Source organism: Leucoraja erinacea, chromosome 21, assembly GCF_028641065.1.
Source record: "Leucoraja erinacea ecotype New England chromosome 21, Leri_hhj_1, whole genome shotgun sequence".
Taxonomy (NCBI): Eukaryota; Metazoa; Chordata; class Chondrichthyes; order Rajiformes; family Rajidae; genus Leucoraja; species Leucoraja erinaceus.
Window position 1 is genome coordinate 31105255 of NC_073397.1, and position 261501 is coordinate 31366755.

Sequence of the window (261501 nt, forward strand, 5' to 3'; positions counted from 1 at the left end):
TAACTCAACGGGTTAGTAGAACACCGATAGATGGCGTTTCTGGTGGGATCCCTCTTCAGACTGATGGGGGGAGGGGGGGGGGGGGAGTAAGAAGGTTAGACGAGAGGTGGGGCAGGTCAATGTCTGGCAGGGAATAGGTGCTATTCTTTGTCCCCCTTCTCCTCCCTTCTAGCTTTCTTCCTCCTCAGGCAGTAACAGGAACAACATTTAGGATGCACCTAAATGACAGGTATTTAGGGTGGCAGGGATTTTAACAGCAAGTGTGATTGACCTAGATAGGCCTGATGAATGGCATAGATGCAGTGGTCTGAGTGGCATGTTTCTATGCTGTACAATGGTGTGTCTTCCCATCTGAAAGGAAAGAAGAGGGGTCACAGTTTAAGGATAAGGGGGAAATCTTTTAGGACCAAGATGAGGAAAACATTTTTCACACAGAGAGTGGTGAATCTCTGGAATTCTCTGCCACAGAAGGTAGTTGAGGCCAGTTCATTGGCTATATTTAAAAGGGAGTTAGATGTGGCCCTTGTGGCTAAAGGGATCAGGGGGTATGGAGAGAAGGCAGGTACAGGATATTGAGTTGGATGATCAGCCATGATCATATTGAATGGCGGTGCAGGCTCGAAGGGCCGAATGGCCTACTCCTGCACCTATTTTCTATGTTTCTAAGAACATAGAAACCAAAAGGGATTGGCAAGAGAAACCAAATAACTTCGAGGAAGAGCAGCAGTAGAGAAGGGAAAAATAAATTGCGGGATTGAATTTGAAAGTTCAGAAATCCCTAAATAACACACTTTATCTTATTTACAGTCCTGATGATTCTCTTATCTTGGCTGGCAATAGTTTTCAACCCTTAATAACAGAATATGTATAAAGATATATCAAATAATGAGCAATGCGCGGAAAGGTAACTGTGTATATCATGGACTTTATTTTGTAATCACACCTTGCACATTACAGCAATCTTAAACTGACATTTAAATGCACATTATGGAATCTAAAATGGGTGGGTAAGAATCTTCAAATTGACTACTTCCAGTCATTTTTTATTGTGTAAAGCGAGAGAAATTTGTTAGCATCTTCCCATAAGGATTCATATACAAACACATCAAAAAATAGCAAGATCTAATCAAGTGATTAAAACAAGCCCCCTTCAAATACAGTGAGTAGATGAAAGAATGTAGCATAATTTACGGTCTTACCCTGACTCTAGTTTCAAGTCCGATAGGCAAATACATACACTGGCAGAGCCTGAGGTGAAATGGCACATCATTAAATGAGGTGTTAGCATGACACAGTGTTATGCATTATGTACTAGCCTGCCAAACAATTTTTAAAAAAAGTAGGTATTTACAAAAGAATCTTCAAAGTTACACTGCACAACAAACAAACACTCTGGAACTTATACAGCTTTATATTTGGCAAACCGTTTTCTACTCAGCACAGTTATCGCAGTAATAAGACAAAAAGTTAGCTGGATAATTTAGAACTTTTCGCACACCATTTTTGTAGAGAGACTAATTTCACCAAAACATTGCTTACTAGCTTGGAAGTTTCCCCCTCTTCAGAGAGCATGGACATATAGAAAGATTCATATATAATACAATGCTACCAATGACATTTGCTATTTAAAGATGGAACTTACTCTGTTTATGAACAAGTTCACCCCACATAAAGAGCCAAATAGATAGTTCTTGTGAAGGTCTAGTGAGTAATGTCACCGTTTGATAAGACTGAACACTCCATAGTTAGTTAAGACATATAGACCTTTAGGCGGCAACAGGTCATAATTAATCTCTGATCTTTCCACAGAGTAATTAATTGACATTCATCTTCATCTAAAATTCTTTATTTGTTAACTCATTGTTATTAATGAAAATTAAAAAAATAAAGCCATTATTAAATAAAATAATATTTAAATAATAAAATATATATTTTAAAATACATCTTAGGCACACTTTTTTAGAAATATGTTTGATAAATAGTCAATTTTAACCTGATTTGATTAATTGGGTTTGACATACAAATAATGATTTGTGCAAATAAACCATATATGAGGTACTCAATTATTCTTCAAATGGATATAGATTCTGACAATTACATCATGCTGGACAACAGATATCACCATTCCCTTTAGATCCAAGAGAACTCCAACAAAGAATGGTGAAATCCATCCAAAACTTCTAATACCTATGAGCACCTATAAATTTTAGGGAAACATAATGATTCAATTATGCAGGAAATATAATAAAATTAATCAATTTGTTGGCATTTTTTCTCTAATTGTAGGTTGAGTCTGTCAATCAATATAATGCATCTCTATATACTGTACAAGATAAAGTACATTGGCAGATTATGATGTCAATAACAATTAATACTCTGAATGTGTTGATTATTATTAGATTACTGATGTGCTGCTGATTTTTGCCTGCTTACAATTCTCGGTATTGCACAGAAAGAAAAAACCAATATTCCAAATGCAAAAAAAGCATGACCTATTTATATAATAAGTACCGAATTCAGAAACAAAAGACGTATCGTGATAACCAGGATTTTATTAGTAGATTCATTCCACGGTGTTCTTTGCAAAGCAATAGAACGTTTTTTTTAGCCAGAAAGTTCCTCTCGTAGCGCCTTGTTTCTGCGGACCTCGGCTGCATGCCTTTCCTGTCGTACAAAACAGACAGATTATCAAGGGTAAGACACCTGAAAAATCAGTCTTGTAACCGGCAATCCTTTCACTGTTATCCGCGTAGGTAAGTTCCAACAGCGTTCTGCCAAGATACAGGTATGTCACAAATGTGGTCAGGATAGAACTTGCTGCCTCAAAATGCCAGAGACCTGACTTTGGGTACTGTGTGTGGAGACCTTATGACCGAGTGGGTTTCCTCTGATATCCCAAACAACGTGCAGGTTTGCAGGTTAATTGGCCTCTGTAAATTCCCCTCTAGTGTGTGGAGAGTGGGCTGGAATATGGGATAACATAGAACTAGGTAGGCCAAAGAGCCTGTTTCCATGCTGAATCTTCCAATCAGCCAATCAATCAATCAATGACTGAAAGTTAGGAGGGGTATCTTTAATGTAAATGATGGACACCTTAAAAAAAAAAACTAGAAGCAGAACCAATCCACAACTGATAATATTAACATTGTATGACCGATATACATGAAATGTTTGTAATATGGGTTTGCTTCTAATAAAAATAATTTAAAAAAAACCAAAAAAGCAATAGTAGCTGCTGATGAACTTTATGCTTCTAAGATTAAGTGGCCAGTTTCTATTAAGATATTACTTACAGGTTTAAAGTTAAACAGCACGAATACAGGCCTTCTGACCCAACTTGTCCATGCCAACCAGGTTGCCCAGTTGGGATCGCCCCACTTGTCTGTGTCTGCACATGGCTCATATCCCTCCAAACTGTTCCTGTCCATGTACCTGTCCAAGAGTCTTGTAAAGGCTATAAATGTATCTGCTTCTAAGATTTCCACTGCCAGCTCATCTCATATATGCCTCAACTCCTCCTTTGGCAGCTCGCTCTGTATACCCATCACCTTTCATGTGAAAAAGTTGCATCTCAGGTCCCTATTAAACCTTTCCCTTCTCGTCTTAAGCCTATGCCCTATAATTCTTGATTCCCCTACTCTGTTCATTCATGCTATCTTTTCCCCTCATCATTTTATGCACCCCTATAAGATCACCCCTCATTCTCTTGCACTACAAAGAATTAAATCCTAACCTGCCCAACCTCTCACTGTAACTCAGGCCCTCAAGTCCTGGCAACATTCCTCATAAATCTTCTCTGCAACCTTTCCATCTTACAAATTATATTAGTGAGACCCCAGACTTAATTTTGGGTTGCACAACCGTGTTATTCTCTGTAAGTAACACATCTATAAAGCAAAACTAAATAGGCTTGGGGCTCATTAGTATCAGCATTTGGATTTTTTAATGTTTGCTGTTCACTTTGAAGTCCACACATTTCAATGTATTTTTTCTGAATGCATTTCACAATGTACATAACAAATTAAATACATTAATATTACTTTGTAAAGTTAGAATTTATTTAAGAGTAAGTATTTGTACAAAAATTAAGAATTATTAATTTATTTAATTGATCAGTACTTTTTACAGAAGCTGCTAAACTAAGTTTCAAAGAGACTTGGTTAAGATTAGGAAAATGTGTTGCTATGTTTGTGTTTAGAAGGAACAAATAAGTCATGGCTTATTTAAGCTGTTGCATTCTGGATAGCAATGATAGATGAGAGGGAAAAGGTTTTCTCTGGTTCTTTATCCCCAAATTTATGAAAGGCGTGTGGCTTTGTCTGTCAATTAACCTGTGTAAATTGGCCCTAGAATGAAGGGAGTGAATGATAAAGTGGGATAATGGAGAACTATTGTGAACGGGTTAGCGATGGTTACCATGGATTCATTGGGCTGAAGGGCCTGTTTCCGTGCTGCATCTCTGAATTAAAATAAAACACAATATCTTCATGAAAACTAAAACATAATATCTTCTTTAGCCACTCTTGAATGGCAGAGTGGACTTGTTGGCTCAAATGGACTAATTCTCCTCCTAAGACTTGTGAACTTATGAAAAGCAAGTCCAAGTTAAAATCTGCCCATCAGAAACCCTAGCTTCCTACAAAGACTTCCCCAAATGAAGGTGTAAGAGTGAGGGTCTTGGTGTTATTAATGTATTTTTTATGACAGAATGTAATAATAGTAAGAGTCTCAATAGTTATGGGGAGAAGGCAAGAGAATAGGGTTGAGAGGGAAAAATAGATCAGCCATGATCGAATGGCGGAGCAGACCCGTTGAGCTAAATGGCCTAATTCTGCTCCTATGTCTTATGATCCCAGGGTGATTATTTAGGATTAATAGGTTTAGATATGTTGCAGTATGTAGAGGACTAAAACGTAAAAAGGGAAGTACTTGCCTTCTCACGTAGGCGATCCTGGAGAGCGGCTATGTGGGCTTTGCGATTTTCATCATAAGTTTCCATTTTCTGATTTAACTTCCTTTCGGTAGTCGTGCTGAAGTTGCTGTTATCCACAATAGCCCGGTGTAGCACAATGTGCCTGTGCTGCTGTTTCTCTGCCAGTTGCTGCAGAAGCTGCATCTCTTGTGACTGCAAATCCACAGAAATTAAACTGGTGTGAAAGGGACCTCAGCAAAACATCACCTTATAACGTTCAACAGAAACTGGTAAAAAGAACATGCGTCTGACAAAGCGTCCCGACCCAAAACGTCACCCATCCTTTTTCGCCACAGGTGTGCTGCCTGACCCACTGCGTTACTCCAGCACTTTGTTTTGTATATACCAGCATCTGCAGTTCCTTTCTACACAAAAGAACAATAACAAGCGAACATAGACCCGGAATAAATGGCTAAAGCACCAGGAGGAAATGAAGAGACCTCCCCCCTCCCCTTTCACAGAAACTTGTTAGGATTTGGAGACACATGGAACTGCAGACGAAAGTGCTGGAGGAACTCAGCAGCTGTGGCAGCATCTATGGAGCGAAGGAAATAGGCAACGTTTCGGGCCGAAACACTTCTTCAGACTGAAAAAGGGTTTCGGCCCGAAAGGTCGCCTATTCTTCGCTCCATAGATGCTACCGCACCCGCTGAGTTCCTCCAGCACTTTTGTCTACCTTCGATTTTCTAGCATCTGAAGTTCCTTCTTATGCAAGGAGCTGCAGATGCAGGTTTACAAAAAAAAAACATAAAATGCTGGAGTAACTCAGCGGGTCAGGCAGCATATCAGGAAGATATGGATAGGAGATGTTTTGAGTTGCGACGCTATCAGACTGATCACAGGGGGGAAGGAGGGGGAAGAAAACTAGAAAAGAGGTGAGGGTGGGACAAAGCCTGGCGAATGAGAGGGTGGATACAGGGTTAGGGAGGCGTTTTGATTAGCAGATGGGTTGACACAAATGGAGACAAAAGGATGTAAGGGGTGTGAAATATGAAGCCAGAAGGGCGGATACATGTGGAAAGGGGTGGGAGGGAAGGGGAAAGCGTGGCGGAATAATGGGGAAAAGGATAGTGGAAGAAATGGGTGTGTTTAACATTCACTATTTGTAAGGTAGGGAAAACAGATTCAATAGAGGTTTTCAAATAGGAAATGAATAAAAAGGAAAGGGAACTGGATGAAAGGAAAGGTGTAAAGACCTAATAAGAATGAACCAAGTGGTGGGACAATTCAGCAAGCTTTCACGAAAAATTGCCACAGACACAATGAGCAAAAATATATCCTCTGTAGAGCATCATGCTTCCTGGAGTGGTGTAGAGGTGACATTTCCTATTAAGCTCTTCCTACTAAGCACTCTCTACAAATACAAATGCTGCAAATACTCACAAGGTCATAAGTGATAGGAGCAGAATTAGGCCATTCGGCCCATCAAATCTGCTCTACCATTCAATCATGGTTGATCTAGCTCCCCCAACTAACCCAATTCTCCTGCCTTCTCCCCATAACCTCTGAGACCTGTACCAATCAAAAATCTATCTATCTCTGCCTTAAATATATCCACTTACAGCCTCCACAGCCTTCTGTGGCAAAGAATTCCACAGATTCACCACCCTCTAACTAAAGAAATCTCTCCTCAACTCCTTCCTTAAAGAACGTCCTTTAATTCTGAGGCCATGACCTCTAATCCTAGAATCTCCCACTAGTGGAAACATCTCCATAATTCAGATACCCTCAGTGAAGAGAGAAATAGAGTTCACATTCCAGCGTGGTGGTCGTTTATGAAAGATTAGCAAGCTTAAACACACTTGTGTATTCTCTTCAATTGCCATCTGATCAGCTGCATTTTTCCAGGATTTTTCAGTTATTATTTCAGATTCCAGCATCAATAATATTTTGTGTTAGTCTTTCTACAAATGGACAGATTTGTTGTTAATTCCGTATACCTGCGGGACAGTGAGATAATTAAAGAATAACATAGAACTGCAGACGCTGGTTTATACTGAAGATAAACAAAAAGTGCCTCAGCGGGTCAGGTCGCATTTCTGGAAAGAAAGGATGGGTGACGTTTTGTGTTGGGACTCTTCTTCAGACTGAAATGTCACCCATCCTTTTTCTCCAGAAATGCTGCCTGGGCCCGCAAAGTTACTCCAGCATTTTGTGTCTATTTTAGGAATAGCATTTATCTATTGCGCTTCGGTGATGGAGAATGTTCAACTCCTCAATTGGACATGAAACAGCCCGTGTGCCCCACCTTTCTCCTATTCTCCGCAGCATCCAGCTGGTCCTGCAGCTTCTCCAAAGAGATGTCCTTCTTTGGTGTGATGGGTTGCTCAGGGGACAAGTCAGTGGACTGTGGTTTCAGAATAACTTCAAAGGCTTGTCCAGATGCACGTTTATTAATTGGTTTCACTTCCATATCTATGGGCGGAATAAAAAAACATGAAGTAGAACATGGTGAATACAGGTCCACCACCGATCTTCCAGCAAGGTCCGGCGCCTTCTTTAATCTGGACAAAATCACGAGAACGCACTTGAAATCCCCCCCAGAGGTTCCCCCATATTTAACGGTCAATGCATCAATATTATTATCAATAAACCCGGTGTATTAAATCATCCTATTTTTGTTCTCCACATGATGCAATTTATTAATTTGTTGATTTTTTTTGTTCATTATATTTTATTTGAGAGTTATATCCCTGTTTTGCTTCTGCAGGTAATAGTTTCATTGTTTTCTGGTCAGTACATGTGACAATTAAATACTCTTGATTCTTGACTTTAACTAAACATCAATTTCATAATGTGAAAACTGGTTAATTTCATCTGTAGATAGATGTTTTTACATTAGTTTGCCATCTCATAGAAACATAGAAAATAGGTGCAGGAGGAGGCCATTCGGCCCTTTGAGCCAACACCGCCATTCATTGTGGTCATGGCTGATCGTCCCCAATCAATAACCCGTGCCTGCCCTCCCCATATCCCTTGATTCCACTAGCCTCTAGAGCTCTATCTAACTCTCTCTTAAATCCATCCAATGACTTGGCCTCCACTGCCCTCTGTGGCAGGGAATTCCCCAAATTCACAACTCTCTGGGTGAAAAAGTTTTTTCTCACCTCAGTCTTAAATGGCTTCCCCTTTATTCTAAGACTGTGGCCCCTGGTTCTAGACTCGCTCAACATTGGGACCATTTTTCCTGCATTTAGCTTGTCCAGTCCTTTTATAATTTTATATGTTTCTATAAGATCCCCCTCATCCTTCTAAACTCCAGTGAATACAAGCCCAGTCTTTTCAATATGGAAATATCGCCATGTAAATACAAATAGCTACAGTAAAACGGCAAAATCTAAAAATAAGAGTGTCTAGAAGTTACCAAATACTCGTACTCACCACCAAATTTGTTAATTGTGTTGGGATGTGGTTGAGTGTAGAAACAGGAGCAAATCAGGGAGAGCATTGACAGCTCCTTCATCTTCTCTTTGTAGGCTTTCAAAACAAAACATAGATATATTTGTGAATTTAAAATTAAATGAACATGAGCCTTTAGCAAGACTTCTGTACAATCTTTCTCATGATATTTCACATAAATGGTTATCTGTCAAGAAAAGGTTGATATTTATTTTGTTTATAGTCAGGTGTACTGAGCCCAGCAAGAGCGGAATGTTTATGCTGAACTAAAGCCAAACTGTGGTTCGACCACAACGAGAGTTTTGCATCCAATTCAGATGACCACACACAAAGCTGGATGTAAAGGTCCGTGAGAGGGTGCAGAGAAGTTTCAACCAAATTATTTCAGGGATGAGAGATATTGACAGACTAGAAATAACTAAGATCAGTTTTATCAGAATGATTCAGGGTGAGAATTCTGAACAGACAAGTCCTGACTTCTTCTTCTCCTTCTTGCGTATGGCGTGCACAGCCTAAAGTTGTAGGACAACTTGTTCTATTTGATTTTATTTGATTGTGCACACGGGCAGTGGCGTAGGGTGGGTTTTGAGCGCCCGGGGCAGTTTAAAGTTTTGCGCCTCCTCATTAGCGGGGGCGGGGGGGGCAGAGGCAGCGGCGGCTGGGGGGCAGAGGCAGCGGCGGCTGGGACAGCGGCAGCGGCGACCAGAACTCGGAGCTGGGGCAGCAGCGGCGGCCTGGCCCGCGCTGTTTTTATACTCACAGCTCCAGGTAACGCCTCCTCGCTCCAACGGCTCCCCGGGCCTCTTAATTTTATTTAAAAAATGTATTCAACAATTTTTTTGCACCCCTAAAAATTTAGCGCCCAGGGCAACCGCCCCACTGGCCCCCCCCCCCCACGCTACGCCACTGCACACGGGGTTGATTGCATTCATCGAAACAGGGCGGACCACGTGAAGGTTGCAATCCCCCACCTCAAGTCCTGACCCAGTTTAGTTTAATTTATTGCCACGTGTACCAAGGTACAATGAAAAGCTTTTGTTGTTGCGTGCTAACCAGCCAGCGGGAAGACAATACATGATTAAAATATTAATTAAAAATATGAAAACTAAAATATGTAGGGTCACCATTTTGTTGCACTGGTAGCCAGGAAACCTAGGTTCCTTCATATTCCCTGAGATGGCACCTTGTTGGTCTTGGTTTATTCATCCAATGCAATATTACGCGTAAAAGATGGCATATAGGGAGATAAGGATGAAACTGCACAAAATGCATTGACATATCACTGTAATAGAATTGCAAATCTGTGGCAGATTGGAATTAAATGTAGCAACAAGCAATTTGCTCCAAATTGATTCTTATTACCAGAATATCTAGTAATCCAATCCTAACTACGTTCGTTCCAATTAACTCAACATCCTATAACTAAATAGTTGCTGAACTCTGCTTTAAAATAATACATTCTTACAAGTGAGATTTTGTTTTAAAAGCCTCATGGAGTTTATAATTTGTTAAATTGCATCAAAACACTTTCAGGTAATTTACCATTAAGTACCGTATGTGATGCATTTTCTTCATGTTGGCGCCCCACCCACAACTGGCATTTATTTTTTATCTTTATCTTTACATTATAAACAACGCCAGTTCCTTTAGAGCTGCCAGTTTTATTCCCCTGTTGCTGTCTGCTTTCCCAATGCCTCTTTGTCTGTCTCTGGTTCTGTCTCTTATGGGACTGTTGTTAAAATGAAGCGCAGCACAACACAACAGCAAAACACACATGCAGGAGCAGAAAAGACAGAGAGGAGGGAAACGTGAAAACAGAACAGAGTGAGAAGGGAGACAATGAAAATTAAAATCAAAATAAAAAAAAAACAAAAAAATTAAAAGGTAAAAGTAATTGATAATCCAAAAGAAATATAGGAAAGCAGGAAGAAAAGCAGAAAACTAACAATGGCAACAGGGGATTAAACAAAACAATGAGGTGTTCTTCATTGATAATTGGCTTGAAAACTAACTTTCATTTTGCCGCAGGTGACCTAATGGGCACGTTTCCAAGTGAAATTATTGTTATTCTATGTGTTCATCTCTGCAGTGCTTGTTGATTCTATTAGATGCTGTCAGTGGTAAATATACATTTTATTCCATAGATGAAAAGACACTTGCAATCTTGCTTAAAAATATGTTAAGGGGCTGTCCCACTTGGGCGACCTAATTGCGAGTTTAGAAGAGTTTTTAGAAATGACGTTAAAGACCTCCTTCGATTATGTAGAAGACCAGCTTCGACTAGCTACGACTAACTTTGGGAAAATTGGACACCGAATAGTGGAGAGTGAAGACGACCTCCTTTGATCTCCTTTGACCTCCCATCAACTATGATGAAGACTATCTACGACTACCTTCGACTACCCTCGATTACCTACGACAAACATGCCGACCTACTACGGCCTACTATGACTAAACCTACGAGTAAAGAAAGTATTGATTTTTTCAATGGCGACCTTTTTTTACTAGCAGGCTATTCTTAACATGTTGAATAAAACGCCGCGACCTAGCTGAGGACTCGAGTACGCGGAGACCACTCTCGAGCATGAAGGCGAGTTACGACGACCTCCTACGACCTCGAGTATGAGTCGAGGGCGAACTCGCCAGAACTCACGGATTAGGTCGCCCAAGTGGGACAGGCCCTTTAGTTAATATCATCGTAAGAACCATTAAATAAAGTTATCTGCGAGTCTGGGAACATTAGATGCATTAAAACTGTAGAATGCTGTAGAATGGCTAAATAATATATGCTGGACCCCAAGAGCCCATTATGATCCTGGTGCATATTTTAATGTTTTAACAAAAAATGCGTCTTATATTTCCTCTCAATTTTTATGTTGGAAGTTTACACTCTAACAAACAATATTTTTGCATATTACAATTGCAGCTGGCAGTTTTTACCAAGGGCACCAGAACATTCTTTGTAGGAAGGAACTGCAGATGTTGGTTTACACCAGATAGACACAAAATGCTGGAGTAACTCAGCGGGACCGGCAGCATCTCTGGATGACACAAAATGCTGGAGTCACTCAGCGAGACATTCTGAAATAGGGTTTTGACCCAAAACATCACCCGTTCCTTCTCTCCAGAGATGGTGCCTGTCCCGCTGAGTTACTCCGGCATTTTGTGTTAATAGTGAAGATAGTTATTCATGGTAGACTATTCCACATAATACTACAGCTACAACATAGGAATCAGGAAACAGTAAAAAAAAGAGCAATAATATATACATCCTAAAAGTAAAAAAAGCTATTTATTTCAAATATGTATACCTGTTAGCCAAAAGAGAATAAATGTTGGATTCTCAGGGGAAATGCATTTATATAGCACCTTCCACAACAGCAATACTTCTGAAAGCATTTAGTACGTAGTAAGATTCAGGTTATTAACAAATTGTTAACTTTAAAGAAAAACATGTCCAATCACCATTAGTGTAATGCCAAAAATCTATATTAGCATAATTATCTGGACACGCATGGCTGTTTAAGTATTAATATGTAAATATTTGTTCCATCCATTGGGACTGCAGTGCTTTCTACTACAGCCGATAACAACTCCATGGTGGCAATCAAAAGCCAACAGTGACGCCATAATGTCTGGGGTGATTACTCTTTGATGTGCTGGATGCACTAATGCTTTAATGCACATGAGGGAATAAAAATATTGATGAGCTGCTGGGTAGTGCATGATAAAAACGAGCAATGTCCTAAAGAGGCTCTGTTTTGATGTCAGAAATACATTGGCATTTAAATTCCATGAAAATATTGCTGTCACTGTCTGAACATAATTTTCTTTAATGTTTAGGAGCAGAGCTACCATGCTCTGCGGAAAAGGACCAAAATCATGCACTTTAAGCACGGCAAATCCTTTTTTTCCTGCAAGACTGGGATCCCAAGGAACTACACAATGGCAGAGAAACAGAAGCAAGAGTTGACTATTCTGGTCCCTTTTTGCTACTCTACTACTTAATAAAATCATGGCTAATTGTTCTAGTTTAGTTTAATTTAGAGATATAGCGTGGAAACAGGCCCTTCAGCCCATCGAGTCTGCGCCGACCAGCGATCCCCATACACCAGCAATATCCTACACACTCGGGACAACTTACAATTATTATATTGTTTACAGTGTACTATGTTTACATATTCTGTTGTGCTGCTGTAAGTAAGAATTTCGTTGTTCTATCTGGGACATATGACAATAAAACATTCTTGACGAGGTAGTAACTGGTAAATAGCACCAGTTTAGCCCAATATCCTGGAGGAGTGTTATATGGGGTGATGGATAAACCCTTCTGCTGTCTGCCACAGCAGACCAAGCACAGTACACACTGGGTGACAGATCAGGGCAGCAACAATCAGCCTGGTCTTTCAGGACTGGCCTGGGTTTGGAGACCAGTCATCAACTTGGGACCAGCCCACGTACCAGGGGGCACTGACACCAATTATAAGTTCAAAGGATTCTTGTAAAGAGGTGGCTGTAGATTTAAGGGGCTATCGGATTGTTTTTACTGCCATCTCTGCCAGGCCTCATCCAGAATAGGAAGGAACTGCAGGTGTTGGTCTAACACCAAAGATGCATGCTGGACTAACTCAGCTTGCCAACATCTATGGAGAGAAGGAATAGGTTTCGGGACAAGACCCTTCTTCAGACTGGTAAACTGGCTGAGGCTGAAAAGCGCAATCATTTCAAGGGTGGATAGGGAGGAACTGTGTTCAACCTCCTGACTTCGAGCAGTGGGAAATGTTTGCCCTCTGACAATAAAATGTGAAGAGCCAGCACTTTGCGAAAATAAACTCAACTTGTACATTTTTTTGGAGTAACCTTGAACTAGAAAATTACTTTAGATTTTAGTAATCAGTTTTCAAGAACAGGCAAATAAAGATCCTTAATTTTTTTTGATAAGCGAAAGGGTATTTAATCTCTTTTCATATTATGTCCTTGGCTAAACACAAAATGCTGGAGTAACTCAACGGGTCAGGCAGCATCGCTGGGGGAAATGGATAGGTGAGGTTTCAAGTCCTGACTGTTCTTCAGATTTTTATTACATAATGCCCATGGTTACTGGGTATGATTTGACCCATTGAATCTGTACTGCTCCAGGGATCTCCTACTGCTGATTGAGACACCGCACACATCGTCTTTTGAATTCTCTACCTCAGTGCTGTAGAGACTCGTTCACTGGATATATTCAAGACAAAGAATGCTAGATTAAAGGAATCAAGATGCTTGGGGTTGGTGCAGCAAAGGAGTGGTGATGTGCAAAAATCACCCATGATCTCATTGAAGGTAGACACAAAGTGCTGGAGTAACTCAGCGGGTCAGGCAGCATCTCTGGAGAAAAAGGGCGACGTTTCGGGTTGAAAACCTTCTTCAGACCCAACCCGACCTGAAACAACACCCCTCCTTTTTCTTCAGAGTTGTCGCCTGACCCGCTGGGTTACTCCACCACTTTGTGTCTACCATCGGTATAAACCAGCATCTGCAGTTCCTTTCTGCATAATGATCTCATTAAATACTGGAGCAGCCATAAGGTACCAAATCATCTAAAACTACTTCTATTTCTTATTATTTCTATGAAACATGTACCTATGAGGTGCTGAGTCAGTGATGGACATGGAAACTACACATTTCAGACAAATGAAGGGGCATTGTGTCTATGAAAGTAAGGACATTGTTCCAAAAATAGAGAAGTTGCATCCTACCGCCAAAGAAAAAAGGGTAGCCTTATGCATAATATTATAGATAATGGTATATATTGACAATATTGGTATAGATGTTATAGATGATGGTTGCTTCAATGGTTGTCCTCAATGGCAGGCTCCCCTGATAATTCCTCATGTCAGGTTGATCCTTTAACTTATGTGCAACATTTTCTTTTTAAGATCTGCGCTTGCATTCGGTTTCTTCAGCACACGTGTATACTTCAATCTTGCTGATGGAAAGTCAAGCATGCATTGCGTGCCAGTTGATGCCGCTGATGTGCTCTAAGTGGTCTCCACTGTAGACAAGTCATGTGTGGAAGTTCTCAATTATGTACGAATTGCACACAGAAAGCAATCCATTTTCATTTTCAAATCTATCGCACAACTGATACAAACGCCATGTGTTATATGATAGAATTTGTTAGGATTAATCCTTTTACTGTAATGTGTTCTTTGAACGATGTGTGAACCTTAGTGATTCATCATTGAGCATTCAGGTAGAGGTACTGTTAGACACATTTGCCGTTGTTATTAGTGCAATAAACTAGAACTGTTATCATATTACTTCAAATAAAGTAAATCATAACTTACTGATTTTAACTTTAGTTACCCATTGTATGCAATTATATTCTCTTATAATACAGGCAATATATTTTAAGTCAAGATTGTGATGAGATATCTTTCACCTGCCTGGACCATGTTCATAAGTAATAGGAGCAGAATTAGGCAATTTGGCCCATCAGGTCTACGCAATCTCCCTCCTAACCCCATTCTCCTGCCTTCTCCCCATAACCCCTGATGCCAGAATGACTTAAAGATTGATCATGGTTGGCGTGGACTCGGTGAACCAAAGGGCCTGTTTCCGTGCTGTATCTCTGAAGTCTAATGTTTACACGTAACTTCAATGTGTCATTTTACTCTCAAGCGACTGTGTTTCTGACTTTTGGCCAGTGGTAGCAGGGTTTATGAGCTTTCATTCAGGGAATTTACCTGGAATTAGCAAAATATTAATACTGAAATGCAAGAATGGTAGCTGTGTTTATTGAAATCAGTAAGGTCATTCAGTGAATTTTAAACCTACTCAAAATGCTGGTTTGATTTCTTTTAAAATTGATCGACGGAATAACATGTGGTGCAACTGTCTCATGTTTGAGCCAAATATTGAGAACACAATCTAGGTTCATGAAGCAAGACCTGGCAATAAATTAATATCCCGATAAACATAACTACAGTGTAAAGCCTTTAAACATTACAGAGGGCATAAAAACCTCTGCCATATAATGTTGCAGTGAAGTTGAGTAAAAAATTGCCTTCCTAAATCCTTTTCTTCCAGTCAATCACACCTCATAATTCTATATTTTCCACATAAAATAATTTTATGTGAAAAATTCACTGTGAAATATTATGGTTAATGTCACCATGAAAGACAGACGTTTCCAGGAATCTTGTGTTAACATCATTTGTTCTGGATGTTGACAGTTCTGAGATTTTTCTCAAACCTATCAAAATATAATATAATGATACAGGCTCCTCCAGAAACTTCCCCTTCTTTAGAGTGGTGTCAGTGTCTTACTTGTTACACAAAGAAGGAAGTTATTCAGCCCATCAGATCCATGCCAATACCCAATAGACCACAGTTAACAGTGAACCTTTCTAACATTTCCTTATCATGGTCTGCTTTGATCTGTTTTCACACCTTACCCCTCCATATCTCTATGTCTCCCTCTCCCCAGAATCTCAGTCTGAAGAAGGGTCTCGACCTGAAAGGTCACCCATTCCTTCTCTCCAGAGATGTTGCCTGTCCCACTGAGTTACTCCAGCAATTTGTGTCTACCCATCAACTCCATTCCTGTACTGCTGTAAACTATTCTCTTGCATGTTCAGCAACTACCCTTGAAGCCTCAACAGAGCAAATGCTGATGCCATTTTCTACTTGGGTAAGGTACATCTAGGTGATGTACACTCTGCCTGCAGTGTGGAAATCCTCACGAGAAATATATTTCCTGCAAATGTCTGAATTTAATTTAGTTTAGAGATACAGCGTGGAAACAGGCCCTTCGGCCAACCAGCAGACCAGCGATCCTCACACATTAACACTATAATGCACACTAGGGACATTTACAATTTTACCGAAGCCAATTAAACCTCAAACCTGCATGTCTCTGGAGTGTGAGAGGTATCTGTAGCACATGGAGAAAACCCACACGGTCTTGGGGAGAATGTACAAACTCCGTACAGATAGCACCAATAGTCAGGATTGAAACTGGGTCAATGGCGCAGTAAGGCTGCAATTCTACCATGATGCTGTAGATATAACATAATTTATAACATACAACATATGTAAAGTTATATTACAAACTTGCATAGCGGGATGAAACGGATTTAGTGTGTCTCCTAGTCAATTCCTAGTGCTCTATAATGATGTTAAGGAATGAAATGCATGAATTGCTTTGCCATAGATAATTTTATGTTGGCAGTTCTTTGTGAAAATCCTTGTTCACGAGGGGTATAAGCCACTAATCTACTCAGAAATAAGGCCATGCATGATGAGCAGACTTCCCCGTCCTGCCCCTTCCACATCTGCTGTTCTTCAGGCTCCAGACATAAGTGCAAACATAATAATGCATTTGCCATGCTTTCAAACGATAACAAAATTCTGGGCAAGACTCAAAATTGGGCAACACAGCACTCAAAACTGAGCATGTTCAATCAAAATTTTAGGGTGATGAATCTGTGGAATTCATTGCCGCAGAATGCCGTGGAGGCCAAGTCAATGGCAGAGATTGATAGATTTGTGATTAGCGCGGGTGTCATGGGTTATGGGGAGAAGGCAGCAGAATGGGGTTGAGAGGGAAAGATAGATCATCTATCATTGAATGGTAGGGTAGACTTGATGGACTGAATGGCCTAATTCTGCCCCATACAACTCATGAACTTATGAACTTAAATTGGAACTATTATGTTTCAAAGACAAATTGATAAATGTTGAGTAAGAAGGAACTGCAGATGCTGGTTTATACCAAAGATAGTACAGTATTGGAGTAACTCAGCGGGTCAGACAGCATCTCGCTCGAAAAAGGATGGATAACGTTTCGGGTCAGACCCTTCGCCAGATGAAAGTAGAAGAGGGCGGGGGAAACTGGAGGGAGGAAAAAGCCAGGACAAATCAGGGCCGGCAATAGATGACTAAGGAAGGGTGGAGCCCACAATGGTCCATTGTTGGCTGGGGAAGTGGTGATAACAGGGATGCAGACAAACATTGAGAATGGGACCAAATATTGACAACTGGGCTGAATTCCAACAGTGAAGTGAGAGGTTCTCTTTGACTATATCTCTGCCATCATGGAGTCCTGATAAAAATTAGAATCAGCAGAAATGTTGAACCTCAGAATCTTTTAAATTTAATTTTAAACCATCATTTACTTACTATCCAATGTTTAGATTCTAGGACGGTTACAGCTCCCACACAGACCCATCGCAGTAATGCTGCAAAGCTAAATCTACTACTTCCATCTGTTGAGCTCCAGGTGTTTCACCACACGAGCGGAATGGTCGGTCCGTCAACCTTGGAGTGTTTAATATCGAACCTCGAGGTTAGCACGGTGGCGCAGCGGTAGAGTTGTTGTCTTGCAGCGCCAGAGAACCAGGTTTGACCCTGACTACGGGTGCTGTCTGTATGGCGTTTATACACAGCCTGCGTGGGTTTTCTCTGGGTGCTCCGGTTTCCTCCCACAATCCAAAGACGTGCAGGTTTGTAGGTTAATTGGCTTGGTAAATTGTCCCGAGTGTGTAGGAACTTCCAGGTCTTTATGGGTGCTGTCTTTTCGATTTATAGTATATAAACAGAAATTTTAAATGGCATCATTGGACAAATACCAAATTTGGTCCACTATATGAAGAAGTCAATTTAGTTTGGAGTCGGGGGTATTTATACTCAAATGGTCAGTGATACCAGAGATCATAGCCTCTGAATTAAAGGGCATATTTTAGAAAGGAGCTGAGGAGGAACTTCTTTAGTCAGAGGGCAGTTAATCTGTGGAACTCATTGCCATAGCGGGCTGTGGAAACTGTCAGTGGATGTTTTTAAGGCAGAGATAGACAAATTCTTGATTAGAAAGAGTGTCAGGGGTTATGGGGAGAAGGCAGGAAAAAAATGGGATTAGATCAGCCATGATTGTTTAAGAAGGAACTGCAGATGCTGGAAAATCGAAGGTACACAAAAATGCTGGAGAAACTCAGCCATGATTGAATGACGGAGTAGACTCGATGGGCCAAATGGCCTGATTCTACTGCTATAACTTGTGAAGAGTTTTATGGGTGTTAGTGCACCGGATAATGAATAGATGTGGAACACTATTAAAAGCTAGTCAGCCTCAGACTGCCTAAGAGCAGATGCTACCGAGGAAGTGTGAATAGTCTGAGCAATGATGTAATTTGACTTGGCACAGAAATCTCAGCGGACACAAGTGCATCTCTAACCAGGCAGCTCAGAGTTAGGTTTCCAGAGACGCAGAAAGACGGTTATCATCACCTTTCATTTTGATTTGCTTCATGTTGAAATAAGCAGCACCAAATGAATACATTCTGGGCCACTGTGTCAATATCAACCACTCAACACTGGGCTAATTTTCAGTAACAGTGATTATTTATCACTGGCGTTTGAATTAATTCCCGTACTTCCCAGATTTACCACTGGTTGGCAAGATCCCATTTGGTTCGTGAGGCTTCCAGCGCGGGCAGCGCTGATTTCGGCGTCGCGAAGTTCTGGGCTCCCTTTGTCGGGGGCCCCCGGTGTGGGTCTCTGTCCGGCGTGGCCTGTGGACTTCGGGAGCCACGGCCTCCGGTAGGAAGTGGCCGATTCGGAGCTCCAAGCCGCTGAGGTTGTTCTCCCGTTCCGACGTCGGAGTTCCATCATCCCGGCAAGCGGGCCTGAACATCGGGCCACCCGTAGCGGCGACTGCGGAGGGCTCGATAGATCCCAACCATGGGTGAACATCAAAGAACATCAGAGGAAGATGACTGAACTTTTGGTACCTTCCCTCACAGTGGGAAACTTTGATTCTACTGTGTGGGGATGTTTTATGTTGGAGTCTATGGTGTGTTGTGTTCTTTTTTTATTCATATGGCTGTATGGTGAACACACATTTCACTGTACCAATTGGTACATGTGACAAATAAATGTATCTTGTATCTTGAAGAAGGGTTTCGGCCCAAAACGTTACCTATTTCCTTCGCTCCATAGATGCTGCCTCACCGGCTGAATTTCTCTAGCATTCATTACCTAAGCATGGTCATTTTTATTTATAAAAATATGAAAAGGAGAAATTTCAGATAAATGTATTCAAATTTCCACAACTATGAACTCAGACTGCAACGTCAGACATTTTAATTTTGTAATCTTGCTCATGGAATTGTTTTTTTTTTAAATGCTCATTTGTGGATTGTGGGTGTTATCGGCAAAGTCATCGTTTATTGTCCGTCACTAATTGCTCTTGAACTGATTGATTTCTTGGGTGCTTTTAGATTCGATCACCTTGCTGTAAAAGTGGCTCAGCTCAAAGGACCAGATCATAAAATCATAAGTGATAGTAGAATTAGGCCATTCAGCCCGTTAAGTCTACTCCGCCATTCAATCCTGACTGATCTATCTCTCCCTCCTGACCCAGTTCTCCTGCCTTCTCTCCAGAACCCCTGACACCAGTACTAATCAAGAATATATCTATTTGGGCCTTAAACATATCCACTGACTTGGCCTCCACATCCTTCTGGCAAAGAATTCCACAGATTCATCACCCTCTGACTAAAGAAAGATTGGGCAAGGAAGGCAAATTTCCTTCTCCAAAGTGAAGCAAATGCCTTGTTCAATGACAATCTAGTGGTCCCAATGTTTATTCTAGTTGGTTTTCATTTAATTTTGCTTTTTAATTAACTGAGCCCTCCTTCCTGTTGTTACGATGACAAATGAACTCCAGCTCAAAGTCTTAGCTTTTGGAAGACTAGTCCGCAATATTATTATCGCCCTTTTTAAAAAATGTTAACCGAATTAACCGATAAACTGGAATAGGTGCAGAGATGATTTACATGGATGTTGCCAGGACTCAAGGGCCTGAACTATAAGGAGAATTTCAGCAGGCTAGGGATGTATTCCTTGGAGCTCAGGAGGATGAGGGATGATCTTATAGAAGTGAATAAGATCACGAGAGGAATAGATAGAGTAAATGCACAAAGTCTTTTACTTAAAGCCCTGTCCCACAGTACGAGTTCATTCCAAGAGCTCTCCCGAGTTTGCCCTGATTCAAACTCAGAGATTTACGGTAATGGCCACTCGTCGGTACTAGGGGCTCTCGTGGACATTTTTCAACATGTTGAAAAATGTTCACGAGTCTTCCCGTGCTTACTTGCCGTTAGCGAGTATTCCCGAGTACCTGCCGTTAGCGTTACGAGCCGCTAAGAGACGTCCCCGAGCTCCGACGTACCTGCTACCTTCATTCTCCGTGCTTACCATGAGTTTGGTTTTTTTAAAACTCGGGAGAGCTCTTGGAATGAACTCGTACCGTGGGACCGGGCTATTAGAGTAGGGGAATCTAGAACCAGAGGGCAGGTTTAAGTGAAGTGGGAAAGACTCAGGAACCTGAGGGGCAATTTTATTTTTTACACAGAGAGGGGTAGGTATATGGAACAAGCTGCTTTAAATGTCATTGATGCAGGTATGGTTAAAAAAACATTTGGACAGGCACATGGATAGGATAGGTTTAGAGGGATATGAGCAAACATGGGCAGGTGGGACCAGTGTGGATGGGGCGTGTTGGTTGGCATGGGCAAGTTGGGCCAAAGGGCCTGTTTCAATGCTGTATGACTATTATTAGGCCAGGTATCAGTGTTTTCAGAGGAAGTGTGGCTCTGCAGTCTCTATGTCTAGTACAATAGGCAGCCAGATAATAAAATCATGAATCTGGGCAGGAATCTTTTATTGCTCAGTCTCACACACAATATAAATGAAAAGTGGAAACAATTTCAAAACAACAGATGTATTAAAATACAGTATGTCTGTTCAGCATATTCAGAAACATTATTTATCTATTTTATGGCAAATTTAAAAAATCTGAGTTATTTTCAGTTGGGGAAGAGTAATAGGCTCCTCTTTATATGTTATCTAGGCCATTAACTTTGCCATATATTAACAGGCAGGACATAATGAAAGCGATTTTTGTTCTCTCTACGCCATCTAATAACCTTCATTTCCCCCCTACAAGCACCCACGCTACAATTCAATTTGGGCATGTTGGTTATATATATTGCATCTTATTTCAATAATTGGAAGTAATGTTTGTTCCAACAGCAGAAGAAAGGGTTGCTAATCATGTATAATAAATAAAAATGGAAGGCATTAGAAATTGTAACACAGTGGCACATGGCACAGCGGTAGAGTTGCTGTCTTACAGCACCAGAGACCTGGGTTCAATCCTGACTACGGGTGATGTCTGTAGGGAGTTTATATGTTCTCCCTGTGGTAGTCTGTGGAGATGATAAACATGAAAGGCGTAATGATGATACATTGTACCATTCATTTTATATCCTTAAAAGATTTTTTTAAATCTCAAGTACCATTGATGTCAGTGTCAGTCACAATACTGGGAGCAAATGGGAAATCTCATTGAAACCTGCCCAATAATGAAAGGCCTACACAGAGTGCATGTGGAGAGGATGTTTCCAGTAGTAGGATAGTCTAGAACCAGAGGGCACATCCTCACAATAAAAAGCCTTACCTTTACAATGGAGATAAGGAGGAGGTTCTTTAGCCAGAGGATGGTGAATTTGTGGAATTCATTGCCACAGATGGCTGTGGAGGGCAAGACATTGAGTATTTTCAAAAGAGAGATGGGCAGGTTCTTGATTTGTAAGAGTGTTGAAGGTTAGGGGAGCAGGCAGGATTGAAATGGGAAAATAGCTCATTCAGAATGGTGGAGGAGACTCGATGGGCTGAATGGCCTATTTCTGCTCTTACATCTTATGGTCTCAAACCAGCTGGCACTATGGCGAGATATCATTAAAATTATTGTTGAATTATTTGTTATAATTTTATGCTTTTATTTCAGTATGAATAATCAATAGAGTCCAATTTTAAATTGAAATACTGCTCTTACATCTTATGGTCTCAAACCAGCTGGCACTATGGCGAGATATCATTAAAATTATTGTTGAATTATTTGTATTAATTTTATGCTTTTATTTCAGTATGAATAATCAATAGAGTCCAATTTTAAATTGAAATACTTTTCCAACTTTTGGTGACTGCAGAACTCCAGTGAGAGTGGCACAGCGGTAGAGTTACTGCCTTACAGCACCAGAGACTTGGGTTTGATCCTGGCCATGGATGATGTCTGTATGGAGTTTATACGTTCTCCCTGTGACCACATGGGTTGTCTCCAGGTGCTCTGGTTTCCCCCACACTCCAAAGACACACAGAATTATAGGTTAATTGGCTTTGATAAAATTGTAAATTGTTCCTAGTGTGTAGGATAGTGCTAGTGTACTGGGTGATCGCTGGTTGACGGGGACTCAGAGGGCCAAAGGGCCTGTTTCCGCGCTGTATCTCTGAAGTCTAAAGTCTAACAGCATGTATTAATCTTTTGCCTATCCCCAATTTCCAGTACAGCAGTTATCAAGGGAAGGGTGTAAATAATGAGTCTATTAGTTTAGATAATTTAATCCCAGCGTCATCAGAGGATGTTAGTTAGGCTTCCAACTCAGTCCAGTTTATTCTTTACTACACAGAAACATTTCAGATGCACCTGATATAATTTACTAATATACTTTAATGTAATCAAGCAGTTAATACCTATCTTCAATTAACACATATCTGGAACACATACACTTTTATATATCATTTCTAACGATGGTATCTCTGTAGCTCTGCAGTCTGAATGAATTCCTATTGGCATGCGAGGATAATTGATCTTTTGCTTCTACATTTTTCACATTATTTATCCACTATTGTGGTGCAGCTTTGATGCCAATATGCACATGGAGCGGTGGGTTTTATTTAAACCCACCAAATAGCACTTTTCAACGTACGGTTATCTCATTCTCATGCAGCCATTCTTTATCGCTAGATTTATCAAAGTGGAACAGATTAATTGTGCAGAAAAAGAATGACATATCCAACGATTAGATCATCGGAGAAAGAGATTTGAATACCATGTGCGGCTCTGGTCTCAGATGAATAATGGAACCACTCATAGGTCTAATTTCACAGAGCATTTGAACATTATATACTCCCCTATAATCCCTCTCATAAAATTGTATTACATCATAAAACTTGTAATGTGTACGCAGTGACAATATTGCACTACGGCTTGGAGGGCAATATGAAGGGTATAATGGCCATCACCAAATTATCTGCCATGAGTTATCACCATGGTTGTCTGTATTAGTAAAATGAATTACACGTGGAAGTAGTTAAGAGAAGAGTAATACTGTTTTAGGATGTGGATGTCATCTGAGCTCTCAAACGTCTTATGGCCATCATGAATTATGGCCATCTGTTCTTGGTCATGAAATTACATTATTTGAAAATTCCTTCCAAAAGTTGATACTAGTCGTTATTAACAACATATACCAGTCGGAAAAATTCGAAATTAGAATCATTCACTCTTTGATGATGCTATCTCCTATAAACTAAACAAGTGAAGTGATCTTTTATGAGATCAACTAGATATTAAGAGCAATCAATTTGAAATGTTGAGTGTTTAATTTGTGATGGATTTGAGTCCCATCCCTCTATTTTCATTGTTCAAGCTCGATAGTTCACTTCCTTTATATGTTGTGCCATAACAATTTCACGTATTTCGGGTGAGTTTACATCTGCAGCGATGAAAATGGTGCACGGAAGCAGGCAAGTCAACCATTATCCCTTCAGTGTTGAGTTAGTACTTGTTCTGGAAGTGGCTGCATCCTTACTCAGTACCTATCGTTCTCTCACACCTCACTCTCTCTCCATCACCTGTACCTTTCGCATGCCTGTGCATGATTAATTGACGGGTAATTTTGAATAAAGGCGGAAGGCAAACTGACCAGAATGATCAAATATCACATCTGTTACCTCCAATTGTAACCAATCTTTACCAAGCTGTGGGGCTGCAGAGGGATGTTGTCACCATGAGATTGTTGATCCTACATTAAGTAATGAGACATCTGGAATATCATCTTCCCACTGATTGTAAGTAAAAGACACAAACTATTGATATGAATGTATGCCGTAGGGAAGCTTCCCTCTCTAACAGAGAATTTGTGGAATTCATTGCCACAGACGGCTGTGGAGGGAGGCACTGGTTAGTTTCAAAGCGGAGATATCAGAGAAATAAATTGCTAGATTTAGCGGATGTCAGCTGACAATTTCCCCCATTGTTTCCAATGACCATGCAAAGGAAAGTTCCATTGTATCAACAAATAGCTTTATACTATAGCAACAGAACATTTGCTTTGTTTTCTGGGAGACAGTTTGGAAATCGTATTATGTTTTTTTTTTAATCCAGCAACAACCTTAACAGCATCTTGTAGCACATTAAACAAAAATCAGATTTGGAAATGCAAAAGAGGAATAGAAATCGCTGGAAACACAAGACAAGTCCCAGTGGCATTTACAGAAAGAAAGGCCAAATTAGTGTTTCAGGCAAGCAAATGGTTCTGCTGAAGTTACTCATCCAGTTGACAGTTTCCACCTTTTTCAATCATTGATATCTCATGGTGAATGTTCAAGAAATGTTGCCTTTCTTGAACAAGATTTAACCTATTTACAGCATTTCTTTACCAAATCTAAAACATAAACCTAACAATGGTTTGGGATTCTGATCGGAAAAATATAGGAGGCAAAGATTGAGTGAATTATAGTAAACTAACTATTATCTGAAGACAATAATGAAATTATTTTACCTAAGCAAGATATGATGGATTGCAACTTTGCAATAAACAGTCAAAATGGTGGGAAGACATCCGTGGGTTTTCTCCGGGATCTCCAGTTTCCTTCCACACTCCAAAGATGCACTGGTTTGTAGCTTAATTAGCTTGGTATGTGTGTGTGGGATAGTGCAAGTGTGCGGAAATCGCTGGTCGGCACGGACTCGGTGGGCTGAAGGCCCTGTTTCCGCGCTGTGTCTCTAAACTAAACTAAACTTAAACTTAAGCAATAAATCGAGTCAATGAAACATTTCACGTCAGGCACCATAATGCATAGAAAACCACCAAAAGGAGCAAACAGTGAATAATTGCACTAAATTTCTCATACCGTGAATATAATTTAGAATCCAGTTGTGTATATTGTGCTAGATACAACATTATATTTGTATTGAGGTGAATCCAAGCCCAAATTGCACTCTATTAACATACATGTCCTTGTGCGCGTGGTCCTTTGGGATATCAAGTATAATACACTTTAAATACATCAGGAAACAGCTGAAACATCATTACCTAGCGGCAAGTAATTTATCCGTTTTGTGATGAAAAGCTGAAACATCTGCTTAAAAGGCAATTACACTTTCCTGCGTATGGAAAGATTTCATTGTGAAAACACTGCAAGCACATCAGCGAGAATAAGGCTTCTAACAAATGTAATGATTCCAGGTTGTCAGGTGTGCCAAATATGTTTCTCAAGGTGATTCGCTTTTCTTCTGCACTTACACTGTGTGTAGCACACTAATGCCTTAATTAATATACAAATATGCACTTGGTAAAATAAACATGCACAAAAATGTAAATATAAAGACTACCACAAAACATCTTTGTTTTATTACTTTTCGGGGAAATTATTTTAATATGGCAAAAATAACAAAGTAAATGTCCAAAAGCATATTGAATACCAAATGCCCTTCTGTGCTTTCTTAATATTCATTTTTTTCCCTGTGGTTGAGTACCTAAAAATAATATAGACAGCTGAGGTTTATGTAGAGAAAATGGAAGAAAGTAACAAAGTATAACATGCTGGAACTATAAATTCTAATGGATGTTCATATTTTCAATGAAGTGAACAGGTACATGGAGAGGAAAGGTTTAGAGGTATATAGTCCAACCCCAGGCAAAAGGGACTAGCTTGGATGGGGCATCTAGGTCAGCATGGATGAGATGGGCCAAAGTGCCTGTTTCCATGCTGTATGGCTCTATGACTCTATGAAGGTTTACAAGATGTATTTACTGGATCCCAGTCTGCACTATGACTTATAGTCTATGCTGGGAAGTAATGTTTTATTAGCATTATTAATTGGACTACAGATGTTCTAAACAGGAAAAAAGAAATGGCTGCACAGAACCGGTTTCAAAAATCTACGCAGATGATCCATTGCACAAAACAATGAGTGGTGTAAATTATGATGTTCTGTTTACAATATAAACAAATTAAGCCTAACACACAAGCTACATGTTTAACCAAGAAACCCAATCCCAAGCCACATGAGAATCTAAAATGGCATATTTTATTGTTTCCTGATCTTATTCTGGTGTTTTGGAACGTAGTTTATGTTGTAACAGTAATTCTGTTTTGTCCATTGTAAATGTCGATGGTTTGTTTACAGTATAAACTCATTAAGCCTCTCGGCATTTTATTACCGGACTCCCCACTTATCTTGCACCACAAATATAGGTGATCTTGCAGTATAGGTGATCTGGCAATCACAGTCACTGCCTCCGTTTGATGCGGGCTTTAGCTGTGACGACACGGCCTATAGGCCTGGCCTTGCACTGCAGATGCTGCAACCCTCTGTCACCCATGGCAGCAAAATAACTCTCTTGTTATAATAAAGCCACATCATGTTTTAATTTCTTCCAAATACCATGCAAGTTTATAGCTTGCCAACCAAGTGCGTTAACCTCAGTCTAATTAATTCAAAGCAAGGAAATGCACCCCAGAATCTGCATCTGGGCCGCTTATTATCTCCATGCTTCGATAATTGCAGAAAATAGAAGGTCAGGGATTTGTAGAAAAGCAATTGAATTATTGAAACAATTGAAAGTCATTTTCCATGTCTGTTTTAATTTAATAGCATGGAATCATATGATGCATGTCTCATATTAAGTATTTAACATGCTAGGATATCACTTCTTATTTAGCATCCTTTCCATCTTCACCATCACTGTTGCTTACATGTATGTCCCTCAATGCAATAAATGCCTTACAGGTACCTTATTGCTGTTAATTCTATGCACACAAGGCTTAGGCCAACTGGGAAACAATAAACAATGGCATTTTAGATTCCCAAGTGGCATTGGGATTGGGTATTTGGTTAAACATTTAGCTTGTGTGTTTGTCAGCATGTAGATAGCTTATTACTGAATGTCAAGTTAGTTATTGTCCTATAACATAAGTGTGCATAGGTGGTTTCGATGCTACTTTGCCATTGGGTTTGGTTTTTTGGCTGAGCGCTTATCCTGGTGTTAGAACACAAGTGCTTTATGTTGTAACAGTAATTCTATTTTGTCCATAGTTTATTATCTTGTGTATATATGGAGAAAAATTATTAAAACAATAGATAGCATTCAGAATTATTGCCTGGGTGCTTTGGGAAGCAAACTTTAATTAGCAAAGACTTAGCCCAGTATTGTAAATGCACTCTGGAGTATCTAGGGCATTTTTGTTGTTGCATACCCCAAGGTATGCAATCAAAGAATTTCCCTGTGCCTTGTCACATGTGATAATAAAGTATTCAATTCCATTCCATTGTACCCGATTTATGCCAAGGACATGGCAGTTTTTTCAAACTGTGAATATATTATTCACCTGAGAAATTGCTTTGAAATTTTGCAGAGTCAGTGCCAGCTTCTTTGCAGTGATCTCCATTCTACAACATCATTTTCTTTACAGCTTACTAACCGTAAAACCACAGAGTGGACACATTGCTCATCTCCCCTTCATCATCCATGTTGTTGTTGTTGGTCTTGTCACAGCTTACCCAACATGCCCTTCTCCTACCCTTTAAATGTGAAGATCCTTTCAAATAAACTCCCCAAACAAAACCCCATTTGGTGCTTCCAGAAAATCTAAGCAGTTCCTTGATGCATCCACACTGCGCCCACAAATGATTAACCTCTGTTCATTTATATTGCATTGGGAATTGACTTCATTCGAGAAGAATGAATGCTTGCCTGACTCCCTCAGCAACACGGTAAAGGCACCATTGTTTTAGTATTCCTCCACAAACAGCATGCTTTTTTTCTCATTTATGTTTTATTTCTATCACAAAGAACCATTATACAATGTTCCTGTACTCCAACTAAAAAATCTATGTCCAGCAATTAACATTAACTATTAATTTTTCTCTAACATGGGTTAATAACGCAGGTTAAATTATTCTGGGATTTGGTTTCTCAGCAAAGAAATGGCAAATCATTTTTAACAGGAACTATCTCATAACAATCAAAGTTTTCTTTATTTAATTGGAAATGTGCAGAAATCTAACAGCAAGACCGGTATAGTGGTGGATTTCAGTCCCGCTATAAATTCCTGGCTGTAACTGGCCTGAAAATGTAACATCCCCAGATTGCAGTTTTTCCCTCGTTTAATCATATTACTGACCTAGTTTCAGTGACATTCCGCAGCCAATGCAAATTACTAACTACGCAAGCTTGTGTCATCACTGTGCTTACAATCAATGTTATTCCTGATCAATTTATTCGAAAGGCAATTCACCCTCGGGGTATACAGACAAACAGACCTTTTACATTTTCCTGTCCACCCAGGAAAGAAATATGGCTGCTGGGTGGAAACTTCTGCATTAAGTCAAATTTGCCTCATACTGCTTGTGGAAGACTGAGAAAAAAAATGCTAATCATTTCCTTTCCCATTGATTTAATAATACACCTCAGATGTATCAGCTATTCCATGTGCATCATCATTTCACACTGCAGCATCTGCACTTCCATGAGAATAAAAATGCAGCATTTTTAAAATAATCATTTAAAGCAATCAATTGAACGAACTGCAATACATGTGTAACCTACTGATTCTGATCTGCCCTTGGAAAATGAAATGCTTCCAGATTTTTTCAACACAAAATCTGGCTCTCCAAAAAAAAAAAGATTAACATGCAAAATGTATACACAAAGCTAAAATCATTTTTTATATTGAAAATAAAAATGTATTTACATACCGGCCATGGTGCTAGACATGATGATGTAGGATGTGGAGAGTCAAGGAGCAGGAATGAGATGGGTTTGTGCTGCAGTGATGTGCAGGAGGATGTCTGAACAAGGCACTGCCTCAGTGCTGTGTGAATAGCAGAAGGGGAAGAGCAAAAGCAACCTGTTCGAGACAGGAAATCTGAATGGTGCTGCTAGTCCTTTGATGTCACTGCTGCACTGCCTCCTTCTCTGCACAATGAATATTAATTTGCTAATAGTGCAAAGATCTCCCAGTCTTAAATCGTTTTGGAAAATAAATGACACAGGATACTTTAAAACTCCCCCACTAATTGCACAGTCCAAATGGAAGCTGCCTCATCCAGTTTGACATTGCAGATTATTATTTTACAAACCTAAATGTATTAATATTTTATGTTTTCTGCATTTGTGAAATAGCCTTTGGAAGATCAGAATAAACACTGCGGACCTCTGAGCTGAAGAATTCTTTTGTGTACAGATTGAAGCACTTTCAAGTGCCAAAGCAAGTCTAGGAACCTGCGTTTAAAGCATTTATGACAAATATTACAATTCTATTAACCTTTACATTACTGTACACTGCATTGCCTTTCAGTGTGCTAACTCAATGTAACAGAAAAATATTATTTATCTTCTATGGTGTTATTCACTGGCAGTGCAATGCAGAGACCCCTTTCCCTGGAATGCCCCAAGCTTTCTCCAGCTGCAAAAGGTGGCATTAATTTTAATGCTTTTCAGTGGCATTTAAAAAATATTAAAATTTGAAATAAATTAAAAGAATTAAGATCCATTAAAAATCCAACTAAAGTCAGTAAAATGCATAAAAACACGAAGGAAAATAATGCAACAGTGACATTAAAAAATGTTAAAATATGGTACATTTTAAAAATCAAGATCCATTAAAAATATAAATAAAGTCAATAAAAATGCATAAAAACATGAAGGAAATTGAAGCAACTGTAGGTCATACAGCCCCTCGTGTCTGTTCTGCAAAACAGGGTAATCAAAGTTAATCCTTCAACATTCAATATAGAACAGTACAGCAACAGTACAGGCCCTTTGGCCCACAATTTCCATGCCAAACTCGATGCCAAGTAAAACTAATCTCCTTGTATATGCCCCTATCATATCTGCCTCCACCACTACACCTGGCAAAGTGTTCTCGGCACCCAAGTCAAGTCAAGTGAGTTTATTGTCATGTGTCCCTGATAGGACAATGAAATTCTTGCTTTGCTTCAGCACACAAAACATAATAGGCATTTACTACAAAATACACCCAATGCCCTCTGTGTAAAATAACACTTGCCCTGCACATTTCCTTTATTCTTTGCCCCTCTCACCTTAAAACTATGCCCTCTAGTCTTTGACATTTCCACCCTGGGAGAAAGGTTCTGACTGTCTACCCAATTTATGGCTCTCATAGATTTATATGCTGAGACCATAAGACACAGGTGCAGAATTAGGCCATTCGGCCCATTGAGTCCGCAATAACTGGTCTCTCCCCAGCCTCCAGATTTATTGTCTAATTAGCCATCAGTGTAGGTTAATAGCAGAAAGAACCAAAGCAGGCGATTGCTGGACATGTATGAGAAGGAATAAATTGTAGGGAGCTGGCATGCGTCAAATGGCATCTTTGGTGTCATTGTAAGGTAACAAGACATGATAGAAACATAGAAAATAGGTGCAGGAGGAAGCCATTCGGCCCTTCGAGCCAGCACCGCCATTCATTGTGATCATGGCTGATTCATTGTGATCATGGCTGATATGGTAAGATTCCTCTTAAAAATTATTCCTATAATATCATTCGTGATACAACACAGTGAACAATATTTTCAAAGGTCATTTCTTTTATAAAAACAATGCTCTTGATTTTTGCTGATTGTTTGATGTTGTACGAGGGTCTTCATATCAGTTTCTTGATTTTTTTAAAATCATCAATACTAACGCGTGGATGTGTTGGTTCTTACAGTGTAATTAAGAGCCCAACTTAATTGTGGAATTAATTTCAAAAGTTGAAGTTGAGTAGTGGACAGGATAATATGCACCTTTTATCACTTACAATAATTGCAAAGGCCAATTGCCATATTTATTTCTGAGGAGAAACCATAGAAAGAATGTTATACTTTTTACATGTATTTTGTACCTTCTTCGTTCAGTTTAGTTTAGAGATACCCCTTGGAAACTGGCCCTTCGGCCCACCGAGCACACACCAACCAATGATCACCCTCACACTATTTCGATACTAGACGCTGGGGACAATTTACAGAAGCCAATTAACCCACAAACCTGCCGCTTTGGGAATGTGGAAGGAAAAAGGAGCACCCAGAGAAAACTTTGTAGTCACAGGGAGAACGTACAAACTCCGTACAGACAGCACCCAAGGTCAGGATTGAACCCTGATCTCTGGAGCTGTAAGGCAGCAACTCTACCGCGGCACGCACACCCCCATCCACATTAACGGGACAGAGGTGGAACGTGTTTCTAGCTTCAGGTTCCTGGGAGTCAACATCTCCGATGACCTCTCTTGGACCCACAATACCTCTACTCTGATCAAGAAGGCTCATCAGCGTCTCTTCTTCCTGAGGAGACTGAAGAAGGTCCATCTGTCTCCTCAGATCCTGGTGAACTTCTACCGCTGCACCATCGAGAGCATCCTTACCAACTGCATCACAGTATGGTATGGCAACTGCTCTGTCTCCGACCGGAAGGCACTGCAGAGGGTGGTGAAAATTGCCCAACGCATCACCGGTTCCACGCTCCCCTCCATTGAGTCTGTCCAAAGCAAGCGCTGTCTGCGGAGGGCGCTCAGCATCACCAAGGACTGCTCTCACCCCAACCATGGACTGTTTACCCTCCTACCATCCGGGAGGCGCTACAGGTCTCTCCGTTGCTGAACCAGCAGGTCGAGGAACAGCTTCTTTCTGGCAGCTGTCACTCTACTCAACAACGTACCTCGGTGACTGCCAATCACCACCCCCCCCCCGGACACTTATTATTATTTATTCAAATCGTTTGCTATGTCGCTCTTCCAGGGAGATGCTAATGCATTTCGTTGTCTCTGTACTGTACACTGACAATGACAATTAAAATTGAATCTGAATCTGAATCTGAATCTGTGTCTTGTCTTGGAGCTGGGGTAACAAACCAGTTACTATCCTTCCTGATCAATTCATCAACCAACACTCAATCAGCACTCTTTATCTTTCCCATTGCTCTATTAATTGTACTTGAGTTTGACATGAATACATGACTGTATTCATGTATAGGGTATCTGATTTCGATACCAAAGCAAAGCTTTTCACTGTAGAAACTAAACAAAAACCTGCAGATGCTGGTTAATACACAAAAGGACACAGTGCTGGAGTAACTCAGCGGGTCAGGCAGCATCTCGGGAGAACATGGATAAGTGACGTTTTGGTGCCTGAAGAAGGGTCTCGACCTGATACATCACCCATCCATGTTCTCCAGAGATGTTGCCTGACCTGCTGAGTTACTCCAGCATTTTGTGTCCTTTTCACTGTACCTTAGTACATGTGGTAATAATAAACCTTAACCTAAATCAAAGCCAGCACAATATCTGATTCCATGCACGATAATTAATCTACCAACACATGGTGCCTAATGCCATGATCCTCCATGACCCACCCACCCTCCAAGACTGCCAGTATGTATTCCTTCACCTCGATTACCACTGTACACCACTGCAAAGGCCTTACGAGGGTCCTTTCCAGGTACCACAACACAGCACCACGGCTTTTGTCATCATCATGGGCAGATGGACACAACTGTGTCGCAGATGCGTTGTCCCACACCGCCATCAACGCCATCCACGCTCGTGGTGGCCGGCCAGCGAGAGGATGAAGAGATGCTTGCCTACCGCACCTTCATCTCAGGCCTATTGTTGGAGGATGTGCGATTCGGGTCCGCTCACACCACGCTCCTTTGCGACGCGTCTACTGGGCAGCAAAGACCCATCATCCCCGCAGCCTGGCGCCACCGGATTTTCGACATGGTTCATGGTTTGGCTCACCCTTCTACCCGGGCAACAGCAGCACTGATGGCAGCCACGTTCATGTGGCACGGCTTGCGCAAACAGGTTGGCAACTGGACCTAGGGCGTGCATCCCCTGTCAAACCCCATAGATTCAGCGACACATCAAGGCACCACTGCAGAACTTCGCCCTGACGCACCGGCTTTTCAACCACATCCACGTCGACACCGTTGGACCGCTGCCCCCATCCACAGGTGTCACTCTGCTTTTCACCATCGTGGACCAATGCACGAGATGGCCGGAAGCCGTCTCGCTCTCGAATACCTCCACTGTGATGTGTGCACGTGCCCTCACTGCCCATTGGATCGCCTGCTTTGGTGTGCCGGTGGACATCTTCCCCTGACAGAGGTGCGCAGTTCACCTCCTGGTTGTGGTCAGCAAGGTTCCAGCTCCTTGCTGACCACAACTCAGCAGAAGCACACTACGGCCTACCACCCGCAAGCAAACGGCCTAGTGGAGCTTTTCACCGGCACCTGAAGGCATCCCTAAAGGCACGGCTCACGGGCCCGTACTGGATGGATGAGTTGCCGTGGGTCCTCCTGGGCATACGCACTGCCCCGAAAGAGGACCTGGCAATTTCACTCGGCCGAGCTGGTGTAATGCTTACGGTCCAAGGAGACTTCATCCCGGCGGCACGTGGACATCAGGAACCGCCCACGACCATGCTGGCGCGCCTCCGGGAGAAGGTGGGCATGCTCTCTCCAGTCCCAACGTCCCACCACGGAGTCACCACCACGTACGTCCCACCCGCCCTCCAGGACTGCCAGTATGTTTTCCTTCGCTGCGATTCCCACCGTACGCCACTGCAAAGGCCTTATGAGGGACCTTTCCAGGTACCACAACACAGCACCACGACCTTTGTCACCAACATGGGCGGCAGGCACGAGACTGTCTCCGTGGACCGTCTTAAGCGTCTTGGCACATTTGGACATTGACAAACCAGCGCAGGTGGCACAGCCCCGCCATAGACCACACCCGCCCTCAACTCTGCAGCTGCGACCCTGAACACACGAGACGCGTACACGAGATCAGGCCACCTCACTCGTGAGCCCAACCGCCTCCATTACTCCGGTTCTGGGCGGGGGGGGTGGGTCATGTGGTGGGCTGCGCCATTTGGTATCGAACCGTCGTAGGTCGGGCTCGAACTCTCGCATGGACCGGGTGTGATCTGGGCCAACCAATCACGTGGTCAGGGGGTTGGAATTTAATGGCGGCACTTAGAATTCGAAGGATTGGCAGTTGAAGTTTAACTCGAGTGCTCATGAGCGACGCCACAGTGGTAGTAAATGAATCAGTTAATTATTGAACAGAGTGTTTACACAAGGCCTGGACCTCTACAAATCCATCAATGCAAACCAGCAGAGGGATGTACAGTAACCGTGAGAGTCAGCACCATGTCTTGTTTCTTTGCACCACCTTTTATTTTACTGTCTTGTAGTATTCATGTATCATTTATATTTTTTGTGTGTTGTCTGAGTTCATGTACTTGTGATGTTGCTGCAAGTAAGATTTTAATTGTACCTGCCCCTCGCCATAGGTACATATGACAATAAACTCGACTTGACTTAACAAAATGAAGGAAAAAAAAGGATTGTGGACACTAGTGCCGGAGGAACTCAGCAGGTCAGGCAGCATCTGTGGAGGTGGCGTTTTGGGTCGGGTCCCTTCTTCAGACTGATTGGGTAGAGGGGAGAATGCTGGAAAAGAGATGTCAGGGGTGGGACCAAGTCTGGTCACCAAGTGATAGGTGTGGGTTAAATTGTAGATGGGTGGAGAAAGTGACAAAGGCTAGAGGTGGAAAGGAGGAAAACAAGTGTCACATCACGGAAGAAGAGGAGGAGTGAAGTGTAAAGCCAGAGAGAGAGAGAGAGAGAGAGAGAGAGAGAGAGAGAGAGAGAGATTGGTGGAAAGGACAGAGAGGAGAGGAAACAGGGGGAATAACAAGAAACACAAGGAACTGTAGAAGTTGAAATCTTGAGCAGAGTGCTAGAGTAACACAGTGGGTCAGGCAGCACCTGGGGAAGGAATGGGTAGGCAATATTTCCATTCGGGACCCTTCTTCAGACTGAAGGTGAGGTGGGATTTGGGTTGGGAGACTTCTTCAGTTTGAAGAAGGGTTCTGACCAGAGACAGCCCCTATCCATTCCCTCCACAGATGCTGTCCGACCTGTTAAGCTACTCCAACCCTCTGGGGGGAAAAAAGGAATTGGGTATTCTTTTCATGAAGACACAGGTAGAGCAACTCCGTTAATGGTTGCCTTTTAAAATGTTTTGCAAGAACTATCCAACAAAAGTTCAATGATCAGCTTCCAGTAGTCATCTTAAGGAATGGCACGCTGACTGTGGTAAGAACAATACATGAGAAACAGGAGCATTACTACATTGCAGGTCAAAGGCATCTCATTGTGCAGCTGAGCTGAATTTCTTTGAGCTGTGTATTTCTGGGAGAGAAGTGTCGGTATATAAAAGAATAAAGGAAAAGTAAAAACTGTGATCTATCAGCAATTAGTCTGAAATACTGACTCAGTTTCTTTCTCTACAGATACAACCTGAGCCATTGCGAGCTTTCGATATTTATTGTTTTAAGTTTATCATATCTGTAGTTTTTTTTTACTCTTTCCTTAAGTTTATTAATGAATAAGCAATATTCTTATCTCCGAGATAGATACGTAAAGCTGGAGTATCTCAGCGGGACAGGCAGCATCTCTGGAGAGAAGGAACGGGTGACATTTTCGGGTCGAGACCCTTCTTCAAGCAGGACTTTTTATCCTCAATATTCTGTAAACATCCCACAACCTCTTTATAAGCAGGTGGATTGAGTGTGATTTATTTCCAATCTTTGGCTTGCTATTTGACTTCCCCTCACATTACATGCTTTTTATTTTATCTACCACAGCTGCTATTTTCTTAACCCATTGATTTAATTCTTTACACTATTGTGTTTGATAATATGCCAGTGAAACAAGTGGAAATGGTTTAGTCGATTTAAATGCAAATTGTGGGTATTTGTAATCCTCTTTTAAGGCATAAATGCCCACATAATTTCTTAATCCCATTACAAATTAATCTACTGTTGACATTAAATCACTTGACAGAATAATGAAGGTTCCTCAGGAGCTGAAGCTTTCCTGATTTAATTTGCAGTTGGAGTATTCGATTGTCTACAGTAGTTAATGTGTTACTTGTGATCAATATGTACTATTTCCCCACCTCTGTGTTCATGGATTTTGTTGAATTATGAAGTTGGATCATGAGATTTATGAAGTATTAACCAAATTAATCCAAACTGATTGGTGTTTTTTGGTTTGTTTACATTGTGTTATTCCTTGATTCTTTAGATCGGGGAGTTATATGTTGTCTTTAGAATAGTTTTATATTTTACATGTGATTCTCCCATTTACTTTTATGGACAATTATTATCTGTTACTCCAACCTTTTGTGTCTTTATTCAGTGTAGTTTCTTCCTACACATACTGTATTATCTTTCCAGTCCCTAGTTAGCATGTTGGAAGCAGTTTAAGGAAATTTACCAAACAAGTACCTGGAATAGATGGAAACAAGGAACTGCAGATGCTGGTTTACAAATATGTTTTTCTTAACTGGAATGGGTGGGTTGTTTTATAAGACTTGGCTTGTATCCATCCGCAGGTGTCTGGAAGAGTTAGAGGAGTTGTCACATTGTGGGCTCCACCTTTCGTTGATCATTATTATTTTTTTTGCATATCTTTCATTAATTTGTTCTATACCTCTCTCTCTGTATCACCGTCTATATCTCTCGTTTGCCTTTCTCATCAGTCTGAAGAATGGTCTCGACCCGACACGATGCCTATTCTTTTTCTCCAGAAATGCTGCCTGAACCGCTGAATTTCATTGTTCTATAACAATAAAACACCAGACACTTGACTTGACTCTTGGCTCCTAAGATACTCCGGCTCTTTGTGTCTATCTTCAGACCTCCAGGACATGGGGCGGGTGCTGCAGCAGCGTTGGAGGACCAACAGAGCAGATCACCACCAGGGACGCTTGAGCTGCAGCAGCGCTGGAGGACCTACACCGCAGGTCAAACACTAGGGGGCGCCTGGGGTGTGGGGACGCTGGAGGACCAACAAAGTAGATCACTAGGGGGCGCTTGAACTGCAGCAGCGCTGGAGGACCTCCACCGCAAGTCAAACACTAGGGGGCGCCTGGGGTGTGGGGACGCTGGAGGACCAACAGAGTAGATCACTAGGGGGCGCCTGGGGTCCACCGCAAGGCAAACACTAGGGGGCGCCTGGGGTACGGGGGCGCTGGAGGACCTCCACCGCAAGTCAAACACTAGGGGGCGCCTGGGGTACGGGGGCGCTGGAGGACCTACACGGGAGTTCACAAGGGGGCGCGCTCCCGCTGTGGCTCCGCCCCGGCTCGGGAGCGCGCCTTCAGGCCGCCAAGCCGGGGATTCAATTCCCGCTCTCTCTGCCCAGGCCCTGGATGCGGCTCCGGCCCCGACCCTGACCGCGGAGGCGTCCCGAGGGCATTTTGCTGCCGCCGTGGATTAGATCTCCCCCCACCCCCCACAGCAGGGTAAATAAATATGAACCGTGAACTTTAAAGCTTTTACAAGTCAGCAACAACTTCTCAAAGATTTTGAATCAGTTTAACGTCCAATTCCCAATGTGCTTGTTATCAGTCGTGCTTCCAATTATCATATGCTTATATATATATATATATATGCATGCATGCATGATATTCAATTACCAATTCTTAACGCGTTTGAATCAGTTTAAATTCCAATTATCAATGTGATTATCAATTCTCGATGTGCTTGGCTTAGTCTACCTTAAATTAACATTGTATTTCAGTTATTCAGATATTTTGTTATTTGCATTAATTTATATTAGGATTATATTGAAAAACCAACGGGGCACAACTTCTGATGCAATGTTACAACAGCCTCTGTGTCTGGTCTGCTCTCAAAGTGATGCCTGGTTAGAGCTAGACTTTCTCTCCAAACTAAACTTTCCTTTGCTAAACCACAGCCAGTGGAAGTTACACTGTGGGTGAGTTTGGGATATTGCACCTGTGACAGTAAGTTCATGTGAGGATGAAGTAAGTGATGGAGCAGTCATGGTGACAGATGAATGCTGTGGATATGTAGGTAGACACAAAATGCTGGAGTTACTCAGCGGGTCAGGCAGCATCTCTGGAGGGAAGGAATGGGTGACGTTTCGGGTTGAGACCCTTCTTCAGACTCTTCAAGTCCTCCTCTGCTGTGGGCTGGCAAAGTGTGAAGGCCCCCAGGCATTTACGTGTACTGTACATGGAATGAATGGCTGTGCCATTGACAGCAAAATATATTGGCATAGAGGGAGAGGGGAGGACAGTGAAGTAATGTGGCAAAAGGTAAAAAAGAGACAATTTTACTACTAGAAGTGCAAGAAATGTACAAAATGTTAGTGAGTTTATCAATATCACGCACGAGTTATCTTACAAGTACTGCGTGTTGTTAATGGTAAGTTAATCGAGTGCAGAATGGGTTTTCATTCAATTTGTGCAACCAGAGATCAGAAAGGGCATTTGCTCGGCCATGTATGTCAGCAAGGCAAAGATCTCTTTGAAACTTACTAAATAGTGAAATGTGATAGAGTGGATGTGGAGACGATGTTTCCACTAGTGGGGGAGTCAAGGACCAGAGGCTATAGGCTCAAAATAAAAGGATGTACTTTTAGAAAGGAGATGAGGAAGAATGTCTTTAGTCAGAGGGTGGTGAATCTGTGGAATTCATTGCTACAGATGGGTGTGGTGGCCGTCAATGGATATTTTTAAGGTGGAGATGGACAGATTCTTGATTAATAAAGTTGTTATGGGGAGAAGGCAGGAGAATGGGGTTGAGTGGGAAAGACAGATCAGCCATCATTGAATGGCAGAGTAGATATGATGTGCCGAATAGCCTCATTCTGTTCCTTTAACTTATGAAAGATACTGGCTCAAAGTTGCAACATTCATACGTTTTATTGGGCAATGTAAGGTTGGATTTGTGCAAGAATTCAAGCGATTGTTTGCGCTCCTTAATCTGATTTCTGAGTAAGTGTGAAAAATGCCCCTGAGGATGGAAAGGGCATTGAACAATTTGAAACGGCCTTGCTCAAGATGCAATCTCAAGATTGGAGACGGGGACCTAATGCACAGAGATAATAATGTTGGTGTGGTTAGTACATTTGTACTGAGAGTCATGGAGATATTACAAGCGTCTTGGTGAGAAACAGTAGAGCGGAAGTGGCAGGAACACTGTCACATAGTTGGAATATGGAGGAAGCTACACCATGACTGTCATTGAAGCCATTCAAATTTCTTATTCGTCTTTCAAGATAACCCAGTGTTTGGTTTAGAGTTTAGTTTGCTTTAACTGTTTGGGTCTTTAACTTTAAATGTTTGGTTCTTTGTTTCTTGTTAATTTTCATGTAACACTTGTGACTGGTGGTCCAGAGTCAGGCCGTTGGGAAATAAATCTGAGGGTGGGAAATCAAATTTGTGAGAAGTGATCTTTTCTTCTGTCAGCATCCAACAGTTGCTTATTAATTGAAAATGCTGCCTGACCCGCTGAGTTAGAGTCATAGAGTCTTTACAGCATGGAAACAAAGTCCTTCAGTCCAACTTGCCCACACCGGCCAACATGTCCCATCTACACTAGTCCCACCTGCCTGTGTTTGGCCATATCCCTCTAAACCTGTCCTATCCATGCATCTGTCTAAATGTTGCTTAAACGTTGCGATAGTACCCGCCTCAACTACCTCCTCCGCCAGCTCGTTCCATACACCCACCACCCTTTGCGTGAAAAAGTTACCCCTCGGGTTCTTTTCCCCCTCGCCTTAAACCTATGTCCTCTGGTTCTTGATTCCACAACTATGGGCAAGAGACCGATCTATTCCTCTCATGCTCCAGTACTTTGTGTCCGACAGTGAACAGAATTTGTTTTTAATCAAAAAAGACTTGAATACGATTATCGTAGAGTAAAATTGGAAAGGTGAAAGATGCTACTTCGTTAATACCATGTTTTTATTTATTTTTCTTTATGCCTTTTTTTAAATTTCCTTTCAGTGACCAAGATGCCCCAAATACAGCTCGATGGGATCGACATAAATTTTCCTTATGTTCCCTATAAATGTCAAGAGGATTATATGTCCAAGGTGATAGAATGCCTACAAAAGGTAATGAACTATGTATATAATATATTACTTATTGTACTACAATATTTTCACTGTTTTCCTTCCGGCATTTAAAATTAATGTTAAAGCAAGCTACATTTTGGTTTGTTCATCCAGTGAAACCACGAATCTGTTAAATTGCAGAATATTAATAGCTATTGCAATACTTCGAATCCTGAATGTAATTTTTCTCCCATCTGTCTGACACACTTAATATCTATCTGCCAGTGCAGATGCATATATTAAACCACTCTCTCTGCTCTTAATGAACAGTTAACTTGCATGAGGACTAAGGATTAAGGATCATCTTGAAATAATTGTATGGTCTGTTCCTGGTGAATATAGGAGTCTATAATACTAAGATTTCAAATGATTTGGTAAGCAACACATTTGAAATTAAACTAATTAATGTTGTCATGCGTCCAGTTGTCACCTTGGCTTCAATGTGATGTTCTGAATTATGTTCCTAAAGGGTGAATATGCACAACATAAAACTACCTTTAATTAGTGCTATATTTTATAATCTGCCGATCATTCAGAGTAACTGCCTCAAGGCAACAGAACACTATTGTCCAGTTTGCTGCTTGGCAGTGAGTATTGATGGAATCAGTGATAGATAAAGTTCAGCCATTCAAACACCGGAACATTTTGACTTGTGGACATACTTCTGAAGTAAACAGAAGCGCATAGTACATTTATACGTATAGAATGCTTGGGATTGTTCATTAAAATTGGAGCTTGTCGCTTGGAGCTTTGCCACTTAGGCTGGCCGTGGGGAAAAACTGTATCCACTGATATTCCTGTACAATCTGAAGCTTTTGGACTATCTGAAGTAAAAATTAGAGTACAACATTTGGGGGTGGCATGGTGGCTCAGCAGTATAGTTGCTGTCTTCCACTGCCAGAGACCCGGATTCGATCCTGACTTCAGGTGCAGTCTGTACATAGTTTGTACGTTCATCCCGTGACCACGTGGGTTTTCTCCGCGAGCTCCAGTTTCCTCCCATACTCCAAAGACATACAGGTTTCTAGGTTAATTGGCTTCGGTAAAAATTGTAAATTTTCTAGAGTGTAGAATAATGCTAGTGTACAAGATTGTTAGTTGGCGTGGACTCGGTGGGCTGAAGGGCCTGGTTTTGCGCTGTATCTTTAAACTAAACTAAACATTTCTGTTAAATAGTGAAATTATAAATGTATTTTTGATATGAGGATTACCAATTTTGTTGCAATGTAAAGGGCAGAAGTCTTCCACTCGCAAAGCTGACCTGTTGTATGTGAAAAATGTCTGCTCTCGATTTCTCTTTTTCAGAGTCCAATGTATTTACTTGGTAAAGATTGATTGGAGGCGTTTCTGTTGGTGAACTAGTGCGCAATGGAAGATAATGTGTATTGTGTCCTTATTTTGCAGAAAGTAAATGGGGTTCTGGAAAGCCCTACAGGGACTGGAAAAACACTTTGCCTTTTGTGTGCTTCCCTAGCTTGGAGGCAGCATTTAAAAGACAGCATTTCAGCAACTAAAATAATCAATAAGTTAAATGGTGAAGAACTTTTCGATAGCAGGTCTCTATCCTCATGGGGCAGAGGACTTGAAGATATTGATTTAGGTGAGACCAATTTTTGGCTTGCTTGCTTTCATCATTTTTGTCTGTTGCATTCTACAGGTGCAATTCCTTTGAGAAACTAAAGTGGAATTTATCACAGGTGTTGTAAATCTGACCCACCGATGTGCACTTTTAAATAGAAACGTATGGACCGAGCTAAAATTGGAATCGGGACATTCTCCTTCATATCCCAGTCACAGTAACACCATTGTCAGTGTTGCTGCCACTGCTTCCACATTGATTTTGGCTATCAAATGTTATTAAAAATTGTTTCCTTAATGACCTTGTGGAGTAAATATACTACATTGTGATGGTGGTCAGCATTACTTCTGATGGGGGCAATCCAGATAGAAGATCCCTGCGGGCGTTTTTAAAATTGGAAACAGAAGTTTATAGGATACTAGACTAAGTGGGACCCGTTGGATCCCATTCTCACATGGGAGGTCTGTATTCGCAATATTCCACCTCTCTGCCAATTCCAATATTCCACCACTCGTGCAGGGAGAGGGGATTGGGGGGGGGGGGGGGGGGGGGGGGGGGGGGGGTTGTCCTGCAGCCTGGGGAGGGGCACGGCTTCAGGCGGGGTTGTTTGGTGGGGGGGGGGGGGGGGGGGGGGGGGGAGTGTCCTGCAGCCGAGGGAGGGGGACGGCTTCAGGTGGTGGCCAGTGGGAGGGGGCTTTCTGGAGGGCTAGTATGGGTGTTGTGGGCCAACGGGACTGGTTTCCAGTGGGCTAGTATGGACATTGTGTGCCGAATGGATTCTTGGGCTAGTCCTGCAGCTGGGGACGGGGAGGCTTCAGGTGGGGGCCGGCGGAGGCCAAATCAAATAAAAAAGCAATTTTGCTTTCATAAATTGAAATGGAGAAAAAATGTATGAGAGACCCAAGTCCCTTATGTTACGTCAATGCCATACTATCATGTTTCGAAGCTTTAATAGTTTTTGTCTGGTATGGAAACTAATATTATTTTGCATTTTTACATGCATTTTCACTTTTTTGCTGTGTTGATTTTTTTTTTCAATTGTAGGTTATCGTGAAATTCCAAAGATCATTTATGCCTCAAGGACCCATACACAGCTCACTCAGGTTATAAATGAACTAAAGGCTACATCATACAGGTGAGCTACCTCTTCAATGGATGGTCAATCAACCTTTGCTATTTTTTTGGCACTCTCCATTATATTAATGGTAATGAACTGTTCTGGGCTATTTTTATCGCAGTGTAAAGCTAGTTGTGAAAATGGTGTGTACAAATTCTTCGCACACCCATTGACAGTTAAGTCTGGTGTGATCTTTAACATGGCACCTTTATCAACTATGGAGATTATATTTGTGACCTATTAAAAACCTTGTCATATCAGAATACTCTTCATTTAATCTTCTTCAGTCTGAAGAAGGGTCCTGACCCGAAACGTTGCCCTTTCCTTCTACCCAGAGATGCTGCTTTTCCACTGAGTTACTCCAGCATTTTGTGTCTACCTTCGATTTAAAACAGCATCTGCAGTTCTTTCCTATACATGATTACAATAGATCCATTTGCAGTGTATAGATAGAGTTTAAGAAGATCATAGTTAAAGTAAGAAATGTTGCTGTAGAAATAGAGATTTAAGAAGTTGACATCTCACTGTTGTTCATGCAGATTTTGGTTATTCCCCAGCAGTTTAATCCTCTATCTTCTCTCCCTTTTGGAGATGACATAATTTCCCCCATGCAGAGTAATCATACGTCCCCCTTCCTCTTACCAAATGGATTGGTCCTTATTCCCTCAGGATATCAACCTTCCAAAACTACATTGACATTCCTAATTGATACTATCAAACCACCCGCTTCTTTTCCTTCCCTTTCCTTCTCATTAATGTTTTCATCAACATCACCAAATTTATATGGGTAAAATGCAGGGATTTTTCCCTTTTTTATGTAACCTACAGAAGAAACATCAGTCTGAACAGGGTCCCAAACCAAAACATGACCTATCCAAGTTCTCCAGAGATGTTGCCTAACTACTGAGTTATTCCAGCACTTTGTCCTTTCATCTACTGTCTTTTTATTTGTAAACCAGCATTGAAGTTCTTTGAGTCTATATGCAGTAATCCAAATATAAAGCAACCATTCCTTTTCGTTTTTGTTATTGCCATTGTTACATTTTGAGTACCATCTGCCATTTTGTGTACCTCATTTAGATAACTTTGCTGAACTGCAGATTACATCCAGTGTGCCTATATTTTGCATTATAGATTATGAGGATTGGTAGATGCAGCGGTGAAATGTACTGACTGAGTTGTTATATTTATCTTTGTCTTATTGCTTTTGTTATCACGATTCATTTTCTCCCCATTTAGACCAAAGATGTGTGTACTTGGATCTCGAGAACAGCTCTGTATCCATCCTGAAGTAATGAAACTGGAAAGCAATCATGCAAAGGTAAAAAAAATTCAGGACACAAAATGCTGGAGTAACTCAGTGGGCCAGGCAGCAGCTCTGGCAAAAATGAATAGGTGACATTTTATCATAGAAAATAGGTGCAGGAAGGAGTAGGCCATTCGGCCCTTTGAGCCAGCACCGCCATTCAATATGATCATGGCTGATCATCCAAAATCAGTACACCGCTCCAGCTTTTTCCCCATAATCCTTGATTCCATTAGCCCTAAGAGCTAAATCTAACTCGCTCTTGAAAATATCCAGTGAATTGGCCTCCACTGCCTTCTGTGGCAGAGAATTCCAGATTCACAGCTCTCTGGGTGAAAATGTTTTTCCTTATCTCCGTCCTAAATGGCCTACCCCTTATTCTTAAACTGTGACCCCTGGTTCTGGACTCGCCCAACATGGGGAACATTTTTCCTGCATCCAGCCTGTCCAATCCCTTAAGAATTGTATATGTTTCTATAAGATCCCCTCTCATCTTTCTAAATTCCAGTGAATACAAGCCCAGTCGACCCATTCTTTCCTTATATGTCAGTCCCGGGACCCGTGGCCCGGCCTATGGGTCGGGACCCTTCTTCCTACTGATTGTAGTAAGGAGATCGGGGGGGCGGGGGGGGGGGGGGATAATGCAGGATTACTTGAAAGTGCAGAATTGTAGAATTCCATATTCATAGCATTGGTTTGTAAGCTACCCAAGCAAAATATGAGGTGCTGTTCCTCCAGTTTGCGTGTGGCCTCACTCTAGTAATGAGAGAGGACCAGGATCAAAAGATCAGCATGGGGATGAGAAGGGGAGTTAAAGTAGTTTGCAACCGGGAGATCCCGTAGGCCTTGGCGGACCGAGTGCAAGTGTTCAGTGAAACGGTCACCAGGTCTGCATTTGTTCGCACCAATGTACAGGAGCCCACATCGGAAATACCGAATGCAGTAGATGAGGTTAGAAAGATGCATGCTATCCTCTGTCTCACATGGAAGGGCTGCTGGGGTACTTGGTTGGAGTCAAGGGAGGAGGTATAAGGACAAGTGTTGCATCTCCTGCAGTTGCAAGGGAAAGTGCCTGGGGACGGGTGGTTTGGGAAGGAAGGGATCATTGAACCATGGAGTTGCAGAGGGAGCGGTCTCTGTAGAAGTAAAGAAGCTACATAAAATTGTAGAATTCAATGCTGCAGTATTTACCAAATAAGAAAAATCACTTATCTGTCATACATGGGAAAACCCTCCCTTTAAAGTTTCATGCTAAATGTTTTTATAGATTCCCACAGCTCCAAAAAATTGTAATATATTTTCATGCACAAACTAAATTAACTTTAGACTTTTTAATTTTCAGATCCATATGTGTCGAGCGAAAGTATCCATGCGCACTTGTCACTACTATAACAAGGTTGACGGTGAGAGGTGAATTATTATAGTGCGATTTGTGTACATTCCAGAACTATTATTGAAGAACTTCCATAGCTGTTTGTATTCCTCAACTACCAATCCGATCTGAAGCAACAACCTAGTTGCTATTCAGCTTTGAGCTGGCCTTCATTTCCTCCATTACTGGGATAATTTTCCTCAAATTTCAAAGAACCACTTCATGACTCTGGAAATAAATTGAATGCATTAAAAAAAAATAAAGTACCCGGACATGCAAGAGAGAAAAATACTCGAGAAGAAATGAGAGAGACTTGTAAAGTACTTCAGTGGAAAACAATAACTATTAAATGACGTGTAATAAAAACATGAGGTAAATAGAGACACATTGGGAAAAATGAATGAGACGCCTAAGATTGGTTCAGGCAAAGAGCATTAGGCACATAGATGGGAAAATTTGGAAATGCTTTAAATGGATGGGGTATTCAACTCATTGTATTTCCATTACCTCTGCCAATGAGTCCTATCCTTTCAACAGATCGGTTCAATTGATTCTCTGATTCTGTCCTTATTTATTCTTTTTCCTCCAACAACTGTTTAGATCCTTGAAGATAAACACAAAATGCTGCATAACTCAGCGGGACACAGCGGGGAGCATTTCTGGATAGAAGGAATGGGTGATGTTTCGGGATGAGACCCTTCTTCAGACTACCTGAACAGACTTCTTCAGTTTGAAGATGGGTCTCGACCCGCCATCTCACCCATTCCTTCTATCCAGAGATGCTGCCTGTCCTGCTGAGTTACTCTAGCATTTTGTGTCTATCTTCGGTGTAAACCAGCAGTGTGAGCTGCAAGGCGGATGCTATGAAGCTGCGGGGTGACTTGGATAGGTTGAGTGAGTGGACAGGTGCACGGCAGATGCAGTATAATGTGGATAAATGTGAGTTTATCCACTTTGGTGGCAAGAACAAGAAGGCAGATTATCTGAATGGTGTCAGATTTGGAAAAGGTGAGGTGCAACGAGACTTGGGTGTCCGTGTACATCAGTCACTGAAAGTAAGCATGCAGGTATAGTAGGCAGTGAAGAAATCTAATGACATGTTGGCCTGCTTAACAAGAGGATTTGAGTATATGAGCAAGGAGGTAATACTGCAGTTGTACAGGGCCCTGGTGAGACCGCACCTGGAATTTTGTGCACAGTTTTGCTCTCCTAATTTGAGGAAGGACATTCTTGCTATTGAGGGAATGCAGCGTTAACCAGGTTAATTCAGGGGATGGCGGGACTGACGTGATGAAAGAATGGATCGACTGGGTTTATATTGACTAGAATTTAGAAGGATGAGAGGATCTTATAGAAACATATAAAATTCTTAAGGGATTAGACAGGCAAGATGCAGGAAAAATGTTCCCCATGCTGGGGGAGTCCAGTACCAGGGTTCACAGTTTAAGAATAAGGGGTGGGGAATTTAGGACTGAGATGAGGAAAAACCTTTTCAGCCAGAGAGTTGTGAATCTTGGGAATTCTCCACCACAGAAGCCGATGGAGGCTAATTCACTGGATGTATTCAAGAGAGAGTTTGGTATAGCTCTTAGGGCTAATGGAATCAAGGGATATGGGGATAAAGCAGGAACAGGGTACTGATTCTGGATGATCAGCCATGATCGTATAGAATGGTGGTGCTGGCTCGAAGGGCTGAGTTGCCTACTCCTGCACCTGGTTTATGTGTTTTGATCCTCCTACTCACCAGCATCACATTTGTCATTTCTAAGATCTCCAAAATTATGCTGCTTTAGACATCATTTGTATGTTCTTTCTGAAGAATTCAAATAAAGAGGTGTACAGAGGCATTTATTTGACAAATCGGCTCATAATTGCCTAAATTAAGATGGTAAAGGTCTGAAATGCTACAATTGAAACGTGTTCCATTGAACAGGCCAGATATCGAGTACTTAAAATTTGCTACAGGGAGGATATTATTTAAATTAAAACATGAGGTTTAAACAAATTGTGAATTTTAGTAGATCTTCTAAACATGGCTGTCTCTTGGATGCTATTGAAGTTTGAAAGAGCCCTCAGTTCTACTAATTTGTGTGATTGTAGTCAGTAGGATAGATGGTTTGGAATAGCTTTTATTTGTGTTTCTATCCGTTTGTACCTCTATGTAATGATTTCAAAAATTTCCTGAGCCTTATTAAGAATTTTTTAATGGACCTTCATTGATATTGGTTAAATAATATAATTGGGAATGATATGGTTTATGCAACATGTATTACCAAGGATTTCTCCAACTTGTTTCAGAAAAGAGTACTGATAAAGAATTTACGGAGCCCATTCTTGACGTAGAAGATCTTGTTAAAGGTGGCCACAAGCACAGGTATGATTTATAAATTGCTACAGAATTTTAAAAAAAAAGTATATTGTTTTTAAAAGCCACCAAGGACGACGTCCGGAGGTTGCAGCGAATCGTCTAATCAGCTGAGAGGATTGTTGGCTGCAACCTCCTCCCCCCATTAACGAACTGTACACTGCAAGGACCAGGAAGCGAGCGGATATGATCATCTCTGACCCCTCTCACCCTGGCCACAAACTCTTTGAAGCACTTCCCTCTGGAAGGCGTCTCCGGACTGTCAAAGCCGCCACAGCCAGACATAAAAACAGCTTTTTTCCACGAGTAGTAGCTCTACTCAATAATTAAAAGTCTGCAGCTTCTTTTTGCTCTGGTATTTTATTTCATTCACATGTTTAAACTATAATGTTGTATTATTAATGTTTAATGTTTTATGTCATTCTTAATTGTTACTGTGTCGTGTTGTTACTTGAGAGCGAAGCACCAAGGCAAATTCCTTGTATGTGTACATACTTGGCCAATAAACTTATTCATTCATTCAAATGATTTCTTAGAGTACAGGATAGCATTGTGTCTGTGTCAGGATCCTTTAAATTCTTAGGTGTTGTGGTAATATAAAGAAAAACAATTACCGCAGAGGCATTGTTAGAGCAATTGCTTTGTGACTCCATCAACCACTGTTCAATCTCGGCTCCTGATGGAGTCTCCACATTCTCACTTTAACACCACTGTTTTCCTCCGTCTGCTCCAATTTCTTCCCACATCCTGAAGACGTTTTTTTAGTGGCTAATATAATGTAACCCTTGCATGTAGAATCTGGAGATAGATGTGAGAATGTGTCTGGCTCGTGTAAACAGGTGCTTGTCGGTCAGTATGGACTCAGTAGGGACAAAATTCATGGTGCCCAGAAGACCAGGATTTGAGAAACGCACCTTCTGGAGGAAGTTATAGAGGAAAGGATGAACTTACGATAACATTTGAAAGAATGGAATGAAAATATTGAAATCAGCTCATTGTTGTTCCAATGGCCAAAATAGATCAATCAGTGCAGGAATGATGAATAAATTGATGTTGGGGTTAAATAGGATATAGCAACAAATGGTGTAGGGTGGGAACTAGTTCCAGAGCAGCATGGAGGAGTTTGAAGGTAATGAAGGCCTGGACTAGTTATTGCAGTTGCAGATGGACTGGGGCTGGTTGGTGTAATGTAGACAGAATGAAGTCAGATGACCACAGCATCAAATAGGTTGCCAGGGTTGCAAACAATTATTTGCGGGTGGGCTGGGGTTGGTCCAGATTGAGTTTGTGCCAGAGGTCAAGGATCGTACCTTAGGCCTTCCGTATATTTTAATTGGGCTCAGTTGCTACACATTCAGTTGTGGATGGCTGACCACCACTGCATAGTGGAATCAAAGGGTTTAAGGAAGATGACGGTGAATTAGACAGATGCTGTCAGCATGCAGATGTTTTTAATATTAAAGCATGTCCTGAGATGAGCTGGGGTAAAGATTGCCGAAGATTTGTGGGGCGAGGCTGGGGAGCTGTTTCTTGGCTGCCCAAACATGGAGAGACCTGTGTTGTGAATTTCAGTGATTCTTTGAAATTGTCTATGCGTGAAAGGGTGCCTCCCAAATTTACAGAACCAGGATGGGAAAGGATTTGACTGGAGTGTTAGAGAAGGAATATGGGTTTCCATCGAGGTGGAGAGAAGAGGATATTATTGGGACATTTTAAGAAAATTACCTTTTCTCCCTGTCACCATCTGCTGACCAGAAAAATGAATACAGCAGATGGCTTTGCTATGGCCACTGAATACTTATCAACGTTCAATATCTGTGAATTCTGATTTTTTTTTTAATGTAGCCAGAGTGAAATGGATTGTCCCATTTTTGCTTTTATATATTACTTGAGCAAATTAAATTACTTAAAAGGATAACATCATCTTGCATGTTAAGCATTAAAAAAGATCCCAAAGAATTTTACAGATTAAAATGAGATAAGAAGAGTATTTTTTAGCTGAATTAATAATAGAATAAAAACAATGTGCCGGAAACACTCTCAGCAGGTTGATTAACATTTGTAGAAGCTTAATGGTGCAGCTGGTAGAGCTGCTGCCTCACAGCGCCAGAGACCCAGGTTTGATCTGTCTGTGCAGAGTTTGTACATTCTTCCTGCATGTTTCCTCTGTGTTCTCCGGTTTCCTCCCACATCCCACTGGTTTCTAGGTTAATTGGCCTTTGGAAATTGTCCCCAGTGTGTAGGGAGTGGAAGGGAGAGTGGGATGGCCTAGAACTAGTGTGGAGGGGTAATTGTTGCTCAGCGTCGACTCAGTGGGCTGAAGGGCCCGTTTCCATGCTGCATCTCTAAACCAGAACTAAGCAGTCTGAAGAAGGGTTTAGGCCCGAAACGTTGCCTATTTCCTTCGCTCCATAGATGCCGCTGCACCCGCTGTGTTTCTCCAGCATTTTTGTGTACCTTCGATTTTCCAGCATCTGCAGTTCCTTCTTAAACACTAAGTTAAGCATCTTTAGTGAAAAGTAAAAGACAACAGCAGATATCTTTAAACTAATCAAAAATGTTGATAACTTGGCTTAAGGATCATTCGTCAAAATCTGGCGCACGAGTAGCGTTTAGTATGCTTTTGAAAATACATTAAATCATTTCATTGCATGATGGAGGCAAAGTAACATTTAAACATCTTACAATTACGATGGAGTCATGTTTATATAATGCTTTGCCTTGTTTGTAATACGTTTATAAATATTTATGTTGACCTTTTTGTTGTGTGGGAGAATCGTTGACTATAAAGTTGGTCATTTACAACACAAACTTCCATAAATGTACAAATATAATAAATGACCTCTTGAAACGTTCAGGTTGAAGTATATTTCAACTAATCAAAGATTGTACACGTGTTGTGGGTAGCTGAAGATAAGCCATCTAGTTAATTAGAGCTGTTTCAAAATTGTACAAAAATTAAGAATGATAGAAATAATTCTAAAAACTGTCGGTAGTGTTAATTTAGTTTAGAGATACAGCGGGGAAACAGACCCTTCAGCCCAGCTGCACCGACCAGCAACCCCCGTGCACTGGCACTACCCTACATGCACTAGGGACAATTTATGATCTTTACCGAAGCCAATTAACCTAGAAACCTGTACGTCTTCGGAATGTGGGAGGAAACCAGAGGACCCAGGGGAAAACTCACACGGTCACGGGGAGAACGTACAAACTCCGTAAATACAGCATCTGTGGTCTGGATTGAACCCGGGTGTTTGGTGCTGTAAGGTCATGTGAGAGGAGTAGAAATAGGCCGTTCGTCCCATCACGTCTACTCCGCCTTCCAATCATGGCTGATCTATATCTCCCTCCTAACCCCATTCTCCTGCCTTCTCCCCATAACCTCTGACACCTGTACTAATCAAGAAGCTAAAGGCAGCAGCTCTACTGCTGCCCAACCGTGGCGTACTTCAATTAAACTGAATGCATGCTGGAGGGAAAAGATAAAAACTGTTAAATGTTTTCTAACCATTTTGTCTGGGACCAGAAAAATAACGAAAACCATGTTAAAGTTTTAATTTTATCTTGGTGTTAAACGTGTTCCTAAATAACTAAGTATCATCAAAGATGCGATTACATGAATTAGAAGTTCCACACTGAACTGTATTTTTTATCCTGCTTGGTACTGTTGTTTTAAACAGGGTTTGTCCTTACTATTTGTCTCGAGCGATGAAGCAGAACGCTGAAATAATCTTCATGCCATACAACTATTTACTTGATCCAAAGGTATTGTTGCATAGCATTTCCTTTATTTTCATGACTTGCCATGTTGTGATCTTTTGATATTTTAAAAACTCTTACTAATATCCTTAACTCTTGGCGTGAGTGAATACTATCTGTAGTATTCGAAGAAACACCAATAGTGGATTTCAATGCGCATATGTGTAGAATTAATACTAAAATCTGTTAAGCATTACAAAGTATATACTACTATGAAATATCATGTTTTGCAAAGCATCCCTTTATAATAAGCATGTTCCTTGATGCTAATTGTTTTTGCTTAAGGACATTTAAGGACATCATGCCAATAAATTGACACCCCAGTAAGTTCCACCTTAACATGCATTAATTAAATCAAAAAGTTCATTAGGGTACTTCAAATTTCCTGCTTGAGCAATTGCTTATCTTCAATAAAACTCATCTTGGTCATGGTGGTCTGGACAGTTCTATTTTTTCTGCCGGTTTAGTCTATTTAAAATGTGTGGCGTTGAGCAGTTACATGATTCCATCTCTGCAGCAGAATTTAGTGTCCTAGATTTGGTGGGAAAATTCTGGCAGTTCTGCACATCGTTACTAGCAAACCCCTGTGCAAGTGCCAGCAAGTTTAGGGTTTTCAGTTCCACCTGCCAGAAACTAGAAGTCCTAAACCCGCTGATAATTCTGCATACAGTTTGCTTTGACTAATTTCGGCAAAGAACAGCAATGTGGGGTAATGTAATTTAGTATTTTGAATTTGCTATAATTGTTTATGTTTCATTGAATTTTTTAGGAGTTTGGGTTTTATGATTATAAAATGTTAAACAATGTAATTTTTGTAACAGACAAAATAGTCTGAAGAAGGGTCTCGACGCAAAACGTCACCTATTCCTTCGCTCCATAGATGCTGCCTCACCCGCTGAATTTCTCCAGCATTTTTGTCTACCTTCCAGCTTTGTGTGTGTGTGTGTATCTTCGGTTTAAACCAGCATCAGCAGTTCCTTCCTACACTATTATTATTTTAAGTTTGATTCAAATTTGTAATATGCATAATGCTAGGTTAGAACGGATAATGCATTTTTATCATCTGCATTTCATGCAATAATTAAATATAAAAAAGGTTGTGTAAATAGCAGAATCTTATTATTGCAAAGATGGTTTCCTAACCGTATTATCTAAATGGGATCATTGATTCACTGACAGCAGCTCTGTGATTTCTGCACTGAAGAATGTGCAAAAATGTTAGAATCTGTCATTTTCATGATTTAATGATGGTGAATGCTGACTTGTTTTGCTGACATTACCACGGTTAAATTAAGAATTGTATCTCATCTGGAGTATTCTGTGGCAAGTCTTAGTAATGTTAAAATTTCCATCTGGTCCAAAGAAAATCTTTTCGTTCTATAGGATTATTAAACCTTCCAATTGCAAATTTACAATGCTTAATTAGAAACTGATAAATCTTATTTTAGTGACAAAATTAATTTAATTATAGTCGTGAAATATAAAAATAAATGGCTAAAATTTATAATATGAAATGTATTTATTTTCTTTCTCATCTGTTTCTTTTATTTTTGTTTAATTTTGACTTGAAGAAAGGACATGCATTTCAATTTCACATCCTCAATTTATTCCACCTAGATAACCATATAACAGATAAAATCACTATTGTAATGAAGGCTATATCATTTTTAACTTATTTTCTGTAAATTTCTTCAGAAACATTATTAAATCATTTACTTAAAATATTGGCATATCATGTAATTTTTGTATTTTTGCTCCATAGAGTCGCAAAACTCATGATATAGACCTTCAAGGCACAGTCGTTATTTTTGATGAAGCACATAATGTGGTAAGTGTTTTTAGGGTTGAAAAATTGTATTGTGCAGCTGCATTTTTACCTTCACCTTCTTCACAGTCATCAGAATCGAGGATGACTTGCTTCCTCTCGGGTTTTATGGGTTCTGAGTTGGGCAAAGTGGGAACTGAAGATACTTCAACAAATGAGGCAAGGAGATGACCGACTGGGCAGGTGGTGGTGGTTTGCAAGCTGGTGATCTCCTTTCTCTACTTGCTCAGAAGTCTCTTTCTTTCAGTGTATGGGCCTCAATGTTCTCCTTACTGTCCCAAATAATCCTCCTCCAATTTGGGCCCGAGTTTTCCAAGTGCTGGTGGGATGTAAACTTTACACAGATCAATTAATCCTTTTCTCGGTCAACCAGATGAATCTCCTTTCACAACACATCTCAGAATACAATGTGTAGAAAAGAACTGTAGATACTAGTTTAAACCAAAGATAGGCACAAATGCTGGAATAACTCAGCGGGACAGGCAGCATCTCTGGAGAGAAGGAATGCGTGACTCATTTTCCTTCACCCATTCCTTCTCTCCAGAGATGCTGCCTGTCTTGCAGAGTTACTCCAGCATTTTGTGTGTCTCTCTTCAGAATAGACTATCTTCAAAGTACGGTGTCGGGAATGCAATATTTCTAAATATTTTTAGAACAACAAATGACTGTTTGAATCTGGAATGAAAACAAACAGCTGGAGGAAGCACTATCAATGAAGGCAAAAGATGGTGCCAGGACTCGAGGGTGAGTTATAGAGAGACTGGGCAAGCTAGGATTTTATTCCTCAGAGTGCAGGAGGCTAAGGGTGATCTCATGGAGGTATATAAAATCGTGAGGGGAATTGATAGGGCAAATGCCAATTGTCTTTTCCCCAAGGTAGGGGAATCAAGAAACAGAGGATATAGCTTTAACGTGAGAGGGGAAAGATTAATTGGAAAATGCAGGGCAACTTTTTTCACTCGGGGGGGGGGGGGGGGGGGGGGGGGGGGGGGGGGGGGGGGGGGGGGGGGGGGGGGGGGGGGGGGGGGGTGTGGGTAATGGAATGAACTCCCAGAGGATGAGTTGAGGCAATACAATGACATTTAAAAGACATTTAGATAGGTATATAGATGGGAAAGATTTAGAGGGGTTTGGACCAAATGTGGGCAAATTAGACTAGCTTAAATTGGGCATCTTGGTCAGTATGGATGAATTGGGCTGAAGGACTGGTTTCCATACCACCAGTATAACTTAACTACAATATGATCTATGTACCTCCCTATCTCCTGATATCGGTCTGAAGAAGGGTCTTGACCCGAAATGTCACCCGTTCCTTCTCTCCAGAGATGCTGCCTGTCCCGCTGAGTTACTCCAACATTTTGTGTCAATCTTCACTGCAGCTGTAGTAGTTCTACTAACTGCTCTGCTTTGATATAGTTACCAGATTCAATGTAACATAACTAAGTGGATACGTGGTATAATTTGTCATGGTATTCTGTTAGAGTTATCAATTTTAATGATTAAAGTCAAAACACAGTTGCAGAATGTGCAATAAAGCTATGAAACATGAATTGATAATTTTGTGATATGCACAGGTTTAGGAAAAGTTTTTCTTTCCCTAATTATAGGAAAAAATGTGCGAAGAGTATGCTTCGTTTGACCTTGCTCCCTATGACCTTGCTTCTGGAATTGAAGCTGTTAATCTGATCCTGGAGGAAGAAGCAAAGAAGTTTCAACACATTGTCAACACGGATGACAATCCTGAATCAATCAACTCGGGTTTGTGCATTAATCCTTCAAGTGTCTGTATGAATTATTGCAAATGTCTTCATTTGAGTTTGGATTATTGGTGAGAAATGGGGAATTTTATAATCTGCGAACTGGAATCATTGGGCAGGTTTAAGTTTTTGGATTTCACCTTTTTCTATTTCACCTTTCTGCCCCATTTTTCTGAATTGGTGTTTTTTGGTTTTATCATAAAACCATTGTATGATTGTCAAATGGGGAATGAATGACGGAGAACATTATATAGGCATAACTACTATCATCTCCATGTCTGTGTAACGCTTCTAATGACTTGTTATTGTCCATTTAATATCTGTGTCTGGGCTGTGATTGCTTAGAGCGGATTATCATAGCTGCAAATTTATTTTTACCAAGTTGTAATGTAAATTGGAACATTTATTTCTCTCATTTTTATCATTGAAAATAATTGCAGAGATAATCAGTTCATCGAAAATAATTGCAGAGGTATTCAGAATAATGGCTTGATTTTGTTTCTAACAATATTTGTTTTGTGAGATTATTGCCCTGAAATTCATTCCTGGTTAATAACACTAAATGCTTTTGTATAACAGACGGCACATTCTTCGTTGATTAACAAAGTCAACTGAACTGAATTTCAGCGGCAGTGTAGAATGCACCTTCACAATGCAGGGTGCAGTTAGTAATGAATTTAATGGCACATGCAGTCTGAATTCTATTGAACATGCAAATAATTTTTCAGAAACAAAGAAATGCCCAAATGTAGATCTGGGTTTGAAAATTCATATTCAAACTTATATTTTCTTGTTGGGAATCTTATCATCTAGAATCTACTGTACATTTGTGCATTTCCCTTTTAAACAGGTGGTTTATTTGGTTTGCTGGATTCTCCTATGAAGGAATACAATTTAAAATAGGAAAATAATGAAATGCCAATTTTTCATGGACTTTGAATAAGGTGTTTTACATGGTGGGGAAGATTACTTTGAGATTATTATGCAACTGAAACTGTAGTGCTGAAAGAATTCAGCTCACCAAGAAAAAGATAAATCAATTAACATTTAAGTTGAAAACCCTTCGTCAAAATCCACTTCATATCTTTGCGTCAGGTGCTGCTTGACTGCTGACTTCTTTTAGCATTTTGCATTGTTCAGCTTCCAAAATCTGCATTTTAAATAGTTTTCTATTACTGTTGAAATGATGCAATTTGTCTGTTTTAGGAATGAAAATGGATTTGAGTGATCTAGCCAAAATAAAAAGTAAGTTAGTTACGAATTTCAAAGATAACTTTTATTATTAATGTTTTATTATTGTCATGAATGTTTTATTAATATTTAGTGTTTTCGGAGTCATTTGTGACTGTCACTGTATGTCATGTTGTTACTTGTGGGCGGAGCACCAAGACAAATTCCTTGTATGTGAATACTTGGCCAATAAACATGCTTACTTACTTAATGAGATATAATTAGGAGGAGTAGTATAGAATTGGCTGTTAGTCAAGATGAACAAAAATATACTTTGGCAGTTGCACAATAACCATTTATATCAATGTAATATCAATTATTGGAAAGATTACAATGGTTGGTTATGTCGAGAGTGAACAATTTTAAGATTTGATAGCGTAACTTAAAAGTTAAAATTTAAAGGATATATTTTTAAAGAGGTAACAAAGCGGATCTATTTGAGAAGTGTCACCAAGGGTGGGACTGAGGTGATTGAGGATTCTGTTGGTGATGAGGAGGATTTAAGGGATGGTGTACAGGAGACTAGAATGCCTGACAGATCTTATTGGGATTGGTAACTGCTGAGGTTTTGATGTGAATTTTTGATCTGATTTAGCAGGTTAATTTTTTTTTCCTCAGTATGTATGGGTTATTTATTTCATTCGTCCTGTACGAATATTAATACTTGGTAAATAAAGCAAAAATTGAGACATTCCAATATTAGAATACGTGCAAAATTTCCACTGCCAAAATCACCACTTTTCTTATCTGCAAACTAATAAAATTACTTTTTAAAATTTATCTCCTTGCATTGAAAGAAATCCTCCTTGACCTGGAAAGCACAATAGATTCTATTGAATTGTCATCAGATGGAAGTGGAGTGACTAAACCAGGAAGGTATGAATTAATATTATTACTTTTCCTTTCTAAATAATAAAGTGTGGCACCAAGATATCTTTTGTACCGCCGATTTAGCAATGGATTAAGCATTTAATGATGTTACAATCAGGAATGGAGAAATTCAGTTCACGAATTCAAGGTGAAGTATCAGTTGGAGTTCATGTTTTTATCCTTACAACACAGGCCTGGAGCATAAATTGACCTCTTGCATATCACAGAGTGAAACACTTCCTGTTGCATGCAAGGTGTCATGAACCTCTCATTACCCAGAGTAATTTTGGAGTGGATAGAAGGTGACAGTCTTCAGCACCATGTTGATCTGGTGTATCACTGTGATGAAAGGCAGATGGCATTGTTATGAGGGCAACAGATGTACACACTTTTGGCCAAGCCTCGATCTACTTGTGTGATTTAATGCCCAGGCAAATGCTCACCTACAGATTTGTAGGCAGCATTAGAAGGTTGCTTTTATTAAAGGAATTTAATAAAGGGCAGGAAGATCAATGTTAGTAGTGCGATTTACCAATAGGTTATTGTTTTGTTTAAAATAAATATAACAGAAAATAGTGTTTATTCTTTTCTAGCATGTATGGTAAATTGCTGCAGTATCTTTCATTGTCATGAAAATACCAGCCACGTTTGGCATATAGACAGTGTAAAGTTGCATGCAAGTCATCGTAAAAGGGAAGTGCTACTCAATTCAAAACCACACAAGTACACATGAAACTAAAGAAACATTGTGCTACAAGCTGTGCCCTCTTGCTGTCTCTCCATTTGTCCATGCCGTGTTCATCTTCAACTTGATTTCCAGCTCTGATTCATTCTCATCCACAGAATGTATCTACTTTTGTCATTAGCAACAATTATGTGGATACTAGCTCAAACACAATCTGTCTCCGCTGTCTCTGGATTAAATGTCAAATTAAACTAGAAAAAGCATCTAAAGCATATATAAACAATTGAGTCAAAGTATCTTGACGCAATAAACACAAAACTAATGACTGCTAGAAATATACAAGTAAGTCGAGTCATGATAACAATAATGTTAATTTATAACCTGCTCTGTCTAATTTATTTCAACCAGTATCTAGCAATGTTACAAAATTTTGAGATTTAAAAAATCAAGTCTTTAATTTATCCCATCAGATAAAGCATAAAAAGAAGTTTAATTTGACACCTAATTCACTTTCATATCTTCAGTATTAAAAAAGTTATGGCCATTTTCATACTCGGGAATTGGCAAATGGCAATTGCTTTTTCATTGTCTTAACACAAAAGCTGTGATTGAGAACATTTAAAACCCCATAACTTTTTTAAAGTTTAAGAGAACTGAAAGAAATTTTCAATTATTATAGATTGAATCATTCTGAAACAAATATGAAACAATCTTACTTAGATGACTTGAAATTAAAGCATATAATTAGTAAACAATACCAATTAATAACTGAAACTTCACCATGAAATGATCTGAGTTGCTAAAATGCAAAAGCCACTGCAGATTTCACCTTGTGTGTGAGTCAATTGTAGAATTTGAGAGGGGATTGATAGAATGGAATTAACGTGGGATCATTGTAAAAGGGTGGATGATGGTCATCAAGGACTCAACGGGCCTATTTCCCTGCTGTATCTCTCTATAGTTATAAAAAGCTGAAACAATCGCTGATTCTTGGTAGCATACAGAATGATGTTACTGGATTAATTCTTCAAATTGCTGTGATCCTACATTTTAACTAATGAAAGCAACTATGCCTGAAACTATTTGCTCACTTCCTCCCATTTTATTAATTTGAAGTTATAATTTTAAACATAAGTATAATTATGGCAAACCTGGATGAAGTGGTAGTGCCTTGTGATACACAACATGTGTATATTATGCCATGTGCCGGTACTAACAGCACTGTGTGTCCTCTTGTATGTATATTCCATCCCAGCTGAAAGACAAAACCATATTAACTTAAGGAGAAAACTTGTTTTTACTTCCTGTAGATAAATGTCTTTTTTTTTTTTCTCAAGTTAATATTTTTATTCATTTACAGTTTCATCTATGAATTATTTGCAAAAGCACAAATTACCTTCCAAAACAAGTCTGCAATTTTTGAAGCACTGGAACAGATTATAACTGCCATGTCAGAAAGTAAGTATTTGCACTTCATTTTAATTTTCGTATGTCCCTCAAACTCGTATTGGGTGAGAAATGTAATTACATAGTGCAGCATTTACATTGTTTAAAAAACATTCTCACAGTGTAACCCGAGCAACTGTAAAATTTGCCCTCTGCAATTCAAGAGTCAAGAGTGTTTGATTGTCATAAGTCCCAACCAAAAAAATGAGATTCTTACTTACAGCAGCACAACAGAATATGTAAACATAGTACACTTGCATTGTTTAACCATTGGGGAGTGGGTGAAAGTAAGGAAGAGGGAATTAAGAAAGATTCTGATGGACACCACCCTATGCAATTCGATACAACTTTACATGTGCAATAATTCATTTATTGGGTGCGCAGAGGGTTTCCTTATAACTTTCTTCACAAAACATGAACCATTTATAAAGTATACAAAGAAAGTTTTGAAGTCTATACAATTAAATGAATATTTATAATGGTACTGTGTACATGTAAACTGGTGCTAAATATTTTAGCTGATAAGGTTCAGGGAAATGAACTGATAAATATATATAACCATATAACAATAACAGCACGGAAACAGGCCATCTCGGCCCTTCTAGTCCGTGCCGAACACTTACTTATGAACACTTATGAACATCTATTTACTTCACATGACACTAAAAAAGGAAGCTATCGGACCACTATGAATTATTTATATTAATTGTGTCATTTCTACAAGGACATCGTGTATAAACATTTGGTGGTAATCACCTAGATTGCATGAGGTGTCCTTATTAATACCCTTTATCCATGAATGTGCACATTATATTTTGAGTGTATTTTTCAACCAGTACATGATTTATTTTTTTACTTGGAAGAATAATGCTAAAGTAGAATTTCACAAAGTCTGCTGAAAACATCTGAAATCTGTTTTTGATATTAAAACCAGTAATTTTCCTCTTCACACCCTGTCCTCGCTGGGAAGTTAGCAAGAAATTTCATTTTAGTTTAGAAATATGGGCGCAGAAACAGGCCCATTCAGTCCACGCCAGCCAGCGAACCCCATACACTAATACTATCCTGCACACTAGGACAATCTACAATTTTTACTGAAGCCAATTAAGCTACAAACCTGTACAACATTGGAATATGAGATTAAAGCTATTTATTTATTTATTGATCATCTTAGATACTGGAATATTCACCAATACAAATGGATTGCAAAAAATAGCTGATATTCTGCAGGTAAGGAATATTTTTTGAAATATGATGCCATTTTTTTTTTTTAAATGCTATATTTTTACATCTCAGAAACTCAATAATGGGTCAAATGCAATACCAAGTTTAGAAGTAGTGCCTCAATCTGACAGTAACTAGAGCAAAACAAAACTGCAGATTCTGCAAATTTGAAATAAAGCAAAAAGTGCCCAGCAAACCTCACGGCATTCTTGAGAGAAACATAATTAATTTTTCAGATTATCAGAAGCAGAGGAATGAAAAATGAAGCATATTTTATCAACTCGAGTTTGTTCTGCCTCTCAGTTTAATTCCATTCCTCACTCGTTTCCATATAATCTGTTCTTTCACATGCCAGTTAACTCCCTCAGATTCTCCTATCGCTTGTCTACATTAGGGGTACCAACATCCTCCCCCTCAGCAATTCCTTGGGGTGTGGGAAGAAACATGAGCATCCAGGGAAAATCTTTGCGATCGCAGGGAGGACATCCAAACTCCACAGAGGCAGCGCTGTAAATCAGTGCCGGAATTGAGAGGCAGCAGCTCCACCTACTGCATTATTGTAGCTAGATAGCACAACGCTGCTGATAACACAATGTTTCTGTGATAAATTGGTGTTGCTGATAATGGGTCGTTCTTTTCAGATTGTTTTTTGCATAAATCCTCCTGAGGGTACTACTGCGGACACCATGGGTCAGAGTGCTGCCAAGCATTACAAGGTTATCTTTGAATTTTATTTTATTTTTCAATTGTATTCGTACAATGTTATTGCTCGACACAAATCATCATGACTTTTGTAAAATGTTTAGTTGCTTGGTTAGATTGTCAATTCGCTTATTCACATCATTAAGAGGTATATTGGAAATGTGCAGTGCAAGTTTACTCCGATTCTGAAAGGTTCATATGGTTATTACTGTATATTCCCTGCACATTCAGAACTATATATTCCATATGTATGTTTGCTACCTACTTAAATTGGAGGTAATATTTTACCATTTTTGTTGTTTTGTTATGAGTACAAAGTTGACTCAATGTTTTAATATCTGCCATTTCTATTTTGCTGCTGTACAAATAAATGTAGTTTTTAATTTTAATAGGTTCACATACACCCAGATAACAGTGGGAACAAGAAACAGCAGCGAACTGATTTATGGACTTCGTCAGTTACAAAAAAACAAGGTACAAATACTTTAGAAGACATGAGGGACTGCAAATGCTATAATTTGGAGGGGGAAAAAACAACCTGCTGGAGGAACTCAATAGACCAGGCAACATCCATGGGAAGAAATGGACAGTCAATTTTTCTGTTCAAAACCGTTCTTCTGGACCCTTAATTATGGATGTTTATCTTCAACCTGATGCCGGGTCTCGACCCGAAATGTCATCTGTCCATGTCCCTCCACGGATGCTGCCTGGTCCACTGAGTTCTTTCAGCAGATTGTTGCTGCAAATCTAATAGGAATAGTTCAACTATCAATGGAGCATAATATCAGTAAAAATGTAACAATTATTTAAACATGTTCTGTTTGTGGAGGGTCTAAATGTGAGCCGAGAAATTGCCATATTTCCCAAAATGCAACCAATGTCAGCACTTCAAAGGAAGCATTCTAAGAGATCCAGGAATATCTATATATTACTAAAACTCTCATCTTGTTTGTTTGGAAGTCTGTCTGTGAGTGAGGTCCTGAAATTATGCCAAAACGGTACACGATAGCGCTACATTTTTTTGCACCACCTTGCTCACAATTGTCCTGTGGTGTGTTTTCAACAAGTTCCGTTCAGATTGATGTTATATTTCACGTTATTGACATTTTAAACTTTTTTTTAAAAAGCGCACCCACTTGCCCTGTCCCTCCTGTCTTTAAATCTGAAAATATATCTAGTTTTCAAGTTTGAAATTTCATCTGGTCTATACAAATCGTCTTTTGGAAAGAAACAAATGAGAAAGGAAGGCGTGAGGTACTTGCAGGGCTATCTGGAAATATATGGTCGTAGGCCATGATGAAAGAGGGAGACTGAGCTGGGGAAAACCATGAAGCCTAGAAAAAAGCACTCTGGTACCGTCAGAATTGGCTGTGGAATGTTGGTGCTGTTGTAGAACTTTTGGTACTTAAAAAAAAAAATCCTGGCCCTGTGTAAAACAGATAAAAAATTAAGCATCATCGTAGAAGTGATTCAGTAAAGTTGCTGTAAAAGTCCTTTATGTGATTACAGAGATAAACTGATATATGTCTCATTGGATCCTGTGGGCTTCATGTTTTACACCGTGCTTAGTGTTTTTTATAATGCTCGATTGTAGAATTCATCAAAGATGTGAAGGTGTGTGTTGGGCTTGGAATTGTTTTTGGCAACCTATCATTGGTTTAGATTTAAGTGACTGCAGATATACTGAAAGATAACCTTGGTCAGATTGAGGTCACTGCTGTGGTGTGTTGTGGCCAGAGCAAGTTATTCAGTAAGTATGCAGTTTGTGATTGCACGTATTCGCTTGTATGAACAAATAAATCAAAACAACATTTATCTCAGAAATAAAATATTTGTGTTACTATTTATATTATGGATTGCACCAATAGGCCATTTTCACAATCTCCAAATTATCTGTCTGAGTTGTATTTCAAACAATGTAACTCTGATGAAAGGTTTTTATTTACCACAATTGACTAGAGCACTAAAAGTCTATAAACATCAATCTAAACATCAATATAAAATCTCAAACATTTGTGGGATAAAATAATGTTCGCACGAAACATGAGAAACTTGACTTCAGAGAGTGAATGAAACATCCGATTGGAAATTCTTGAAAGGAAATTGGATAAAAGAAGCGGAAGGTGATGAGAAAAGACCAAGTGTTCTGATAGATATACTGTTTATTAGGAGCATTTTAGTATGTATTTTATTCATTATTAATATGTATTGTAGCAAATGGCTATAGGACACTTATTATGCAGCTTCTGAATTTTACAGCAGAATTCTAATTTGAGTTTGAAATGATACATAGTTCATAGACGATCGGAAAGACTTTGTTACATGATAATAGAATTTTAGGGGGGAAAAAATCATAGTTCCCTTAATATGCTCTGTGAAATGTATATTTATAAATTAATCTTTAAAACAACATTTGAGTCAATTTAAAGCTACTTTGTTTATAGCATGTATAGATGCATGTTATGTTTTTTTTACGATAAATTCTGTATCCAGATTATATTGGGCATGTCATTCAAACTTTGCAAATTAATCATCGTTATCATTTTTCTTTGTTTTTATTCAAACAATGGTTCTATGGGTATCAATAGCAAGACCAGCAATTATTGCCAACCCTAACGACCCTTGGTCCTCCATCTTCTTGAACTTGTGCACTCTTGGTAGTCAAAGTACTGTCATGGGATTGTTGGGGAGCAACTGCAGTATTTAGGACTTGGGGTACAATAAACAGCAGTATCCTTGTGATAAAACAAACTGCAGATGCGGGTTTATACCAAAGATCGACACGCTTGATTTGACAAAGATTGAGTAACTCAGCAGGTCAGGTAGCATCTTTGGTAAAAATGGATTGGGACACTTCGGGTTGGGATTCTTATTAACTATCGTTGTGTCAGATTCTGTTTGAGTATATTCCTCAGTATTGTAATTGTAGAAAGGACATGTAAAAGCGACACAAAGAATTTATTGGTAGAAGTTAAAAATCTGTCATTTTGCTGCTCATGTATGTACCTCATAGAGTCATCCAGTGTGGAAACTGGCTCATTGGCTCAACTTGCCCACACCGACCAACATGTCCCATCTACAACTGTGCATCCTGCTGGTGTTTGACCTATATCCCTCTACACCTGTCCTATCCATGTGCATGTGATGGGAGCAGAATTTGGCCAATCGGCCCATCAAGTTTACTCCACCATTCAATCATAGCTGATCTATCTTTCCCTCACTGCCCCATTCTCCTGCCTTCTCCCCTGACACCCGAGCTAATCAAGACACTACCAATCTCTGCCTTCTAAAATATCCATTGACTTCCACAGCTTGTGGCAATGAATACCACAGATTTATCACACTCTAACCAAAGAAATTCCTCCTCATCTCCTTCCAAAAGGTACCCTGTGTGGACCTAGACTCTCCCACGAATGGAAACATCCTGTCCAGTTCCACTCTATCCATGTGCAGTGCCCTCCATGATGTTTGGGACAAAGACCAATCGTTTATTTATTTGCCTCTGTACTCCACGATTTGAGATTTGTAATAGAAAAAATCACATGTGGTTAAAGTGGCACATTGTCAGATCTGCCGGCGTGGCTGTGCGCATGTGCAGGGCGGCCAATGATGTGCTGGCTGTGATTGTGCGCATGTGCAGGGGAGGATGTGCAGGGCAGCCGAGGATGTGCTGCGCCTTAATTTAGTTGGAACCTTTAGTGTGCATGTGCAAGGCGGCTGGCCATGCCGGCGGATGAGGAGCGGCCGGAGAGCAGAGACCCAGCGGCCTGGACATGGATGGCGGGCGGAGAAGGAGAGTGACGGAGAGAGAGAGCGATAGAGAGGGGGGCCAAGCCGGGCAAAATGACACAGCTTTTAGGTTGCCCGGCGGGACTTTAGGTGACCATTGGCAACCGGGCAACCATTAATTTTGAACCTTGTAATGATGTTCCAAAGTTGATTTTGGTAAGTCTAAGGTTTAACTAATGCCTCTAACAGTTTTATTCTTGTTTCTCAGTCTCATAATGGCTTCTTTGTCTTTCATTGGCACAACTTTGGTCCTCATGTTGATAAACAGCAATAAAAGTTTCCAAAGGTGATGGAAAGACTGGAGGAAAGACTAGGTGCTGACAGCTCTCTTATACCTGCATTAAGGAGGCATTTAAACACACCTGAGCAATTACAAACACCTGTGAAACCATGTGTCCCAAGCATTATGGTGCCCTGAAATAGGGGACTATGTATAAACACAGCTGTAATTTCTACATAATGAAACCAAAATGTGTGAAAATGACCTTTATTAAAATCTGACAATGTGTTCTTTAACAACATGTGATTTAAAAGATATATATATATTACAAATCTCAAATTGTGTACAGAGGCAAATAAATAAATTATGGGTCTTTGTCCCAAACATTATGGAGGGCACTGTATGTCCAAATGTTTCTTAAATGTATATCGGATAGCATCTTTTTGAGATGTATTTAAATGTATTGCATTTACTCTTTAATTTTTTTTTTGGTATCTGGTTGTAAACCATTTTAACAGGAAAAACGTTAAGCTATTGGTGCTTCTCCCCTGGCTACAGTATGGCTGAGTTGGTTCGCCATGGTATTCGGTCCATCATCCTCACAAGTGGCACTCTTGCTCCGCTGTCCTCCTTCACATCAGAAATGCAAATGTGAGTCTGATTGCTGAAACGTGTAGAATCGCGTTGCTCAACTCCTGTCTCGTTTTTCACGTTACCACCTGAAAATAGTTTGCCATTTAAATGTATGAAATAAATTTAATTTTTTAAGTTTAGTGAGTCTAAATATTCAGCTTTTTTCAGAACTGTTTCAAAATGAAAGTAATTACGAGTCTGAGGAGTCAATGATTTATGCTCATGTTATAGGAGCAGTATTGGCTCATCAATTACATTTTATATTTAATTACATTTACCTATTTTGTGTTAAAAAATATGACCAATGCTTCGTAATATTAATTTGAAAGAATAATACTTGCTTACTTTATGTAGACCTTAATTGTAATACAAAATTAGACGTGCTCTCATTCTTTTAAATATACATCTGATGACTTCCAAAAGAAATCAGTTAGGAATAGTTTTTAATAGATGCTTTTTCATTGTAATGTAAGCAAATCTTGGAATAATATTGTCAATATTGATAATTAATGTCAAGTACTGCAAACTTGCAAATGTTAGGAAATGTATTCTTTGAACAAAAATACAAATGTGCAACGGTATTAAATTTGTATTAACGCTGCCATATATTTTCAAGTCCTTTCCCTGTAACTCTGGAAAATCCTCATGTAATTGATAAACATCAGATATGGATTGGGATTGTTCCAAAAGGCCCTGATGGAGTACAGTTGAGCTCTGCGTACAACAATAGGTAGGAAACAAATCCATTAATATCATAACAAATAAAATATTGTTGGAATTTACTTGACAGGCGGCTATATTGATTTTCAAACTAAATCCGTTTGACATGTGCTTGCACAATGTCTCAGTGACTAAGGTTCTTTTCCAGACTGGATAGTCAGAAAATTCACATTCCTTGCTATGATTCGTAAGAGGTGGTTGTTACTGATTTGTGATGGCAACAGAACCAACATTTTGAATTAAATCTGGAATCCTAAGTGATGAATATATGTTCATAGAACAGAAACAAGCCTGTCAGCCCACAATTTGAGATTCTGTGTTAATTTAATTGTTTTTCTGCGTTCATCCGAGCACCAACACTGATTCCTTTTACAGTAGTTAGTTGGTTTGGGGTATTTGTGATGGAGAACACTCAAATATAAAATGCATTGGCATATAATGATGATTGCATATAATACATTTTATGGCTCTTAGTAATGGGCATTCTTCTCCCTCTCCCCGTGCAGATTTACACCCGAGTACATGTCTTCCCTAGGAAAAACAATGGGTAAGTAGTAATTTTATTTTTTTGTTATGGAGTGCAGAGAAGGTTCACCAGACTGATTCCTGGGATGTCAGGACTGTCTTATGAAGAAAGACTGGAGAGACTTGGTTTATACTCTCTAGAATTTAGGAGATTGAGAGGGGATCTTATAGAAACCTACAAAATTCTTAAGGGGTTGGACAGGCTAGATGCAGGAAGATTGTTCCCGATGTTGGGGAAGTCCAGGACAAGGGGTCACAGCTTAAGGATAAGGGGGAAATCCTTTAGAACCGAGATGAGGAGAACTTTTTTCACACAGAGAGTGGTGAATCTCTGGAACTCTCTGCCACAGAGGGTAGTTGAGGCAAGTTCATTGGCTATATTTAAGAGGGAGTTAGATGTGGCCCTTGTGGCCAGGGGGATCAGAGGGTATGGAGAGAAGGCAGGTACGGGATACTGAGTTGGATGATCAGCCATGATCATATTGAATGGCGGTGCAGGCTCGAAGGGCCGAATGGCCTACTCCTGCACCTAATTTCTATGTTTCTATGTTATACATTCCTAATTGTTCTTTCAGCATTTCGGAGGGAAGTTAAGATTCAAGTGCATTTGCGATTCTCGAGTCGCAGGTTGGCCAGACTGATTGAGGACAGGTTTCCTTAATTGATGATCTCTTGAACAACACTGATTTTTACAAGCGTTTCATAAGACCATAAGAAACAGAAACTGAATTAGACCATTCTGCCCATCAAGTAGGAAGCATTAAGTAACTTTCAAAAGCATGTATTTCATGCAATGTTTTTTGTTCCATGTTTCACTACTAGTAAACCTGTGCAGAGTGGTGCCAAATGGTTTGTTGGTGTTCTTCCCATCATATCCAGTCATGGAAAAAAGCCTACAGTATTGGAAGGTTAGTGATTTTCTTTCATTGCGTTTTATTTTGTTTTAGAGCTGACGAATGGAAAGGTTTTTTTTCCTGCGTAAGTTAACTGTTTATGGATTAATTGGGCTGTATTATTTTGCATGTTTTTTGTTTGTCCCGTTTGAGCAGTTTTCTGAAGAAAAATATCCTGGTAGCTGGGTTACTATTGCAGAAAAGAAGCTGGGGAAGAAGCTAACACATTCAGCTTGTATAATAATTTTAAAAGTATATATTTTAGTCTTTTATGTAATTTCTTTCAGAATATGTTCAACAAGGTTCCTGCCCATTGGCTTGGAGAGTTTGTGGCACTTATTTTAATCTACCCCGTACATCATTCTGTTATCAGGTTATGTGACAGAGTTCGTTTTCACATTAAGAGACCCTGGTTCGATACCGACTACGGATGTTGTCTGCACCAGAGTTTGTTCCTTCTCATTGTGACCTGCGTGGGCTTTCTCCAGGTGCTCCGGTTTTCTCCCACACTCCAAAGAGATACAGATTTGTAGGCGAATTGGCTTGGTAAAATTGTAAATTGTTCCCAGTGTGTGTAGGTCGGTGTTTGTGTGCGGGGATCGCTGATCGGTGCGGACTCGTTGGGCCAAGGGGCCTGTTTCCACGCTGTATCTCTCTGAACTAAACTAAACTTTTCTGTCTAACAGGAAGAGGGAATTTCCAGCAGAATAGAGGAGATCAAGCCTATCTTTGTGGAAGTCAAAGGCAAAGGATTATTTACAGAGGTTTGATTAATTATATTTAATTTTCTCTAGCTAATTAACTAACTTTCTGTGTTTCCATTAAATTAATGACAAACTAAATTATCTGATCATTTGATATTCATTATATTTGATTCTTGTTGATGACAAATGTGTTTCAGGTTATGGATGCGTACTATGATAAAGTAAATAATCCACAATCAAATGGCGCATGTTTCTGTGCAGTCTGTAGAGGAAAGGTGAGTGAGCCAGATTCATTGGCAACTGTACAGTCTGTCAAGTTACATCCTCATTGGCCAAGTAAATTTTAGATTTAGCATTTATTATATAAAAATGTACACGTTAATAATAAAAGATCATTTGTTTGTTCACTTGACGTTAATTTTTAGAATACGAGGAGCAGGAATCGGCCTCTCAGCACTTCATGGCTGCTCCACTGTTCAACAAGATCATGGCTGATCCTCTCTTTCAAACATCTTTTATTAGCTCTTTCCCCATATCCATTACATTTGCATGTATTCAATGACTGAGCCTCCATTACCCTTTGCAGGAGAGAATTCCTAAGATCTGTCAACCTTTTGGGGAAAACAATCTCTTCATTTCAGCCTACCCATTACATTAAGACTGTGAAGCCAAGTTCTAGATTCCATATTAAGGGTAAATATTATCTCTGTGTACATTGTTGAGCACTTAAAGAATGTCATACTGATGGCACCTCTCATACTCGGCTCCAAAGAATAGAGACCTAACCTACTCTGCATCTCCTTTACTGACAGACCAACCATCCCAGGATACAGTCAGGTAAATCTTTATTGCACACCCATCACTGCAAGTTTTTTTCCTCCTTAATGTGGAGCCTATAATCCTCGGGTGTAGTCTCAACAAGGCCCTATACAAGATCACCTCAGTCTGAAGAGATCCTGACACGAAATGTAATCTATCCATGTTCTCCAGAGATGCTGCCTGATGCACTGAAGCTACATCAGCACATTATGCCCTTTTGTGCAAACCAGCATCTGCAGCTTCTTGTTCCGACATTTCTCCTATTTAATTGTCACTTTTATCAAATCCTCTTGTTTTTGGTAATTATGGAATATATTTGTTCACGTTGACTTCACTGGCTAAAGATGGCCTCGGCATACACAATTAATGAGCAACAATCGCAACTATATACTATAGCTTGTTACTGTTTCTATATTATCCTACAACACATTGCAGTTGTCAAGAGGAAAAGGGAAAACCATCTCCAAAAAATAGGTTGGCTAATCAAAGAAGTATGTTCTGGGGTGGCTATCAAAGAGGTAGAGATAATTAGCAAAGTGTAGGAACTTGCATGAGTAATTGAAAGTAATCTAATCCAAGGTCCAGAAAAGCCTTACATGATTTGAGCAAAAATGTATCCAGTAACAATAAAATGTAGCTGCAAGGAACGGCAGATGTTGGTTTACCAAAAAAATCTACACAATGTTGGAGTAGCAGTGGGTCAGGCTACAAAAAAAGACCCACAGTGCTGGGATAATTCCAATATCAAGTGTATTGATAATAATAATAATAATAATAATAATAAGCCCAATAATAATGTAATTGTGCAAAATTTAGAAGTTGTATGTAGGTAAAAGTAAATAATGTAAGAAGTAGATTATTCTCCCATCTCATTGTACATAGATCTCATGTCAAAATGGTGGGATATAATCATCTCATTCTCCTGAATTATTTGAATACATTTAATTACAATTCATCCGCACTTATTGAGAAATTTGCTTGCCATTTAAAATTTTCTCTTACTGTCTCTATTATTACATTTGCGTTTTGCAGGCCAGCGAAGGCTTGGATTTTGCTGATATGAATGGACGGGGTGTGATTGTCACTGGTTTGCCATTTCCTCCACGAATGGATCCCAGAATAATACTAAAGATGCAATTCCTTGATGAAATGAGAAGAAAATGTATTGGAAATGTTAAGGTACAGCGGCCACTACTCAACGCAATGCCCAGTGTAGTAATACTTTATCCATAACAGATTTGCCTTCATAAATAATTATTTTCTTTTGGCAAAGTTATGCACTATTCAGCATTGATGATAATTGATTGGAGTAAATATATCTATAAAAATGTGCACTTTATATCATTGCTTGAAAATAATTCATTAAAAATAGTCAGTGTTGTATGATTGCTGCAAAATGAGCAGTGCTTTAGGTCAGATTGGACATGCTTTATGATGTAGCCCTTCTTGCTAAACCAGTTAATAATTGCCAGGAGTTCCCCTCCCACCTTTCTTGCTCTTCGGTTCCTTATCTTCCAACCTACCTCATCACAGACCGTGCACTTTTTTTCTGTAACTATAACACTACAATGCTGTAGCACTATATTCTGCAGTCTGGTATTTGTCTGTTTGCTCTACTGATCGTATTTGTGCTGGGCTTGATTGGACGTGTGTATAGGATGATTAGACTGCAAACCAAGCTTTTTCACTGCATCTCGGTACAAGTGCCAATAATGAACCAGGTCAATATCGTCTCACATTTTATTTATTAAAGTGAATGCATCCAGCTGTTGGTTGGAATCCGCTGTACTGGTCTAATAACATTTTCATCATAATAATAATAATAAACTTTATTACAGACTCAAGGTCCAGACAAGGGGCAACATTACATTAAAAATGCATTGCATATTAAATATCATAAAATACATATAAAATCGTGGTATAAAAACATCATAATTGATATATTTAAAAAAAAACCACAATGCATAAGTTAAAAATCCAGATTAAAAGAATGATACAACGAGACAACGATACCGGTGTCTCCACAGCTGGGATTCGTAGCGTGTAGTGCTAACCCTTATGTTTGACAAGGCCACAATAGGCACAATTTTTAGTCATTTTTCCTGCAAATGAATTAATACATGTGATGTCTTAGGATAGCTTCTAAAGTACTGACTCCTGCAGCCACAAACGTATTACTGTCACTACACCATCTAGGTTGCCTTAGCAGTGTTCTCATGGCATCGTTATATGCCACCTTTAGTCTCTGCATACTTGTCTTTCCATAGTTCGACCACAGGTGCGCAGTGTAGAGTGGTGTGCAGTATGCTCTAAATAACGACACCTTCACCACATCTGCACACGCACCAAATTTATGCAAGAGAATAAGAAAGCAACATGAAAAATAAAGAGCACTTCTCAAATACATTAAACTGCACGTGGAGAGGATCTAAATTTCTGTCTCAATGGGAGCAACTCTCTTTAATGTCGCAGGGTATTAATTTGTTTTTTTTAGTTAATATGTTTTTTAGGTCAATAAAGGCATTTAATTACTTTTATTTCATATATCAGTTTGTCATTGTTATCTATGGTTATATTAACATATGATATTACATATTATTATGTTATTCCAAAATTAGTATTTTCTTCCTGCAATTTTGTTTTTAAGTATTTATCTGGACAAGAATGGTATAGGCAGCAAGCTTCGCGAGCTGTCAATCAAGCTATTGGAAGGGTAATTCGTCACCGAAATGACTACGGAGCCATTTTTCTGTGTGATCATAGGTGCGTAAATAAGTAAATTGTGACATATTACAACAATATGCAATGCCTGAATTGTCGTAAGTGATGGAGCAGAATTAGGCCATTTGGCCCATCAAGTCTACTCTGCCATTCAATCGTGGCTATTTATTTATTTCTTCCCCCCCCCCCAAAAACCCCATTCTCCTGCCTCCTCCCCATAACCCTTGAGACCTGTACTAATCAAGAATCTATCTATCCCTGCCTTAAAAATGCCCATTGACGACCTCCACAGCCTTCTGTGGCAAAGAATTCCACAGATTCACCATTCCACAGATTGTCAAAACATTATTCCAAATGTAACCTTTCTATAAAATTTTATTTTACTTTTTAAAATCTTAATACATAGAAACTAAACATATAATACACCATTCAAACAGGAAAAATAAATTGGAAATAATATGTCAGCTTATTCTTAATCGAATAAGGGAAATTAACTACATGCCAAATTAGATGAAAATCTTTATTCCACCACATGAGGGCATACAGTGATTATTAATACGATATGACTTTACATTTCAATTTCACTCCAGACTTTCATTCGCTAAAATAAAATGTTTAATCGAGCTAAATATTCTGGGCCTTACCCTTTATCACTCCTTTACAGACTTGGATCTTTTTGCATCTTTGTTTTTGCATGTTTCACTAAAATAAGGTTATTCCTGAAACTATTTATAATTGCCCACCCACTGTGAGTCAATTCTTATAGTCATAATAATATTACGGTAAGTAACCTTTGCTGTGGAGCAAGATTAAAGTTGAGTAACCTGGTCCAATGAGTTTGATGAGACTGATGTTGAACGGAAACTGATCCATTAAGTACACATTTCACAACTGTTGCAGTTTCTGTTTTATTTTTGGCATGGAAGTTTAATCTTGTTAGTTAAATAGTGGGTCAAAACTACAGTCGTAATTAAGTGTCGGCCAGATTTTAATTTCCCAAAATTAATTTACAATTTCTTATCTACTTCATTTTAGTTTGTCTTTTGTCTCTCTTTTTAGATTTACAGGCACTGAAGCGAAATCACAGTTGCCGTCATGGTTACAGCCACATGTTAAAGTGTATGATAACTTTGGACACATTATTCGAGATGTATCGCAGTTTTTTCGAGTTGCTCAAAAAGTTGTAAGTATACAATATTTGAATTGAACCTACAAAATCCTGTGCCCTCTTATACACGCTGGAGTTCAGAAGATTGAGGGGGGATCTTATAGAAACTCACAAAACTCTTAAGGTGTTGGACAGGCTAGATGCAGGAAGATTATTCCCTATGCTGGGGAAGTCCAGAACTAGGGGTCACAGTTTAAGGATAAGAGGGAAGTCTTTTAGGACAGAGATGAGATAATCATTTTTTACACAGAGTGGTGAATCTGTGGAATTCTCTGCTACAGAAGGTAGTTGAGGCCAGTTCATTGGCTATATTTAAGAGGGAGTTAGATGTGGCCCTTGTGGCTAAAGGGATCAGGGGGTATGGAGAGAAGGTAGGGATGGGATACCGAGTTGGATGATCAGCCATGATCATATCGAATGGTGGTGCAGGCTCGAAGGGCCGAATGGCCTACTCCTGCACCTATTTTCTATGTTTCTATAAGAAGTAAAGTTAGGACAGCAGTTAAAAGGTGAATTTTTGGGGAAACTGCATGGTATTCCTGAAATCATCATCCCACTACAATAGTTAATACATTATGTATTTGCAAAAATTATACTAAAATTGGTTCATCTTTTCTATCTTTTCGAGCGTAATGTTTTACTTTCCCACTGTGCATTATAACTTTTTTTTTTACTGTGAGTTTGCTGTACTCCTTAGGCAAGACCAATCTTAGGCTAGGCGACTCGTTTCACTCGACACGTGCTTGGTCCGCAAAGACATGCTGGGTCTCCCGGTTGCTGACCATTCTAACTCCCCTTCCCATACTGACCTTTCTGTCCTGGGTCACCTCAATTGTCAGAGTGACACTGACACCACACCCAAACTGGGTGAACAGCACCTCGTATTTTGTTTGGGTTGGACTACTGAATTCTTCAATTTCAGGTAACAGCCCATTATCCCTTTCTTCCCCTTCCCCATCACTGCCCCACCTGGATTCACAATCATTTCTCCCTTCCTCCTCCCCTTGTCTCCTAACAATTGTATTCCTTTTTCTGGCTTCAGTATTTGAACTTCATTTGTCACACTATTTCATTTCTCACACTATTTGTGTCTTTTTATCTCTAGCCTTTGTCCAGCCATCTACCTATGAAAGCCCTCCATCACCTGTATCCACCCATCACTTGCTAGTCTTTGTCCTGCCTCCACCTCTACCAGCTTTCTTACCCCACTACAAACAGTCTGAAGAATGGTCCCAATCTGAATCATCACCTATCCATGTTCACCAGAGATGCTGCTTGACCCGCTGAGTTACTCCCAGCACTTTGTGTGTTTTTATAAACCAGCATCTTCAGTTTCTTGTGTCTCCGTTAGTTTTTTAAAGCTGTTTCAAGTCCTTTTATAAAATAAAAACAATGAATGTAGTGCAAGCCAGATCAAAGCTGAACAATCCTTGACATCTACCTGAACATGTTTGAGGAAGTAAATTTGTTAATTAACAAAAAGTTTAATTCATTTTTGTATTGATGGAGTTTTGGTTTTTAAGAATGTGATTTTTCTAGGCAAATTACAGGTTGTAAGATGAAAGGATTGTTTGCATGACCATTAACATGGAGGTTTATTACTGGAATAATGATATTTCTATTGCACAAATAGATGCCTCCACCAAAACCAAAGTTGGTGCCTTGCAGTGCCCAATCCTCAGAAGTCAATTCTGCTGCGTCGTCTTTTTTTACTGCTCCTGGGCCAGTGCTGAAGAAAGCAAAAACATTAGATTCTCATGTGCCAAGCCTCAAAAGAAAGCGTGCTGGTATAGTATGATTGTTACCGTAAATGGAATTGAGAATATCAGTGACATGTCTCTGTCAGAAATCTCTATGTAGTCATGGTTACCAATAAATAAATACAAAAAGTAAAATTTAAATCTTTTTTTAAAGTAAAAATAATGGGCCCAGAAATTCTGCTGTGTAGTGTTTTGTATATTGTGCAACTGAATATTACCATAAATTTGATTAGATGTTTCGTGCATTCCCAGAAAAGTGCTGGGGATTCCGCATGTATCTGATACAGCTTCTCATCTTGGTTACCAGATTCGCATTGCCAGGCAGCATGTCATGCAAATTTTAATACCACTTGCACAAAAGCACGTTATAATGTCACTTGGATGTGGGAAGAATATTTCCAGTAATGGGACTCTCTAGAACCAGAACACACATTCTCAGAATAAGTGGAAGGGAAATGACGAAGTATTATTTTAGCCAGAGGGTGTTGAATCGGTGGAATTGTTTGCCGCAGACGGTTGTGGAAACTAAGATATCAGATATTTTTGAAGTGGAGACTTAAGGGCTTGTCCCACTTGGCTGTCTTTCTGCGATCTGCTAGCGTATGGGTAGCGCCGGGACGGGCGCTTGGAGTGGTGTGGAGTGGCGTGGAGGAGTGTGGACTTAGTCCTGCACGAAATCTTTGCGCGCCGCCGGCCAAAGTGGGACAGGCTCAAGACCCTGGTGCGAATCAACGTCTCGCCTCCAACAGCAGCAGAAGCAGGCAAACGATCGCCGAGCTGGGCCTGGGGCTCACGGCCGTTGCGGATCCAGATCGGGACCATCACGCGTAATTAGCGTGCCAAGGACACATTAGTGGGACAGGGGCTTAAATGTCACTTCCACAAAACGACATATAATGCAAATTTTAATGTAATTGGCATATTGAAGGGTAGAAGCTTTACATTTGGTCAGATGAAAGTGTTCACTGGTTGTACTTGCTATCATTGATTCTTGAGTGCAGATTTTCAACAGTGAGGTTTGCTGCTACCTTGACCTTTGCTGTATCCAGAGTTATACAGCAAAGAACAGCCCCGTCCGCCCAACTTGCCCATGCCGATCAAGATGCCCCATCTACACTAGTCCACTGTTCCACCTTTGGCCCATATCCTCTTTTTCCTATCCATATACTTGTCCAAATGTCTTTTAACTATTATTATAGTACCTGCCTCAACTACCTCCTCTGGCAGCTGGTTCCATATATCCACCATCCTCTATTTGATTATCCTCTATGTAAGCTTTGAGTTTCTCGATATACATCCGTTAAATACCAGCCGCTTAGTCTACACTCGGTGTACAGCAAATTGCTGAGAACGTGCAATCAAATGTTACTTATTCACCAATAGCCTACCCGCAGATGCCCAGTTTCGCTTTTGCTCGGACCACTTCGCTTCGGACTTCTTCATCGCCTCGATCCAAATATGTACCAATGAGTTGCATCTCTGTTGTGAATTGAAAGTGTCCGCTCTTGACACCAACGCAGAATTTGATTGAGTGTGACATCAAGGACCCCTGGTAAATCTGAAGTCATTGGACTCCAGGGGAAAGCACGCCAGTGGTTGGTTTCATACTTCATACAATAGAAGATGGGTTTGCTTGTTGCAAGTCAATAACTCTAGCCCTAGGATAGAGTAAGTTCTAGGAGTAGAATTAGACCATTCGGCCCATCAAGTCTACTCTGCCATTCAATCATGGCTGGTCTATCTTTCCCTCTCAACCCCATTCTTCTGCCTTTGCCCCATAACCCCTGACACCATTACGAATCAACTACATCACTGCAGGAGTTCCTCAGAGCAGAGTATCTTCAACGATCTTCATCACTGACTTTCCTTCCACCACAAGAACAGCAGTGAGGGTGTTAATAGACAATAGGTGCAGGAGTAGGCCATTCGACGCTTTGAGCCAGCACCGCCGTTCAATGTGATCATTGCTGATCATTCCCAATCAGTACCCTTCTCCTGCCTTCTCTCCATATCCCCTGAATCTGCTATCTTTAAGAGCCTTATCCAGCTCTCTCTTGAAAGTATCCAGGGAACCAACCAGATAATTCCACAGACTCGCACCTCTCTGTGAGAAAAAGTGTTCCCTCGTCTCCGTTCTAAATGGCTTACCCCTTATACTTAAACTGTGGCCCCTGGTTCTGGACTCCCCCAACATCGGGAACATGTTTCCTGCCCCTGGCGTGTCCAAACCCTTAACAATCTTATATGTTTCAATAAGATCCCCTCTCATCCTTCTAAACTCCAGAGTGTACAGGCCCAGCCGCTCCACTCTCTCAGCATATGACAGTCGCCCCATTCTCTCAGCATATAGAAACATAGAAAATAGGTGCAGGAGTAGGCCCTTCGAGCCTGCACCGCCATTCAATATGATCATGGCATCCAACTCGGTATCCTGTACCTGCCTTCTCTACATACCCCGTGATCCCTTTAGCCACAAGGGCCACATCTAACTTCCTCTTAAATATAGCCAATGAACTGGCCTCAGCTATCTTCTGTGGCAGAGAATTCCACAGATTCACCACTCTCTGTGTAAAAAATGATTTTCTCATCTCGGTCCTAAAAGACTTTCCCCTTACCCTTAAACTGTGACCCCTTGTTCTGGACTTCCCCAACATCGGGAATAATCTTCCTGCATGTAGCCTGTCCAACCCCTTAAGAATTTTGTAAGTTTCTATAAGATCCCCCCTCAATCTTCTAAATTCTAGCGAGTACAAGTCGAGTCTATCCCGTCTTTCTTCATATGAAAGTCCTGCCATCCCAGGAATCAGTCTGGTGAACCTTCCATGTATTCCCTCTATGGCAAGAATGTCTTTCCTCAGATTAGGAGACCAAATCTGTACGCAATACTCCAGGTGTGGTCTCCCCAAGACCCCGTACAACTGCAGTAGAACCTCCCTGCTCTTATACTCAAATCCTTTTGCTATGAATGCTAACATACCATTCGTTTTCTTCACTGCCTGTTGCACCTGCATGCCTACTTTCAATGACTGGTCTCGTTGCATCTCCCCTTTTCCAAATCGGCCACCATTCAGATGATAGTCTACTTTCCTGTTTTTGCCACCAAAGTGGATAACCTCACATTAATCCACATTATACTGCATCTGCCATGCATTTGCCCAATCACCCAACCTATCCAAGTCACCTTGCAGCCTCCTAGCATCCTCCTCGCAGCTAACACTGTCCCCCAGCTTCGTGTCATCTGCACACTTGGAGATGTTGCATTCAATTCCCTCATCCAGATCATTAATATATATTGTAAATAGCTGGGGTCCCAGCACTGAGCCTTGCGGTACCCCACTAGTCACTGCCTGCCATTCTGAAAAGGACCCGTTTACTCCTACTCTTTGCTTCCTTGCCAGCCAGTTCTCTATCCACATCAATACTGAACCCCCAATACCGTGTGCTTTAAGTTTGCATACTAATCTCTTATGTGGGACCTTGTCGAAAGCCTTCTGAAAGTCCAGATATAACACATCCACTGGTTCTCCCTTATCCACTCTACTAGTTACATCCTCGAAAAATTCTATAAGATTCGTCAGACATGATTTACCTTTCATAAATCCATGCTGACTTTGTCCAGTGAATTCACCACTTTCCAAATGTGCTGCTATCCCATCTTTAATAACTGACTCTAGCATTTACCCCACTACCGATGTTAGACTAGCTGGTCTGTAATTCCCCGTTTTCTCTCTCTCCCTTTTTTTTTTCAGTGTTCACTGATATTGCAGTTCAATTCAATTCCCACCTTGTCAACAAATGAAGCAGTCCCTCTTTGCAGACCCTGAGACTAAATAACATTCAATCGGGAACTAAAGATTGGCAAGTAACATTCATGCAGCAGAGGTGTCAAGGCAATCGCAGTCCGAGTGAATTCTAACCAACTTTACTGGATTTCCATTGATGTTGCCATAACGTTTTCCCCACCATCAATATTTGAATAGTCTTCAACAAAAAAATCAATTCAACAGCAAAATAAGCAACATGGCTACAATAACAGATTAGAGATCAAATATCCTCTGTGGTTTGGCACAGTTCCTGATATCCTGAAGCGTTTCCACCTACGAAGGGACACAAGGTGGCAGTGTGATGAAACACTGTCACCATGCCTAAAGCTCGCTGTCATTGAGAACAAAGCAGCTTGCTTTATCAATATCCCATTGTCCACCATAAACATTTATCCCTTGCGTTACTGATATACAATGGCCATTGTGTATGACGCCTACAAAATGGACACCAGTTTCTCTTCTAGGTTTCTGCAGAAACACCTCCCAAACCCAAAACCTCTACAGCCACCGAGAGCAAGGGTAGCTGGTGCATGGGGATACCACACAACTATGTTATCTCCCAATTCAAACATGGGTGGCACCTTGGAAATTATCTGCCAATCTTTATTGTCATCGGGTCTAAAGCCTGGAACTCGCTACTCAACAGCACCATAGGAGAACGTTCATTTGAACGAAACTGGCCATCACCTACTCAAGAAGATTTGGGGATGGGCAATAAATGCTGGCCTTGTTAGTGATACGCAGATCCAAAACATATGTCCAGCATAGCATTTGGAGGGCCTGTTGAATTGTGTTTTTCTGTTCCAAGAGTGCGATATAAAAATTTTGCATTGTTTTGAAGCATATCCATTTACAGTTGGGTTCTGATAATTAAGCTATTCATCTATGTATTTTTAAGTTGAGGTGAACAGCCGTCTTCATCTCTAAAATGGAAATGCAATTATATTTCGAAAATAAATTACTGTAACATTTTTTTTGTTATACAGGCGAGCCTGCTGGGGAAGATTTGTTTTGTTGTACAGATGAGCCTTCTGGGAAAGATGGTATGGCTAAGCTCTGCATTGAATATGAAAAAGTCTCTAAAAGCACAAGAAAGAAGCCTGTGAGTCTCCTTGATGCTTTAGAACACAGTGAGCTCAAACCCAATGAAGGGAAGTCCCAGTGTGAGAAAAAGGTAGGATGTTTCATCATGAAATGTCATTGCAACGCCATCTGCACTTTAGCACCACATGAACAGCATTTTATCAGGATGCATCACAGCTGGGTTTGGGAACAGCTCTATCCAAGACCGCAAGAAATTGTAGAGAACTGTGAACGTAGCCCACACTGTCATACAAACTAACTTCCCTTCCATTGATAGACCTACTGATTTACTCCAGCTGTTTGTGTCTATCTCCCTTCCATTGACTCCGTTTATACCTCCCACTGCCTCGCCAAGGCCAGCAGCATAATCAAGAACGAGTCGCACCCTGGCCACTCCCTCTTCTCCCCTCTCCCATCGAGCAAAAGGTGTGAAAATGTACACCTCCAGATTCAGGGGCAGTTTCTTCCCAGCTGTTATCAGTCCACTGAGCCATCCTGTCATAACTAGAGAGCAGTCCTGAACTGCTATCCACTTCATTTGGAGACCCTCAGACTATCGTTGATCGGTCTTTACTGGCTTTTCTAGCATTGATGGTTATTCCTTAAGGATCTTTGCGATGTGAATGGCTCGATTGTAATTATGTATTGTCTTTCCGCTGACTGGTTAGCACGCAACAAAAGCTTGTCACTGTACCTCGGTACACTTAAGATTAAACTATGCTAACCTACCTCTTGCTGAACTTTTCCAAAGATGTCAAACTCTTCCTGAAATATTACATTAATTGCCTCTTTACTCTGAACCATTAGCACAGTTTCCTTTTCTCTGAAGCTGCTGCTTATTAGTCTGATGGACACTTGGAAGAGATCGCACCATTTTCTTCTGAATATTTGGGGTTACCAATGCAACTGTCTGTTCCTCTCGCTGTTTAACTTCGGAGGTGAAGGGTCTCGAATCAAAATGTCCACTGTCCATTTCCACCTGCAGATGCTGCCTGACTCACTGGGTTTCTCCAGCAGTTTGTTTTTTGCTTATTACAACGACAGTAACCCATCACTTAATTGGCCTCTGTAAATTGCCCCTCGTGTGCAGGGAATAGATAAGAAAGTGGGATAACATGACTTTGACTGAATAGGTGATGGTTAGCATGGACTCAGTGAGCTGTGCCTGTTCCCATGCTGTATCACTAAACTACACAGTAATCTTTTTCTCTTCACCCAGTCACCTTTCTCTCTTCATCCTATTACATGTCATCAAAGTTAACATAGTATATTTTGAAATGCATTCCATTTTGAAAGAGAAATAGTGTCGCAAATCAAATAGAACATTTTGTGGCGTAATTTGGGACGTAAACAGTGACCTAACGCTGACCATTTAGATTACGAAATACAACTTAAAAAAACATCAGTTGGATTTGTGACATACTACTTCCCATTCCCAATGTTGTTCAACTTAATCATAGGTCATTTGGATTTTCAAAAGACACATCAAAGATTAAAGTATACGATTAAGGTTCTTGGGTGCATTAATATTAATTTGCTGTATATAAACTCTTCCATGTCAGTCCCTCAGGCTGATTTAATTATGCTCCAATTCTTGAGTTCTGAGGTAGTTGATAAGACTCATGTAGTAACTGCAGATTCTTGTGTTGGTGGGGCAGAAAGTGGGTGAGATGGTGAATTCTTGCTACTGCTTACATGAGGCTCATGGACTCTGGGTTTTCAATTTATGCCCAAATGATACCCTACTTCATTGGCCTTGAATGATGACCTCTTTAAATTGCCTTAACTTTAAAGTTTATTTGCTGAGAAAACTTTGGAAATATCCTTGAACCTTTATTTGACCGCCAAGTCCGATGGAGCTCTGAATAGAGTGTTTATTTTCGTGGCTGGTGTTGGGCCCGTGAACATCATGGCCACTCCCTGGAGAACTACCTGGATGGAACTTGGTCTTTGTGGCTGGGCGTGTTGACTTGGAAGACGGCACTGTGTTTTAGTTTACTTAACCTTCCAGTGGATGAGGAGGATTGTGCAGAACCCTTGGAAATCACTGATTGAGCAGAGTCAACATCGTAAGATAAAATCAGAAAATGATGGTAATACTCAAGAGGTCAAACAGCATCTATGGGAAGAGAACCACTGTTAGTATTGAAGAGTTAACATTGTTTTGTGAAAGAGCAATGTTGTTTCTCAAACCTGGTCGGAGTTTTGTTTGCTGTGGGAGTAAACCAAGTGGATTTGTATTTTCAGATGACATTCAGTAACATGACACCTAAAAGGTGTAACATTGAGCCTATTGGGTGATGGCCTTAATACCACAATGTTGGTGATAACTTTGTAGTGCCTGCAGTAAGTAGTTGAAATCTCAATAGGGTAAATGAGGACAGGAATCATTGTGGACTGGTAGGCCATGAATGCTGTGCTAAGTTTGAGGTCTTGACCTTCAAACATCTTTTTTCTCAGTTGACCAAAGGTTGAGCTGACGAATGACGCGTGTCAATAATATCTGCCTGCGCCAGACGGTGGTGGTGGTGGAGTGGTCCAAATAAGCACGTTCGGTATTCCGAAAAATGCAAGGAATTATGGGATTTGTCCAAGGTCACTCGCGATAAACACCCCCGGCAACCGTGTCGCCGCATGATTACAGACCCGTGCCCCATCCGCAGCCAGGATCGAACAAGCGCCACTGGACCGTCTGTCTGTCCTTCCTCACAGAGTATCCCATCCATGCCTGGGGGTGGCCATAGACACCAGGGGCGACAGCCCTGGACCGACGGGAAACCGGCCTGCTACAGTGGAAGGCCCAGGCCCACAGCCAGCGTGGAGAAGAAGCCCCAACTCCGCCCGTCCCGCAGGGCCAAACAACAGCCTCAAACCGACGTAACATCGGCCCGCGGCAGCCCAGGCCTATAGCCAGCATGACGAAGAAGCGCCAACTCCGCCCGTTCCGCCGGGCCAACCGACAGTCCTGGCCCGACGGGACACCGGCCAGCCTCAGTGAAGGCCAGCCTCAGCCTTACAGCAGGCGCGGAGAAGAAGCATTAACTCCACGGTGGGACAGGCAGAGTCAAGCCAGAGCCAGCGCCTCCACTCTGCGCCGGCTGCAAGCCCGGGCCTCCTCTGCAACGGGCCGGCGCCCCGCCAGTCCAGTGCTACCCCGGACATCCCTGGCACCCCCAGGCAGGGACGGGACACGAGGTTGGGGACGAGGACGGCCCAGCAGCAACTCAACAGCGCCTGCAGCGCCAGAGGCCTGTGCCCGAATCCCAACCACGGACAAAACACTGGCCCGCACCCATGCAGCAGCATAGTCGCTGAGAATGTTTATCGCGATTGACCCATGGCCTGGGCATGCGCAGTCAGAATACCGAACTCTTTTATCATCCAGTAGTAGGAAGGCGAAAGGTCTCGACACAAAATTGGTGGTAAAACGATGAAGATTTGTCTGTCATGAAAAATGTTTTTGACTTTCAGTCTTGAAATTATCTAATTTATATCTGTTATTTATAAGGTTTCACACGATGGGCAGATTTTTGTTAAGGACAGTGTATTTGTGTTAAAAAACTGAATAATCTTGTTCCTCAAAATCTCTCCAGTATTGTAAAAAGACACATATTGGCATGTGTTACTTATAAACCGTTGTCGTCTTTTGGTTTATAGCTGAATTTGACAAATTGTTAAACGTTTTTATTTCTTTAGGCAGTTAAGATGACAACTACATCTCTGAAACAGATGAGTGGAGAACCGAGGGGCGGCAGAAAAAAAATCACCCTTGTGAATAGTTATGTACGTATACGTGTAATTTCATGCATTATTTTCAACTTTTTTTAAAGAAGCCACACTTGGTGTTCTGAGAATGACACAGGCAGAAATACCCCAGATGGAGTTCCGCCTGGGGAAAGTGAACTTGGGGGAAACACAGTGACACAGCTGGTAGAGCCACTGTCCCATAGCTTCAGAGACCGGGTTCGATCCTGTCCTTGGATGCTGTCTGTGTGGAGTTTGCATGTTCTATCTGCGGTGTTCAGGTTTCCTCTCGCAATCCAAAGACATGCTGAATCTCCATGTTGCCCCTAGTATGTGGGTAGTGGTGAAGAAAGTGGGATAACATAGAACTCGTGTCAATGGTGTGGACTCAGTGAGCCGAAGGACTTTTTTCCATGCTGTATCTCTCAACTAAACTGATATACTTTTGGAGGAGTAGTATCCAAAGTCAAAATGCTGTGAATGAGTGTAGATGAATAGAAATCTATTTGCAAAGCTTTACAAATGGCAGGGCAAATTATAAATTGATGCATATAGGTACCTTGAGCTTATAAATAGAAAAAAGGAGCAGAGTGGAACTTTAAATTATTAATTAACCCTCAGCATTGTGGACCATTTAGGAGGATACACTACAAAAAATGTGTTAAAATGACAAGGGTACAAAGTAAATATGAGAAGCTATTTGTTTTGAGGAAAATCTAGGTTCAGGAGTAGCTTCTTCCTTACAGCCATCAGGTTTTTAAACATTACAACCTCCAAATAAACTCCAAACTACATAGACTAGGGGACATTATTTTTATCTATTGTTTGTCTTGTTTTATGTATATTGAAATTTATTTTGTTGTTTATTAGGGGGTTTTAAATAAAAGGTAAATAGAAAAATCTTGAATATGTTGTCTTTGTATGGCTGTGGAAACGCAGTTTCGTTTGAGCCTCACTGAGGTTCAAATGACATGTAATAAATATTGATATTGATTGATGACAAAGTAAATTAAAATTGGTCTTTATTGTATTTGGCTGATTCAAGTTAAGACAGAAAATTAAACAATATAGAAAATGAAAAGAGAAAACAATGATTTGAATTTTTTTTTAATTTGACATGTTAATAAAGAGAAATAAATAAGCAATTTTATACATGACCAAAAGCATATTTATAAAACGGGGTTAGTTTCGTTTGTTGTGCTGCTACAAGTAGAAATGCTCTGTTTTGGGACATTTGACAATAAAACACCCATAACTTGTTATGAGGAGAGAGAGGAAATGTTAGTACTGATCTTCTTGGGTCAGAGAAGTTTAAAAGATAGGGATTTTTGACACAATGGATGGTTTTAATTGAGCTGATTGCGAAAGCTGTCCTTTCTTTTAACTAAATGAAAGAGGTCATGTATTCAATGACAAAATCTTTTGAAGAGAGGAGTTTTTTTTTCCCTCCACTGTTTGGATTTGGAATTTCAACAATAATCATGTATTAATTGTCTTTCTGTTGACTGGTCAGCACGCAACAAAAGGTTTTCACTGTATCTTGTTACACGTGACAATAAACTAAACTCAAATCAACTAGACTCAACCTGAAAAGATGGAATACGGTAATTTAGTTTTGAACAATAGAAGTGAATTGTAGAAATACTAGTGGGTGAGGAGTGTGCAAGGGTCTGACTAAAAGTCAGGTTATGGCAAGTAAGACATTCTGCGCTTTCAAAGAGTCGTGAGAAGTGGGTGACTGGCCTATTCTGGAAAAATAAAATATATGATTTTTTTGAAATCATTTTTTAGCACTTAATCGTTCTCCGGAATCATCATACGTAACAGCAAACTTTCCATTCGCTAGCCATTCAATTATATCTTTTTTAATATGAATTCTGAGTATTTGTTGAGATTCTTTGTAATTTGCCTTGCGTGTACGTTATGTAGCAAGTCATAAAGTAAATAATTCCTTTTGATAGCTTGAAGCTGCAGAGGTTTCTTACAGTTTATATAAACACTTCTTGTACATGATCTTTAGATGACTATCTGTGCTAGTTAGTCATTTTCCAAATATAACAGTTTTTGAAAATGTAAGTAGCTGCAAATAGAGCTAGCATCAAAAGCATTCTCATTTACCTCACAGTGGTGAAAACTTGTAACTGATCAGACTCAATATTCAGCATTAATTTATGTCACAGTCGGGATGTTTTTCAATGTTTACGCAAATGTCAATCTGATAATCTTCTCAGCAATAGCTTATCTTATTTTGGTTAATTTTTTATGCCTTATTTAGGGATTCGATGTGCTTTCAGCAACGGAGAAGACAAAATCAGAAAAGGCTAAATTTTTAATCATGGCTGTAAAAGAGGCTCTGAGCAAGGCCAACTACGAGCGTTTCACAGAAGCGATGCAAAAGTACAAAATGACTGATGATTTTGACACCATGCTCGGTGAAATGGCAGCTCTTTTTACAGAAGATGTGAGAAAAAACAATCTTCTGCGAGGTAATTAATTGTAGAGTTAAATATTGGGTACTTTTACTGGGTAGATAAAACTCAACCACCGGGAGGCGCCAGCAATGGCTGCCTCGACGACAGTCTGTCTGTCCTTCTTTGTGTTTAAATAGTATGTTAAATGTATGTTTTTAGTGTTCTATGGCGTTTTATGTGGGGGGGTGGGGGGAGTTAGGGAAATATTTTCTAATCTCTTACCTCGACAGAGATGTGATTTTCTTTTTTTCCGTATCTTATCCATCCGCACTGCGGCCTAATTTCGAGGTGTTTGCGGCCTTTGCTGGATTTGGATAGCACCGCAGGCAATCTACGGGACTTTAACATCGCAGAGCCCGCGATCTCTGCCAGGGATCGACCTCTGAGCCCTAACCGTGGGTGCTTGCGGACTTAATATCACGGAGCCTGGTCATCAGGAAATCTAAGCCACAAGGGTTTCGATCGCCCCGGCGCGAGTGTTTCGATCGCCCCGACGTGGGAGCTTCGACCACCGGCTGCGGGAGCTTTGATCGTCCCGCCGGATGGTTTGACTGCTCCGACCGCAGGAGAAATAAAGAGGAAGAAGATTGGACTTTTTTGTCTTCCATCACAGTGAGGAATGTGGGGAATCTGCTGTGGTGGATTTTTGTGTTAACTTTTATGTATTTGTGTGTCGTTGTTCCTTTTTTATTCATATGGCTGTATGATATTTGCATATCACTGTACCTTAATTGGTGCATGTGAGAATAAAAGACCTTTGAAACCTTTAAATGCCAAAGTAGACAAAATATGTTGGAGTAATTCAGTGGGTCAGGGAGCATCTCTGAAAGAAAAGGAATAGGTGATGTTTTGGGTCGAGATCGTTCTTCAGACTGAGAGTCAGAATGGGGGATTCGCAGTATTAAGAAGAATCTCCACCCGAAACGTCACCTATTCTTTTCTCCAGAGATGCTGCTTGGCCTGCTGAGTTATTCAAGCATTCTGTGTCCATCTTTGGTGTAAACCAGCATCAACTGTTGCTCCCTACACAAACTAAATACCAAGTATGCATTTCAATGAAAAATAAGTAGTTCTATGGTTCACTATCTAAAAGCAAGTGAAACATCTGTGCCTGCAGGATCCTATGCCCGTTAGACATTGTAGTTTTCATATCAGTGTCATTGGTAATCCATATTGTCAATACAAGGCAGTACTAATGCTGAAGCCCCATAGCACCACCTAATTGTTCTCCAGAGATACTGCCTGACCACTTGAGTTACTCCAACATAGAGCCACAAAGTCATAAAGCATAGAAATGGCACTTCGGCCCAACTTGCCCGTGCTGACAAAGAAAGATCTGTATTTGAAATTAAGTAATAAAAATTGTTCTTTATGGTGTAGCGGATTCATGTTAAGACAGAAAATTAAACAGTATAGAAAATGAAAAGAGGAAACAATGGTTTGAAAAGCAAAACATTTTTAATTGTCAGTTTATAAAGAAAATTAAGTAAGAGATTTTATAAATGTAATAAAATATTTAAAAGGCAGTTAACAGTTTAGTTTATTGTCATGTCTACTAAGGTACAGTGAAAAGCTTTTTGTTGCTCCTGTTTTCCGCACCTGAAATACATACTGGTTTTAATGCATTTCAAATGCTTTCTCGCAACAGAATTTTATCAGTTTGTTCGACCACATCATAAAAAAATGTTTGATGAAGCCTGCTACAATTTGACTGGTGAAGGTTGTGGGTTTAAACCTGAACATGTAGTACCACGAGAAGAGAGGCAGAAAGTAGAACAAGAGGCAAACGCAGGTACGTGGTTCAAAAGACCAAAGTTTCTTCAATAACTGGAATATGTTAGTTTCATGTGTGTTTCTCTCTCACAGTGACTGACGTCCATTTTGCTGAGATGCTGTCCACCCCCCCCCCCCCCCCCCCCTTCTTCCCCAAGTCACTTCCACCACTTTGTGCCTATCTTGGTATAAACCAGCATCTGCAATTCCATTTTTCTACATTTTCTCCAATTTGCATGTTTTTGTGTAATATTTAGTGCTGGTGCAAAAACAGCTTTTATTTTCCAGTGCATTATAGCGTGAATGATCCCTGTTGAGAAGATACAAGCCCTTGCAGATAATAAAAAGGAAGTTCCTGAACGGTAATTTCCAACAAACAATTTTAACCATACTTTTTTCTGGTTTTACAAACATTTCCTAAAACAGAAGTGCAACCAGACAATGTGCATCTCCACTTAAGATATTGGAACAGGAAATGTATTCTGAAATGCACTAAACCCCCCTAATGTTTACCTTCCAGTAAATTAGAGAAGATTCGGGAACTAGACATGGTTATAATTTCTCCTTTGAAACCATTGAAAAAAGATGTGGGCACAAAATGGTGTGGTGATCTCACACAACAAAACCACAATCTCCCCTCTTCATCCTCAACCCTGACTCACTATTGGTTTGAGGATGAGTATCGGTAACCGAATTGTACTGGCTTCTCGGTTTAGGGATAATTACAGTAGAAATGAGACTATGTTCTTTGGTAACCGTTCAGAATCATCCTTGGTTGTCTGTACCTTCAGTTCGGACTAGCTGAAGTTACTGGGAATATGATACACAGGAGGTGAGATATTTCCCATAAGTTGGAAACACCCCGTAGTTTAAGATGAAGTAGAAACTGGGATTCTGACAACTCATGAAGAGAAAATAAGCTGGCCATCAAGTACAGGGTCCTTATTATATGATCCGTACCAATTGTGCACAAGCCATTCTCTACTTCTACAACTGTTGCATAAGTCATTCTCCATTTCATCTGGATATCAAAATGGAGCATGTCTTTGGAAATGCAACGTTCATATCTCCAAAGAACGTGGTGAGGAAATTATTTAATATGCTCTTTCGCCTAATGGCAACCTTTATGTGTGAGGAGATCACGTTATCCATTGATCCTGGTTAAACAGTCACCAAACGGCATACTGTATTTGTGGCCAGTGTTGCAAAAGATTAACTTCATGCACTTCGGGCACATGTCCCAGCCATCACCTTAGTCAAGATGGTTGCGAATTTCGATTTTGGAGGCATATGTCACTAATATGTCCTGACCAACCACATTGAAGCTACGGCCAAGAGGGCACACCAATGTCTCCACATCCTCATTAGGATACAGACGTTCGATATGTCTCCAATGACTCCCCAACCACTTCAAATATATTGTAGGAAGCATTCTATCGAGATTCTGTACAGCTTGCTTTGACAACAGCTCTGCCCAAGACTGCGAACAATTGCAGAGAGTTGTGGATGGAGCCCGGTCCATCACACAAACCAGCCTTTCCCATTGTCAACTCCACCTACACTTCATGATGCATCGGGTCAGCAGCCAACATAATCAAGGTCCATTTTCACACCAGCCTCTTCTCCCATCGGGCAGAACATACAAAATATTGAAAGCATGCCCCTTGCCAGACTCGGGAACAGCTTCTTCCCCTCTGTTATCAAACTATTGAAGGATCCTCACATAAGCATGGGTGTAGTCTAGATCTTTCAAGCTACCTCACTGTGGACTGTGCAATTTATTTTAATCTGGGCTTCCTCCGCAATTATAATGCGATAATACTATGTTTTGTACTCTGGTATTTTTATCTTTGCACTATCTGTTGTACTTATCAATGGCTGTATTGCAGTTGTTTATATTATCTGATTGGACTGGTTAACATACAAATAAATCTTTTCACTGGACCTCGGGGACAATAATTAGCAAGGCAGATCCGTGCCATTCCACCTGTCTTTCATGAAATATTTTTAATCCACAAAAAATAAGTTGAAACACAAATCTTATGTCTGCCAAGAAAAGCCTCAAAACCTGTGTGGGAAAAGGAAATGATTGATCCAGTTGGATGTCTTCTTGGGTTGTCAATTAGGCAGAATGTTGCATTGTTCAAACTCTCAAAGGAATGCCACACCTTGCCTGGCTGGTGGTGAGAATGGCCACTTGTTAGATACTTTGTGTACAGCTGGTGCCTTCACATGTTGCCCTCGAGGTGACTACGTTGGAAGTGGGACTGTCATCCTTTTACATTAGGAATGCATGTTTTGTAAGGAGATAATAATAATAATTTTATTAATGGGCGCCTTTCAAGAGTCTCAAGGACACCTTACAAAAATTTAGCAGGTAGAGGAAAAACATGCAAGGGGAATGAAATAAATAGTAGAGACATGACTAGTGCACAAAGTAAATACAGAATTCAATACAAAACACAGTATGAGGCAATTAATGCACAGATGAAAAGGGACGGCACGTGGGGCTAAGGATAGGCAGAGGTGAAGAGATGGGTCTTGAGGCGGGACTGGAAGATGGTGAGGGACACTGAATTGCGGATCAGTTGGGGGAGGGAGTTCCAGAGCCTGGGAGCTGCCCTGGAGAAGGCTCTGTCCCCAAAACTGCGGAGGTTCGACTTGTGGATGGAGAGGAGACCGGCTGATGTGGATCTGAGGGACCGGGAGGGTTGGTAGGGGGAGAGGAGGTCAGTGAGATATGGGGGGGGCCAGATGGTGGAGGGCTTTGTAGGTGAGGATCAGGATTTTGTAGGTGATCCGGTGGGAGATGGGAAGCCAGTGAAGTTGTTTGAGGACTGGAGTGATGTGATGCCAGGATTTGGTGTGGGTGATGAGTGGGGTGGCTGCGTTCTGGACCAGTTGGAGTCGGTTGATGTAGGTGGAGCTGATGCCAAGGAGAAGTGAGTTGCAATAGTCCAGTCGGGAGGAGATGAAGGCATGGATGAGTCTTTCAGCAGCGGGCGGTGTGAGAGAGGGTCTGAGTTTGGCGATGTTGCGGAGATGAAAGAAGGAGGTTTTAATGACATGGCGGATGTGAGGCTCAAGGGAGAGGGTGGAATCAAAGATCACGCCAAGGTTGCGGGCCTGGGGAGATGGGGAGACAGTGGTGCCGTCGATGGTGAGAGTGGGGTTATTGATTTTGTTGAGTGTGGCTTTGGAGCCTATGAGGAGGAATTCTGTCTTACGCTGTTGAGTTTGAGGAAATTATGTTGCATCCAGGCTTTTATAGCTGACAAACAGGAGTTGATATGGGAGAGAGGGGGGTTGTGGGGGGATTTGGTGCCAAGGTAGATCTGGGTGTCATCAGCGTAACGGTGGAAGTCCAGATTGAAGTGGCGGAGTATCTGACCAAGGGGGAGGATGTAGATGATGAAGAGGAGGGGGCCGAGTACGGAGCCTTGGGGAACGCCTTGAGTGACTGTGGCTGTAGCAGAGGTGTGGTTGTGGATAGAGATGAAGTGGGATCTGTTGGAAAGGTAGGAACGGAGCCAGCTGAGTGCAGAGCCTTCAATGCCGTGGTCTTTGAGTCTGGTGAGCAGGATGTTATGGTTCACTGTATCGATCCCATGGTCTTTGTCCATTCTGAATAACAGTCAGTGCAGGACAGAACTCTGTGTTCCGAGGTAGACACGAAAAGCTGGACTAACTCAGCGGGTCAGACGGCATCTCTGGAGAAAAGGAATAGGTGACGTTTCGGGTCGTGACCCTTCTAAGGGCTATTTCCGTGGATGCATATTGAGGTAAATGTAAACTGCTACAGCAAGCCTTCAGTTTGATAAAATACACTCTCTGTTCTGTCCAAAACCTCCTCCAGTTTAAGAAGCTATCCACAATGGAATGCTTCCAACTGACGCACTGTAAGATGCAAGACTACAAGCTGAGCAATGCACTGAAACTTTGTGTAGCTATTACAAAGCTCTTTGGGGAGAAGTCCACACTCTCAGGCCATGCTGCATTTGCATTCCAAGGGAGTGGAACCTGTGCTGTTTAATAATATCCCTTGGCCTGCTGAAGAGATGTAGATAAAGGAAAACTCACTGTGTTAACTTGGGGTTTATTAGACAAGCAATTAAATGCAAAAAAAGGTGTGGGTTTATTGCATGCAATATTGAATACAAGTACAAGGAGGGTTCATTGTACAAAGACATTGATTCCAAGAGCAAGGGGAGGATGGTGGAACTGCAAACACTAGTCACATCGTAGCTAAAATACTGGAATGATTTTGGTTGAATCACAAGGACTGTTCAGTACTGGGAAATGTTTGCCATGAGAAATAATTGCTGGGTGTGGATTGATTTCTTTAGAATGGAACAGTCTGAAGAAGAGTCTCGATCCAAAACAAAGCTTCCAAGATGGCGTCCAACCTAGGCGACCATTTGGGTGCTAGCCAAAGATGCAGATCTGTAAACTCATATCCACACTCTTAAATCTCTATTCCTACAGCAAAATGTCTTACTTTAACTATGATCTTCTTAAACTCTATCTATACACTGCAAATGGATCAATTGTAATCATGTGTTGTAGGAAAGAACTGCAGATGCTGGTTTAAATCGAAGGAAGACACAAAATGCTCTGGAGGGAAGGAATGGGTGACATTTTGGGTCGAGATCAGACTGAAGAACAGCATTTAAAGACCATTTGGGCAGATACATCAGTAGGAAAGATTTAGAGAGAATGTGCCAAACGTGAGCAGAAGGGACTATTGTAGATGGGGCATCATAGTCTGAATGAGGAAGTTGAGCCGGTGCTTTTTTCCATGCCACATGGCTCTATGGATTTTGAGGATTTGATAGTACCTGGCACCATTTTATTGGTGAAATGTATATAAATGTCTGCCAGGTGTGTTGGGCCAAGAGAGGCAGTGTAAATTAGTCCCGATTAATCCCAAAATCTGAGTCTGTACAACATTAAACAGTGTTTTATTAATTTGTAAAAAAGACACAAAGCTATACTCTGTTTCCAGTCACCTTCTAGCGATTCGTATGCACCTCAAAATAGCAAATTTATAAATTCTGTTACTCGAAGTCCTGCAGTTTTAGATTTTTCAGTATCATGTAATGATGTTCATTTCTTACATCTTCAATATGTTTCATAAATAGGAAATGAACATGACAGTGCAAACATTTTTATTTGTAAAGATTGCAACAGGAGCTTTCAGTTTTATTAGTGTTTTTTTTTACTCACAGTTGTAACCTTTATATTTAGAAACGGGGAGAATCCCAAAGTCAATGCTTGGAAATGCAAACAATGTGTTTCCTCACATTACATAACCCTGTTTCCTAGAATAGTTGTAGAGTGATACAGCACAAAATCAGGCCCTTTGTCTAGCAATGTCACAAAATTTTGAGATTTTAAAAATCAAGCCTGCAATTTATCCCATCAGATAAAGCATAAAAAGAAGTTTGATATGACACCTAATTCACTTCATACTCGAAAATTAACATCTTGTTCCCTATTGATTTTCTATGGACATAACAAAAAAGCTGTGATCGTGGACGGTCAAAAGCCCATAACTTTCTTAAAAATTAAGAGAACTGAATGAAATTTTCAGTTATTATAGATTGAAGAATTCTGAAACAAATATAAAACAATCTTACTTGGATGACCTGAAATTAAAGCATATAATTAGTTAGTTACCCAATTGTAGCTAATTTGAAACTTCAATTACTAGATCTAAACATCTATCTATTTCTTCATAAATGATTAACATTTTTAAATAGCCTAAGTGTCCAAATAATATTCACAATAAAACATGATTTTTAAATCTCATTTACATTAATTTATAGGCCAGATGGAAGGGATTTAGTGTTCAATTGCTGTAAATTAAAGTCCATTTAAATCGGCTTTTTAGTGGGATCCTGTGAACACGCTGGTTTAGAACGTTCACATTGCGGTAGATTTGTACCCTCAAATGCCCAGAAAAATACTGCGGGATATAATGGGCCCAAAATGAGCTACTCGCAACTTTAAACTTTGTATAAAGGGATCTTAAGAAGCCCTTTTTAATGTACAAATAAGCAGCCTACCTTCTGTTCTCCCCTGTATGAGATCCGACCCATTGCCGGCGGTCGGGGGTTTGGAGGTTAATTTTTACACTACTATATCAATTAGATAAAGCCCTTAAAAGTAACAATAGCTAAAGCGACGGAATCTTCCAGCGATTTTTCGTTAATAATTAACTAGGCTGAACATCCTCGATTTGAACAGCCTAGGGGAAATCGTGTTTTAAACCCGCCCCCCTCTAACCGGCGCCAAAATCGCGCACACGGGCTGGGACAGATTTTCAGGTAGGCTTTGCAACATACCTACTTTGTCCCATTTGTCTGCATCGATCATTCTGGACTAGTCACATTTGCCTGCCTTTGGCCCATATCCTCCAAAATCCTTCCTTCCTATTAATATATCTGTCAAAATGTATTTTTAAAGTTGTAATTGTATCGCCTCTGTAGCAACCTTTGACAGCTCATTACAGATACGGAGTTCAAGTTGTCCAAGAGGTCCCTCTTCAATCCTTGCGGTCTCTTAAGGGGAAAACGCAATGAGCGTTCACTTGATCCATACTGCTCATGATCCTGTACACTTCAATACGATTTGATTCCTGCTTTGTGTTTTTGTTGTCAATGTGTTGGGTTAAAGATTCCAGAACTGTACTCATTCTTCTACCATTAGGATGAGACCATGAGTTAAGCTTGACCTTGATTCTCTCACACGAAGAAGAAACAATCTGGAATTGTCAAAATAGGTTGAACTAAAAATTGTCTGTAACTTGTTTGAATATCCTCAAAACCAGGGGGGTGGGGGGAGGAGAGAGAAAGAGACCATGGATACTGCTGAATAGGTTCCTAGGCAGACTGCTAAAGTCATCAGGCAATATTTCTGTGTAGGAAGGAACTGCAGATGCTGGTGTAAACTGAAGGTAGACGCAAAATGCTGGAGTAACTCAGCAGGACAGGCAGCATCTCTGGAGGGGAACGGGTGACGTTTTGGGTTGAGACCTTCAAAGGCAGAATATCTCGTGTGAACTTTACATACTTGGCTAATAAATTATTTGTATCTTGTATCCTTCAATTGAGTGCCAAACTTTGCCTGGTTGGTGGTGAGAAGGGGCCTATTTGTCTGATCCTTTGTGTGGCTGAAACCTTAGTGCTACCGCGTGCTACCTGAGAGGTGAAGGAATTGGAAATGTGACTGCCATTCTTTTACTCAGGAATGCATGTTTTGCAAGGTGTTTTGAGACACCGTGGTCTTTGTCGAGTTTCATCTGCAGGGCAGGACTGTGCACTAATGGTAAAGTGCTGGAGTAACTCAGCGGGTCAGGCAGCACTTCTGCAGAACATGAATGTTTGGAGACGGGACTCTCCTTCGGACTGATTAAACAAGTCTGAAGAAGTAAAGATAGACACAAAATGCTGCAGTAATTCTATGCAGTAACAGGCAGCATCTCTGGAGAGAAGGAATGGGTGACGTTTCGGCTGAGACCCTTCTTCAGACTGAAGAAGTATTCTGACTTGAAACATCACCTATCCATGTTCTGCAGACGTGCTGCCTGATCCGCTGCGTTACTCCAGCATTTTGTACTTTTGAAATACAAAAACAGAGATGTAATGATGAGACTCTACAAGGTGCTGGTCAGGACACATTTGGAGCACTGAGCAAATTTGGGTTCTGTATCTGAGGAAGGATGTGCTGGCTCTGGAGAGGGTCCAGATGAGGTTTACAAGATTTATTCTAGGAATTAGTGGGTAGCGTATGATGAGCGTTTGACAGCACTGGGTCTCTACTCACTGGAGTTTAGAAGGTTGAGGGGGGACCTGAAACTTACAGAATAATGAAAGGCATAGATAGAGTGGATGTGGAAAGGATGTTTCCACTAGTGGGAGAGTCTAGGACCAGAGGTCATAGCCTCAGAATTAAGAAAGATGGTGAGAAGGAACTTGTTTAGTCAGAGGGTAGTTAATCTGTGGAACTCATTGCGGAGGCCAGGTCAGTGCATATTTTTAAGGCTGAGATAAATTCTTGATCAGAACGGGTGTCATGGGTTATGGGGAGGTGTCAGGAAAGTGGGTTTAAGAGGCAGAGATCTCCCATGATTGAATGACAGTGGCCTAGATGGGCCGAGAGGCCTAATTCTGCTCCTATTACTTGTGTAAACTAGTGTCTGCAGTTCCCTGTTTCTACATTCTGTGCTCTAAAGGTTATCCCCATGGATGCATATTGTGATAAATGTCAACTGCTGCTGTAAGGCCATCAATTTGAAGAAAATATGCCCTCTGCTCTGTCCAAAAATACTAACAGTTTAAGAAGTGCTCTCAACTGGCACATTGTAAAATCTAAGACAACAAGCTAAGGGATGCAGCAAAACTTGGTGTAGGTGTTGCAAATCTCTATGGGGATAGGTCCACAGTTTAAGGATGTGCAGCCATTGCATACCAAGAGGAATAAACCTGGACCTGCTCAAGAAATGTCAAGAACTGGTTCCAGTCCTTCTTCTTGCTTATGGCGTGCACAGCCTAAAGTTGTAGGACAACTTGTTCTATTTGATTTTTTTTGATTGTGCATGCCGGGTTGATTGCATTTGTCGAAACAGGGCGGACCACGTGACGGTTACAATCGTCCACCCCTGGTTCCAGTTGAATTACAAGGATCGGTCGGAACTGGAAGATATTTGCTGTGAAGATTAATTATTGGGTTTGGATTGTTTTCTTTAAATTAGAATGCAGAGGACAGTCTTAATGAATATGTATAAAATTATAAGGAGCCTAGATAATGTAAATAGAATGGGTTCATTTACCTTGGCAGAAGCCCACTAACTAATGGTAACATGTAGATACATTTTGGGGATTGAAACTAACATTCAGTCACTGAAAGGATGATGTGAGAGGAAACCCACTGGTCACAATGGAGGTGACCAATATATTCAAGGTCCTCAATGTATTCAAAAGAACATTTGATGAGCTGTAACCTGCAAGACCAAGAGCTGCTGAGTAAAATTAGTCTTGGTATCTTCTTGTAGCCAGTATGAATTAAATGGCGCAGAGGTAGAGTTGCTACCTCACAAAGCCAGAGACCCGGGTTCAATCCTGACGATGGGTGCTGTCTGAACGGAGTTTGTACGTTTTCACTGTGACCACTTAGGTTTCCTCATGCAGGTCTGCAGGTTAATTGGCTTCTGTATATTGTCACTATTATACAGGATAAAACTAATGTACTAATGTGATCATTGGTCTGTGTGGACTTGATGGGCCGAAAGGCTTGTTTCCATGCTGTTTGTCTAAAAAAAAACCGAAAACGAAACTGAATGATTTAATGTATCTTTACGTGCTCTGGTTTTCTGTGATATGGTTAATAAACAGAAAATGACAATCACAGTACATACAACCATATTTTTGACAAAGATTGTAGCATGCAACAAAAGCTATATCTCTATAGCCTTAAGTTTCTTTAGAGAAGTTTTCTCACTGTTCTGTGACCAGCAGTTCTTCTCAAATGCAGAAACGGAGAACCCACAAGATTAATTTGCCAGGAAGTGCATATATATATATATTTTAGTTCCTTGCATTACATACATAACTCTGTTTCCCAAAGCCATTCTTACTTTCACTTTTGTGTTTATTGTCTACTTGCTTCCTTGCTTATGAGATGGCATGCACATGTAGCATGTTTTATCGTACAGCGAAACGGTTTCGGATTTGATTCCTGTATTGTGCTTGTGTTGCCAATGGGTTGTGTTAAAGATATTTCCTGCTGTTATCAGACAACTGAACCATTCTACCAACAACTAGAGAGCCGCCCTGAACTACTATCTACCTCATTGGAGACCCTCGGACTATCTTTGATTATTGGATTTACTCCACTAAACGTTATTCCCTGTATATTGTATCTGTACACTGGATGGCACAATTGTAATCATTTATTGTCGTTCCACTGATTGGTTAGCACGCAACAAAGGTTTTTCACTGTAACTCGGTACAGGTGACAATAAACTGAACTAAGTTTCCAAATCTGTGCTCGCTCTTCAACTCTCACGTTGAGGCCATGAGTCAAGCTTGACTCGGATCCTCTCACTCACAAAGAAACACTCACTGGTCTGGAGCTGCTAAAATAAGCACCGTCATAAACATTGGCTGGGTTATTCTAAACCATGAAAGAGTTTACCAGTCTTCAGAAGCAATGTTTCTCGTGGGTGAGTCTTGTCACTAATAGCCGCATAGTGTAAATCCACACACAATGATTTGTCTGTCTGAATTAGGATCCGTCAAATTCCAGTAATAATCACCAGGAAATGAAGCTGCAAAGGTCAACACCGTTGCGAAAGGGAATTGAAACATGCAGAATTCCATGTTTTAGTTAGGCGCAGGGAACTGTTGATTGCTGGTTTACAAAGAAAGGCGCCAAATTATGGAGTAACTCAGCGAGTCAGGCAGCAACTCTGGAGAACATGGATAGGTGACGTTTCGGGTTCAAACCCCTTTTCACCCATATTCCTTCCTCTGGCTTCACAATTCGCACCTCTTCTATCCTTACCTCACACCTTTGTCTTTTCATCTCAGGCCTTTTTCCTATCGTCTGCCTATCAAAAAGTTCCCCTCAGTTGCATCCATTATTTGCCAGGCTCTGTCCTGCCCCTCCTCTCTTCCAGCATTCTTATGCCTTCTATGCCCTCTGTTCTGTCCAAAACTACCTACAGTTTAAGAAGTTATCCATAATGGAATGCTCTCAACTGGCACATTGTAAAATCCAAGACAACAAGCTAAGGGGTGCAGCAAAACTTGGTGCAGGTGTTGCAAATCTCTATGGGGATAGGTCCACAGTTTAAAGATGTGCAGCTGTTGCATACCAAGAGAAATAAACCTGGACCTGCTCAATAAATGTCTTTAAAGGAAAACTATTTATTGCTACTGTAAGTGAAATGGAATAATATGGCTTTTTTTAAAATAGTGACATGTTTATTAAGGTCTGTACCTTTGCATATTTCCTGAATTAAATGATATTCTTGATATAAAAGAACATTTAGAATTGCATTTGCAGTAGTTACGTTTGACAGGGTACTGGTACATGTAGAGGAATAGGACTTTGGAATGCATGTGCACAAATTCCATGAGGTAGCCTGGCAGGAGGATCAGGTATTTACATGAAACTGGGATAACTTTCTTTCTTGGGCAGTACTTTGAATATGAGAACAAGGGACAGTTTATTAGACGAGCGATTGACTACAAGAATGGGAGGATTTATTGGATAAGATGTTGAATACAAGCACAGGGAGGATTCACTCTACAAAGCAATACAAGAACAAGAAGGGGATGGTGGAACTGCATACACTATTTACATCACAGCGAGAATACTGGAGTGGTTCAAGTTGAATTACAAGGATCGGTCGGAACTGGAAGATATTTGCTGTGCGGATTAATTATTGGGCTTGGATTGTTTTCTTTAAATTAGAATGTAGAGGACAGTCTTAATGAATATGTGTGAAATTATGAGGAGCCTAGATAATGTAAAGAGAATGGACTATTTTCCCTTGGCAGAAGCCCACTAACTAATGGTAACATGTAGATACATTTTGGGGATTGAAACTAACATTCAGTCACGGAAGGGATGATGTGAGAGGAAACCCACTGGTCACAATGGAGGTAGAAGTCCTCAATGTATTCAAAAGAACATTTGATGAGCTGTAACCTGCAAGACCAAGAGCTGCCGAGTAAAATTAGTCTTGGTATCGTCTTGCAGCCAGCATGAATTAAATGGCGCAGAGGTAGAGCTGCTACCTCACAAAACCAGAGACCTGGGTTCAATCCTGACGATGGGTGCTGTCTGTACGGAGTTTGTACCTTTTCACTGTGACCACTTTGGTTTTCGCATGCAAGTTAATTGGCTTCTGTATATTGTCACTATTATACAGGATAAAACTAATGTACTTGTGCTCATTAGTCTGCGTGGATTTGATGGGCCGAAGGGCCTGTTTCCATGCTGTTTGTCTAAAAAAAACTAAAACGAAACTAAATAATGTAATATATCTTTAGGTGCTCTGGTTTTTTGTGATATGGTTAACAAACAGAAAATGACAATCACAGTACATACAACAATATTTTTGGCAAAGATTGTAGCATGTAGCAAAAGTTTTATCTTTATAGCCTTTACTTTCTTTAGAGAAGTTTCCTCACTGTTCTGTGACCAGCAGTTCTTCTCAAATGCAGGAACGGAGAACCCACAAGATTAATTTGCCAGGATGTGAATGTATATATATTTTAGTTCCTTGCATTACATACCTCTGTTTCCCAAAGCCATGCTTACTTTCACTTTTGTGTTTATTGTCTACTTGCTTCCTTGCTAATGAGATGGCATGCACATGTGGTACGTTTTTATCGTACAGCTAAACGGTTTCGGATTTGATTCCTGTATTGTGCTTGTGTTGCCAATGGGTTGTGTTAAATATATTTCCCAGCTGTTATCAGACAACTGAACCATTCTACCAACAACTAGAGAGCTGCCCTGAACTACTATCTACCTCATTGGAGACCCTCAGACTATCTTTGATTACTGGATTTACTGCACTAAACGTCATTCCCTGTATCGCGTATCTGTACACTGTGGATGGCACGATTGTAATCATTTATTGTCGTTCCACTGAACGGTTAGCACGCAACAAAGGTTTTTCACTGTACCTCGGCACAGGCGACAATAAACTGAACTAAGATTCCAAATCTGTGCTAGCTCTTCAACTCTCACGTTGAGGCCACGAGTCAATGTTCCAATATTCTATAGATTCAGGATCAGTTCCTGTGGATTGGAGGGTAGCTGAAGTTATCCCACTTTTTAAAGAATGCGTGAGAGAGAAAACGGGGAATTATAGACCAGTTAGCCTGACATTGGTGGTGGGGAAGATACTGGAGTCAATCATAAAAGATGAAATAGCGGCGCATTTGGATAGCAGTAACAAGTTCGGTCCGAGTCAGCATGGATTTACAAAGGGGATATCATGCTTGACTAATCTTCTGGAATTTTTTGAGGATCTAACTAGGAAAATGAACAAGGGAGAGCCAGTGGATGTAGTGTACCTGGACTTTCAGAAAGCATTTGATAAGGTCCCACATAGGGGATTAGTGGGCAAAATTAGAGCATATGGTATTGGGGGTAGAGTGCTGACATGGATAGAAAATTGGTAGGCAGACAGGAAACAGAGCAGGGATTGATGGGTCCTTTTCAGAATGGCAGGCAGTGACTAGTGGGGTACCGCAAGGCTAGATCACAGTTATTTGCAATATACATCAATGATTTAGATGAAGGGATTCAAAGTTACATTGGCAAATTTGCAGATGACACAAAGCTGGGTGGCAGTGTGAACTGTGAGGAGGATTCTATGAGAATGCAAGGTGACTTGGATAGGTTGGGTGAGTGGGCAGATGCAGTTTAACGTGGATGAATGTGAGGTTATCCACTTTGGTAGCAAAAACAGGAAGGCAAATTATTATCTAAATGGTGTCGTTGGGAAAAGGGGAAGTACAATGGGATTGACGGTCCTTGTTCATCAGACAATGAAAGTAAGCATGCAGGTACAGTAATGAAGAAAGCGAATGGCATGTTGGCCTTCATTTCAAGAGGAGTTGAGTATAGGAACAACGAGGTCCCTCTGAAGTTGTATAGGGCCCTAGTGAGACCACACCTGGTGTATTATGTGCAGTTTTGGTCCCCTAATTTGAAGAAGAACATTATTGGTATTAAGGGAATGCAGCGTAGGTTTACAAGGTTAATTCCTGGGGTGGAGGGACTGTCATATGCTGAGAATGGAGCAGCTGGGCTTGTATTCTCTGGAGTTTAGAAAGATGAGAGGGGATCTTATTGAAACATACAAGATTATTACGGGTTTGGACGCGCTAGAGGCAGGAAACATGTTCCCGATAATGGGGGAGTCCAGAACCAGGGGCCACTGTTTAAGAATAAGGGGTAAGCCATTTAGAACGGAGTAGAGGAAACACTTTTTCACACAGAGAGTTATGAGTCTGTGGAATTCTCTGCCTCAGAGGGTGGTGGAGACTGGTTCTCGGGATACTTTCAAGAGAGAGCTCGATAGGGCTCTTAAAGGTAGCGGAGTCAGCGGATATGGGGAGAAGGCAGGAACGGGGTACTGATTGTGGATGATCAGCCATGATCACAGTGAATGGCAGTGCTGGTTCGAAACGCCAAATGGCCTACTCCTGCACCTATTGTCTATTGTCAAGCTTGGCTGATCCTCTTACTCTACAAAGAAACACTCACTGGTCTGGAGCTGTTAAAGTAAGCACCGTAGTAAACATTGGCAGGCTTATTCAAAACCATGAAATAATTTCCCAGTCTACAGAAGCAATGGTCATCGTGCGTGGGTGTTTTCAATACGCTGCATTGTAAAAAATACACACCACAATGATTTGTCTGTCTGAATTAGGATCCAAGTCAATTTCCAGTAATAATTCACCAGGAAATGAAGCTGCAAAGCTCTATATCATTGCGAAAGGGAATTAAAACATGCAGAATTCCATGTCTTAGTTAGGTGCAGGGAACTGCTGATGCTGGTTTACAAAGAAAAGACACAAAATGCTGGGTCGGGCTGCATCTATGGAGAACATGGGTTCCAAAGGTGACGTTTCGGGTCCAGACCCTTTTTCACCCATATTCCATCCACTGGCTTCACAATTCGCTCCTCTTCCATCCTTCTCACACCTTTGTCATTTCATCTCAGCCCTTTGTCTTATCAAAAAGTTCCCTATAGCTGTATCCATCCATCATTTGGCAGGTTCTGTCCTGCCTCCCCTCTCTTCCAGTTTTCTCCCTGCTCCCCACCTCCCCCCCCCCCCCCCCCCCCCCCCCCCCCGCAGTCATCCTGAATGACCCGAAATATCCATGTTCTCCAGAGATGTTTCCAAACATGCTGAGTAATTCCCAGCACTTTGTCTTTTTCCAAGAATTAGTTACTGTCCATGAATTCTAACTAGAGTTTCACGATTGGCTTTGAATACAAAATTATTTTTAGCTAGAGTGAATTAAGAGCTGCAGATTACTGCCTATGTGCTTGAAAAGGGATAATTGTAATTCATATGTTTATTAAAAATCTAGGCAGTGAAAGTGAGTGGAAATTTGAGCCTGCATTATCTGATGTGAATAAACGCACAACCTCATCTCAACAGCTAAATGCATGCACACACCTTAACAAAGGGGGACAACACTTAACCAATGGACCTGTTAGCAAAGGTAAGTGAATTTATTGTGATTACTTAGGTTGGATTTTGAAGTATATTAAAAATTATATTGCTAACTAGTTTTCCTATTTTGTGTTCTCCATAGGTTTAGTCAAAGTTGTTGATTCTTAGTCCAATATTATCAATGATCCTATTTGGAAAAATGTACAATATTTTGGAAATTTAAATATACATAGGTCACTGATTCATATGTCTATTTTTAATATGTTCAATATTACAGTCTGTGTTTTGCATCGTAATTAAACTTTAAAATCCTGTAAGAAAACGTGATAGAAATATTTATATTAATGTCCAGAACCAGGGGCCACAGTTTAAGAATAAGGAGTAAGCCATTTAGAACAGAGATGAGGAAACACTTTTTCACACAGAGAGTTGTGAGTCTGTGGAATTCTCTACCTCAGAGGGCGGTGGAGGCCAGTTCTCTGGATACTTTCAAGAGAGATCTAGATAGGGCTCTTAAAGATAGCAGAGTCAGGGGATATGGGGAGAAGGTAGGGACGGGGTACTGATTGTGAATGATCAGCCATGATCACATTAAATAGGTCGAAGGGCCGAATGGCCTACTGCACCTATTGTCTATTGTCCTTGCTAAATCAAAAAAAATACATGAGATTTTCAACAAATTATTTTATCTAAATGGATTTTAAATTTTATTAAACTTTTGTATAATGTAGGCTGTTGTCTCCTTTGAATTCAGGTGAAATCTATAATCACGAACCAACCAGTTTTTCAGATGGATCTTCAAAAACATCAGCGACCACAGCAGAACAGAAAAAACAGCAATTACTTGCTGCTTATGTTAACGATGCTAAGAAAGCTTTAGGACCTTGTAAATACAGCACATTCTCAACAATACTTCAGACGTATAAAAGGACCGATAACTATGAAAACATGGTGTCTGAAATAGCAGCCCTATTTACAGAAAAATCTGAGGACTTTCATTTGCTAAGAAGTAAGTAACTAATATTTAGTTTAGCAAAAAAACAACTGCTGGAGGAACTCAGCAAGCCAGGCAGCATCTGTGGAGGGAAATGAACAGTTCTTTGCAGGGTCGGGACCCTTCTGCAACCAAGAGTGTTCCTTTCCCTCCACAGATGCCGCCTGTCCAGCTGTTTGCTCAAGATTGCAGTACCCCCAGTTTCTTGTGCCTCTAGTAATTATTCATGCTGAATTCTACAGTAATTGCTTACTAACAACAGTAAGGTTTTATCTGGTCAGTAAGTTTCCAATTCAACATTTATATTGTTGATCTTTCAAGATATTAACAGTGCCCTTCTGAAAGTGGCTAAATTCACCAAATATTGCAAAACAATTTAACCAAACACTGGCCACACTGTCAATATTACATTATTGCTTAAATTGTGATTTGGAAAGAAGTTGTGACAGTTGTTTCTGTGGAATCGTGCTAAATCCACGGATGCTGCCTGAACTGCTGAGCATTTTCTGGTTATTTCAAGTTTCCAGTGTCTACATAATTTTTTAATTTAATGTTGATCACATGTTCCCCCTTAAACCAGATTACAAATCAGTTTAATACATATCCGCCTAGTTCAATTTCATTAAAAAATGGGGCTTATTTTTGAAACCATGGCGTGTTCTTCATCTCCACATAATTTTTTTTTGGCAAATAGCCGAGATGAGTGTGCTTATATGAGCTTCATTGTATTTGATCTTGGTTTAGTTTAGAGATGTTGGCCTAAAATAGGACACCTTGATAGTGTCCTCTGTGATGTTCAAAGGAAAGACTTTGAACTCTTGAAGCGTGGAAGCAAACCCTTCGGCCCACTGGTTCCACGCCGACCATCGATCACCCATACACTAATTCTATGTTATTCCAGTTTTGCATCCTACATACCAGGGAGAGTTTACAGTAGCCAATAAACCTACAAACCTGCATGTCTTTGGAATGTGTGAGGAAACCAGAGAACCCATAGAAATCCATGCGGTCTCAGGAAGAATGTACTAACTCCATGCAGACAGCACCCGTAGCCAGTATAGAACCTGGGTCTCTGACGCTGTAAGGCAGCAGCTCTACCTCTGCGCCATCGTGTTACCCTCAAACCCTGTGAGATCCCTTTTGGAGTTCTGTGAATAGTTTGCCCAAATAGGTTTGAAGAAATCATGACTTGCTGTTTTGAGCACATTCTGAGCAATTGTTGACTTACAATACTTCCAATGGACAATATCCTGCATTTCTTCCACTTCAGTCCTTTTCCCTTTAGTACTTTAACAGTAAAGATCCATTGCCTGCAGGAAAATTCATTGGAAGTGGTGGTCAAGATGATGGGCCTGAGTTCATTGAGTTTAGAAGTGGAATGTATCCATGTCCATTGAACACCAGGCCCAGAGATTGCATTTAGATGAGGAAAAGAACACAATAAGTAGGACCGGTCAGGCAGCATCTCTGGAGAAAAAGAAAAGGTGCCGTTTAGGATCGAGACCCTTCAACAAACTGAGACCCTTTTCTCAGTCTGAAGAAGAGTCTCAACCCAAATGTCACCTGTTCCTGAGTTACTCCAGCATTCTGTGTCTATATTGTACGTAAACCAGCATCTTCAGTTCCTTCCTACCCAACACGTAGGAGCAAGGGTAGACCTCGAGCATATGCTGGCATTCAATGTGATTATGGACACCCTATGGATCAAGGACACCCTACTGGGAAACTTTGCTTAAGCAACCAAAATCCACAAACAAGTGGGTGCGGGCAATTCAGACCATCTAGAATTTGCAGCTCTGCTTTGGGCGAATCGTCATGTAGTGTTGGAAGCATTTTCATGTCAAACTCATAAAACAATAAAAATGAAATGCTGACTTGCAATTTTTACTAATTATACGTTCACAGGGTTTTATATGTTTGTTAGAACACATCATAAGATACATTTTAATCAGATGTGCAAGGACCTAACGGGAATGGACTGCAAGCAGTCGATTGAGAAGGAGCCGCAGCCTGATGGACAAGGGGAAAGTCTGAACAAGAATCAACAGGAGCCCCCTAAACATGCACTTGTGACAAAAAATGAGATTGCCAGTAATAGTGAGAATGGTAAGAAATCCCGGATATGTAGTGTACTGTAACCTTTGTCAATAATATTGCGTATTCTGTACATATTAGTATGTTTTTTTATGTTTCAATTAGTTCAGTTTGTTTGATGTCTTGAAGTAGAGAAGTCCTATTTCTATAGCGAGTTAATTTTTAAATTTCAAATCAGTGACACTGAACTGTATAAATATTCAAGTAATTTCAACATTTAAGAAGAATACTTTGCTCCATAATATACACTCCTTCTAATGTAGGTAGATTATATATTTATTATAAATACCAACTGAGTTGGAGCAAAGAGGTCCTTCTACTGTTTTACAGGGCCCTGGTGAGACCACACTTGGAGTATTGTGTGCAGTTTTGGCCTCCTAATTTGAGGAAGGACATTCTTGCTATTGAGGGAGTGTAGTGTAGATTAACAAGGTTAATTCCTAGGATGGCGGGACTGTCAAACAATGAAAGAATGGAACGACTGGGCTTCGATTCACTGGAATTTAGATGGATGAGAGGCGATCTTATAGAAACATATAATTATTAAGGGATTAGATACGTTAGAAGCAGGAAACATGTTCCTGATGTTGGGGGAGTCTAGAACCTGGGGCCACACTTTAAGAATAAAGGGTAGGCCATTTAGAACTGAGATGAGGAAGAACGTTTTCACCCAGAGTTGTGAATTTGTGGAATTCTCTGCCTTAGAAGGCAGTGGACGCCGATTCACTGAATGCATTCAAAAGAGAGTTAGATAGAGCTCTTAGGGCTAGCGGAATCAAGGGTTATGGGGGGAAGGCAGGAGTGGGGTACTGATTGTGGATTATCAGCCATGATCACATTGAATGGCGGTGCTGGCTCAAAGGGCTGAATGGCCTCTTCCTGCACCTATTTTCTATTTATCTATGTAGGTCACACAGTCATACTGCACTGCAACAGGCCCTTCGGCTCATACTGACCAAGATACTGTAACTACACTAATCCCATCTGCCACATTTGGACCATATCATACCATATGATATAGCCATAGAAACATAGAAAATAAGTGCAGGAGTAGGCCATTCGGCCCTTTGAGCCAGCACTGCCATTCAATATGATCATGACTGATCATCCAAAATCAGTACCTTGTTCCGTCTTTCTCTGCATATCCCTTGATTCCATTATCCCTCAGAGCTATATCTAACTCTCTTGAATACATCCATACAACCATATTACATAAGGACCATATTCTTATCCATATACCTGTTCAAATGTCTTTTCAATGCTGCTATAATATCTGCCTTATCAACCTCTGGCAGCTTGTTCCATGTACCCACTGCCCGAAAATGTTTCCCCTCGTGTTCCTATTAAATCTGTCCCCTCTAATCTGAAGCCTATGGCCTCTGGTTCATGATTCCCCTATTCTGGGAAAAGGAGTGTGCATTCTCCCTATCTCTTCCCCACATATGATCATCTGCAAACAAACTAGTCATGCTTTGTACATTCTCAATAAAAATGTTTGATATACACCACAAACAGCAATGGGCTGAGCACCGATCCCTGAGGCACACCACTAGCCGTAGGCCTCCAGTCCGATAAGCAACTGCCCACCATCATCCTCTGACGCCAATTGTCTATCTATGTAAACAAACAAAGTAGTTAAATAAGAGAGGATGTATGTTTAATTATTTGATGATTGGGACATTGCTATATTTACATGTACAGTGATACCTTTTCTCCATTTGTTAATATTTAATTTAAGTATGCGATTTTATTTTAAGTAGGTGAAGGATCTGTTTCGACACAAAGTAAGATTTCTGCGTTCTTTCCAAAGAGTGAGAAATTAAAGCAAACAAGTGCCCCTGGGACATCGAGTTCTTGGCATTGTGTTTATGATTGTTCAGTAAAAAACAGCCTCTCGAACGTTCAGGAAATTCCAACAAAAAGTATACGCCCTGCAACATCAAATGAATCATTGCCGCCTTTCTCCTCAAATTTAAAGCTTGGTAAGTTGTAGTGAATTCAATTATTCTAAAAACGAGTTGTTAAAAAGAGTGAATTCAGAAACATGATATTCTCCACATACCCTCACAACCACATCCTCTTCACACTCTTGCTTTCTATATTCAATTTCAAACCTCTCACGTTCAGTCTTTTGCCCTTCCCTCTGCTTAACTCTCTTCTGGACAAAATCAGTTTGGCTTAGTTTATTGTTACGTGTTGTGTGATACCCAGTCAACGGAAATATAGTACATGATTACAATCCGGCCATTCACAGTGTACAGATACAGGATGAAGAGAATAACGTGAATAATGTTGAGTGCAAGGTAAAGTCCGATCAAAGATAATCCAAGGATCTCCAATGAGGTAGATAGTAGCTCGTTAGTTGGTGGTAGAATGGTTCAGTTGCCTGATAACAGCTGGGACCATTCTCCAGTGATAATGCCTCTGTCATTTGAATACGACATTGAACCAAGATGCCATTTGTGGCTTCCAGGATTTAAAAATACTGTGGCACCACGTGGCAAAAAAAACCTGAATGTGCAGCAGCCAAAACTCAATTTTGTCTCCCTATCAAACTCTAAAACTGAGGATCTGACTGTTTGTTTCAGGGTGTTAATTGCTGTTTCCTAGATTATAGTACGGACAAAACTCTACAGGTGTTTTATTGATTGTTAAGCACTTCATGTTGTCCTGAGGTTAATTTACCACTTTAAAGGTGTGGGGACCAATACCATCACTTGAGTTCATAGATGATTAATTGTGCCAGAGGGTAACAATAATTACAGGGTTAAGAAATGAAATTGGGAATGTGAATTTTACTTTCATCTATATATTGAGGTGGCAACGTGTGCCAGCAAGCACACAGCGATGACTAACACTTTATGCGATTTACCTGAAATGGTTGAAGTATGATAATTTCAAAGATGTTTACCTTCCCTCTCTCTCCATCTCTCCCTCTTCCCAGTTCTCCGAATAGTCTGATGTTCCTCGTTTACATTTTATTTGTTTGGTTTGTTGTTACCTTGTTCTAGCTAACAATGATTTTAACAATAATTTTCCTTGATCTCCATCCCCTTTATCTCATTTTCACACCTTACACTTCCTTATCACTGTATCTACCTCTCCCCTGACATAACCTGATGAAGGGTCTCAACCCGAAACGTCACCCATTCCTTCTATCCAGAGATGCTGCCTGTCCCGCTGAATTTATTTACATTACTTTGAATTGAGAGGCAAGGCTTGTGCATATCTGGCAATTTAAGTACTGAATATTTTTTGCTGAATAAAATGATGTCAGTTGCATTTATCTATCCATAGAGTTTAAGCTACAGCATAGTAGACTGTGGATTGATTTGAAGTGACCAAAACTATCGGTTCAATGTGGTATGAAGCACAGGTTTCTTGTTTTAGAAATCCATTAAAAAATCAGTTTAACATTAGATTTTAAAAGCCAACTGTGCTCTTCTGTTTTACATATTCTCTACCAAGATAGTCACATATTTGATAGTAATGTGTAAGAAAGAACTGCAGATGCTGGTAAAATCAAAGGTAGACTGAAGTTGGGCCTTGACCTGAAATGTCACCCATTCCTTCTCTCCAGAGATGCTGCCTCACCCGCTAAGTCACTCTAGCATTTTGTGTCTACCTCGCATATGTGATGTTTTATTGGGTACATTCTGCTTTTGGAGCTGTATTTCAGGTTCAGTGTAAGCTGACGTATTACTGTGGAATAGATTGTATAATTTGAATATAAGTTTTATACACCAAAAAAAAAATTGCATGTTCATTCAACATTACCATTGAGTCAGTAGTTAATTTAAGAAAGCACAATACAGTTGTAGAGTTGATCCTACTAAGCAGGTACCACTGTATGAACATTTTGGTGGAAACATTTTACCAAATTGTTGGAACAATATGAATCTGCCTTAAAACTCCAATTGGAAGTTGAATTCTCCAATTTTAAGTAACGACAAACCCTCCCCCCATAGAACTCGCCTCTTCTCTGTGCCCCGCATGGACTTGCATCTAATTCTCTCCTTCCACGTACATTCCTTCCTTCAGCTACACAATTTGCAAGTCTTCAATCCTTTTGTCTCACACGTCATGTTTTTTCATCTGTGGCTTGTCCAACCATCTGCCTATCAAATAACCCCCCCTCATCTGTGTCTGCCTAATACCTGGCAGGCTTTGTCCTGCCCTTCCTCACTTCCAGATTTCTCTCACCCCTCCTCGTAATCTATCTGAAGAAGGGTCCCAACCAGAAACATTGGCCATCAATGTTATCCTGACATGCTGCCTGACCAGCTAAACTACTCCTGCATTCTGAGTTTTCTCTGCCTTAAAACTATCCAGTCTGTCTCAAGTCTCTGAAGATATCTTAAAATAGCCCCTTTACTGTGATTTGCTGGGTTTTTTTTTTTTACATTAACTGTACTGAAAGGTCTGACAATGAGACTCAATTTTATAATTTTTTTTTTTAAAGAAATATTCTAAACTTTGCAACATATTCTGCTAGGTTTCCACTGCATACTTTGTAGAGTTGATGCAACAATGCCATTTAGTTGTCAAAACTGTGAATTCACCTGCTGCATGTGCTGCTGGAAGCAGTTATTAAAGGTTAGACTGATTTTTAAATCTGTGGTGGTTGGAGGGGGGAACATTGAGTTGAGATGTTGTATTTTGGAAGCCTGCTTATGCAAAGCCATGACTAAAATTACATCCGAGAAAAATGGCAGTAAACTAAAAACACAGTTACTTAGTGCATGCACATTCAAAAACAGATGGGTATTCACCCTCCTTTAGTATTTGTTTATTTAATTTGGTTTAATTACTGTTTATTGCTAAAGCTTTTAATTTATTCAGAGATGCAGCGCGGAACCAGGACCTTCGCCCCCCCCCCCCCCCCAATCTGTGCTGACCAGTGATCTCCCCCTAACTCCCCCAACCTAGACAATTGGCTTCAGAGGATGATGGTGGGCGGTTGTTTTTCGGACTGGAGGCCTACACTAACACTATCTTACACGCTAGGGACAATTTACCATTTTTACCGAAACCAAATTAACCTACAAACCTGTATGTCTTTGGAGCATGGAAAGGAAACGGAGCACTCAGGGAAAATCCACGCGGTCACAGGGAGAACGTACAAACTCCGTACAGACAATTTCCGAGTGTAGTCAGGATCAAACCCAGCTGTCTGGCTCTGTAAGGCAGCTACTCTATTGCTGCACCACCGTGCTGCCCTTAGATACAGTGCACACATAAACATACACATAAATGCACAGACTTAAACATTGCCTCAAATCCTGCATTTTTTGTCTGATTTATCTTTATGCTTTTGGTGGATTGTTGTAACCTGTGCTGAATGTACACGTGTTTCTCTGCTACATGGAAATTAGGAAGTGCATCAAAACTCTGATCTCGCTTACAATATTTGCTCCATTGGAGGTAATTACCCTTGCAGTCTCAATGAGCCGAATGGACCAATTTCACTCTTATATCTTGTGATCACTCCCATAACAATCCACCTGATTAAATATATAAAAAAACAATGTTAAAAAGGAGCAAAGACCACTCTAAAGCTTTAGATTGTATAAATACTTTCCCTAAAACTATAAGTAACATCCACTTCCAAATGCCTTGAATTTCTGGCATGTGTGGACATACCAGTGCAAGAAAATTATCAGGGCGCAGTCAAGGTAATGTAGATTTTGGATTCTATGAGGATTAAAAGGCATTTCGAACACATGTTGTGGAATAGCTGTAATGATACAGTGGTAGAAAATCTTGTCATGAAACACTCTGAATGCTATGGTCAAGTCAAGTCACATTTATTTATATAGCACATTTAAGAAACAACTCTCGTTGGCCAAAGTGCTTTACATTTGTTATAAGAATAGTATAAACAAACAAACTACATACATATATACATATAGCCCTCGCTCAGTGGACGTCAGGAAAGGCTTGGGAGTATAGATAAGATTTTAGTCTTGACTTAAAGGAGTCGATGGAGGGGGAAGTTCTGATGGGAAGGGGGATGCTGTTCCACAGTCTAGGAGCTGCAACCGCAAAGGCGCGGTCGCCCCTGAGCTTATGCCTAGACCGCGGGATATTCAGCAACCCCAAGTCGGCCGATCTGAGGGACCTGGAGGTTACCAATGAGATAAGATGGATGAAATAATATAGCCAATTCATTATCAAAGATTTGATTGCATGTATGTTAAAAGTATTTTCTGTAGTTGGGAGTTTTTGTTCAAGTGAGGAAAGAGATTAAGAGAATAACAAAGTTGTTGGAAATTGAATGCTTTGCAGCAACAATTATCGCTGGATAAATACTTCATACAAATAGTGCAGCGATAAAATTGCTGCTTTACAACACTTGCAGTGCCACAGACCCAGGTTCGATCCCAACTTCGGTTGTTGCCTGTACCAAGTTTGTACATTCTCTGACATTTTCTGTATCCTTCCACCTCCAGAGACGTCCAGGTCTGTGGGTTAATCAGCTTGGTATAAGTGTAAATTGTCTCTAGTGTATGTAGGATTTACTGCACATCTTCTATGTGTATGTGACGAATAAACTTGACTTAACTTGGATGTTGCTAGTGTGCAGGGTTCACTGGTCGGTGGGGACTCGGTGGGCCAAAGGGCCTGTTTCCGCGCTGTATCTCTAAACTAAGATCGGGTAGTGGGATCATGGAATATCCTTGAAATTAGCTAATTTAAATCCAGTAGATAAAATGGGTACGAGTTCTGTAAATTGGTTATTGTTTTAAAAAAAATGTTGTCTGTACATTCCCTGTACTCTGCTGCCTCTTGTTCCAAATGCACTTTGGTTTTTGATTAAGATTCCAGCATCTGCAGTTCCTTGTGGATCCATAGTTTCACACAATTTGGGAGGCAGTTAAAAGTAGAGACTGTTTCCTATCACTCGTAGACTCTACTTCCCATTGGCATCCTGCCTATCAAATAATCGCTCCACCCCCTGTTCTGCATCCACCTAGCACTTGCTTGACTGTGTCCTGCCCCTCCTCTCTCCTGTTTTATCTCCCCCCACCACCACAATCAGTCTGCAGAAAGGACCCGAAACGTCACATATCCATGTTCTCCAGAGATTCTGCCTGACGTACTGAGTTACTCCAGCACTTTGTCTTCTTTTTTTTTGTAAACCAGCATCTGCAGTTCCTTGTTTCAGCCATAACCTTATGTTGAGAGTAGGACCGTGGGTTGTAAGAAACATTCTGTATCTTCCAGGGAAGCGATTCATAATGTTATTGGAGTTTGTGGCAGATCACAACTCTAACCACACTAAGGTTTCACATGGTTGCATTTTCCTGAGGAACATTACTCACCAGCCTCATTGCTTTGAAGTACAAAAACATGTTACGGTTCACAGGTTGCACCAATATTATTCTTTGTTATTTTGGACAAAATTTGGACTGAATAAAAAACCTTTATGTAATAAAATGGAGCTGCAGATGCTGGTTTATAACAAAGATACCAAATATAGACTAAACCTGCTGGAGTAATATATATATATATGTGTGTGATTCTGTCTGTCTATGTGCTCCTGAAATTACGCCAAAACGGTACACGATAGCGCTACAATTTTCTCACCATTGTCCTGTGGTGTGTTGTATCAAGTTTTGTTCAGATTGATGGTATATTTTACAAGTTATTCAGATTTTAAACTTTACAAAACTCCTCTTTGACAAAAATCTTTCATCTGTATTGGCAGATAGCAGCGCATGACATCACAATGGGATCTAATTTACATAAACTGCCCATCAGCAGATTCCACCCCACAATGACATCACAATGGGATCTCATTTACATTTTTAAAAACTCAGTTTTCAAAAACACAGCAGCGTTCCACCATGACATCACAATGGGATCTAAATTACATAAAATAAACACAGCAGCTTCGACCTCACAATGACGTCAAAGTGGGGTTGGGAGGGGAGAGGGGTTATGGAGGGAGGGAGAGGTGAGTGTGGGAGGGGAGGGGGAGAGAGAGAGAGAGGGTGAAGAGGAGGGGGAGAGTGCTGGGGGATAAGGGGAAATGAGCAGTGGGGCTATGCGTGAGTGGTGGAATATTGCATTGGGGGAACGGGTGAGTGGTGAAATATTGTGTTGGGGGAACGGGACACTTGGTCTAGTTATTGAATAAAAATCTTTGATTCTCCACCAGCTTGCACTATAAATGGAGAATTGGATGTTATGACTTTTCTTTAAATTTGAAAACCAGGAAGTAAGATAGTTTTCTTTTAAATGCTGAAAATACGCAGCAGATCAGACAGCATCTGGAGAGAAACATAACATTTCAGGTTAACTTGATCTGCTGTCTATTTTTTTTCTTATTTATTTATCCATCAACATTGTAGTATTTTACCCTTAGAAAATCAAAGTTAGTTTAGGCAGGCAAGAGAGATGGGAAATGATTATTTTTTCTAAAAACTTGAAACCACTTTAATGCTATTTCTGACATCTCTTAGATTATAATCATTGTGATTATTCTACACTGTGAAGCAACTTAAATTGAGTGGTTGAAAGGCTATGGTTGTTCTCTCAGCTATGCAAATATTGAAATACCGCAAGATTTAAACTTTCACTGTACTGTCATCCTTCCAGGAAAATAAGATGTGTCCAAATTGCAAAGTAACCACCACAAGAAGACACTTGAGGCAAGTTTTGTTTGCGAGAGATGAATCACGGAGTTCTGATGGACGTTCTTGAATGTCTGGATTGTACAATAAATATCATGAAAATTGTGGTTTATTTGAACATAAATATGTTTACAAAATGGTGAACTGGAATTTATATCTTATTTTTGTATTTGTCACAGCGTATGTGAATAATAAATATTATGATATGAAGTGTTTTTTTACTATCTGTGGCGCTCTGAATTATTCAAGTGTGATATGTCACTGAATATTTCTTTATGGAAAATAATAAATACGTTGACATAAAGCCATTTTTTTTAACTCGGTATAGTGTGCTGACTTGGTAAAGTATGATAAATTTCATTTTGAATTTTTCATTATAATTTGTGAATGCAAATTTTTCATAAATACAAGATAATCGTTCAGAATGTCCCCGCATGCCTTTTAATCAATGTGGTACATTTGCAAATTGGAGGAAAATTGCTATTTTGCAGCTAGCAAGATTACATGACGATCATTGTTATTATGATCAGTTAATATTTCAGAAATGTAAATACAGGAATCAATATAGGCCAGGCCGTATAGAAGATATTTATCCCATCTGTCTTTTAAAAATTCCCAAAGACAGATGGGATAAATATCTTCTATACGTTCATAACTGTTCGATTAATGTAAGACATATCCTAATCCAATTTAAATTATTACATAGACTATATTACTCAAACTAAACTGAATAAAATTTTCCCAAATGTATCCCCCATCTGTGACAAATGTTTATCTCAAAAAGCAACTATAGCACACTCCTTCGTCTCCTGCATAAAACTCCATATATTTTGGAAATAAATTTTGAAATCTTCACAAAATTATTAAAAACAAAACTGGACCCCCATACAGAATTTTGGAACAACAGATGCCTGCTCTGAGCTATCAATATTTCAAAGACGTTTCCTTAACTACGGCCTGATAACGGCAAAAAAACATACTCAAATTTTGGAAAAATGCATCCACCCCAACGCTTAAAATGTGGATCACAAGCATCTCTGAGGCTACATCTAGAAGATATGAGACTCGTCTTAGCAGGGAAATCAGAGCAATATTTAAAGATATGGTCTCCATTTATTGATTTATTACAAGTATAGTATGGTGCAACACAATCTGGAAATAAACCGATTCACGAACTGGGTGATGGGTGTGGTAAGATATGAAGCAGGTATATCCCTACACAAGGGTTTCTTTTTATTCTCTTGTCGTTTTTTTCACCTCTTTTTTTTCTTTTCTTTCTTTTTTTACAGTTGTATGGGTTTTTGTCTTTATTTTTCTACAGGCTATCACTTGTTCACCCCTGGACTGCCCATTGGGTACTCTAGGGGTTTACACATCATTACTTCCTTCACTCTTTTATTCTCTAGTTCTCTCTTTCTTGATCTACCTTTTTCTTGTTAAATTTAAAATAGAAGCTGTACACGAAATGCTTGTCATATGCTGCGGTTTATCCTACTGAATACTGTTTCTAAAAAAAATACAAATTTAAAATATATATATATAGGCCAGGACATCCGGGTTAATCCACAAGTCTTTGAAGTACAGCATTGCCACAGAATCTTCTGCATACATTCAGACGATCAGGCAACTTCTCTGGAGGACATGTATTGATGATATTTCGGGTCGAGACCCTTATTCAGATTGAGGTGGGTCGAGACCCCAAACGTTACCTATCCATGTTCTCCAGAAATGCTGCCTGAACTGCTGAGTTACTCCAGCGCAGTTCTTTATTTATACTTTTTGGCATTTTACATTATTGTTCAAAAGACAATCCTCAGAACGGCACTGGAATGTAAGCCTGGGCAATGTGGCATGTTTTTGAAGCTAAACATTAATTTAGAATGTCAGACACAAAATGCTGGAGTAATGCAGCAGGAGAGGCAGCATCTCTGGAGAGAAGGAATGGGTGACGTTTCAGGTCAAGACCCTTAACTCAGACTGATGTCAGGGGAGGGAGATACATAGATAAGGAAGAGTGTAACGTGTGAACACAGGACACGGAATCGAGATCAAGGAAAATGTAGAATTGATCATTGTTAGCTGGGAAAAGGTAACAACAAAGCAAAGATAGACTGTATGGGAAGGAACTGCAGATGCTGGAACATTGAAATGACAAAAATGCTGGAGACCATCAGCGGGTGAGGCAGCATCTATGGAGCGAAGGAAATAGGTGACGTTTCAGGCAGAAACACTTCTTCAGACTGATGTGAGGGTGGTGGGGCAGGAAGAAGAAAGAAAGAAAGAGGAGGAGCCTGATGGGCTAGAGGGGGAGCTGAGAAGGGGAGGAGACAGTAAGGACTGTCTGAAATTGGAGAAGTCAATGTTCATGCCGCTGGGGTATAAACTGCCCAAGCAAAATGTGAGGTGCTGCTCCTCCAATTTCCGGTGGTCCTTACTCTGATCATGGAGGAGGCCCAGGACCGAGATAAACTGTAGCCAGAGACAGTCGGACTGACTGGTCGGAGAACTGAGAAGGGGGATGGATGGAGAGAGAGGGAAAGCAAGGGTTACTGGAAGTTGGAGAAGTCACTGCCGGGTTGCAAGCTGCCCAAGCCCATGTACTGTTTCTCCAATTTGCGCTGGGCCTCACTCTGACAACAGAGGAGGCTCAGGACAGAAAGGTCAGTCAGAAATGATCGCGGAGCGCAGACGGCCAAGCGGAGGCAAGGTAATCGTCTCGCTGAACACCTCCGCTCAGTCCGCCTATAGGGTGATTTCACCAAAGGTCAAATGAGCGTAGATCCCCCCTCACGTGACCGAAAATTTTAACTGGAGGACATATGTCAGTTCGGTACATGTTAGTGAATGGGGAAACACGCACTTTCCCACCCGTTAAAAACATTGAAAACGTTTGCTCGCTGAATTTCATCAAAAGTAAGGCATTATTAACTTACTTTTGATGAAATTCAGCGAGCAAACGCGATAATTCCCGATATTTTGGATCTTTAAATCTCCACGGGCAAATGTCGGCTGTTCACTTCCGCTGTTTTCTACCTTCAGTTCCCTCTTGTAATTACCTTACATTCTATCTTTTTTTTTGCCTGAAAATTTAGGTCGCTGTGCTTCACGGTCACCCCGACTAGCACAGAAAATTTCAGCTCAAAAATCGGCCGTTTTCCATGTTTTTAACGGGTGGGAAAGTGTGTGTTTCCCCATTCACTAACATGTACCGAACTGACATATGTCCTCCAGTTAAAATTTTCGGTCACGTGAGGGGGAGGGGATCTACGCTCATTTGACCTTTGGTGAAATCACCCTATACCTACCTAATCTAGTTGCTCAACACTTTAACTTCCCCTCCCAAGCTGACCTTTCCGTCCTGGGCCTCCTCCCTTGTCAGAGTGAGACTCAGCTGACACCCCAGCATTGACTTCTCTAACCTCGAGTAACCCTTCCTTTCCCTCTCTCTCCATCCCTCTCCTTCCCAGTTTCTCTGTTTGCTGTTTCATCTTCTCCCAGCTGACAATGATCTATTCTACATTTTCCTTGATCTGGATTCCCTTTGTCCTGTTTTCACTCCTTACACTCCCACTCTCCTTGCGTCAGTACGAAGAAGGCTCTAGACCTAAAACGTCACACATTCATTTTGAATGTCACATGCGACACCCAACGCTGACTCACAAATCTCATTCATTCGAATTCATCGAAACTGCCTCGGGACGTCACAATCATTAATTGCATCAATTTTCTACTTGCAACCAAAATGATTCAATTAGAACAAAGATTATTGGAACTGCATTTTGCTTAAACTAATCATTGCCCTTTAACTCCTCCACTTCTCAGCTCTCCCTCAGCCCACTGGCTTCTCCTGTTCCTTTCTTCTTCTCTCCCACTCCACCCTCACACCAGCGTGAAGAAGGGTCTCGGCCCGAAACGTCGCCTATTTCCTTCGCTCCATAGATGCTGCCTCACCCGCTGAGTTTCCCCAGCATTTTTTGTCTACCAATGGTTTTAACAAGGTACATTCATACTATCATCCAATTGTTTTGCAGAACATCCAGTTATTATCTGGGGACTTGGATCCCCTTCCATAGTCTGTTCTTGAGGACAGTTCAGCTTGTATTCTTGTCCCACCCACCACCTGTCTCTCCCACATGCATTCTCTCTCTCTCTCATTTCCCTGTGCTGATAGCTCCCACATGTTGCAGCTGCAACACGTCACCTGACTCGGCGTGCATGTCTTATTTTAATTCAAGTATCAAGTGTCTTTTATTGCCATTCAGACTTTTCAATCTGCACGAAATTTCGTGCCTTGCAGTCACAACATAGAATAAAATAACAAAACACACAATTCATGTAAACACTTTCTTTAAAATGGATAACAGTTTTGAAGTATAAATATAATTGTCCGATAAGTGCAGATAATTCATTTAGTTTCGATTTTAGTTTAGAAATACAGCACGAAAACAGGCCATTCGGCCCACCGTGCCGACCAGCTTTTTTAGTTCTTTTCTGGCTAATAATGCTTTTTTAGATTATTAGACTCCATTTCCTCTGACCAGAGTCTTCATTTCTCTCATCCAGGCTTCCCTACTCTTACATGATTTCCCTTCACTCTAACAGCAACATGTATGTTTTAAAGTTATAACACACGTAATAACACTTTTAAAAGCATCCCACTTTCCAGATATCCCTTTGCCCTCTAACAACCTACTCAAATCAACGTGCAAGTTCCTGTCTAAAACCATCAAAGTTAGCCTTGCCCCAGTTTTGAACGTTAACTTGTGGGCCAGCCCTGTCCTCATCCTAACTAATTTAATGCTAATAAAACTGTTTCTCGGGTTCTAAATGGCCCATCCATTGACACGTCAGTCACTTGCTCTGTCCAGGTCAATCTCTGACCTCTCCCTTGGAGGTCCCTCACATTTCCTGAGCACCATTTCCTGAATAGGTTTGGCACGTTCAACTTGGTCTGAGCCCCATCTAGATTGCGAAAGTTAAAATTCCCTACTATGACAATCCTATTAGGCTTGCAGCTCACTGCAATCGCCCCGCACATTTGACTATTTAATCCCCATTGACTATTTGCTGGCCTGTATTATAAGCCTAGCAAGGTGATCATCCACTATTTTTATTTCTCCTCCCCACCTTCCATTACATTACCCGATCCTTCAGTAACGTCATCTCAAACTACAGTACTGCTAGGCTAAATCGTTCAGCATGTTTGTAAATTGTTCATAGCTAGACGCACTTCAGATTCAATGTGTAGGAAGGAACTGCAGATGCTGGTTTAATGACACAAAACGCAGGAGAGGCTGGAGAAAATGAGTGGGTGACGTTTCGGATCGAGACCCGTCTTCTGAGAGTCAGGGGAGAGGGAAACGAGAGATACAGACGGTGACAGAGATATATAGAACCAATGAAGGAAAAATATGCAAAAGGTTACGATGATAATGACAAAGCAAATTGGCATTTCGAGATTATGACTCAACAGAAGAAATGTCAACAAAAAAAAAGAGTGAATGTAATAATAGGGTATTTGGTTTTGCATTTTTTGGCAATATGTAAAGAGATCAAAATGTCTATTACTCAACAGCTTCGATAGCTGTACAAAGGGTGTATCAACAAAGAAAGGAATGCAAATTCGGTTCACAAAACTGATTCTATGGATAGTGGGACGATCCTGGAAAGATTGTCATAGGGTCATACAGCACGGAAACAGGCCCTTCGGCCCTGCAGTTCCTTCTTGTTACATATCATAGGCCCTTCGGCCCTGCAGTTCCTTCTTGTTACATATTATATTGCGTTAATCAGACTAACTTGACAGAGCTGGGAAGTGTGCACTCAAGTTGGAAAGGGTGCAGAGAAGATTTACGAGCATGTTGCCAGGACTAGAGGGCCTGAGGTATAGGGAGAGGTTGAACAGGCGAGGACTCTATTCCTTGGAGCGCAGGAGAATGAGATGTGATCTTTTAGAAACGTGTAAAATCATGAGAGAAATAGATCGGGTAGAGTTTCTTGTCCAAAGTAAAGGAATCAAGAACCAGAGGACATAGGTTTAAGGTGATGGGGGGAAGATTTAATAAGAATCTGAGGGGTAACCTTTTTTCACGCAAAGGGTGGTAGGTGTATGGAACGAGCTGCCAGAGGAGATAGGTATAATCGCAACAGTTAAGAAATGTGCCTTTAACTTGCCCCTAATCTTCTCAACTCTCACCCACAGAGTGTGTCTGCAGTAACCATTGATCAATCAAATGGAATAGACCCCAATGTTTTTATTGCCTTGTATATCTATTCTATATTTTCCTTGAGCCGCAACCCCCTTGATGTCTCGTTTTCACACCTTACACTTTCATCTCTCTAGTCTCCCTCTCCCCTGACTCTTGGTCTTGACCCGAAACGTCACCCTTTCCTTCTCCCCAGAGACACTGCCAGCACCGCCATTCAACATGATCATAGTACCCCGTTCCTGCTTTCTCTCCATATTCCTTGATTCCGTTAGACCTAAGAACTGTATCCAACTCCCTCTTGAATACACCCAGCGAATTGGCCCCCCACTGCGTTCTGTGGCAGATCATTTTACATAGTCACAACTCTCTGAGCGCAGGTATATGGGACTAGGGGAGATTATGTGTTCGGCACGGACTAGAAGGGTCGAGATGGCCTGTTCCGTGCTGTAATTGTTATATGGTTATATGGTTATATGGTCTCTGGGTGAGAAAGTGTTTCCTCATCTCAGTCTGGGCTACCCCTTATTCTTGAACTGTGACCCTCTGTTTCTGGATTCCCCCAAAGTCAGGAACAAATGTTCCTGCATCTATCCTGTCCAACCCCTTAAGAAGTTTGGGAGAACCTTGTCTCAGCTTTCAATTCTGCAATTTGCCACGTTCCGGGTTGTACGTTGGCCGTTGTTATCGCACGGCTCCCATCATCATTTACAGTTTACTTTATGTCTGGATTTGTGCAGCACCTTGGCCACTCCCGACGTTATCCATCATCTATGAGTCCGCCACATCCCACAAACATGTCATAACGACACTGAAAGTATCCATGCGACCAGATAGCATCCCCTACTTTACTTTCTCAATCGAGTTTGTAAATGCCCTCCCGCTTCGATGCTTTCAATATTAATTACCTTATAACCAAAACGCGTTTTACTTCCTTTATTGTGTTGTCCAGAAGCGAAATCGCCGTCGTATCTGATGCTCCGAACAATCGATTACACAAGAAATTGCCAGACATTCCCCAAAAAGAGAATTCCGGGATGAACGGACAGCCGGAAGATTACGGGGGAAATTCCACGTAGTAATTCCTTCGTCGTTAGATCGTGAGACGATGACTCACCCCGCGTCATTCAGCTGATAAAACGAGCGTGTGGAACTTGCACCCTCAACAGCTGAGCGCGTCCACAGCAAGCGAGCAAGCATGATCCTCAAGGTAAGGTGGCAATGCAAGATCAAACAGCTTCACTGCATCAACTCTATGGTGCACTAGTGCTGAGATTGTTGCTCCAATGATGCTGAGGATTTTACTGTTTGTTATATTTTGAGGACACACGAGCATGAGTACATTTATTAATTTTAACTTATTTTATTTGTATGTCTGTACATACAGAATGAGATTCGCAGCTGAAACTATATATGTATTGATCTTTATAGCAGCCAGTCTGACGTCTGTCTCGTATAGCATGTGTTCTCCATAGATGCTGCCTGACCCGCTGAGTTACTCCGGCACTTTGTGCTTTTTTTTGTAAACCAGTATCTGCAATTCCTCGTTGTCTAAGGTCGTTGTAAGTTGTTAGCAGTGGTTCTCTGCTGGGTTGTTGCAGCATATGTTACAGATATGAATAATTTGGACTTTTTAACAAGGGAATTCCAATAAAGATGGATCCAGAAGATGACCTCCCCTGGACAATCTTTATATTTTTAAATGCCTTTTGTGTCCTTGTCAGTGGAGCAGCGTCTCCACATCTCGACCATCTGTAGTTCCTTGCCGTTCCAGTAATCGTTTATATATTGAGTTCAATGTTGTCAATTGCGTCCTGCACTGTGAAGTGTTACACAGCAGCTCTATGTAACCAGGCATTCCGCCGGTCCACGCTGCTACCACAATAGACGAATAGACACAAAGCGCGGTAGTAACTCAGCGGGTCATGCAGCATCTCTGGAGAACATAGACAGGCGACATTTCAGGTCCAGACCCTTCTTCAGACTCCAGCACCACGTGTCCTTGTGTGTACTAAACCAGCGACTGAAGTTCCTTGTTTCTGCGGCAGTGAGTTGGGTGAAAAGTTTAGGGCTCGGAGTATTCGCTCCTGGGCCACATTCTGCCCGTGTGACAGAATGAGATAGGTGGCGTGTGACATCTACAGGTCACAGCTCAGAATCTCTGCATGTCAAATTCATATAACTCATCCATTTGGGCTTCATTTATTGATATATGTTTTGAACATTGTAGGTTCTGCGCGCATGGCGGGGACTGATTCGAGTCATCCCATTACTGAGATCTTAAATCAGATTATATAATAACTTGATATACTTACGTTAAGACACGTTTAAAATTTTACTCCGTGCAATCAGAATGCAGAGTTCATTCGGCCCATCGTGCCTGTGCATTTACTCACGCCTCACAAATAGAATGAACGAAGAGGGATCATCGGGACTTTAACCAATCCTTTTTGTAACTGTCGGCGCCCTATAGATAATAGACAATAGGTGCATGAGTAGGACATTCAAGCCAGCACCGCCATTCAATGTGATCATGGCTGATCATCCACCATCAGTTTCCCGTTCCTGCCTTCTCCCCATATCCGTTGACTCTGCTATCAAGGGACAGAGCTTAAAGAAATCTATCTAACTCTCTCTTGAAAGCAACCAGAGAATTGGCCTCCACTGCCTTCTGAGGCAGATAATTCCACAGATTCACAGCTCTCTGGATGATTTATCTCCGTTCTAAATGACTTATCCCTTATTCTTAAACTGTGGCCCCTGGTTCTGGAGTCTCTCAACATCGGGAACATGTTTCCTGCCTGTAGCATGTCCAAACCCTTAAAAATCTTATATGTTTCAATAAGATCCCCTCTAATCCTTCCAAATTGCAGTGTATACAAGCCTAGTTACATCCTCAAAAAATTCCAGAAGATTAGTCAAGCATGATTTCCCCTTTGTTAATCCATGCGGTCTCGGACTGATCCTGTTACTGCTATCTAAATGTGCCGCTATTCCATCTTTTATAATTGACTCCAGCATCTTCCCCACCACCGATGTCACGCTAACTGTGCTATAATTTAGTTTTCTCTCTCCCGCCTTTCTTAAAATATGGGTGTAAAGTTATGGGTGGCGACTCTTTGCACACTTTCTGTAGTGCATGAAAAACAACGAATTTCACTCTAAAGTACATGTGATAGTAATGTATCATCATCATCATCAAATAAAATCTTGCATCATCTATTTATTGAAGATAGAGATAGATGTCTAATGCTAGACACAGTTGCTGGAGTAACTCGGCGGGTCAGGCAGCATCTCTGGAGAGAAGGAATAGGTGACAGTTCGAGTCCAGACCTTTCATCTGTCTGAAGAAGGGTCTCGACCCGACATGTCACCTGTTCCTTTTCTCAGTTTTAAGTTTGACCATTTCTAAGTTAAGGAAGCCAAAAGGAGTAAAGTTATTTCAGGTATGATGCTGTGAATGGTAATGATAGACAGTTTCATTAATTATTATTTTTTGGTTATTATTTCCTCTACAGTGCCTCGCCCTATTTGCATTGACTGAACGTGTTTTAAGTTCAACGGTGGTGGTGAGAACCAAGCCTACTTTCGAATGGACCGATCCAAATACTCGCGAAAAATTGTTATGTGAGATGTGCGGGCCTGGTACAGTTGTGCTAACACGATGCACCGCCACACAACAGACAGTGTGCAGGCCCTGCATAGGCGACCAATTCATGAAACACTGGAACCGCTACACAAAATGCCATGGCTGCTACCGCTGCGTAGAAGATGAGCATGAGATACACCCGTGCAACGGCACACACAATCGAGTGTGTCAATGTGACACTAACTATTTCTTCATGTTCGAATTCTGCAAGAGACATACCGAATGCACCTTTGGGCACGGTGTGGTGATAACAGGTATGTTTAATATTTCTAATATTAATTTTGAAGAAGGGTCTCGACCCGAAACGCCACCTATTCCTTCTCTCCAGAGATGCTGTCTGTCCCGCTGAGTCACTCCAGATTTTTGTGTCTATCTTAATTCTTACACTATCCACCCATCGCCTTGAGCGCATGGTTTGTTGTGTTGCAAAGCTTGTCCAAACTACACTATGTGAATGGAGGAACTGCAGATGCTGGCTTACACCGTAGATGAACACACACATGCTGGAGTCATTCATGGGGTCAGGCAGCATCTCTGGAGAAAAGGAATAGGTGACGTTTCGGGTCAAGTCCTCTATTCATACTGAGATTCAAGGGAGAGGGAAACTAGAGGTATGAAAAGGTAGGAGAGTTGCTTCCTGACCAGCTGAGTTACTCCATCATTTTGTGCCCAAACTACAATCTGTACAGCATACTAATTCTAGATGAGTAGGAAATTGGAAAGATAGCGTGCGGTTAATGTAGCTGGTGAATTTATCCTGAACCTGAGAATGAAATAAATAGCTAAGCTGATAAAGTTATGTATTCTCGGTATCAAAACTGGATTTGGCTGCGATCACAACCTCTAATATAATGTTTCATTTAATGAAAGGACATTTTAAGAGGTTGACATGTAGGAGATTATTCTCAAACAAATGTCCCACCATCGTATTTGCATTTATTCTACTTTGAAAATGAATGAGGTTTCAGAATTCATCATAGACGGCAAATGGATTATTTCTGGGCAAAAATTTTAAACTCCACAATAACATGTATATTGCCTTGAATAATGTCTGGATTTGCATAGTTCATCCCGAACAGTTCCATAATAGAACACTCCCTGACTTACTGACTGTTGAAAGGGACACACTTGCTGGAAGACCATCAACTCGGTGAAGGATGCTCTTTGAGCTGCCCAAAACCCGTTGGTCTCCCAGCAGTGACCATAAGTAGTATAGGTGTTTTGCTTTAGGATAGATGTAAACACTGTTGTGTATGGTGTTATTGAATGTACAGACAATGTATGAACAGGTTGTGGACAGTTTTACTTTGTATACATGTTTTGTTCTCTGGAAGTTCTTTTTTGGAAAAAATTACTACATAATATTTTCTATGAATTTTAACTGATCCGATGGACTTGTGTTTTCTAGGAACCCATTATCGCGATTCAACGTGTGAAAAATGTCCCAGTGGATTTTTCTCTCCCACACACTCGAGTACGGATCTCTGTATTGCACACACAAACTGCATTGATGGTTTAGTGGTCAATGTTCCAGGCAATCTTTACCACGACACCCTGTGTACCTCCTGCAGTACATATGTGGGAACTACAGGTATGTAAAGCAATTTTCTTTTGTAGGGTAACTACAATACCATCCTTAAATATTAAAAAATTTTTATGAAGTATATTTCTATAATCAGAATAAATCATTGGGGAGTTAGGACAAAGGACTCGGCTTGCGTGGATCACGGTGATGGGGAGAGGGGTGGGGGGAGAAGAAAGGTACAACCTGTGTGGGATACTTTGTAACATTGTCAGCGCCCTTGATGTGGCGACTCTTTGCATACCTTGAAGCAAAGAATTTCACTGTGACTTATCACAAATGACAATAATGCATTAATGCATTCATACCAATCTTATTGGAGAGCTGTGTGTCTGACGGCACTGGGCCTGTACTCGCTGGAGTTTAGAAGAATGAGGGGGGCCCTCACTGAAATGTACTGAATAGTGAAAGACTTGGATAGAATAGATGTGGAGAGGGTGTTTCCACGAGTGAGGGAGTCTGGGCCTAGAGGTCATAGTCTCATAAATAAAGGACGTCCCTTTAGGAAGGAGATGAGGGGGAATTTCTTTAGTCAGAGGGTGGTGAATCTGTGGAATTCTTTGCCACAGGGACTGTGGGCGCCAAGTCAATGGATATTTCTAAGGTAGAGATAGATAGATTCTTGATTAGTACGGGTGTCAGGGGTTATGGGAAGAAGACAGAGAATGGGGCAAGGGGGGAAGAGATAGATCAGCCATGATTGAATGGCAGAGTAGACTTGATGGGCCGAATGGCCCAATTCTGCTCCTATCACTTCTGACCTTCTGATATTGTCTGTGCTGAACATGATGCCAAGTTAAACTAACTTCAAACACTTAACGAGAATGATTGCAACTAATCTATATAGCACATTATTCCATTATGTTGCCTCTCTAACGTGTCTGGAGTTTACGGTTCAATTTAGATTTTATTACGTTATTTTGTGATTAATGGAAAAGCAAAGCATAAGACAGAATATGACTGGAAATAGATGAACAACTAAAAACCAACACAGGATGTCTATTAAAAAGCTACATTTATTTTTTATCTCTTTCAACAGCATGTGATGACGCACTTATTCAGTTTCTGGCACATCAGAAGATCGCAAAAAGGAAACTCAAAAAGTTTATCCGTTCCCTTGTTACTACTGAAAATGTTGAGCAATTACATGCGGAAATGTCAAACGGGAATAGGGATATGATGTATACAAAGTTATATCCTCTTCTGGTGAAATGGAGAAAAAGAGTCCAGGGGAAGCATGTTGCTGAGATGATAATCTCAAAACTTGAAAGTGCAAAGTTGAAGAATGTCGTAACAAGGATAAAAAAACGTTTTGGTGAAATGTCAGCTGAGGTCACCTTTAATCATTTGCCCTGAATGGTCCCCAAAAGAGTTGAGTTTAAGGTCAATAGCATTTCAAAAGCGGGTTTTTATTTTATTCCAGGTTGTAGTTTGTTTATTGGCCATTGTGGGATGCAAGGGAGAGAGAGACAAAACAAACTTGGTTTCCCACTTTTGCTGCCCAGTCCATCATCGGCTCCGATCCCCCCACCATCGAGGGGGTCTACCACAGTCGCTGCCTCAAAAAGGCTGGCAGCATCATCAAGGACCCAGACCATCCTGGCCACACACTCATCTCTCCGCTGCCTTCAGGTAGAAGGTACAGGAGCCTGAAACCTGCAACAAACAGGTTCAGGAATAGCTACTTCCCCACAGCCATCAGACTATTAAACTCAACTCAAATAAAATCTGAACTTTAATTAGCCTACTGCACTTTATATGTTTATTTATGTGTGTGTATATATAGATTCTATTGTATATGGTCAAACTGATCTGTTCTGTATTATTTATGCCTGCAATGTTCTGTTGTGCTGAAGCAAAGCAAGAATTTCATTGTCCTATCTGGGACACATGACAATAAACTCTCTTGAATCTTGAATCTTGAATCAATCCTGCGTCTCTGTAGCAGCTTAAACCGGTGGTGGGGTTAGTAGTTTCAAGAGAGTCAAGAATCAAGAGACAAATACCGATATTTGTGCGACTTTCTATCAGAGAATTGTAAAATATTTGAGACAAAAGTTGGGGAGGGGAGAGGGGGCAGGAGAACATGGAACCCACCCAAGTGTTTGTTTGACCCCGTCCTTCTAATTCCACATTGGCTCCATTGGAAAATGAGTCCGTATAAACTCGTCTAATACTGCCCTGCCCTCCCTGCCTCAGCCCATCTTCTGCTGAAACCTCTCACCCAGAGTATCTGTTATAATCATAGAGTCTTAGAGCTGCAATCATAGAATCATGGTAGTGGATAGAGGGCCATAGTCAAACAGCACGGCAACAGGCCCTTCGTCCCAACTTGTCCATGCTGACTATGATGCCCCATTTAAGCTGCATTTGGCCCCTCCCATTTGGCTCGTATCCATCTAAACATTTCCCATCCATCTACTTGTCCAACTGTCTATTAAATGCTTTTATAGTATCTGCCTCAACTACCTTCTCTGGCAGCTTGTTCCATGCACACACCACCCTCTGAGTGGAAATGTTGCCCCTTAGGTTCCAATTAAATCGTTCCCCTCTCAAATTAAACCTTTGTTCTCCGGTTCTAGAATCTCTTACCCTGGGTGAAGGTCCCTGTGCATTCTCTCTATCTATCACCCTTCTTCCCTGGGTTCACTGGTGTCTGAAATCAACTATGATGTTATAAAGACTGAGAAAGACATTGAAACATTTCCAAACAGCAACTAGCCAGTTGATGTTCAATTAAAATTCAACTAAAAGTGAAATAAACACAGGAAGAAATGATTGTCGAAAAGATGAATGTCATAAAAAGAACATTTAAAGCAATATTATTGTAGATGAAGACTTTTGATATTCCATGAATATATTCATCATTCATCATTCATCATCGTTGAAAACATTAGCGATGCAGTAGCACTGGTTTCTATCGGGAACGGTGACGGATGCACCACACATCTCTGTCCTCCAGTGCATGAGGATTTCCGCTGCTGGAAGTGTAGGGGTTTGGTGTGTGTGTTTTATCATCGTTCCTTACAATGCTATGTACGACAGTGATCGCAACTTCTACATGAAGTGTGGATGGCCGTTGGCTTGTTGGAAACTAATCCACCCTTTGACAGGTCTTGTTTTTGGTCCTGCTGGGGGTCCACAGCCCCCTCCTAACCTGGCAAACCAGGTGGGGGAGATGGTTTAGTAGCCGACTATCTGACCATGGAGCAGGTAGCACGGGATTACATGGTACCCGTGGTGGGGGGGAACTCCCCCCGACCTGACCTGAGCATATAAGATTTGAGAACTTTCATGGGTTATTAAGATTTTGCATGCTACAGTGTCAGACTTCCATAATTCACTGAGATTGATACATATACATGCTTTGTACAGAAAAATAGTAAAGAAAAGTAATAGGTATGTGTTTAAAATTGCCAATTCGAAGAGAACTTCATCTGTTAGAATAAGACTGTAAAGCACATCACTGCCAGCAAGTTTTCCATTTCTGTAGTTAACTTCTGGAGTTGGAACAGTTTTACAGTATAATTACAGTAATTGTTGATAGTTTCCCCACTTACAAGCAGCTGAAGTATTTGAGATGAGCTTTCTCCATCAAAACAACATTTCCGTGGAAATTGCTAACACGGTCTAATTGAATCCAGCAAATCATGGAATTATTGGAACTTCCTTGCACACAGATGGGACCAGCAAGAAATATTTATTGTTGCAAGTGTGAATCTTTGTACTATCATAAACATGTTTCGGGTCAACTTGAGAGCAACGTGGACTGGACTGAAAGCCTAGTCATCACCAGGAACAAGCTTCTTCCAGTGCTGGCTTGGAACGAGTGATACTCCATGACTAAGAAATGGGAAAAGACGTCATTACATCTAAGTGTTAACAAAGTCTTAGGCTACAAAGGAAATACCAGCACGTGATATTTTACTGCAGCTAATTTCAAATAAGTTTTGGGAACATTCCATGCTACGTTAGTTTCTGGGTATTTTGTTTCAATCCAAACAATGTTTTAATGTCTGGTCCCAACACTCTCCTCACTCTAAAATGTGGCTTTGGGGAAACATAGGGTTGGCTGTAAGCGGGGCATTTAGTTCATGGGGTAGCCTGGAGTCCTGCATTCCTGCATCTTCACCCATTCTGCTTCAAAGAACTGGGGTCCTGTTTGGCAATTGCTAGTATCTTCCTGTATCTCCTATTTCATGACATATTCTGTTTTTACTTTAGTCTGAGGCAGATTATCTTGTTTCTTATTATCTTTCCAATGGTATCTAACTGCACGGGCTATTTGACTTGGACTATTCTCTGACCAGTCCATGTTATTCATTTTTATTGCTTCTGCCGCAGCGGCTGGCAGGCAGTTCATCAAAATTGCACAGTACTGGGGAGAATTTACACCGTTCCGATAATTAATATCTCCCGATATCTATGGATATTTCCAAAAATCTTTCTAGAAATTCTCCTGCCCTATCTAGCTCTTTCTTGAAAGTTTCCACAGAGAACTGCCCTCTACTGGCCTCCCCGCCCTCTAAGGCAGAGAATTCCACAGACTCACAACTCCCAGTGTGAAAAAGTGTTTCCTCATCTCTGTTCTAAACTCTTATCTATGAATTTGGCAGATTACTTTTTCCTATCAGGTACCTAGCTCAGTTTGTCCATCATCTCACTTGGTTTCCACGGTGAATATACATTTATCGTTTGAGTGTTTTCAGCACCAACTGCAATCGCTGGATTAAACGTGGAGTTAGGCATTTCTCTTACCGGTAATTGGTGGCGAGCGGTTCGTCGCTCAACTATTTTGTCTGCCCTAGCTTCAGGCTCAGTGTCACAGGAGGACAAATCCTCTCCCTGCTCTTGTACAATGAATCCTCCTTGTACTTGTATTCAATATTGCACACAATAAACCAACACAATTTTTGCATTCAAATGCTTGTCTAATAAACCCCAAAGTTAGCATTGTGAGTTTTCCTTTGTCTACATCTCTCCAGCAGGCCAAGGGATACTTTTTCAGGCAAAGTTGTTCTCTCAGCTGTCCAAAGTATATATTGAAATACCGCATGATTTAAACTTTCACTGCACTCTCATCCTTCCAGGGAAGTAAGATGTGTCCAAAATGCAAAGTAACCACCACTAGAAGATACTTGAGGCAGATTTTGCAGCCGGCGGTCAAAGCACCCGCTTCAGTGCTGTCAAAGCTCCCTCAACCCCCACATAAAAGATCCTAAAGAACATATATTTAACACATACTGTTAAAACATAGAGAAGGAAAGGACAGAGAGACTGCTGGCGAGGCAGCCATTACTGGCGCCACCCGGTGGAGTTCAATCAACATTGTAGTATTTTACCCTCAGAAAATCTAAGGTAGGATAAGGAGGAAAGCGAATGGTATGTTAGCATTCATAGCAACAGGATTTGAGTATAGGAGCAGGGAGGTTCTACTGCAGTTGTACAGTGTCTTGGTGAGACCACACCTGGCGTATTGCGTACAGTTTTGGTCTCCAAATCTGAGGAAAGACATTCTTTCCATAGAGGGAGTACAGAGAAGGTTCACCAGACTGATTCCTGTGATGGCAGGATTTTTGTATGAAGAAAGGCTGGATAGACTCGGCTTGTACTCGCTAGAATTTAGAAGATTGAGGGGGGATCTTATAGAAACTTACAAAATTCTTAAGGGATTGGACAGGCTAGATGCAGGAAGATTGTTCCCGATGTTGGGGAAGTCCAGAACAAGGGGTCACAGTTTGAGGATAAGGTGGGAAGTCTTTTAGGACCGAGATGAGAAAATGCTTTTTCACACAGAGAGTGGAGAATCTGTGGAATTCTCTGCCACAGTAGGTGGTTGAGGCCAGTTCATTGGTTATAGGCCAGATCATTGGTTATATTTAAGAGGGAGTTAGATGTGGCCCTTGTGGCTAAAGGGATCAGGGGGTTATGGAGAGAAGGCAGGTACGGGATACTGAGTTGGATGATCAGCCATGATCATATTGAATGGCGGTGCAGGCTCGAAGGGCCGAATAACCTACTCCTGCACCTATTTTCTATGTTTCTATGTCTATGAAAGAGACAAAGGGAATATTGCGTGTACTGTTTTAAGTATTTCTAAGAACTTGAAACCACTTTAATGCTAATCCCGACTGACATCTCTTTGATTATAATCATTGGGATTATTCCACACTGTGAACAAAATTACTGTAATCATTCCAGGAAAGTAAGATGAGTCCAAAATGCAAAGTAAATACTTGATTATGTTCGTGAGAGATGAATCACAGTTCTAATGGACGTCATTGAATGACTGGATAGTACAGGTACAATAAATATCATGGAGATTGTGGTTAATTTTAACATAAATATGTTTTTAAAAGTGTCAAAATGGCGAAGTGTAATTTCTATCTTATTTTTGTGTCTGTCAAATCCAATGTGAATAATAAATATGAAGTGTTTTTTACTAAGAATTTCTGCTAAGAATTGTTCAAGTATGATAAATGTCACTGAATTTTTCTTTATACAAAATAATAAATAGTTTGACATGGTGACATGAAGGATACCCTTTATCCCGGTGTCTGTACACTGTGGAATGCTTGATTGTAACCATGTATAGTCTTTTCGCTGACTGGATAGCACGCAACAAAAAGTTTTTCACTGTACCTCAGTACACTTGACAATAAACTAAACAAGTTGATAAATCAATTTTTTGCAGGGTAAGAAACGGATCTCTAAGTACAAAGTACAAAACTGAACGGCAGTCAATTTGTGACAATTATTGGTGAAACAGCAGTTACAGCTGATCTTTGGGTTCTCAACTTTAGAAAGACTACAGAAGCCTGGGAGAGTGCAGAACGTTGACTGAGATTCTCTTCCCCACTATTACAACTTAGGGCTAAAGACACCGGGCCTTCAACGCCCTGACAGGTTTTAACAAGGGGTAAAGCTGCGGTCAGAGCTTTGTTTCTTGTCACAGTATAGAGGAGTAGAGCAGGGGGCTGAGCACGCAGCCTACAGATGCCCCTGTGATGATAGCTCCCACATGTTGCAGCTGCAACACGTCACCTGACTCGGCATGCCTGTCTTATTTTAATTCATGTAAACACTTTCTTTAAAATGGATAAAAGTTTTGAAGTATAAGGTATAATTATCTGATCATTGCAGACATTTAGTTTAGTTTCGATTTTAGTTTAGAGATAATGCACGGAAACAGGCCCTTCGGCCCACCGAGCCCGTGCCGTCCAGCTTTTTTGTGGTTTTTTTCAAGCTAATAATGCATTTTTTGATTATTAGACTCCATTTCTCCTGACCAGAGTCTTTAATTTCTCTCGTCATCCAGGCTTCCTTACTCCTACCTGTATTCCCTTCACTCTAACAGGACCATGTATGCTTATTGCGCTCATGTTAACACTTTTAAAAGCATCCCACTTTCCAGATATCCCTTAGCCCTCTGATAACCTACTCAAATCAACTTGTGCAAGTTTCTGTCTAAAACCATCAAAGTTGGCCTTGCCCCAGTTTTGAACGTTAACTTGTGGGCCAGCCTTGTCCTCAACCATAACTTATTTAAAGCTATAAAACTGTCCTCAGGTTCTAAATGGTCCGTCATTGAAACTTCAGTCACTTGCTCTGCCCAGATCAATCTTTGGCCTCTCCCTTGGAGGGCCCTCTACACATTTCCTGAGGAAATTTTCCTGAAATTGAAAAGCTAATCCTCGGATCCTGGAAGATGGAATCACTCACTCACTGACAACCCAAAGATGAACAATCATCACGAGATTTCATAATCTCGATATTGCAACTTTACAAAATACGACTTGTCAATAGGGACAGCAGAGGCAGAAGGAGTCTACATCGTCTAGAAAGGGAAAGCATCAGTTTCGTGGTCAATATCACTATCACACTGCATTGGGTGTCAGTGGTAGGATGAACATTCTCTGCTAGATCTGAGGTGAAACCTGGTACATGTCCTAACCTCAATAATTCTTTGCTGACTGGAAATGCAGGAGCACAAGGAGAATCTAGAAGGCCTACTTCAGTGATTCCAAGAAGCAGGATTACGGGGAGGGAAAGATAAATGTGCCTTTGCTGCCTCAGTAGCAGAGAGGACTTCGCCAGTTGATGACAATGAGAAAGCAGTTTTGTCTTGCATATAGATAAACACAATTTAGTTAATTTCATTTATTTATTATTGTCACACTTACCGAGGTACAGTGAAAAGCTTTTGACTGCCTGCTATCCATACAAAGTGCTGGAGTAACTCAGTGGGTCAGGCAGCATCTCTGGAGAATGTGGATAGGTGATGATTTGGGTCAGGACCAGGTCATTTTCTCCAGCGATGCTGCCTGACCTTGTGAGTTGCTCTCGCACTCCTCTATGCCTATCTTTAGTATTAAACAAGCATCTGCAGTTCCTTCTTGTTACATATTGTCTTGCGTTAATCGGACTAACTTGACAGCTGGAAAGTGTGCAGTTTAGTTGGAAAGGCTGCAGAGAAGATTCACGAGGATGTTGTCAGGATTCGGGGGCCTGAGGGGGGAGGTTGAACAGGCTGGGACTCTATTGCTTAGAGCGCAGGAGAATGAGGGGTGATCTGAAAGAGATGTGGAAAATCATGAGAGGGATAGATCGGGTAGACACAGAGTCTCTTGCCCAGAGTAGGTTCTCGGTTCTTGGTTTCTTGGTCCTCCAAAATATTCCAAATGGAATTTAAACTGGAGGTGGTGAAGGGAGGGCTTAAGCCAGAAAGGGTTATTGGCAAGAAAGAGCTACTTTAAATTTAATTGCATCTGGTTGGGTAACTATAGTTGGGTGGAGATTATTCCATGCTTTAATTGTGCGGGGGAAGAACGAATTGCTGTACACATCTGTCTTTGTAGCTGGGATCACAAATTGGATCGAATGCCCTTGTCTGCTCCTAATTGGTTTGGGTTTGGTGTAGGTCTTGTAGTCTATGTCGAGCTGACCATTTAACATTTTGTAAAAACAGGTCAAGCAGTGAGTTTCACGTCTGTCTTGGAGAGGGTTCCACCCCAGAGAATTCAGAAGTTTGGTGACACTAGGGGAATCAAGAAACAGAAGACATAGGTTTAAGGTGACGGGGGAAAGGTATAATAATAATAATATAATAATAATCTTATTTATATAGCACATTTTTAGTCAACTTGCATTGACCCCAAAGTGCTTCACATAATTACATTACATTTTACACACAGGCAAAGGTGGGTGAAGTGTCTTGCCCCAAGGACACAACAACAGTATGCACTTCCAGGCGGGATTCGAACCGGCTACCTTCCGGTCGCCAGCCGAACACTTAGCCCATTGCGCCATCTGTCGTCCCACAATAAGCATCTGAGGGGTGACTTTTTCACTCAAAGGGTGGTAGGTATATAGAACGAGCTGCCGGACAAGGTAGTTAGGTAGGTACAATCGCAAAATTTAAGCAGCATTTGGACAGGTTCATAGAAAGGACGGATTTTGAGGGATATGGACCGAACGCAGGCAGGTAGAACAAGTGTAGATGTGACGTTGTGTGGGCAAGTTGGGCTGAAGGGCCTGTCCACGCTATAAGACTCTATGAGACTAAGGCCTGTTTAGGAATGCGGAAGTTCTGTAGGTGTTCACTGGCATCTGTGGGACCTGGAGATAAGTTGCTGGTCACATGACAAGAAAGTAAGAAAACACAGCCCAAGAATCGAAGCAGCTTCAGTGTGGCGTAGGTTTCACAAGCACTTGCAGGACCAGTGGAGGCCAAGTCAATGGATAATTTTAAAGCAGAGATTGACGGATTCTTGATTATTACAGGTATCAGGCGTTGTGGGGAGAAGTCAGGAGAGTGGGGTTGAGAGGGAAAGAAACTGGCTGAGGGAAATAAGTGGGGAAATTAGTTTTTAGTTTTAGTTTTAGAGATGCAGCATCGAAACAGGCCCTTTAACCCACCGTGTTCGATCCAACCAGCGATCCCCGCACACTAATACCATCCTACACACAGTGGGGACAATTTTACATTGACACCAAACCAATGAACCTAAAAAACCTGTGCGTCGTTGGAGTGTGGGAGGAAACCGAAGATCTCGGAGAAAACCCACGCATGTCATGGGGAGAACGTACAAACTCCGTACAGACAGCGCCCGTTGTCAGGATTGAACCTGGGTCTCCGGCGCTGTAAGCGCTGTAATGCAGGAACTCCCCCACTGCGCCACCGTGCTGCCCTCATTAGATTTCTGGGTTGCTTTAAGAGCTACTACAGAATGAATGGACCAAATGGATGCACAGGATGAATGAAAACTCAGGCCTTTGAGGAATATGAGTCGGCCTGTTCAGAGTTCAGATGACAGACCAGTCAAACACTGGCACCCAAATAAAAACACTTCTTTCGGAAGCTGACAGGTGCTTGAATACTGAATGGTGATTATTTTTGTAAATATCGGTTTTTGACTTCCTTCATGCATATGTCTGGCTTTCAAATGCCCCTGTTTAAGAAGGAACTGCAGATGCTGGAGAATCGAAGGTTACACAAAAAAGCTGGAGAAACTCAGCGGGTGCAGCAGCATCTATGGAGCGAAGGAAATAGGCAACGTTTCGACCCGAAACGTTGCCTATTTCCTTCGCTCCATAGATGCTGCTGCACCCGCTGAGTTTCAAATGCCCCTGTTTTCCAGACACAAGGGGGCGCCAGGACATTAGGGCAAGAGCTATATGGAGAGGGTGGGCAGGCTAGGCCTGTATTCAGGAGAGCTTAGGAGGATGAGGTGTTGTTATAAAGTTGTACAAGATCATGAGGGGAGAGGATCATGAAGATCAACAGAGTCTTTTACCCACAGCTGGGGAATCTAGAACCAGAGGACAAAGGTTTAATGTGAAAGGGGAAATATTAAATGGGAATCTGAGCGGTTTTCTATCTAATCCCTCTCATTAGTAGTTTTCCTGTCCACTCCTTCCTCAAATGCTAAAATGAAAACTTCATGCTGCAAAGGATCACCATCAAAAGCAGGAATTTCTCTTGGAGGTAATGTAGAAGAGAGATTTTGTTGCTTCTTCATCAAGTTACAAAATTCATGTTGAAATCCATCATTCCGAGCAGGGGCCGTAGTGCTAGCAGGCCCCTCCTGCACACCCTTACTCCTATGAGTCTGTACATTAGGCCTCTGAGAACAGTGCCTAGTTCTATCGGTCTTAGCATGAACCCTAACAGATGGTTCATTAGTTGTTTGCTTCAGTCTAACAACATGTTGCTGAGAGCAAACTTCAGCTAAACTTCACTTACTCAGTGCTAGTCAATCTTCCTCCTTTTGTTCACCCGTGTTAGGGGCCAGCACCATAATGAAGGCCGAGTCGCACCCTGGCCACTCCCTCTTCTCCCTTCTCCCATCAGGAAAAAGGTATATGTGTGTGAAAACATATACCTCCATTTTCAGGGACAGTTTCCTCCCAGCTGTTATCGGGTAACTGAACCATCCTACCACAACCAGAGAGCAGCGCTGAACTACTATCTACCTCGTTGATGACCCTCGGACTATCCCTGATCGGACTTGTTAGCTTTACCTTGCACTAAATGTTATTCCCTTATCATGTGTCTATACACTGTAAATGGATCGACTGTAATCATGTATAGTCTTACTGCTGACTGGATGGCAGGCAACAAAGGTTTTTCACTGTACCTCGGTACACGTGACAATAAACTAAACTGAACTGAACTAAGTAGACAAATCACTGGCTTTCTCATTTAATCTGAAGCCGCTTCCGTTGAAGAAAACAAGTCAAGACACAGAAAGCAGCATCATTTTGAATTGCTTTGAAAGGTTTATTGAAAATAAATAAAAACTTTCTTAAAACATTGTTTCGATTGAAACATAATCCACAGAAACTAACGTAGCATGGAATGTTCCCAAAACATATTTGAAATTAGCTGCTGTAAAAAATTACGTGCTGGTATTTCCTTTGTAACCTAAGACCTTGTTAACACTTAGTTGTAATGACGTCGTCTCCCATTTCTTTGTCATGGAGTATCACTCGTTCCAAGCCAGCACTGGAAGAAGCTTGTTCCTGGTGATGACTAGGCTATCAGTACAGGCCACGTTGTTCTCAAGTTGACCCGAAACATTGTTATGATAGTACAAAGATTCACACTTGCTACAATAAATATTTCTTGCTGGTCCCATCTGTGTGCAAGGAAGTTCCCATAATTCCCTGATTTGCTGGATTCAATTAGACCGTGTTAGCAATTTCCACGGAAATGTTGTTTTGATGGAGAAAGCTCATCTCAAATACTTCAGCTGCGTGTAAGTGGGGAAACTGTCAAGACACAGTCATTATACTGTAAAACTGTTCCAACTCTTGAAATCTGTATGTCCAAAGTTAACTATAGAAATGGAAAACTTGCTGGCAGTGATGTGCTTTACAGTCTTATTCTAACAGATGAAGTTCTCTTCGAATTGGCAATTTTAAACACATACCTATTACTTTTCTTTACTATTTTTCTGTACTAAGCATGTATATATATCAATCTTAGTAAATTATGGAAGTCTGACACTGTAGTATGCAAAATCTTAATAACCCATGAATGTTCTCAAATCTTATATGCTCAGGTCAGGACGGGGGAGTTCCCCCTCCACCACGGGTACCATGTAATCCCGTGCTACCTGCTCCATGGTCAGATAGTTGGCGACTAAACCGTCTCCCCCATCTAGCTTGCCAGGAGGGGGCTGTGGACCCCCAGCAGGACCAAAAACAAGACCTGTCAAAGGGCGGATGAGTTTCTAATGAGCCAAAGGCCATCCACACTTCAGTAGAAGTTGCGATCACTGTCGTACATAGCATTGTAAGGAATGATGATAAAGCACACACACCAAACCCCTATACTTCCAGCAGTGGAAATCCTCATGAACTGGAGGACAGAGATGTGTGGTGCATCCGTCACCGTTCCCGATAGAAACCAGCGCTACTGCGTCGCTAATGTTTTCAACGATGATGAATGATGAATATATTCATGGAATATCAAAAAGTCTTCATCTACAATAATATTGCTTTAAATGTTCTTTTTATGACATTCATCTTTTCGACAATCATTTCTTCCTGTGTTTATTTCACTTTTAGTTGAATTTTAATTGAATATCAACTGGTTAGTTGCTGTTTGGAAATGTTTCAATGTCTTTCTCAGTCTTTATAACATCATAGTTGATTTCAGACACCAGTGAACCCAGGGCAGAAGGGTGATAGATAGAGAGAATGCACAGGGACTTTTACCCAGGGTAGAGATTCTAGAACCGGAGAACAAAGGTTTAACTTGAGAGGGGAAAGATTTAATTGGAACCTAAGGGGCAACATTTCCACTCAGAGGGTGGTGTGTGCACAGAACAAGCTGCCAGAGAAGGTAGTTGAGGCAGATACTATAAAAGCATTTAAAAGACAGTTGGACAGGTAGATGGATGGGAAATGTTTAGATGGATACGAGCCAAATGGGAGGGGCCAAATGCAGCTTAAATGGGACATCATAGTCAGCATGAACAAGTTGGGACGAAGGGCCTGTTGCCGTGCTGTTTGACTATGGCCCTCTATCCACTACCATGATTCTATGATTGCAGCTCTATGACTACGATTATAACAGATACTCTGGATGAGAGGTTTCAGCAGAAGATGGGCTGAGGCAGGGAGGGCAGGGCAGTATTAGACGAGTTTATACGGACTCATTTTGCAATGGAGCCAATGTGGAATTAGAAGGACGGGGTCAAACAAACACTTGGGTGGTGTAGATGACTAGTGCATGTACCTTTAACATAGTGACCTCACCACTACTAACCACTCCCCTTATTAGATGAATAATTGCAACCTCCCCACCCATTGTTCACTCTCTCTAGCTCCGGTGACAGACCACGTACAGCTAGAGCAGCAATGCTTGCGAACTATCAATAAACTATTAGTAAAGACACGATGTGTTGGTGAGACTTCTTTACAGGTGGGTTCCTTATTCTCCTGCCCCACCCCCCTCTCCCCTCCCCAACTTTTGTCTCAAATATTTTACAACTCTGATAGAAAGTCGCACAAATATTGGTATTTGTCTTTTGATTCTTGACTCTCTTGAAACTACTAACCCCACCACCGGTTTAAGCTGCTACACAGACTTGCAGGATTAATTCAAGATTCAAGATTCAAGATTCAAGAGAGTTTATTGTCATGTGTCCCAGATAGGACAATGAAATTCTTGCTTTGCTTCAGCACAACAGAATATTGCAGGAATAAATAATACAGAACAGATCAGTGTGACCATATACAATAGAATCTATATATATACACACATAAATAAACATATAAAGTGCAGTAGGCTAATTAAAGTTCAGATTTTATTTGAGTTGAGTTTAATAGTCTGATGGCTGTGGGGAAGTAGCTATTCCTGAACCTGGTTGTTGCAGGTTTCAGGCTCCTGTACCTTCTAACTGAAGGCAGCGGAGAGATGAATGTGTGGCCAAGATGGTCTGGGTCCTTGATGATGCTGCCAGCCTTTTTGAGGCAGCGACTGTGGTAGACCCCCTCGATGGTGGGGGGATCGGAGCCGATGATGGACTGGGCAGCAAAAGTGGGAAACCAAGTTTGTTTTGTCTCTCTCTCCCTTGCATCCCGCAATGGCCAATAAACAAACTACAACCTGGAATAAAATAAATACCCTCTTTTGAAATGCTATTGACTAATACCTTGTCCTTAAACACAAGTCTTTTGGGGACCATTCAGGGCAAATGATTAAAGGTGACCTCAGCTGACACTTCACCAAAAACGATTTTTTATCCTTGTTACGACATTCTTCAACTTTGCACTTTCAAGTTTTGAGATTATCATCTCTGCAACATGCGTCCTGTTGACACTTGCTCTCCATTTCACCAGAAGAGGATATAACTTTGTATACATCATATCCCTGTTCCCGTTTGACATTTCCGCATGTAATTGCTCAACATTTTCAGTAGTAACAAGGGAACGGATAAACGTTTTGAGTTTTCTTTTTGCGATCTTCTGATGTGCCAGAAACTGAATAAGTGCGTCATCACATGCTGTTGAAAGAGATAAAAAATAAATGTAGCTTTTTAATAGACATCCTGTGTTGGTTTTTAGTTGTTCATCTATTTCCAGTCATATTCTGTCTTATGCTTTGCTTTTCCATTAATCACAAATAACGTAATAAAATCTAAATTGAACCGTAAACTCCAGACACGTTAGAGAGGCAACATAATGGAATAATGTGCTATATAGATTAGTTGCAATCATTCTCGTTAAGTGTTTGAAGTTAGTTTAACTAGGCATCACGTTCAGCACAGACAATATCATAAGGTCAGAAGTGATAGGTTCAGAATTGGGCCATTCGGCCCATCAAGTCTACTCTGCCATTCAATCATGGCTGATCTATCTCTTCCCCCCTAGCCCCATTCTCTGTCTTCTTCCCATAACCCCTGACACCCGTACTAATCAAGAATCTATCTATCTCTACCTTAGAAATATCCATTGTCTTGGCGCCCACAGTCCCTGTGGCAAAGAATCCCACAGATTCACCACCCTCTGACTAAAGAAATTCATCCTCATCTCCTTCCTAAAGAGACGTCCTTTATTTATGAGACTATGACCTCTAGGCCTAGACTCTCTCACTCGTGGAAACACCCTCTCCACATCTATTCTATCCAAGTCTTTCACTATTCAGTACATTTCAGTGAGGGCCCCCCTCATTCTTCTTAACTCCAGCGAGTACAGGCCCAGTGCCGTCAAACGCACAGCTCTCCAATAAGATTGGTATGAATGCTTTATTGTCATATGTGATTAGTCACAGTGAAATTCTTTGCTTCAAGGTATGCAAAGAGTCACCACATCAAGGGCGCTGACAATGTTACAAAGTATCCCACACAGGTTGTACCTTTCTTCCCCCCCCCCCCCCCCCCCCCCCCCCCCCCCCCCCCCCCCCCCCACCCCCCCCCCCCCCCCCCCTCACTGCGATCCACCCGCCCCTTTGTCCTATTTTTAAGGATTTTTTAAGGATGGTATTGTAGTTACCCTACAAAAGAAAATTGCTTTACATACCTGTAATTCCAACATATGTACTGCAGGAGGTACACAGGGTGTCGTGGTAAAGATTGCCTGGAACATTGACCACTAGACCATCAGTGCAGTTTGTGTGTGCAATACAGCGATCCGTACTCGAGAGTGTGGGAGAGAAATATCCCCTGGGACATATTTCACACGTTGAATCGCGATAATGGGTTCCTGGAAAACACAAGTCCATCGGATCAGTTAAAATTCATGTAGTAATTTTTTCCCCAAAAGTACTTCCAGAGAACAAAATATGTACACAAAGTAAACCTGTCCATAAACTGTTCATGCATTGTCTATACATTCAACAGCATCATACACAGCAGTGTTTACATCTATCCTAAAGCAACACACCTATACCACTTACGACCCGAAACGTCACCTATTCCTTTTCTCCAGAGATGCTGCCTGACCCCATGAATGACTCCAGCATGTGTGTGTTCATCTTTGGTGTAAGCCAGCATCTGCAGTTCCTCCATACACATAGTGCAGTTTGGACAAGCTTTGCAAAATAACAAACCATGCGCTCAAGGCGATGGGTGGATAGAGTAAGAATTAAGATAGACACAAAAAGCTGGAGTAACTCAGCAGGACAGACAGCATCTCTGGAGAGAAGGAATGGGTGGTGTTTCGGGGTCGAGACACTTCTTCAAAATTAATATTAGAAATATTAAACGTACCTGATATCACCCCACCGTGTGTGGCGGTGCATCGTGTTAGCACAACTGTACCAGGCCCGCACATCTCACATAACAAATTTTCACGAGTATATGGATCGGTCCATGTGTCAGTAGGCTTGGTTCTCACCTGCACTGTTGAACTTAAAACACGTTCAGTCAACGCAAATAGGACGAGGCACTGTAGAGGAAATAATAACCAAAAAATAATAATTACTGAAACTGTCTATCATTACCATTCACAGCATCATACCTGAAATAACTTTACTCCTTTTAGCTTCCTTACCTTAGAAATGGTCAAACTTAAAACTGCACCATCAGACATCAAGTATAGGGAGGAATTGCAGATGCTGGTTTTACACCGAAGATCGACACAATTGCTGGAGTAACTCAGCGGGCCAGGCAGCATCGCTGGAGAAAAGGAACAGGTGACATGTCGGGTCGAGACCCTTCTTCAGACAGATGAAAGGTCTCGACTCGAACTGTCACCTATTCCTTCTCTCCAGAGATGCTGCCTGACCCGCCGAGTTACTCCAGCAACTGTGTCTAGCATTAGACATCTATCTCTATCTTCAATAAATAGATGATGCAAGATTTTATTTGATGATGATGATGATGATACATTAATGTCACATGTACTTTAGAGTGAAATTCGTTGTTTTTCATGCACTACACAAAGTGTGCAAAGAGTCGCCACCCATAACTTTACACCCATATTTTAAGAAAGGCGGGAGAGAGAAAACAGGGAATTATAGACCAGTTAGCCTGACATCGGTGTTGGGGAAGATGCTGGAGTCAATTATAAAATATGGAATAGCGGCACATTTAGATAGCAGTAACAGGATCAGTCCGAGTCCGCATGGATTAACAAAGGGGAAATCATGCTTGACTAATCTTCTGGAATTTTTTGAGGATGTAACTAGGAAAATGGACAAGGACGGCCAGTGGATGTCGTGTGCCTGGACTTTCAGAAAGCATTTGATAAGGTCCCACATTCTTGGCATTCGTGCTATTGAGGGAGTACAGAGTATGTTCACGAGGTTAATTCCCAGGATGGCGGGACTGTCATATGTTGATAGAATGGAGCAGCTGGGCTTGTATACACTGGAATTTGGAAGGATGAGAGGCAATCTTATTGAAACATATAAGATTTTTAAGGGTTTGGACATGCTAGAAGCAGGAAACATATTCCCATTGTTGAGAGGGTCCAGAATCAGGGGCCACAGTTTAAGATTAAGGGGTAAGTCGTGTAGAACGGAGATGAGGGGAAAAAAACACCCAAAGAGTTGTGAATCTGTGGAATTCTCTGCCTCAGAAGGCAGTGGAGGCCAATTATCTGGATGCTTTCAAGAGAGAGTTAGATAGAGCTCTTAAAGATAGCGGAGTCAAGGGTTATGGGGAGAAGGCAGGAACAGGGTACTGATTGTGGATGATCAGCCATGATCAAATTGAATGGCGGTGCTGGCTTGAATGTCCTACTCCTGCACCTAGTGTCTATTGTCTATTGGTCGCCGACAGTTACAAAAAGTATTACTTAAAGTCCCGATGATCCTTCTTCGTTCATTTTATTTGAAATGTACAGGCACGATGGGCCGAATGAACTCATCTGCATTCTGATTGCACAGAGTAAAATTTCAAACGTGTCTCCACTTAAATATATCAAGTTGTATTATAATCCAATTTAAGATCTCAGTAATGGGATGACTCGAATCAGTCCCCGCCATGCGCGCAGAACCTACAATGCAGAGATTCTGTGGATGTCACACGCCACCTATCTCATTCTGTCACATCGGCAGAATGTAGTTCAGGAGCGAATACGCCGAGCCGTAAACTTTTCACCCAACTCACTGCCGCAGAAACAAGGAACTGCAGTCGCTGGCAAAAATATAAAGATTGTCTAGGAGAGTGTATCTTAGACTATAGACAATAGACAATAGCTGCAGGAGTGGGCCATTCGGCCCTTCGAGCAAGCGCCGGAATCTTCTAGTTTAAGAAGGAACTGCAGATGCTGGAAAATCGAAGGCACTCAAAAGTACTGGAGAAACTCAGCTGGGTGCAGCAGCATCTATGGAGCGAAGGAAATAGGCAACGTTTCGTCCCGAAACGTTGCCTATTTCCTTCGCTCCATAGATGCTGCTGCACCCGCTGAGTTTCTCCGGCACTTTTGTCTGCCAAAATCTCCTAGATTCATCTTAAACGGAATTCCCTTGAAATAAGTCTAAATCATTCACATCTGCAAAAATGCTGCAACTACTCAGCAGAGAACCACTGCAAACAACTTACAATGAACTTAGATTCAAGTAACTGCAGGTGCTGGTTTACAAATAAAAAGGTACAAAGTGCCGGAGTAACTCAGCGGGTCAGGCAGCATCTATGGAGAACATATGCTGTACGAGACACGTCGTCAGACTGGCTGCTATAAAGATCAATATATATATAGCTTCAGCTGTGAATCTCATTCTGTATATATATATATATATTTATAATATAAAATAATTTAAAACTAGTTGTTTTACATATATATATATATATATATTATATATGTAATATATATATATATATTTTTATGTATGTCTAATAAATATTTTAAAATAAGTTAATATATAATATATATACTCATGCTCGTGTTTCCTCATAAATATATACTATTAAGAGTATACACAACTGTAACATTTTTAAGTCTATAAATATAAAATAAGTTAAAATTAATAAATATACTCATGCTCGTGTTTCCTCAAAATATAACTTAAAGAGTAACACCTTCATTGGAGCAACGATCTCAGCACTAGTGCGCCATAGAGTTGATGCAGTGAAGCTGTTTGATCTTGCATTGCCACCTTACCTTGAGGATCATGCTTGCTCGCTTGCTAGGACACGCTCAGCTGTTGAGGGTGCAAGTTCCACACGCTCGTTTTATCAGCCGAATGACGCGAGGTGAGTCACCGTCTCACGATCTTACGAAGGAGGAAAAACTGTTCTCACGTTGCGAGTTGAGACAAGAGGTACCCCGAGTGAAAGACTCGTGGTTGTGTACGAGATTGCAAGTGTATGATCAAGAGTTTAACCGAGTTCCCACGGGTATGACAAGTTTGCCGTTTACTTGTCATTTCTGCGATGTTCCAAGTTCGTCTCCCGAGTTACTCTTGAGCCAATCCTGATTGAAGGTTTGTTTTAATAAGCAACAGTGTTATGTTTTAATAAGCAACAGTGTTAAAGAAGACCTCTCCATCCTGTGGCTTTGTTTTAAAGATATAATTCAAAGCGGCCGCATCTATTGATGTGAGCTAAATAGGGAAAATGCGCCCCATCCAGTGCCAGAGCAGTTATGCTATGTGATGAAGTTCACTCCCATTTGAAAATTTTGCAATATTTTAATCATATAATCCCATTCTACTTGATCAAACGCTTTTTCTGCGTCCAATGAAACTACCAGAGCAGTTATACTTATAATTTGTTTGAAACACGCAGGTTTGATATGTTTTAATTGAATTTGCTGCCATGTCTACACACTGCGGGGAGACGGGAGATATAACTCTTTGAATGTGGACGGATATGCACATCAGATTGTTGTGAGACGGAGCCCAGGGTTCGCCCCCTGAGTTGCTTCGGTGCCCAGGCGTGAGTTGAGATTACCGTCGAATTCCTCCCCATCGTCCCGGCTCTACGGTTCATCCGGGAATGATGTCTTTTTGGGGAATGTCTGGCAATTTCTTCGGGGTCACCGTTCGGTGGACCAGAGATACGACGGCGAGTTCGCTTCTGGCCAACACAATGAAGGAAGTAAATCGCGTGTTCACTGAACACAGGGGGCAGCTTCTAACTCAACGAACCACGGCGCTAGGTTGAAAATGATGCTACTGAAAAGTGGCTTTTTATTTTTGCATTGTAAGCTTGACACAAGTATGCATACTCGATTGAGAACTCATTCATTCATCCAAACTCGATTGAGAAAGTGAAGTAGGGGATGCTCTCTGGTAGCATGGATACTTTCAGTGTCGTTATGACATGTTTGTGGGACGGGGTGGAATCATGGGTGACGGATAACATTGGGGCGGCCAAGGGGCTGCACAAATCCAGATGTTCACATGTAATAAAGTGTAAATGATGATGGCAGCCGGGCGATAACAGCGGCTGTGGTTCAACCCGGAGTGTGGCAAATTGCAGAATTGAAAGCTGAGATAAGCGATTGGACAGGATAGATGCAGGAAAAATGATCCCAATGTTGGGGCAGTCCAGAACCAGGGAGGGGGGGAGGGGGGGGGGGGTCACAGTTCAGAACCCGGAGAGTTGTGAATCTGGAATTCTCTGCCATGAAGTCAGTGGAGACCAATTTACTGGATGTATGCAGAGATAGTTAGATTTAGCTCTTAGGGCTAACGGAATCAAGGGATATGGGGAGAAAGCAGTAGCGGGGTACAGATTCTGGATGATGCCATGATCATATTGACGGTGTCTAAATTAACTAAATTGTGTTTATCTATAGGGTGATTTCACGAAATCTATGACCTTTCGTGAAATCACCCTATATGCAAGGCAAAACTGCTTTCACGTTGACACCAACTGGTGAAGTCCTCTCTGCTACTGAGGCAGCAAAGGCACATTTATCTTTCCCTCCCCATAATCCTGCTTCTTGGAATCATTGAAGTAATAATAATAATAATAATAATACATTTTATTTATTGGGCGCCTTTCAGACATCTCAAGGACACCTTACATAGATTAACAGGAATATAAATATATAATCAGAAAATAAATAATAAAGACATCACAGAAACACAAATTAAAAACAGAATTCAGTCCAAAAACAAAATATCAAAAACACAATGTGAAGAGAGAGCAGCGGCAGCTAAACCGCGCCAGCGTCCACTCTCCCTTCATGGCAGCCATCTTGGACAAAGACTAACAGGATTACATTACAGACAAAAAACATCATCCCCCCACAATGGATACCACTGTGGGGAAAGGCACAAAGTCCAGTCCCCAACCCAAGTTCACCCCAAAGTCAGGTCTATTGAGGCCACCGCAATTGCCTCTACGGAGGCCCGATGTTCCTGGCCGTTCTCACCGGGTGGTGTTGACCCGGCGTCGGGAGAGTCCACTCAGCGGCTGGGCCACCTGGAATGGCCGCTTTCTAGCTGGAGACCGCGGCTTCCGGAGCCGACAAGGCCGCGCCAGTTTGGAGCTCCCAGGCCCCCGATGTTGAAATCGGCGCCGCCCGCTCCACTCCACAGCCCCACAGCCCGGAGGTGTTGAACACGGCGGTCACAGCTCATCGGAGCTCCAGCGCATCGATCCAGCGCGGTGACCCAGGCAAGGCATCGCCCGCTCCGCTCCGCGATAGCGCTCCAGCGCTGTGCCGCCACCGAAGCCGAGGTGCTGGGCGGTCCCCGCCAGGAAACGGCGCTCCAAGCCCGCTGGCAGGCCACGAGGATGGGTCAACGGGCAGCCCGGAGAAAAAGCTGCCTCACCGACCAGGTAGGGACCTAGAAGTAAGATTGACCCCTGCCCCCCACATTAAAAAGTCCATATCTCCAGACATCACTAAACAGGACTCACTAAAAACTTTTAAAAAAAGCGAATTAAAACGGACGGCTGTTAGCTAGCAGCCGTTCCCCAAGATGGCTCCTCCTCCTCTAGTAGGCCTAGATTCTCCTTGTGCTCCTGCATTTCCAGTCAGCAAAGAGTGATTGAGGTGGGTTAAGCCATGTATCAGGTTTCACCTCAGGTCTAGCAGAGAATGTTCAACCTACCACTGGCACCCAATGCAGTGTGATAGTGATATTGACCACAAAATTGATGCTTTCCCTTTCTAAACGATGTAGACTCCTTCTGCCTCTGCTGTCCCTATTGACAAGTCGTATTTTGCGGAGAGCTACAATATCGAGATTATGATATCTCACGATGACTGTTCATATTTGGGTTGTCAGTGAGTGAGTGATTCCATCTTCCAGGATCCGAGGATTAGCTTTTCATTGTTTTGACCACAGTAACGGTAATTCACTGAACGATATTATAGATCTTTGTTCATCTTCGTTCATCTTCTGCCAAGCAAATCCCCCACTTGTATCCACCTATCACTTGCCTGCATTACCTGCACACATCTCTCTTCCAACCTTCCCTTCCCAACTAGTCTCTGAAGAAGGGTCCTTACCTGAAACGTCACCTATCCATGTCCTTCAGTGATGCTGTTCAGTGACATTTATCATACAAGTTTTTTTGGCCTTCCATCACAGCAATGTGATGGATGTTTATGTAAATTATGTTGTGTCTTGGGTCTATTTGTTTGTAATGTATGGCTGCAGAAACGTCATTTCGTTTGGACCTCAAGGGCTCCAAATGACAAATAAATTGAATTGAATTGAATTGAATTGACTAATTTTCAGCGCGAGAGTTCGTAAAAAACACTTCATATTTATTATTCGCATACGCTGTGACACAGACACAAAAATAAGATAGAAATTACAGTTCATCATTTTGACACTTTTAGATAAATATCATAAAATTTTCCACAATGTTCATTATATTCATTGTACTATCCAGTCATTCAAGAACGTCCATCAGAACTCTGTGATTCATCTCTCACAAACAAAATTTGCCTCAAGTACCTTCTAGTGGTGGTTACTTTGCATTTTGGACTCATCTTACTTCCCTGGAAGGATGAGAGTGCAGTGAAAGTTTAAATCATGCGGTATTTCAATATATACTTTGGGCAGCTGAGAGGACACCTTTGCCTGACAAAATATCCCTTGGCCTGCTGGAGACATGTAGATGAAGGAAAACTCACAATGCTAACGTTGGGGTTTATTAGACAAGCATTTGAATACAAAAATGGTGTGGGTTTATTGCGTGCAATATTGAATACAAGTACAAGGAGGTTTCATTGTACAAGACATTGAATACAAGTGCAGGGAGAGGATTTGTCCTCCTGTGACACTGAGCCTGAAGCTAGGGCAGACAAAATAGTTGAGCGACGAACCGCTCGCCACCAATTCCCGGTTAGAGAAATGCCTAACTCCACGTTTAATCCAGCGATTGCAGTTGGTCCTGGAAACACTCAAACGATAAATGTATATCCCCCTGGAAACTGAATGAGATGGTGGCCATACTGAGCTAGATGCCTGATAGGAAAAAGTAATCCGGCACATTCATAGATTACCTCCGAACTACAATAAGAGTTTAGAACAGAGATGAGGAAACACTTTTTCACACAGAGAGTTGTGAGTTTGTGGAATTCTCTGCCTCAGAGGGCGGTGGAGGCCGGTAGAGGGCGATTCTTTGGAAACTTTCAAGATTGGGCTCTTGAAGATAGCGGAGTCAGGGGATATGGGGAGAAGGCAGGAACGGGGTGCTGATTGTGGATGATCAGCCATGATCATATTGAATGGCGGTGCTGGCTTGAAGGGCCGAATGGCCAACTCCTGCACCTTTTGTCTGTTTTCTATAATAAGAGTGTATCATGCAGAATCGAGAGAGTTGTGAGCTTTAGTGCAACAAGTTGTAATCTCAGCAGAACCTGCAAGATTCTTGGTGAACTTGGGATCTCCAACTCATGATGCGCTAGTTAACCTGCTAGCCCAGAGCAAGGCACTAGAGGATGCCATCCTTGCTGCCCTTACTACCACTCTGCAGAAACCGATCAATATTTCTAAAATTTTGGATATCAGGGGGGGGGGGGGGGGGGGCAGGCGAATTTTTAGAAAGATTTTTGGAAATATCCATAGATATCGGGAGATATTAATTATCGGAACGGTGTAAATTCTCCCCCAGTACTGTGCAATTTTGATGAACTGCCTGCCAGCCGCTGCAGCAGAAGCAATAAAAATGAATAACATGGACTAGTCAGAGAATAATCCAGGTCAAATGGCCCGTGCAGTTAGATACCATTGGAAAGATAATAAGAAACAAGATAATCTGCCGCAGACTAAAGTAAAAAACGAAATATGTTATGGAAAAGGAGATACCGGAAGATATTAACAATTACCAAACAGGACCCCGGATCTTTGAAACAGAATGGGCGAAGATGCAGGAATGCATGACTCCAGGCTACCCCATGAACTAAATGCCCCCGCTTACAGCCAACCCTATGTTTCCCCAAAGCCACATTTTAGAGTGAGGTGAGTGTTGGGACCAGACATTGTTAAAGCTGTGGCAGGTATGGTCATTGGAGCTGGGAGTGCCCAACATGAAGGGGAGGTTGGCAGGGAAATCGAGGACAGGAGAGGCAAATGAACTTTTCCCAGAATAATCCGTTTCCCCCGAATTGACTGGCAAATTTGGTGATGAATGGGTGCAATACCGACGAGAAACCTGTTTTATCCTTGCAAGTAGAAGGAAGAAGATGCACATTTTTGGTAGATACAGGGCCATCCATGTCATCTATTCAGTCCATTCACAATCTTCCTAAACCAAACGAGACCCAGAGCCTGTCTGGGTTCCAAGGACAAGCATGTCAAATCTCCATCTCTATGCCAGTTGAAGTAACATACCAAGGCTAGACAGTGCTGCATCAATTCGTAATTACCACGGGTCTGGATTGTAATCTGCTAGCTCGAGATTTGCTATGCGCATTCCATCTGCCAATTGAAACATAGAAACATAGAAATTAGGTCCATTCGGCCCTTCGAGCCTGCACCGCCATTCAATATGATCATGGCTGATCATCCAGCTCAGTATCCCGTACCTGCCTTCTCTCCATACCCTCTTATCCCCTTAGCCACAAGGGCCACATCTAACTCCCTCTTAAATATAGCCAATGAACTGGCCTCAACTACCCTCTGTGGCAGAGAGTTCCAGAGATTCACCACTCTCTGTGTGAAAAAAGTTCTTCTCATCTCGGTTTTAAAGGATTTCCCCCTTATCCTTAAGTTGTGACCCCTTGTCCTGGACTTCCCCAACATCGGGAGCAATCTTCCTGCATCTAGCCTGTCCAACCCCTTAAGAATTTTGTAAGTTTCTATAAGATCCCCTCTCAATCTCTTAAATTCTAGAGAGTATAAACCAAGTCTATCCAGTCTTTCTTCATAAGACAGTCCTGACATCCCAGGGATCAGTCTGGTGAACCTTCTCTGCACTCCCTCTATGGCAATAATGTCCTTCCTCAGATTTGGAGACCAAAACTGTATGCAATACTCCAGGTGTGGTCTCACCAAGACCCTGTACAACTGCAGTAGAACCTCCCTGCTCCTATCCTCAAATCCTTTTGTTATGAAAGCTAACATACCATTCGCCTTCTTTACTGCCTGCTGCACCTGCATGCCTACTTTCAATGACTGGTGTACCATGACACCCAGGTCTCGCTGCATCTCCCCTTTTCCTAGTCGGCCACCATTTAGTGTGCTTTCCTGTTTTTGCCACCAAAATGGATAATTGAGTGTGGAGACAATGAAATAACTGTAACCCCATCGGCTTCTAAGAGACATTGTTACTTGTCAGTGACACCAATGGTGGTCTCTAGACATAGAAGATGAACCCCCGCTTCATATCAACTTAGCATGTGATCACAGTGGTAAAAATAGAGAGTTGGAAACCTTTTACCGATCTCGTGAAGGAACTAGGTGGGATGTAAACCTGTTGGCATTAGTAACTGGACCACAGGGAACAGCAGAATATGCTGAGGTACCTTCAGAATTATGGAAGAAGATTTCCGAAGTTACCCCAGATATAACGAAGAAGGTGAACTTTCCATCTCCTACGAAGGAATTAGAGCGATGGTTATGTGAGCAATTAGTCTGGCGAATCCAGACACAAGCCCGGAGCAAGAACTGCGTAATGATTGTACTGTTCAGTTTTATCAGCCATTAACTGGTTCAAATTGCTTCCTGGATCATTGTTCCAGACGCGCACTGCACCAGCTGGCTGAGATTTTCCATTGCGTTGCAACAACCTCGAAGAAACAGGGAAAAATGCAAACAATGCCTTCATATCCTCTGCCTTGATAACTGAGCAAGCAAAGGCCTTACTCATGTAAGCACGACCAAACCAATCTTATGCTCATTACCAAAATATTCTTTACGCAAATCTCTTGCCTTTTGATAGCCCACGGCTGAATACAAATGTCAGCAACTGTGAACAAGCTGCTTTGAATATCCGCCTGTATCTTGCTCCAAAAATTGCAAGGTTTCCATACTGAGAGTGTTAGTTTTATGAAACGAGCTGCCTGAGGAGGTAATTGAGGCACGTTCTAGAACAACATTTCAAAGACATTCAGACAGGTACATGGATAGGGTAGATTTGCTGGGATATGGATCAAACGACGGCAGGTGAGACTAGTGTAGATGCAGCACCTGGTCAGCATGGACAAGCTGGGCCGAATGGTCTGATTCCATGACTCTATAAAATCACTTTGCTTAGCCCATGTTTCATTGTGCCTTTGTTAACTTGCTCCTGATATTCTCAACTCTCACACACAGAGTATGTCTGCAGTACCCATTCTTCAATTTGTTATTGCCATGTATATTTATTCTACATTTTCCTTAAGCTCATCCCTTTTGATGTCTCGTTTTCACACCTTACACTTCCATATCTCTAATCTCCCTCTCCCCTGACTCCCAGTCTGAAGAATGGTATCGACCCAAAACGTCACCCATTCCTTCTCTCCAGAGATGCTGCCGGTCCCGCTGAGTTACTCCAGCATTTTGCGTCTATCTTGTCATTGCCTTGGTATTTCTCCACCCGTGCCCCCGACTCTCAGCCTGCGACACTGGTCCACTGAAACATAGAAAATAGGTGCGGGTGTAGACCATTCGGCCCTTCAAGCCAGCACCGTCATTCAATATAATCATCCAGAATCAGAACCCCGCTACATCTTTCTCCCCAAATCTCTTGATTCCGTTAGCCCTAAGAGCTATAATCTAACTATCTTTTGGATACATCCAGTGAATTGGCCTCCACTGCCTTCGTGGCAGGGAATTCCAGATTCACAACTCTCTGGGTCCTAAACTGTGACCCCCTCCCTGGTTCTGGACGCCCCCACCATGGGGAAAAAACTGATCACTGGCCTTGGGGGTAGCCGTGATCAGTGAACAAGTGAGGGGAGGGGCTTTTTTAAATTAATCTATTAAAATCTTGTTTTAGTGCATTATAGAAGTATTTGTAGAAGTATAGGAGTATAATTTCAATTATTTTTCTTTGAAGTATTTTTAAGATAATGTAGGACCTACATGAGAGATAGGAGCAGGTGATTATTATTGTTGTTATTGCTTGGCCTCCAAAAACTGGGGGATAATAATACAGGCCATCCCCCACCTCAATAAGTGGGGGGGATATATCCCCCATCTCCTGCCCCCCCCCCCCCCCCCCCCCCCCCCCCCCACCCCCGGATAAAGGCCAGTGTCTTCCACGGTACAGATAATTTGACCAAAAACTTTAAAATGTGTTATAATTCCAAATGCTATTTTTGATGTTTTTAGTTGGAAAAAAAGACAAGAAATATTCATAACACTTCCTGATTTTGCAAAGTTATACAAATTATGTTTTGCTCAGGGAACAAAATCTGAGTATTTTGAAAGTATGCGTTCTCCTTTTGACACATATTTCATTTTGATTTGAATTTAGAATCATCAAACCACAACATTAATGAAGGGGGTATATGTTTGTGGAAACGTTACTTATTTTTAAAAAGTAAGACTTTCGAGACATCTAAAATGCATTAGAAGTATACATTTCAATGCACTGTCCGTTGCCCAAAGTAGGTGAATCGAGGACCAGAGGAGAGATTTGAGCTGAAGGGGAAATGATTTCATAGGAATCTGAGGGGTAACTTTTTCCATACAAAGGGTGGTGGGTGTAAGGAACAAGCTGCCGGAGGAGGTCGTTGAGGCAGGGACTATCCCAACATATAAGAAACAGCTAGACTGATACATGGATAGGACAGGTTTGGAGGGATATGGACCGAAAGCTGGCAGTGTTGACGGGTGTGGGCAAGTTGGTCCGAAGGGCCTGTTTCCACACTTTAGCACTCTGTGACTACATGAATGCTTCAAAATCAAGTGGTCGAGTTTTATTGCCATATACTCAAGCATAGAAACATAGAACATAGGTGCAGGAATAGGCCATTTGGCTCTCTGAGCCAGCACTGCCATTCAATATGATCATGGCTGTTCATCTAAAATCAGTACCCCTTTCCTGTTTTTCCCCCGTATCCCTTGATTTCGCTAGCCACAAGAGCTAAATGTAAGTCTCTCTTGAAAACATCCAGTGAACTGGCTTCCACTGCCTTCTGTGGCAGAGAATTCCACAGATTCACAATTCTCTGGGTGAAGAAAGTTTGTCCTCAATTCAGTCCTAAATGGCCTACCCCTTATTCTTAAACTGTGACCCCCTGGTTCTGGACTCCTCCAACATCGGGAACATTTTTTCCTGCAGTTACAGTAAGTGGAAATCTAGCAGGCAAGCAGGATGCTTTCTCCAACTGCCCCCATTTGAAGGCCACTATCTTCCACCGCTTCTACCCAGTGCTTGGTAACTACTTCCAGCAGCCACTGGTTGTCCTCCAGGATGCACCGAGCCGCAGCCTGGTCAATGCCGGTCACCAGGGCGAATTTGGCGCAGAGACTCTCACGGCCGACGGCCCGGGACTCTTGCACTGAGGCTGCTCCATGGCCGGAGCTGCAACGAGCGACTCGCCAGCCCGGCAAACACTCGCCAGCGCCGGCTCCAAGTCCACATGTGCCCCCGCCACTGCTTCTGCTTCCATCCCTCCCTCCGCCCCGGCTCTCCAACACCCACGACCAGAGCCTCGTCCAAAGCCGGAGACATTTAAAGATGTCTAGCACATCCCCGGGTTTCGCGGTCCATGCAACAACAAAAAAAAGTCACTTGTAAATCGCAACACTTTCAACTTAGCGCCGTTGTTCGTTGAATTAGAAGCTGTCCCCTGTGTTCAGTGAACACGCGTTTTACTTCCTTCATTGTGTTGTCCAGAAGCGAACTCGACGCCGTATCTCTGGTCCACCGAACGGTGGCACCGAAGAAATTGCCAGACATTCCCCAAAAATACATCATTCCGGGATGAACCGTAGATCCGGGACGATGGGGGGTTTCTACGTTAGGTTTTTCCTCCTTCGTAAGATCGTGAGACGGTGACTCACCCCGCGTCATTCAGCTGATAAAACCAGCCGGTGGCACTTGGACCCTCAACAGCTGAGCGCGGCCACAGCAAGCGAGCAAGCATGATCCTCAAGGTAAGGTGGCAATGCAACATCAAACAGCTTCACTGCATCAACTCTATGGCGCACTAGTGCTGAGATCCTTGCTTCAATGATGCTGAAGGTTTTACTCTTAGTTATATTTTGAGGAAGCATGAGCATGAGTATATTTATTAATTTTAACATATTTTATATTTATAGACATACATATAACATGTTAAATTACTATATATAAAATAAGTTAAAATAAGTTGTGTATATGCATATATATATATATATACATATACATAGAAACATAGAAACATAGAAATTAGGTGCAGGAGTAGGCCATTCGGCCCTTCGAGCCTGCACCGCCATTCAATATGATCATGGCTGATCATCCAACTCAGTATCCCGTACCTGCCTTCTCTCCATACCCCCTGATCCCCTTAGCCACAAGGGCCACATCTAACTCCCTCTTAAATATAGCCAATGAACTGGCCTCAATTACCCTCTGTGGCAGAGAGTTCCAGAGATTCACCACTCTCTGTGCGAAAAAAGTTCTTCTCATCTCGGTTTTAAAGGATTTCCCCTTTATCCTTAAGCTGTGACCCCTTGTCCTGGACTTCCCTACATCGGGAACAATCTTCCTGCATCTAGCCTGTCCAACCCCTTAAGAATTTTGTAAGTTTCTATAAGATCCCCTCTCAATCTCCTAAATTCTAGAGAGTATAAACCAAGTCTATCCAGTCTTTCTTCATGACAGTCCTGACATCCCAGGAATCAGTCTGGTGAACCGTCTCTGCACTCCCTCTATGGCAATAATGTCCTTCACAGAATGAGATTTGCAGCTGAAGTTATATATATATATTATTATATATATATATATATATATATATTGATCTTTATAGCAGCCAGACTGACGACGTGTCTCGTATAGCATATGTTCTCCATAGATGCTGCCTGACCCGCTAAGTTACTCCGGCACTTTGTACCTTTTTATTTGTGAACCAGCATCTGCAGTTCCTTGAATCTATAAGGTCGTTGTAAGCTGTTAGCAGTGGTTCTCTGCTGAGTAGTTGCAGCATTTTTGCAGATATGAATGATTTAGACTTCTTTCAAGGGAATTCAAGGGATTTCCATTTAAGACGAATCTAGAAGGGTCTGGCAGACAAAAGTGCTGGAGAAACTCAACGGGTGCAGCAGCATCTATGGAATGAAGAAAATAGGCAACGTTTCTCACCTGTTGAGTTTCTCCAGCACTTTTGTCTACCTTCGATTTTCCAGCATCTGCAGTTCCTTCTTAAACTAAAAGATTCTGGCGCTTGCTCGAAGGGCCGAATGGCCTACTCCTGCAGCTATTGTCTATTGTTCTATAGTCTAAGATACACTCTCCTGGACCATCTTTATATTTTTGCCAGCGACTGCAGTGCCTTATTTCTGCGGCAGTGAGTTGGGTGAAAAGTTTAGGGCTCGGCGTATTCGCTCCTGGACCACATTCTGCCCGTGTGACAGAATGAGATGGGTGGCGTGTGACATATGCACGGCACAGCTCAGAATCTCTGCATGTCAAATTCATATCACTCATCAATTTGGGCTTCATTTATTGATATATGTTTTGAACATTGTAGGTTCTGCGCGCATGGCGGGGACTGATTCGAGTCATCCCTTTACTGAGATCTTAAATTGGATTATAATATAACTTGATATATTTAAATGGAGACACGTTTTGAATTTTACTCTGTGCAATCAGAATGCAGAGGAGTTCATTCGGCCCATCGTGCCTGTGCGTTTCCTCACGCCTCACAAATAAAATGAATGAAGAGGGATTATCGGGATTTTAACCAATTTGTAACTGTCGGCGCTCTATAGGTGGCGACTCTTTGCATACTTTGCTGCATGCAAAACAAAGCATTTCACTCTACCTAAGGTACATGTGATAATAATGTATCATTCATCATTCATCATCATTATCATCATCATCATCAAATAAAATCTTGCATCATGTATTTTTTGCAGATAGAGATAGATGTCTGATGGTAGACACAAAATTCTGGAGTAACTCAGCGAGTCAGGCGGCATCCCTGGAAACGGTCGAGATCCTTCATCAGTCTGAAGAAAGGTCTCGACCCGCAATGTCAACTATTCCTTCCCTCTGGGGATACTGCCTGACCCGCTGAGTTACTCCAGCATTTTGTGTCTATCATCGGTGTAAATCCAGCATCTGCAGTTCCTTCCTGCACTAGATCTCTAATGGTGCAGTTTTAAGTTTAACCATTTCTAAGTTAAGGCAGCCAAAAAGGAGTAAGGTTATTTGAGATAGGATGCTGTGAATGGTAATGATGGTTCATTTCAGTAATTATTGCCTTTTGGTTATTATTTCCCCACAGTGCCTCGTCGTATTTGTACTGAGTGAAACCGTTTCAAGTGGACCAGGAATAGATTTCAATACACTCTGGACTACTTTCGTCAGGGCCATTCCAAAAAGCAATCAGAAAGTTAGATGTAAGATGTGCCCGCCTGGTAAATATGTGGCAGCACCGTGTATCAGTGGCCAGGCAACAACTTGCGCTGATTGCTTGAAAGGCCAATACAACCCTTATTGGAGCTCCCTTGAAAAATGCCATGACTGCAAGCTCTGCGGAGAAAATGAGGATACAGTCTCCGAATGCAATCACAGGTCCAATACGGGGTGTCGATGCAACGTTGAATCTTTCATCAATAATGGTCACTGCAAGAGACTTACCACATGCTTCCCTGGTTATGGTGTACTGACACCAGGTTCGTTTAATATTTCAAATATTAATTTTGAAGAAGGGCCTCGACCAGAAATGCCCCCCTTTCCTTCTCTCCAGAGATGCTGCCTGTCACGCTGAGTTACTCCAGCTTTTTGTGTCTATCTTAATTCTTACTCTATTCACCCATCGCATTGAGCCCATAGTTAGTTTTTCTGCAAAAGTTGTCTAAACTACACTATGTGTATGGAGGAACTGCAGATGCTGGCTTACACCGAAGATGGACACAAACATGCTTGAGTTATTCAGCAGGTCAGGCAGCATCTCTGTATAAAAGGAATAGGTGACATTTCGGGTCGAGATCCCTCTTCAGACTGAGAGTCAGGGGAGAGGGATACTAGAGGTATTAAAATGTATTAGAGTTGCTGTCTGATCCGCTGAGTTACTCCATCATTTTGTGCTTAAACTACAATACAATACAGCATACTAATTCTAGATGAGTAGGAAATTGGAAAGATAGTGTGCGGTTAATGTAGCTGGTGAATGTATCTTCTTTTTCTTTTGTGTGGTGTGCACAGCCTAAAGTTGTTGGACAACTTGTTCTATTTGACCTTCCGTTTGTGCACTTCGAGTTGATTGTATAAGTCGAAACAGGGTGAACCACGTGACAGTTGCAATCTTCCACCCCGGTGAATTTATCCTGAACCTGAGAATGAAATAAATAGTTCAACTGATCAAGTTTGTTCAAAGTAACCATTCATGTATTCTCAGTAACAAAGGCTGGATTTGGCTTCGATCACAACCACTAATGTAATGTTTCATTTAATGAAAGAACATTTTAAGAGGTTGACATGTAGGAGATTATTCTCAAACAAGTGTCCCACTATTTTTTTTGCTTTTATTCTACTTTGTTGAAAATTATTGAGGTTTCAAAATTCATCATAGACGACAAATGGATTATTTCTGGGCAAAAAAGTTGAACGCCACAATAGGGAGGTTGCACGGTAGTCGGGTCACGACCCGTGACCCGTGCTGTTGCTACGCTACGCCAACTGGAGTACACTCGATAAATTGCAGGTAAGCACTCACCATTGTTTCCAGTGGAGCGGGCCTGTTAAAATCCGCCAAAATTGTCAATTTTTGTGCTGTAAATAATTATGGAAATTGGGATAAGTGTGAGAGACATTCACCATTTGGGCGGTTTTTAACAGGTAGGAAAGTATGCATTTCGTGTATTAACAACATATACCGGAAGCTGCCATGTCCTCCAGATGGATTGAGCTGCTCCATGCGACAAGCCCTATGACCCGGTGACCTTACGTGCAACCTATACCATGAAATAATGTCTGCATTTGCATATCAGTTCCGAACAGTTCCAGAACAGAGCACTCTCTGATTTACTGACTATTTCAAGAGAAATACTTGCTTGAAGACCATCAACTGAATGAAGTTTGGGCTGCCCAAAACATGTTGGTCTCCCAGCAGAGCAAGCTGTTCGTTGGGGAATGTTGCCGACAGTCACGCTCCAGTATGCCGGAGGATGTGCTGAGGGACAGATTCAGATTCAGATTCAGATTCAGATTCAATTTTAATTGTCATTGTCAGTGTACAGTACAGAGACAACGAAATGCATTTAGCATCTCCCTTGAAGAGCGACATAGCAAACGATTTGAATAAAAAAAAAAATATATATATAATAAGTGTCCGGGGGGGGGGGGGGGTGATTGGCAGTCACCGAGGTACGTTGTTTAGTAGAGTGACAGCGGCCGGAAAGAAGCTGTTCCTCGACCTGCTGGTTCGGCAACGGAGAGACCTGTAGCGCCTCCCGGATGGTAGGAGGGTAAACAGTCCATGGTTGGGGTGAGAGCAGTCCTTGGCGATGCTGAGCGCCCTCCGCAGACAGCGCTTGCTTTGGACAGACTCAATGGAGGGGAGCGTGGAACCGGTGATGCGTTGGGCAATTTTCACCACCCTCTGCAATGCCTTCCGGTCGGAGACAGAGCAGTTGCCATACCATACTGTGATGCAGTTGGTAAGGATGCTCTCGATGGTGCAGCGGTAGAAGTTCACCAGGATCTGAGGAGACAGATGGACCTTCTTCAGTCTCTTCAGGAAGAAGAGACGCTGATGAGCCTTCTTGATCAGAGTAGAGGTATTGTGGGTCCAAGAGAGGTCATCGGAGATGTTGACTCCCAGGAACCTGAAGCTAGAAACACGTTCCACCTCCGTCCCGTTAATGTGGATGGGGGTGTGCGTGCCGCCTCTGGACTTCCTGAAGTCTACAATGAGCTCCTTGGTCTTCTTGGAGTTAAGGGCCAGGTTGTTGTCAGCGCACCATGCTGCTAAGTGCTGGACCTCCTCCCTGTAGGCCAGCTCATCGTTGTTGCTGATGAGGCCAATCACCGTTGTATCATCTGCATACTTGATGATGGTGTTAGTACCATGTACAGGTGTGCAGTCATAGGTAAAGAGGGAGTAGAGGAGGGGGCTCAGCACACAGCCCTGAGGAACGCCGGTGTTCAGGGTGAGGGTTGAAGAGGTGTGCTTGTCTAACCTCACAGACTGGGGTCTGTTGGTTAGAAAGTCCAGTATCCAGTTGCAGAGGGAGGGGTCGATGCCCAGGTTACTGAGTTTGGTGATCAGTTTTGATGGAATAATGGTTTTGAATGCTGAGCTGTAATCGATGAACAGCATTCTTACATAAGTGTCTCTGTTGTCAAGGTGGGAGAGGGCGGAGTGAAGTGCCGTTGAGATGGCATCCTCCGTACTCCTGTTCTTGCGGTAGGCAAACTGATAGGGATCCAGTGTGGGGGGTAGGCAGCTTTTGAGGTGTGCCAGGACCAGCCTCTCGAAGCACTTGGTGATGATGGGGGTAAGTGCAACTGGGCGTAAGTCGTTGAGGCTTGCCGCAGTGGAGTGTTTTGGCACTGGCACGATGGAGGTGGCTTTAAGGCAAGTGGGGACAACTGCTTGGGCAAGTGACAGGTTGAAGATGTCAGTCCAGACGTCTGTCAGCTGCGCAGCACAGGCACTGAGCACGCGCCATGGGATGCCGTCAGGGCCAGCAGCCTTACGTGCATTAGTCCTACTCAGTGCCACGTACACGTCGTAGGGGGTGAGTGTGAGGGGTTGGTGATCGGCAGGTAGCACAGCCTTGATGGCTGTCTCTAGATTGTCCCTGTCGAAGCGGCCATAGAAGTGATTCAGCTCCTCAAGGAAGGAGGCGTCGCTGGATGTGGGGGTGATGTTGGAGGGTCTGTAGTCCGTGATGGCCTGGATGCCTTGCCACATGCGTCGGGGGTCGGAGTTGTTGTTGAAGTGCTCCTCAATCCTGAGCTTATGGCAGTGCTTGGCCTTCCTGATGCCCCTCTTCAGGTTAGCCCTGGATGAACTGTAGGCTCGAGCATCGCCTGACCTGAAAGCGGTGTCCCGTGCTTTCAGCAGTAGCCTGACCTCGCTGTTCATCCATGGCTTCTGATTCGGGTATATGGTCACCTGTTTGAGGGAGGTGACACTATTGATGGTGGAGTTTATAAAGTCCAGAACAGAGGATGTATAGGAATCAATGTCCGTGTGAGAGTCAAGGGTGGCCTGGGCTGCAAACGCCTTCCAGTCAGTGTTTCCAAAACACTGCTGAAGTGTGAAGTCCGCTTCCTCTGACCAGACTTTAACTGTCCTTACAGTTGGTTTAACCCGTCTGATGAGTGGGGAGTACTTAGGGAGCAGGAACAATGAGACGTGATCAGACTGACCAAGGTGGGGGAGGGGGGATGGCTTTGTAAGCTTCAGCCATATTGGTGTAGACTTTGTCCAGTGTCTTGTCTACTCTAGTGGGGAAGGATACATGTTGGTGGAATTTGGGGAGTACAGTCTTCAGGTTGGAGTGGTTGAAGTCACCCGCAACAATGAAGGCTGCCTCGGGGTTGTGCGTCTGAACTGAAGCTCGGTGCAGCCAACGCCAAGGCTCTGTGGGGGAGGCTATTGAATGTGTAGAAATTGTATGAATAGTTTATACACAGTTTTATTTTGTACTAGACCAAGTGCAGACCCGTTGGGTCTGCTCCCCCAATGTTGTGAGCCCCCAACCCAATATTCCACCATGCACCCGTCTCCTCCAACGGAACTGAACCCGTTCCCAAATGTAAGATTCCAGCACTCCCCTGCCTCCCTCAGCAGTGGATTGAAAAAAAATTCCAATTTAACCTACCCTGCCTGCTGCAGCAGTTCGAATTGCAATACCAATTGGCCCTCCCCCTCCTGTTGAAGCACTTGCTGTGATATCCCATTGAGGTGAAAAGTTCAGAGTGTTCTTGTCTTGCAACTTTGTTTTGAAGTGTGTTGGAAGCTGATAGGAAGGAGTGTATTATATAGATAGAACGGCATTTCGTTTGGACCTCAAGGGGTCCAAATGACAATTAAATTGAATCTTGAATCTTGAATCTTGTATTGGGCATTGTGACATCACACGATGGAACGAATCGAAAGGCAGAAAGGTAGCCGGACGCCAGACGGCAGGCGGCAGCCACACAGTTTTAATATATAATCGATATATATGTTTTTCTCTGAATGTTCTTTTATGAAAAAAAATCCTACGTGGTATTTTCCACGAAATTTAACTTAATCTATAAACTGTGTTTTCTAGGAACCTATACTAGCGATTCAACATGTGAAGAATGTCCCCGTGGCCATTTCTCTTCAACAATATCTAGTAAGGATGTCTGTCTTCCACACACAATCTGCGCTGATGGTTTAGTGGTGAATGTCCCAGGTAACACTCAGCATGACACCCTGTGTACTCCCTGCAATAAATATGATAATAGCACAGGTACGTAAAGTCATTTTCTTTTGTAGGGTAACTACAATACCATCCTTAAATACTAAAATTGTTTTCATGAAATATATTTCTATAATCAGAATAAATCATCGGTATGTTAGGACAAAGGAGGTCCTGAGGCAGGGGGGGGGGGGGGGGGGGGTTCCGTGAGGGGGAAGGGGGGTGGGGAGAAGAAAGGTACGTCCTGGGATTCTTTGTAACTTTGTCGATGACCTTTATATGACTCAACGCATACCCTGGAAGAAATAATTTCACTGTGACTTGACACATGTGACAATAAAGTATGCATTTTTTTCATTCATCCATACCAATCTCATTGGAGAACTGTGTGCAGTTTATTTTAGTTTATCTTAGTGTCAGTAACGGGCATTTCCTGATCACTCATCTTACTGTAGCAACTATATTTTAAGTATTACATTTTACGGCATTAAAAAAGTAATTCATGCTTTTATAGAGTCATAGATTCATACAGCATGGACACAGGCACTTTGGCCCAACTTCCCCACACTAATCAACATGCCCCATCTTCACTAGTCCCACATGTGTGTGTTTGGCCTCTAAACCTGTCCTATCCATGTACCTGTGCAAATATTACATATGGCATCATATTACACACATTTTTTTTAAATCTTAAGATAACCTAAAGCTCTTTATCTATATATTACTAAAACTGTCATCTTGTCTCCCTGTGTGTGAATCTGTGTGCGCCGCCATGCCCAGAACTACGCCAAAACCGTACACGACAGTGCTACAATATTTGTACCACCTTACTCACAATTGTCCTGTGGTGTGTTTTTTTTTGGTTTTGTTTAGATTGATGTTATTTTTTATGTTTAGTTCAGATTGATGTTATTCTTCACAAGTTATTCACTTTTTTAACTTTACAAAACCCCACTTTGAGAACAATGACAGTTAGCAGGTATGATGCCACAATGGGATCTCATTTACATAAAATACGCTGGACACAGACATGGGTGGGGGTTCAAGCCGGTGAGGGATCTGGGGCCTGCTGCTCTAGAGCCCTGGGAGGGGGAAGGGGAGGGGAGGGGGGATGGGGAGGGGGGGGGGGGGGGGACTTTCTGTTCCTTTAAAATCCGCATGCATGCCTAACTTAAAGTCTCCGGGATTTGAAATGCTCGCAGTGCTGAGGTGGGAGCGAGGTCTGGGGGTGGCGGCCTTCAGGCCCCGCGGAGAGGGTCTTGTCCTCTCCCTCCTTCCCCTCTACTGGGGAGAAAGAAATAGAAAGAGACAAGGGAAGAGACAGAGACAGAGAGAGACGAGAGAGAGAGACACAGAGAGAGAGAGAGAGAGCCAGAGAGACACATATATATATATAGACAGAGACAGAAAGACAGACAGACAGGGAGAGACAGAGAGAGGGGGAGAGAGAGAGACAGACAGAGAGAGACAGAGGGTGTAGTGGGAGGGAGTGCTGGATGATGAGGGAGAATGGATGAGGATAGGGGTAGGAAGAGGGAGGGTGAGGTAATGGAGGATGAGAGGGGGTGGTGGGAGGGAGTGAGGGGAGGACGCAAAGGAGGGTTGGTGAAGGATAATGAAGGAGGAGAATAGGGGACTGAAGATGGAGAGTGAGATACGTTCATATTAATCTTATATTTTACAAGTTATTGTCATTTTAAATTAAAAATGTCAGCCGCTCCTTGTGCAGTTGGGAGCGATGGAACATTGCGTTGGGGCAACGGGGCCTACTTGATCTAGTAATTAACTAAATATGTCTATTATATAGAAAGCGGCATTCTGCATTCCATATCTGCCCCTTTGCTCCACCCATTGTAGTTGAATTTGTCGATTAATGTCTGTATAGTATCATCTGGCATGAGTGGATAGCATGCAAAACAAAGCTTCTCAAAGCTTGGTACACCTAGCAATGATAAACATAAATTGATGTATGGCACAGTTAAATCATGGGAATATAGGAAATGCAATAACCCATTGGCACGGTGACACAGTGGTGGAGTTGCTTCCTTACAGCGCCAGAGACCCAGGTTCAATCCTGATCACAAGTGCTGTCTGTATGGAGTTTGTACCTTCCCCCTGTGACCGCGTGGGTTTTCTCCAGGCGCTCTGGTTTCCTCCCACTTTCCAAAGTCGTGCAAGTTTGTAGGTTAATCGCCTTCTGTAAATTGAATGATCCCAGGATTGAGTGGGTTAACATATCATGAGCGTTTGATGGCACTGGGCCTGTACTCGCTGGAGTTTAGAACAATGAGAGGGGGTCTCATTGAAACGTACCGAATAGTGAAAGGCTTGGATAGTATGGATGTTTCCACTAGTGGGAGAGTCCAGGACTAGAAGTCATGGCGTCAGAAATAAAGGACGTTCCAGTAGGGAGGAGACGAGGAGGAATTTCTATAGTCAGAGGGTGGTGAATCTGTGGAATTCTTTGCCACAGAAGGCTGAGGATGCCAAGTCTATGGATATACTTAAGGCAGAGACAGATCAATATTTGTTTAGTATGGTTCTCGGGGCTTATGGGAAGAGGGCAGGAGAATGGGGCTAGGTTTGAAGAGATAGAATGGTGTAGATTTGATGGGCCGAATGGCCTAATTCTCATATAACATGACCTTATGACCATTTGATAATGTCTATGCTGAACATGATGCCAAGTTAAATGAACTTTATACACTTAATATGGTAATTATTGGAAGTAATCTATATAGTACATTATCACATTATATTAATCTCTAACGTGTCTGAAGTTTACGGTTCAATTAAGATTTTATTAAATGTTCTATTTTTGTGATGAATGGAAAAGCAAAGCATTGGATTTGACTGGAAATAGATCAACAGCTAATAACCAATACAGGGCGTCTAATAAAAAGCTAAATTTTGTTCCTTCTCACTCAACAGCATGTGATGACGCACTTCTCCATTTTGTGGGACATCAGAATATTCCAGAAGATAAACTCGAAGCGTTTGCTCGCTTGCTTGCTCCTCCTCAATCCTTTGAGGCATTGTATTGGAAATTGACTCGTCCCGAACACAGGAATAATCTGTTTACATATTTAGATCAGTACCTGATGAATTGGAAAACTATTATCGATGGGCAGCCTGTTGCAGAGACGATAATATCGATACTTGAAAAAGCCAAGTTGAATAATGTCCTAGCAAAGGTACTAAGCCGTTTTTGGTAAAGTGTCAGTTGAGGTCATGTTTACTCATTCGCCCTGAATGGTCTCCAAAAGCCTTGTGTTTAAGGGCAAGGTTTTAGTAAATTGCATGTCGCAGGAGGGGTTTTATTTTATTCCAGGTTCCAGTTTGTTTTTTGGCCATTGTGGGATGCAAGGGAGAGAAAGGCAAAAACAAACTTGGTTTCCCACTTTTGCTGCCAATCCTGCAAGTCTGTGTAGCAGCTTAAACCGGTGGCGGGGTTAGTAGTTTCAAGAGAGTCAAGAATCAAGAGACAAATACTGATATTTGTGCGACTTTCTATCAGAGTTGTAAAATATTTGAGACAAAGGTTGGAGAGAGTGGAGGGGGGGGGGGGGGGCAGGAGAATAAGGAACCCACCCAAGTGTTTGTTTGACCCCGTCCTTCTAATTCCACATTGGCTCCATTGGTAAAGGATCCTGTATAAACTTGTCTAATACTGCCAAGCCCTCCCCTGCCTCAGCCCATCTTCTGCTGAAACCTCTCACCCAGAGTATCTGTTATAATCATAGAGTCATAGAGCTGCAATCATAGAATCATGGTAGTGGATAGAAGGCCATAGTCAAACAGCACGGCAACAGGCCCTTCGTCCCAACTTGTCCATGCTGACTAAGATGTCCCATTTAAGCTGCATTTTTGCGCCCCCCGCCCATCCCCCCCCCCCCCCCCCGCCCCATTTGGCTCGTATCCATATAAACCTTTACCATCCATCTACCTGTCCAGATGTCTTTTAAATGCTTTTATAGTACCTGCCTCAACTACTGTCTCTGGCAGCTTGTTCCGTGCACACACCACCCTCTGAGCGGAAAGGTTGCCCCTTAGGTTCCGATTAAATCTTTCCCCTCTCAACTTAAGCTTATGTTTTCTGGTTCTTGATTCTCTTACCCTGGGTAAAGGTGTCTGTGCATTCTCTCTATCTATTCCCCTTCTGCCCTGGGTTCACTGGTGTCTGAAAACAGTTGTGATGTTATAAAGACTGAGAATGACATTGAAGCATTTCCACAGAGAACAAACAGCAACAAACTTTTGGTATTCAATTAAAATCCAACTAAAAAGTGAAATAAACACTGGAAGAAATGATTAAGTTGAAAAGAGGAATGTCATAAAAAGAACATTTAAAACAATATTAATGTGGATGAAGACTTTTGTTATTCCATGAATATATAATAAGATTTGAGAACATTCAGCGGTTGTTTTGGTTTTGCATACTACAATATTACCATCATTCACTGGGATTAATATCCACATGATTTGTACAGAAAAATTGTAAAGAAAAAATTAGGTATGTTTTTTAAATTGCCAATTCGAAGATAACTTCATCTGTTGGAATAATACCGTAATGCACAACACTACCTGCAAGTTTTCAATTTCTATATTTAACTTTGGACATACAGATTTTAAAAGTTGGAACATTTTTTACAATATAATAACAATGAACGAGGGCAGTTTCGCCAATATTACCGGCAGCTGAAGTATTTGAGATGAGGGGCAAAAGACATTTGCAAAACGAGGAACATTTTTTACCCACGGAGATGCTGTGATTGGAGAGGTTAATGGAAGAAGGTTTCACAGGAATGTTCAAAAATAGAATTCCGTAAATTTCCAGAAGGAAATTACAACTATGAGAGTAGGACCATCAGGTAACTAAAAGTAAAAAAAAAGTACAGTGCTGGAATAACTCATTTGGTCAGAATGCCTGAAGAAGGGTTTTGGCCCGAAACGTTGCCCATCTCCTTCGCTCCATAGATGCTGCTGCACCCGCTGAGTTTCTCCAGCATTTTTTGCGTACCTTTGGTCAGATAGCATCTCTGGAAGACATGGATTGGCGACCTTTTAGGTCGAGACACCTCTTCAGACACTTCAGGGCACCACAGTAGCACAGCGGTAGAGCTGATGCCTCACAGCACTAGCGACCCAGGTTCGATCCTGACCTCGGGTGCTGTCTGTGTGAAGAGTTTGTACGTTCTCCATGTGACCTAGTGGGTTATCTTCAGGTGCCCCAATTTCCTACTGTATTTCAAGGACGTGCAGGTTTGTAGGTTAATTGTTTTTTGCAAATTGCCCCTTGTGTTTGTGACGCAGAAATGGGAGAACATAGAACTAGTGTATGGGTGATCGATGGTGGGCATGGACTTGATGGGGCGAAGGACCAATTTGCACGCTATAACTCTAAACTCTAAAATCTCAATCCCAAATATCCCCTATCCATGTTCTCTAGAAATGCTCCCTGACTCCCTGAATTACTCCAGCACTGCAGTTCCTTGTTTTTAATCAAAAAGAAGCTGGGCTGTAAAAACACTTGGGTTCATAGGTGTTATCATAAGTTGCCTCCACCAAAGACCCATTGAATGGTGAAAAGCCTCTGTCCATTCTATATTGTTGTAGCATTCTATGAAGAATCATATATACTTTATATTATCTGTATACAAAATGAGATGTGAGATAAATCATGACTTAAACGTTGAAATAATTGATGCAAAATTGTGAAGCCTGCTGCTAGGTTATCTATATTTATATTTATAGATATGTTATGATGGTGCATTTCAAGAAATCCCAAATAAGGATAAGATATCTATTTTCATATTCACTATAGTTGTAACTGCTAAATCATTCACTTTTACATGTCTGTTTGGAAGAAGTTTGAGTGAGGTATGGCCAGTGATTAATACTGACTGAAACTAGAACAAGGTTGCAAAGCCAGCATACCATCAAGTGTCCCAACTGTGTGAAGGAACTCTCGAGACTGGCTATGATTCTGTGAAAGGCATTGTAGATAAGGATACCCTTGTTTATCTGCTCACTGCATAGTGATAAGGAAATAACAACACATGGTATTTTGCAGTTGCTAATTTCAAATAAGTTTTGGGAACATTCCGTGCTATGTTATTTCTTGTGGATTATATTTTTCAATCGAAACAATGTTTGAAGAAAGCTTTAATTTATTTTCAATAAACCTTTACAGCAATTCAAAATTATGCTGCTTTCTGTGTCTTGACTCGTTTTCTTCAACTGAAGTGGGCTCAGATTAAATTCAAACTTGAGCTGAGAAAGCCAGCGATTTGTCTTGTATCGTTCAGTTTAGTTTATTGTCACATGTACTGAGGTACAGTGAAAAGCTTTTGTTACGTGCTATCCAGTCAGCAGAAAGACAATGCATGATTACAGTTGATCCATTTACAGTGTATAGATACATGATAAGGGAATAACATTTAGTGCAAGGTAAAGGCAACAAGTCCGATCAAGGATAGTCCGAGGGTCATCAACAAGGTAGATAGTAGTTCAGCGCTGCTCTCTGGTTGTGGTAGGATGGTTCAGTTGCCCGATAACAGCTGGGAGGAAACTGTCTCTGAATCTGGAAGTACATGTTTTCACACTTATATACCTTTTGCCTGATGGGAGAGATGGGAGCAGAGGGAGTGGCCAGGGTGCGACTCGTCCTTGATTATGCTGCTGGCCTTGCTGAGGCATCATTGGGCATAAATACAGTCAATAGAGGAGAGGTTAGTTTGTGTGATAGTCCAAGCTGCATCCACAATTCACTGCAATTTCCTGTGATTGAGTGAGCTGCCAGCACAACAGGCTTGAGTGACTGAGCCACCAGTCCAAGAATCCATTCGACCCACACTGTCCATACTAGCCCTTTGGAAACCAGTCCCTTCAGCCCACAACACCCACACTAGCCCCCCCCCAGAATTAGTGGCAAGGTGGAATATTGTGTTGGGGGAATCAGCTCTCCCATGTGATGCTGGGACCCACTTAGTCCATGTTGTTACTTGTTGTGGATTATATTACACTAGATGCAATAAACTTTTAAAATAATTCATAATTGTGTTGTTTGCCGACTCTTTTTAATGTAGTGTAGTTTAGTTTACAGATACATCGCAGAAACAGGCCCTTCGGTCACTGAGTCCACACCGACCAGCGATCCACACACATCAACACTGCCCTACACACACTAGAGACTTGCCAACATCTTCTGCATTTTTTTATTTTTTTGATTGAAGGAAAATATCTTGTGTTTTCTATGTTGTCTTTAAATATCAGTGCAGTTTAGATTCACTTAGTTGATTGGTAGGATGACAGGGTTGGCATAAGGTAATAAGAAACAGGAGCAGAATTAGGCCACTCGGCTCATCAAGTCCAGTCTGCCATTCAATCATGGCTGATCTATCTCTCCCTCCTAACCCCATTTGTCTGCCTTCTCCCCATAACCCCGTGACACCTCTACAAATCAATTTATCCACAGAATACCACCTTCTGACCAAATAAATTCCTTCTCGTCTCTTTCCAAAAGGAACGTCCTTTAATTCTGAGGCTGTTATCTGTAGTCCTGAATACTCCTACTAGTGGAAACATCCTCACCACATCCACTCCGCAAGCCTTTCACTACTGGTGCATTTCAATGTGGGTCCCCCCCCTCTTCTTTCGTGTGGCGTGCACAGCCTAAAGTTGTTAAGACAACTTGTTCTATTTGATCTTCCGTTTGTGCACGTCGAGTTGATTGTATTAGTCGAAACAGGGCGGACCACGTGAAGGTTGCAATCTTCCACCCCAGGTTCCCCCTCATTCTTCTGAACTCCAGCAAGTACAGGCCCAGAGCCATCAAATGCTCATCATAAGTTAAACCACTCATTTCTGGGATTATTCTTGTAAACCTATGGAGGAGGATTTGAGTAAGATTTACCTCTTTCCAATGAAGTTTTAAAGATGGTCTCACAGACATTAAAGGCTCGGTGCATATTCAATATTGAATCGGACATCTTGAATCAAGAAGCATTTTTATTTGTTGAATACAAAATGGAATGCATTACATCTGAGATCACCGTATGATTGAGTTGAAGCAGGAACCCGGGGCTCACCACCGATCCTCTGGCAAATGGTGGTCCTAATTACAAGAATGCACTTGAAATCTCCTCCCATTTGTGGCGCCCAGGCTGGGTGAGGCTCTGTGGCCAGTTGGCGGGTTGAATTTGCCTCCGTGGCTGGGACTCTGAAACTCTGGCCCGGCCGGATGCGGCAGATCTATTCCCACAGCCGACTTCCCCAGCCAACTTTGCGGGCCGGTATCTCGGTGCCAGGGCAGCCTAGGTGGACTATTGGGACTCCTCTCAGAGGCAGTGACCTCCATTAGTCTGACAAAGGCGTAAACCTAGACAAGGCTCTGGAACTAAGGGTGTCGGAGAGAAAAGAAAAAAAGTGGTGGATCTGTACAAAAGAAAATATAAGAATCGGAACCCAATTTTGGCAGTCGATGCCATCCACATTTTTGGATCACAACTTGAAATATAAATATTAGTAGCGCAAATTAAAGTCTCAGGAAAGTATGAATGTAGTTTAGATATTTAGCCTCAATCCTTGTGATGAACCAAACTGAAAGAACAATGCCTTTTTCCAGGATCAGCTACACAATTTCAGTTGCATCTGTTCTTAATTGGACACAAAGAAAAAGGAAGTGTTAACTCCAATGTTTCAAACGTCAAAGACAGCAGAAAGATTTAAAAAAAAGTGCTCATTGCATTCCTGGGTTTCATCGAGTTCAGAGATTCACAAAGTGTTAGGATGAAGCGCTCAGAGAAATAATCTATTCAGCTTTTACACAATTTATTTAAAATATCTAGTCCATCCTGTTGCAATCTTATCTCGTGTACTCTGGATCGATTAATAGTATTTCCATTGCAATGATTTTGTTATTGTAAATTATCTCAGATCTTTCCTGGAAAATAGGTTAACCCTGTATATTTTTGTTTCTAAATGGAATTAAATACACCTGAAAATCAAATTACATATCAGGTTACATTGTAAAACATCATAAACCAAGATATGAAGTACCACTCTGATGTGAACCAATGTGCCCCATCTATTACTCAGCTTTTCCCTTGTTTTGACAGGCGATAAACCCATTTTGTCCCTTGCTGGACAAACTTTGATCAGATATCAATATCAGACGTTTATGGGCTGATTGGAGAAGACAAAGTTCGATTATATGCCCATCCCGCTATGATCCATACATGCTTCAGGAAAGGACTGCTGTATTGCAATTGAGTTTAGTTTAGAGATACAGCGTGGAGCCAGGCCCTTTGGCCCAACGACCTCCGCACACTAATACTATCCTACACACACTAGGGACAACTTACAAATTTACCAAAGTCAATTAAACTACAAGCCTGTCCGTATTTGGTGGGCGTGAGGAAACCAGAGCAGCTGAAGATAAACCCACGCAGGTCATGGGGAGAACGTACAAACTCCGTGCAGACAGCACTTGTAGTCAGGGTTGAACCCGGGTCTCTACCGCTGCGCCACCGTGACACCCATTGGGGGGGGGGGGGGGGGGGGGAATCTTGTGATTATTGATTATTGTGCTCCTATCAATATGTTGAAGTCATCATGAAGCTTCCTTTTAGAGCATAGGGGGAAGAAAAAAAAGCAAAACAATTGGGTGGGAGGAAAAACTTCTTTCTAAACTGGTGACAGCCATTATGATGCATTTGGACATATTACAATGACGTTCTCAATGCATGCAAAATAACACATGCAAAAAGGTACAGAAATCCACAAAGTACGAGGTGTTTGAAGTGAAAAAAACCCCACAAATATCAAATGGTAATTATCTTCAGGTGTGGTGTTACTTGTAAAAGTTGGAGTTCCACAAATCCGATTCCACCTTTACTTGACAGTTCTGATGAAACGCGATTTATAACCAGTCTAATATGGAGTGGTTTTATGTGACATCTTTATGTGATATCCTTTTGCCTTGGTGGTCTGTGAATGTTCCTGATCACACATTTGACCATCCATTCAATGCCATCATTTACACCTTGCCTGGAAGACAAAAAATGTTTTAGTCTAACAAAATTGTAAATAAAACAAAATAGTAAATGGACATCAACGGGATACCTTCAATTGAGAGAATTACAAGAAACTGAGGCATTTTGTTTATGACATTCTATTCAAATTATTTTTTAAAAAGCATTCAATTTGAAGTTAAATAACTCCCGCACCTCTCAAAGATCTCGCGGTATATTTAATTTTGATATAGCGCAAAGCGATTTCGACACCAGCTGCCTAGGGGTCATCGTTTGTTCTTCTTTAATTTGCCATTCAGACACATTTGAACATAGCTTTAACTAGAACTACGCTGAACCAGCACAAATGACAGAACAATTCTTTCAAAACAATAGGGTAGGAAATGTTCCTACGTATATTTAGGAGCAGTTTTAATTGTGACAATTTAAAATGAGTTGAATAACAAAATAAGCTATTTTAGTTAAGTGCTTAAGTTGTGATTCTAAGTCACTGCTGTGTCCAATAATTTCAGAAGCTGGTGGAGAGATGTCCAGATGACACTGTTCAAGGGCGATGAGAGTTTACTAAGTGCGACCAGAAGTGTCCATACAAGGTAAAGCAACTGGCCCCATAACACTCTGGAAATTCTTGTGCAAGGTGCAAAAAATATTCAAACCTCTCATTCTTAAATAATTCAATCTAATACTTAACAGGCATGTAGTATCGATTTATCTGCTTGAAATAACCTCTTTTTATAGACAATGCATTCCATTAATTTATCACCTATTCCTTTTCTCCAGAGATGTTGCCTAACCCGCTGACTCAATCTAGCATTTTGTCTGAAGAAGGGTTTAGAGAACAAAACTTCACCCATTTCTTCGCTCCAGAGATGTTGCTGGTCCTGCCGAGTTGCTCCATCATTTTGTGTCTATCTTCGGTTTAAACCAGCATCTGCAGTTCCTTCCTCCACATTTTGGCATCATATTTGGCATGGACACTGTGGGTTGAAGGGCCTGTTCCACTGTTGCATGCTCCATGTAGACCCATTTCATTATATTTCTATCACAATCTGCCCCTATGCCTTTCAACTCAACACGATCCATCTCATATGAATCTACACACTTCATATAGCGAGGGTACGCACTAATGTCCTCAATCTCAATTTCACATTTTGTCATGAATGAAGACTTACCCCGTAAGGGCAGAACATGGCTGCACCAAGCAGTCTCTCTTCCCTATTTTTGGAGCACAGTCACTGAAAGCCGTCTTTATATCTCCAACCGCGAGACAGGTCTACCAGTCATAGGGAAGAACAAAAACATTAATGATAAACTAAGCGAGCTCACATTGCCAAGAAGAGAAACAGTAAGAATCGCACAGTCAAATCCAATATAGAGCGAAAAAAATCTGTACCATACCCATGTCAATTATAAACTAACAAATTAAAAGATTGAACAAATTCCAATTTTAGTATTCACTAGACCAAGTGGGACCCGTTCCCTCAATGTATCTTCCACCACTCACTCATAGCTCCCAACTGCGCAAGAGCAGCTTATTTCCCCTCCTCTCTCCCCTCACCTCTCCCTCCCCTTTCCCCTACCTTCAGTCATCCTCCCTCCATAACCCCTCTCCCCTCCCTCTATCTCCCTGCTCCTCCACTCCTCACCTATACACTATCCCACTACGCCACTAAACACAATGTTTAAATAACATTTCTCCTCCTCCCCTCCCTCTCCTTACAACAATGCAACAAATCTCTCATTGCACTGGGTGGAAGAATGTTGACAGGCAGTTTATGTAAATGAGATCCCATTGTGACGCCATAGCTGTTAACTGCTAGTGAAGATAGAAGACAATTTTCTCGTGGGATTTTGAAAAATGGAAATAACTTGTAAAATATAACAATCTAAACAAAACTTGATACATTACACACAATGATAATGGTGAGTAAGGTGGTCCAAAAATTATAGCACTATTGTGTACCGTTTTGGCATAATTCAGGTCGACTACGCTCACACACACAGACAGACTCACAAACAAACTAGATGAGAGTTTTAGTAATATCTAGACTCCCACTTAAAATGAAAAAAAAAATTACATTCATCAGAAAGGTGGCAAAAACACATCCATGCACAAATTGGTTCAGTTCACGATGTGCAAAAAAAATTTGCTTACAAAGTTACTGCTCCCCAATATGGTGAGGGAGCAAGTCATTTAATTCAAATGCAAGCATTCTTCGCTATTTAGTTTTAAGTTTATTATTGTCACGTGTACCGAGGTACAGTGAAAAGACTTGTTTTGCATGCTGTCCAATCAGATCAGATAATACTATACACAAATACAACCCGGTCAAACTGGGTACAATGGATAGAGCAAAGGGAATGATACAGAGTGCAGAATATAGTTCTCAGCATTGTAGTGCATCCATCAAAAAACACAGAAGCATGAAAGAATAATGGAATTCTTTGTTCCTGTTTGTTGGATGAGAATAATTCTCCAAACACGCTCTGGAAAGATAATCTGTAGATGGCTAGTGCATGTGCCTTTAACATAGTGACCTCACCACCACTAACCACTCCCCCTATTAGATGTATAATTGCAACCTCCCCACCTATAGTTCTCTCTCTAGCTCCGGTGACAGACCACGTACAGCTAGAACTGTAGTACTTGTGAACTGTTAATAAACAATTAGTAAAGACACGATGTGTTGGTGAGACTTCTTTACATGGTGTCAGAAGTGGGATACGAACCCACGCCTCCAGTTGGAGACCAGAAGGAGGAGGAGGTGGCGAACAGCACACCCGGTCTGGCAGGCTGGTTAAGCCGCCTGTCCGGTATGGGGATTTCGCTTAGTTGTTTAACTGTTTGTTTACCTGCTTGTAGCGCATGAGACGTGGTCGCTTGGTCACTACTGTATTGCTTTGTTTCTAAGAGGAAGGATGTAGATGGCTAGTGCATGTGCCTTTAACATAGTGACCTCACCACCACTAACCACTCCCCCTATTAGATGTATAATTGCAACCTCCCCACCTATAGTTCTCTCTCTAGCTCCGGTGACAGACCACGTACAGCTAGAACTGTAGTACTTGTGAACTGTTAATAAACAATTAGTAAAGACACGATGTGTTGGTGAGACTTCTTTACATAATCCAAGGGTCTTAACAGGTCTACGCGAAGCTGGGTAGTTAAAACAAATATTACTACTTCAAAAAAATGTGCACAGCATAATTAATTAAAATAAAATGCAACTAATTATGACAATAGGAAAAATACCTCGATGTCCTGTTTGTTAGCCAAGACCAACAACGGAACTCCATCTAGCACCTCACTTGTGATCATTTTCTCTGTGGTAACAAAACATTAAAGGCATTTAGAGAAGTGAAATTTAGCAAAAACCTCAGCACATTTGCAGGATCTCGTAGTGGTACTAAAATTTCTAAAACAAGAAAAGGAGATGTTATGGCACACACAAGACTATAAGACACGGGAACAGAATTAGGCCATTCAACTCATAAAGGTAGAGTTGCTGAGTTACTGCTCTGAAGACCCAAGTTCGATCCTGACTACAGGTGGTGCCTGTACGAAGTTTGTATATTCTACCATGACCGAGTGGGGTTTCTCCGGGTGCTCTGGTTTCCTTCCACATTCCAAAGGCGTAGAAGTTTGTAGGTTAATTGGCTTCGGTGAAGATTGTAAATTGGCCCTAGTGTGTGGGATAGTGCTAGTATAGGGGATTGCTGATTAGTGCAGATTCAGTAGACCAAAGGGCCTGTATCCGAGCAGTATCTCAACTAAAGTCTGCTGCGCCATTTAATCAAGGGCGATCTATTTTTTCCCCTCAACCCCATTTTCTCCTGCCTTCTACCCGCATCCCTTGCCATGTTTACTAACAAGAACTCAAATCTCTGCTGTAAAAACCCAAACACTTCATCCACCTATGATGCCATTTCAAGGACTATGCACTTGTACTCCTCAGCCCCACGGCCCTACTATTCACTGTAAAAGCCGTCCCCTTGTTTAATGTCTAGAAATGAAACACCTTGCGCACTTATCCTAATGGGAGTACAAAATTGACATTTTGCAGATTTAACAGAGGCATGTTCCTAGAAAGTGTGATACCTGTGAACAAGGACCTGCCTTCAAAAAGTAAATATTATCTTGGGTGAGGAAGCAGAATATGTCGCAATCTACTAGCAGCTCAAAAACTGACCAGCCATTGAAGTGAACCATCGGTACAGTCAACGGACTAAACCTGATTATTTCTGAAGTTCAAACATTAATGACCATTCCAATTCTTCAATTTAAAAAAAAGATCATCAATACACTTTTTGGGAAACGGGTCTTGACTGTCAACTCTATGCCTCTCATCATTTAAAACGCTCCTAACAAGTCCACTCCGCCTCCGACCCTCCGGTGAAACAAATATCCAAGGTTGTCCAATCTCCCCTTGAAGCTAATACACTTTTCTCCAAGCAGCATTCTGGTAAACATTTTCTGCCCCTTTTCTAAAGCATCTATATCCTTCCTGTAATGGTGTGACCAAAATTGTACACAATTCTCTGAAAGCAAACTAACCAACAGTTTTATAAAACTGCAACACGACTTCCTGACTCTTGTATTCAAAGCCCCAACTGATGAAGGCAAGCATTCTATCTACTTTATTGCACTTTCTATTTGTGTTGCTACTTTCATGGAGTTACATATGGACTTACACCCCAAGATCCCTATGTACGCTAAAGATTAGCAAGATCTTGCCTTGAACTGTATACCTTACCCTAACGTTTGACTTCCCAAAGTGCAACACCTCGCTTGCTCAGATTAAACTCCATTTGACACTTCTCTACCCAGTAATTATGTCAGTAATTGATGGGAAGAAGGTCATCAAAAGAATCCAGCCAAAACCCACACTTTGGCATGGGAGTTTCCCTGGCATATTCCCCAATGCCAGTGTTAGATAATGACCAAACTTTCATATAAAGCTACTAATATTAGAGCACAGTCAGGAAGTGGCTTGTAATTAGAGTAATTTCACATACATTTGTAGGAATGTAGAACTTACTGGCATTTGAATGGGTGTGGGGGGGGGGGGAGAACTAATGAACCATTTTGGTGGAAATCTGACACCACAGTAATTCTCCAGTTTGCCAAAATATTTCATTCATTCACATTGTCCACAGCACAAATAGAAATATAGAATCATTAAAAGATGTTTACTTGCAATTGAGCAACAGTTTTCATTGTCTTGTACTTACCAAAAGCTATTTTTGATTCAGATAATCTTTCTTCATCGGTTGAATCAATGACATATATTACACCATGGGATTCTGCGTAATACTAAAAAAGAGAGTAGGTCATAATATTGCAGAGTTTGCTGAGAGTATACAGATGATGAGTCTTTGTAACCATTGTATTAATTATTCTTTGACATTGCTCAAAATGGTTTGCAAAAACCACCGCCTTACAATATTTATAAAATTCAACATGTTTTGGATTACAGAGTAATATTGAAGTCAGTGTACATTCCTATGCCATATTTGTAAAAGCAGATGTAGGGAACACAGGGAAACAAATATTTGACTATTATAGGAGACACAAGGAACCACAGATGCTGGAATCTAGAGCAAAACACTAAGTTTCAATGGGTGAAACAGGATCTGTGGAGGAATTGGATAGGTAACGTTTCGTGTCAGGACACTTCTTCAGACTGAAATGTCAACTGGCCATTTCGTCCACAAATGCTGCCTGCCCGCTGAGTTACTCCAGCATTTTGGACTTTTATTATGATTTTCTGCAGCAGTTGGCAAATTATATTGTCAGGTAAAGCTAGGAGAATAAGCATGTGTGCGAGAGAACAGCATGGCAGAGAGAGCAAGAATGAAGGTTGTTTGTGGTGCTGTCAAAACTACAATAATGACCACCTGCAGATTGGGTCAACAGTGGACATGGGTCTTCAGTATTACACCAGATTATGCTGGGTAGAAGATTTCAGATACGACAGAGATAACATTTCCTCAAACAGCAAATGGGGCCGCTCAGGGGCGAAGTGGCAGACTTGTAGCCTTACAATGTCAGAGACACCGGTTCAATCCTGACTATGAGTGCTGTCTGCATGGAGTTTGTACATTCTCCATGTGACTGTGTGGGTTATCTCAGAGTGCTCCAGTTTCCTCCCCACATTAAAAAGACATGGTTAAGTGGGCTTCAGTAAATTGACCCTAGCGTGTAGGATAGAACTAGTTATGGGGTCATCGCTGGTCGGTGAGGACTTGATGGGCTGAAGAGCTTGTTTCCACATCATATCTCTAAAATCTAAACTATTTCTGTATTTGTTAAAATCGAAGCAAATACTACTGACAAAAGGCTTTAAAAATGCTCCATCCTGGACCCCAATTCATTTTGTGTAGGAAGGAAAAGCAGATGCTGGTTTAAACTGAATATCGACACAAAATACTGGGGTAACTCAGCAGGACAGGCAGCATCCCTGGAGATCCTCTCTAGTGATGCTGCCTGTCCCGCTGTTACTCCAGCATTTTGTGTCTATCCCCAATTCACTTTGATATTTTTGTATTTCCCTCCCCGCCCCCTAAAACTGTGCAAGGATAAATGTCATACCATAGTCAAAGTGAAGGATATTTTCCATGAATAAAAAGAGATTGGCATGCATTTAAATTGATTGTAAGATACAGCATGGAAAGGCCCTTTGGCCCATTGAGTCTGTGTTGAACATACATCACCCATTCACACTTGTTCTATATTATCCCGCTTTAACATCCACACCCGACACACATGGGGCATTTTTCAGAGGCCAACTAACATTCATGTTTTTGGAATGCGGAAGGAAACTGGAGCACTCGGAGAAAACCCATGTGGTCATATGGAGACTACGTGCAAACTTCACATGGACAGTCCTATGGCCAGGATCAAACCGGCTCACTGGCACTGTGAGGGAGCAGCTCTACCAACTGCACCACTGGAGATCTATACAGGATCTATGGACACAGGTGAATGCAGATGTTGATTTACAAAGAAAAAACACACATAAAGTAATGAAGTATCTCAGTGGGTCAGGCAGCTTCTCTGGAGGACATGGATAGGTGATGTTCCCGGGACTCTTTGGACCAGTTATAGTACGAGAGAGAAAGCTGGAAGAAAGGTTGGGGAGGACTACCCCAGGTAAGTGATGGGTGGGTACAGGTGAGGGGAGATTTGTCAGCAGGTGGTTGGTCAAAGTCCAAAGATGAAAAGACTAAAGGCTGTGAAACACGGAGAGAAGATGAAGGGATGTAGGCGGCATTGTGGGCAACGGAGGCAGCATTGTTGAAGAAATAGATGCGTAGGCGGCATTGGATACATTCAGGAATGAACATGTAGGAGAGGAAGGAGGAAGAAAGAGAGGCAGGGGCAGTTGTTTGCAGGCTGATTTATCATTATGTGCCCACAGCTGAAATCTTTGCAACATCATCAGATTAAACTGCAATTATTTATTCACCATTACATGTTTTACATTGAAATGGCCAGACTACTATCAAAAACATGGAAGTGTCTACACAATGCAACATATTTATTTGTAAGAAGGAACTGCAGATGCTGGTTTAAACCGAAGATAGACACAAAAAGCTGGAGTATCTCAGCAGGACAGGCAGCATCTCTGGGGAGAAGGAGTGGGTGACTATTGTTCTTTATGTCTCCAAATCATCGTCTATATATCTCTCGTTTCCCTTATCCCTAACCAGTCTGAGGAAGGGTCTCGACCTGAAACATCACTCATTCCTTCTCCAGAGATGCTGCCTGTCCCGCTGAGTTACTCCAGCTTTGTGTCTATCTTCAACATATTTATTTTCCTTTGCTAATGGATACAAGGGCACAGTGACCTCTTTTGTTCAAACCAAGCAACTGCATACAAATTGGTAGAAGTATTGACATTTTAAAAACCAAAAAAATCTGTCCAGCATATTTTCTTTTGAGGAAACACTCCAAGAACCACTGAAGTAAATAAAATCCCATAACCTCAACAGAGAACATGGAAGAGGACAGCACAGGACCAAGCCCTTCAGCCCACAATGTCCATGCCCAACATGGGGAAAGGTACACTTTGAATGCATGTGATCCATATCTATGTGCTTCCCCATCCAAAGGCCTCCTAACAAGGATGCCTTGCTTAGTTGGCAATTAAAGCAATTCCAGAGGCATGGATTGACCAAAGGCATGTCAATGTCACACCAAGCAACTTCATACAAATTGTCGGAAGTATTTCCTTTTGATTAAAAATATATATAGCAAAGATATTTTGGTTAGTTCAAGAAGGATGGACTGAAAAATTAAAACACTCACAACCCCATGTACTACCATGCTCAAAGCACTAACACAATCCCATGTAGCTCAAGGCTCATTGGATACAGTAAACCACAAGCTGAATGCACCTGGACCCCATGACTAAAATGGTAGAAGCTGTCAAATAACATTAGGAGGCATTCTTTCTCTTGTTGTAACATGGCGGACATTTGGCCCATTGATTGCATGCCAGCTCCCATAAGAGCTATCCTGTTCCTTCTCCTATTTCCATCTAATCCAGCAATGTATTCACTTTTACATGCCATTAACTCCCCATTGATTCATTTGTCACTTATTCATGCTTAGGGTAATATACATTTGGGCCATTTAATCTCCAGGTCTAGCTTTGGGATATGGGAGGAAACCAGAGAAATCACAATGTCACAGGGAGAAATTGTTCTTGTACTATGCATTATTTTATAGTGAATCACACATATAAGCCATCCCACAAACCCTCCATTGGATCATCTCACAGATTTAATTTTGCCAGAGAAAAAGGAACGCCAGCTCATTTAATTTTTTCCTGATTGTTACTTTAGCTTTGGTACCATCTTCAGTCTGGAGAAGGGTCTTGACCCAAAACGTCACCCATTCCTTCTCACCCATTGCCTGTCCTGCTGAATTACTCCAGCATTTTATGTCTACTACCATTTTCACAAGGTACTTCTGTAATGTGTCTGGTCTGTCCATATCTTTTTTAATGTGTGGATAACAGAATTGTGTACAACTTCGATTTGGATCAAAGGTTTGGTGCAAGATAAATATCTCTAGAAATAAACTGCCATTAAATGTTGTTTTTAGTTACTTCATTAAACATCAAGAAGATATTAGCCAAAGGATGCCTAATGTGTTATACCTATTCAAATAACATTTGATGGTAAATAAATGGTTCTCCCCTTCATGGCCTTGTGACGAAGGTTATCATCAAAGTTGTATGCTTCACTGTGCAGAACATCAGGTCCTAATTTTACACGAATCCTCGAACGGTTTGGCTTAAGATCATTAAAATTGGCTCCAAGTTAGAACGTGAAAAGAATCCAGACAGGATTCTAGTAACCATGGTTCTAAGTAACCACTGCTGGGATTTGTCTCATATGGATGTTGGATAAGAACGTGAGCAAGTTTGATTGTAACAACTTCCACAACTGGAATCTATCAACATTACACATCTGGTTGTCTACAAAGAATGATCACCTAATACTTGATAGCTATTTAACATTTATTAATAAATCACGGTAAAGCCACAAATGCCTGTGGAGGCCAAGTCCTTGGGTATTTTTTAAAGCAGAGATTCACAGGCTCTTGATTAGTAAGGGTGTTAAAGGTTATGGAGCAAAGGCAGGAGAATGGGTCTGAGGGAAAGATAGACCAGCCATGATTGAATGGCCTAATTCTGCGCGGAAACAGGCCATTCGGCCCACCGAGACTGCGCTGACCAGCGGTCCCTGCACACTGACACTATTCTACACACACTAGGGATAATTTACAATTTTACCAAAGCCAATTAGTTTACAAACCTGTACGTCTTTGGAGTGTGGGAGGAAACCGGAGCACCCGGAGAAAACCCACGTAGGTCACAAGGAGAAAGTACAAACTCCATACAGACCCTTGGTCGGGGTCTCAGGCGTAACAAGGCAGCAATTCTACCACTGTGCCGCCCAAAGCAACTTAAGACAGCAGTTTAAACAGTCTGCTTTGCAGCATGTTTAATTTTTTGCCTTGAACAAAATCTTTATCATATTTTAAGAAAGGAAAAATGAATACCTTGTCCCATAATGACTGGAGTTCTTCTTGTCCTCCAAGGTCCCAAAACATGAGGCGTGCTGAGCCAACATCAATGGTGCCAACTTTAAGGAACAAAAATTAAACTGTTTTATGGTTATAAACCAGTGTGTACTAAAATAAACACCACAAAGATGACTTCAATAAAATTGGCTGTTGCTATTATATTGCCCTTGAGTGGTACCGAATTCTGCTGAATTTCTTTGACAAGATCCCTCATCGTATTAAAAAGATTTTTCTTTAATGTGTACATTTTCAACTTTGTTTCTTCTGTATTTCAGCCAAAATTCTAAGCCATATGTTTCAAACTCTAAACATAGCCACAATCCATCAACACGAACATGCTGGATACTTTTGGAAAGACATCAGATATAGACATAGCTTAAAAACTTACTGTTTAAGCCAACTGTAGTGGTGATCTTTGATAAATTCATTCCTTTGTAGTTTCTGCTAAATTTAGTCTTTGTCTGTTCCAGGAAGGTCTGCTCATTTTGGTCAAAAGTAAAGAATTATATAACAGTAAAGGTCAAACTCCACAGCATTAAAAAAAACTTGCAAAATCTGTGAAAGTATTGAAAAATATGATAAATGGCAACATCACATGCAGCGGTAAATCTATATATTATTTATATATCTGACAAGTGCTTATTCATTTGATTATAATGTCATCCCAGATATCATATATTAATAAAAAAAGAATGTCATTTTCAAACCATACACTTTTTGAACACATTTTAAATCGACACGGTCATTATTACCTTTTGTTTTTACACGAAGGTTGCAAGACCATATAAAGTTTACCCATTATGCAGCTAGCTCCATTGAATCATATCCAATTCATTTTGCAGTACTGAATTCCATCTGTTGCATTTGTAGTGCATTAGTTGGATTACTCCAATGCTGATCAATATCAGCCATAAATGAACTGCAGATGCTGGTTTACAAAGACACAAAGTGCTGGAGTAATTCAATGGGTTAGGCAGCATCTCTGGAGAATGTGGATAGGTAACGCTTCAGGTCAGGAAAACGTATGAAGAAAGGTCCTGACCCAAAACCTCACCTATCCGTCTTCTCCAGGGATGCTGCCAGACCATATAAGTTACTCTCGCACTCTGTCTTACATCAGCAGTAAATGATATCTGAAAAAGTTCCTAAACTGTTACAGCTAAAAGTCTTTTGAACTTTTTTTGGCAATGAGACATATAAAGTTGTCAGATTTTGGATTTGAGTTAGTATGCTGAACCACATGCATTACTTTTCCATAACTAAAGAACACAAACCATTCACATTGGTATTATCCTAAAAAAGCATTTATTTACTTCCTTCTTCTGGATGAGTTTTCAACAATTTCTTCTTTCTCCAGCAGGTTATCCATGCAACATATGCCAGTCTAAACAAAGTCCATCTGCCTACACATGCCTAATTCTATTCCCTCCCTGTACATGCATTTGTCAAAATGCCTTCTAAACATTGCTGGTTGTCTGCATCTACCACCTTCCTTAACAGCACATTCCCCTGGCACCTATTCTCCTCCATGCAAGAAAACATGCCTTGTATATCCCATTTAAAGTTACCCGTTCTCACCTTAAACCTCTGTCCTCTAGTATTTGACATTTCTATGCTTCTCACAATTTTATATACAATCAAGTTGCTCCTCCAAAGTCTAAACTGCACATAATACTCCATATGTGACCTAGAGTTTTATACAGTTGCATGTTTTTATACTCGGTGTCCTGACTGAAGGCACGCATGCCGTATGCCCCTCTTTACCACCTATCCACTTGTGTTACAACTTTCAGAGCTGTGGCCAAACCCCCAAACTACCCCTGTACCTCAATGGCCCTAAAGGTTCTGCCATTTACTGTATACCTTCAGCTTGCATTCAAGATGCATACTTGTATCAATTAAATTCTGTCTGCTATTTTCGTAGCAGACTTTTCAACTGCATCCTTTCCATGCTATCGACATCTCCACCAATGTTCACATCTGCAAAACATACTAATCATCTGCCTATATTTTCAATCAACATTAAAAAAATGTATCAGAAAAAGCAGAGGTCCTTGCAGAACAAAAATTAGTCAGAAAAATCACCCCCACCCTCTGTCCTCTATGATTAAACCATCTTTGGGTGAAATTTACCATGGATCCAAGGGCATCAACAGTAGGCAGGAGAATGGGGCCGACAGGGAAATGTAGATCAACATTGATCGAATGGTGGAATAGACTTGATAGGAGCAGAATTAGGCCATTCGGCCTATGTCTTTATGGACCCCATATGACTGAATCTTCCAGACCCTCCTACAATGAGGAGTCTTGACAAATGCTTTACTAAAGTGCAGCAGGGCACACATCCACTGCCCACTGCTCAACAATCATCTACACCACATCATCAGGAAACTTAATCACATTTGTAAAACAGTATGCCCCAACACGAGTGTATACTGATTATCCTGAATAGGCGAGTGCTTTCACAAATGCAAGTCTATCCTGTCCCCAAGAAACTTCCACTTATGAATAACATTCCAGATACCCAAGTGGTGAAATGTAAAGGCAGAGCAGCAACCAGGGTGCCAGCTAGTTACTGCAAACATCACCTGGCGAGATAATGTCAAACATTGGAATTTCAAAATGATGAGATAAAGGATTATTGGAGTTTTACAGTGCCACCAATTCTCACAATACTCCATAACAAATGATAAAAAAAGTACTCTGTATGCACATAACGCAAAAGTGAAATTTCCAGCTTCTTTCCAGGTACTGATTAAATTTTGACATTACAAAATCAGACATCACAAATATCATTAAAACAAATTCCAATAATTCAGCAAGACAAAAACATGCCATTTACAAACTAATGTAGTGATTCGTTTTGACATGCGGCACTTCATAAAGGGAGAGGCATGAGATATGGTAAAGGTGCAAAAAGATGAAAGTATCTGCATGCAGATGCAAGAGTTATTAATAAAACAATCAAGATATTCATTACCACTTTATTAACCAGTCACAAAGTAGATTAAATCAAGGACAAGCCAAGAGGTCACAGATATCACCTTACAGTTTTGCCTGCATTGTCCAATCCTAGAATAAGAATGCAGTATTCATCCTTTTGGAACATGTACTTCCACAGCCCAGACAGTAATGTATACATCCTGTAAAATAAAACAGCTCTTTCAAATATTTTCATTGCAAATAAATAAGTTAAGACATCAGGTTGGGCGGCACAGTAGCGCAGCTCGTGAAGCTTCTGCCTCACAGCGCCAGAGACCTGCATTTGATCCCAACCTCGGGTGCTGTCCATGTGGAGTTTGCACGTTCTTCCTGTGATGGTATGGGCTTCCTATGGGTTCTCCGGTTTCTGCCCACATCCCAAAGACGTGAAGGTTTACAGGTTAATTGGACTCTGTAAACGTCAGCCTGGTGAATACTCTAACATACTTCTTACAGATACACTAGAGAAAGTATCCTGACTGGTTGCACCATGTTATAGCAATTCCAATGCACAGCAGCGCAAGAGGCTCCAAAAAGTGGCAGACTTCGTCCATTGCTTCACATGCACAGTCCTCTCCTCCCTAAACGTGGCGCTGCTTCAAGGCAGCGGCATCTATCATAAGGATCCCCACCATTCGGGCAGTGCCTTCTTACTGTTGCCACCATCGGTCATGAAGCTGTTGCTTATTCAAGTTAAGTGGAGCCTGTTCCAATGTAACCCTCTTCAGCTAGTGTCTAATTTGCATTAATTTTAATGTAACTTCCAACTGTAGGTTCAATCTGTTCAACCTCAATAATTCCCATCACACTCCAGTTCCACGAGCTAAAGCATCACTCCACTCAGCCCTCCCAACCTCCCCTCACTGAATTAGATCTCCTTTTCACTTGGATCTCCACATCATAGTCTCTTCACTGCTAGAAAAATAAATGTTAGTAAAGAGAAAGAGCTAAGATAGGACAGGATAGCTATTGTAATTTGTTTACTTACTCAGCATATAGCAGACAAGGCTACAGAAAATGATAGAAGTCTGCAGGGCACCAAATCAGTCAGAAATGTGTGAAAACATTCATGTAAAATCTGGTAAGGAAGGAATATAGAATTAATCAGACAAATAACAATGAGATTAGTAGTAGATAAAAGTCTTTAGAACAGACAAAGTACGGTATGATTGATTGCTCCAAAAGATTCTCAGCTACTAGAATCTCCAAGATAAAAATGGAGTCACTTAACCCAACTTGCCTATGCCAACCACGATGCCTGCATTTGGCCCATATCCCACTACACATTTCCTTCCATGTACAATGGTTTCTTTATTATCACATGCACCAAGGAACTGTGAAATACTTTATTCGCATACAGCTCAGCAAGACTATCACCAATATGTTGTTAAAGCATCTTCTATTCTGTTCCATTATGTCAGGTTTCTCACTACATCATACTCTTTCACCCAGCTTAATATATAATACTGGACTCAGATTCTGTGCAAGGTTATGCACTTTGTCTGCCTTTCCATCACCCATGGACCATTAAATGTGTAGAAAGGAATTGCAGACGCTGATTTACCAAAGATAGACATGAAAAGTTGAAGCAAACTCCGGAGATGTTGCCTGACCCGCTGAGTAACTCCAGCATTTTGTGTCAATGGGCCATTACATCCCAGGCTTTATCGGCCTTTGATCCAGATGCACCATGTAATCTTAATTAGATGTGCTACATCAATAAAAGCATCCAAGAAGATGCATTACATTTCATTCCAACTCTAAAGAATGCCGGAGACGTCTCAAGTCCCCATGCAAATAAAATGATAGAATTTGAGGGTTTATTTCTGACCCTGAAAGCATTAAAACCTAACCAGCTGGCAAACTTCTGGTGCTCCTAGCTGAATGGAAGCAGCTCCAGCTGCAAATATATATATAAACACTACCTCTTGCACGATTCTGAAGGAAACAGCAAGTTCTTCCTCCAAAGTAACACTTGCAAAGAGCAGCTCTTACCTGTTACCCCTCTCTCTCCATTTAAAATACTTTGATTCCCTCCTCTCTGGCTGAGAGCGACTCTCCACTGAGTCCAGGTACATCCAGGCACCACCGGAAGGACTAGTGCCCCGTGGGCCTCTGGACCTTGTAGTTTTTCCCGCCGTGTCTACGTGAATGAATCGGCCTGTAGAACTACAAATCCCATGCTCCCCCGCGCGGCGGCCGGGGGGAGGACATTTTCAGACACAATTTCCCTGATGTGGGACATTGGATGGTTAAAAACAATTGGATGGCAATAAAAGCAGGAAGTAGCAGTGAGCCAGGCAGCATTTATTTGGTTTTATTGCTATAATTATCTCAGAACCATTATGAACAGGATTAAATGCTGCATTTAATGTTCAGATACAATGGTATTCCTGGATCTTACTGTTAACCCAGTCCCACCACTCTCATGTTGTGGGAAGGAACTACAGATAGACACAAAATGCGAGAGTAACTCAGCAGGACAGGCAGCAACTGTGGAGAGAAGGGATGAGTGACGTTTCAGGTGCTGGTTTACACCAAAGATGGACACGGAATTCTGGAGTAACTCAGGCAGTATCCCTGGAGAAAAGGAATGAGTCACCCATTCCTTCTACTGAGTCCTTTTTTTACCCCCAGGGTGAAAATATCAAAGATGGCATAGGTTTAAGATACAGTGGGTGCCTGGAATGCACTGCTCGGGGTGAAGGCAGATGCAATAGTGGCACTTAGAGGCTTTTGGATAATCAAATGGATATGCAGGGAATGGATGGATGTGGATCATGTGTAAACAGATAAGAGCAGTTTGTCTTGGCATCTTGTTCGGCACAGACTGTACGGGCAGAAGGGCCTGTTCCTGTGTTGTGCTGTACAGTTCTATGTTCTGCATCCTTTTTCTGATCTGAAGCTGAAATCCTAGACTCCAGTTTAAATTATTCTGTAACCTCTGGACTCTTGAAATAATAGACTGTTAGCCGCCCAATACTACCTCAAACCTTCTTACAGCAGGAGAAACAAGAAAAAATGTAGATGTCTTGAGCAAAACACAAAGTAACTCAGCGGGTCAAACAACAACTGTGGAGGATATGGGTAGGCGACGTTTCGGATCGGGACCCTTCTTCGAACCCTTGGAGGATCCCAAACTGAAACATTGCCTATCCTTGTCTTCCACAGATACTGCCTGGCCATGCATTCATTTCACTCCTACCATCAGGAAGAAGGGAAAGGAGTCGGGAAACAATGACCACAAGGTTCAAGAATAGCTTCTTCCCAACCTAGAGATGCTCTCTGGCCCACTGACTTACACTGGCACTTTGAGCCTTTTTTCTCTCGCCAGAAATGCTGCCTGACCCACTGAGTTACTCCAGCACTTTGTGTCTTTATTTTTCTCCAGAGATGCTGCCTGTCCCACTGAGTAAATCCAGCATCTGCAATTTCTTCCTACACAGTAATTCCAGCACTATTAGGCATTAAACCTCCAAATAAAGTCTGAACTACAGAGGCTAGGGGCCTTATGCACTTTTATTGCTTGGTTGTTTTTATGTATATTTGTATCTGAAATGTCACCTATTCCTTCTCTCCAGGGATGCTGGCTGTCCCACTGTGTTGCTCCAGTTTTTTGTATCTATCTTTGGTGTAAACCAACATCTGCAGCACACGCAACACACGCGCGTGTTTTATTGTCATAGATCCCAGATAGAAGAATTACATTCTTATTTTCAGCAACACTGCAGAATATGTAAACATAGTACACTGTAAACAATATAATAAACGAGAAAACAGAGTTCAGTGTGTGTGTGTGTATATATATATATATATATATATACACACACACATGTGTAGGAAGGAACTGCAGATGCTGGTTTAAACCAAAGATAGACACAAACATCTGGAGTAATCAGCGAGACAGGCAGCACACACACATGTGGAGGAATTAATTGGTGAGTTTTGGTTAGAAACCAAAGATAGAGACATATGTGTCTGGTGTAACTCATATATATAGACATATATATATATATATATATATATATATATATTTTTATATATATATATATATGTATGTGTGTGTGTGTATATCAGACATATGTGTCTGTGTGTGTGTATATATATATATATATATATATATGGGTGTGTGTGTGTGTGTATATATATGTGTGTGTGTGTGTGTATATATATATATATATATATATATGTGTGTATACACATATTGAACTTTGTTTTCTCGTTTATTATATTGTTTACAGTGTATTATGTTTACATATTCTGTTGTGTTGCAGATATCATTGTTCTATCTGGGACCTATGACAATAAGACATTCTTGAATGTGTTTTGCTCTGATAACAAGGCTGGGCGGTGATCTTTGCTGGGCCGGGCCGGGCCGACACGAGTCATCCCCACCGCTGAGAGGCGGTGCTGCGGGGGTCCGAGGGCGGATCGAGCCGCTGAGGCGGCGGTGGGATGGCGCTGAGGAGCGGGGTAGAGGGGCCGTAAGGACCGAGGCCGAACTCCCGAGGCCGGGGCCATGGACGAGGGGAGCCTGGAGGCGGCGATCGAGGTGTACAAGGGGCAGCTGCGGCAGGTGGAGGCGGCGCTGGGGGCCGAGGTGGAGGCCCAGGCCCAGGCAGAGGCCGAGGCCCAAGCCGACCTGCAGCGGCTCCGCGCCGACCTGCAGCAGCTGGTCGCCCTCACCGAGTCCAGCCTGCTGTCGGTGCGCAAGAGCCGGCTACTGGAGCAGCTGGAGCCCGCACAGGACGACGAATACGCCGCTTTCCAGGCGGCTGTGGGCGGCGGCGAGCCGGCAGCGGATGAGGAGAGCAGCCGGGAGGAGGAGGAGGAGGTGGCGGCGGCGGCGGTAGAGGAGGTGGGGGAGGTCGGCGGCACCAAGGTGCGGGCTCCCTACCGCACACCCTGGGCACCGCTGCAGTATTACAACGCCATGATCGTGGACATGGAGAGCGACGAGCCCCCCGAGCCCACCGTGAGAGTCCTGTGGATCCACCCCACCCAGCGCGCCATGAAGCCTTGTCCCTACTATCTCACTGGCACCTGCCGCTTCCTCGACTCATGCAGGTAGCCTGGAGCAAGCTGTCTCTCAAAAAGGATAGACACAAAAACCTGGAGTAACTCAGCGGGACAGGCAGCATCTCTAAAGAGTGATGTTTCGGGTTGAGACCCTTCTTCAGACAAAGGATTCCCTTCTCTCCAAGATAGTTATTCCAGCATTTTGTGCCTATCTTTGGTACAAACCAGCTTCTGCAGTACTTTGTTTCTACATGGAATCAAAGGATTCGATGGGCAGATCAAATGCGTGCTGGAAGCCTGGAGTACAAAAAAACAAAGATGCTGGAGATGGCAAAGATAGACACAAAGTGCTGGAGGAACTCAGCGGGTCAGGCAGCATCTCTGGAGAACATGTTTTGGATTGGGACCCTCCTTCAGACTGAATATAGATATGATCCTCATTCAGACTTGACCCAACCCTTTCAATGTCCTCCAGAGATGCTGAGTTACACCGGCACTTTGTGTCTAGCTTTGGTATAAACCAAAATCTACAGTTTTTTGTTTCCACATGCTGGAGATACTCCTGCAGAACACAACGTGCTGGAGGAACTCAGCAGGTCAGACAACATCTCTGGAGAACATGACTAAGAAGGAACTGCAGATGCTGGTTTGCACCGTAGATGGACACAAAGTTTTGGTTCGAGACCTTTCATCAGACTGGCTGAAGGTCTCGACCCGAAAAGTAATCTTCCCCTTTTCTCCAGAGATGCTATCTGACTTGCTGAGTGGCTACAGCTTTTTGTATCTTATCTTCTGTGGAGAACATGTTTTGGGTTGGGACCTTTCTTCAGACTGAACATGGATAGGTAACGTTTTGTGTCAGGATCTTTCAGACCCGACTCAAAACATCATCTACCAATGTCCTCCAGAGATAACTACTGCCTGACCCACTGAGTTACACCAGTACTTGACCCGCTAAGTTACACCAGCACTTTGCATCTTTCTTTGGTATAAGCCAGCATCTGCAGTTCTTTGTTTCTACATGCTGGAGATACTCCTGCAGAAAACAAAGTGCTGGATGAACTCAGTGGGTCAGGCAGCATCTGTGGAGAACATGTTTGGGTTGGGACCATTCTTCAGACTGAATGTGGATAGGTTTAGTTTTGGGTCAGAATCCTTCTTCAGTCCTGAACCGAAGCATTGCCTATCAATGTCCTTCAGAGATGCTGCATGACCCGTTGGGTTACTCACTACTTTGTGTTGTACACAAGATTCCAGCAACTGTAGTTCCTCATGTCTACATGCTGGAGATACTCAGTGGATCTGACAGCATCTGTGGAGGACAGGGATAGATGACATTTTGGGATGGGTCCCTTCTTCAGACTGAATTTCGATAAGATTACGTCTTGGGTTGGGATCCTTCTTCAGCCCCAATGTTTCCACTGTGGTGCTTCCTCTGGCTTCAGAATTCGCACTTCTATACTTGTCTCAAACCTCTTGCCTTTTCATCTCTGGCCTTTTTCCGACCATCTGCCTATCAAATAACCTCCCTATCACTCGCTCCTCTTTGTCCTGCCCATTTTCTCTCCCAGCTTTCTCACCTCCAGCGCAATTACCCTGAAGAGATCCCGACCAGAAACATCACCTATCCATGTCCTACAGAGATGCTGCCTGACTGGACGAGTTACTCCAGTAATTTATGTTCTACACAAGATTCCAGCATCCTCAGTTCTTTTATGTGTATATGCTTGAGATACTCAGCGGGTCAAGCAACATCTGTGCATAGAGAAACAGTGTTTCATCAGATCATGGACTTAAAACGTTAATTGTTTCTCTCTCGGCAGATATTGCCTGAGCTGCTAAGTGTCCCAGGCAATGTACGTAGATCACCTTATCTTTACTTGCATGACTCAAAATCTAAGGGAGAGAGGTGTAGGTGCTCCCTGATGCATGCAGTGGAAGAATTTAAAGCTCATCCACACTATTATTTCAAATGCAGATAGGGATACAAGGGGGAAACGGATAGAACAATTTCTCCATGAAGGATTGATAAGAAAGCATTAGAATTAACCGGTTTGTCCACGTGTATAGTTTGTATCTGTGCAATATAATTCAGGATTAAATTGCTCTTTTGCGTTAAGGTCTAGAAAATTACAAGCATCATCAAAATACAATGAGTAACTGGTTTAGATACAAAATTGTTTGGTTCTTCTCAGAGTGACCTTCAAAAGAATAAAAAATAAAATATAAACAAAATGGTATGAAGGGTGGTATTAAAATGTACTGCCATGAATCACTTTTTCAGGCATTAAATGTAAGCAGCCATTTTGACTTGCGAGCAATTGGTTGAACTATTGACAACTTTGGCATTGATCACTGTGATTTATTGTCTTGACCCATTGACCTTAAGTGACAGGACCGTATCTGTTCTCTTTCCTGTACTTCGGGGTCTCGCCCCTTCTCCCTCCCTCCAAGAACAAGGATAAGAATTATCCATCTACTCATCACCCGTCCTTTAATTCTCATATTCAATGGACCATGCTTCAATATTTTTTAACACCCTAAATGTGATATTGTAGCCAGATTAACCTTTTTAGGATTCTGAAATGGCCGTTCCACAGGGATATACCTGGGTTCTGCCTCCTCCAATACCCATATCTCTTCCCATGACACATCCCTATACAATTCCCCCTTCTCCCCTATCATTGCTCTAATCTCTTCAGGTTCCTTGAATGTTGTTGAGCACCATATAACCTGCATGTGGCTGCACAAGAACATCAGAGAGAGGCCTGTTGCAGTTTAACTCAGTTCTTCATTGCTGTAGTATGTATTTGTACCCACTAGATGTCCAAAATAAGTTCAGGCAGGATCATTAAATATTGCAGAATGCATTCTTTGTTTCTCACATGGTGAGGTGAAAATGAAAGATATTCGGAGAAAGACACAAAATGCTGGAGTAACTCAGCAGGTCAGGAAACATGTCTGGAAAACATGGACAGGTGATGTTTCTATCAATTTGCATCCTTCTTTGGTAAACCAGCACCTGCAGTTCCTTATTATTAAAAGGGAAGATATCTAGTTTGATTTATAATCTCTCCAAACCATGGAGGATAGAAATTTTTCAGTGAGTCCTGATAAGAAGTGCATGTACCTGGATGCTTGTTTTGATGCCCCTTATTATTTACTAGAGACGAGGTACTTTTGTGAGATATTAGCACAACTAATGTTGATAAATGAGGGGGAAAGCAGGAGATACAAGGGATTGAAGGCCTGGATCCAATGGAGGATAAAGTAACGTTGAGGTCTATTGCCAGTCTGGGTGAGTGAGGCCTGGATTTAGACCAAAAATGTTGACTTAAATGGAAGACTAATGGAAAATGATGTATTTTGTAGCAACATTTTCAGTGCTGAAATTAATTGTTTGACCAGATACTCGCATGGAGAAGTTGTGGCTATATCTGAACTACGAGAGTTTGAAGAACTGGACCTTAGTTCACTTGAAGTGGGGTCACCCTGTTTAGCTAAATTTGAAGATGACATTTGGTACCCAGCTAAAATCCTAGGTGCGTACATCATTTATTAATCTAAGTCTAAGAAACTGTAACCATGTTCCCAATGGTTATTTCTGTGTAGATTATCTTAGTACTGTACCTTTTTAAGTAAATATTTTTTAAGTGAATATATCTGTGCAATAAATTCAACTTTTCGCTGCAGAAGAGATTACTTTATCTGCTGAATATTTTAATTGCAGGATACCGGGATTGTCACTGCAACTTTGTGGGAGATATGTATGAATTTTCACTAGTTCTGTTATTTAACATAATATTGTTTATAAGAAAAATGTAAATTTATTTATCAGTGAGCTTAAATCCAGTCTGTTTTAAATTAGCATTATTATACTGCGATAGAACTATGTTACCTTTCATTGTAAATTGCACAGTGTTGTAAAGTAAGCTCTTCTAAATTCAAAAGTAAGGGAATTTGACATGATGCGTAAAGCAATGTACTGGAGGAATTCAACAGGTCAGGTAGCATTGGAAGTGTGTTTGTGCATTGCGCGGACAGAGGAGAAAGCTGAGGCAGGTACAATTGCAGCGTTTGAATTGCACGTGGACCAACATCTGAATAGGAAAGGTTCTTCGGAGAAATGGGCCAAATGCAGGCAAGTGGGTTTATCATAGAATGTGAGTACATAATTGTGCTTTGGCTAATCCTTTGTAGGTAGCAAGTCAGCAGGCAAGTGAAATTAGTTTGAGAGTTTATGTGATAAAAGAATATCACCATTCGTGGCCTACTTGCTTATTTCTGCAGTTAAATTCTATTGTTCCAGTTCCAAATGACAAAAGATTAAAAATAATAATGTGAAATCTCACAGGCTACGGTATCTGTTTAGAAGCAGTATATAGAAAAAGTGTAAAATGTGTAAGCTGCAGCACCATGTATATTAGTTATGACTTATACATAGTTTAAGAAATATAATTACAGTTTCTGCCCTTCAGTTCTATGATTTAGGCCACTACTATTAAGTTCTGTTTGTACAAAATATACAACACTATAGCTGTCCAACCTCAGTTGTTTTATCTTGCTTTTTAAATTATAAAATCTAAAATACTGCATATTTTGATATTTGCTTTGAATGAGCTTATATTTGAGCATTGTGTTTGGGAAAAACCTAGCTACAGGTGCACAACCTTTTATCCGAAAAGCCTTGGGGTTAGAGTGACATTTTTTCGTAATTCATCATTTTTTCGGCTTTCATAATGGAAAGATTTTTAGCGTAGACTTTCTAACGTTCGAATTCTGGCTGCATGCTATATTATTAAAGTCTACTTTGTGCAATATTTGATGAAGGTCGTGAGTTTGCCCCTCCTTTCCCGGCAGTTACCATTCTGCGATCGCGTTTTCCTTCAATCTTCAAGGAACATTTTTTCTTGCAGAATATGGAGAGAATATAGCAGGGTTAGGCTGGGATCATTCTCTGCGAGATAATCTTAGTGCGGGAGAACAAGATGTAAGAGAGGTGTACTGACTGTGTGGGCAATGCCTTTAGAAAAGTTTGTATTTATGAATGCCCACCATTCTCAAAAAGCCGCTGTTGTCTCCCTGTCCCTCCAACTACAGAGGAATCCGACTGCCTTCGATGCGCCGCTACGGCGACAAGTGGCAGTTCTTCCCACAGCCCGAGCTGAGGGTCGCCCCCTCATCCGCAAAACCCGGGTTCCTCTGGAGTTGGAGCGGGGCTGGGCTAGAGAAGTCTCTGGGATCTCCGTGCTTGCAGTGGGCCTGGGGGTCGAGTATTAATTTTGCCCCGATGAGGGGGTGCAGCTTGGGCTGTGGGCGACCTGCCACGTCGCCGTAGCGGCGCATCGGGGAGCGGCTTCTGGTGGTCCTGACGTCTCTCAGCTCCTGTCCGGGGGACGGCCGGAGACATCAGGACCAACAGGAACCCGCTCCCCGATGCATGCCGCTACAGCGACAACTTGGCATAAGTTCGCCCTACAGCCCGAGCTGACCCCTCATCCGCAACCTGTGGTTCCTCTGTTGACCATTTCTTTGGAGCGGGGCTGGGCTAGAGTTTGCTGCTGGCTGCTAAAAAAATTTCTGGGATTACATTTATTCCGTCACAGTTTTGCACTGGGGAGTGTCCCGTTGGTCCATCTTCCAGTCTTCCAGGCCACCACACCCTGGACTGGATGAGACTGGGAACTGAACTGCCCTTGTCCCCCTCCCTCTTAATAACTGCACAAACAACTCCACAGTTCCCAGTCTCAGCTCCTGTACAGGGGGGTGGCCGGAGACGACACAGCCCGAGCTGCGCCCCCTCATCCGCAACCTCAAGACCAAGACGCACCTTGCACACCATCAGCTTCTGTCCCTACGGGGGGCGTGTTCCTCTGTACTTGGAGTGGGGCTGGGCTGCTGCTGGCTGTATTTGGGTCTCTGGGATCTCCGTGCTTGCAGTGGGCCTGCTAAAGGTGGCCGGTGTCCCGATTTGGTCCTGACGTCTCCGGCACGATTGGCACTCAAACAGCTCCGAGAGAGAAAACATGTGCAAACCCCCCATTGCCGGTGCTTTAATGGGTGGGGAGCTGGAGAGGGGAGGGAAGGGGTCACACACATGGCCTGGAAGCAGAGGGGTGTAGGTGAGGTGAAACTTAAGGGAGCGACAATTTGCTGCTGCCTGCCCGCTGAGTTAAAAAGTTCTCATGCAAGACTCACGATACACTGTGTATCGTGAGTCTACCGTGGGAACTTTTTAACTGAGCGGGCAGGCAGCAGCAGATTGTCAATTATTAACCTTCCCGCGCAATATACCCTCACCTTCTCTTTTATGAATGGGGATTTAGTTCCCCTATCTTCGAGGACCGACCGGAGGTTCCGCTGTCACCTCTGCGGGCCGCCCTCGCAGAACGTTTTCAAGGACCTTTCTTCAAGGACTGAAAAAATGTCGCTATTTCGTTATTTGGAACCGGATAAAAGGTTGTGCACCTGTATTTTATTATGTGCACTGCATTTAGTTTCAGGCTTCAGCCAATAGGTGGCGGGTTAGAGTGAAATTTTGATCTTGCTTTCCTATCATTTTTAAAATTTTCATTCATTGAATGAAAGTAAATTTGAACCGTAACAACCGTAGTCTCAGCTGTACGAATTCATTCTTGCATGCTATATTTCTTAAAGTCTACTTTGTGCTTTGTATTTTGATGACACGTGTCAGAGTTTGTGTTTAAAAATAATGAAGAGCATGGGTTTAGAAAAGATAGAACCAGATGATAAAGAATAAGCATTGAATAAATTGATCATAAACTCCATGTGTAAAGCAATGCCATTTAGAAAAGTTTGTATTTATGAATGTTGGCTCGTATGTGCAAATAATTTGTGTTTTGTTTTCAGATATAGATAATGGTTATTTTACAGTAAAATTTGACTCCTTGCTTCAAAGAGAAATGGTAGTGGAAGGGGATGGGATTATGCCAGTACATCGGAGTGATGAGTCTTCCTCGTCATCTAGCTCTGAGGATGAGGGTCAGCTTGGTTATGCCAAAGGTAAGGCTTACAACAAAAAAGTTACAGCTATTTCTTCAGCAAACCACATCCATTGAACAGTATGATGTATTTTAAAACCGTTTGCGGGAACAGAAGGTATTTTATCAATTTAAAGCCATTATTAAGTAATGCCTACAATGTAATGTTAGGTAAGAAATTGTAAGGTGACTGGTGGTCTAGAATGTTATCAGATCATAATTCTACAATTCAATACTAATGCACAGTAATCTTTAGAAATACTTGATTTTAATTTAGTATTATCCCTGCCACACTAACAAACCAACCTCCCTAGTTGATTCTGCATACGGACATTCTGATATTAATTTTTTGACTGTTCTGATCTATTCTGCTTCCACTATTAACATGCTTTTTGAAAAATCACAGCATTTACAGACTTTTCATAAATCTCTTCAGTTATCTATATCTGATGTTACACTTAATGACTTCAGTCGGTTATCTGTGACTTTTTAATTTGTTGACCATTTCTTCCTGTGGAGCTCTGGGATTATTACATAAATTGTTCCAATCAAGTTTGTAAAACAATACATTAGGCTGCTAAAAAACAATGTTCTGCATTTTTCTTTCCATTTATTACATTTATTTTGTTTCACAGTTTTGGATGCGAAACCTGGGGAGATGGAAAATTGGACAGCATCTTCCAGCTCTTCATTTGCAGGCTGGGAAGCCCACACTCGAGGCATGGGATCCTAAACTAATGATGAAGATGGGTTATGAATTTGGCAAAGGTAAGGAGGTTATTACTGCCCAAATGTCCCCTGGTAGAGAAATACTTAATACTCTTGCTGAGATACAAACAAAATACTGTCCAGCACAAGATATTGGTTCTATTAATTAGTTGCATAATTATATTGACATATTGAGCTTTATGTATTAAATGTGATTCAGTTACGATATTTATGAAAGTTAATTTGCATGCAACAGATGATGCTCAGTAAATTTGTAAATGGTGAAGTTGTGTCACGAGCTGCATGCTGTTTCCAAAATTGAATTATTTAGTGCTTGCAATACTTCTATCCTTTACTTTCTACAATGGTGTAGTCTTGTCAATGAGTGATGCAATGCTGCTAAAGAAAAAATTGTGTTTATTGATAACGAAAAATGATTTGTATGTTTCTTAAATGTATACATTGTATTCCCTTTCCAAATAAATCGACTGCGCACAAGCAGTTTGGAGCCGAAATAAAAACTGAAATACACATCAGGTCAAACAGCATCTATAGAGAGAGAAATAATGTTAACAGTTCAGGTTATTGACTTTTCACCATTGACTTTAGACTTTACTTTAGACATACAGCGTGGAAACAGGATCTATGGCCCACCGAATCTGCACTGATCAACGATCACACCGTAGGCTAACACTACCCTACACACTAGGGACTTGCTTTTTTTTTTAATCAAACCAAATTAACCTACAAACCCGTATGTCTTGGGAATGTGGGAGGAAACTGGAGCACCTGGAGAAAACCCAAGCGGTCACAGGGAGAACATACAAACTCCATACAGACAGCACCTATAATCAGGATCGAACCTAGTGTCTCTGGTGCTGTAAAGCAGCAACTGTATTGCTACGCCACTGTGCCGCCTTTTCAGTCAGTTCAGGTCAAGTCACTGTCACTGACTTCTCACCTTCGGCCAGAACGAGTGACTTTGTTCTCTTCTTCACACATTTAGCCTGACCTGCTGACTGTTTCCGACTTTCTGTTTTTTTTTTCAGATTTCCAGCATTCGCTCTTGTTTGCTCTTTGATTGCTAACTTGGGCCGTTTTTTTTTTTTTCCTTTTAGGTTTAGGGAAGAATGCTGAAGGTAGAGTGGAGCCAGTACACGCAGTGGTTCTACCGCAGGGGAAGTCGCTAGATCAATGCACTGAAATCCTGCAAAAAAAGAGAGAAGGAAAACTGAACCATCTTCATAAAAAGAAGCACAAGAGGAAAGGTCAAGGCGGCTCGTGTATTAAAGAGAGAAAAACACGGCAAAATGTGTTTGACTTTTTGAATGATAAACTCCAAAGTACTGGGCAGACCAGCAGCTCGTCAGCTCAAACTGAACTTGCTAAAAGAAACAGCAAAGAATGTTACAGGGCCAGCAACAGCATGAAGAAAACGCTAAATGTCCAGCTCTTTCAGATAATGCAAAAGATAGACCATACAGAAAAGGACATTGCAAGAATTATGGAAGCACTTGCAAGAAATGTTGGAAGGTATACACCACTCTCTTTACAATTTGATCTTAATTTAAATTGGTAGTTCTGTCATGTAAATAATTCATATTGTTTAAGATAGTAGGTAGTCACTGATGAATGTGATGAAGCAGCTCAAAATTAAGAGGAGGAAAGGACCTTGTTCGGTTCCTATCAGAAAATAGTACCCTGACATTGCATCTCTTTCTCAGCTGCTCAATGGGTAAGCTGGGTAGAATTGTCAGAATATTTCAATTGGACAGTAGTCTATAATGAAAATCATGATATTGGAAAACTGACAAAATGCTGAAATACTCGGCAGGTTAGACAGCATTTGTGGAATGGGAAACAGGGGTGGTGTTCCAGTTTGGAGATTTTATGTAACAAACTGCTGAAATCTTGGACAACCATGTTTAATGTGTTGGAATGAACTGCAGAAGCTGGTTTATACCAATGATAGACACAAAATGCTGGAGTAACTCAGTGGGTCCGGCAGCATCTTTGGAGAAAAGGAGAAGGTCAAGTCAAGTCACATTTATTTATATAGCACATTTAAAAAACAACTCTCATTGGCCAAAGTGAGATAAGAATTTGTTATAAGAATAGCACAACAAAACAAACTACATACATATATACATGTAGCCCTCACTCAGAGGACGTCAGGAAAGGCTTGGGAGTATAGATAAGTCTTTAGTCTTGACTTAAAAGAGTCGATGGAGGGGGAAGTTCTGATGGGAAGGGGGATACTGTTCCACAGTCTAGGGGCTGCAACCGCAAAGGCGCGGTCGCCCCTGAGCTTATGCCTGGACAGTGGGATATTCAACAACCCCAAGTCGGCCGATCTGAGGGGCCTGGAGGTGGAGTGGTGGGTGAGAAGACTTTTTATGTGGATGCTGTTTCGGACTCCTTTTCTCCGGAGATGTTGCCTGACCCCCTGAGTTATTCCAACCATTTTTAATGTTTACCACCAATTTTAGTGTCATCTTCAAATGCTTTCAATATTCAACTTTTCCAATGCCACCATGCCACGTTATTGTTCATCACGTTCACCTAACATTTATCTACATTAACTTGTGTTGGACTTCCATTCCATGGTGTACTGGTTCTCAAGTCTTCCGGCCATGTTCTACCGTTTCATTATCCTTTTATGGAAGCACGCAGCCAACATTCCTTGACTTGCATCATTGTAATTTTCCCCCAACCACACCCTAACAAATGAATATAGCGTCCTAATACCTTAATCACCAGTAATGCCCTTTTGAAACTCGTTTATCTTGTTGCCTCTAATTCCCATTTTAATTTCCTTACAATTGATTGCATGGCCTAGCTATTTTCTTCATTCCTTTCCAACTCTCCCCCCCCCCCCCCCCCCCCCCCCCCCCCCCCCGCAACAGCTGCAGGGTTTTGTGACCTGCAAATTATTTTTCTTTGCTAATTTAAAAATCCACATTAACTGGTATCATTTAACGTATTGTCAATTATGTAAGTGAGCTCAAGATATATTTTGCTGAATTATTGTATAAATAAATATTTTTTAAGGGAAGGGGAAAGCTGCGATAAAGTTGTTTTTATGTTGTGTAGAGTCTCAAACGAGGTAAAATATTTTTCAATCCTTTAGAGTAAAGGTGAAGGTTTAACGTTGGTCAAAGAATATCAAGAATTATGTAATATCAACATCACTTAGTAGTATGTTTCACTATTCTCCACTGCTTTATTACAGAGACAAAGCAGTAACTTCTCATCTTGAAGAGAAGTTGTCTAATGCAAGGAAGCAGTTATCCTATCTAAAGACTCAGGAATCCGGGGCAACGCGGGAACAAAAGAAAGGAAACACGCACAAGATGATGACCAAATTCTGATTTGAAGTCCTCCAGTGTTCTTTGTTCTGTTTTGAAGTGTAAACATTTGTGCGGCATTTTCTGCGGCAAATATATGTATACAATGACATTAGTCTAACCTGTGCTTTTAGGTGTAACTTTTTGAAGAGTTTGCAGAGAACTAATAAGGAAAATCTCTTCTGTTCTTAGAAGAGACTCAGTGTAAGCACCCAGACATCACAAATGCTCCACTAACTTTTTTAAAACCCAGAAAAGTTACGTTGTTTTGGTCTTGTAAATCGTAAAGTGGAAGTTATATTAAAATGTTTTCTCCCCTGTGATTTTTCGTAACTTAAGAACACGGAGTTAAACTCAAACTTCTGGTCAAGCTCAAAGAAAAACGTTTTTTTTAAAATAAGAGATTTCCTGTTTCCGTGTGTTGACAGACTGGAAATTGATTTGGTTTCAAATATCAACTCAATTTAACAATTGTGATTCCTGGATTCAACACCGTGCCATTTGAGGAACCAGATACCAGCCATACTCCCACTCAAGTGTTGCAGGAGATCCTGGAACTCTGTGTATCAAATGGAACTTGTTTACTTCTGGGCCGTTAGATGACTTACTCAGGGAAAACCTGAGGCTCCATCTGCAGGTAATACAGCAGAGGGTCTCAGCATCGTACGATTGAAGATATTGCAACGGTGAACCAAGATTGTGGAGAAAATAGATGATTTTGAAATGGTGTTTGTGATGAACAGCAGCGGCAGTGAGCACGTACTGGCCAGTGAATGGCAAGACCAAGTGTCGGGCATTAAAGGTGTTGACACTGGCTAGGGCAGACATGTTTATAGAAGGAGGAGGTTGACAAAAAAAATGTTTAATGTGGCAATAGTTTGAATAAACAGGAGACTGATAGAGCTGAAATGCACAGGAATTAAATTTGTTTTCTGCTGACACATGGTTTTGCGCTTGAGTTTTAACCCAACATCAAGGAATAAATTAAAAGGAAAATATTAAAGATTCTTTCCAGTGCCCACTTTATATGAAGTCTTTTCAGTCTTCAACATAGGACCTTTGGCTAATGGTCCTATGTTTCAAATCTGGTGTCATTTTCAGACATTGAATTCTGATCGCTGCACACAACGTCAAGCAAGGCTCTCGACCCGAAATGTTACCCATTACTTTTCTAATAAGATGCCATCTGACCTGCTGAGTTACTCCAGCTTTGCGTAGGAAGGAACTGCAGATGCTGGTTTAAATTGAAGATGGACACAAAATGCTGGAGTAACTCAGCGGGACAGGCAGAATCTCTGGAGAGAAGGAATGGGTGACATTTTGGGTCGAGACCCTTCATCAGACTAGAAACGTTATCCATTCCTTCTCTCCAGAGATGCTGCCTGCCCCTGCTGAATTACTCCAGCTTGATGTGTCTTGTCAAGGAGATATGGTCTGGTCAATTGAGCAGAAAAGGAGCAACTGGAATTAATTCCAAGATAGTGAGAGATAAAGCATTTGGGAGGAATAACAAGAAAGGGAGTGCCCAATAAATGAGAGAATATCGTGTGGTGATGGGGGGACAAAGGGGCCTTGGAGTGTGTGTCCGCAGGCCGTAATGGTCGCAGGATAGATCAGAAAGATGGTCAGGAAGGCAAAATAATTTTATTAGCTCAGCATGGAATAATAAAAGATAAGAGTTTGTGCTAGAATTGCATACAGCTTGTTAGATGATAGCTTGAGTATTGGGCAAGTTCTGCACCCCAGCAGAACTGAATGCAGTATTCCCCCAGCTCCTATTTTGTGAGCAGGACCCGAGTTCAACAGGGAAATGTCAACCCCACATTTCTCTCATCAAGCCCATAAAAATATTGTATGTTTAACTGCAAATGTTTCCCTTGGTTGAACTAGGGCCATTCTTATAAAATAAGATCTGGGCCATTCAGGGTATATGTGGGAAGAGGTTTCTTCATTCAACTGGGCCTAAACAGTTGTGGAGTACTTCAATCATCAATTCAAGAAAGAAATCAAAAGATTTTCAGATATAATGGCAATCAAGAAATATACGGTTGGTTAGTGCAGCAAAGAGGTACCACCTCTAATTCTTTTAAATTCTGGAGAAAATAGGCTCAGTATAGCAGAGAGGTCAAAAACCAGGAAGCATATATTTAAATTAATTGGTAGAAGGAATAAAGTGAAGACGAGGAATTTTCTGAAGAAAGTTATGAGCAACATTAGGTTATTTGGCCCATTGTGTCTACTCCGCCATTCAATCATGGCTGGTCTACCTTCGCTCGCAACCCCATTCTCCTACCTTCTCATAACCCAACACCTGTGCTAACCAACAATCTGTCAATCTCCACTTTAAAAATACCCATTGATGGCCTCCATAGTCTTCTGTGACAATGAATTCCACAGATTCACCACCCTGGTGATCTCTTGTGTTCTGCTTCAATGACATGTCCATGTAACAAATTCAGTATCGCTGCATGATTCCATGCCTCTGTATACATGTCCCATGCTCTATGTAACATATCTCAAGAGATGGCAAAGTCCTTGAAGGAGTCCATTTCCATCCTCAAACAGAATTTGGTGCAGAGCCAACAAACAGGTCATTCTTTACACTCTTTGAGAGTCATGCACATTTCTGTAGATGGCATATTTTTCAGATACATTTGTGTTATAGAAGCTTTTAAAGCAAGTTCACCATTTATAGATGGACATTCAGAGGCGTTATTCCTCTGGTTTAATTCCAATAGAGGCCTGCTAGTTAACACTTGTAAGATGAAGACAGTCATGCATGAACAAAGCTGACCATTGTAACTCTTGAACTGAGAAATGCTGCTATTAATGTAATTGCCTTAATATTGGTATGAATGTATTGTTGTCATGTGTATTGAGGTACAGAGAAAAGGTTGTGTTTGCGTGCTATCCAATTAAAGTACATAGAAGTACAACAGATAGTTCAAAGAGAACAATACTAGAGTACCGAATATAGTTTACAGCATTATGGTGTTACAGTCCCAGAGATGAAGTCCAATTCCCACAATGACATAGATTGGAAGATCGGGACTACACCAAGCTGTTTAGTAGTCTGACAACAGAGGGGAAGAAATCGGAGGCATATGTTTTCAAGCTTTTGTATCTTTTGACCGATGGAAGAGGGGGAACAATTTTGCCCATCAGAAGTGTGGATACTTTGATCAATCCAAATGCATCACCAGCTCTAAAATTAAGCACTTAAATGGAATCTGAGAACCTTAATGGGACCAAATCCTTCCAATGAAAGAATGGTCATGTTTGCTGAGGGTTCGCCCAAGCACAAGGTCAATGTGATCTTGTGCTCAGTGCGATGAGCATTCGAAGATAAAACCCATGACTCGAAGAAAATAGGGAGGGCACGAAAGGTTTGTATTAATTTGGTGTTCTCATTGGTATTGTGGCAAACTTTTCATAACCATAACAAGCTCCAAAATCAGTTTGACTTTGAACAGTTTTACAGTGAAGGCTATCAGGCTCATGGCCAAAGAGAAAATGTTTATATACTGCCAGTCATTTGGGAGTGGCATCAACCAATTCAGGTGTCAATAATTGTTTGGATTAGAATGAGAATTAATATCTTGCATTATTATGTTTGGATGACCAAACCACGTTTTAGTCTATGATTCACTGAAGATCGTGTAACTGTGCAGCACGGAATCATGCCCTTCAGCCAAACTCAACCATGCTGACCAAATTGCCTAATCAAGATGAATGAATGAATGAATGAATGAATAAGTTTATGGGCCAAGTATTCACATACAAGGAATTTGCCTTGGTGCTCTGCCCGTAAGTGACAACATGACATACAGTGACAGTTAGGAATGACACATAAAACATTAGTAATAAAACAATATTGATTAAACATGTGGATTAAATAAAATACCAGAGCAAAAGGAGGCTACAGATAGAGCTACTACTCATGGGGGGAAAAAAGCTGCTTTTATGTCTGACTGTGGCAGCTTTGACCATCCGGAGTAACTTTCCAGAAGGAAGTGATTCAAAGAGATTGTGGTCAGGGTGAGAGGAGTCAGAGATGATCTTACCTGCTTGCTTCCTGGCCCTTTCAGTGTACAGTTCATCAATGGAGGGAAGGTTGCAGCCAATAACCTCAGCTGATCGGACAATTTGCTGCAGCCTCCGGATCTCGTGCTTGGTGGCTGAGCCAAACCAGACTATGATGGAGAAGGTGAGGACAGACTCTACGATGGCAGTATAGAATTGGACCATTATTGCCTGTGGCAGATTGTGCTTCCTCAGCTGCCACAGGAAGTACATCCTCTGTTGTACCTTTTTGACTGTGGAGTCGATGGTGGCCCCCAAATTAAGGTTCTTGGAGATGATGGTTCCCAGGAACTCCAGAGACTCCACAGATGTGTTGTTGATGGTGAGTGGGTGAGAGCTCTCCTAAAGTCTGCAATCAATTCCACTGTCTTAAGAGCATTGTGCTCCAGATTGTTGCGATGGCACCAGGACGCCAGCTGTGTCACATCCACTGTCATAATTCCACTTGTCGGCACCTTCCAAATCATTCTGATGCATGTACCTGTGTCTACTACTTCCTCTGGCAGTTCATGTATACATCAACTTTAGTTTAGTTGAGAGATATAGAGTGGAAAGAGGACCTTGGGCCCACTGAGTCCGCGCCGACCAGCGATCACTCGTATACTAACGCACTGGTGGGCAATTTACAGAAACCAATTAGCCGACCAACCTGCACCTCTTTGGAATGTAGGAAGAAACGGGGAGAACGTACAAACTCCGTACCTGTGTGAAAAGTTGCCCCTCAGGACCATTAATCTCTCACCTTAAACCTCTGCCCTCTAGTTGTAGATTCCCATACCCAGGGGTGGATATTCACCTCATCTACGCCCCTCATGATTTTATAACCTCTAAACGAGGTCTCCCCTCAGCCTCCTAGAACTCAAACCCTGGAAAGAAAAGAAAAAACCTTAATTTCACCCTATCCTTCCAATAACAGAGTGATCGCTGTACATAGCACTCAAAATGTAGGCTTACCAATATCTTGTACATTTGGAACATGGCCTCTTTACTCCTGTAAATATCCTGACAGAGGAAATGCAAGTGTACCATATTTCTTCTTCACACCCCAGTCACATGTACCAGCACCTTCATGGAGTTATGTACCTTCACCCCTCGGTCTCTTTCTTAAGGGGCTGTCCCACTGCGGTGACCTAATTGGCGAGCGTAGAAGAGTTTAGGAGAGTATGAAAAAAATGTAATGTTGAAGACCTCCTTCAACTATGTTGAAGACTTGCTTCGACTAGCTTCGGGAAAATTGGACACCGAATAGTGGAGAGTGAAGATGACCTCCCTTTGACCTACCTTTAATTACCTTTAACTACCTCTGATTACCTACGAATAACACGCGGACCTACTACAACCCACCGATTAAACCTACGAGTAAAAAATATATAAATTTTTTTCCATGGCGACCTTTTTTTACTCGTGGGCATTTTTCAACATGTTGAAAAATACGCCACAACCTAGCTGAGGCCTCGAGTACACGGGGACCACTCTCCAGCATGAAGAAGAGTTACAAAGGCTTCCTAGGACCTCGTGTCGACCATGCTGCGAGTATGAGTAGAGAGCAAACTCGCCAGAACTCACGGATTAGGTCGCCACAGTGGGACATCTCCTTTATACAGCAGTTCTCAGCAGCCTTCCATTCACTGTGAAAATCCCACCCTGTGTTCTCCTATCCAGATGCGACATCCAAATTAAACTCCATCTGCCATCCCTTGGCCCATCAGCCTAGATGATCAAGATCCCATTGTAATAACAGATGACCTTCACTGTCCAGTGTACCATTAATTTTACTGCCGCTTGCAAGTCTAACCATGCCACCTACACTCACAGCCAGATTGTTAATTTAGCGAACAACAGTAACCCCAGCACCGATCACAAGGATATACTACGAAGGTAGGGACAGCAGATGCAGGACACATAGACACAAATCGCTGGAGTAACTTAGCTGGTCAGGCAGCATCTGGAGAAAAGGAATTGGTGACGTTTCGGGTTGAGACCCATCTTCAGACTAAGAGTCTGGTGTAAAGGGAACTAAGAGATATAGAAGATGCATAGACTAGAATAAATGAATGAAAGGTTTGCAAAAAAGCAACGATGATCAAGGAAAGGTGGAGCCCACAATGGTCCGTTGTTGGCTGTGGTGATATCGAGTTATACAGAGAGTGAAACTGGTAGGACCACTAGGGTGGGGGAAGGACGGTACCTCATCCTGGATCCTATTTGATCAAACCTTCCAGCCCAGTGTAATGTGCGGTACCTTGTCAAAGGCCTCGCGAAAGGGCAAATGTTCAGACATCTGCGCATGTAATTGCCCCTCAATTGCTAATCTCTCTCATTCCCTCCCGCCTTCTTGCACTCCTCCAGACAGACCAACTCTTAGGTAACTAGACACAAAATGCTGGAGTAACTCAGCGGGAAGGCAGCATTTCTATTCATACGTTTCATTCGTTTGTTCTTTGTACCTTTCCATGCCACTATTTTCCCTCCCCTGACTCTCGGCCTGAAACATCACCTATTTTCTCCAGAGATGCTGCTAGACCCACTGAGTTCCTCCAGCATTCGGTGTCTATCTTTGGTGGAAACCAGTATTTGCAGTTTCTTCCTACACACTTCTTAAGTAACTAGCATTAACGTCCCACCGATAGCACCAACATTAGTTGTATCATCATCTGCCGACCTTACTATACAAACATGTCCTTTGTTCTCGCTACTAGATTCACCTCTCCATTTTGAACATGCATCTGGTTCTTCTGAAGATTCATTCATGGGAAACATTAACTTATACTCTCCACAGACACGGCCTCATTCATAGAAACACAAAAACATGGAAAATAGGTGCAGGAGGCGGCCCTTCGGCCGTTCGAGCCAGCACCGCCAATCATTGTGATCATGGCTGATCGTCCCCAATCAATAACCCGTATCTGCCTTCACTCGGTATCACCACAGTTTTCTGAAATTTATTTCAGATTTCCATCATTAATTGTTTTTATTCTGTATAACCCACAACATAAATATAAAGCGCAGCTCCAGATAACAAAATAACAGAGTATCGACGAAAGCTATTTATAACTCAGAAGTGTTAAACAATACATGGTTTACCATCCAAAGAAACATGAACTATATCCTCCGATGAAATTGTTCCAGTGGTGCGAAAAGTTGTCTGTAGAATTTGTATTTGGATGTTCAACATTCATGGAATATGGCATAACGAGTAATACATGTGTCATACATTGTAATGTGAACTCACGGTGACACAATAGTTGACACACGATAAAAAACCGAGTGGTAGATACAAAGTGGAAAATGTGCTTCCATTATAGTACAGTATTTTCCCTGTCAATGGGCATTTCTCCAGGTCTAATGCCACATTTATTGCTGAGAATGTTTTACATCCAGCGGCGAATGAACAGGATCATTTGAGGACACAAATAGCTGGATTTGAAACAGCAACTCTGCAAGCGACCTGCTAACGGTCTGGTAAAGTCTAAAGAAGGGTCTCGACCCGAAACGTCACCCATTCCTTCTCTCCAGAGATGCCGCCTGTCCCGCTGAGTTATTCCAGCATTTGGTGTCTATCTTCGGTTTAAACCAGCATCTGCAGTTCCCTCCTGAGTTAACCAGCATCTTTCAGAGGGCAAATTGGACAAGCTTCGACGGGCACCTTGGTCGGCATGCCTTGAGCCTGTTTCGCGACACCTGTCCCCACCTCTCCAGTGGCTGTAAGCGTTGGCGGCAGTTTCACTCATCACACATTTGGCGTATTTCCTGCGTAATCATTGGTGCTTTATAATCTTCACGGTGCAAGAGACGGTGCTACATCCTTTGGCGAAATACCAGAAAGCACACTTGAAGAAGAAGGCACAGCATGCAGAGATTCCCAGTTACCCAGTGTCTCACTGTGAGCGTCGTTAATAAAGACTGCAACTACCACAGCCGAATTTCACCGAAAAACACAGCATTCAAGAACGTTTTTTTTAGGAATTCAATGTATTGTTTCTTTTCATACACGCCCCAGGACAGACCAAGATATGTCCATCCTTGTCAATATCAGTTATTAACACTGTGATAGTTACAACGACTGAAATTAGATGTTTGCAAGAGCTTTAATAATTCTAATTGTTTAAAAACTTTGAGTTTCATCAGTTATCTTTTATATCAATCCAAGATTATTTTGAATTATTCAATATCAAACATTATCCGTGGATTCTGCAATTGTCTGAAGAAGGATCTCGACCAGAAACAAACATTTTCACACAGAGAGTGGTGAATCTCTGGAACTCTCTGCCACAGAGGGTAGTTGAGGCCAGTTCATTGGATATATTTAAGAGGGAATTAGATGTGGCCCTTGTGGCCAAGGGGATCAGAGGGTATGGAGAGAAGGCAGGTACGGGATACTGAGTTGGATGATCAGCCATGATCATATTAAATGGCGGTGCAGGCTCGAAGGGCCGAATGGCCTACTCCTGCACCTAATTTCGATGTTTCTATGTTTCGATCACCATTCCTTCTCTGTCTGGCCCGCTGAGTTACTCCAGCATTTTGTGTCTATTTTCGGTGTAAACCAGCATCTGCAATTCTTTCCTCACACACGCGATGGTTATCTAAAGCATTTAAATGGATTCACACGACTGTTTCGTACCAAGTTGGTAATAAAACGTCTTGCGGAACTGAAGGGTGGTTTTTCGGTAATAAAACGTCTTGCGGCAGTGAAGGGTGGTTTTCTCTGGCGCCGTTGAATAAGCCGCGCATTTTTACACTGAACGTTTTCATTCTCGCCACCACTCCGTCCCTGGCTACAAAGTAGATGAACGGGTCGATGCAGCTGTTTAAACTGGTCAACCCTCTGGTGACCTGGTAGTACACGTAAATCGACCTGGTATTTCGCGCACAGAAACCTTCCAACTGATAGTGCCTGGAAGTCAAATTGAGATATCGCAACAGATGGTAAGGCGCAAAGCAAACGGAAAACAACAGCATAATAATGATGGCAAGGTTCCGGGACCGTTTCATGGGACCTCTGTCCATGCTACGGTTTTTGCTGAGCACCACCGCGATTTGACAGTAACATGCTATGATGATTAGAAAGGGAATCAGGAATCCAGTCACTGAAACCACCTTGACGTACAACAGGTAAGAGGTCACCTCTTCGTTTGTCACAGTGTCGTAGCACTTTGTGCCCTCGGCGTTAGTATTGGTGAAATAGAAATCCATTAAGGTTTGGAGCAGAACCAAGGTCCAGACCAGGGCACTGATCTGAGCCGAGTGTCGGCTCTTCCATCGTCCCAACATCCTCATCGGATGTACGATGCCCATGTAACGCTGCACGCTGATGCAGGTGAGGAATCCGATGCTCCCGTACAAATTCAGATGGAAAACCAGCCTGCAAATTCGGCAGAAGCCTTTGCCAAAAACCCAGCGGGCGCGGGCGGAGTAATAGGCCACGAAGAAAGGCAGCGTGAGCACATAGGACAGGTCCGCGAGTGCCAGGTGAAACACGAAGAAATCCCCGTTCAGCCATTTCCTCCGCCTCAAACACAGGCAGGCCAGCACCGAGGCGTTCGTGCAGAAACCCACCACGAACACAAACACGTAGGTGATGGAGATCAACCTGTCCTGGAAGATCTTGTCGACCAGGCACTCGGCGGTTTGGTTCAACACTTTGTAACCAGGAGTGGGCGAAACCGCGATGAAAGAGGTTACATCCGTCATTCCAAATGGCCCACGGGGCAGCACGGCGGGGCCAGGGTGGATGGGAAGGGCCGCATTAAAACTGGTAATCCTGGCACCCCGTCAACCAACAGCCACGCTATAAATCTGAACCAGAAAAATACCAAACTTTGGAGTAACTCGGCGGGTCAGGCAGCAGCATCTTTGGGTCCGGACAACTTGTTTAGAACATCAAACTCCGCTCAACCACTGAAGCAGAGGAGCTGAACGCCATTCAATGGCAGCATGCCAATTCAATGTAGGCGTGGGTGAGCGGCGCGGCAATTAAAGGACCACAGCCACACCCCGTCCTCTAAGAACATGCAAGGTCCTGTACCAAAGGCACGCACATGCAACCTGCCCAAGACACAGAATCTCATTTTGCAGGAAGGAACTGCAGATAGATGCTGGTTTAAACCGAAGATAGACACAAAAAAGCTGGAGTGACTCAACGGGACAGGCAGCATCTCTGGAGAGAATGAACGGGTGACGTTTCGGGTCGAGTCGCTTCTTCAGGCTGATGTCTGGGGAGTGTGCGGTAGGGGGAAAACTGATTTGGGACCCGCGGATTCCTCACGGCCGGAGTGGAGGAACCACCCTGAAATCCAAATATTAACAGCGCAGCGAGGTAGAAGTGAGTGGGAAACTTAATCAATTGATAAACCCCCCGTCCCCAGCTTTGGCATTCAGATACATTTACAAACTATTAAAAATGTCAAGGGTATTTAAAGGCACAAAATGCTTAAGATGTGTCTTTAAACGGGGGGGGGGGGGGGGCAGTGACACGACTGGTACAGCTGCTGCCTCACAACACGAGAGACCCTGGTTCGATTCAGACCCCGGGTGCTGTGTTCTGTGTGGAGTTTGCCCGTTCTCCCTGTGACCGCGTGGGTTGCCCCCGGGTGCTCCGGTTTCCTCCCACACTCAAAGACGTACGGGATTTGTAGGTTCATGGGTCTATGTGAATTCTCCCTAGTGTGTATGGAGTGGATGGGGGAAGCGGGATAACATAGAACTAGTGTGTGCGGGTGATCGATGATCTACAGACTCGGTGGGCCGAAGGGCCTGTTGCCATGCTGCATCTTTCAATCACAGCAATCATTCAGGCTAGTTTCTACCAACAAGAAGTGATCGGTGTGGGCTCAATGGGCCGAAGGACCTGTTTTCAGGCTGAATCGTTGAATCAGTTAAATCATAGAACTACATGTAAACATAAACAATTAGCCATTTTACTGATGTTATTATGAGAACATATTATCCCATTCCCATTGCTTCTATTCAATTCCCTCATCTTCCCATTGAAACCACTTGAATGTTTGATCCTGGTGCTGAATTTGAGATCTAACCCCCCCCCCCCCCCCCACCTAAAATGTCCTCCACAGATGCTGCTTGACCTCCTTACCTGTGTTTTTCATTTCTTCCATGCGATCATTTCTGATCAGTTTATTGTCCTCGATAGCAGGTGCAAATAAACCCTCTAGTCACATGATGCTCAGCAAGCAAACACTAAAGGTACAGTAATGATAAATACAACAATACATGCAAAACAGCTGGTAGTTTGCACCAAAGATAGACACAAAATGCTCACATAACTCAGCGGGACAGGCAGCATCTCTGGAGAGAAGAAATGAATGATGTTTCGGGTCGAACCTTTGTAAACCAGTTCCTTCCAACAAAAATTGTAATGCAATCTGAAATGGTGCAAAAACATATTAATTTACAATAATAGAATATCTGGACAATATAAGTTAAAGGTAAGTGTATGTGGCCGCACCTCCAGAAAGAGGGGATGAAAGAGTGGATTGGTTCAGAAGTCTGATAGCAGTGGAGAAAAACTATCCTCAATAGTTACTCCATTATTGCGTGTACCAGGTACAGTGAAATACATTTTTTGCATACAGCTGAGCAATTTTATAGCCATACGTCACAACAGACAGTCCACTGAACTTATATGCAAGTGGCACCATTTTAGTGCCATTTTACAGCCACAATGGCCCGTTGCAGCCATCGCCCCCATTCTGGTCGCCCTTCTCCACGGCCGGCCCTCTACAGCAGCTTCAACCAAAACAAGCCGAACTTGAGAGCACAAAAGGTAACATCCCTCGTTAAGTCTGGAGTTTTCAAGCTCCTGTGTCCTCTTGCAGAAGGTAGAAGAGATAAAAGGGAATGGCTAAGGTGGCCTCCTTGACAATCACTGCTCAATGACATTGACAATATTACCAGCCTTTCTGTTGCAACACAGTCAAGCTGGAAGGAAGTGATGAGCCTATAATGGCCATATATATACATGCCCCTTTGTTTTCCTTCTCTTCAACTGCCCTTGTTCATTTGTTAACCAAATAGTTTTGCAACCGTTTATCTCAAGTAAATATAGCGTTCCCCTTTCCTTTGTCCTAGATCCCTCCTCCACCCTCTCTGTAACATAAAGCAAACTTAATTTCACACTTCTTCTCTGATGAAACATTAACTCTGCTTTTGATTGGAATGGGTGATGTTTTGGGTCAAGACCCTTCTTCAGATTGATGTCAGGGGAGTGGGCGGGACAGAGATAGAATGCAGTCAGAGACAGTAAGACTGGTGGGAGAACCTTGTCTTACTGTCTCCGACCACATTCCCGCCCTCTCCCCTGACATCGGTTTGAAGAACGGTCTCGACCCGAAACGTCACCCATTCCTTCTCTCCAGAGATGCTGCCTGGCCCGCTGAGTTACTCCAGCATTTTGTGTAAAACTCTGCTTTTCATGCTGTCTAACCTGTTACCAGCTTTCTTTTTGTAGCCCATTGTGTGATTGTACATTGTATAAAACCATATCCAGAAGCTATTCATGAAGCCATTCTTCATTCAGTTTTCCATCTTTTTTCCATTTAAGTCACGGGAAATTTCATTCACAATAGGGGGATTGAGAACCAGAGGAGATGGGTTAGGTGAAGAGGGAAAGATTTAATAGGAACCTGAGGGCAACTTTTTCATACAGAGGGTGGTGGGTGTATGGAACGAGCTGCCGGTGGAGGTAGTTGAGGCAGGTACTATCACAACTTTGGAAACAATATTTGGTTAAGAAGGAACTGCAGATGCTGGAAAATCGAAGGTAGACAAAAATGCTGGAGAAACTCAGCGGGTGAGGCAGCGTCTATGGAGCGAAGGAAATAGGCAACGTTTCGGGCCGAAATCCTTCTTCAGACAATATTTGGACAGGTACTGTACATGGATTGGACAGGTGTATAGGGACATGGGCTAAATGCAGGAAGGTGGGACTAGTGTAGATGGGCCATGTTGGTCGATTTGGGCAAGATGGGCCGAAGGGCCTGTTTCCACACTGTATGGCTCTATGACTGTTGGTATACTTTCTGGGGATCATGACAGAAGCCTCCTGGTGGTGATCACCGGAAACGGCGACACGATGCACTCTGTGATGCATCGGGTGGCCAATTCTGTCAACATGTTGGATGATGACAGAAACCAACAGCGAGCTATACGTCATCTGACATATGAGCGAATGAAGTATACTTTCTGAAAACACTGCATATCAGGACCTAAATAGTTGGATGCCCAAACAGGCGTTTCACCATCTGAGCTTCAGGAATAAGGTTACAATAGACAAACATTGCATATTTTATTGTAATATAATTCACATAAAACTTAGCATCTGAGTGTGACATTTGAGGAAGGATCCCAACTGGAAACATCACCTGATTATTCCCTCCCCAGATGCTGCCTGACCCATTGAGTTCCTCCAGCAGTTGTGTTTAGCTCAAGGTTCCAGCACCTGACTTGCACAGTGGCGCAGGGGTAGAGCTACTGCCTCACATTCCAAAGACACAGGACCTGAGTTCGATCCTGACCTGGGGCCTGTCTGTACAGAGTTTGTACATTCTTTGCATGACAGCATGGGTTTTCTCTGGGAGCGCCCATTTCCTCCCACACTCCAAAGACATGCAGGTTTGTAGGTTAATTGGATTCTGTAAAATTGTCCCCTGGGTGCAGGATGTGGAAATGGGATAAGATGGAACTCCAGTGAACGGGTGATTGATGGTCGGCGAGGACTAGGTTGGCCAAACGGCCTGTTTCCACCCTGTGTCTCTAAACTCTGAAGTTCCTTGTGTCTCCATCTGTATGTGAGGAATGGCTTCCAAACAGCTGATGTTTGGGTTCAAACAACTGAGTTCAAAGCTGTGTACTTGGTCAGTGTCAAGCAACCATCTTCTTTTGCAACAGGTTTCTCAGTGATGTGTAAAAAACGTGGATAGGAGAAGGGTCTCGACGTGACATGTCACCCACGCCTTCTCTCCAGAGATGCTGCCTGTCCCGCTGAGTTACTCTAGCATTTGGTATCTATAACAGATGGACCATCAGTTATGCTTCGTGCTGTGTTTGAATAGGGATTACTAAATGCAAATCTTGACACGCTCAATTAAAGGCTGAAGAAGTGGAAATGAAAGAAAATGATTTACACAATATTATTGTTCAAGTGAAACGGGTTCTCATGCTGAAGGCTTGAATTCTTCAGGTTACAGCTTGTATCAGGGATGTACTTCTGCTGGAGTCAATAACATTGACAAAGACAACGTGCTATGCTGAATGGTTTATTACATTTTAACTATTATTCATTTCACTTCTGGACTTCCAACCCATAAATCTGCATGACATTTCTCAGATAAAGAAAGCTAGTTTTAGATCATGTGGCTTTTATGTTAAATACAGCAATTACAATACAGTGAATATTGCTATCATATTCATGCATAAATCAGCCAGCATTGTACATTAAGTCCACTCTGCAAAGTCCTTTTGCCCAAAGCTTCATGAAAATGCCACAATTGCACATTAAATGCTTCTGTAAACACTATAAACATTACTTTAATGGTGATAACTGTTATTCAGTTTAGTTTATTGTCACATGTACCAAGGTACAGTGAAAAACCTTTGTTGCGGGCTAAGCATACAGCAGAAAGACAAAACGTGATTACAAACAAGTATAGATACATGATTAGGGAATAATGTTCAGTGCAAGGTAAAGCCAGCAAAGTCCCATCAAGGCTAGTCCGAGGTTCACCAATGAGGTAGATAGTAGATCAGGACTGTCCTCTGGTAGTGGTGGGATGATTCAGTTGCCTGATAACAGCTGGGAAGAAACTGTCCCTCAATCTGGAGGAGTGTACTGGTTTTGCCCAGAAAGAAAACAAATTAAAATTGTACTAGAGATGAAGGATGCAGGAGAATGCAGTCAACATTTGAAATGGCTGACCTCAGCGAGATTTAATTTCCTGACATGTATAAGGGTTCTGGTCTTTGTGCAGAATTAGGCAAAGCATTCTCAAAACAGTCTGTGGCAAGTTCATTCTGGTGTGTGAGATTAACTAAATTAATATCCAGAATAAAGAAGTAACTTAAAACCTTACATAAAGAATTTTCCACATGTAAAGACATGTGTGCAAAGATGGCAGAATATTTGCAGATGTTAATTTGCCAAAAGATTAATCATCTTTGAATAAATAAATGTGTATTGGTGATGTACAGCATCTTTGAATAAATAAATGTGTATTGCTGTTGATGTAGGGATTTCTGGAAATTATGAGAAAATATTAGAAATTTGTAGTAAATTTAACCTACGAGCCCTTCATACTGAGAAAAGATGATATGAGATTAGACGAACCAAATGAAGTTAATTTAAAGGACATATTAGAAGAGGCTGTAATTAGATTAAGGAAGTTTTTAGCCGTAGGTACTCGGGGCTATTTTTTTACTCGTGGACATTTATCAGCATGCTGAAAAAAAGTCCCGACTTACCTGATGCCTCGAGTACCTACGGCTGGCATCACGAGCCGCTACGATGTATCCACGGACTCGTTATGAACATTCTGCGAGTTTGAAAACTCAGGAGAATTCATGAATAACTCGGGAAAGTGGGACAGGCTCTTAAAGGGGAGAAAGCGCGCACACAGTGAGAGGAATAAATGCACAGAGTCTCTTGACCACAGTTGGGGAATCGAGAACCAGAGGACATAGGTTTAAGGTGAGGGCAGAAATATTTAATAGGAACCTGAGGGGTAACCTTTTCACGCAAAGGATGGCGGGTGTATGGAACGAGCTGCCGGCGGAGGTAGTTGAGGCAGGGACTATCAAATGTTCAAGAAACATTTAGACAGGTACATGGATAGGACAGGTTTAGAGGGATATGGGCCAAATGCAGGCAGGTGGGACTAATGTAGATGGGACATGTTGGCTGGTGTGGGCAAGTCGGGCCGAAGGGCCGTTTCCATGCTGTAAGACACGATGTCTCTATAACAAATAGGTAGAGCAAAGGGAAAGATACACAGAGCAGAATATAGTTCTCAGCATTGTAGCGCATCAGTTGCAGAGATAAGGTTCAAAGTAACACATCAGTTCCATGGACAAAGGCCAATGCCCACAATGGGAGTGGAGGCAAATTGAACAGTTCCCCTACTATGGGAGGACTGATAACAGAGGTGATGAAGCTGTTCCTGAGTCTGGTAATTAGTTTTAGTTTTAATTTTAGTTTTAGAGATACAACGTGAAAGCAGGCCCTTTGGCCCATCAAGTCCACGCCATAAGCCAGCATCTGCAGTTCCTAGTTGTTACATCGAGTTGTATCTTAGTTATATTTCAGTGCTCATCCGTGAAAACTAAACAGCTCAAATTCTGTCCCTTTCTGTCTGAACTGATAAACATACTGCTATCTGGCCCGTTGGTCAATCTAAAGATCTATAAGGATGTACATATGGTGGGTGTGGTCATCTCTGTTGTTGTACATCTCTGGTGTTTGGACAAACATTTGCTTTGTATCTTGTTGACTTTTATTGCTTCTTTAAATTTTCACTTCTTAATCCAATTCCGACTGGACGTCGTGGTGGCTAAAATGAAAACATTCGGAGCGTACAAATCTTTAATTGGATCTCTCCCCGACTTCCCAATCCACTCGTATTATCACTTTGCACGCACACAAGTCCTTACCTTCTTTTTCTTGGTCAAAATGTAAGAGTCAATGGCTCTGTCATCTCCATAAGATTTAATAGGAACCTGAGGGGTAACTTTTTCACACAGAAAGTGCTGAACCTTCCTAAAGCAAGGTGACCAAAACTGAACACAATACTCCAAAAGCGGCCTCACCAATGTCTCGCGCAACTGTAACAGAATGGCCCAAATTCTATAATCAATACCCCGACTGATGAAAGGCGATGTACCAAAACTCTTCTTGACCACGCTATCTGCCCATGATCTGTGCACCAATGTTCTTCGCGAATATCTAAAGCTAAGGGACATTGGTTTTGGAGTAAGGAGTCATCCATTGCAATAAGGAACATTTTCTGCTTCTGCCCCTCAGGTCCCTTATGCATCTTTGGAATGTTTTCAGCCCAGAGGGTACCAGAGGCAGAATCATTGAATATATCCAAGAGGTTTTTGGTCTACAGCTGAGTCAGAGATTGTGGGGAAGAGGCAGGAGCAGACCAGAAGCAGAAGTTAAGATCAGAATCAGATCAGCCTTGATCTTATTGAATTGCAGAGCAACCTGGAAGAGTTCCATGGCTTACTCCTGCTCCTAGTTTTTATGTTCTTAGTGATAGTCAAACAGCATTGAAATGGTCCTTCGGCCAAATGTGTCCATGCTGACCAAGATGCCTATCCAAGGGGGACCTTTACCTATAATGGCTACATTTCCCTCTGAACCTTTTCTATCCATGTTCCTATCTAAATGTCTTTTAAACATAGTTGTACCAGCCTCCACAGCTTCCTCTGGCAGCTCGTTCCATCCACCCATCTCTCTCTCTCTGTGAAAGTGTTGCCCCTTAGGCCCCTTTTAAATCTTTCCCCTCTCACCTTCTATGTATGACCTCTTGTTTTGGACTCCCCTACCCTGGGAAAAGAGAAAACAGGACCATTCACCGTTTCCATTCCAAATAGACACAAAAGTTTGACACCAACCTGTGAATGGTATTTTGTGAATTTCAAATTCCACATTCTCCATAATTTATTGAATGCTTTGCATTTGTTACAAAGTGTGGCATTTATGTTATAGGTGGTATGTGGTGTGTTATGCCTGGAATGTGTCATCTCAATGGGAATAGCTGCCCAGTGACGAGCCCTCTTCTTCCGTATTCAACATTCCGTCTCCTCTTGGACTCCCCCAGCCGACATTCCAACCTCTTTGGACCTTTATTATCCCATCTACTGGTGGAACATCAACCGTCCTAATTTCTCCATTCCCCTCACCCACTCCAATCTCTCCCCCTCCGCACACACACAGCCCTCCACTCGCTGGAGTAACAATCACAACACCTTTGGTAAACCCACTGTCAAGGGAGGTGCCGTGGTGGTCTGGCAGGCTGACCTCCACATTGCCAGGCGCCATCTCTCAGACACCTCCTCATACCATAAGACAAATCGTAACAAATATTGCCTTCCACAAGAATGAACCATGTCTCGTTCAGAAGTCCGTTTTTTGAATACATTTCTTTGCACAAAAATTATGCATTATACAAAATAATTTCTAGGCCTCACTTTTACAAATGAATGAGGATGCATCGCCATCTGCTGGCTATATTTTACAATCAGATTGACACAAAATGCTGGAGTAACTCAGCGGGACAGGTATCTTCTCTGGATAAGGAGGAATCAGGTGTTGGTGTACTCATGAGGACACAGAATGCTGGAGAAATTCAGTAGGTTAGGCAGCATCTCTGGAGGACATGGGTAGGTGGCGTTTCAGTTCGGGACCCTTCCTCAGGTGAAAACACATCAGGTGGTCGGTTAGCTATATCATCGCGTACCATCTCCAAAGATGGACTCCAAGACAGTTTAAGATGTTTCAATGAACACCCACGCTCAGTCTGCCGTGGTCTACGCGATCTCCTGGTTGCCAAACATTTTAACTCCCCGTCCCATTCCCACACTGACCTTTCTGTCCTCGGCCACCTCCACTGTCAGAGTGAGGCCACACGCAAATTGGAGGAACAGCACCTCATATTTCACAACCAAGCAGTATAATTTTTTTCCCTCTTATTTTAAGTAAACCTTGCTGACCCTCTCTCCCCAGAACCTCCCCCCACCCTAGTCGTCATGCTAGTTTCACTGTTCGTATCCCTTTGTTATCACCTCTTCCACTACCAACAATGGACCATTGTGGGCTCCACCTTTCTTTGCTCATCGGTGAGGGCTCTGCTTTGTTCCGAAGCTTTTCATACAGATCTTAAAGAAAGGTAACTTTGAGGGTATGAGACGAGAATTGGCCAAGATTGACTGGCAATTAATTCTAAAAGGGTTGACGGTGGATATGCAATGGAAGGCATTTAAAGACTGCATGGATGAACTACAAAAATTGTTCATCCCAGTTTGGCAAAAGAATAAATCAGGGAAGGTAGTGCATCCATGGATAACAAGGGAAATCAGGGATAGTATCAAAGCAAAGGATGATGCGTACAAACTAGCCAGAAAAAGCAGCATACCGGAGGAATGGGAGAAATTCAGAGACCAGCAGAGGAGGACGAAGGGCTTAATTAGGAAAGGAAAAATGGATTATGAAAGAAAACTGGCAGTGAACATAAAAACTGACTGCAAAAGTTTTTATAGATATGTGAAAAGAAAGAGATTAGTTAAAACAAATGTAGGTCCCTTGCTGTCAGAAACAGGTGAGTTGATCATGGGGAACCAGGATATGGCGGACCATTAACTACTTTGGTTCCGTCTTCACTAAGGAAGACATAAATGATCCGGAAATAGCAGGGGCCCCGGGTCAAAGGAGGTGGAGGAATTGAGTGAAATCCAGGTTAGTCGGGAAGTGTGTTGGGTTGGGTAAATTTAATTTATAAATGATTAAAGGTCCCTCCACTCGCTGGAGATTAAATCCCAATAAATCACCTTTGGCCCCACTGTAGGGAGGTGCCGAGTGGTCTGGCAGGAAGTAGCTCCAGAATATTGCCAGGTGCATCTCTCAGATAATCTTTCAAAACTCTTTAGATTCTGGAGTAGTTCCAGAGGATTGGCGGGTAGCAAACGTAACCCCAAATATTGAAAACGGGGAATTATAGACCCAGCCTAACATCGGTAGTGGGGAAACTGCTAGAGTCAGTTATTAAAGATGGGATAGCAGCACATTTGAAAGTGGTGAAATCATTGGACAAAGTCAGCATGGATTTACGAAAGGTAAATCATGTCTGACGAATCTTATAGAATTTTTCGAGGATGTAACTAGTAGCGTGGATAGGGGAGAACCAGTGGATGTGGTGTATCTGGACTTCCAGAAGGCTTTCGACAAGGTCCCACATAAGAGATTAGTATACAAACTTAAAGCACATGGCATTGGGGGTTCAGTATTGATGTGGATAGAGAACTGGCTGGCAAACAGGAAGTAAAGAGTAGGAGTAAACGGGTCCTTTTCAAAATGGCAGGCAGTGACTAGTGGGGTACCGCAAGGCTCAGTACTGGGACACCAGCTATTTACAATATATATTAATGATCTGGATGAGGGAATTGAAGGCAATATCTCCAAGTTTGCGGATGACACTAAGCTGGGGGGCAGTGTTAGGTGTGAGGAGGATGCTAGGAGACTGCAAGGTGACTTGGATAGGCTGGGTGAGTGGGCAAATGTTTGGCAGATGCAGTTTAATGTGGATAAATGTGAGGTTATCCATTTTGGTGGCAAAAACGGGAAAGCAGATTATTATCTAAACGGTGGCCGATTGGGAAAGGGGGAGATGCAGCGAGACCTGGGTGTCATGGTACACCAGTCATTGAAGGTAGGCATGCAGGTGCAGCAGGCAGTAAAGAAAGCGAATGGCATGTTGGCTTTCATAGCAAGAGGATTTGAGTATAGGAGCAGGGAGGTTCTACTGCAGTTGTATAGGGTCTTGGTGAGACCACACCTGGAGTATTGCGTGCAGATTTGGTCTCCAAATCTGAGGAAAGACATTCTTGCCATATAGGGAGTACAGAGAAGGTTCACCAGACTGATTCCTGGGATGTCAGGACTGTCCTATGAATGAAAGACTGGATAGACTTGGTTTATACTCTCACGAATTTAGGAGATTGAGAGGGGATCTTATAGAAACTTACAAAATTCTTAAGGGGTTGGACAGGCTAGATGCAGGAAGATTGTTCCCGATGTTGGGGAAGTCCCAGGACAAGGGGTCACAGCTTAAGGATAAGGGGGAAATCCTTTAAAACCGAGATGAGGAGAACTTTTTTCACACATAGAGTGGTGAATCTCTGGAACTCTCTGCTACAGAGGGTAGTTGAGGCCAGTTCATTGGCTATATTTAAGAGGGAGTTAGATGTGGCCCTTGTGGCCAAGGGGATCAGAGGGTATGGAGAGAAGGCAGGTACGGGACACTGAGTTGGATGATCAGCCATGATCATATTAAATGGCGGTGCAGGCTCGAAGGGCCGAATGGCCTACTCCTGCACCTAATTTCTATGTTTCTATACCTCCACCCTGACTCTCAACCTGAAGAAGGATTTCAACCTGAAACATCACCTGTTCCTTTTTTCCAAAGATGCTGCATGACCCGCTAAGTTACTCCAGCATTTTGTGTCCATGGTGTAAACCAGCAGCTGCAGTTCCTTTTTTATTACTAACCAGACACTGGGACCCATTGGGTCCCGTTCCCCAACGCAATATTCCACCACTCACCCATAGCTCCCACGGGTTCCCCAACGCAACCCGTCGGCGCTCCCTGGAGCCAATCAATCCTTCCCACGTGGGGGTGGGGGGGGTTGGGTAGGGGGGAGGGGAGAGGGGAGAGGGGGGAGGGGGGAGGGGGGCAGTCGGCGATTCCCGGAGGTAATGAATGGACGCAACGTTTGGGTTTCTCTCTGTAATTTCTACAATTTTTTTTTTTAAGTGTTTAAGACAAAATCGAATGTGTAGGAAGGAACTGCAGAGGCCGGTTTAAACCGAAGATAGACACAAAGTGCTGGATTAACTCAGCGGGACAGGCAGCATCTCTATAGAGAAGGAATGGGTGATGTTTCGGGTCGAGACCCATCTTCAGGCTCTGAAGAAGGGTCTCGACCCGAAACACCACCCACCCATTCCTTCTCTCCAGAGATGCTGCCTGTCCCGCTGAGTTACTCCAGCATTTTGTGTCTGTTTTCGGAATCATAGTGAAGTTCTGCTGAGTGTTTCCTTTTTCCTTGTGTTTTCTATGGGAACAATTTAATACATTTGAAAGTGTTAAGGTATTGCCATGCAGTAGAGTAGATAAAACACACATAATGTTCCTTTGGCAAACTTGGTGCTTTGCAAATACTTGGTTTCCATGATTTAATTCAACAAGACGAAGAAAAATAAATGAAATCAAATTTTCCTCGACTGACTTAAAAACATAGATGATTTTCAGAGGCCCTAATCAAAAGGTGATTTTTTTTGTCTTACTTCCTGGAGACAAGTATGTCCAAAGTCTATGATGTGCCAATTGAAAGTATAAAGTAGTTCATAAGTATCATAGAACAGTGCAGGTACAATGTTTGTGGCGAGCATGATGCCTTGTTCATCGAAAGAGGGAGCACATTACGCCAATTTTGGCCTCCCTTCACTGGCTCCCAGTGCACTTTCGAGTTCATTTTAAAATTCTTTTATTTGTTTTTAAATCATTGAATGGCCTCGCCCCGCCTTACCTCTCTGAGCTGCTCCACCTATATGCTCCTACCCGGTGCCTCAGGTCAGCGGATCAGCTGCTCCTTGAGGTACCAAGGTCTAAGCGGAAGCTCAGAGGGGATAGAGCCTTTTCTGTTGCTGCCCTGGCACTCTGGAACACCTTGCCGCTGCAGATCAGACAGGCCCCTTCACTGTCCATCTTTAAATCCTCCCTAAAAACTCACTTTTATTCACTGACTTTTGACACTGGCTGAGACATTGTTCCTGTTTTAGTGCTTTTAAGGTATTTTAATTTTTACTGTTTTTATAGTCCTGTCGTCTTAATGGTTTTAGTAGTTTGTAATAACTTTTTGTTGACTTCCCATGTACAGCACTTTGTGGTAACTGATGTTGTCTAAAAGCGCTTTATATAAATAAAGTTATTATTATTATTATTATTATTATTATTATTATTATTATTATTATTATTATTATTATTATTATCTGCCTGCACATGATCCATATCCCTCTATTCCATGCATTTCCATATGCTTATCTAAAAGGTTAAATGCCACTATTATATCTGCCTCCACCACCCCTGGCATTATATTCCAGGCCTCCACCACTCACTGTGTAAAAAAACTTGCCCCACACATCGCCATTAAACCTTTCCCCTCACACCTTCCAGCTAAGCCCCCTAGTGTTGGATATTCCCACCCTGGGAATATTGCTCTGACTGTCTACCCATTCTCCCCCTCTCATCATTTTATATACATCTATCACGTCTCCTCTCGACCTCTGACGTTGCAGAAATGAGCAGTTCAAGTTTATCCAACCTCTCCTTGTATCTGAAACCCTCTAATCCAGGCAGCATTCTGGTAAGCCTCCTCTGCACCCTCTCCAAAGCCTCGATATCCTTCCTGTAATGGGGCGACCAGAAATGCATGCAATACTCCAAATGCGGCCTGACCAAAGTCTCGTGGAGTTGCATGATATCTTCCTGTTGGGAAAGAGAAATGAAGTCCTCACTGATTTCAGATAAATCCATCAAATTGAGGAGAAGATTACACAGGTATGTCAAGCACTTGCTGGCCTTCTCTGCGCAAATATTTTACATTTATTTTTAAACTGCTTATCCCTCTATTCCATGCATTTCCATATGCTTATCTAAAAGGTTAAATGCCACTATTATATCTGCCTCCACCACCCCTGGCATTATATTCCAGGCCTCCACCACTCACTGTGTAAAAAAACTTGCCCCACACATCGCCATTAAACCTTTCCCCTCACACCTTCCAGCTAAGCCCCCTAGTGTTGGATATTCCCACCCTGGGAATATTGCTCTGACTGTCTACCCATTCTCCCCCTCTCATCATTTTATATACATCTATCACGTCTCCTCTCGACCTCTGACGTTGCAGAAATGAGCAGTTCAAGTTTATCCAACCTCTCCTTGTATCTGAAACCCTCTAATCCAGGCAGCATTCTGGTAAGCCTCCTCTGCACCCTCTCCAAAGCCTCGATATCCTTCCTGTAACGGGGCGACCAGAAATGCATGCAATACTCCAAATGCGGCCTGACCAAAGTCTCGTGGAGTTGCATGATATCTTCCTGTTGGAAAGAGAAATGAAGTCCTCACTGATTTCAGATAAATCCATCAAATTGAGGAGAAGATTACACAGGTATGTCAAGCACTTGCTGGCCTTCTCTGCGCACATATTTTACATTTATTTTTAAACTGCTCTTTGCAGCTATTGAACACTAATGCCATTGATGGCATTTCTGTCATTTGTTGAACAATTTATCTGCATTAACATTAATACGTGTTTATGATATATCTTGTACATTTGGAATATAATTGGATCAGTGTAGGTATTTTGTAGAAAATAAAACCATTTGCTTCCTTTTTTTTTGGAATACGAAGGGCCAAATGGCCTCCTCCTCCACCTATTTTCTATTTTCTATGTTTCCAGTTCAAATCATGGTCAGCTCTTTCCCAGACATGGAAGGAATTGACTGTAGATTGTTCCAGTTTGTTGAAAATATTTTTTAGACTTGTAAAGTTTGATCACTTGAAAGAAGGAATTTACTGTTGAATGAAATGCTTGTTAGAAGACGGAAACATAGAAAATAGGTGCTGGAGTAGGCCATTCAGCCCTTCGAGCCAGCACCGCCATTCAATATGATTATGGCTGATCATCCAAAATCTTGCTTTCTCCCCAAATCTCTCGATTCCGTTAGCCCAAAGATCTATATCTAACTCTCTCTTGAAAACCTTCAAGAATGTTAGTGAATCTCACCCTTTTGGTGGCTTGTGGGTTGCTCATTTGACCCCCTCGCATCTATTTTTTACTTTAAATGTTATCTCCAGAGACTGTACAAATTCATTGCCTGTTGCTGAAAGAGAAGTTCACATTTCCCTTTCACAGGCATGATCAGAAATGATTTCCCCCCCCCAGAAATGATTGGAGTACTCTTTAAAGAAAATTATGGCACTTACAAAAATAAACCATGTCCAGATTTTACTCAGAAAAAAATATCTTTGGCACCAAACCTTATTTTTCATTCCTTTGTGTCGGAAAGTACTGGCTGTTCATTCAAGAAGGAATCCGGATTATGGCATGGTACTTTGTACCCATGGTGAGCTTTTTTGAGGTTGGAAACATCTGTAAGGCTTTAATTTTCCTGCTAGAATACCGTTTATTTCAGTTTATCCTGAACACAACAATGTTTTTTAAATATTTATTAGCAACATCGAAATGATAATTTGTCGAGGAAATCAAAGCATTCTACGTCTGGGTATAAAACATTTGTGAATGCATTTTATTCTTATGTCATCCTTTTTGTAGTCTTGTCAACATTTGCTGGCTTCCCCCTTGGCAATGAATATGTAGTTCCAAGTCCATTTGTAACTATATGGATTGCATAGATGTTCAACACAGCATGGTGGTGCAACGGTAGAGTTACTGCCTTACAGCGCCAGAGACCCTTCTTCGATCCTGACTACGGGTGCTTGTCTGCACGGAGCTTGTACGTTCTCCCCGTGACATGCATGCATTTTCTCCTGGATCTCCAGTTTCTTCCCACGCACCAAAGACGTACAGGCGTGTAGGTTAATTCTCCTGGTGTATTAAACTAATCTCATCTTCAATAACATAATTCAAGCTCAAGATTCCAGCATCTAAAGGCATTAAAAACATTTGATAGGCATATGGATAGGATAGGTTTAGAGAGAGATGGGCCAAATGTTGGCAGGTGGGATTAGTGTAGGTTGGGCATCTTGGCTGGCATGGAAGGTGGGGCTGAAGGGCCTGTTTCCATGCTGTATGCAGTATGAATCTATTAATGATTTGTGATTTCTTATGTCCTAATTTAAAGGAGTAACTAACTGGTTAACAATATCAAAACTTATAAAACATATTTTTTATCATAAGCTATGCACTTGCTGAAGACAATGATAGATATCTTACATTTTTACGAACAATTGAGAAATATCATTTTTTTGTAATCTGTGGCTTAGTAATATTTTCCAAGGTTGCACTGATAGATGAAACATCTCAAGTGAATCTTGTTTCAAGATCATTCATGCAGTGTCTTTCACAAGTTAAATCTCAAACACCTTCATCATGCTTGGTACTTGGAACACTATTCATCAACATCTAACATCTTCCATAGCATCTCCCCTCTTGCACATGGCAACTCACTATGGAAATTGTTCCCATTGATTCTAGTTGCGTTCGCATAGCTCATCCAACAATTGGTCTTCCAACAATTGAAAAGGAGAAGGACTACTGAGAACAAAAGGGAAGGATGGCATGGTGGCACGGCAGCAGAGTTGCTGCCTTATAGCACCAGGTTCGATCCTGACTACGGGCGCTGTCTGTGTGGAGATTGTACGTTCTCCCTGTGACCGTGTGGGTTTTCTCTGGGTGCTCCGGTTTCCTCCCACACTCCAAACATGTACAGGTTTGTAGGTTAATTGGCTTCGGCAAAATTGAAATTTGTCCCTAGTGATACAGCGCGGAAGCAGACCCTTTGGCCCACCGAGTCCTCAGAGAAACATTGATAATTCCAGGATTATCTCCCTGGAAATAAGGGTATTAGGTATAAAGAGAAGATAGACACAAAAAGCAGGAGCAACTCAGCGGGACAGGCGGCATCTCTGGAGAGAAGAAATGGGTGATGATTCGGGTCGAGACCCTTCTTCAGATATAAAGAGAGGTTGAATAAAATTGGATAGTTTTCTGCGGAACTTTGAGGACCTGATATAAGTAGATAAAATTATGAGAGGCATAAATTGGGTAGACAGAGGGAATCTTAAGGGGCTGTCCCACTGTGGCAACCTAATTGGTGAGTTTAGGGGAGTTTGAAAAAGTGTCATGTAGAAGACCTCCTTTGACCTCCTTCGACTATGTTGAAGACTATCTACAACTACCTTCGATTACCTTCGACTACCCTCGATTACCTATAACTAACATGCCGACCTACCACAACCCACTTCGACTAAACCTACGAGTAATAAAATATCGATTTTTTTCCACGGCGACCTTTTTTTACTCGCAGGCATTTTTCAGCATGTTGAAAAATACGCCACGACCTAGCTGAGGCCTCGAGTACGCGGGGACTACTCTCGAGCATGAAGGAGAGTTACAAAGACCTCCTGGGACCTCGCGTCGACCATGCTGCGAGTATGAGTTGAGGGAAAACTCTTCTAAACTTGCCAATTAGGTCGCCGCAGTGGGACAGCCCCTTTATCCGCTGGGGTGGAAATGTCAAAGACTAGAAGGCATTGCTTTAAAGACAGAAGGGGCAATGTTTAACGGAGATGTGCGGGGTAAGTGCTTGGAGTGCAATGCCAGTAGTGGTGGTGGAGACAGAGGTAATAGTGGCTTTTCAGAAGCCTTTAGATAGGCACATGTAGGGAATGGAGGGGTATGGATGAGATTAGTTCAGGGTGATATCATATTTGGCAAGGGCTTTGTGGACTGAAGGGTCTGCTCCTGTACTACACTATTCTATGTTCTATGATAAATTCTGAACCACCGTGACACAATGAGGTCAAATATATATCGATTATACTCACAATAGAGCATTTTGGAAGGTATACAAAAATGCTGGAAAATCTCAGCGGGTGAGGCAGCATCTATGGAGCGAAGGAAATAGGCAACATTTCAGGTCGAAACACTTCTTCAGATTTTGGAAGGTATGATTGATGTTTCTTGCTTTACTGGAACCGGGCAGTTTCTTCCATTTATCAGTACAACTATGGTATTCTGCCAAAACCACCACCTTTCATTTTGTCCAGATAGTGTTTCAACTGAAACATTTAAAATAACACCATAAAACTCACTTTGGTCAGGACTGATTTATCCAAGTGGATTGAAGGTTTCCCGCAAACAGACTGGTCAGGAAATTCAATGCCTAATGTCAGCAGGCGAACTAACTGCTAAGATAAATAGGATGTAAAAGTCTTATGGCAGCAAATTATCTGATGATTGAACAACAGTAACAGGAATGGCACTGTCGTGTCAGTCCACGTAACTTCAGTATGTTGCCAGCGTGGATGTGAAAAACAAAGATGCATTTCTGCATGGAGCTGTAACAACCTGAGTTCACGTGTGACTCTGCACTTTGGCCTTCAGTTGCCTCAGCACGGATTTGAGCACATTGGAACAGCTCTACTTTATGTCTTTTCCCAGCAGAATTTGACGAGAGTGATTTTCTGTGTACATTCTATGAGCAATTCCACAAGCAATTCCAATATCTCATGTAGGAAAATGACATTTAAAGGCAGCGCAGTGCTTGAGTGGCTGCCTTACAGCGGCAGAGAGCAGGGTTCGATCCTGACTATGGTGCAGTCTGCATGAAGTATGTATGTTCTCCATGTCACCATGTGGGTTTTCTCCGGGTGCTCCGGTTTTCTCCCACACTCCAAAGACGTGCAGGTTTGTAGGTTAATTGGTTTCTGTAAATTGTCCGAAGTGTGTAGGATGCGAAATTGGGCTAACATAGAACTTGTTTAGTTTTGTTTATTGTCACGCGTACAAAAAACTGAAGAGCTTTCGTAAGGGTGATTGTTGGTCGGCGCTGACTCGGTGAGACAAAGGTCCTGTTTCTGCGCTGTATCTCTAAACTAAAATAACTAAACTAAACTAAACTAAAACTAGACACTAACCATAGACAGGGAGTTCTTGACTTGTAACCTGCACTGTACTGCAGTGTATTTCTACAGCTTTCCTAACATGGATAAATTGTATGCGTTGCTACTGGCTGCAAAACCACCTTTTGGATTTTGCAAGAATATGTTGCTTTGATAAAAATGTATGGAATCCAGGTATCATTTCCTTCCTTTACTTCAAAACATTTGGCTGATTATTGGCATTTATCCAGAAGACAGAAGGCCAATGTCAATTCCAAACATCTGGTTTGCAGCTGTTCTGATTCACTCATTTGCTGGGCAAAACAAAATAATAACAGAAAGTCAAAGTGAAGATTAAAAGATCTTTACAATAGCCAATGTTACAATTTGGATATGTTAAGGATTGCACGAATGGCATTTAGTTCAAAGATAGTGCAGGGAAACAAGTCTCTGTGTCGCATCAAAAGATCACTTTCAACTTGAAAAAATATAAAAGGTTTATATGGGATGTGGAATAAGATACATTAATATTTTAGAATTAGTTACTAAATATTAAAATATGCTTCAGATGTTTATAAATTAGGTATACAATTGTGCAAAAGCATCAACTGGTACAAAAGATCCCAATGAAACTGGGAAAATGTGAAAAGTAATTAGATTTCAAATTTAGTTTTTAGTTTAGTTTTAGAGATACAGCATGGAAACAGGCCCTTCAACCCACCAAGTCCATGCTGGCCATCAGTCACCCATTCACACTAGTTGTATGTTATCCCACTTTCACCCCCCACTCCCTACACACTTGGGGCGATTTACGGAGGCCAATTATCCTACAAAACCGCACACCTTTGGGATGTTGGAGGAAAACAGAGCACATGGAGAAAATCCAAGTGGTCACAGGGAGAACATGCAAACTCCACACAGGCAGCATCCGAGGTCGGGATCGAACCTGGGTCTCTGTCGCTGTGAGGCAGCAGCTCTACCTTTCAGCAAGTGAACGAAATTTTCAAATGCAGGGAGCAGATCGAAAGAGAAGAACAGACGGTCCACATTATCCACTGTTCTGCTTATCGCAGAGAAGCCTGAATCCTGCTGGAACACAGAGCAGGAACAAGGGCTGAATGATCAACTGTGAGTTGGCCAAATTGAATCTAAACAAACCATTAGCATGAACCAATATATTTTGACTAATTTCAGACCAAGCCTCAAAGAAAACTCCAAGGGAGCTTGAAAAAAAGATTGTTTCATTTAAAAATATTGAATTGTAGGTTATTCTTATTCACTCAATGTAGGTAAAGTGTCATGGGCTAACAGAGAACAATAGAGTAATATAGCACGGAAACAGGCCTTTCGGCCCAACTTACCCATGTCATGATGCCCCATCTTAGTTAGTCCCATTTGCCAACATTTGGCCCATATCCCTCTAAACCTTTCCTAAACCTGTATCTGTCCAAGGGTCAGTGTATGTTGTTATAATACTTGCCTCAATACCTCTTCAGGAAGCTCGTTCAATATACGCACCATCCTCTGAGTGAAAAAGTCGCCCCTCAGGTTTTTATTAAATCTTTCCTCTTTCACCTTAAACTCATGTCCTCTGATTCTTGATTCCCCTATCCTGGGTAAAAGGCTCTGTGCACTCACCCTATCTATTCCCCTCATAATTGTATATATCAGCCTCCTGCATTCTAAGCAATAAAGTCCTAGTCTGCCCAGCCTTTCCCTATAGCATAAATTCTTGACCCGCCTAGCCTGGGTCCTCTGTCCCACTGCCACTGTGCGTTTCCCCATTATTTCACAGTCAAACGTTAGTTATTGAATGTCTTCTGTATTTCTCAAAGACCGTCACAATTTTTCACAAACAATTGACATCCATTTTTAATTATCACCATCTACTTATATCCATGAAATCTTAGACTTTATAGATACAGCACGGATACAGGTTCTTTGGCCCATTGAGTCCATGCTGACCAGCAATCAGCAACTGGATGTTGTACACCAACTCTCCATCCTACACACGAGAGACAATTTTACAATTTTACCAAAGCCAATTAACCTAGGGGCTAGTGGAGTCAGGGTTTTTTGGGGAGAAGGCAGGCACGGGTTATAGATAGAGGACAATCAGCCATGATCACAATGAATGGCGGTGCTGGCTCGAAGGGCCGAATGGCCTTATCCTGCACCTATTTCTATGTTTCAAACCTGCATGTCTTTGGAGTGTGGGAGCTAACCAGAGCACACAGAGAAAAGCATCGCAGGTCACGGGGAGAATGTACAAACTCCGTACAGACAGCACCCATAGTCAGGATCGAACCTGGGTCTCTGGCATTGTGAGGCAGCAACTCTACTACTGTGCTGCCCCTTCTACTGGTGCACACTTACCATCTGTCCAAATCTGTTCCCGAAACTACAATATTGTGCGAAGACTAACTAAATGCAAAGTGCACAGTTTAAATTGAATTTGCCTCTAACTTGCCAACAACAACTTGGGTTTAAATTCATTTCAATATCCAAAAATTTTGGGCCATGTTTTCCAGAACCACACCATGGAACAGAGGAAGCAATAGAGAGGAGATGAATAGAGAACAGCCACGCTGTTTCCAGTGCATAATCAAAGAAGCCGGAACTCGTGGCAGAAAACTGAACAGAAGCCATTGCCACTAACTTTCCGCCATTCAATCAATTTTCACTAATTCACTCCCGCACTTTGGCTCCACCTACCATCGAACCGCTGATCCCGAGCCTTCTTTAAATATTTGGTGCACCACTGGTGCTGTAACTCAAAACGTATTGCTTTCACATTTGAGATACTCTTGTAATCTTAGGTGACAGATTTATTAAGTGTGCTGCTGTCAGGATCAACTAAGTAGAAACAGTTTTAAAAATCTGACGCGCAATTTCAAACACTTGCCCCGGTGTTTTTTTTGCAGCAACTTTGCCAACGCACCTGGATGTGTTTCTCGTGGCTACTGAAAAGATCAAGCCGGTGGCAGCTATTCATAAAGCCACCTGCACTCAAGCTCAGTGTAAAAGGCAAAACATCCTGATTACTATAAAACTCTGATCTTGGATCTGGATGTGTGTGTATTTATTTGTTTGTGTGCGATCACATCTACTCAAAGAAACGACGCGCTAACAGGAATATTTTTACATATTCCGGTAGCGATTTACTCCCTGGAGTAAAAAAAATCCGCTTACCAAAAATATTCGAGCTTTATTTCTTGAGTTATTTATGAAAATGTTCACAAATGTTTGAAAATAAATGAGATGGGCACCTCACAATGGCTCTGCTCGCGCTATATTCCACGCGCTGCGAGTGACATTAGCCTCTGACCTCTCTACCCCCCTCCCTCTGCGCTCTGGATTGAAGCCGCTGAAGTTCTTTGGTTGACGTCTTCTCTCGCAGCCCGCTCGCCCGCCCGGCTTCCCTCCTCCTCTCCCCTCCTCTCCCCCCCTCCACTCTTCTCTCTCGTTCCTAGCGTGTGTAGGATAGTGCGAATGTATGGGGTGATCGCTGGTTGGCACGGACTCCGGTGGGCCGAAGGGCCTGCTTCTGCTCTGTATCTCTAAAGTCTAAAGTAAAATAAAAAGCTCACATTCTATATTTACTTATTATTCCAGCACTCTTAATTGTTCAATACCTGAAAAATATTGTTGGACAATCATTTCATCATATTCAAAAAAATTGTATCATAAATCAATGAATGCTTCGAAGACTTTCATTAAAATAATAGTAGTGCTTTCATTAAAAAAAGTAGAGTATGCAATGTTATACAACCACAATAAATCACCATAGAGAGGCATACAGCTGGGAAACAGGCCCTTTGGCCCCACTTGTCTACACTGACCAAGTTGCCCCATCCATGCTAACCCCACCTGCTTGCTTTTGGCCCATATCCTTCTAAACCTGTAGGAAGGAACTGCAGATGCTGGTTTAAACCAAAAATGTGGAGTAACTCAACGGGTCTTACAGGATTTCTGGAGAAAGGGAATAGTTGGCGTTTAAGGTCGAGACAAGTCTTCAGACCAGAAACGCCACCTATTCCTTTTCTCCAGAGATGATAACTGACCCATCTGAGTTACTCCATCTTCCTTCTAAACCTCTCCTGTTTATCTATTAAAATTGCCAGCTGTATTTTCCAGTCAACAAATAATGGTTGCAATACATACAAGCAGGTTCGGGTATTGGTAAAATTAATGCGTATACATGGTCATGTTTATTTTGGAGCGTTTTTTTTATAGAGTTCTCAAAAATTATATCTTGATGATGTCAAGCACATAGAAACATGGAGCATTGAAGTATAGGAGCTGGAGCAGTTCATTTATTCCTTCGGGCTAGCTCTGCTATTTAGTACAGACATGGGCAATCATCCAGCTCGGAATCTTAAATTCCTGCTCTTTTCCCATAGCCCTTTCATGCTTTTTGTTTTGATGTTGTGAACGGTGTACTTTGTAAAATAACGCTTTTTTTGGTTCACATTGAAAGGGATTTCCCATCATCCCATAAGAATTTTTGACACAATTTGATGACTACCCTCCAGGGTAATGTGTCAGTGTTGTGCTCTGCTTGGTACATTCAATAAGTTGTACTTGAGAAAAGTTGTTAATTATGACCTCTAAATTCCTGGCATGATGTTCTGCCATGAGAAGACTTGGAAACTGCGAGTCGGTAATACATGCAAGCTGAACTGAATGACTAGGATTTATTTTCACCAATTTGGGTGATTTTTAAGTAAGTGATTAGAATACATCACAGACATATTGAAGAAAGAGCCAGGGTAAGTTTTAAAATATCAATTAAAACTGGCAGAGATAAAAGAGCACATATGAAAACAATATTGACCTCGAGTAAACGTTTATTTAATAAACACTAAATAGTTTGAATTGTACCAAAGATTCATGATTTTTTTTTAAATTAAATTAAATTAAAGGAAAATTTAAAAACAAATCAAATTATATATTCAGAAGATATAAAATACCGTAGAATTGATAACATTACTGTTGCATTAGGGTTCAATAGAATGCCCAAATAGTTCTACCAGCTGTGCCATGGTTTGACCTCGACAGTTGCACATTCTTCCTGTGACCGCGTGGGTTTCCTCCAGGTGCTCCGGTTTCCTCCCACAACACAAACACACATATCATGTGAGCTTGTAGGTTAACTGACTGCTGCAAGAGTGAGATAACACAGAACCAGTGTGAACGGGTGATTGATTGTCGATGGTGGCTCAGTGGGCTGAAGGGCCTGTTTCCAAACTGTATCTTTCAATCAAAGAGGATACTAATTCCTAAAAGTGAATATGTGCAGGGGTCTTCATCAGCCAGAGTATTGGCTATAGAAGTTGGGATATTATGTTACAGTTGTATAAGACGTTGGTGAGGCCATATTGTTCAGTGTTACACACTCTGCTGTAGGAAGGGGATCATTAAGCCCAAAATAATACAAGGATGTTGCCACAATTTGATGACGAGCTACAGGGAGAGGTTGGACAGGCTAGGACATTATTCCTTGGAGCGTAGTCGGCTGAAAGGTGATCTTGTAGAGCTGTATAAAACCATGAGGGGAATGGGTATGGTGAATGTATAATGTATTTTACCCAGGAAGGGCAATCAAGAACCTGAGGACACATATTTAAGGTGATGGGGGGAAGGATTTAATGAGAACCTAAAGGACAACCTTTTCACTCGGAGTATGGTATTTATATGGAATGAATTGCCAGAGGAGATAGTTAAAGCAGATACAACAAGAGTATTCAAAAGACTCTTGGGCAGGTACATTTAATATATTTAAGGTGATTCGAGGGACCAAATGTGGGCCAATGGTATTAGCTTAGATGGGGTACCTTGGTTGGCATGGACAGGTTGGGCCAAAGTTGGCATGGCCAAGTTGGGCCAAAGATTCCATGGTTCTAACACCACAAACAAAATCTTCCTTGGGCCACTGATCAAAGCTGCCAGTTCTCAATTTCTTGATTTTGATATTTCACTTTGCAGCGTCCTTTCAAGTCTCAGTCGGCCTCAAAAACCTTGGAAAAATATTGAAATTTGGGGATAATCTGCAATTACTCTTAGGAATAAAGACACACAGTGCTGGAGTAATCTAGCAGGTCAGGCAGCATCCCCAGAGAACATGGATCGGTGATGTTTCAGGTCTTCAGTCTGGAGAAGGGTCTTGAGTCTGAAGAAAAAGGACCCAAAATGTCACCTATCCATGTTCTCCAGGGAGTTTGCTGCTGGACATTTCAGCACTTTGTGTCTTTTTCTGTTAACCAGCATCTGCAGTTCCTTGTATCTGAAATTACTGTTAGTGTTCTCTCAATCTCAATCATCATTAAAGGATTATGCTCACACTTCAGTTGAAAAGTTTCTTTGGCTGTGGTACAGAACCAGATAATGAAATCATAATCATAATAATGACTGTTTTAAGTTGTCATTGTGTTTTTAAATTGTTTTTTGTAGTCGTTCCAACGTTCTGTACGAGTAGGGTATAGGTACCATAATTTGATGATTCATTGTTATTTAAATGTCATGGGAGTTATACCACTTTAGCTAACTACAATAGTTCAATTCACATGCTGGACTGCCGAGGTTAGCAAGTTCTATTCTCCAAAGAACTTTTGTGAACTACTTGATTGTTTTTGGCCCAAACCGTTCAGAATACATCGACTTCAATTGAATAAATTTGTCAAGTTGCAATTTTGATTCAGGTTGTAGGTTGGGTTTAATCCAACACTATGTAATGTAATGCTGAGGCTCTGTAAGGCGCTGGTCAGGCCGTATTTGGAATATTGTGAGCAGATTTGGGCACCATATCTGAGGAAGGATGTGCTGGCTCTGGAGAGGGCCCAGAGGAAGTTTACACGAATGATCGCAGGAATCAGTAGGTTAACATGTGATGAGCGTTTGACGGCACTGGGCCCGTACTCGCTGGAGTCGAGAAGAATGTTTCATGGAAACATACAGAATAATAAAAGGCTTGGATAGAGTGGATGTGGAGAGGGTGTTTTCACTAGTGGGGGAGTCTAGGTCTAGAGATCATAGCCTCAGAATTAAAGGACATTATTTTAGGAAGGAGATGAGGAGGAATTTCTTTGGTCAGATTGTGGAGAATCGGCGTGGCCCATTCTTTGCTGGACAGAAGGCTGTGGATGGAAACACAGATATAAAAGGATGGATAGATGGATGTGGAGATAGATTCATAGTGGGGGAGTCTAGATAGAGATCATAGATCAGAATAAAGGACATTAGATAGAGGAGATAGGATAGATTGATAGATCGATAGATAGATAGATTCTTTGCCAGATAGGCTGATAGATAGATAGATAGATAGATAGATAGATAGATAGATAGATAGATAGCCTTTTATGATCTTATGATAACCACCACACATCTGCATGCAACGGTAGGATCACAGTAACTGTGCTATGGTCTAATAACTGTGCTGTGACTAATTTGTGTTGTGAAGAAAAGTAATGGGTAGGTGGTAATGTTTTCAGACAGATGAAGTTGTTAAGTAACGCAGTTAAGAACATTACTACTTTGCCCAAAATTTCTTTATTTTTGCTAGGGTAGGGGAATCAAGAGCTGGAGGTAGTAGGTTTAAGAGGTGAGGGGAAAGATTTAATATGAACGTCAAGGCTCAACTTCTTCACACAGAGGGTGGTGGGTATATGGAATAAGCTGTCAGAGAAAGTAAATGAGGCAGATATATTAACGTCATTTAAAAGAAATTTGGACAAGTGCAATGATAGGAAAGGTTTAGAGGGATATGGACCAAATGTGGGCAAAATGGGACTGCTTAGATGGGGCATCTTGGTTGTCATTGACAAGTTGATCTGAAGGGGCTTGTTTCCATGCTATATGACCCTGTGACCATATAATCTTGAGAGACATGAAATAAATTGTTAAGGGATGGATAATTTAGTGAACATGGAAACAGGCCCTTTCGCCCACTGAGTGTGCACCGAACAGCAATCACTTGTACAGTAGTTTTATCCTACACACTAGGTATAATCTGGCCAATTAACCTACAAACCTACACATCATAGAGCCATAGAATCATAGTCATAGAGTGTGGAAACAGGGCCTTCAACCCAATGCCAACACGGCCAACATGCCCCATCTACACTAGACCCATCTGCCTGCATTTGGCCCATATCCCTCTAAACCTATCCTATCCATGCATCTGTCCAAATGTTAAATATTATGATAGTACCTGCCTCAACTACCTCCTCCAGCACCTCGTCTAATATACCTACCGCTGTTTGTGTAAAAAAGTTGTCCCTCAGGTTCCTATTAAATCTTCCCCCCGCCCCCCTTCACCTTGAATCTACGTCTTTGGAATGTGGGGGGAAACTGGAGCACCTGACATTGCTACCTTATAGCGCCAGACACCCAGCTTTGACCCTGACAATGGGTGTATGGAGTATGGATCTTCTCCCTGTGACCACGTAGGCTTTCCCCGGGTGCTCCGGTTTCCTATTCAGGCTGAGTTACTTCAGCACTTTGTGTCTGTTTTTGTTGGCGAGGTGTCTTTGTGGCACCTAATCAGATTAGTAGATAATTCATCCTCTCTGATGTTTGTAAGACTTTTCTAAATGGAAATTGACTTCTGACCCCTCAACAACTTTATTTTTAAGTGTTTAAGATCGGTGTCATAATCATTGGAAAATAATAAAATGCAACCTATGTTTAAATTCTTGCTTTGATCTCGGTAATTTAAGTCAAGTCAAGAGAGTTTGTTATCATGTGTCCCAGATAGGACAATGAAATTCTTGCATGCTGCAGCACAACAGAATATGTAAACATAATACAGAACAGGAGATAAAAGTTCAGTGTGTCTATATAGCATAGACTATATTATACACAATAAATAAACAGATAAAGTGCAATAGGCTGTTATTGTTCAGAGTTTGTTTGATGGAGAGTTTAATAGCCTGATGGCTGTGGGGAAGCAGCTGTTCCTGAACCTGGATGTTCCAGATTTCAAGCTCCTGTAGCTTCTTCCCGATGGCAACGGAGAGATGAGTGTGTGGCCAGGATGGTGTGGGTCTTTGATGATGCTGCCAGCCTTTTTGAGGCAGCGACTACGATAGATCCCTTCGATGGTGGGGAGGTCAGAGCCGATGATGGACTGGGCGGTGTTTACAACTTATGGCTTTTTCTTCTAGAGAAAATAGGAATTGATCACAAATGAAGACTTTCAGAATTTGCATTAAAGTAGCACAGAAATGTAGGCAAGATTAAGAAACCATGAATGAAAATTGATTTTGTATGAAATTACACAGGCTCGGGACTACTTACAATTGACTGCTAAATGTGTTCGAAGTTAAGTACAAAGAATGTATTAAATATTTTTATCACCATACAATGTAATGTAATACAACATGTTAAATACTTCCCAAATCCCCTCAAAAGTGAATTTATTATGCTTTTCAAGATTTAAGATGTCTTAAAGCATTTTATAACTAATAAATTATTTTTCAAAGTGATCTTGGGAGTCATAGTGATACAGTGTCGAAACAGGCCCTTCTGCCCACACCAGCCAACATATCCCAGCTGCACTCCAACCTTCCCGCGTTTGGTCCATATCCCTCCAAACCTGCCCTATCCATGTGCCTGTCTAACTGTTTCTTAAAGGTTGGGATAGTCCCCGTCTCATAGCAGGAATATTAAAGTCACAAGGTCATAAGTAATAGGAGCAGAATTAGGCCATTCGGCCCATCAAGTCCACTCCGCCATTCAATCCTGGCTGATCTATCTCTCCCCCCTAACCCCATTCCCCTGCCTTATCCCCATAACCCCTGACACCCGCACTAATCAAGAATATGTCCATCTCTGCCTTAAAAATATCCATTGACTTGGCTTCCACAGCCTTCTGTGGCAATGAATTCCACAGATTCACCACCCTCTGACTAAAGAAATTCCTCCTCATCTCTTACCTAAAGGAACGCCCTTTAATTCTGAGGCTATGACCTTTAGTCCTAGACTCTCCCATGAGTGGAAACATCCTCTCCACATCTACTCTATCCAGGCCTTTCACTATTTGAAGGAAGGAATTCTTTGTGCAGTGAATGTGTAAAGGGTTAACTGGGGGTTGTCCTTTGGGGAAGTTGGTCTTATATTCATTGGAGTTTGGATTAACGAGAGATAATCTCATTGAGACATAAAGATCATGTGAGGATTTGATAGTATAGATCACAATGTATCTCCTCTCCAGATGAACTGGAAACACATCTTCAGAAAGTGGAGTTACCCAGTTAAGACAATAATAAGACGAATCTCTTCTCTCTGACGAGGGTCTATTTTTGGAATTCTTTACCAAGAGAGATAGGGAGCTTGAGTCAGAGAATACATTAAATCTGGAGATAGACACAAAAAGCTGGAGTAACTCAGCGGGTCAGGCAGCATCTATGAAGAAAAGGGATTGGTGACGTTTTGGGTCGAGATCCTTCTTCAGACTCAAGAGTCAGGGGAAAGGGAAAGGAGAGATATAGAAAATACATACGACAATTGAATGAAAAATGTGCAAAGAACAACGGTGATGAAGGAAAGTGAAGCCCACAATGGTCCATTGTTGGCTGTGGGCTAGGTGATAACCAGTTACACAGACAGTGAAACTCAACAGGACTACAGTGAAACTATTACAACGACTAGGATTGGGGAAGGTAGGAGAGAGAGGGAATGCAAGGGTTACTTGAAGTTAGAGAAATCCATATTTCTTTGTTAATATTTAAATATTTAAAACATCTATTTAGTTTGGCAACAAGCTGCGGGTTTGTTGTCTGCGGGCTTGATTTAAGAGAGAGTTATTAGACTTAGCTCTTTGGGCTAAGTGATTAAAGGGATATAGGGAGAAAGCAGGAACGGGGCACTGATTTTGGATGAGCAGCCATGATCATATTGAATGGGGGTGCTAGCTCGAAGGGCCGAATGGCCTACCCCTGCACCTACCTATCTTCTATGTTTCTAAATACTTATGCCTGCATGAAAGACGGAAGGATCGATTTGCAATCAGATGCGATTCGTGAATGACGTTGCCAGGCAGAGTGATGTGTTATGATCTGACACCTTGTGCACCGGTAACCGCGCAACTTTCCGCTTGGGTCTTTGTTATTCAATAACAAACTGGACCACATGTTAGCGAATGTCAGAATGTCAGTAGATATCTGGAATGCGGACAAACCTGGTTCAGTTCCAGGGCTGTCTGGGTCTGGGATCCAGCCTGTGATTAACGTCACTCCTCGCTATAAATACAGCGTCTTCCCCGGGCTCGTTAGAAGCTGCGAACTTAAAAAAAACACACACAGCAGCTTTGCTAAAGACTCCGCGTTTTACTGCTTCGCACCGACAGGGCAGAACGGAGCAGCATGTGGAATCTCGGGGTTAATAGCGCGTTAGCCGTTTATATTCTCCTCTGCAATGCATGCAAGGTGAGATTGCGGCCCTTTGCTCTACATATGTTTCCACTTAATTAGATTCTGTGCCAGTTTGTCCATCCACTATCAAGAGATGCTGCTGCACCCGCTGAGTTTCTCCAGCAATTTTGTGTACCTTCGATATTCCAGCATCTGCAGTTCCTTCTTGAACACTATCAAGAGATGTCCAGTGTGATTGCAGTTGTATAATATGTATTGTGCAGGAAGGAACTGCAGATGCTGGTTTAAACCGGAGACAAACAACAAAAGCTGGAGTAACTCTGCGGGTCAGGCAGCAACTCTGGAGAAAATGTATATATAGGTAAACCCTTCTTCAGACCATGGATAAGATCCATATGTAATGTTTTGATTTGTAATAACTACACCAGCAGGGAAGACATTAATGATTCGCCTTGTTAGTAAAGTCGCCTTCCAGTATAGTCCCTGATGGACTCTTCGGGAGCGATGACCACAAGATACAAGGTACAAGGTTCTGCTATTTTTTTATTTTCTTTGAGATGATTTAATATATGCCCTGTGGTTTATGTCACTTATAATGCAGCCAAAACCTTCCAGGCGCGTGTGGTGGATCTGTATACGTTCTCCTCTCTCCACTTTCTTTCACGGGTATTTGAACGAACTTTATTCTCACTTCCAGCAGTCTAACTATAATCGAGACTGTCCTCCAGGAGATGTTTACTTAGAGCGGCGCAGAGGCGCAGTTGCTGCCTCGCCAGCGCCAGAGAAGCGGGTTCGATCCTCACCTCCGGTGCTGTGTTTTCCGGTTTTTCAAAAAAAAACTTTGGAAATTTGGAATATAATGACTTTTCATTTTTTTCCAGTTTAATTGAGATAGTTTGTATCGATTTACTGTTTTTGCATAATATACCTTATTTAAAGACTGTAGGTTAATTGGCCTCTGTACAAATATGCTTCTAGTGTGTAGGGAATGGGTGTGAACGTGGGATAACATAGAACCAGTGTGAATGGGTGATCGGTGGGTCAGTATGGACTTGGTGGGCCGAAGGGCCTGTTTCCACCATGCTGTATATCTAAAACTAAATTTAACATAGAACCAGTGTGAGTGGATGATTGATGGTTAGTATGGACGAAGTGGGCCGAAGGGCCTGTTTCCATGCTCTATCATTCAATTCCATTCAATGTCTAGCTCGTATCTTGCAACGTGTGCTTGCCACACAGTTCCATGACACTTTAATGACTGCCGTCCTCTCCCGCAGGTTGGTGCCCAGCCTTGCCTCTACCCCTGCCGCTGTCCCCGGATCCCACCCCGCTGCCCTCCGGGGTCTTCACTGGTTGCCGACCCCTGCGGTTGCTGCCGGGTTTGTGCGAGACAATTAGGAGAATACTGCACCAGATCGGACGTGTGCGACCCTGAACGGGAGCTCTACTGCGACTACAGCAACAGCTACGCTGGCAACACAGGGATCTGTACCTGTAAGTTGAAGGATACCGAGTCTGAGCGTGTTTGTGGGAGAGAGATGGGGGTGAGAGGAGGCTTGTGCAAGGAAGGTCCTTTCACTCCGTGAAGCAATAAACAAACTTTAAACCAACAATAAACAATGAACTGCAGATGCTGTACAACAGAGTACTTGTGTAACTCAGCAGGTCAGGCAGCATCTCTGGGAAACAAAAGACACAGATTACTGGAGTAACTGAGCAGGTCATGCAGCATCTCTGGAGAGAAAAGAGACACAAGCTGTCGGAGTTGCTCAGTGGGTCAGGCAGTCACACTCGAGTATTGTTTGTAGTTTTAATCGGTTGATATAGGAAAGATGTTCACGCTGGAAAGGGTGCAGAAAAGATTTACCAGGATGTTAACATAGTTCGAGGGCCTGAGCCGTAGGGAGAGGTTGAGCAGGCTAGGACTTTATTCTTTGGAGTGCAGGAGGATGAGGGGTGATCTCATAGAGGAGTACAAAATCATGAGAGGAATAGATAGAATAAATGCATTTTTTTTTTTAACCCAGAGTAGGGGAATCGAGAACCAGAGAACATGTGTTTAAGGTAAGGGGGGAAATATTTAATTGGAAGCTGAGGGCTAACTTTTTTACAAAAAGGGTGGTGGGTGTATGGAACGAGTTGCTGGAGGAAGTAATTGAGGCAGAGACTATCACAATGTTTAAGAACCATTTAGACAGGTGTAGGGATAGGACAGGTTTAGAGGGATATGGGCCAAATGCAGGTAGGGGGGACCTAGTGTAGATGGGACATGTTGGTCGGTGCGGGCAATGTGGTTGCAGGCCACAACATGCAGGATTCTGTTGTAATATATACCAGTGGATGTACTTAGATGTTATGGTGTGTTTTAACGTATTGAGAAGTGCAACAATGCAGAACAGATTAAATGAGATATGAATGATGAACATTTTTAAATTGTGTCTAGCGCTTGAAGCTGGAACTTGTGAATTCAATGGGGTGCTCTATAAGGATGGTGATGTATTCCAGCCCAGCTGTAAACATCACTGTTGGTGTTCAGACGGAGGAATTGGTTGCATTCCACGCTGCAGTGAAGACATCCGCCTACCCGGCCCGGATTGTCCTCATCCAAAACGTGTGGAGATCCCTGGAGAATGCTGTCCTCAATGGATATGTGAGAAGCAAGACAATGGTATCTTTGGCAATGCCTTGGCAGGTACACTAAGCATAATTCACATTATTCCCTTATCATGTATCTGTACACTGTGGGTGGCCCAATTGTAATCATGTATTGTCTTTCCACTGACTGGTTAGCAGGCAACAAAAGCTTTTCACTGTACCTCGGTACACATGACAATAAACTAAACTAAACTTAACTAAACATACTCTGAGATGATAATGCACAGAGAATAAAGTTCCTGGTTGGACTGTGGAAGTGAGGAGATAGATATGTTAGCAGGTAATTGATAAGATGCAGCTTACTGATGGGGAAGATGAAGGGAACAAGGACATTCTTGTACAGACAGGTAGAAAAGCCATTGTTTGAACTGCTGCATGAATCAGATGAGATTGGTGAAGGTAATAATGTATGTAATCAGTGTCATTTTGGCAGCACATCTCCAGGCCTGAGATGAGGAAAAACGTTTTCACCCAGAGGGTTGTGAATGTGTGGAGTTCTCTGCCACAGAAGGCAGTGGAGGCCAATTCGCTGGATGTTTTCATGAGAGAGTTAGATATAGCTCTTAGAGCTAACGGAATCAAGGGCAGTGGAGGACTGTCAGCTTGCCCGATGGCAAGTGGGCCCCTGATGAAGTGGGCTCCCTTTGTCTCCTGGCAACCAATAATTTTAGACCCAGTCTGCCACTGACCAAGGGATATGGGGGAAAAGCAGGACTAATCTCCTCTGTCTGCACATGATCCATATCCCTCCATTCCCTTCATATCCATGTGCCTGTTTCCAGTGATTGGAGAGTCTCGGACCAGAGGGCACTGCCTCAGGATAAAAGGCCGAACCTTCAGAATGAAGAAGTTGAATTCCTTTAGAGACGGGTGATGAATATTTGCAATTCATTGCCACGGATGGCCGTGGAGCCTAAATTATTGTGTATTTTAAATACAGAGATTGATGGGTTCTTGATTAGTAAAGGCAGAAGGCAGGAGAATGGGGTTGAGAGGGAAATATTGATCAGCCATGATCGAATGGTGGGGTAAGCACAATGGGCCGAATGGCCTGATTCTGCCCCTATGTCTGATGGTCTTCTGGTCATATCTAAAAGCTTCTATTAGAGCCATGCAACCTACAAACCTGTACGTCCTTGGAGTGTGGGGGGGGGAAGCCAGAGCACCCGGAGAAAACCCATGGAGAATGTAGAAACTCCATGCAGACAGCATCCCTGTAGTCAGGCTTGAACCTGGGTCCCTGGTGTTGTAAGGCAGCAGCTCTACCGCTGCGTCAATGTGCCACCCTATCGTTATTTCACAGGTTGAATATATGGATGTATTGTTGGTTTGATCAAATATGAATGACGCGGAAATACCTGAGGTTGTTGTCCACTTCATCCCCAGCGTTCAGATCGGAGGCATTCAACGGACGATATCCCTCCAGTGTGCTTTACAATTGCCTGGAACAGAGCAGTGGGTGGTCTGCCTGCTCCAGGAGCTGTGGCATGGGGATCTCCACACGGGTTTCCAATAAGAATCACCGCTGCGTTCTGGAGACACAAAGCCAACTTTGTCTAGTGAAGCCATGCCAACAGGATCATGCAAGGCCAGCCTACACGGTGAGTAATCACCAGCCAATACACAGTGAATGGACCACCACATGGTGGGAGGAGGGCGATGTCCATTGTTGCCGATGGTCAGCTATAACCAGGTGAGGCGGGTAGAGTTTAACCCGTCCAGGAGGGAAGAAACAGGACATTGGGGGGTTAAACAAGTGGGAATTCACAGGGCTGGAAGTGGCAGAACATCATTAGTGATCGGGCCCGGGACTCACGCCAACTCCATGTTACTCCTTCTCTCCCCGATCCTGCAACCTGAGGCTCCCTCCACATGGTGCCAGCTCTATGGGTAACCTGGCGGAAGTGGAGGGGCAGTGTATGGGGGGGGATCGGTCTGCTGTAACCAAAATCCGCCAGTTAGAGGTCAGTTATTGCGAGGGTTTACTGTAACCTGGTCGTCAGTGAGGTTGGTGTTGCAATGTTTTGTTTGTAATAAGATTTTATAACAATGATGGCCCTTCGGCCCATTAAGACCACGCCGACCAGTGATCCCCGCACGCAGAAGGGATTGTCCCACTTTCACAACTTAATTCACAACCTTTTTTACTCTGGGACATTTTTCATCATGCTAGAAAAACGCCCCGACCTACCTGATGCCACGAGTACCTACGACCCCCTACGACCTCGTGATGATCATGCTGCGAGTATGAGTCAAGGGCAGACTTGGCAGAGGTCGTGAATTAGGTCGTGAAAGTGGGACAGGCCCTTAACACAATCCTACACACTAAGGACAATTTACACTTTACAGAGGCCAATTAACCTACAAACGCGTATGTTTTGGGGATGTGGGAGGAAACCAGAGCAGCTGGAGAAAACCTTGCGGTCACGGGGAGAACACACAAGCTTCACACATACAGCACCCGCAGTCAGGATTGAACCTGGATCTCTGGTGCCGTGAGGCAGCAGCTCTACCGGCTGGGAAATTACGCAATTATTAGAATTTATATTGAACTAAAAACTACATGGTCTATTCTCAAGCTGAATTATTGCACTTAATTGGTGTGTTCTTCCTGTGGCTATCCTTGATTGGACTTTACTGGCTTTGTCTTGCACTAAATGTTATTCCCTTATCATGTATCTGCACACTGTAAAGGGCTCGGTTGTAATCGTCTTTCCGCTGACTGGTTTTCACTGTCCCTCGGTACACGTGTCAATAAACTAAACTAAACTGAACTCTGCCTGCGTCCCGTTTACAGGGGAGGAGGTTTTGCAAGCCGACTACAAGAGCACTTCAACCAACTCACTTTGAATACAACAACTGCGTCAGTTTGAAGAGTTATCGGCCCACCTACTGTGGGTCTTGCTCTGACAATCGCTGCTGTACTCCATACAAAACTGGAACACAGAGCATCGAGTTCGTATGCCAGCACGGCAGGGTTGTCCACCAGTCAATGATGTTCATCATCACCTGTGCCTGCCATTATAACTGCTCACACGCTTACAAATAATGGGATCCGTTCAACATACAGCAGCAACAGGAGCTGTTTATTCCCATGCAAGACTTCTCATGTAAAAAACAAAGTTGCTTTATTGAGCGTTTAAATATGTGACCCGTTTCCAAACAATTCAAATAGAATATTTTTTGTCAAGAGTTAAGTCAAGTCGAGCGTGTTTTATTGTCATATGTCCCAGATGGAACAATGACATTCTTACTTGCAGCAACTTACTTTGAACAACTTCTGGGTTTAATGCACAATTCAGCCATTTTTAATGTGCAGGAAGGAAATGTAGATGCCGCTTTATCCAAAAGATACACACCAACAGCTGGAGTAACTCAGCGGGTCAGGCAACATTATTGGAGAAAAGGAATAGGTGACGTTTTGGGTCGAGACTCTTCCTCAGACTCTGATGTCTCGACCCGAAACGTCACATGTTCCTTTTCTCTGGTGATGCTGCCTGACCCGCTGAGTGACTCCAGCTTTTTGTGCCTAGTATCTTCAGTCATTTTAATATTGTTTCTAGTGCTAAATAGCACATCATCTCCATAACAAAATAGATTGGTGATCACCTTAAGTTACTGCATATCAATAATTAACCGCTTCAATATTCAAAGTCTTTGTTACGAGAATTTGAGGTTATAGGTTGCACTGTTGTTCTGTGGTGAGAAACAAGCACAGAAGGCCACTGAGAAGAAACACAAAATACTTGAGTAACTCAAGTCAGTCAAGTCAGTTTATTTGTCACATCTCTACGGATGTGGAGTGAAATTTTGGAATGCTCGCGGATTTTGTGGACAAACAACAAAAGTCTGACCTAAAAAATCATAACACACATATTCTTTTCTAATTTTGGAAGGAAAAACGTTCTGTAGAGATAGTCCCTGGTGAGATAGGCATTTACAGTCCGAATTGCCTCTGAACTCCTACTCCCAGTTCAGGCACATCTCTGTGACATTTTGAGCCCTTATTTTTCAGGAAGTCTGACCAGAAAAACTTCACCCATCTCCTTGAGTCTGCCAGGCCTGCTGAATTAGAGCTTTGGTGCCTTAAACCTGCAATTCCTTGTTCAAAGAGCTTTTGCCTTGGTATTTTCATTGGTAAAGATGTCATTGAGGTCTGCTGGTAGGAAATCCAATAGAGAACGAGGCTCAGGGCATTAGACAATAGACAACAAACAATAGGTGCAGGAGTAGGCCATTCGGCCCTTCGAGCTAGCACCGCCATTCAAACTGATCATGGCTGATCATCCCCAATCAGTACCCCGTTCCTGCCTTCTCCCCATATCCCCTGACTCCGCTATCTTTAAGAGTAAAGCAGGCTGTGGGGAAGAGTTGAGAATTAGAAGGGGTGCAAAGGCCAATATTGAGTTAAGGGACTTGGTGAAGTGGGTTCTTCAGCAGTGAGGTTGAGCCGACTTGTCATGGGTCCTATGAGGTTAAAGGTGAGTTGGCAATTGCGTCAATGGTGATGAATGTTGGGTTTGGTTGGTCTTGGCAGATGAGGGGGTCAGGAAGGGAGAGTGAATTCGAAATTTTGGCGTTTCTACTTTTATAATTTGTTGCTTTTTATGCAAAGTGTAGATGCTAATGGACCATCACGGTTTGCCATCCCAAAGTGCAGACACGAGGAACTGCAGATGCTGGTTTATAGAATAAAGTACCGTGTTAGAGTAACACAGCGGGTCAGGCTGCATCTCTGGAGAACATGGAGAAGCGACGTTTCGGGTTGGGTCCCATCTCAATACATATTTATTAAACCGTGAGCGCCCTCTGCTGACAAGATTATAATGCACCATTTACAGAGCATGTTCCTACACCGACAATGGTCCAAAGTGAATGTGAGATATGACACATTTTAAAGAGGAAATAAGTTGCATCTTTGTCAAGAATTCAACAATTTATTTTGAAGTAAACAGAGCAATACAATATTTTGTTATATCATTAATTAAAAGTAATATTATGCATAATACCAGTGTGCATTCTAAAGCCTTTTGCTTGAAAAATGTATTTTATGTAAATTTCTGTACACATTTCCCTGAATTGTTTTTATGTAATAATCATCCATTTAACTATTTGTCAATGCTTCTAACTATGTATGTTACAGGTTGTGTAGGGATGATTAACTTTGTATATAAAATTACCGTTGTCATTTAGAGCTGCATTTTCATCAAAAAACAAGTTCTAATTTCTGTAAGAGGGGGTCTGAAGAAGGGTCTCTATCAGAAACGACACCCATTCCTTCTCTCCAGAGATGCTGCCTGTTCCGCTGAGTTACTTCAGCTTTTAGTGTCTATCTAGTTTCCTGGAGATAGACACAAAGCACTGGAGCCTATCGCAGTTTTCTGACAGGTAACGGCAGGTGAAAGGAAGGTTGGGAATGAGTTGGGTTTGGAATGAGTCAGGGAAGGTGTGAGAGGTGGGGTGGATGTGGAGAGGCGGTGTAACAGCAAGGCACGGTAGTACTAATCGTAATGGTAAGTAATGTTAATAGTAAGTTTCTCTAATTAATCAGAAAGTACAGGACATAGAATATTGAACCAGCAGAGGCTGAATCCAGGTACATCAGAGGGACTGTGCAGGAAGGAACTGCAGATGCTGGTTTAAACCGAAGATAGACACAAAAACCTGGAGTAACTCAGCGGGACAGGAAGCATTTTTGCAGAAAAGGAACAGAGAGTAACACAGTGTGGAAACAGGCCCTTCGACCCAACTTGCCCACACCAGCCAACAATGTCCCAACAATAGACCTGGCACAGATCTATTTGCACTTAAGATTGGATTACTGTTCTTATTTATAAATCATGTTTCTCTGGGTATCTAAATTTTATTAGCTGTTTAAGTTATGGCATCGGATGGAAGCTGCAAATCTCGTTGCACCTATGTGCAATGACAATAAAATATATTATTATTATTAGGTGACATTAGGTGACGCTTTGGGTCGGGACCCTTCATCGGACCCCCAGTCTTCAGATTGATATCCCGTTATGTTTCCATTTTTAAAAAATAAGCCATTTACTGATGATATGTTTTTACCAGCCAGGGAGAAATACTTTTGATTTTCACCCCATGCTGAGGTTACATATCAAAACCATTCAAGAATCTTACAACATAATCACCAACGGCCCAGCTGTGAAACACATAGCAGGAAATGCACAACAATGAATTAATGAGTCTCCCATTTGTTACTCTTTCACCCTGCGTGCATAACTTGCGTTCTACGGCTCTGGGTCTGTACTCGCTGGAGTTTAGAAGGACAAGGGGTGGGGAGGGGGGGGGACCTCATTGAAACTTACAGAATAGTGAAAAGCCCAGATGGAGTAGATGTGGAGAGGTTGTTTCTAGGCCCAGAGGGCACACTCAGAATAAAAGGATGTATCTTTGGAAAGGAGACAAGGAGAAATTTCTTTAGTCATAGGATGGTGAATCTGTGGAATTCATTTTCACAGTCGTCAGTGGAGGCCAAGTCATTGGGTATATTTAAAGCAGAGATTCACGTGTTCCTTAATAGTAAGGGTGTTGGGCTTATGGAGAGAAGGCAGGAAAATGGGGTTGAGAGGGAAAGATAGATTGGCCATGATGCAATGCCAGTGTAGACCCGACGGTCCGAATTGTCTAATTCTGCTCCTAGAAATTGACTCTCCTCATCTTAATTTCAACTGAGACTAGATTTCGAAGGTCCAAGTGTCACAGCTCAGAGCATCGATGAGGAACATATGAATTAGGAACGGGAATAGGTTGCACATTCCCTCAAGCTGTCTGTCATTAAGATCTTAGCTGAGCCTGGTGAAAATAGTAAATGAAATAAAAGTGAAATAAACTGCAGAAGCAGGAAATCTGAAATAAGAACAGAAAATGCTGGAAGCACTTAGTGTGTCAGGCAGCATCTGCGGAAAGCGAAGCAGTTAACATTGCAGAGCGTTCTGATATAATTATTTAATTTGTAGTGACAGGTCATTATACCGTTTGCACTGCAAGAAATCTTAGCTTTGACTGTAAATTAATCTTCTGAAAATCATGTCAAGCTAAGCGATGTATAATCCCAGTGTGGTTTTAAAATGTTGATCTCTTTAAGCCTCTTGATAAGTGAACGTTAAAATCATTATTAGGTATGAAGGTCACAAATTGCTTTTGTAACTCAGCGAGTCAGGCAGCATTCCTGAAAAACATGGATAGGTTACAGAATGTTTCAGGTCGAAACCCTTCTTCAGACTTAAGAAATCTGACCCTATTTTGTCATTTTCAGGGAAAGTTATATTCATATCCATATCCCTCCATTCCCTGCACATCCTATCGAAAATCCTTTTAAAATGCTACTATCGTGTCTGCCTCCACTACCACCAGTGGCAGACTGGGTCTAAACTTATTGGTTGCCAGGAGACAAAGGGGGTCCACTTCATCAGGTGCCCACTTGATATAAGGGGCCCACTTCATCAGGGGCCCACTTGCCATCGGGCAAGCTGACACCCTGGCCAGTCCGCCACTGACTACCACCCCTGGCAGCACGTTCCAGGCACCCGCCACCCACTGTGTAAAACGCTGTGCCTCTCTCACTTGCTCTCTAGTCTTTGACATTTACACAATGGGAATAAGGTTCTAGTTGTCCGTCCATTCAGTCTCTTAATGACCTGATCTGTTTCTGAATATTTAATGATTTCTTGTTCATTTCCTGAATGGAAATACATTTCAAAGTGACCATGACCATCAATAAACCTTTGCACAAGAACTGAGCCTGAAATCTGATCCACTGAATTAAAGAAATGATCCACTGAACTACAGAGAAGGTTTATAACACAAAAAGTCAACAAAACAAAACTAATTTACTGATAATAGACGTTTTGGGTCAGGACCCTTCTACAGACTGATGTCAGGGGAAAGGGAACTGAGAGATATATACGATGATGTAGAGAGATATAGAACAAATGAATGAAAGATATGCAAAAATAGTATCAATATTCACGTCACTGTCAATCTGAAGAAGGGTCTCAACCCGAAACATCACACATTCCTTCTCTCCAGAGATGCTGCCTGTCCCGCTGAGTTACTCCAGCATTTTGTGTCTATCTTTGGTCTATACAAGCATCTACAGTTCCTTCCTACCAATATACTGATAGTTCTTTGACAACATTACGAACATGCCATGCCATGCCGAAAATTGCACGAAAGGACCTTTAACGACAAGAAAAGAAACTCATATGTTTTAATAAAAGATTGATAAGCTTACCAATAAATACCTTTAGAATGGCACATTAGCAGATTATCGCAGAATACAAGGGTGTGAATCATTAGAATAAGGGTGTTTTTTGAAATCAATAACAACATCACATGCAGCAGAATTCAATAGCCAAGGTGCAATCACCTCACATCAGAGAGATCCAAAGGTCAAATGCATTTGAAAAATCCAATTGGTATCTATGGTAATCCACAATGAACTGATAAATGGCCGGCTGTAGGTCAGTGTGGACTTGATGGGTGAGAGTCTGTTTCCATGATGAATCCCTCTCTCTCTCTGACTCAATAGATATACTGGTCCACCGATGCTTTTCCCACAACTGGTGGTCCGGCACCTCCTTTAACCCTGGACAAAATGAGCACTTGAAATCCCCACTGGATGTCCCCCCCAAAACCTCCTTTAACCCTGGACAAAATGAGCACTTGAAATCCCCACTGGATGTCCCTCCCAAAATGTGGCCGGGACTCTGGAACTCCGGCCCGGCCGGAGCCCATATACACGTTCCCATAGCCGACTTCCGTGGCCGACTTTGCGGGCCGGTATATCGGCCCCCTAGCGGCCTTGGCGGATCGCTCCAGTACCGCTGGACCTCTCTCGGAGGTGACCAGTGTTGGGCTGGAAAAACGGCTAATCCAGAAAGGGCCTGGAAAGAAGGGTGCTGGAAAATCAGTGGTGGACCTGTATTGAGGAATGATAAGAGGATATGCATCCTGGATTCCTTTATATTTCCAAGGGGACTTGATCTCCAGTGATGATCTAAATGAAGTTCCCCAAAAGAGTTCTGCGCTCGCCAGATGTTCGCCACATGTTCGCTGGTGGTCTCTGGCGAGTCTCCTTCATGGTCGCGAGGAGTTCCCGCATTCTGGGAAATAGGCGCGGCCTCAGTATGGTCACCACAAATTTTTCAACATGTTGAAAAATGTTCTGCGACCAAAAATTGGTCGCCATGGAGAAAATCAATCCTTTTGTAGTCATAGGTGCAGTTGTAGTGGGGTCGCCACGTAGGTATAGGTAGTCGAGCTCGGCTTAGGTAGTTTTAGTTAATCGTCTTTGCTGACTGGGCATTTTCATTGGCTCATTGGGAGAAAAAATAAAACGTAAGCAGGAGTTTTCGGAACCAAGGAAAACCGACTGGTAATGTTAAATGCCCGACGAACTTCACAGCCGTGTAACTGTGGCTTAATGAAAGTTGTCTGACTTCTTAAAAGTGTCTCCACTCCTTCTCTCCCCCCCCCCCCTTCTCCACTCCCCCCATCTTTTAAAGGACTTACCGTACACTGTGCTAGCCGTCTTAACATTCTTGTTCATCGTGGTGTGTGTCTGTATCACCTTGGCTTTGCACCGTGTGAATTTCAGACAGCGCTCCCCCGCTTTCCCTGGCCCCCGCCTTTGCAATGTGTCTGTGTGTGTGTGTGTGTTGTACTCTGACACTCACCGTTCCAGTTCCCGGTTTTTTCAGCGAGTGCCGCGAACTTGACAGTCGCCGGCAGTCCGCCGAAAAATCGCCCATGTGGGACAGGCCCTATAGGTTTTAGAGAGACAGCATGGAAACAGCCCATTAGCCCACCAAATCCACGCAGATCATCGATCATCCATTCACACTAGCTCTACCTCATCGGAGGCGGGGGGGGGGGGGGGGGGCGAGAACAAAGAGGGACTATAATGAGTAAGTGTTCAAGAAGGAACTGCAGATGCTGGAAAATCGAAAGTAGACAAAAGTGCTGGAGAAACTCAGCATCTATGAAGCGAAGGAAATAGTCAACGTTTCGAGCTGAAACCCTTCTTCACACCATAATGAGTAAATGTGTACAAGCAACACTAATGGACCAACAGGGCAACGAGGAACAGTTGGAGTGAAATCCAGGAACCAAGAGCATTTGAACACAGCATTCCATTCAGAAGTTTTAGTTTTTTGATATAAAGCATGGAAACAGGCCCCCCAACCCACTGAGTCCATGCCAACCATCGATCAGTCATTCACACACGTTCTATGTTATCCCACTTCCTCATCCACTCCCTGCACACTCGAGGGAATTTACGGAGACCAATTAACCTGCACGTCTTTGGGACGTGGGAGGAAACTGGAGAACCCGGAGGAAACCCATGTGGTTACAGGGAGAACATGCAAACTCCACATAGACAGCACCCGAGGTCAGGATTGAACCGATCCAGCAAATGGTCGGAATCTTTGGACCTCTGTATTGGATTCCAAGAACATGGTGTCTTACAAGATACAAGATACAAGATACATTTAATTGTCATTTGGACCCCTTGAGGTCCAAACGAAATGCCGTTTGGCATTGTGGGGGTACGTGTGTGTGGGTACGTGTGTGTGTGGGGGGGTACGTGTGTGTGTGGGGGGGGTGGGGGGGTGTGTGTGTGTGTGTGGGGTACTTGTGTGGGGATAAGTGTGTGTGGGGGTACGTGTGTGTGTGGGGGGGCTTAGACTGCTGCATGGATAGGAAATGTTTAGAGGGATATGGACCAAATGCAGCCAAACGGGACTAGCTTAGATGGAGCATCTTGATCGGCATGGACAACTTGGGCCAAAGAGTCTCTTTCCGTGCTGAGTGACTGTATGACTCAAACTATATTGATAATAGAAATATATAAGCCCAATGAATGTCCTAGCAATCAGCATAATGATATCTACCTAGAATTGTATATTATGAGGCATAGATAGGGCAAACAATCGTAACCTTTACCCCAAGGTGCAAGTGTCCAACACTAGAGGCCATAACTATGAGGAGCAAAGGAGAACGTATAATGGAGATGTACAGGGCAAGTTTTTTTTACAGGGAGAGTAGTGGAGGCCTGGTTAGTGATGAAGGCAGATATGATGGTGGTGTTTAAGTGGCTTTTAGATGGGCACAAGGAAGTACCGAGAATAGAAGGGTATGGATCATGTTCAGACCAGTTTAACTTGGCATCATGTTCGGCACAGACATTGTGGGCCAAAGAGCCAGTTCCTGTTCTCGACTGTTCTTTGTTTCATTTGCTAACAAGCAATATACTGATTGCATTTATATATGGTAGATCTGATCTGCTCAATTAGCACGCAAAGCAAAGCCAGGTAACTGTACCTCAGTACGTGTGTCACTAATTAACCTAGACGTAGAACAACACATATCAGCCATAACAGCTGTGGAGGCCAAATCATTGGGTATTTTCAAAGCGGAGATTGACAGGTTCTTGACTGATAATGGTGTTAAAGGTTAGGGGGAGAAGGCAGAAGAATGGGGTTGACAGGGAAAGATAGAATTCACCCATGATTGAATGGTGGAGTTCACTCAATGGGCTAAATGGCCTAATTCTGCTCCTATGATATATGGCGTTATCTCATAAATAATCCCATTATTATTATTATTTTGTGTCATCACACAACTGTTTGACAATAGTGAGCAAATTTTAGTGCCACTGCAAGGCCCTTTACAGTGCATGGGTCATGCAGCATGTCACAGCTCAGGAGATGTTCTGTGGTCTGGAGGCCCCGTCAGCACTTGCAGTCTGCCGCATCTTCAGTATATCCCCACTTCAGCATGTTTGGTTTGCTCCTTCCCATGCCTGTCCGCAGTCTGTTGACACAGCGCCAGCTTATCCACGGTTGGTCGGAACCTAGTGGGAGATTCTCGGAGGGATCAAAGAAATTAATATCTATACAAACACAGGACTATAGCTAAGCCTTCATTCACACGACCCCAACTTAAACTAAGAAAAGCAAAAAAAAACTCCAGGCACTGTATATTATAAGCAAATATAGAAATCTCTGGAAACAATACGTTGACCAAGGCTCGATCTCCACTGAGAATGTTAAAAGTTCCTCTTCCTCCACAGATTCTGACTATCCTGCTGCCAGTATTTGTTTTTGGTTTTGCTTTTGTCTTCTCTCATTGCTTCAAGGTAAACAGGAGACCGTGTGAATGAAAAGCGACTGTTTCTGAGATTACGTGAGAAACTAAACATACTCGGTCAAGTGTATGATTGAACCTGTGTTTCCCATCAAGAATCTAAAAGGCCATCGGTGTGAAAAATACAGAGCCAGTCTTCACTATTTTCCCATAAACAGCGATGAAACAACGTCACTGACGGTTCTCTCCACTCCAAAGCCAATGATGGAGGCAGTGTCAAAATATGTTATTTTTGTTTACTTTATTATTATTATCACCAGGTACAGTCAAAGCCTTTTTTTTGCGTGCTGCCCAGTCAGTGAAAAGACCATACATGATCACAATAGAGCCGGCACAGTGTACAGATACAGGATAAAAGAACTTAACGTTTAGTGCAAGGTAAAGTCCAGTAAAGTCCTATTAAAGATAGTGCGAGGGTCTCCAATGAGGTTGGTGGTAGGTCAGGACCACTCTAGTTGGTAATAGGATGGTTCAGTTGCCTAATAACAGATGGGAAGAAACTGTCCCTGAATCTGGAGGTGTGCGTTTTCACATTTCTGGATCGCTTACCTGATGGGAGAGGGGAGAAGAGGGAGTGACTGGCGAGGCTTGTCCTTGATTATGCTGCTGGCCTTGTCTAGAGAGATCATGCAGCCTATCACCAGTAATCTACCAGAAAACCTATCTTGATGTCATGTTTCAGTTTCATCGTTACTTCACTTGTATTTGAAGTGAAAAACTCTGTATAAACACTTATTAATCCACAAAATAGGAAAGTCATAAAACAGTCATAAAGGGGAGTCATAGGTCTGTAGAAAGGTCCCCACCCAATACAAAGGCTATCTATGTTCTCCAGAGATATTCCTTGACCCGCTGAGTTACTCAGCACTTTTTTTATCTTGGTCATAAAACAGAAATGACTGAAAACATTCTAAGCTTTTAAGAAAATTCATGCCACCTTGATTGCACTTAATATTAATTAAACTTACCCAAGACCAAACAAGTTGAAAAAAAGGGATTGATGCAGAAAAAAAGGTCGGGTTACTCAAACATGCCTTGGAAACTTTTTGCAAACAAATCTGACTTTTTCTCAGACACAAAATGCTGGAGTAACTCAACGGGTCAGGCAGCACCTCTGGAGAATAGGAATAGGTGATGTTTTGGGACAAGGCCCTTGTTCAGACTCTAGTCTGATGTCTGATCTCTCGTTTCCCTTTCCCCTGACTCTCAGTCTGAAGAAGTGTCTCAACTTGAAACATAACCTTTTCCTTTTCTCCAGAGATGCCGCCTGTCCCGCTGAGTTACTCCAGCGTTTCGTGTCTATCTTCGGTGTAAACCAACATCTGCAGTTCCTTCTTACACATGTCTTTTTCTTACTGGATAAAGGTGATTGTAATGGAAAGGGTGCTTATAAGATGTTATTTGGACGGGAACAATCAACTTATAGGGAAGGAATGGATAAGCTAGATACACAAGGAACCGCAGATGCTGAAATCCTGCGTAAAGATGGGGTTTTTGTGGGGGATAGGACTGAGAATATTAACAGTGATTGTGTTGAAGAAAAATATGAAGATGTTGTCAAAACCCAGAGGGAATAACTTAAAGTAATTGTTAGAAGGATTAGAGGGCAAATTAATAGGAAGAAACTGCAGATGCTGGTTTATACTGAAGATGGAAACAAAATGCTGGAGTAAGTCAGCGGGCCAGACTGCATCTCTGGAGAAAAAGCATAGACCCGTTTGAAGAGGGGTCCCGACTGAAAACGTCATCTATTTATTTTCTTTACAGGCAAGGCACCCTGATACAAGTCTTCTCTCAAACACTGACAGTCTCACACACACAGTCTCTCTCACTCACAGTCTCACTCACACACAGTCTCACACACACACAGTCTCACTCACACACACACAGTCTCACTCACACACACAGTCTCACTCACTCACACACACAGTCACTCACTCACACACACACACAGTCTCACTCACACACACAGTCTCACTCACACACACACAGTCTCACACACACACACACAGTCTCACACACACACACACTCACACACACACAGTCTCTCACACACACACACACAGTCTCACTCACACACACACAGTCTCACTCACACACACAGTCTCACTCACACACACACTCTCACACACACACACACACAGACACACACACACTCACACACACAGTCTCACTCACACACACAGTCTCACACACACACACACACACAGTCTCACTCACACACACAGTCTCACACACACACACACACACACACACACAGTCTCACACACACACACACACACACACAGTCTCACACACACACACACACAGTCACACTCACACACACAGTCTCACACACAGTCTCACACACACACAGTCTCACTCACACACACACACACACACACACACACACAAACACACACACACACACACACACACACACACACACAGTCTCACACACACACACACACAGTCTCACACACACACACTCACACACACAGTCACACACACACACACACACACACACACACACACACACACACACACACAGTCACACACACACACACACACACAGTCTCACACACACAGTCTCACACACACACACACACACAGTCTCACACACACACACACACACACAGTCTCACACACACACAGTCTCACACACACACACACAGTCTCACACACACACACACACACACACACACACACAGTCTCACACACACACACAGTCTCACTCACACACACACACACACACACAGACACACACACACTCACACTCACACACACACACACACACACAGACCTCTGTCTCAAACACAGTCACTCACAGTCTCACACACATACCACAGTCCCCACAGTCTCACAGTCTCACACACACATCTCTCACTCTCAACACACAGTGCCACACACACACACACATCCCTCTCACATACACAGTCTCTCATTCACAGTCTCACACACAATCTAGCACAGGCACACACAGTCTCACTCACACACACTTTCAGAGACACAGTCCAATCTACAGTCTCACACTCGCCCACACACAGTCAGACTCAGTCACATCCACAGTATGTCGGTCTCCCACACCTTTGGAGGTCGTTAATTCCTCGCAGGTGCTCTACACACACGGGGCTTCAAAGAGCAAATTAAAAGGGCAACAAAGCCAAATAGGGGGGTCTTCGTGTGAGCATTAGGTTGCCACTGGGCAAGCAGGTTTAAAGTTGTTGCTGCCACTACTCCGCTCGCTGTGGGAGTGGGGACCGCACTCAAGTAACGGCTTCAGCTCCCACGGGGCGGAGAAACAAATGAATACAGGGGCTACTT

The 261501-nt window shown here is 41.9% G+C and overlaps 9 protein-coding genes across 12 annotated transcripts; 5 read left to right on the forward strand and 4 right to left on the reverse strand.

Moving 5' to 3' along the window:
- Positions 1 to 905: 905 nt before the first annotated feature.
- Positions 906 to 29427, reverse strand: LOC129707466 (stathmin-3-like). Its single transcript, XM_055652513.1, has 5 exons — positions 29247 to 29427; positions 8354 to 8449; positions 7221 to 7387; positions 4934 to 5125; positions 906 to 2664 (listed from the first exon to the last, which is right to left on the reverse strand). Exons 1-5 carry the CDS (start codon positions 29263 to 29265, stop codon positions 2605 to 2607), a joined length of 534 nt encoding a protein of 177 aa, XP_055508488.1. The 5' UTR covers positions 29266 to 29427; the 3' UTR covers positions 906 to 2604.
- An 8282-nt stretch (positions 29428 to 37709) lies between these two features.
- rtel1 (regulator of telomere elongation helicase 1) lies at positions 37710 to 115730 on the forward strand. 4 transcript variants are annotated; one of them, XM_055652514.1, is made up of 36 exons: positions 37710 to 37864; positions 40379 to 40488; positions 41893 to 42088; positions 43112 to 43202; positions 44424 to 44505; positions 45833 to 45893; positions 48161 to 48236; positions 51911 to 51995; positions 53752 to 53817; positions 55422 to 55572; positions 56778 to 56816; positions 57599 to 57677; positions 59717 to 59814; positions 60977 to 61032; positions 61668 to 61742; positions 62121 to 62202; positions 66256 to 66388; positions 66987 to 67100; positions 67597 to 67637; positions 68438 to 68523; positions 69195 to 69272; positions 69410 to 69487; positions 71064 to 71210; positions 72679 to 72794; positions 73812 to 73935; positions 75554 to 75707; positions 80491 to 80678; positions 84284 to 84370; positions 86607 to 86817; positions 88451 to 88594; positions 103705 to 103839; positions 104545 to 104799; positions 106690 to 106890; positions 108636 to 108860; positions 111374 to 111474; positions 115483 to 115730. In XM_055652514.1, the coding sequence occupies exons 2-36, from the start codon at positions 40387 to 40389 to the stop codon at positions 115585 to 115587; spliced, it is 4062 nt and encodes a 1353-aa protein (XP_055508489.1). In that variant the 5' UTR covers positions 37710 to 37864; positions 40379 to 40386; the 3' UTR covers positions 115588 to 115730. The 4 variants fall into 4 exon arrangements, with proteins under 4 accessions (XP_055508489.1, XP_055508491.1, XP_055508492.1 ...); XM_055652516.1 differs by having other exon boundaries at positions 108639 to 108860; XM_055652517.1 differs by lacking the exon at positions 111374 to 111474 and having other exon boundaries at positions 37711 to 37864.
- A 6342-nt stretch (positions 115731 to 122072) lies between these two features.
- Positions 122073 to 128872, forward strand: LOC129707468 (tumor necrosis factor receptor superfamily member 6B-like). Its single transcript, XM_055652519.1, has 4 exons — positions 122073 to 122933; positions 125242 to 125626; positions 126781 to 126963; positions 127994 to 128872. Exons 1-4 carry the CDS (start codon positions 122922 to 122924, stop codon positions 128308 to 128310), a joined length of 897 nt encoding a protein of 298 aa, XP_055508494.1. The 5' UTR covers positions 122073 to 122921; the 3' UTR covers positions 128311 to 128872.
- A 12261-nt stretch (positions 128873 to 141133) lies between these two features.
- Positions 141134 to 146526, reverse strand: LOC129707565 (tumor necrosis factor receptor superfamily member 6B-like). Its single transcript, XM_055652712.1, has 4 exons — positions 146515 to 146526; positions 143560 to 143898; positions 142987 to 143200; positions 141134 to 141971 (listed from the first exon to the last, which is right to left on the reverse strand). Exons 1-4 carry the CDS (start codon positions 146524 to 146526, stop codon positions 141691 to 141693), a joined length of 846 nt encoding a protein of 281 aa, XP_055508687.1. The 3' UTR covers positions 141134 to 141690.
- Positions 146527 to 156841: 10315 nt separating this feature from the next.
- LOC129707566 (tumor necrosis factor receptor superfamily member 6B-like) lies at positions 156842 to 167796 on the forward strand. Its single transcript, XM_055652713.1, has 4 exons — positions 156842 to 156853; positions 159187 to 159577; positions 164174 to 164356; positions 167237 to 167796. The coding sequence occupies exons 1-4, from the start codon at positions 156842 to 156844 to the stop codon at positions 167518 to 167520; spliced, it is 870 nt and encodes a 289-aa protein (XP_055508688.1). The 3' UTR covers positions 167521 to 167796.
- A 4485-nt stretch (positions 167797 to 172281) lies between these two features.
- On the reverse strand, positions 172282 to 189558 carry arfrp1 (ADP-ribosylation factor related protein 1). Its single transcript, XM_055652520.1, has 9 exons — positions 189416 to 189558; positions 188409 to 188498; positions 187488 to 187581; positions 184827 to 184914; positions 184415 to 184497; positions 179572 to 179653; positions 177593 to 177663; positions 175512 to 175612; positions 172282 to 174355 (listed from the first exon to the last, which is right to left on the reverse strand). Exons 3-9 carry the CDS (start codon positions 187578 to 187580, stop codon positions 174268 to 174270), a joined length of 606 nt encoding a protein of 201 aa, XP_055508495.1. The 5' UTR covers position 187581; positions 188409 to 188498; positions 189416 to 189558; the 3' UTR covers positions 172282 to 174267.
- Positions 189559 to 191848: 2290 nt separating this feature from the next.
- On the forward strand, positions 191849 to 203818 carry zgpat (zinc finger, CCCH-type with G patch domain). Its single transcript, XM_055652521.1, is given in 7 exon segments — positions 191849 to 192487; positions 195848 to 195981; positions 199310 to 199462; positions 200076 to 200170; positions 200172 to 200208; positions 201267 to 201681; positions 203381 to 203818. Coding segments are annotated over 7 exon segments (1521 nt in total). The 5' UTR covers positions 191849 to 191939; the 3' UTR covers positions 203520 to 203818.
- Positions 203819 to 210080: 6262 nt separating this feature from the next.
- si:dkey-78k11.9 (P2Y purinoceptor 1) lies at positions 210081 to 213946 on the reverse strand. The gene has a single exon (XM_055652522.1). It carries the CDS (start codon positions 213270 to 213272, stop codon positions 212184 to 212186), a length of 1089 nt encoding a protein of 362 aa, XP_055508497.1. The 5' UTR covers positions 213273 to 213946; the 3' UTR covers positions 210081 to 212183.
- Positions 213947 to 242893: 28947 nt separating this feature from the next.
- LOC129707472 (CCN family member 2-like) lies at positions 242894 to 249775 on the forward strand. The gene is made up of 5 exons (XM_055652523.1): positions 242894 to 243420; positions 244644 to 244860; positions 245810 to 246058; positions 247408 to 247622; positions 248819 to 249775. The coding sequence occupies exons 1-5, from the start codon at positions 243358 to 243360 to the stop codon at positions 249068 to 249070; spliced, it is 996 nt and encodes a 331-aa protein (XP_055508498.1). The 5' UTR covers positions 242894 to 243357; the 3' UTR covers positions 249071 to 249775.
- Positions 249776 to 261501: the final 11726 nt, after the last annotated feature.

Excerpts from the sequence above, each read along its gene's own strand:
- LOC129707466 (XM_055652513.1), bottom strand. Across the intron at positions 7,388-8,353 it reads CACAATTAACAAATTTGGTG|ATATGGAAGTGAAACCAATT; the intron begins GTGAGTACGAGT and ends TTCCGCCCATAG. Across the intron at positions 5,126-7,220 it reads CTGCGGAGAATAGGAGAAAG|TCACAAGAGATGCAGCTTCT; the intron begins GTGGGGCACACG and ends GTGGATTTGCAG.
- rtel1 (XM_055652514.1), top strand. The coding sequence starts at position 40,387 with ATGCCCCAAATACAGCTCGATGGGATCGACATAAATTTTCCTTATGTT. Across the intron at positions 43,203-44,423 it reads CTAAAGGCTACATCATACAG|ACCAAAGATGTGTGTACTTG; the intron begins GTGAGCTACCTC and ends CTCCCCATTTAG. Across the intron at positions 62,203-66,255 it reads GTCAGTTACAAAAAAACAAG|GAAAAACGTTAAGCTATTGG; the intron begins GTACAAATACTT and ends CCATTTTAACAG.
- LOC129707468 (XM_055652519.1), top strand. Across the intron at positions 125,627-126,780 it reads GCACGGTGTGGTGATAACAG|GAACCCATTATCGCGATTCA; the intron begins GTATGTTTAATA and ends TGTGTTTTCTAG. Across the intron at positions 126,964-127,993 it reads TACATATGTGGGAACTACAG|CATGTGATGACGCACTTATT; the intron begins GTATGTAAAGCA and ends CTCTTTCAACAG.
- LOC129707565 (XM_055652712.1), bottom strand. Across the intron at positions 143,201-143,559 it reads GTTACTCCAGCTTTTTGTGT|TTAACTGATCCGATGGACTT; the intron begins CTATCTTAATTC and ends ACTACATGAATT. Across the intron at positions 141,972-142,986 it reads TACATATGTTGGAATTACAG|CATGTGATGACGCACTTATT; the intron begins GTATGTAAAGCA and ends CTCTTTCAACAG.
- LOC129707566 (XM_055652713.1), top strand. Across the intron at positions 159,578-164,173 it reads TTATGGTGTACTGACACCAG|GAACCTATACTAGCGATTCA; the intron begins GTTCGTTTAATA and ends TGTGTTTTCTAG. Across the intron at positions 164,357-167,236 it reads TAAATATGATAATAGCACAG|CATGTGATGACGCACTTCTC; the intron begins GTACGTAAAGTC and ends CTCACTCAACAG.
- arfrp1 (XM_055652520.1), bottom strand. The coding sequence starts at position 187,580 with ATGTATACATTACTGTCTGGGCTGTGGAAGTACATGTTCCAAAAGGAT. Across the intron at positions 184,915-187,487 it reads TGGACAATGCAGGCAAAACT|ACCTTCCTGGAACAGACAAA; the intron begins GTAAGGTGATAT and ends CAAAATGAGCAG. Across the intron at positions 177,664-179,571 it reads TGAATCAAAAATAGCTTTTG|AGAAAATGATCACAAGTGAG; the intron begins GTAAGTACAAGA and ends TTGTTACCACAG.
- si:dkey-78k11.9 (XM_055652522.1), bottom strand. The coding sequence starts at position 213,272 with ATGACGGATGTAACCTCTTTCATCGCGGTTTCGCCCACTCCTGGTTAC.
- LOC129707472 (XM_055652523.1), top strand. The coding sequence starts at position 243,358 with ATGTGGAATCTCGGGGTTAATAGCGCGTTAGCCGTTTATATTCTCCTC. Across the intron at positions 246,059-247,407 it reads CTTTGGCAATGCCTTGGCAG|CGTTCAGATCGGAGGCATTC; the intron begins GTACACTAAGCA and ends CTTCATCCCCAG. Across the intron at positions 247,623-248,818 it reads ATGCAAGGCCAGCCTACACG|GGGAGGAGGTTTTGCAAGCC; the intron begins GTGAGTAATCAC and ends TCCCGTTTACAG.